General features: G+C 48.2%; 5 protein-coding genes across 8 annotated transcripts; 1 reads left to right on the plus strand and 4 right to left on the minus strand.

Annotated features, from left to right (window-relative positions):
• Nucleotides 1-11,000: 11,000 nt before the first annotated feature.
• On the minus strand, nt 11,001-15,519 carry LOC309883240 (actin-binding protein WASF3-like; the record flags this gene model as incomplete). The annotated part of the gene is made up of 8 exons (XM_082771143.1): nt 11,001-11,158; nt 11,815-12,200; nt 12,283-12,540; nt 12,973-13,148; nt 13,265-13,382; nt 14,274-14,427; nt 14,548-14,682; nt 15,387-15,519. 8 exons carry the CDS (start codon nt 15,517-15,519, stop codon nt 11,001-11,003), a joined length of 1,518 nt encoding a protein of 505 aa, XP_082627269.1.
• A 7,441-nt stretch (nt 15,520-22,960) lies between these two features.
• Nucleotides 22,961-48,262, plus strand: SLC16A2 (solute carrier family 16 member 2). Its single transcript, XM_082770768.1, has 6 exons — nt 22,961-23,349; nt 39,057-39,201; nt 41,630-42,092; nt 42,283-42,426; nt 43,023-43,251; nt 43,738-48,262. The coding sequence occupies exons 1-6, from the start codon at nt 22,995-22,997 to the stop codon at nt 43,956-43,958; spliced, it is 1,557 nt and encodes a 518-aa protein (XP_082626894.1). The 5' UTR covers nt 22,961-22,994; the 3' UTR covers nt 43,959-48,262.
• Nucleotides 48,263-55,810: 7,548 nt separating this feature from the next.
• Nucleotides 55,811-69,014, minus strand: RLIM (ring finger protein, LIM domain interacting). Of its 3 annotated transcripts, XM_082771060.1 has the most exons (4): nt 68,854-69,013; nt 60,071-60,259; nt 59,133-59,216; nt 55,811-58,310 (listed from the first exon to the last, which is right to left on the minus strand). In XM_082771060.1, the coding sequence occupies exons 2-4, from the start codon at nt 60,237-60,239 to the stop codon at nt 56,779-56,781; spliced, it is 1,785 nt and encodes a 594-aa protein (XP_082627186.1). In that variant the 5' UTR covers nt 60,240-60,259; nt 68,854-69,013; the 3' UTR covers nt 55,811-56,778. The 3 variants fall into 3 exon arrangements, with proteins under 3 accessions (XP_082627186.1, XP_082627187.1, XP_082627185.1); XM_082771061.1 differs by lacking the exon at nt 59,133-59,216 and having other exon boundaries at nt 68,854-69,014; XM_082771059.1 differs by lacking the exon at nt 68,854-69,013 and having other exon boundaries at nt 60,071-60,277.
• An 11,666-nt stretch (nt 69,015-80,680) lies between these two features.
• Nucleotides 80,681-213,577, minus strand: NEXMIF (neurite extension and migration factor). The gene is given in 6 exon segments (XM_082770820.1): nt 80,681-85,560; nt 85,562-85,688; nt 86,376-90,660; nt 94,030-94,154; nt 126,220-126,354; nt 213,518-213,577. Coding segments are annotated over 4 exon segments (4,524 nt in total). The 5' UTR covers nt 94,106-94,154; nt 126,220-126,354; nt 213,518-213,577; the 3' UTR covers nt 80,681-85,524.
• An 11,661-nt stretch (nt 213,578-225,238) lies between these two features.
• ABCB7 (ATP binding cassette subfamily B member 7) lies at nt 225,239-270,671 on the minus strand (the record flags this gene model as incomplete). Of its 2 annotated transcripts, XR_014318390.1 has the most annotated exons (17): nt 225,239-226,440; nt 227,211-232,040; nt 234,758-234,865; nt 236,478-236,581; nt 240,298-240,469; nt 240,915-241,044; nt 241,206-241,369; nt 241,905-242,062; nt 243,146-243,320; nt 244,250-244,337; nt 244,420-244,508; nt 245,707-245,975; nt 246,422-246,554; nt 254,084-254,203; nt 260,039-260,125; nt 261,722-261,799; nt 270,504-270,671. XR_014318390.1 is itself a non-coding variant. In XM_082770597.1 (16 exons), 16 exons carry the CDS (start codon nt 270,669-270,671, stop codon nt 231,822-231,824), a joined length of 2,262 nt encoding a protein of 753 aa, XP_082626723.1. In that variant the 3' UTR covers nt 225,239-231,821. The 2 variants fall into 2 exon arrangements, 1 of the variants encoding a protein (XP_082626723.1); XM_082770597.1 differs by having other exon boundaries at nt 225,239-232,040.
• Between the last annotated feature and the right edge of the window lie 10,054 nt (nt 270,672-280,725).

The following is a 280,725-nucleotide window of genomic DNA, read 5'->3' on the forward strand; positions in this document are numbered from 1 at the left end:
CTCTCCTTTTTATTTTTCCTTTTTTTTTTTTTCTTCTTTTTTTTTTTTTCCCCCCCTCATTTCCTTTCTAAACACCTTGGGCAATGGGCAGGAGGTGCAATGTCGAATCAGTATGCATATAAGAGTTAATATATATATATTTATACAGAGTTATATATAAAAGAGTAACCTAGATATATGTACACACCGTTCTCTGCTCGTTTCCTCTCCTCTGGTTTCTGTACCTGCAGCCAGGTCCCTGCAGCTCCTTGGTGTGAGCACCCAACACAGAGTTAATTTTAACCACCTTTGAAGCATTGTGAGCATTTGGGAAGTGTTTTTCTGCACGCTGCTCTGGAAGGCAGCATTCGTTTCCCATTTTGTATTTCTGAGTGAGATGCAGCACGGGCTCATCAGCTCTGGGCACACCTTGGCATGCCCACAGTTGTGTTTTCTTGTATATCCTGCGCTCACTGGTGGAAACAGGGTAAGGTGAGAGGAGGTAAGAATAGGGGAAAAAGAAATAGGGTGAGGTGAGGAGGCAGGTGAAGGGGCCTGAGGTAACGCGGTGTGCACTGGGGTGTGGAAATCTCTGACCATTTCACTGCACCTTCCTTTCGGTGTTGTTATTTTATATTTTTTTTTTTTTCCCAAAGAACATCTTTCACTGGAGAAAGGTTTGAGTGGAGATGTTGGGCATCGGTGAGGGCACCGGGCTGCTTTGCTGGATGTTGGGGCCCCCTTCTGTTGGCCGTCAGCACCAACCCTCCCAAGCCAGCAAAGCTGCATGTGGGGTGGGAAACGAGGCAGGCACCCTTCGGTGCTGGTTTTGGGGCACAGTCAGCACAGAAAAACCACGGAAACGTGGTACCCTAAGGATTTCGGTCCTGATACGACAGCCACAATTTGCTCATATCAAAAAAAAGGCGTTTTAGTTGAACCTGGTGTAACAGCCCCAGAAACCATTACTGTTCTTGGTGGGGGACAAAGTACCTCTTTCTTGTCGAAGCATCACATCTGGAGGGGGGGGGTCTCTAAAAATGATCTTGATAATCATTTGTATTGATGTGTACTGACCAGCATCAAGTGCTTGCTTCCTTGTCAACAACTAATCAGCAGCTACCTTTGATTGTCAGGAGTAATTGTTCGATGCACATGGTGTCCCCTTGCAACTCCTCTCATTCACGCACGACCTTTTCTCGGGGCGAGGTGGCCGTGCTGCTGCTAACAGCTCCGTCTCTGCCATCTGCACCATTTCTGTTAAAAGTCCCATTGCTTTTTGCAAACTTGCTGAGAGCTGCCCTGCCCCTGCCCTGGCCACCCGCAGACCTGAGCCTTCCCACTCCCGCTGGAAAACTTTGCAACACGGAGCATTGCAGAGATAAAGGAGATGTTCAGCAGAGCCGGCCCACGTCACAACGGGTGGCCCACCACTCCTCTGCCCCTGGATTTGGGGGATGTAAATTTTGGAGGCTGTGAATGGGGATTGACCCCAGTGCCAAGCCAGAAATGGTTTAGCAAAGCCAGGTCCCTCCGGCTGCACTTGCCAACCCATCGGCTTGGGCTACAAATGACTGTCATAAGGAAAAGGATCTTAAGGCCAGCCAAAAAACGCTGTAGGATAAAGCACTGGAGAGGCTGAGGACAGAAGTAATCACCTTTGTAAACTCTGCTTGGTGTCAATTGTGTCTAAACCAAGGTTGTTCCTTTGCTGTTCCTTCCCCTCTCATCACATCTGCTTTCCCAGCAACGAGGACGCTTCAGAGCAATCAGGACAGCAAATTATTTTGATGTAACTGTTTTAACTTGACTGGGAGAGTTGATCTCAAAGGAAAATGTGCAGTTACCGTTTGGTCATGGTAAAGTCAAGCCCCTACGACGCACTTTATGAGCGAGTGAAAGCAAATCAATGCTGTTATTGCACTGTATCTCTATTGTGTATAATATTATACATTCATCTGTAAGAGTAATTTATTTTTCTTACTGTAAATAAAACTGTTAAAGTGATTTGTCAAGAGGCTATCCAAAAACGGGGGGAGAGGGTGTTAAAATAAACACATTTGAAGACCTGGGCTCCTGGCCCAGGTATGTGCCAAACCGCGTGTGTCTGTGTCTTCATTTCAGCTGAACCCAGGCTACTACAGGTTTACGCTTTCCCTGACCTGGGCTCAGGCAATCTGGGGCAGATTGGGTGGGTTTTGGGCAAAGGGCACCCCTGGGTCACGCATCCCTTTGGAGCCTTCAGCAAAGCCTCCGGGACAGAGGCTTTTCCAGCAGAAGGCCGTCCTCTGCCATCTAATTACCCAGGCGGTCAGGGATTACATACCCTTGGGAATTAATAGATCTTTGAGAGCTGGTTTCTCTAAAATAAGGGTTACAGAGATATCACAGCTCTGCGCTGCTTCCTCTGCCCCTGGCCTCTAATAAAAATCCGAGCATCACGGGGCTGATGACTCCTCCAGCAGCAAACAGGCTCGGCGAGCTGACAAGAAGCCGAAATGAAATATACTTTAACCTCTTAAAATCTTTATTTTACTTTTTTTTTTTTTTTTTTTTTTTTTTTTAATTAGCACATGCATAAAGTGTCAACAGTTCGGGATTATGTCATATGACGTTTTAACAAATGTAGTTACAAGCGGTGCTTCGGCTCTCCGCAGGCTTCCTCTCTACGCTGTACAGAAGAAAGCTCGTCCCGCGACCAGCGTCGTCCCTACCTTTCCGTCCTAGTGTCACGACAGGCAGGACACCCACAACACCGGGGAGAAATACACTTGTTCACACGTAGCGACTGTGTACGGTAGATAGATACAAGCAGCAACATCTACTCACCTATTGACTAAGTGCACGTGGTTAAAAGACCCCATTAGACAGTGAACGACTCTTTCTTCTTTAATGTCAACTATATAATAATGGAAATCAGGTTATGGCCTGCAATGTGTGACCCTCCCATGGGAGAGATGCCCGTCTCCCGTCAGCTGCTTCTATCAAGTGGTAAATTGAAGGAAAAGCTGGTGGTATGTCTGCCGGTATTAAAAAAAAATGAGCCTTTTGGAGCATCAGGGCATCCCCGCCAACTGATGAGCCCCCCCGATGCCAGGCACGAGGTGCCACCAGGACATTGTCCTTGTCCCTGACATGCCACTGTGCCTTCCCCTTGGAGACACCCTGCCCTGAGCCTCTCCAGCAGGGTTGGGGAGGCAGAAATGCCCTTTGCCAGCCTTTCCCAGAGGTGCTCGTGCTCCTGCTGAAGGTGGTGGAAACCCATGGCTTCAGTCCTGCATCTGGGGGTGGGAGGAGGAGGAGAAAGGCTCCCCAGCATACACCCTGGGACAAACCCACCAGCAGGAGCATGTCTTGCAGCAAAGCAGGGATTCTTTTTTCTGCCCTTCCCGCAGCCCTGCTGTGTGCTTTTGGGGTCTGTCCCCTGCCCAAGGTGCAATGCTTGTTTTTGCCCCCAGAGATGTGTGGTTGCCAGAGCGGGTATCCCTTAGGTTGGCCAAGATTGGAGTAAAAACTGATGCAAGAACTGCCCTGGGATAAAATCTCAGGTGCAGGGAAGGAGAAATCCTGGTGGACAGCTCAGGGTTTTGTCCAGGTTTTCGCCTGGGCGAGGGCAGGCCGAGCATCACAAACACACACCAGTGCCCAGAAATGCTCTGCCCCTTCCCCTTGGCAGGGGACGGGCACACTCACCGCTGGACTTCCACCATCCACTGCTCCAAACCCCCAGGAGCTCCTTGGAAATGCAGTGGGGATCTCCAGAAAAGGCACTTGTGTCAACGATAATCCCACCCCGCTGCCTGCCAGCTTCCCCTCCTGCAAGCCCCATGTTAGACCTGGAGCAGGATCCGCGCTGCGGCACCGACCCAAATTCACACCGGAGGGCTTCTGCTTCAGGATCCACCAGGCAAGCCCCCAAAAGGGAGTCTATTAAAACAAGGAGCCATCAACCCCAAAACAGCCCTAAAAATGCGTTTCAGAGCAAAAGGTTTCTTTTTGGTGGGGATTTTCTTTCTTTGTCCTAAACTGCTCTGATCTGCGAGGAAAGGCACCACAAAGGCCCCATTTGTGGGAAACTGGACAGAGCTGAATGCAGAGCTGGAGCTTCTCAGGGTAAAACCAGCTTTGGTGGTGGTTCTGGGATCCAGGCTCATACCAGGATGGCTTTTGGGAGGCCAGCAGTGGCACCTCTCCTGCTCCTCCAGAGCACCTCTAGAGGAAGCAACAGTCCCTCCACGTGCATCACGGTAACTTCACTGGGCTCAAATCCCACTTTATTCCTAATGCAGGAATTGTATGGTTAGTTTTTCCATGGCAAGTGACTTTCTGCTGGGGAAGTGTTCCCAGCTGAGGCATCAGGCATACACAAACACCCAAAATGGGTGAAAATTCATGGGATTTGAAGCACCTGAGCTGAGGTGGGGCCTTCAGGGATAAAAGACCTTCCTACAAGGGCAGGAGACCCTGCTGAAGTAGGACTTGGTGTGCTTTTTGTTTTGTTCTTGTGAATTGGTTTCTTATAAACCCAATTTTGGAAGTGTTATGGTGACAACTGCTCTGTTTTTTTTTTTTGTGGCTAGCTGGGAAATAACATGGGCTCTGATTTTTCTCTTGCTTCTCTAGCAGAAGAAGGCAGAATGGATTTTTTTTTCTCCTGGCAATTGTGTAAGTTTTTTTTCCCCTTGGTTTTATTTTTTGTGGGGGGTTTGTTTATTTTTAGATCCCACAGCTGAGCTACCCCAAATCCATGGGTAACTTCTAAGGTGCTGGCCTTAAGGTGCCAGTGTTGCATACACACTGCAGTTTGTGGACATCAGTGGTGCCAGCTGTGTGTCCTGATTTTCTGCTGTTAGTTCACATCTTAAAGTTCACATCTTAATCTAGTATGCTTAATCTTTATTATATTTGAGGGTCAAAAAAAAAAAAAAGCAAAGGAGCAACAAAGCTGGGGGGGATGTACCCAGGTTGCTAGGGTGGCTCTGCAGGTTGTGGTGCTACAAGCCTGAAGAAGGGGATGAGGCAGAACTGCAGACCCACCAGGATGGATGAGGTGCTCCACAGGCACCTCCACACCACTCCCTGGCCCCAGACAGGCTCAGGGCTTGTGCCCCTCTCTCTGGTGTCCATCTACCTACTTCTCAAAGACCTCCTGTGGCAGAAACCTGTCTGAGTCCCTCCATCTTCACCTTCCCTGAGATGTGATTTAACTTTGCTGCCACAGCTCAGGCCCAGCCCTTGTTTCAGTCTGACAGTGGCATGGGGACCAGGCTGCTGTCCCTGCTGCCCTTCCTTTTTTTTTAACCTACCTGAGATATTCTTGTACAGAGTGGTGGGAGTATGACCAGCCACCCAAAAATGACAGGCTGATTTCCTTCCCTTTCCTCTACCATTTCAGTGCCTTCAGCTCCGTGGTAATTCTAGCATGGAGCCAGTCCCCCAGGGCCAACATGGTCCCTTGACATTGCCTCCACAGGTGAGGAGTGCAGGGCTCACTTCCCACCACGTGGGCTCACAAGACCCCGGACACAACAGTCAACTGCAGACTTAAGCATGTTCTGCTAAAAGCACAAGGCTATCTAGGGACCTCTGTGAGGAGAGATGTCCCCGGGGGAAGGGGAAGATGGTTGGTCTGCCATTGTGTGGTGTTATGGAGGGCTCAATGGCCTCAGAGCCCTGTCTCAGCATGGGACAGAGATTAAGATTGATAATGTCACATCAACGTGTCCTTCAAGGGACACCATAGCCAAGTGTGTCCCATCTGGGAAGAGCCTAAGGGCATCCTGCAGTGTGAGCCTGTCTCTTGCTGCAGGCCCTGCCTTGGCCTGGTGCTACCACCAGGATGGTCCCCAGCCAAGGGACCTCCTGCTGCCCCTTCTGTAGGCAGGGAACTGAAAGCTTTGGGGAAAATCCTCCCTCTGAAGCATGTCCTTTCCCCATCTTCCCAGTAAAATGCAAGCACAACTCTCACCTGGAGAAAGTGAAGCCTATGTGAGTGAGCCTGGGATCTGTTAAAAGATTGGATTCACTAAAAAAATCCCTTCTGGTTCTCAAAGACTGAAGCATTTCAAAGCCTAGGCTTAGGTATAAACCCTTGAAGGAGGGGCATCACATGGACTGCATGGGCATACCAGAGGAGCACAGCCCCACGTGGCATGGGGGGAGGCTGGAAAAGGCACCCCCAAGGGAACAGCCACCTATATGGGGGCAAAACACGCTGGTTTTGTCACTCCCATGCTTTGCTCAGGCACTTCTGTGGGGGGATGGCGGGGAGATTGGAGAGCCTCCCTGATGGCAGGGGGATGTGGTTGTGGTACTGGTTGTGGGGTCACCAAGGGAAGGGACAACGGTCCTTGAGGTGCTGCTGCCCAGTCGGGAGGGTAAATTCATGGGTATGAGAGCAATTGTACATTTGTGGCTTCTAAAGTGCAGTGCAGGTCATATGGTCTTTGCTGTAAACTGTAAGCTCCTCAGGACAGAGTTCTTGTCCTTTTTTTTTTTTTTTTTTTTTTTTTTTGTTATTCTGTAAAGTGACATGCCAGTCTAGAAAACTTTACCCCTAAGTAACTACTACTAGAGAAAAACAGGAATGATAAAAACCAAAACCTCCAAAACCAGCCTAAGCTCCCCTTGCCAGCATCCTGTGCTGGAGGATGTTCAGCGAGCGGATGGGGAGAGCTGCCCTCTGTGCTCCATCCCCAGGGACATGGTGTGGGGCTCCTGCTGGCCACACACCTCTGGAAAGCACCCTCCAAAACAGCACCTCTGCTGCTGCAAAGCCTGTCTCCCTCTGTGTGAAACCTCCTTTTGTCATTAAAGGAAAGGTGTTGATGCTCTGCTCCCAGAGGAGTCTGCAAGCTTCTGTTTCAGCTGTCAGGGCCTTGAAAAGGACGCACACGTGGAAAAATTAGTGGGAGGAAATCTGAGGGCTCTTATCTGGAGGGAACTCTCTGGAGAAGCTGTGCTCAGTCTTGTTTTGCCCAGGAAGTCTTCGTCCTGGTGGCAAGCATAAGTGCAAAATCAGGAGCCCCCATAGGCAATGATGCTCGCTCCTCCCCAGGTCTCTGCCTAGGGTGGCAAACTAGAAACCACCCAGTGCCTTTTGATTCCTTCAGGACACTTATCTTCTAAGCTGCCAGCACCAACAGCAAGCCCAAAGCTCACCTGAAATCAAGGAGAAGCTGGGATGTGACCACTACCAAACCTCCACTGACCTTCACGAGACTTCAGCTAGACCAGACTTCAGAGCTGACACAGCCCTCACAGACAGCGTACCATGGGCACCACAGTCTCCAAAATGTCCCTCATCAGGTAAACCTGAGGTGCCTGAGAGATTCCTGATGGACCTCGGGGACTAGAGTCTTCTGCTAATATCTCTAAGCAGACTCAAACCAGCTTATTTATTCTTTGGTTGACTCAAGCCTAATTCATTTGTATGCGCACCGAATACACTTCCCCCTGTTGGCAGCCTTTTATTTATTATTTTTAATCTGTGCCCATAAATTGGCAAGGAGGAGAAGGCAGATAAAATGGCAAGGGGAGCTCTCAGGAGATCAGTTGGGCTCATTAAATGTTTGGCACTCTGTGATTATCTGCTGGCAACGAAACGTCACTGCCGTATTTTTGCAGGGAATGCGATCCCTTAATGTACAGGAGGATCTCCTCAGCCCACTTCGGGTACACTTGAGAGAGAGGAGCAATTCAATCATCTGTGACCTGGATTGTATTTTTTTAATGGCTGCCAAGTTAGATAAAAATATTTAAATATTCACTTTTATATCAGCCCACATGGGGATTTGAGCATTTCAGGTTGTATAATGCGGCATGGCCTACTTTTGGAGGAGTATACAGAAATAGGCACATATGTACAAAACACGGAGTGTGCAGCATATGGGTCAGCCAGCCAGAGTTAATTAGCACGGCACAACCACCTCCAGCAGAGCTAGCCTGGCCCACACCACCCAAAGAGCTCGTGTTGGGTTTCAGAGGTGACCTGGTCGAAATTAGGTGAGTATGTCTAAAATGAAGACGGTCATCCTCAAAGGTGCCTGAGCGTGTCGAGGCACCACAGAGGCTGCTCTGCCAGCAGAGCTGGCCTTGTAGGAGTGTGACTGGGGCTCTTAGTGCCACCACGTGCTGCTCATCTGCCCTGCGATGCTGCCAGGAGAGCTGGGGAGAGCACGTGTGCTATGGTTGGGCCAGAAATGGGTGTCCACAGCCTGTACTGGTCAACTCTTCACCAACTACATGAGAAACCAGAGCAACGAGCTGCAATGTGGACGTCTATCTGGGGAGGCCACCCGTGGATCTGCCTGTTTGGGGTATCAAGACAGCTTCAGTGCAGCCAAGGCCTGGGAAGAGCTGGATTAGGGTGACTGCAAGCAGTGGGCAGTGCCAGGAGGGTACAGTCCTGCTGGCTTGCTGTGTGAAAGGGGATGGTCACTAGGGGCTGGGAGCTTCCTTGGGCAGAGTGTGAAGGGTGAGGATGTGCTGGGACACCCAAGAATGGTGTAAGAATGTAAAGCTGTGAGAAATGAGGGTGAGCCCTGCTCTCTGCCACCGTGAGGCTGCTCCACCAACATAACCCATGCAGGGCAAGCAAGGCTTCAGTGTGTGATTGTCGAGTGCTTTGCCATGCGATGGCACTGACCCTAATAACAGCATGGATGATGGCTCCAGCCCCCAGCACTACAGGGTTGCTAGGAGGTGGTGGGTCCGGATTGTCCCTGCAAACTCCTGCTGCTGTTGGGTGCTACCACAGCAAGTCCCTCTGGAGTTATTGCATGGCTGTTGTGCCAGAGCACAGCCAGGGCCTGGGGAAAGACCTGGCCTTGTGGGGGCACTCGGCTCCTCTCCAGCCCCTGCCACAACAGCTCTGCTCCCCAGAATGGGGATGCCCACAGACCTGAGGGATGAGCCAGCCCCACACGTCCCCAAGGCCCTTCCCTGTCCCCGTGTGACAACAAGATGTCCCGGCAGCGTCCCAGCCCTGCATGGGGTCCCCACGAGCACCCCAATGGCTCAGGGCAGCCCCTTGCTGTTCCCTCCAGGGGAATTCATCTCTTGCTGAATTACCCCAATAACCATTCTCTTTGTACATGCAAACAGCACAGTGCTTGCTTCTGTATTAACACTGTTCCACACTAAGTACCAATAGCTGGCTGCTTAAATGTTACTCTGGATTGTTTTTTGTTCTTTTTTTTTTTAAACAAGGCTTCCTTCTGATCTCTCTCCAGGTCACATCCCAGCTGCTCTGCAAAGGGACCCCCGCTGTGACATGGTGGTGGGTCCAGTGGGACGGGCACCGGGACCAGGCCAAAACCCCACGGGCTTTCTGTGTAGCTCCTCCAGCCATGCTGATGCCAAGGGGCATTTCCCTGGAGGAAACAGGGAACCAAATGCAGGTCTGTGGCCCGTGACAGGGCAGAAATGGGTGCAGAACCACTGCCAGCACCAACAGACTTTGCTTCCAACCTTAAATCCTTCCCCAGACACTCTGGCCCTCTCCTGCACCTGGCCCAAGCCCTGCTCAGCACTGCATTGATGCCCATGGGGCCAGACACTGTGGCCGAATTTGTGGTGGTGGGGGGAGAGGAGCCTGCCATGCTGCTGGAGTCCCATCTGGAGGAGTCAGTGGGGTGCAGAGAAATGGGAAGTGTCGCATTAAACAAAACTGATAGGCTATTTTGTGTCGCTCAGCACAGGCAAGGGTTCACGGCGATGTTTCTTAGTAGCTAAGCTGGGGGCTATGCTCATTGTGTCTCACCACAGAGGGTCTCTCTTTTTCTCCTGAGGAGAAACGAGCACATAGTCAGGGTTCAAGACCAGCAGTTCTCAGGGTAGATATAAGGAAGCATCAGCCTCCCTGAGCCTTTTGGGTCCCAGCCAAATCCTCCCATCTGCTTTACAGGTCGATTCACTCCCAGGGACTGGGAACATTATCGATGTGCTCACCTACCCAGCTGCTGGGGAGGTGGGCACAAAGTCCCCAAAAGCAATGCAATGGGTAGGATTCAGGTTTCTCCCCCATTTTGGGGCTCACATATATGGGAATACGAGAGAGGGCCAGGTGGCTGTGTCAGATGGCTCCGCGCCTGTTCCTGGCCCGTTCTCTGCTGGTGGGGAGCCTCTTCCAGCCCTCTGCAGATCCTCACCCCTGGCTGCGATATTTTCAGTATTTCACACCCATTTGTTCTGCACCCCCAGCCCTGCGAATCCTCCCTTAATAGCTGCGTGAAAAGGCAGCTATGAATCATGCTCTATTTTGATGAGCAAACTGGTATTTTTGGCACGGTGGCGGGGCCCCGTTCCTGCACTCCCCACCAGTGCCGTGCTTTGGGGACGAGGAGCAGGCGGCATCAGGCCAGTGCCCCGGGACGGGATTGTCCTTGACTGTACTAGTGGCATTAGTGGGGCTACAAAGTGCAAATCAAGAGAGCGAGACCGAGCATCGCTCTGTTTTAGTGGTTTGGGTTTACCTAAGAGCAGCATTTTTTCTTTTTTTTTTTTTCTTTTTTTTTTTTTTGTCAGATAAAACAGCAGTGTTTTAGCAGTCAGGCCAAGGGTTGCAGGGCTTTTGGGACGTGGCCCCCAGCCCCTTGCCCCCAGGACACACGTGTGCCAGCTGCACGAGCCTTGCCTTTTCTCCCAAAAATCTGGTCCCGAAGATGGGAACGGGCTCAGAGGTTGCGAACACCTCGGTCTCCCCGTTACGCGTTTAACATCTAGCTGCAAAAGCCCTACTGCCTCGTGGTGTCGTTTCCCTAACAAAGCCACCCTGTGGCCGTGCATTACCAGTGCCAGAGCATTTCCAGCATCATTAAACGCGGAGGTGCTGCTAATTCCTGGCCTCACCGCCCCGGAGGCGCGTCCTACCCGTGCACAGCCTCCAGCGCTGCCCGACATGGTTTTCGACATGGTGTAAAAAGCAAAAGCTCCTGAATTAGCGGGGCTGATGGCGGGTGTGGGCACCCAGGTACGCACCTGGAGCGGAGCAGCTCCCCGCCAGCCCGGTCCCGGCCCCCTCAGTCTGACCACTCGTTATCGTCCAGCTCCGAGTCGTCGTCCGACTCGCTGTACTCCACCGCGATCCGGCGGGACAGGATGGTGGCCACGTCATTGCCCACGGGCTCTTTCTTGGCCTCTTGCTCCCACTGCTCCTGGACTTTCCGCAGCTGGATCCCTGCGTTAGGAAAGGAAGGGCTTTAGGGGCAGCATCACCCATAAACGCGTGTGACCACCCCCAGTTACATGCGCTGGCTGGAAGGGGGGCAGTTGTGTGTGATCCCTAAGCTATATCCGTCCTCCTTGGCTTCCACCCAACCTTGAGGGTGTTGGAGCTTCCTGGGGGCCAAATCTTCCGTTCGACCTGAAGATTTGCACTGAGCAGGAAGGAGGAATGGGAACGACCCTGGAGAATTGCATCAGCTGCAGTCTGAAAGGAGGCTGGGGACCCAGGAGTGCTGCCGCGGTGCCCCAGGTCACCTCCAGAGATGGGTCCCACCTCACTGGCAGTGATGATCCAAGTCAAAGAAACATCACAGAAGGGTTTGGGTTGGAAGGGACCTTAAAACCCATCTAATTCCAGCCCCCTGCCATGGGCAAGGACCCCTCCCACCAGCCCAGGCTGCCCCCAGCCCCATCCGGCCTGGCCTTGGGCACTGCCAGGGACGGGGCACCCACAGCTAAAGAATCTCTTCCTTGTACCTCCTCTAACCCTACCCTCTTTTGGTTTTAAGCCATCACCCCTTACCCTATCCCTACACCCTCCAACAAAGAGTCCCTTCCCAGCTGTCCCACAGCCCCCTTTCGGTACCAGAGCCCCCCACCCCGCCTCACCCCTGCGGATGGCTGCCAGCAGGTCGCTCCGGGCGTCGCTCATGGGCATCAGCGGGATGGCCGGCTTCCGCGGCTCGGCGGCAGGGGCCGGCGGCGACACCGAGTGCGCCGGCGAGGCAGCGAGCGCAGGGGGCCCCGGTGGTGGTGGCGGCGGGGCCACGGGGGGGCCCATGGGGCCGGCCTGCAGCGGGGAAGCAGAGTAGGGGCCGGGCGGCGCGGGGGGTGGCGGCGAGGGCGCGTAGGATGGGGGAGCAGCCGCACCGGGGGGCAGCGCTGTGGGGGCCGCCATGGGGCTGTCGAAGGCGGTCTGCGCCGAGGGGATGACGGGCGGTGGGGGCGGCGGGGCGGGCGGCACGAAGTACTCCGCCATCGGCACCGGTTGTGGGCTGTGAGGGAGGAAGAGGCGTCAGCAACATGAGGAACAACGCTGCCGGATGCCCCTCTTTGCCCCAAACCCTAGGGACTTACCCAAAATCCTTGACCAAGTGCGGCCTCGGCCCGTTCAGCACGGCCTCGGGGGGCTGCGGCGCGTGGGGCGGCTGGGCACGGTTGAGGCTGTTCTGGCGGCTGCCCGCCGGCGGGCGGTAGACGTGCTCCTGGGGGGGCACGGCCGCCAGGACCCCCTCCTTGTGCTCGGCCGGCAGGTGGGCGGCGGGGGCCAGCAGCTGCGCCGGGTGGTTGGGGCTCGCCGGGTACGAGTGGTCGGCGGCGTCCGAGGCATAGGACCTACGGCGAGGGGAAAAGCCAAGGGTCGTACGGGCGGGAGGGGTCGAGGTGGGCAAGGAGGGGGTTTTGGGGGGTTGAGGAAAGCAGACAGAAAGCAGAGATGGACAAGGAGGCAGGGAGGGGAGGAGGGGATGCAACGGAGCTGGACCAGTCTCCTCCCTTGGCTCCTAGAGCTCTCTGACTTTATCCCAATGCCAAGGTCCAGGATGCGACCCCGCTGGGCACCGGGATGGTGCTGTGCCTGAAGCTACAAGGGCACGGGCTCATCACCCCCTCCTTGCCCCTAAACCCTTCCTGCTGCGGGCGGTGCCTTCCCCCATGGACAGAGGACAACCAGAAGTGCGTTCCCCCAAGGACGAAGAAGAAGACAACCAGAAATGCCGAAAAGCAAAGGAAACCCAGTGAGCTGAAGGCGTAATAGGTAAAACCTGCCTATTGTCTGGGGACAGTGATCCTTCCGATGACGCCATGTGATATGGGGATGGTGAGAACCTGTTATCGGGCCGAAACTCTTTATCGTATGCCATCATGTTCCACTCCAGGCGCCGGTTGCGGGCTTTCCGCACTTTCTTCACCTCCCGGGTGGAGTCCTCCACCAGCCGCTGCTCCTGGGGGAACACGAGCCACAGATCCACCTCCACCCCACGTCCTGCAGCCCTTGGGTGACGCCTGGGGGGGCATCGCCCCGCTGCACCCACCGCGGTGCCCACTCTGTGCCCGCTACCTTCTGCCTGCGCTTCTCCTTCCTCTTGTCCTCTGTCGCCTGCAGCATCTTCTCCTTCCACAGGTTGAAGAAGTACGAGGGGTCGGTGTAGAACTTGAGGCCGTCCTTCTTGTCATCCCTGGGGGGAAAAGAAGAGGCTATGAGGCACGGGGGAGGGAATCCCAAAAACATTTCAGTGCTAGCAATGGCAGTGCATGGATGGAGATGCCCCCCGCAGCCCTTCCCACCATCACCAGTTCCACCAGCATCCCCTGGTCCCTACCCTGTCCCACCTCATGCCCCTTTTGGGGCTTTCCACACAGGTTTTCCACGCAGCCCAAGGGCTCCACTGCGAGCAGGGACAGTGGGGCAGCTGCCTTGGGCATTTGTTCCCCCAAATGAGACCCCATCATTCTTCTGGAGAAGACCCCTTTCCCCCCATAGGGAAGTTTGGCATGATCACACCTGTAAGCTGGTGGACCTCCATGAGCATGTCCAACACGGAGCTGTGATTACCTGCGCTGTGGTTACCTCACCACATCGGGATCCTGCGGGCATGGCACTAAGGGACATGATTAAGTGGTGGGATTTGGGAGGTCAGGTTCACAGAACCACAGAATGAGTGAGGTTGGACGGGACCGCTGGGCACACCTGGTCCAACCCCTGCTCCAGCAGGGCCATGCAGAGCGGGTTGCCCAGGACCATGTCCAGACGCTTTTGAAGACTTCCGAGGAAGTCCACAACCTCTCTAGGCACCACAACTGAAAACAGGCATCGCAAATTAGCACCAGGGCTATAGCACATGCAAGACTGATGGTTGGACTCGATGATCTCAAAGGTCCTTTCCAACCTAGGTGATTCTGTGGTGCGGGGCCACATGTTCCAGGTGCCCTGTGGTGGCACAGCCACGGGGAAAACAGCATTTCCAGCCCTCACCAAGCAGCAAAGTGGCTGCACACCCTGGCACCTCTCCTGGAAGGGTCCCCACAGGTTCCCCACACTCTGAGGGGCGTCGGAGGGGCTGCCCCACCTGTACGGCGTCAGGATGTTGAGCGGCGGGGGCTTGTCGCAGCGCTGGTACATCTCCATCACCGGGTTGGGGATGGAGTTGCGAGAAACCACCTGCTGGTTCTGCACCGTGGAGCTCTTGAACGCCTTCCGCATGTTGATGTCCTGCAGAGAAACTGGGGGCACGGGGCGGAGAGGGGATGGATGCAGGGGTGGCCTTGCAGCCGGCACCAGGCACATGCCTCCCAGCCCCAAAACCGCCCCGGGCACGGTGCTACCCGCCCCGTGGTCCTCACCTTCCTCCACGGTGGAGTCCAGCTGCGTCACCTTGATGACCAGCAGGTCCACCCGCTCCTGCAGCGAGTTCATCCGCATGTAGAAGCTGTTGGCCTCATTGAACAGCTCCCCAAAAATGTCTTCAGCATGACGGCCTGCCAGGGGGGGACATGAGCTGTGACCTGGCACTGCGTTACCCACGGGGACACCAAATCCTCCCCCCACTTTTTGCATGCCAGCAGCTCCCTAAGTACATCGTTCCTCTTTCTGGGCGTATTTTAGAAAGTTATCTAATTCTGGAGGGGCGAAAAAGGCACTAGAGGGAGAGCCTGTGCCACTCTTTCTATTTTAATTCAATATTCAGGAGCAAAATAGGTTTCCCCTATTACATGTCCCCGCTCGCATCTGCAGTGCTCTCGTCCTTCCCTTTGCTGCAGGAATCAAAGATGGGGTAGGAAGGCAGGTGGAGACTTGGACCTTTTATACAGAGCTATCTTTCACCTGGAGTATTCAAGTGGCTCCAGGAGTGCTCTGCATTAAAAAGAAGAGGGTTTTAAAAACCTGAATAAGTAGCCTGACTGTCCTATTTCCAGACAAGTCAAGAAATGAGGAGTACTCAAAGAGAGCAGCGACGGGAGGGAAGCGGGTCTTAAAACACCCTCACATCCTCCCTTTAGACCTGAGCATCCTCCTTTCTTTATTCTCTGGATAATTCCCACCCAGTCAGGGGCTCTTTGACCAGGATCAAACTGGGATGAGTGACCGCAGCATCCCAGCACCCTGGCCGTCCCCAGCCCCGGTGTGGGGTGGCAGCAGCCCCTAGGGGGATGTCCCCAGGGGACGCTGAGCTGTGACTTACTGAGGCTGCCCAGCTGCTTGATGATGGCAGCCAGCGTGCTGTTGGTGACACACTCCAGCTCACTCGTCACCCCCTCGGGCAGAGCCCCCCGGCACAGGTGCCGGGGCTCGATGTTCCTCTTCACCAGCGGCATGCTGCCGGCGAGCGCTCACACTCTCCTGGGCGAGGAAAAAAAGAGGAAGAAACGACCCCAAAACAGCTTTTTCCATTTGCATTCCCTTCCTTCTCTCCCCTTTCTCCCCAGGGGACTTATCTGGGACACGGCGGTGACGAAGCTGGGCTCAGAGCAGAAGCAAACCCCCACGTGCTGCAGCCCCTGTGACGGCCCCACAACACCCTGACCCAAAGAGGAGCGAGCGAGCGCCTGTAATTCCATCATTTCCAGCTGACTGCAAAGCTCCCCGAGGTTTTCTTTTTATCTGTGCTCACACCACACCGACCAGGCCACCGTGTCCTGCCCTGCTCCCCCCCCCTGCAGCATCCCTGCATGCCCCCACACACTGCCAGCCCCACGTTAGCCATCCCCGTGCATCCTGGGACCCCCCCATCTCCATCAACATCCCGTAAAACGCTTTGGCAGCGGAGGGAGAAGCTTCCCAGCAGCGATGCTAACAGCTGGGAGCGGGGCAGCCAGGCATCAACGCGGTAATGCCGACCACGGCAGGAGCCAGAAATGTGCCGAGCTCGCATTTTTTGGCCCCGGCGGCGCTGCGCAGAACAGTTTCCCATTGATAGTGCCCGGCCGGGCTCCCCAGCTCGGCGGGATTTTTCTAATGCAAATGCAAGCTGCCCCGACCAAACAGCACAAAACTTGTGTCTAAATCATTAATACCGAGCTTCCGAAAGGGCCAATTGTGCTCCTGCAGCACAATGGCAGATGCTATTCTGCCTGCCGAGCTTATTCCCTCCGGCGCTTCCCAAAGCGAGGGAGAAAGCTGTTAATGAGCCGCTTGTGCCCAGCGATGGGAAAGGGGAAAGAGGGAGCCTTGAGCACAGGTGGAATTTGGCCAAGACTAACTCGTTATTTCTTCTACGTGTCCAGTGTGGGCTGAAAAGCAGACCCCACCGCTCCGGGAAGCGCTGCAGGTGGCCAGGGGTGCACCAGCACCACCAGCCAGGCAGAGCCACCCCCCGGTGACACTAAACCTGGGCAGCTGCAGGCCGTGAAGGGCCACATTGCCATCCTCAGGTGGGCTCTGCCAGCCCATAATCGTCCTCAGCAGCCTCACCTGGGGCCCACCGCACCCCTGGGCCAGGTTATTTAAGGTTGGCCAAGGGCTGTGGGTGCTCCCTGAGTGCTGCTGTGGCTGTGCCCTGGTGGATCTCAGTGCTGTAAGTAGCTCCTGCCACGGGGACAGACCTGAAAGGCCACAGGGGGCTGCTCCTGGGCCACTGATCCTTCCCCTTGGGGGTGCTGGAGGCTCACACGTGCGATGAGTGGGGTGGTCTCAGCCCCAATCCTTTGGGGCAGCGAGGACCAGCTGCAGCTGACACAGCAACCATAGGGCTGAGCTGTGCCCACCAGCCCCTGCCGAGCCCATCTCTAACAAGCTCATTTCCCATTTTCACGGCCAGGGGAAGGGTCAGGCCCTCCTGCCAAGCGGAGGAGAAGCCGGCTGCCCGGCCAGATCTGCATGGGCTGCCCTGAATCCCAGCACATCCCACCGGGAGCACTGCCTGCGCCTCTCCCCCAGCCCTCTGCCTCCGCCAGGAGGCTTCACAAGCGAGCGCTTTGCTGCGAAGTGCGACATAACACGGCTAAAAATATTCCTGAAGAGTTTTATTAGTAAATGCCACAGTGGTTTTTTTTTTTTTTTTTTCCTTTTCCTCCCCCTTCTGCTGCAAAGCGCTCCAGCTCGAGGAACGGCGCTTGGCTAAATTGCCTCTAAATCACAAACCCCTCGTGAGGCCGGGCTCTGCAGTGCAAACCTTAGCCAAAAAGCCTCCTTAGGAGGATGCTGTAAATGCGCCTGCCTCCTTACCTTGTGGTTAGAATAAAGAGCTGGTCCTGCTGCTTTGAAACGAGCAGGCTCCATGTTTTTACCTAAACTGTCTCTTTACAGCTATGCCACCAGCGCATGCCAGAAAGTAATTGGCAAGTAGGTTTTCACAGGGATGATTTCCTGGGTTTTTAGCTGATGTGAGTTTTCTGGATCTATGCTAAAATAATGGGTACCCTAACAGCAAATGGGAGAGGAAAAGGAGTGGGTGAAGCTACGTGAGAGCATCCTCTGTCACTCTCCATGGTCTGCAGGAGGGCTGGGGATGGGGCAGGGGAAAGGCAGCACCGACCCCGTGTGCTTTTTGGCTGGAAAAATCCCGGCTGGCCCGGGAATCACGCCTTGTTTTTAATGATTCCCCATCACCAAAGGAAAATCTTTCAATGCCATTTCTCCCTTTCTGTGCCCAGCTCATTAAAGGAAGGCTGGCTCTCTCCCTCTCACGCCGGCAGGCTGTGTGAACGGGACGCTCGCTGCTCAACAAACCGGCCTTTTTCTCCCCGAAATAGAAGGCGCTTTGATAAACGTGGGGCAGCCTCAGCAAGCAGCAGGGGTCTTTCTGGGCACCGGGTGCTTGCTGCTTGGGAACAGCCGTGCTCCAGCCGGCAAAATCACATTGCCATGCAATAGATGGGCAGCTCTGCAAAAAGCATTCTGGCTTTTTTTTTTTCTTATTTTTTTTTTCCTCCTTTTGGCTCGAGGGCTGTTGCTTGTTACTTGTCAAGAGCTTGGCATCCCCGGCTGATTTGTCATCTACCAGAAAATGGAGGATGAGCATCTTTGGTTCAGAACTGGGCCGAGGGAGATGACAGCTCGAAGCAGAATACGCTTCAGCTCTGCTTTTCTCCGTGGGCTCTCCAGCTCCTGGGGAAAGGAGCCGGGCATTTGGGGACTCGGTTGCATCACAGGCGCTATGTGCAAGAGCCCTCGGCGTGCCCTGTGCTTGCAACAGAGGAGCACGGCGTGTGTTAACCTCCTGCCTGCCGTGCTGCCCAGCATGAACCAGGCATGCTCCCGAGGCACAGAAATGCCATCCAAACACCTTTTTTTCCCCCATTTTTTCTCACCCAAAGCAGCAGCCTCTCTAAAATCCAGGCAGCACAGCAATCGAGGGGTGTGCCCTGGCGCACTGAAGTTTTGGGGATGAATTATTAATTCTGCCATCGCTGACCTGCCTGCGCGCCCAGGTCCTGCGCTCCCCGTCTCCAGGCTGGCTGCTGGATGCCCGGCACAACCGAAACAGCCCCAAACTACCCCAAAAAAAAGCATCGTTCCCCATCTGTGGGCATGTCATCGCCGTGACACCACCGCCAGGCAGAGAGAGCTGGAGTTTGGAGCGCCGTTACCAAAGCTCCCTGCAAGAAGCTGAATCACTGAGCGCCGAGGCCTGGGCTCTGCACCCTTGGCGGGGTGTGCACCTGCTGGGGGGGGCTCCAGACCCCCGGGGGGGGCATGCACGGGTCCGGGTTATCCTCTGCAGCAATGCATGGCAGCGGGGCCCCCCCGGTGCACAAATGGGAAGCGAGGGAGGATGCGAAGCGAGGGCCCCTCCCCGGTGTGCAGGGCGTGCAGGTCCCCCCTCCATGCGGCAGTGCACGGTGACAGCCCCCCCCCAGGCCGTGCGTGGGTGCAAAGCCCCCCCCCTCCTCCCCACACAAGGCTACAAAGCGGCCAGGACCCCCCCCCCAAGGATGCAAAGCCATGCCCACCCCCACCTGGCAAGGATGCAAAGAGGCCCTGACCCCCTCCCCACCTCCCCGTTCTCCATGCGAGGATGCAAAGAGGCCCGGACCCCTCCTCAAAAAAAAAAAAAGCTGAAAAACGGCGGAGGATCCCCCCCCCTCCAAAAAAAAGCTGCAAAGTGACAGGGACCCCCCCCCATGCAAGGATGCAGAGCAGTCCAGCCCCCCCATACAAACCTGGGGGGGGGGCACCCCCGCAATACAAGGATGCAAACCGGTGGACCCCCCCCCACCCACCCAAAAACGCAAAGCAGCGCCCCCCCTGCAAGCAGCGCGGGGCACCCCGATAAAAACCTGCAAAGCGATGGGGGGGGGACCCCAAATCTCCCCTCCAAACACCCCCCGCTCCCTTTCCTCCGCGGCCGCCCGCTCACCTCCGCCGGCTCCGGGCTGGGGGGGACCCGGGGGGGGGTCGGGGGGGGGGCTCCGGGGCTGCGGCCGCCGCCGTGCCCGGGCCGCCCCGCTCCGCTCCGCTCCGCGCCGCTCCGCAGTGCGCGCACGGCGCATGTGTCCCCCCCCCGCCGCCTCCGCCCCGCTCCGCCCCGCTCCGCACGGGCGGCCCCGGCCCCCCCCCAGCCCGAGGTGATGCCCCCCCCCTCTCGCCCCCTTCCAGGCAGCGTGAAACCCCCCCTCTTTTTTTTTTTTTTTCTTTTTTTCTTTTTTCCCTAGGATGAAAAATACACCCCTTTTTTTTCCTTTTTTTTTTTTTTTTTTTCCTTTTCCCCTTTTTCCTTTTTTTTTTTTTTAATTTATTTTTCCCTTTCTTTTTTTTTTTTCCTTTCTTTTTTTTCCCTCTTTATTTATTTATTTTTTAAGGGCTCAGAGTGCCCAGGCAGAAATCCTGCAAGAAGGCCAGGCGAAGGATGCTGGAAGGATGCGCCCAGGAGGATGGGCAGCGGCTCGGGCACCATCTTCTCGGCTTCCCTGTGGTCACCTTGTGGCCGCCGCCTCCCTCACGCTTCCCCCTTGCCCTACAACATCCCCGCACCCTGGGCATCCCCGTGGGGCTGCCATCAGCCCAGTGCCCCCAGCAAGAAGCCCCTTGGCACCGGGCGGTGGAGCCTTGGTCCTCTCCATGCCACGTGCTGGAGCCGCCCTTGTCTGATTTTGTGTCACCCATCGGGCTGGAGGCGTGGGTGCAGGAAGCAAGGCTCGCTTCTCCTTTTGGTGTTTTGGAAGCCGTGGGGCTTCCAAATCCTGCTGCACCCCCGGCACTGGGTTGCCACCAGCTGGCGAGGCTGTGCCAGGAGGCTCTGTCCCGTCCCCTGGCATTTGGTGACACGTGGCCAGGCTTGGAGGGTGCGGGCTGCGTGCCCTGAGACCCCACACAGCTCAGCCATCTGCTCCACACCATGGGGACGGGCAGAGGAACGCAGCACAGTGCTCCTGTCCGTGTGTTTTGGCAGAGGGTCCAGCCAAGGGAGGCCTTTGCATACCGCCTATGCCTTTTTCATGCATAGTGTGGGTTGTGCACGGCCCTTCCCAGGCCATTCCTGGGCTGGGGGCGGCTCAGACGGTGCCAGAAGTTGAGCATCCATGGGGCTGGCTGGGTGGGAGGATGCTCCTCTGCTCCCAAATCTGGTGTGTGTGCAGTGGTCCCGCTCTGCTCCACGGGGCAGGGCAGCCCTCCCAGCCCCACAGCCTCCTGCACTGATGCTTTGGCTCCTTTCGGTGGCACAGGAGGTGCTGGGGTGGGCACTCAGCCACAGCACCCGTAACTCCAGCTCTCTGCTGGCCCCAGCTGTGGCAGCCACGCCAAACCAGAGCCAAAAGCCAAGAGTTTTGGGTCCCGGAGGAGATGCCAGGTGCCACGCCACCACCGCACGCGCTCTCCTCCCGCACAGGTTGCTGCAAGGGGTGAGGTAATCCCGGGCAACTCCTGACTTCCACGGAAATGCCCGGAGGCCGCGATGATTATCACCGTAATTAGCCTCTCTGATTTTTTTCTTGGTGTTCTATAAAATATTAATTTCCAGCTGGATCCTCGCCTCCTTTGTGCGCCGGCCCCACACCTCTTGGTCGGCGGAGCACCTCGGGCAGCCCCCGGGGACGTCCTGCGGGGCGGCACGGCACGGCACGGCGCTGCTTTTGGAGAGGCGAGGTGCGAAAGACATGAGGCACGCACAGAAACCACCCTTCACACCTCCTCACCTGCTTGGCGAAGGCGAGCGGGCAGCCGGAGGGAACACAGCGCCGCAGTTGGGAATGCCAAAACGAAGCCCAGCGCGGGGCTCGATGCCTGGAAAGCCCTCGGGGCGCTGGCTTCTCCCCGTGACAAGCCTCAGCCGCCGGCCTCCGTGTTCCAGCCTCCCTGCCAGGGGGTGGCTGCTGCCTTAACGCTGCCCCGAAAATGTTTGCTCCCCCGGGAGGACCTCGTGTCGCCTTTGTCGGGCCAGATGTCACGGCTGTCGCAGCCAGGGCTGAAAGCTAAAAAGCAAAGCCTCGCCAATGCCGGGCGTGTGGGGCCGTGGCTGTGCCAGGCATGACAATGTCCCGGCTGGAGCTGGGCTTTTTGTCCGGGCACCAGAAGCCGCCAGCAATGTTTTGTCTTCGATGCTGGCTCGGGACAGCCCCGCAGCAGGGCTGGAACCCCCCGACACCGTGCAGCGCCCGGGGAGGTCTCAGCCTGCTGCTAACTCCTCTTCTTTTCCGAAGGTGCATCCCTCTGATACGATTCCCGGGGTGTTTTGGTGAGATATTCCCTTCCCTGCTGCTTTTTTTTTTTTTTTTTTTGGAGCCACCGACTGCTTTTTATTGGAGCCACCGACCCCTGTGCCCCCCACCACGGCTCCGTTTGGCCTCCCCCCAGGCTCAGCACGAGGTGGGCAGGACACGGAGACCACGGATGGGGGAGAAATCCCATCGGGATGCCGCGTGCGGTGGGGAAGGGCTCCCCGATTTTCCCTTGGGTTTCAGCCCCACTCTACCGGGGGGGGCGAAGGGGCAAGCCCGGAGCCCCCCTGCGGGGCTGAGACCTGGGAGCTGCGGCTGCGAGCGTCGGCAGGGGGCAGTGGAAGATGCTCCCATCCTGCCGCTGCCGAGCCGGGGATCCGGGGAGGAGACTGCGGCGGAGGAAGGGGAATAAAATCTGCAATTCCTCCGGCGGCGGGGCCGGGTGGCGCTGCTGGGGGCGCAATCCCGCCGCGCTGGAGTAAATCGGGGGCGTAAATGAGAAAGAAAAATCCCCTGCGTAAAAACAGGGCGGCGGGTGGGGACTGAGGGGCGCACAGCCAAAGAGCCGCCGGCTTTTTGGGGACCCCCCCAACCCCTCGAGGCCGCCCCGGATCTCCCAGCCCCCTGAGCCGCCTTCACCTGCCGGGCGAGGGGTTCCCCCCCGGATCCTTTATTCCTCTCCCACCACCCCAAAAAAAAAAAAAAACCACAAAACAAAACCCACAACACAACACCCTCCCGGTGCTGCCCCACTTCAGGGGAGGGCTGGGGGGCGGCGCTGGCGGGGGCCCGCCCCGGGGCTGTGCCCGCCGCAGGATGCGGTGGCGGCGGCGCTGGGCGATGCGGGGCGGCGGCGGGACCCGGGGCCACCCCTGAGCCCCTCGGGGACCCCGGCCGGGGAGGGCTGGGGGGGTTTTGGGGTGGGCCGGGGGGGCAGAAAAGGGCCGGGCGGGGGGGGCGGGGGGCGCGTAGGGGAGAGAGAGAGAGAGGGGCGGGGGGGGGGAGCGCAGGTAGGGGCCGGGGTTGGGGCGATGGAGGAGGAGGAGGAGGATGGAGGCGGCGGAGGAGGGGAGGCGGGGAGGGAGGCTGCGGCAGGAGGGGGCGGGCGGGGGGGCCGGCCGGGGGGGCCGGCGGGCATTTGGGACCGGCTGCGGGGCAGGCGGGCGGCGGGCGGCGGCCGGAGCGCGGCCGCGATGGCGCAGCGAGGGGCGGCGGGCGGAGAGGGGGAACCGGGCACCGGCACCGGGAACGGCACCGGCAGCGGGACCGGGACCGGGGAAGGGAACGGGACCGGGACCGGGACCGGGACCGGGACCGGGAATAGGACCGGGAATGGGAACGGGAACGGGAACGGGGCCGGGGCCGGGAGCGGGGCCGCCGCGCCCTTCCAGCCCCCCGAGGGAGGCTTCGGCTGGGTCGTGGTCTTCGCCGCCGCTTGGTGCAACGGCTCCATCTTCGGCATCCACAACTCCTTCGGGATCATCTACACCATGCTGCAGAGCGACCTGGGCGAGGGCGAGAACGACCCCGCGCTGGAGTTTAAAACAGGTACGGGACCCCCTGCCCGACCCCCTGCCCGACCCCTTTCCCATCCCGGCCCCCCCCGGAGCCTCGGCTGGAGGCATTGAACTGTGCTTGCTCCCTGCCCCCGCCATCCCTGCCCTCCTTGCTATATTTATCTCCGGCACTGTCATGTGTTTCTAAGCTACTACGTACTCAATTAAAAGTAATTCATCCGAAAAGCGTGCCCGCACCCCGTCCCGCCCGCCCGCCCCACGTTTTGGGGTGAGGAGCAGGCGGTGTGTGCCGGCCACCCGCTTGTTGGGTTTGCCTCTTGCTCCTCGGTGTGGGTTTTCTGGGCTGCCTGCCTGCCCTATCTCCGGGATCGGGATCGGGGTGGGAGAGCATCTGCCCGGCAGCCACGCTTCCTCGAAGCCGCGGCCACCCGCTGTGTGCGGGTCCCGAAGCGCTGCCACGGGGCCTCGTCCCCAAACGGTGCCTTTTGGTGGGACCAGAAACCAGCTCGTGTTACCGCTGTGCACGGGGATGTGTCTCATTTTGATGTCTCTGCTGCTCGAGTGGAGTTGGCAGAGAGACCCTGGCTGCAGGGCGGCAGGCCAGGGGTCCCCGAGGGGCGCCTGCCTTGTCCCGGGGCTCGGCATCCTCCAGGAGCAGGTCACCTCCGTCCCCGTGGTGGGCACCGTGGCCCAGCTTGCTGGGTAGGGACAAGTGCCCGTGGTTTTGCCATCGCTCTGGATGAGGCTAGGGCTATCCAGGGGATGTCAAGGGGCTCAAAGTTGAATTTTGGGCACCACCGTTGCCCAAGCCACCCCGCGCACCGGTGACCCCAGCCTTGGGCACACAAGGAGGAAAGCAATGCTGGGCTGCACCCGGGGATGCAGGATTAACCCCAGGGATGCAGAATTAACCCCGTGGTGCTGTTACCAGAGAGACGACGGGCAGCGGCGGTGTGGCAGGGAGCTGGGAACGTGTGGACGATTGTAATTACCGTGATTGATGTCCGTGTGTGTGTGTGTGTGTGTGTGTGTGTGCCTGCGCCTTGTGCGTGCCATCCCCGGGAAGCTCATCGCGCAGCGCGCTGTTTCCTGCTCCCCGTGATCCTATCTGGAGAGCCTGAGGCAGAGAGCTACAGAAGTTGGAACAAAAGAAATGAAATACTGCGAGTTCTGGTGGTTTCACAGCTGCATGCCCAAGACGGGGTTCGGAGGAGACAGCATCTGCCTCCTGCTCCCGAGATCTATTTATTTATGGCTATGACCGCACGGAGGCCTCGAAAAAGAAAGGCGTGTGGGCGTGCGAGGTGAACCCAGGCTCGGTAATTAAATTGCCTGGGTGACGAATATGCATTCAGGTCTGGGCGCCTAACGAAGAGGCCGCTGATAACCTCGGTGCGGCGGGGTCTGCGCAGGGCCGGCGGGTCCCACCTTGTCGTGCCGCGGGTTTTGGGGTAAATCCGCGGGGCTGGGGGGTCCGTGGGGGCTGGGGGGCACGGAGCAGGGCCCCCCGAGCCCTTCCTCCCCCCGCCGCTGTCCCTCCCTGCACAGGGTTGCATAATTTCCCCGCGGCGGTCGTTTGCGTGCAAACATAATCAGGAAAAGTGTTGTAGCTCCTTTCCAAGCTCTGAAGTGATACGGCCTTCCTGAAAAGACCGGTGCTGTCTGTCTGTCTGTCTGTCTGTTCCCCAGCATCCATCTGCTCCCGATGGCTGGAAGCGGTGGCCGAGCTCCAGGGGTCCCCCTTTGTCCCCTGCAGAACTGGGGGACGTGATGGGGACCTGCCGGCCCCATCCCACCCCGACACCCAGCACGGCCCCGAGCGCCTCGCTTTGTCCTTCAGCCCCCGGGGGCTGCGTCCCCAGAGCCCCTCTCTGCTCCCGAGCAGGTGGGTTTGTGCCCAAGAGGGAGCTCAGGGAGAGCCCCGCCGCAGGCCAGCCAGCATCCCTTTAAAAATAGGGTTATGTTTATGCTGAAGCGGGTACTAGTCTGAACCAAACAATAGCCGCCCCAGCGCACGGCTATAATTATCAAGGTTTATTCCTTGTTTGCATTGGTCACGTTTTCTCGCGTTTGATCTTGAGAGACGCAGGATCCACGGAGTTCAGATTTCGGGTCAGGCTGTGAAAACAAACCCTCTCCCAACAATGCATTGAATGCATACGCTGCTTTGTTTGAAGGAGTATAACCGCGAGGTGTCTGTAAACACGCAGCGGCCGCGACCACCGCCGTGCCCCTTCGCAGCGTGAAGCCCCAGCCGGGACTTTTGCAAGGCACACTCTGTGCTTTCGGCTTTGTTTTCCTTTTGGGGGGAGGCAGAGGGCTCGCTGACCCTGGGATTGAAAAACAACACAACAACAACCTTGCACACGAGCCAGGAAAAAGCCCGTTCTCCTCTGCGGAGAGGTGCTGGGTGATGTCTGAGGGCTTTTGCTGGGTGCCCTGTGGTGCTCGCTGGCCCCAGCCCGGGCACTGAAGGCACCAAGGCAGCTTTGGGGTCTGGAGAGGATTACACTGATTTATATATTTTTTTCCCCCCGCTAATTTTGGGGTCAGGCACCTGAGATGGGATCACGCGGGTTTATATTTTTTCCCCGCTAACGTTTTCATTGATCTCCTTCTTCTCCCCTCCTCCGCGTCGTGTCAATACCCGAGCTACAGATTAACTCCCCTTTTTGCTTAATCTTTCGTGCTCCGATTGCTCAAAATGGGAGCTGCGGGCGCTCGGAGGAGCTGCTCGGGCTCGGCCGCAGCCCCTGCGCGTGCGGCTGTGCGTCCTGCAGCCTCCTCCTCCTGCCCGTGCGTGCGTGGGGACGGGGGGAGCAGCTTTCCCCCCCTTTAGCCCGGCCCCAGCCAGGGAGCGGAGGCTGCCGGAGCCCTCGGCTCCTCGGTCTCGCCGATGCCAGCCAGGTTTGGCCGGGTGTCATCTTCGTTACCCGGCTTCCCAACCGGTTTCACGGGGAATTGCTTGGGGGACGCCCCGTTTTGTGTCCCCAGGGGGGGCGAGCCCGGCTGGAAGGGGCTGGTTTGAAGCTGTAGTGGAGCGAGGAGGCTCGGTGAGAAGGCGTGAGCTCGTTTCGTGACAAAATAAAGCTGAAATAAGGAGGGAGCGGGAGGAGGAACCAGCACAGCCTCCTCTGGGGCTCGAGGAGCCCCAGGGCCAGTGAGTGCTGCTGGAGCCGCCTCCACGAGGGAAACCCCGGGGAGAGTAAATCACAGGAGGTAGCTCTTGGAAGCGGTCCTAATTAATTTTAGCAGTGCTCCGCAGCCTGGAGGAGGCTGGATGGGAGCGGCCGCCACCGAAGTGCACTTTATTTAGCCCGCTGCTGCAAAAGGCATCTTCCCCAGGTGTTTGCTCTGGGCTTTGGGGTCGGGGCCGGCAGCCTTACCCGTGCTTACACACTGGGAGATGCGTCTGAGACCCGTGATGGGTGCTGGCTCCTGGGAGGGCTCCTGAAGATGGCATTTGGGCCGTTGCCTCCTTACCCAAATCTGCACAATTTGGCACTTTTATTATTAACTGTTGGCGGCTGTCACTTGCCACACACACACCCAGAACATGCTGGGGGCTTCCTGAGTCTCCAGACCTCACCCGTGGCCTCCAAACCTCACCCAGGTCTCCAAACCTCACCCTCATCCTCCAGCAGCCAGCCGAGGGAGTTCTCCAGTCCCTGTTGTGCTTCTGTAACTCAGGGACAATGATAAGACCCCATCGAGCCCCCTTTTTCCCCAGCCTGAGCACCCCGGTAGGAGAGGTGCTCCTGGCCCCCCCACTTGGTGCGAAGGAGAGCACCAGAGCTGGTGGGGATGAAACGAGGGCTGCCGGACCCCTCCTGGGCACCTCAGGGTGCTTGGGACGAAGGGTGAGCCTGGATTTGCACCCGGCTGTGCCGGGGGAGCGCCTGGAGGCTGGTTTTGTGACCTGCACCAGCCAAGGGGAAATTCCTGCGGGGGCACGGGGGGCAGCAGCTAACGGGGAGCTAATCCCAGAGGGAGCCGCAGCACCCGGGGCTGTTTGTTTCAGGGGATTGGGATCCGTCAGCACCAGGCGCCGGGTAACCTTTTGCTTTTTTTTTTTTTTTTTTTTTTTTTTTCGTCTCCTCCGGGTGACTCCTCGGGAGCTCTGCCAAAGCGGGTGCTCGGCTAATGTCAGCGGCTCGAGTGTCAGACGGCCGGGGAGGAGGCGATGCGCAGGGCCGGGGTGGGTGCTGGGGGGCACAGGGTCTCACCACGACCCCATAGGGGGGGCTCCCAAAGCGGCGTCCCCCAGGAACCAGCGTGCCCAGAGGGGTTTCTCTCAGAGCTGAGTGCTCCGGCAGCCACGTGCTGCTGCAACACCTGCAGCCGAGCTGCCCCCACCGCGGCATTCGCTGCTTGCTGCTCTTTTCTCCTCCTCTTCCTCGAAGGATTGATCGCTCCCCGCTCCCGGGGAAGGCGATGCTGCTCTTGGCACCCGTCCCTGCCCAGCGGGGCATGTGCTGGGCTGGGCATCGCCGGCGGGCAGCGGCACCGCGGCAGCAGCTCGGTTCACGCCGGGCTATTTCCGTGCATCCACCCCAAAGGCAGTCGGGGCGGTTGCAAAACGCCCGTGACGTGCGCCCGGCATTGCTGCAACACGCTTTTTGTGTGCGAGCGCTTCGGGATCGCTTCTTCTTCCCCCGGCGCCTCGCACAACTGGTCCTGCCGGCTGCCGGGCACGGACCGCGGGCAGCAGCTCCCCGCGGAGCAGGCTGGCTCGTCGACAGGCCTCTGGGTTTTTGGGGGTTTAACCCAAAGACCCCCCCACGCGTGATTTAGGGGTGGAGCCTCACCGTGCGCCCTCCCTTTGCAGGACACCATCAGGTCGTGGTTGTGTTTGGGTGAGAGTTTTACCCCGACGGGGCTCGTTTTGGGCAGCAGCCACCCGGGCGGGCATGGGAGCAGCAGAGGATGGTGCCGTGATGCTCTGGTGGCCATCAGAGCAGCTCCTGGCACCGTGTCCCAGCGTGGACACCTCACCTCAAGATGGGGATGGTGCCTGGGGCTTTGGGAAACGCTGCCCTGGGACATTGGGTCTGCAAACCCACAGCGGAGCAGGTCGCAAGGGATGGCAACAGCACGCCTTGGTGTCACGGGACCCCGTTTCTCCCCTCTTTCTGTTTCGTTTTGGCTCTGGGTTTGGATGTAGCAGCTCGGAGGGGTTGTTTCCTCCTTTCCCAGAGACCTGCTGGGGACAGCATCACCCAGGGCCGGCAGCCTTGCATGGGCCGACTTGCTGGGGTTTGCCTGGTGCAGCGCTGCAAGGGGACCCCAGCCAGGGCACCCCCGTGGTCACCTGGGGATGAGGCACATGGCCCCCAGCAAGCAGCGTCCCCAAAATCCCCTCCCTTTTTTTTTTTTTTTTTTTTTGTAATTTTCTGGACGTGTCGTGCTGGGCACCAAAACAAAGCTTTTATTTCAGGCTCTTGGCCTTAATCTCCGTGCCGGCAGCTCCTGCACGTGGAAGGGAGGTGAAATCCTTCCCTCCCGGGGGGATGTTGGTACTTGCCGGGCGTTTGGGCGGGCGGGTTTCCATAAACCCTCGGCGGGGCTGCGGCGAGCGGGCGCTGGGGCTGGCTGAATGATGCTGGAGCAAACCGAACGTATCGGCAGCTCCCGCTGCACCCCCAGCCTCAGGTCCGGCAGAGAAAACCGCCCGTGATTAAAGATTGACGGTAATTACCTAATGGGCTTGCACGCCACGGTGCCCGGACAAGCTCCCTCCTGGGATTTCCCAACTCGGGAACACTTTTGCTTTGCAATCGCCGCTTGCATGAGCCCGGCAGCAACACGTCGCACTTGGGCACCGTCCGCCCTTTATCGTGGCCTGGCACCAGGCAGAGCTCTCCCCATCCCTTCCTAGAACCCCCCCCAAAAAAATCCCAAAGCCAGAAAAGCTGCTTTTTTGGCTACGGCAGAGCCACGAGTGAGGAGGCAGCGGGGCGTCCAGGGCTGCGCGCTTGCTCCACGGGTGGGCCGGTGGCGAAGAGGCCACGTCAAGGCGTCCTTGACCTCGAGCCAGCTATTAATCCGTGTATTTTAGCAAAAACACGTTTATTTCTTGAGGTTTATGTAAACAATGGAAGCAGGGAGCTCTAGGGGGTGGGGGGCTGCCCAGGGATTAAGCTGGTTGTAAAGCCAGGCACGCCAAGCTCGCCAGCCCGGGGAGAGCTTAATTAAAGTCAAAGGAGAAGTGTTTCCAAGAAAATAATACGTGGTATTTAAACGGGATATTTTTGTTCTGGGCCCAGAATGTCTCCTTTCCCTCTCGGTGTCAGCTTTAATAAAACAAAACGAGATCTCCAAGAAAAACAAATTGGAGCTCTTAAAAGGGCGCTGCGGAGATAAAAATCAGCAACACTGTTGCTGGTAACACCTTGGGTTATTAAAACGGAAAGAATGCTAACGATGCGATTTGCATCGGCCTTTCTTGTGGCTGGGCCCCAGCAGCACCCAGCCCCGCGAGGTGGGCACAGGGCCCCCGCTGGCTTTTGGGGCTGCTCATGGGGTCTGGGTGGGCGCCGGGAGCGAGTGGGGAAAGGGGTGAAAAATGGCAAGTCAGGATTCGGGTGACACCAAACCTGGAAACTTAAATAAATGGGGATGACCTTTAGGGAAAGGATGGTGTGGCTCTGCAGGGCTCTTTCAGAGGGGATGAAGGCGGGGATGAAGCACCAAGGTTTGCTTCTGCTGCTTCTCTCTGCGTGCCGTGGTGCTGGCGCTTGGCACCTCTAAACCAAGCGGCACAATTTGGCTGCTGCAGCCAAGTGTGCCAAAATGCACGGTCCCAGCCCCATGTCCAGACGTGCCGTGCCCTGGCTGTTCACAGCCCCTCCTTGCTGTGCCCCCCTGCTCAGAAGAGGCTTTTATCTGGCTTTAAGATGCCCGGTGCGATGCCACCCCCCAGGGATGCCGCCAGCGCTGCGGCTGCGCACACGCGGCACCAGCCAGCACTGCCTCGCCGCCCTCAGATAAGGCAATTAGAGCTTTATCGTTTAATTGCAGCGTGTAATATTAGCGGAGCACTAGCGAGATATGGTGCTGCCGAGGGGTAAATATCAGCTGTGTTGTGTGATTTTTATTTTTTTATTTTTATTTTTTTCAAAATTAACTCGGTGGGGCCCGGCGCTTGGGGATGCCCCTGCACCAGGATGGGCATCGCCTGCTGCGTTGCCCAGCCCACAGATTTTCTGTCTTTGAGGCTTGTGTTGGGTACCAAGAGCAGAAGATCTGCTCCTATATCCTTCCTTCTGCACCAAGAGTGATGTGGTGATATTCAGAAACACATGGGGACAAGGGACAGCGCCGCGGCCCATCCGCTGGGACCTGCCTCTCGCAGCCCAGTTTTCCAGCTCTGCTGCTTGGCTTCGTGCTGTGTTTTGGGAGAGGGCCTTAATTAAGAGAGAATCGCACAAAATTACACGTATTGCCAAAAGCTAAAAAATCACGGTGGATTTTTTTTTTTTTTTTAAGCTATTAAACTCTGCCCTGCTTCAGTTCATCAAGCAAACCGTAAAGCAAACAGCCGCGAGTAGAGGCACTTCGGGTCCTGATCTGAACCCTGCGGTTGGCTATTAACCCTCTCTGCCTGCACCTTGGATAGGATTAGCCCCAGGCTGGATTTTGGGGATCCTTTTCCCTCCTGGTGGCCGTGCCGGGGTGGCGGCTCGCAGGGGTGTGGCAGCCATGCATTGCTCCCTCCCCTGCTTTGTTGGGAGCATTTCAATTCAGGAACTTGATAGAGGGCTTGAAAGGCACCGGTGTGCGAGCTGTGGGCTGCTGGTGGTTTTCCCCATTCGTCAGGGCTGGTGACGAGTCAATCTCCTTGCACATTTTCTTATGAATGAGTAAAGTTTTGGCTCGGCCCCGATGGTCGAACAGGTTAAGCGAGAAGCTGCCGGTATTGGTCTCATCATCAATCCAGGCAGAAGGGGGAGGCTCTCCCCGGCTCTGTAAATGTCTCCTGTAATCTCCCAGCCGCTCCGACCGGTCCCGAGCCCTCGTCCCGGTGGGACCGGCAGCAGCTCGGGGGGCTCCCGAGCACCGGTGCCCCCATCACCCATCCCATTGCACTCTCCTTGGGCTCGCCGTGGCCTGGGTGGATTTGGCAAGGTGAGCAGAGCCTCTCCCCGCTCCCAGCTTTTCATCAGTGGGATGGGAAAGCCCCACGGTGCCCTGCATCGTCCCTCCTTGCCCCCAAATCCTGGAGAGCACCAGCTCTGTGCAGCTGCAGCCACTGGGCTTTGCTCTTCCCTTTGGTTGGGGTTGGGCAGGGGTGATTTATGTGGGAGAAGTGGCAGATAAATGGCTGGAAAAGAAGCTGAGTGGCTGCTTAATGGCTGGCCACCACTGTCAGCCCCACGTCCACCTGCTGGGATAGGAGAATTTCTTCTTTGTTTCTTGCACCAACCCCAAAATGACATTTTCCTGCGCAGAGGTAGGATCTACAGCTTTTGAACCCTAACTGGAGGAGGACCAAAACCTCCCCGGTGCCTGCCGGAACCCTTCATTGACCTGCTCGGTTATTTATTCCCACTGAAAAAAAAAAGCCCTTGATGCAGCAAAACGCCACTCCGGCGCGCTCGCGTTCCGCCCGGCTGGAGGCACTTTGCTGCCGAGGCACTTGGACTTGCCCGGGCTGTCCCCACGTCCCCTCGGCCCCGTTCCTGCTCTGGGCAGGGCCATATCCGTGGGGATGTGTGCCGGGACGCACAGGGGTATGGATCTGCACCTCGATGCAGGCGTCCCCACATCTGGAAAACTTCCAGAGGAGAGCGGGTCAGCCAAAAGTAACACCCCATTGGCAAAGGGGTATAACCTGTTCCTTGCTGAAAATAATAATAATCATAAAATCACTATATATTGCTGCTCTTCGGTTCCCTTCAGCTATCGGATTTGCGTAATTGCAGCCCAGTCGTATTTCTCCGAGATACCCAGGTGTTCTCAAACGCCTGCTTTAATGTCAGGAAACTCCAGGAGATTAAAATCGCGGGGAAGTTTTACCCCTCTTGGCCTCTGGCTGTGTGGTTTAGCAATAACACGCCAGCTTTGCGTCGTTCGGGGGATTTTTTTCCCCAGCAGTGGGCTGTAGGAGCACAAGCCAGAGGCGTCAGCATCGCCTCGCTGGGGACAAAGCAGAAACTGCCCGGCACAGGCAGAGGAAGCCGCGTCCCCAAGGCCACATCTTCCACCCAGCAGTGGTTTTACAGCATGGACATGGTTCCCAAACACCTTCCCTTAACACCTCTCCACCTTTTAACCTATTAACCCCATAGCAGAGACCTGATGGAGGATCCCCAATGTGGCCAGCATCACCATGCGCTGTCCCACATCACCGGGAGCTCTCTGAGCCTCATCTCACCACGAGCCAAGCTCAGGGGCAAAACGAGCTAAAAGCCATGGTGGGGAGGGGGGGGAGAGCCTTTGGAAAGCACCCGCAGCAGCTGCTGCCGCCGCCTAGACTTTCCCTTTCATATTTACAGCCACGTCTATCGTCGTTTATTGGGCGGACAAATCGGGGCCTCGCTGGGTGTAGGCAAACGAGGAACATAGCTGAAATATTTCGGCTGCGCTCTCCTCTGGAGGGCGGCTCCGTGCAGGGAGGAGGCACCCAGCGCGTGGGTGCCCCCGCCGGGGGGGGCCCGGAGCAGTGTTTCTGCACCAGATATTGCTGTGGACCAAGGGCGAGCCGAGGGGCTGCAAGTGTTTTGGGAGGCAGGACGGGAGCTGAAAATCGCCTCGGCAAGTCGAGGGGTGCGGGCGCATCGCCGGCGGGGTGAGGTTTGGCAAGAGCTGCTGGAGGAGGGGGGCAAGGGGCATTTAATTATTCATCAGCCTCCCCCCCCTCCCCGGGGGGACACATGGAGAGGTGTCTCCTTCCATCTGGGAAGATTGGAGGGGTGTTTTGGGAGAAGATTTTTGGAGTCTTCTTCCTTGGAGGGGGGCTGATGCCAAGCTGGGGCTGTTCCTGTCCCATCGCTGCCCTCAGCTCTCCAGGGGGTTGAAGGCTGTCAAGCACTCAACCAGGGGGGAAAAAGATCTTTGTGAGCCTGTGCAAAGCCCAGTGTTTTGCCTCCATTTATTCTCCCCAGCCTCTTTGTTTTCCCTTTGAAAAAAGGGAGGGTGTTTTTCTCTGCCCGGCTGGTTTGAATTCGCCTTTTTTCCTGGGATGTTGACAAGCGCCCCTGGGAGCTGCACTGGGAGGAGCGCGGGGCCGAAGCCGAGGGTTTCTTCTCACCGTTAATGGGAAACAGAAGATGGCTCAGGAGAAATCTGGCAGGGAGGAGAGCTTTTCTGTCTCTTCCAGTCTGGAAAAAAGCATCCTTCCTCCAGCCCATCCTCCCAGCGGGAGGCAGAGGATTCCCGAGCGTGGCACAGGCAGGGCTGGCTGGGGGCACGGGAAGGGCACGGAGATTTCCCAGGCATGGAACAGCTGTGGGCCACCGGCCGTGATCCAGGGGGGTCCCCAGGGCACCAAGGACTGGTTGTGCCCCAGGTGTCCCAGTCTTGTTTTTACCCCTCACAGGGTAAAACCAGGGGCGGGGGCTCGGGGACCTCTGCCCGCCACCCGCTGGGAGCCTGCTGGGTTGTTGCGTGGTTCTCCGGCCTCTCCCAACCCTGTCATTTCTGAGGGAACAAACTGTGCAAAGGAAACATCGCGTGCGTGGGGACGAAGCGCGGCCGCACGGCGTTTCAGAGCCCTGAAGGACTTGGACCGGTGGCCGCCTCTCTCGCTAAACGCCCTCCTGTCACCGTGGTCTGGAGGCGAAGCAGTGGGCACATTCCTGCAGCTCTGCCACCCCTGTCCTCCCAGTTTGTGCCCCAGGAGCCGGGCACCAGCCCCGAGTGGCCACGGGGGGCTCGGAGGCGAGGATGCGTCTGTGGGACGGGGACAGGTGGAGGGGTCCCGCTGGGGATGGTCCCCGTGCACAGCAGCTGCACGGGCTGGGGCTGGCCTTGGGCAGGAAGAGGTTAATCCTAACCACAGCCCGGTGAAGTTTGGTCAGGTCACGGCTTTTCCAAAGGCTTAAAATTTCGGACGTGCAGCAGCTGGTGTCCGGGCCACGGCTGACCCGCGCCGTCCGGCTGGAGTTAATCATTGCCGTTGGCTCTGGGACTTGTCTGAGCTCAGCAACACGGACCTTTTCCCCAAAAACACGTGGTGAGGAGCCGGGGGCCTGGAGGAAACCCCAAGCTGCCAGGGTGCAGGGGGCTGGGGAGAGCTGAGCAGCCTGGCCCTGACTCTAACCCTAACCCTGACCCTAACCTGAACCCTAACCCTAAATCCTGACCCTAACCCTGCCACCGGACCACACTTTCCCCCTGCACGAGCTGCAAAATAAACACAGGGGCTCGCTTCCCTGCACTGCGTTGATTTGGGGGGACATCTAAGGGGCACCGAAGTCAGGAATAAATAATTATATCCATAAATAAAAAGATGGGAAGCAGAGAGGAAGGCGTCCTGGGTCTCGCTGAGGGGTCGCATCAGCAGCGGTGTGTGTGTGTGAGCGTGGCTGCACTCACTGCTGGTGTGCCTGGTGCTGGAGAGGGCTTTTTTCAGAAAAAAATAGGATCTTTCTCCTCTTGGGTGCGCTTTGAAAAGGGGCTTGGGAACAATGAGTATTAACAGGCAGATAGAGAACGAAATGCAGGGTTTGAGTCCTGAAATGTGTGCGCCTTTCAGAGGGAGCGAGCGTGCCAAGACAAACCCCGCTAGGAATAAACATCGTCCTACATGAAAGGCTAATTACAGATTGGCTCCGCGTGCGGGAGGAGGGCATTTTCGGCCCATTAAAATGGAGCCAGTCTGGTTTTCATAAAAGTGCTGGGCAGAAGGGGCCGGAGAGGCCCGGGGGGGGGGAGGTTTTGCTGGCAGTGGGGTCCCGCAGGGTCTCAGGCATCCCTCTCCCCTCGTCGGGACAGGATTGTCACAACTGTAGCTCCTACGGTTTTTGGTGACTTCAGTGTGTGGTAGGTGAATCATCTCGCAAAAATTGTAAGCCAGGAGGAGACGCGGAGCAGAAAATCCTTCCCAGCCTGCCGAGAGGAGCACACGGCGGTTCCCATCTGCGCAGCACATGCTGTTTGTTGGTTTTGGGTGGGTTTCACAAGGATCCGTGTGCCGGGGGGAGCGCGGGGTCCTGCTGCTGCTGCAGCTGGGGAGGAGGCAGCGAGGCTTGCACCAGCCAGGGCTGGCTTTATGGCTCGGGGCCGGCACGAGGCACGGCTCCTAGAAGCGAGGTACACTTTGAGGAGATACCCCCAGCCCAAAACCCTCTGCGCCTGCTTCTTGCCAAGCCAAACCACAGCTCTGCCTCCATCCCCACTTAACACGGCCACAATGCCGGGACTTTTGTTCGCACGGGCTGCTCTCTGTCACTCTGTGGTCGCAGGAGATCGAAGCAGCCACCGGGGCAAGGACAGGGGGGTGGCAGGGACCTCGCTTAAACGTCCCCTGCATGCGGCGCGGCGTGCACAAGGCATTGCTGTGGGGCCGAGCAATTCCCTGCATCCCGAGTTACAGCTTGTTTGCGGGTTGCACATGGAAGGAGGGAGGGGGAGAAGCCAGGGAAAAAAAAAAAAAAAAAAGAAAAAAGAAAAACCACGATAAAGGAGGACTTTGTTCTGGAGCTTTTGGTATGGTACCAAGCGGGGCTTGCTATACCGTTAATGAGTTTATCTGGCTTTATCTGCACGTGGGGCCACCACTGCACTACCGCCTCGTGCCCAGAGGAGCCCAGCAGCTCGTCAGCTTTGCTTTGCTGCCCCTCAGCGCAGCATCCCTCCTTTCCTCCCATGGTGGTGGCCTCCTCAGCCCTCGCTTCATGTCTGCCTTTATCCAAACCCTCCAGGCTGGACGCTGGGAGCGTGTCAGGCTCGTCTTTGAGGATGCGAGGATGACGCAGATTGGGTCTGCGGGATCAAACAGCTGCAGATGCTCAGGGCAGCACTTGTCAGCTGTGCAGCGAGAGCTTGCAGCTCCCAGGCCACCCAAAATGCGAGCCAGGTGGGGCCGTGAAGGCTTTTCAGGACTCGTGGTGAGCTTTGCCGTGCCAGCAGGGCTCCACTTGCCTTGCTGTGCCCAGCAAGCATCTCCGCCCAGCACGACCGGAGAAATTATTGGAGACACGGAGCAGGTGGGGAGAGGTAGCAGAATCACCTTTGGAGCCCCATCTGTCCTGCAAGAAACACCAAGCACCTGGGAAAGGCGACCCTCTGCAGCATGTCCCCATCCCCATGCCCATCCCCATGCCCAACCTCATCCCCAACCTCATCCCCAACCTCATCCCTACCCCATCCCCATCCCATCCCATCCCATCCCATCCCATCGCTACCCCATCCCCATCCCCATCTCCACCCCTTCCCATCTCCATCCCATCCCCATCTCCATCCCATGCCCATCCCCATCCCCATCCTGTGCCCATCCCATCCCATGCCCATACCCACCCCTATTCCCATCCCCGTCCCCATCCCCGGCCGAGCGGGAGAAGCCGCGGGAAGCGAGGGAAGACACTTCCTCCAGCGCCGGATCTGAGGTCACCTCCTGGCCCTTGATCCCCCCAGCCTGCGGTATGTGGGTCAGCGGGGAAGCACGGCCGCCAGCGACGTCCCTTCCTCTCGTCTCCCTGGAGAGGCGTTTTTAAAGGAACAAATAGACTCGACCGAAAGTGCCGCGCGGCACCGTTGTTAATGGTGTTTTTGTGAAGGCTGGAACAATGAGCTCAGCACCGGGGGGGGATTCGGGAGCCACGTCTCGGGTCCTTGCCCTCGTCTTGCTGCCATGACCACCTCTGCTCCAGCAAAGGGAGGTGGCACCGGGCCACCAGCCCCACGGAGGGCTCTTTGTGTGTCCCAACCATCCTCAGAGCCCCTTCAGCTGGTGGCAGGCAGGTCCGTGCCACGGCACCTCCAGCCTCCACCAAGCCTTGATCAGGCTCATGTTGACATCACGGGGATCCCAGCCCCATCCCGAGCTGGACTCGCTCCGTAATTTCTTTCAGGATCTGCTGTAGCCGTAGAGTTCCTCCCGATCAGGGCCAAAAAGGGGTTGGTGCCACCAAGAAGCCCCAGTCTGGTAGCACAGGGGGAGCCCCACCGAGCCCCGCTGCCCCTGCCGGGGTGCCGAGGCCACGGCCTTGCTGCGGGCTGGCTGTGCCGGGGGGGCTGCAGCCTCCTCTGGAAGCCGGGCTATTGTTCTTGCTAATTTTAACTCGCTGTTATTACCAAAACCTATTTTTATTCATTGCTTGTGGTAAGCCCTTTCTCTAAAGGTAGAGCAATTTGCCATGGGGATCTGTTTTGTTTACCGGGTTTAATTGAGTGCTATCTCCTTTCACGAACACAAATCCGTGGAGGCTGTTCCGCGCCCGGTGCTGAGCCTCTCGCCCGGGCTCGCTTTGATCTCCGCAGGTGAGTGCGCGTGTTTTGGGCCAGAGATTGATCCTGCTTATTTGCATGTAAATCTCGGGGGTTATTAAGATCTGAATCTGGCCCCTTTAAATTTTAATACTCGCTTTATGCTTTTATTTCCGTGTTTCTTAAAGCAATTTCCAAAAATAACAAACTTCAAACATGACGGGGCCATCTCGCGTTTTACTGCCTTGGCTGCAGCCGAAGGAACATTTCGGGAAGCGCATTATCCACGTTAACGAGCCCTTCCCATCTTGGCCGCCCTCCCGCCCCTCTCCCCCGCTGCAGCAGGGCTCCTGCCCGGCCTCAGCTTTTCTTTTTTTGTGTGTGTTTTGAGTAAATTGGGTCCTGGAGAGCCCTGCAATTAGTTCGGAAGGGTCGGCTCTTCCCAGGCTGGAGAGGGCTTCTCTGTGTGGTCCCCTTGAAAGGCTGAGCTTGGGGGGCCTCTTGTGCGGGGAGGGGCTCTTTTAATAGGGACCCAGCCATTTTCCAGAGATCTCATGGCTGTTGTTGTGTGCTGAGAGGGTTTGCAGAGCTCTCGGTGGAGGTGCAAGGAAAATAAAAGGCGTAAAGCAGCAGGGAACACGTCGTGGGTGCGGGATGCTCCCTGTGCTCCTCCTCGGCGCAGGCAGGCTGAGATTTTTTCCTCACCACATTGCTTTTCTTGAAAGCCTGCCTTTCCTCCCAAAAACACTCACAGAAACCATTAAAGAGAGAAGGTGGAGGGCAGGGCTGAAATAATCTGTGAATAATAAAATCTTCTTAAAGCAGACAGACGGAGATTTTCCCCGGAGGAGGGTAGGGATCTCCTGGAAGGGATCTCCTGGGTCCGACCAGGGGAGGGAGGGGACGTAACCTGGCACGACCCACACACCTCCAGCAGCTTTTGGAAGACGTGGGCCCCCTGTGCCAGCCTGCTCTGCCCTCCTTCTTCCTCCGCCACGTCTCTGCTTTTCATTTCTTGTTGACACCCGGTTCCCATAACGCCAGCATCACCAGCTGCTCGTTTGCTCTGTATATAAAACCGCCCTTTAATTGACATGCCTTGCCTGCTGTGTTTGGGTACATCTTGTTGCTGGTGGGACAGGGAGGGGTGGGAAAACCCCGCTAAGGAGGTGGGAGGCCTCCCGGCACGCTCGGGGGGAGGTTGGGAAATGCTGAGGAGTGGTGCCGGGTAGCCGCGACGCCTGGCCGTGACCCAGGACCTCAAATCCGAATGGCCCAAAGCTGGACACCGATGGGCTCCGTGCCCTGTTTTTTTTCCTCCTCCTCCTCATTCAATGCATAGCCCTCAGCTTTCTTCTCTCTCCCTAGCATGGGTCGGCTCCTTGGCCATGGGCATGATTTTCTTCTGCTCTCCCATCGTGAGCATCTTCACCGACCGGATCGGCTGCAGGACCACGGCTGCCTTGGGAGCTGCCATCGCCTTCATCGGGCTCCTCTCCAGCTCCTTCACCAAGTAAGGCAGCCCCTTCCCAGCTCCTTTTCCTCACCAGCCCCCCTAGCTGCTGCCATTTGGGGCAGATTTTGTGGTTTCAAGCTCTCCTGGCATGAGATAGAAAGAGCTTTACCCGAACGAGGGGCTCGCCGTGAATGTTCCCAGGCAGGCGCTCGCTGATGTGCATTTTGATGGCAGGTCTACCTGATGCGATGTGATGGTCTTTCCAACCCGACACATTTGCATCTTCAGGAGAGCAAAACGAGGTCACCCCCGGTGTCCTTTACACGTGGCTTTTTACATGGAGCCTCAAAGGCACCGTGAGGCATCCCCCAGAGCATCGTTTGCCCCAGCTTGTCCGAATAAAAATGTTTCCGTGGGTTTGAATTCAGCTCAGATCAATGTTGTTTTAATTAAAATGCTCCAAGAAGTGGTTTTCAAAGCAAAAACAGGCTAGTTTCACAGAGGGCGTGCCGCCTGCTCTCTGCTCCCACCCTGGGACGCCGGCTCCTTTGTGCCCTGCTTGGTGCCCTTGCTCTGGGCATAGGGGACGCCTGGGGTCCCTGCCACCCTGGGAAGGGGCAGGACAGCGGGGACACATCCCTGTAAATCTGGGGACTCTCTGGGGCGTGGGGCTGGGTGTTGTGGGTACATCTGCTGTTGGGCTGAGGATGAAGGGCCAGCTTGAGCCACCCCAGAGCCGCTGCGCCTCGGGAGGGAAGAAATCTTGCTGGGTTCACCTTTCTTGGTGAGTGCCAGTGAGGGGCAGCTGCTGGAGGGAGGTCTCCTCCTCCCAGCAGAGCTCATTACCCATGGGGACCTTGTTATCCATGGGAGACATAGTCCTAGAAGACATCATTACCCATGGGAGACCTCCTCTTCCAAGGCAACCTCATTATCCATGGGAGACCTCATCCCTGGAGACCTGGTTATCCATGGGAGAACTCTTCCAAGGAGACCTCGTTATCCATGGGAGACATCCCAGGAGACCTCGTTACCCACAGGAGACCTCTTTGTCCAAGGGTGATGGTGCTGCCGTTCCCACCGGAGAGCAGCTGGGACATCCAGGGCCATTCCCAGCAAGCAGGGTGGGACATCCAGGATGAGAAGCAAGGCTGGAAGGAGCCTGGCTTTGGCACAGCCATGCAGGGGTGTCTCAGCATCAACAGTGAGCAGATGGGACCGGCGGCATTTGTCTCCACTTATCCAACACATCAGCTTAGCTGCAGCACCAAAGCTGGTGTGACCCAGCTGAGGTGGCCAGGGCTGGTGCGTGGGAGGTCGGAGGCAGCCCAGCTGCCTGCCTGGCTCCGGGGATGGGTTTTCTGATGTGGCTTTGCCCTGGAGTAGCTGGAAATTGCCTTTCATGACAGCCATTTGTCTTTGAGCCGCTGGGTACAGCTTTCATGTTCCCCGTTCTGCTTGGCCAGCTATGGAGACGAGCTTGTCATGGAAGAAATGATGTGCTTGTAAACATTTGCTCAATTTTGAACCGCTCTGTTAGATCCGGGCTGCTGTCTTTTTGCTTGCTCCAGGAGCAGCACGCTGTATTTCTCATGAGCAGCCCTGGGTGTCAGAGTGAAGACCCCCTTCACACAGCATCACTTGCCCAAACCTCTCCCTCACACCCTCCTCCCATGGCAGACTTTTGCAGCCGAATGTATTGCACAGGGATGAGAGCAAATCCTCCATCTGGCCAGAAGCTGATGGGAACTCAGGGGTGCAGCCACTGCCTGACTTTGGGCTCCTTTCTTTGCTGCTTCTCTTGGGAAAACCAGGCTGGCCCCTGGGAGGCGGCTGCTTCCAAAGGCTCTCAGACTTACCACCTGCTCTGCAGAGCAGCTACGTTGCTCCCTGCTCAAGCACAGCCACCTCCGTAAGGTACAAATGAGATCTATTAACTGCCTAATTGAAGCTCCCAGAAGAGCTTAAAGAAGAAGAACATAATTAAGGAGCCTGGAGCCTGGGCAGAAACGTGATGTTCCCTCCCTAAGTGCCTAATAACCAGGGTTGGTGCCTTCTGCTTTGAAACACTGGGTGCAGAATGTTTTCAATTAGTTGTTTCAGTGGAAAAAAAAAAAAAAAAAAAAAAAAAAGGATTTGTAGCTAAAAATAACCCCCTGCCTACCTTAGAAAATCTTGCTCGGAGTACTTTAAAAAAACATTCAAGTCAGGTCAGCTTCCCGAGGCAGGCAGGTTGGCTGCTGCCTTCTCCTCTGTGCAGAAAGCACTCCCCAGCCAGACTTCATTCTCCCGGAGGTTTTAATGTGCCAGCTGTGCAACGAGGATAATCCTCGCTTTGGCTGGGGAATAAGCTCCTCAAGGCCAGCCTGTCCGTGCAGCGCCGGTGGCATGCGAGCCCTCGGTCTTGACTCAAGGGCTTGCAGGGGGTGGCACGGCTTCCTTCCATCCCTGTGCCGTGACCACCTTGATGTCTTCTTCCCACCAGGTCTCTGGAGGTCCGTTACTTCACCTATGGCATCCTCTTCGGCTGCGGCAGCTCCTTCGCCTTCCAGCCCTCGCTGGTCATCCTCGGCCACTACTTCAAGCGCCGCCTTGGCTTGGCCAACGGCATCGTGGCCGGCAGCAGCTGCCTCATCTCCGTGCCGCTGCCCTTCTTCCTGAAGATGGTGGGGAAGGCCATCGGGCTGGCGCACACTTTCCAAGTCCTCAGTGCCTTAATGCTCATCCAGATATTCCTGTCCATGACGTACCGGCCCATCCTGCCGCCTTCTTGTGACTCTCAGCACGATGGGCAGGAGAAGCTGGGCAGCCGGAGCCTGCGGCAGCAGTGCTGGTCCCAGATGCGCAAGTACTTCAACTTGAGGGTTTTCCGGAGAAAGACCTATCGGATTTGGGCCTTTGGGATCGCTACGGCCGTCCTGGGGTATTTTGTGCCCTACATGCACCTGGTAAGAGCCTTTGCTTTTTAGAATGGGTGAGGAGGTGGTGGGAAGGTGGAGATGGGCAGGAGCAGGGAAGCAGCGGGGACAGAGCCACCAAAGGCCTCGCAACCAAGAAATTGGTGCAGGCAAAGTCCTGCCCATTGCTGAGATGAATTAACGGAGGATTCACATCTTTATGTCCTTCTGTCCATCCCAGGTCAAATATGTGGAGAAGGAATTTAAAGAAACCAAAAAGGACTGGATTCTCCCCGTTTGCCTCGGAGCCATGTCCGGGCTGGGGCGCTTGGTTTCAGGCCGCATTGGTGACTGCATTCCGGGGCTGAAGAAGATTTACCTGCAGGTACGTTGTGGCCACTGCAGCTGGGGATAACATCGCCACATCATCATTAACACCACTAGGAACCATCAGCCCCAGATCGCCTATCATTTACAGACCATTAGCTAACACCCTTGCAGCTCATAGCACAAGAAATGCAAAATCTGGGTCTGGCCATCTTGGATGGGAGCCCAGAGGACGGGAGGACTTCTGAAGTAGCCTTCAGAAGCCACCCTGGCATGGGGCAGGGAGATGGGCCCAGTGCTGGCACTGGGCAAAGACACTTGTCTGCCCTTGGGTGGCCTCGTCTTCAATGCCATGGGCTTGTCGCTCCTTCTAGTGAAGCATTTGGTGGATCCTCTCTCCCTGGGTCTTGTAGAGTGATCAGGTGGCTCTGGTTTCACTGCTCCTATTCAAGACTGCAGAGCTGAGGATCTCAGAAACACAAGGGTTAGGACTTGCCCCATCTGAAGTCTTTGTGCTACGTGCCCGGGAGCCTTCCCTCCTCCTGCCCGGAGGAGACAGCCTTAAGTGACCGTCGGGATGGTGCAGAGTGGCTTCCTGCCCCCCTTCCCCACTCATCCTGTCCCCCAACGCCGTGCCCACTTTTGTCTCCCCAGGTGGCATCCTTCATGCTGTTCGGCATCATGTGCATGATGGTCCCGCAGTGCCGAGGGTTCGAGGGCGTCATCGTCATCTGCCTCTTCCTTGGCCTCTGCGACGGCTTCTTCACCACCATCATGGCCCCCATCGCCTTTGAGCTGGTGGGGCCCATGCAGGCGTCCCAGGCCATCGGGTACCTGATGGGGCTGATGGCCGTGCCCATGACCGCGGGCACGCCGATAGCAGGTTGGTATCACCGCCAGGCTGGACCTGGGCCCAGCTGTTGGGAGGGAGCAGATGTTTGTGGCTGTTTTTGCCCGTGGGGATGTTTTGGTGTAAGAGCTTTTGAACTCGCTGGCTACAGCCTGCAGTATCTCAGTGCTTTTCCCCATTCTGATGAAAGCAGGGGTCAGCAAGAGCAGAGCGACCACATTAACTGATTGCTGTCGGAAGCCGAGATAAAAACTGGCCAGAAATGACTCATGGCCAGGAGAGCAGGGAAAAGAATTTAGGGAATTTCTTAAGCAATGGAAAAAGTCTATTGTGGGCTGCGCAGGGCATCCTGCATCCCGCATCCTGCATCGGAAGGATTTTTTCCAGTGCCAATAAATAGCAATGTGTTATTCTCCAAGGGTGCCTGCTCAGCTTGCATCCAGGACTGTTTGCATGCGTCTGACTTTGTCCTGTCCTGCCAAAATAAGACGGATAACGGCTGTTATGCTTCTCCCCCAGGATACTTCAATGATTATTTCGGGAATTACCACGCGGCCTTTTACTTCGCCGGAGTGCCCCCCATCGTCGGCGGCTTGGTGCTCTCCGTCGTCCCGCTGGTCCACCAGAGGATGCTGCAGAAGCAGCGCCTGGATTCCGGCAAGGACAAGATGCTGGCCCCCGAGGCGGTGGTGAACGGCGAGCTGCTGCCGGGCTGCCCTGCCTCCGAAGCACACATCTGACGCGCCGGCACGCGCGATCGCCACCAGCATCCTCCACAAGCCCAAGCACAGGCCCTTTTCTAGCCAGACTGTAATTCTCAGTGATTGCAGATGCACTACGTTTGTAAAGGAAAAAGAAAAAGCTCTTCTAGTTGAAGGCGTTTAACTAGCAGAAACGCTTTTTCTTGGGACAGTTTTGATTTCAAAGTCGCCTTTATTTTTTTTTTTTCCTCTAACCATTTTTTCTAAGGAAAACTCTCACCAGGATTCAAACTTGATCGACCTCCCGCTCCTTTCCCAGTTTTCTATACGTCACAACAGAGGTTTACAGCTAATAAACGTCTTTTTAAAGCAGGCCACAGCCGGAGCTTGTTGCCCCTTCCAGAGACCCATCCCCTCCCCTCCCCCTTTGGTGCGCCAGGTCCAGAGGCTGTGCCAGAGCCAGCAGCTCCAGAGGAGGAACACAAAACCAGACTAATGGCCAGCGAGCCCCGCTTTCAGCTTTTTCTCTCCTCCTTTTCCACCGCCCTCCCCGAGAGCTGTGGCTGTGTGCGCTCACGGGGACAGGAACATCCTGCAAAATCTGCCTTAAAATCACAGGAGGAGACCCGTCGGTGCCTTGGGCACCTCTCGCCTCCACTCCTGTATCTGGTGCCTGAGGTCTGGGCCATCCGGGCAGTCCAAGCAGCAAAACCCTCGGGCTAGATGGAGAGATGGAGGCACGCAGGGCCAGAATTAACTCGGGTGAGAGCAAGGACCGAAGGCTGCTTCCATCCCGGCTGTGTCAGATTTTCCTCCCCATCACCCACTGTTAGAAACGAGAGCCTTGTACATAGCTCCGCACCCCGCATGCCCCTCTGACCCTTCTGTTTTTTTAATCTGTGCTGGCTAATGCATTGTAAGGTCTTGTGGTCTGTGCTTCTGTTACTTCTGTCCCTGTACGAGCTGGAGAATATACTGGTGTGTTGTGAGGTGTCTGTTCAACCTGCCCTTTCTTCAGCACGCATTCCCAGGACGTCTCCTACCTGTTCTTTCCCACAGGGCATCCCTGCCACATCTCTGCTGTCCTGCCCATATTTTAGGAAGCCCACATACGTGTGCCAGCAGGATCCAAGGTGCCCGTGGCACCCAGCAGCCTTGGGTCCCTGGGTCCCCCGATGCTCCTCTGCAGGCGGCTGGAGGAAGGCAGCCACTGCCTTGCGGCTCCTTGTGCAAGCCTGGGGGTCAGCAGTCACAGCTGAAGCCGATGAAGCTCTTCAAATTGTATTTTTGACCTTAGTGCCCTATGAGGACGGCTTATGGGGGGGGTTAAATGAAAGAAATATCTTCTGCAGCCCAGCCATAGGAGAAGCAGCGCTGCCCCAAACCTAGCCCATGCCCATGCTGCTAGGCAGAGCCCCCGGTGACTGCACCCACTGGGTGAATGGTTTCACAGCCAACTCTGTGGCTGTAAAACCTCTCGAGCTCATAAAGCGATTTAACAGCTTAAATCCCCACATTTTGCTGATTTCCACCTGCCCTAAACCCTCAGCCTGCCCACAAAGGTCTCTGCCCTGGGAGGAGCCTGCGCTTGGGGCCATGGGGGCTTGGTGCTGCACCGCTGGATCAGCCAGCAGCCAGGAGGGGCAGAGGTGCCTACAGAGCCCTGCCTCACTTGACACCCCCAAAATTTCCATGTTGTTTGTTTGTTTATTTGTTTGTTTTCCCCCAGAGGAGCCTCTTATCACTGAGGGCACTTAGAGGTGCGTTCATGGGCTGCCCAGGTTTGGTGGAAGGAGCACAGCCCACATCACGGACCAAAGCCCCTTAATAGCCTCCCAAAACTGCTGGCATCGTTGTTGTCTGGCCAAGGTCATGCTCTTGGTCAACACAAGCCCTTGGCCAACAGAACGCCAACCTCTGCCACAGGAAAGGCGATGCAAGGCTCACCCCATGCTCTGCCCGCGTGCATGGCTGGAAGGGCGAAGGTTGGAGCGGTCACTGGGAGGTGGGCACAGGAGGCCAAGCAGGAAGGCAGAGTTGCATAGCAAAAAAAAAAAAAGAAAAAAAGACCTTGTACTCATTTTTTCTAATGAAAAAACCCAAGTTTCTCCTGCCGACAGAGGCGGCGGCACGCTTGGCGCTGCGGGCGACCGCGCACCTTATGTAAGTGCACATCAAGCGCGGGACGTGCCCCGGCAGCACGGCGCAGGGGCTGGCTGGGGCTGCCTTCCTAAATCTTTAGCTTCGGGGTGTTCGAAAGAGTTGTTGTCTTTTAAAGAGTTGTTGTCTTTTTTTTTTTTTTTTTTTTTTTTTTTTTTTTACGGCCGGGTGAGACTCTGGGTTTAACTCCTCTTGCTCCGGCTGGGACGGATGCTCCCATGGCATCTCAGGTGGCTTCCAGCCTGGCTCTGGGCGGTCACACAGAAGCCACAAGTGCAAAGCAGAGCTGGGAGGACAGATCCAGCACCACCATCCCTCCATTTCTCGCTTCTGCTGCCCCAGCTTTCGTGCACATCCATGCCCAGCATCTTTGTCCAGGGGTTACCTCAGTTATTTCGGCTTTGGTAATTCTCACACTGGCACCATTCACTTCTTGTCAGCTGGCTGTTGGAAATGAGGAACATGCCAGAAAGCCCCAGCTCACTTGCCAGCCCCCTGCCCTTTTGGGCAGCTTTCTGGGGCATTTTCTTTTCAATCCCAGCCGCCCTTCGCCCCCCAGGAGCACCATGTGCCCAGTGGGGCCCTCAGCACCCAGCCAGCTCCCTCCCGCAGAGGCACTGCCCGTGGGTTTGCTGGCCGGGAAGCACAGTGGACTTTGCTCCTGGCCACGCCAGGGTTATCACTGTGCTTTCACATTCTCCCCCTGCACAACCACTTTTGTGGTTTATTACTGCCTTTTTTTTTTTTGTTTTCCCTGCAAATGTTGCAATGCCCTTACCACTTCAAGGACTCGCTGTGCTTCAGGTGCCCCCATCCCCATCCTCACCCTCCCCAGGAGAGCAAAACCCATCCCTGCTGCCACAGCCACCTTCACCAGGGGCACATTTTGGCAAAAGCGACCTGTAGGACATGGCCTTGGTGTCTGACCCGACGGTGATGTGGCCCTGTGGCTCCCAGCTTTGCCTGCAGCACCCGAATCAGTGCTTGGAAAACAAGCTCACCTCTGAACCTAGTGTTTGAAGAAGATTTGTGCAGCTGGTTATGTCCTGCCTGCAGCACCCGGGCCTCCTCATGGGAGGCCGTGCCTCTCCTGAGTGCCTCCTCTTTCCCGAACATCCTTCCCAAAATCTCCTCCTCACTGCACCTTCCAGCTCCGGCTGCCAAGAGGAGCGTGGCTCTTAGGCGCATCATTAGCAGCTAGGCTTAGAGTCCATTTTAGTAAGGAACGAAGCTTTTTTTCTTGTTCTTTTTTCTTTTCTTTTTTTTTTTTTTTTTTTTTTTTTTTTTTGTACATTTTTAGTCACGGCGTGTGAGATGATTTGTTTACCAGAGCACGTTTCTGGGTGGCGTCGGTAGGATGACGTTTGGGATTTCCAGCACACCGCGCGGGTGGCACTGGGTTTTTGGCATCCACGTTTCCGAACAGGACACGACACTTCTCCAGACCTGGGCTTTCCCAGCCTTTCACCAATCACAGCAGGAGAGATGACTTTTGGGGGCAAGTAACCCTCCTAATTCCCTGAAATCCAGCGGCACGAAAACCAAATGGAGCCAAATATTTGCTTTTGGATGGGTGGATGTCTGAGCTGACTCCACGTGAGAGCGCTGGGGTGGAGGCTTGAATTTCCATTTAGTTAATGAACCAGAGGGGGCTGCGGCTGAAAGCAGGCACTTAATTCAGTGCAGAAATCAGGCCTGGAGCCGTTGGTGGTTAGGGCCCCATTTTGGGTTTAAATATGGGTATTTAAAGTCGCTGCTGGAAAGGGTGGAGAAGCCGCACCTTGCAGAACTGGCCTCGTAGGAGCTTGTAAGATGTAGGTGAAGAAACTGGTAGAACTGAAATTTTTCTTTTTTTTTCTTCTTCTTCTTTTGACATCTGCTCCTTGTAAGCGATTTATATTCCCCTAAAAATATTGTATCTGGAAGTAAAGTATTTGAATGTGTGTCTTAACAGTATGGCTGTCCTTTTAAAATGTGAATTTCTGATCATTGGTATACAAAAACAACATAAAAATGAACCAAAAAACAAAACAAAACAAAACAAAACAAACAAAACAAAAAAAAAAACACACAAAACAAACCCATATTAGCACATTTTTGTAATGACTGTTTTATGAATGTTGTTCAAAAAAAATTGTGTAGAATAAAACCAGTTTAAAAAGGAAGGGGGTTGTGGTTTCCTAAAGAAATGCTTCTCATGAGTGTCAGTGCACCAGGGTTTTATTACTATTATTATTATTATTATTATTATTATTATTATTATTATTATTATTATTATTATTATTATTATTATTATTATTATTATTTCTTCCTTTGGCAGGGGCTCAGGGCACAGTGAGGCCTCCTGGACATTAGCACTGTGCTGGGAGAGCTAAGCTGTGCTGCCAATAGGAGCATTTTTGGGGAGGGTGTGCAAGAAAGGGAGTGAATGGAACCAAAAACAAGACTTTTAGCAAGGATTCTAAAATAAAATTTAAAAAAAAAAAAAAAAAAAAAAAAAAACTCTAAAGTAACAAATTGTTTACACTAGCTGCCTTAATTGACATCAGATGAAAGCTGACACACACGTTAATTTGATATGGCTCAGGCTTTCATTTTTCTTTCCATATGCATCTCAACCCTTTTTCAAGTCAGGGATATTTACTGCAAATAATACTCAAAAAACCCCCAGTGGGAGCTGATAAGAGGCAGTAAACAGGGATTCAAAGGCGGCAGCAGCAGCCCTCCTCCACGTGCCATGCGTGCAGGGACAGGGCAGGCAGCACGCGCACACGTAGAGCTCTGTCGGTGAGCTTGTGAGCCTGCCCGCTGGGAAATATCACTTCTAAAATTCAAAGCTGGTGTTTTATATATTAAATTTTAAATGAATTATTTTCTATGTTAAATACTAAGCATGTTGATGTCTTATATTTGTTTCCTAGGAGCTGCAAAATATGTACATTTTAGACAAGCATGTGAATGGCATATATACCTGCATACTTTTGGTAGTACACACATGGTCTGTGCTGTGCAGGACCCAAGATCCATCCCCCTCCATCACCCCAGCGCCAAGGGGAGGCACAGGGACCGCAGCGAGTGGCTGGGAGGGTGAGCACAGCGTGCGTTTAGGGCATGCTTGGGTTTGGGGGGTTTCTTTAATGCAGAGTAATGTATTGGAAACCACGTAATATTGGCAGCGGGGAAAAACAAGGGAGGGGAAAAAATATATGTACACACACAGAGATCTAAAGCAAGTACAACGCAGGGGAGGGCACTGCAGGACCAGAATCACGTCGTGTGGAGCAGAAAGGCTGCCTGCTTCGTCGTGGCGAGGCTTCGGGGTGTGCTTTTCTCGTGTTTTTGGCAGATCAGCTGCCATAAGCTCACTGTGGGGTGGGTGCTCGGCGGTGGGCTGGGTGAGCGGGGCTCTGGCTCCTGGCTGCTGCTATTGTTGTGGCTCGCACCTCTTCCTCCGAGGCACTGCGCCACTGGGTTGTAAATCTGTTATCGGCCCATCTGCGGCATTGTTCGGCCCTGGCGTACGTGGCCGGCGCCTCATCGCCCCCCCAGCCTGCCCTCTGTTCCCGCAGCCTTCTCCCACCCGTGTTGATGCTTTCACCAGCCCTGATCCGTGCGGCCCAAACCCTTTTTCCCATCCCGCTGTGAAACCCTCCCTTCAGGTGTCCAGAGACCTGTTCAGGTCCTCCTCGAGCCTCCTCCTCTCCAGGCCGAGCAGTCCCACCTCTCCCGGCCTCTTCTCCCAGCAGAGGAGCTCCAGGCCCTTCAGCATCTTGTGCTGGGCTCTCTCCAGTTCCTCCATGTCTCTTTGTACTGGGGGGCCCAGAACTGGACCCAGCACCCCAGGTGTGGCCACACCAGTGCTGGGTGGAGGGGAAGGGTCACCTCTCTCGGCCTGCTGGCGATACTTTTCCCAATGCAGCACAGGATACCCTTACCCCTTGTGCTTCCAGGTGCCTGGGCCTGTTCCCCTCCATCTGCAGGACCCCGCACTTCTTGTTGGACTCTGTGAGGTTCCTGCAGCTGAGCCCTGCTGCAAAGCACCAACACCCCAACATTACCACAAGGAACATGCTCTAAGCAACCTTTTTTCTCAAAAACCCCAGACCTGACAGCAGCCAAAATGACAGAAACCCTCCCCAGACAGCACCGCCCCGTTCGATGAAGCAGTTGCTGTCGGGGACGCTCGACGCCTGCTTTTTCACATGCTCAGCTCAGCAGGGGATTTATTCAGGGAAACAGTTGGAGCATGCAGCATCAGCTTCTCATTAGTGGCAGAGACAATGCCGTCTCCTTTAAGGCAAAAAAGTGGGTTTAGTTTTCCCCGTACAACTTCATTGTAAGGGCTTAGGGAGCCACGATGCAGCTGAGCTTAGATTCATTATGTTGAAAGCCCCCAAAGAGGTCCCACCAAGGGACAGGCAGGGAAGATGAGCTGGCAGCGAAGCCTCTGCTTCCCTCCCACCACAACCAACAGCTCCCATCGAGATCGAGGAGAGGTCTGTGGAGCCCTTCCCAAGCCTCTCCAGAGAGCACACATGCTCTGAGGTTGGGTTGGACTTCTAAAGCAATTTGGGGGGGCAGTCGGCAGTTTTTAAGGAGCAAACACAGGGATACACAACCCAAAGGACTTCCCACAGGGAGATGCAGGGCTGAAGCCAGGGAGCTGGCGAGGGGTTCCTGGTATGGAAAGAGTGGGAACTACTTCACGGGTGAAGGCACCGAAATGAAAATTCAGGCCTATGGTAAAGACTTGGAGGAGAAGCGGTGTGCTTCCAGAGCAGGACACCTCAGAGCTCGAGATGAAGCCTCCGGCAGCTGGGAAAAAACTCTTCCCAGAGGTCTCCCTAGGGAGGCTGAAGGCGGAGCAGAATCCTTGCTCAACGCGTCCCTGGGGAAGCCCACAAACCTTCCTCCTGGCCACAGCAAGGCGAGCAGCACCGTGCTGCCAAGCAGCTGAGGCAGCTACCCGGCAGGAGGAGCAGTCCATGGCACCCACACGCCGAGTGCTGCGTGTTTCCGAGCCGCCCATTGCTGTCCTGCCCCTTCTCCTCCTTCCATGCCATCAGGCCTCTGCTCTGACTTCCTACCCGAGGAGCGGAGACGAGGTGAGGGAAGCGCTGGTAATAAAGCCAGCTCCCCACACCCTACAAAATTGCCTTCCCACTCGAGCAAGCATTTGCACGTACATCAGCTACTAAATTTAGGGCGAAGCTTTTAGCCATATGTGAGAGCTTCTTACAAAAGCCACGAGCACTGCGAAGCGTTTGGGGCATTTCTGGTGGGGCTCAGTCCTGCCAGCGCCCGGTCACTGATGGGTACCCGTAAAAGTCACAGCTCGCACTCAGGAGGTAACTTACTGCTTTATCCCACATTATCCAAGGACAGATTTACACGTCTGGCTCATCGTAAGATTTATTGCCTCTGGTTTATGTACTAAGGAGCAATAAATGCTTCAGGGAACTAAGCTGCACCATTCCGGGTCTTTTCTTTCTGCCTGGCCTCAAGGCAAAAGGCGCACATAAATTCCTGCCACATCCATCGTTACTCCAGCACGTTCCCACCCTAAGAAGAATAAGCCCAAGGAGTGATGATCAAGCACAAAATGGTCACTTCATGCATTTTATTGAGTCTATTTAAATTTGCATTATGACATCTTACATAGGGAACAAACTCCTCCTAAATATTAGCTATCAAATCTGGTCAAACTGTTGTCCGATGACCTCAGAGTACCATTTTGTACTAAACAAGTCCAGTATAAACAGATGCAAAGCACTGTACAAAAAGAAAAAAAAGAAAAAAAAAAAAAAAAAAGAAAAAGAAAAAAAAAAGGAAACTGTTACATTCTCAGCTGAATTCAGGGCTTCCCAACCATGAGCTGTTGTACTGGCAGAGAGGGAGAGTCAGGAAGGGGTGTTGGGTGTTTTAGCTGAAGGGACCAAAACCACATAAAATAATCAAAACAAACCCAAAAGTATGGTTAAAAGACATCTCAAGAAGAGGTTGGGAAACCCTGGTATAACAGATGCAAATTGATTTTCTTTTTTAACACAACACAGACTTAATGTACTTCGGGGAAGTTACCATCAGTCCTGTCTCTTCACCTTCCTCCTTCCCTCCCCAGTCAAGGACAAAGAAAGAAAGAAACAAAAAAAGCCTAGAGTATGCAAAGATCGGAAATATTTCTGAAATTGTTACAGATTCCCTTAACGTGGCTCTGAGCCAACGCTCACCAACACTTGATCGCAGCAAGCAACGAGTCCCTGCGGCATGATGGGGAGAAACCCAAAATATTGGACACGTACACATGTACACTTTATGGTAGCGAAAAGGAGCTCAAGCCAAAGATAAGGCCACGGCTTACGCCAACCAGGTGAGCCTTGCAGCATGGTGGCCAAGATTGCGTTGGGAGCTTCAGAAAAAGCCACCAAGAGCCACAGCCCCACGGCCAGCCGTGCCACCGCCTCTTCCCTCGCCAAGTCGGCCCTCGTTATCATGACACGGCGTGGAGCCTCCCCATTGTGTAGGCAACCCTCGCAAGATAAACATCCCCTGCAATTAGACAGGGAAACAGCCCTTTGGACGCGACGTATTTGCATAATCCAGCTAACTGAGAGGAAACGGGGATGACAGTCATTACGGCCCATTGTGTCAACATTAGTGGGAAATCCATTAGTTTGCAAGCTGACACAATGGACAATTATGGCTCCTTCAAAACTGGTGCAGTATCGTGTTAGTGCAGCTGCTGTGCATGCACATTAATACTTCCTACCAAAAGTCTTTAAACTTTTAATGAGTAATTTCTATGCATGCGGTAGCTACGCTAATGAAATCGGTTTTTAAAACGAGTCAATTAACTGCCTACAAGTTCTTTGCAAAAAAAAAAAAAAAAACAAAAAAAAAAACTCTTGTAAGTGATAAAAAAAAAAAAAAGTGCATGTAAAAAGGAAAGCTAACAAACCCCAGGAATAAGTCTTCACAGTCTTTTAATGGATAAAGCCCTAATTTAAAGAAAAAGAAAAGAAAAAAAAAAAAAGCAAGCACCCACAACTGTATCAGTTTGAAGTCATTATGGTGTTATTTGAGTTAAAACTATCAAACATGCTCTTAATTAAAAAAATACCATTCGCTCTTCAAGGTTTTGGCCTCGCAACTGCTTTTGCAGCTGTGTATGGGGGTCCTGCTGTCAGAGAGCTGTCCCGTAGGACAGGAATCCAGCTCACCCACCAGATAAGCACTCCCAACAGCAGCTTGGGTGGTTTGCCGTTTGGAAAAAACACCACGCTAACTAGGGAGGCAGGCGGTAAGAGGGAATCCCCTTGAAAAACAAAGCATAATCCTTCTGAGCAAGAAGAAACCAGGCTGCTCCAAGCGACGGGCTGGAGATTTTATGCCGGCTCTGCAAGGGTAAGAGAGGCTCCCACAAGGTGGCACTACGAGCCAGGCAGCTGCCGCAGCAAGGCTGCCTCTGCCTCTGTACTTCTCTTTTCCGTACAAGCAGGCATTTCAAAATGACAAAAATGGCCATTTTAACCTTTCATGTGGCTATAAGCGTGAGTAAAGGTGCTGCATCCCACCTGTAATACCAAGAAAGAGCAACCCAAGGGCAGCGATGTGTACAAAATCTCAACACCATAATGACTTCAAACTGCAAAATTTGCTAACGGTGAGCCTTCAAAATTAGTGCATTTCACGTTCTGTTAGCAACCAATGTGGAAATACTGACTTTTCCTAACTGCAACACAACTTTAAAAGGACAGAAATGGAATTACCCCGAGATATTAGGGTAAAATGCAGCAGCAATTGGGAATTCCTCTTGCCAGACCCCAGCCCTACACCCACCCCGCAGCGGTGCGGGGTTTGTGGATGCGGTGCGATACGAAGGCACCGATGGCCACCACTGAGCTCTTGGCTGCAGCTCCCAGCAGCCAGGACACTGCTCTTCCCCAGCACTACTGCAGGGGCCAACAGATGACTCAGCTACACAAGGAGCTCTTCATCATGTCAGCAATTTAATTCCTGCTAACCCTTCCAGACCTTGGGCACCTAGCCCCCAGCACCATCAGTACACTCAGCGTTGGAAAAGGCGTGTAAAATAATGGAGAACACTCAAGGGCTTCTCAACTGAGCTTAAAGTACTTGTTCTTGGTACCATTTGGGAAACCTCTAACATTTTATTGGTTGCTATCATTACAGAAAGATAAAATGTTAAGGCATGCCACTATTAAGCTATAACAAAACTGTAAAGTTGAGCCTACCGAAGTGTCCAGTTCCTGGAAACTCAGAACATTAAAAAACAAAGCTATGTTGGATGACACGCATCACAGCCGTGCCTGGCGTTAAGTAGCACTAATGGGCCCCTTTCTTGCTTGTCACTGTGCTTAGTCTTCAGAGAAGTATGTCAGGTTTTCAAAATCTAAAATGGCATTCATGTGGAGAAGGTTAGTTGTTTTTTTTTTTTTCCTTCTGATTCTATGCTCCAGTAAGTCAATAGAGCTACTGGAAACTGCAACCGATAGCAGGTATTTGCTATGTGAATGCTGCTGGAAGAAATTCAGAAGTGTTATTTTGTTGAAGAAATTTTGGCATCAAATACGTTACCTACATTCATGAGAGTCCAGCACCTGAAGTTAATAGCTAACCTCCGATTTCAGAGTGATGCGTGTCACAGAGGGAAAAAATTAAGAGCACGAGCTTATTTATTCCTCTGTTAAAAACAAACAAAATCCCCCCAAAACACTTATTCTTTGCGCCATGACAGTGTGTCCCACCAGGAGGAAAGCAAGCTCAATAGCCAGTCAGGGCTTCCCACTAAACCAAACACCACAAAATGCGCATGTATAAAAAAAGTGTGAATTTTGGGACATGGTGGACTACTTAACAGATGAGACATTAAAAATGGCTTAGAGCAGACACTGTATTTTATGCAACCACCACTAGAAAACATCAAAAATGTTTTTTAATTAGGCAAAAAAAAAAAAAAAGGCTAGCTTTGGTTTTATCATCTGAGGAGCACGCAACATTTCCCTTACAGCCAGCAAGAGCAGTTCATATCCCGTTGCAACTACCACTCTGGGCGTGAAAGGCTTTCCCTGCTGCAGACATAAGCTAGGGGAAAAATAAGAACAACACTAGAGAATACAACAAAGGCAGCTCATTGAAGTGCAGGGATGCTTTCCCCTGACACTGCTGAGTTAAGGTACAGGATCAGACTGGCTGCAGACGGCAGGGACCTCTGGGGCCATGTGGTTGCTCAGGACCACATCGAGGCAGCAACACAGCTTCTGGTTCTCTATTTCTGTGTGCCACAAACACACTTCTGAAGGTAATTGTTCAGACCTTCCAATGGGAGCATAAGGAGTCTGTTTTGGAATGCGTAGCCAATCTTAAGAATAACATTACCTACATTCCAGTAATCAATTATAATCTCCAAATTTAACGTAGCATTCTAGTAATTAATCTCTCTTCCATTTAACACTTATTTTTCTGCAGCACTCAAACCGACACTGGATAGATCATGTTCACTGAACAGAACTGATATTGCTGAAGCTGATTTGGGGGGGGGGAGGGGGAGGGGTTACTATTTGTCTGCTGAAGAATCATACAGGGTTACCTTTAAAGTTTAAAGTAAAAAATGCAAGAACTGGGCATAAACCTCACGGAATAACCTGGTGCACACCAGTTTATATTATTACATATTAGGAACCGTATAAAGAAAAAAACCAGCCATTAGAACAGTTTCTAACTTTTATCATCTTTTTGGGTGACATTACTGAGCCAAAACACTGCAATAATAAACATTTAATTTCCATTTCTTAAATGCAATTAAGATGTCTAATTCAACTGTTTTTATATTACAGTAGCTTTTCACATAAATAGTACAGATATGCACTGCTCTTGACAGGCACACAGTTACAAAAGCAGCTCTCTTGTATTTAGTTTGCTCTCTGTGTGGTGGGTTTTGTATGAAAAGCATTCTCAATTTCTAAGCATGGTACAATTTTAATTCTTAATGCGTTAGTACAACAGTGCATTGGAAAAGTACTGAGCTTCTACAAAAAAGCTTTACAATTTTAAAACAGATTTTTTTTTTTTTATTTAAACAAGCATAGGCAATTCTTATATTTCCACAACAAGATAAATATCCCAATTAAGCTAACAGCTCATCCTACAGCGTGCCATAGTGATGGGGAAAGGGCTAACATTAGTGTTATTTACAGACACGTCCAATATTAACCCAGTATGAAAATTTAAAACATGTTCAAGTGTGCAATTAAATTTGTGTTATTTTTTTCAGTCAGTTGGATTTCTTGCAGAAAATCATCTACGACTCATGTACATTAAGCTGGGATGACTTCTCAGACTCCTCGTAAGCACAATCTTTAGGACAAAATGTTTATGGGGCTGGGGGAAGGAAGTGGCTAGAACTTACTCTTCATAAAGAAAAAAGTATTTTTAAATCGGTAGGTGTCTTTGGACAAGTGAAATTTAATCACACAAACTGGCTAGATGTCGAAACCCCTAATTAAAGGAATTTTAGGATTTTACAAGCTGGAATTCAGATAAAATGCTCTCATGAGGGAAGATTCACTCCAAGTCAGTATTATACAATGAGGTACCACTCAAAAAGTGGCCATAAAGGAAGTGACTTCTTTGCCCATCACTATTACACTAGCTGCTCGGCCATGAATTCAGATCTCATTTAGACAACACTCTCTCTGTTACCAGACGCTAAGACTGCTCTGCGACAAATGGGACAAGTGGAATTTTCTGATAACCAGCGATCGATGCAGTGGACATGATACTCGTGAGAACAAGGCAGTTTCCGAAGCTTGTTGCCTTCGGTGTACTCCGTAATACACACGCTACAGGTTTTCAGAGCATCGCTCTCACCAAAATTCCTCATGGCTAGGTTGTCAATTTGTTCTTTGGTGAGTCCTCTTGGTTGGTCGTCATCATCTTCATTTAGTAGGAAAAATTGTGCTAGGCTAAGGAATGGGAGAGAACCACTTTCTTCAAACGTGACCGATCCTCTTGTATTCCGACCTTCCCGCCTGGCACCAGATGTTGAACCACCTTCATTACCACCTTCGTACACCTCCCCTGAGCTAACATCCGTACTTTCATTGCCTGAACTACCACCACCTCCGTTCTGCGGCTCGGAAGCATCCACGTTCTGATTTGGAGCGGGGCCACTAGGATCTGCATCACTATCACTATACATAAAGTAACTCAGCTCTCCGAAGCCTGTCATTATCTGCCTCAGCATAGTCTGAATAGCAACTGATGTAGTCTCGCTCAAGCCTGTGTTTAAGATCCTACGAATAGGAATCCTAATGGTACTGACGTAAGTTCTCACTCCAGCCCGTTCTGAACGTGAAAACGTGCGCCTAAACCCTCCCCGTTCGCTCTCGTAAGTGACTGTGTTGTTAGGGGTCTGGGAGCGGGACCGAGTTCTGTTGGCTATGCTGTCCCTTTGCCGATACTCCCCGGGACGAACTCTTCTCACCTGAAGATCGAGCACTATGGTAGGAGGCCTCTGCCCAGGAGTTGCAGACTCACTGGCACCATTAGTTTCTGAAGAACCTGCCGCCTGAGGAGCAGGTCTTGTTTCAGGGGCTGAAAACAGAACTGCGTTTTCACTCGGCACCTCAGTCCCCACTGCATGCTGCCTTAACGTCACGTGCTGCCTAGTTCTAGAGCTTCCCTCAGCTTCATTCACCGACGAATGGTCAAGCGTTTGAGATGATGTATTGTGATGAGACCTGCGAGGAGCCTCACTCACTGGATTAATAGGTGACCTACTTCTATCAGTCCTAGCCCGTGTTCTCCGCTGTTCTGGGCTCCTACTTCTCGCTCTCCTCTGCCCTCTAGGAGAAGCTTCCTCAGTCGTTAGCTCCTCTGAAGTGCTCCTTTCTGATCCAGGCTGCCTTACAGACGGTGATTCAGACCTTGGAATTTCAGAGTCACTTTGGCTGTTTTCCAAATCCTCCCCACTGGAAGGCTCTACAGATGGCTCATTCTCAGTTTCCGGATTTGTGTTCCCATTATTACGGTTGACATTTATTTCCAAACTGAATCTGAAGTCACCACTATTTGGGTTAGTCCGGCTCACTGCTCTCCAAGATTGGTTTCCTCGTTGCCCACTTCGTGTAGTATTTCCAGTCTGTCGGACTGAATTAAGCCAGTCTATTATAGAATCTCCATTTGAAACATCTTCTGCGGATTCTGCACCTGCGAAAAAGACAGTGAACTACCAAAATTAGAGCACTTAGCTAACATTGGAGTGATCTTTTCCAAAAACATAAGTGCTTAATTTAAAAAAGCGACAGTTTAGAAGCGCTTAATCCCATCAAGAGCAACTGTGGTTTCACATGTAGCATCACAGTTCTTATCTACCAGAGCTCTGTTAAGGGAGCAGGAGTGGACTTCTTTTTCCTAATATGCACAGACCGGCTGCAGCCATCACACAGCAAATAAGTCTAAGTAACACGCATTATTTATTGTAAATGGAAAGTCTTACTTCATGTGTTAAAACACATCAATATTCTGTGTTTTCCTTTCCAAACAATTAGGGGATCTCACTGAATTGAGACCTATGTTTGTCCTGACCCTTCACTTGGAGATCAGCTGTGCAGCAAACCCATCTTACTAAAGAATGAACCCCAGTGGTAAGCTCCAAGAATCCTCCACCAACCTCTTTAGAGGGGTGATAACAAAACCCATAGAGCACCTTTGGAAGGGAAGAACGGTGAATAAAAACAAAAAGAAGAATTGCCAAAAAGCATCCCCAAAGGGAGCAGACAGGAAAACAATCTTCAAAATAAAGAAAAAGAAACCTAAATGGAACTTTATTCTGATGCAAGTAACAGACACGTTATGGGTGAAATCTGTCCCAAACTGATCTCTGCAGCAGATATCAGACATAACGTTCACTTAGTTTTGAAACAAAGCTCACCTTGCACCTGCCTAGGCTTAACTTGTTCCACTCCTGCACTCAAGTTAAGGTCCGTATGGGGTGCTAAAGTTAAGAGTTTTCACAAATACTGTATATACCTCTATTCTCATCACTGTTTTGCTGTGGCGGACCTTCTTTAACTTGGTGTAGCCTTCTCAGCAACTCTTCTTCAGTAATTTCACCTTAGAAAATAAGCAAAATTTTCCAAAAATATTTCCAAATCATATGTATGGCAAGCATTATCAAAAGCTTCTACAGAAGGTACAAGCCACTGTGTTGTCTTTTTTTTTTTCCTCTAATTAAATCCTGCCATAATGAGACTGCCAAGCAGGTTGCTAAGGGGAAGTTCAGACACTTCAGCACCACTCTTCCAAATAAGTTTTGCTGAAGGATCCAACAGTTTCAACCTACTCAAAAAAGACAAGTGTGCTTTCTGGTTCTGCAACCTCTGCAACTCATCAGCAGTTTTCTTCAGCCTATTCCAATTAAATGGCTGTCCAGAGTGGGGAAAAAAAATGATAATGTGTTCACAAGCACGAAGAAAGTCCAAATTAGTTGAAGTCATGTTTTAGATTATAACTAGTTTCAATTAGGCATCATCCTATAAAGAGTCAATTTAAAGTAATAAGTCAATTAAAAATGGACATAAAAACACCCATGCAGAATCTTGCACCAGATTAATTATCCTAGTTACAAACTCTTAATACCAGCATAAAGTTTTCACACATGCTTAAGGGCAATTTCTTTTCTGTCCCAGAAGTCTAAGGGGCCATAACAGGGTCAACTCTGGATGTTCCCATCAAGTGGTGCGAACAGCAGACTTTAGTATCTGATGAATCCACATTGTCCCAACCACCTCTCCACGGTGGAGCCCTCAATTTTCAGTACGTACAAGGTAGCAAGAAGCTACTCCCTACCACGGAACACAACCGCAGCACATGAACTAAATGGGTGAAGGAGATTGAGGAGAACAGAAAACGACACAGATCAACTACAGGCAATTCCAGTAAGATGTATATACACGAGCATAACCTACCTGGTGTTCCTAGCAAATTGTTATCTCTCATCAGCCTGTAGTCCTCTTCGCTCAGGTTGTTTACAAACTGATAGAAAGCTTCTTCTCGATCTAACCGATCTAGCTGACTCTGACGTTGTGCTTCGGATTGATCGATATTTCCTTTATCACTAGAATCTGAGCTCTCCATCTTGACAAATGGAAGAGTATCTAAAAAAGAAAAAAGAAACTCTTCATTCAACTTAGTGAAACACAGCATGATATTTAGATGCTTAACCTGTAGTATATTCTTCATTAAGTTGAGGAGAAAAAGACTTTGCTAATGAATTTTCAGTTAAGATTGGCTGCAAAACGACACGGATCACAACAAAACCATTCTCAAAGCACGAGTGACTTCCAGAACTACAAAGTCTAGAGCCACCACTACTTATATTCAAAGCAGCAAGTACAAACACCATGGAATAGTATCAGTTTACTAAGTGTCCACAACAATCTTTTTGCCATAAAATACTCATAATACTGCAACTGCCTCATGAATCCCAAAGCCATGCCTTACAGTGCCATACAACAGCGTAGCATGAGGCACAAACCATACGTGATTACACTAACTCTAAAAGAGTACTCTAAAAGAGATTAAACATTCATCACTCCTTCTTTCCCTGCACTATGGTAAAGAAAGCAGAAATCAATCTAATTTACTGCCAATTAAGAGAAACACCCTCTTCAACATCCAAGTGAGTTTTAACAGAATGAAGGGATTTAAATAAATGAGTCTGAAGATGCTACAGAACACTATATATGAAAAAAGAAGAGACAGAGCTATTAGTATCCTCCAAAATGAAAAAGCAGTTGTAAAATCAGCTCTGTAGCTGTAAGTCAAGAGAAGAATTTGCTTGCAAGTTTCAGCAATTAGTGAATTGCTGATGTTGATGACTAATACATTTCCAGGACAAAACTCCACCATGTATACCTGCCAGAACTTCTGCTTCGAAGAACTATTTTCTATAATGTGGTTATATTAAAAAAATAAATAAATAAAATAAAGTCTTCTCCTCACATTGTTTTTCATTTGGAAGAGATCCTTCACAGCATCTCAAAAAAAAGAAAATTAATTAATACAGTGTCTATATTTGGTCAAAATTAAAACAAAAGACATGCAAATGCAGGAGACATACTGGCACTAGTTGTGCCATGCAAATATATCAAATGAAGTTAAAATAACTAGTTTCCTTAATCATCATGCCTCGCTACTCACAACATCAAGAATTTTCCTGTATAACTGGTAGAATCTAGTTACTCAGAGAGGTGATTAGCAAGCTAATCCTCTGCATGCTAAAAAGCTCTGCAATAATATTCCCCATCAAAAAAATGTTCCTTTCATTTAAACCATGTTGCATGTGACATGGAAGAATAAAGCTCTTTGCTTCTTGCTGGAAAGTTTCCAACACTCAGACATCTGTCTAGTGCAAAAAGCATCTTTTTTTGGTTTGTCAGCACAGCTGTCAAGTCAGGACTGCCCACAGTTGACACCAGTGCCGCATGATCTCTGACTGGAGTTTATTTCAGCTGCTGTTGTGAAAATTAAAGTGAGCTGACAACCTCTGTGTGGCAGTAGGAAATTCCACAGGATAGGACATCCCACTATTGCAGGCTTGCAGATGATAGAAATAGCCACTCCAGTCCTCATTCTGACACAGTAAAACTTGTTTTAGGTTAGTCACGTTAAAGCACAAATGACCTGTTGGCCCTCCGTGTTACAGGTGTGGAAGGCTACTGGGATTTGTTTCCATGAGAATCAGCAAGCAGCAGCAATCTGCGGGGTTACCACCGCTCCAGACGGAAGGCCAGCAGCTGTCCCTGCATTGCTACATCTCTGGTGCAACCCGAAGACTGCATGGCCAGTCTGAAGACTCGCATGTGACACGCTGTCAAGTAAACCCACTCACAGGGGAAGTTGCACAACGGTTCCAGCAGGTACGTCCCACTCGGACTGGGCTCAGTTATGAAATCAGTGTGCCCTTCAAACCTCAGGCACGTACTTCCAACGAGAACAGAGCTTGCTTGAAACCTGACAGCTTTTTACACGCTTTCTGCAACACAGCTATGACCCCAACTAACTTCAAGACATATCCAATTGAAGGAAAATACCAGAAAGACAAAGCTGCTGCTTTTTACAAGAGACACCTGAATAATATCCCAAGTAGAACAAGACTTGATTCCAAAATAAAGCCCAGGAAGATGCATTAGCTTTGGGAAATGCTCTAACCAGCATTTTCTTTTTTTCCATGAGACTGATGACAGTGAAGCAAAGTTGACAGCACAATTAGGAAAATCAGGGAATGCAGTAACGCTAAAGGACAGGGGCAGCATAAAGCTGTTTGTAAAATATTTTCCTCAGAACGGTTGCTACCTTGATTTTTACTGAGCTTAAAACACGTGTTCTTCACAAACTGCAACATTAGCATATTTGTAGGCACTAGGCTAATTCAACAACAGGTTTTAAAAGAGTGCATTATGTATACAAAGTCTGACATTTGGTTACTGTTTATGCTTTGAAATTTTCCTTTTGACTGCAAACTCCAGTGCTCGTGGGCACCTTGGCTATCTAACACCTACTTGACAGCAAGACTTTTGCCCACGTCATTTCAGAAGATGTAGAGGACACTGCTCTTGGTCAGGAAGAAAGGCAGAGGCAAAACAAGTGAAGTTGAGAAAAATAACCTCTTCTTTACCAACAGACTGATGCACGCTTCAATAGCTGACTCTTTAGGAATGCTGAAACTACAGCGAAGTCAGTCTTACTTATTTCCAGGCTTGCTCCCCTCTCCTCCTCTTTCAGCTTTCAACTGCAAAGTCAGCTGCTGGTCAAGACTGCGAAGACATCATGGCTAAGAAAAAGCCTCAGATCTGGGATCTCAGCACAAATCCCACTTGCAGGGTTCCCGTGGTGGCAGTGCTGCTCCGTTTTTGATGCGGTGGAGGGTCACACAACTTGGGAACCCTTCCCTCATTCGGGGGATTCAGGCTTCTGCTCTCAGCTCACACACTGCAGCAAATTATGACCGGCTTAAGGAAGCTGACTGCAGCAACACAGGGAAACCTGACGAGGGAAAAGCTACAGGTATACTATTAAGTTACAAAAGAATACCCAACATTTGATTATCTAATAAGCAGGTGCGCTTCAACCCTGTTTCTCTTTCTCCTAGTGGTTTCGTTCAACTCAAAGTAAGACTTTGTTCTTACTCATGTGAAAAGATTCAGAATTTCCTTATTTAGTGTTCTTCCCCGTCAGCACTGAGTTGACAAAGGGTGGGGAAGGTCACGTCTGTGAGTAGGAAGTTCAGATCTGTCAATTACTGCCAGCTTCAGCCGGGATATCCAGTAATTAAAATCTTTTTTTTTTTTTCCTACAGGAAACAGGAAAAAAAAAAAAATCACCTGAAGGCTGCCCAAAACAAGGTATTGTACTGAATCACAGCTAGAATAAACTACTTTTTCTTAAAAAAATAAATAAATGAAGGGAAATATTCTTCAGCAGCTGAAGATCCAGATATTTTCCTGTGAATACTACAGTGAATTCTTAATTGGTGTTCCCATCCTTTGACGAGTCAGCAAAGGATCTTCCCGCAGTTATGCTCCAACAATCTCGGGGATCTCAGAGCACAGCTGCCTAGCTGCCTCTCCACCGCTGCTACAGACTGCGGCAGCAAGAACAGCAAGCCCCAAGCAGGTAGCGATACTTAATTTTATTCAAGAGGATGTAATATGCGCTCGTGGATAGGGATGATTTACCAATCCTAGATGTCCCTTACGGTACACAGTACCAGAAGTCTCTTACCTTTTCCCACATGCCAATTCATGAGTGTGTAAACAGAAGCCAGTCAGGAATTTACAGTCATTAAAAGAAAAGGAGTGGGACAGCAGGCAGTAATAAAACACTCGTGTTGTCCCTTTATCTTTGCCAGTAACACTGGGCGTCTCCGGAGCGCTTAGCACTGACAGACTAAAGAATTCTTCCCCCAAAAGTACTGATGGAACAGAAGTCCCAGTGCTAAATTGCTAGCTCTTTCCCCTTCAAAAATGGTTCATATTTCCTGACATCGGTTACCATTTATTAACACCAGAACACTAACTTAGCCGGCATTCTTGAAGACACGAAACCTTAATGTTATAATCTTCATCAGATTTACGAGGCAAGCCTTAAATTTTAAGAAGAGAAAGGCACTTAGCTGATGTGCAGAAACAAATGAGATGCTTACGAGCCGGCTGTGCAGCCAAGGTCTCTCAAACTCCCCCATCGAGGCGCTGCTGGCGGCTCAACGTTACGTGCGAAGGCGGAGCGCCCCGAGTGTTCGAACGTTTCCTGAATTACCTCACGGCCCAGCAACATAATTAATACCTTGGTATACACAGAAAGGATGATGGCAATATGAATAAGTGTCTCATAGATGCGCTCAGCAAAAGGCTAATTTCTCATTTATGATTCATAACCTCAGCTTAATTAGGTACTTCAGCCAGCAGAGCACCTTGCCTACTCCTAGGCTGCAGGAATTGTCAAACCCTTTGAGTAAAAGCAGCGACTCAGTGGTGGAAGCTGCACCACTTGGTATTTCTGGTTTGGGCTCGTTTTGGGTTACCTATTCTCTCCCCTCTTTCACCGAACACACCTCAGAGACGTTTTAGCTGCGTGGCTCTCCTGCAGAGCTGCCTGCTCGGCGCTCTTTCCCCCAGCTCTGACATCCCGCCCCGTTGGGCAGGACGGGCCCCAGGCAGCTCTGTGACTGCGGGCTCTTCAGGCACAAACAGGACCGACCTAACGGGCAGCACCGACTCCCCCGGCCCGCGTTCGATCCGACTACCAGGCTTTCCTAGAAGACTCACGAGTGGAGAAATCGTTTCCATGCTCGTCAGCACACAACTTCTCAATAACCAAAGGCAGAAAGAACAGGAACTACATCTTCATCTTAAATATTTCATCTCTCCAGACTGCGAGCTCAAAAGCAGAAGCACAAAACTGTCAGTGAATCCTATCATTAAGGAAAGGAGATACCATGAAACAGTGAAATCAAACAGCTATTTGCATTGTACATGGAGCTTCGTTGCATCAATGTTTTTTTTGTCTTTCTGGGTAGCTACACAAGTCTTCCTTGGTGATTAGGCTGAAGGCTATGACAGCGTAGGTACAATTACCTAATCTACATCTCAGAAGTGGTAACAAGGAACTTTTCTACCTTTCAAAACTGCAGCATGAATTTTGGACGCACTCCTTTTCCTGCTACTCTTGCTTTCTGATCATCTGATGAACAACAGCTCTCCACAACTTCAAGATTTCTGATTAAACTTACCACAAATCCGAAACACACAAGAACTCTGCGTCCTCCTGGCCTCGAAAAATACCATGGAGCGTGCCCCACTTGTGGAAAGCGGGAAGAAACTTGTCTTCTGAGAAGTATCTCGTGTAAACCGCAATGAAATTCAATGCTGACTTAATACGGAGAGTTGGACACGGATTCAGCCAATTCACTGCCCCAGAAGGCTTCAAAGCAAAGTCCATACAGCAGGACATCACTCTGAACGTACATTTTAAATAACAGAAAGCAAATGAATACTCATTCAGCACAGCTGCAGAAAATTCCACAGAATAAAAAAAAAAAAACAGTGAAAACATTTCAACAGAACACGCTGATAGGAAGAGGCAAACACTTGCCATCCTACTGTATCGATTCCCACCTCAGAGAGATCTAGGCACAGAAACGAAACAATTCATTACAGGCTTCCAGATCACCTTCTGGGTATGAAGGGTGGGACTCAGCAATTCCAGAACACTGAGCATGGGGAATGAAGACGGAAGTGAGAAGATGGAACATGGCAACAATCACCAAAATAAGAGCTTCAGGTTTCATCCTCTGCACTTATCAGCACAGCATTTTTCGCACAGATGTTGAAAACAAAATTCAGACAGCACTTCCTTTTGGGCCCAAATTTGGAGGGTACCCCAGAAGAGAAAGTTCAGCGTCCACAAGGTACCACGACTTTCCAGCTTTGGGAGAAGACAGTCGTGAGGCTCTTCTCCCCCAGCAGCAGGCTTCCTGCTGGCTCAGCACGCAGAAAGCTCGAAGGAAGCAGCGATGCTGCACGCCCGTACCCAGCGCTGCCACAGAAAGCCAGCGGCATGAGCAGGGCTGCCAAGTAAGGAAGTTGTGCCCACAAAACCGAAGGCCATCACGCTTTGATTTCTGCGGAAGGAGAACTTCTGGTCAGGGGAAGCACCAAGGCAGTCGCACTGACTTAGAAGCCCAGCTCTACGTTTTTACTCTCACTTTCTGCACAAAGCTGTTGCCGACGCAGCTTCTACTAAAAGGCCAAGAAAACAGTGCCGATCGCTGCAAATACAACCCCCCCGGCGACTCCGAGGCGAGGACTTTTTGTTGTTATCGCTGCTGCCTGGCACCCAACAAATATCAAAGTGGAAAATTTCAGCAAAATCTAAGCGAATTTCAATACCTATCCTAGGACTGTAGCTCCATTTCTGACGACAAACTAAGGCAGGCAAGCTCAAGCACTCTAACAAGATTACGTGCACATACATCTTGCATGTTGAAATTAAGGCTGCTCTAAGTGAAATGCTTTTAAGTTACTAAATTAGGAGCAAGTGAGCGCGCCCTGACTTCTCCGACATATTCAATTATCCTGAGATGGTTTTATGAGGCTGCACAACTCCGCAGACCTCCTTCAGTAAAAAGCTGGGCTCCAGCACTGCAGAGCAGCAGCAAGACACTAACAAGGCCCTCGTTAATGACAACACGAGGGAGGTGCAGCCTTGTGTGGTTCTTATGACCTGATCTGCAACCAGGAATTTGCAGAAAAGCAGAACTGAGGCTGCGTGACACTTCTGGCTGCCCCTACTCACCACACAACGACCCTGCCTCTAAGTTCTTATGCTACTGCTCTGTTCAGAGGCGTTGGTTTTGAGATGCACAAGACCATCATAAAAATATCCTGAGTTTTGCTTTATCTCTTGAAGACCAAGTTTCTCAGGCTAAAGAGTTGATAAGCTCTCCTCAAGACTAAGATTAGGGCTCAAGAACTCGGATAAATACCCAACAATCTTGCTTGGATTCAGAGATGTTTTAGTACACGGAAACAGAAAGCTCTATAAAAAAAAATAGAAAAGCCTAGTAACCTGTTAAGCTGGACTCAAACGGAACCTTTAGGCTCATGTAAATTAAGTCAAAACATTGAGCTACAGCAGTAAAAAAAAGAAATTACAACACCTCCGCTGCAATTAGAGGCATTCTACCAAGATCAAGGAACTTATTTTGATACATTTCCATAGGGATGAGGAATGAAGGGATGAACTAGCCAGGTACATTAACACGCGGGTGTTTAAGGAAATATTTCCATCGCGGGATCACATTACTCATTCCCCTAAAAATACTGAAACAGAAAAAAAAAAGACACGTAATAGAGACCAGACACTTGTAGCACTGTTTCCAGCACACCTTGGTATGTCCATGTATTCAGGAAGATGGGAAATAAATACGATACAGATGTCAGCCACTACGTGCTCAACAAGCTCCAGTGCGCTTTTTCAGTGACAAACGTTTCTGTAGCACGAACTGTCATGTTTTAGTCGTGCAACATAACAATAACCCCTGAATTTTATAATCTGTGGAATGCTTTCCACTTGTTAGCAGGAGGGGAGACAAAATCCCAAACCGTAATTTGTTTAATACCAAAATGGTCAATCTGTAGAGGAAATCCACTCATTTTGAGTGCCAGTTGACCACCACAACAAAACTAAGCATCAAACTCTTAATTAAGATAATTAACCACCTAAGAAGCAGTCAGCTATTCTTTATAAAAAACATGGTCACGTCACTGCAGTTAGCATTCAGGGACAAGTAGGTATCGGGACTCCTTTAGCATCTTGATGACAACTTCCAGCCTGAAACCAGGCACCACTGCCAGCCTGGGCAGGGAAACACCTCAGCCGTGTGACTGCACTGCTGGGCACGGCGCAGTCTGAGTTCCTGTTTACAAGCCCCTCCTGATTATCGTTGTGACAAATTGAGAAACAAAAAATATTAAAAAAAAAAAAAACACAGTATTTTTGCTGTGAAACCCTTTGTTGAGCTCCTTCTCCCACATGCTAGAATCAAAACAAATAATGAACCTTAAAATCTACACGTTACACCCGCTTGACATTGCTCCTCCATTACGGCAGGCCACCAAGGATGAAGAAACACACAACTGCACTTGCCAATAGTTTTGAGGCATGGTAAACAGAAACCCTGGACGTCAACAAACAGCGTTTTTTAAAAAAAAAAAAAAAAAAAAAAAAAAAAAGGAAAAGGAAGGAAGAATCTGCTCAGAAAACCAAGGTAACAGAGCAAAGGTAAGGCGGCTAACGTGCCAACAGGGCCGGCACCGCCAACACCACAGACCCAGCAGCCCCCAAACCGCTGGAGACCCTCAGGAGGGACACGAGGAGCCCCGTGCCCCGTCCCCCTTCTCCCCCCAGCCCACGCCAGGCACAGCCCCAGCCCCAGCCCCAGCCCCAGCCCCAGGCCCCGCTGCTGCCGGGCTGGGGCTGCCCAGCGAGGCCCCGAGCAGCGCCCGCAGCCGCCCCCCCCCAGCCAGGGGCCGTCCGTCCCCTCCCCCTCCCCCATTTTGGCCGTTAAAGGCCTGAAGGGGGAGGGTTGGGGGGGGGGGGGGGGGGGGCCGCGGGCCCTGCGGGGCTCCTGAGGCGCTCCCCGCCGCGGGCCATTTTGGGCGGCCGCCCGCCGGCCTCCCGCACTCACCGCCCGCCCGAGCTCTCGCTGCGCTGCTCTCCCCGGGCTCTCCCCGGGCTCCCCTCCCCTCCGCCGCCGCCGCCGCCGCGGGCTCGGTCGCGGCTCAGCCCCGTCGCCGAGCTCCGTGTGGCCGCCGCCCGCCGCTCCCCTCAGGCGGCCATTTTGTGCTCCATTGTTACCAAGGAACGGGGGGACCGGAAGCGGCCGCCGAACGGCGGAAGTGAAGGAGCGCCCCCCCCCCACCCCATCCCGCCCCGCGCATGCGCCCACTGCGCCTCCCGGGACGGGGCAAAGGGGGGCGCTCACCAACGAGAGGAGCTCGGAGGACCGCCCGGGAGGGTAGAGCGGCCCCGTGCTGAGGGGGGGGCGCCGCCATTTTGAAGAGGGGCAAAGGCTGAGGGGGGGGGCGGTGAGGCGATGGCCGCCCCCTGCCCGCAGCCCCCTGCCCTCTGCCCGCCGCCCCCCGGCTCGGTGCAGCCCCAGGTGGAGCCGTTCATGCTCGTGGCGGGTATTTTTAGTGTCCCCACAGCAGCCTGGTGGCACGGGGGCCATTTCACGCCCCCTCACAGCGCCAGGGCAGAGGTGCCAGACCTTGAGGCGGGCAGTGCCCGGCGTTCCCAAGCTGCTTCTTATTTTCTGAGAAAAAAAAAAAAAGAGCAGCAGGGCTGATAAAGGCCGTCCTCACGCTGTAGGTGTAGCAGGGTTTCCCCTCACCTCACTCAGGCTACGCTACACGAAGCAAAGGCTGGCCTGGTGTCACGCGTTAAAGTCGCTCCTGATGCCACAGAAAGGCTAAATGTGAACATAATTAATCAAGCGCTGCGTTCCCGTGGTCCGTAAGCCTGCTGTTAGGTTAAATAGCTCCAGAGTTGCACTTGCTGAAGCTGGATTCCTCCAGGATCAGCGCGTCGCCCTCATGAGAGGCTGGCGGAGCAGCAGAATCAGAAATCGATAGGACACAGCAGGAAGAAAACTGTAGCTGAAAAGAAATAGGAGAGAAAAAAACAAACTATGAGCTCATTTTGGAACCCAAGGGGCTGGAGTGTCACTCTGAGTACTAGCACGGGTTTAAGGAAAGGGAGAGGTTAAGGCTTTGCAGAGAGCAGAAGGGATTCCGTCAGAAGTTTGATAAGATCCCGTTTTACTGACTCAAAAGTATCTCCTGAAAAGGCCATGAGGAATAGTAAAACCAACTTCCATGAGCGTGGTCTTTATTTTTGAGCAAGAACCAGAACACAGAGGAAGAAGAGCATCTTTGTGAGGGTTGATGTGGTTTCAGCAGGACCACGGGAGACCTTTGGTTCTTCTCTTGGTACCTCACTGATCACAGTAGTGAGACTGCTGTCAAGTTGAGGGGTGGGCAGCAGACAAAGGCTGTTGAAACTTAAATGTGTAGGAAGAGAGCAGCCCAACTACTGATGTAAATGAAGCGTTCTTAAATAATCACAGTTCGAATTTTCCCCTTCAGATTTGAGAACTCAAAAGGCAACCACAGTGTTTGGGCTAGAGAGAACGGAGCGTTCGGTTACTTTTTCTCATCAGTTTCACTTGCTACAGAATGGGACCAGGAATGGAAATGATACTAAGACCACGATGCCAAAAGCATAATTAAAGGAGAGCAGGATCAATCCCAGTTCCACGTGGATCAGATGTACATTCCCCGCTGTATTTTTGTTGAATTACACGGAGCATAAAGCGTGGAAGTTTATTCCAGCTGCAAGTGGAACAATGATTCCCAATACAGTCGTAATAAAAAGGCGATACCTAACCCAGAATAAAACTTGCTTACAGAAGGTTAAGCTGTTATTTGTTTGTTTATTTTTAAAGCAAATGGGAGCTGGGACAGTGAGTTAAATCACATCAGTGCTTTGCGTCATTGCTCCATTATGGATCCTTCATTACAGTTAGATTTGCTGTACGGTCAAACCGTGACCTAGCAAATCTGTTTTTAGTGGTCAACGTGGGTAAAATTAAATAACAATAATAATAATAAAAAAAGAAAAAAGAAGAAAAAAAAAAAAGTGGGGGAGTGGGGGGTAAATTTAATGTCAAAAAAGCAATCTTGCAGTTTTAATGGGCCAAAATATTTGCCATTGGGAAAAGTCCTCTTGGAGCTGTTCCTGACACATGAGGAACAGATTTTTTTTATGTAGCTAGATTCCACTGCTTGGAGAAACTATCCCCTGCAGAAAGAAAGATCCCGTGGCTGAGCATGTAAGCTTTCTTTTCTGACAGCCATCTTTGAAATAGGTAAAAAAAAAAATAAATTCTGCTGTAAAACATCAGTAATTCAAGGAGCAGATGATCAGCATACAAAAAATCCATTTTATCACGGAAAGCATTGTGCTGACAACTGATAAGACAGCCACTGAGTGTGAGTATTGGCACTCAGCAAATCAGCAGGATGCCCACCAGAGTGCTCCGATGAGAGATCTCAGAGAACTGAAGAACTGGATGGTGGTGCAACTGTGACTTACACGTGCAAGTGACTCCCGTATTTCTCACTGTCTTTTCTGAATGCCAGGCAAGGTCAGAGCAGGATAAAAGTGGCTTTGTTATCCACCAGTAACCTAAGCAGCAAAATGTTAGGATTATTGAGCAAGTGGGAGGCGGAGCATATTCTTTTATTTGAACCAAAGGATGATGGTTTATGCTCCTGGTGCAGCCGCAGAGTATTTTATGACATCTGGCAAGCAATTTTGTTTGTCTGTTTCTTTTTCTCTCAATAGAATATTTTTGAGTGAATAACCTTACTGAAAGTCTAAAGCATCATCAAGTGGAAAGCAGCAGAGGAATGAAGCATGCTATACTTTGCTTCCGTGGGTGAGTTCACATTGTTAGGGTAGATATTTGCCAGTTTGCTTGCAGATGAAAAACCGAGCGATGTACTGCTGAAGTACACTTTACTTCAGCAGTAAAATCTTGTTGCTGAGGTCCAGCAACAATTGGGGACAAGTACCTCCCCACCCACTGCAGTGAGATGATTTGCGAATGCCCTACAGGGTCAATCCGATGCAGAATAAGCTCTGATTTTTCAAAACTGCTTAGTAGATTTTATCGTCCAGTTAGCATTAATAACAATTAATGACCTGTGCACACACATCTCTTTGGTAGCTTTGAAAAAAATTAGGATCAGCATAGCAGTGCATTTCAAAGATAGTGTAGGGGAGAACGTATTTGCATAGAGAACTTTTCAATATGGGGAAAAAATCCCAAATCTACAGCAAAAGCTTGGTGTAATTCAACCTTAACTGCCTGTCTGCAGTTTGGTGATGTATGTACAGCAAAGGAGAATTACAACACTTTTCCGTGGTAAGTTTAATGTCGTTTCCTTCAATGAGGGTAAATAAATTTGCTTTAAATCCCCTTGGGTCTTAAAACTGGTTATTTGGTATGCAGCGATAGATGAGGAAAAATGTTTGCTTTTTTTTTTTTTTCCTCCTAGAAATGTATTAAAATAATTTATTCACAATATAGATAAGTAATAATCCAAATGCAGTGAGGTGAGAAAAATCTGAATCTCTTGGGAGCTTCTAAACTGAAGAAAAAAAATAAAAAAAGGAGAGAAAGACCTGACAAACTGACACACTCAAATCCTTACATACTCGAAGTATTAGCAGAGGCAGGTACTGAGCAGGCAAATGAAGCCACTTCACAGTAACCGAGCAGCCCAGAAGAACCCTGGGAGGAAACCTAAGGTTACAACAATTGCTGATAGTCTAACTTTTCTATTTTCCACTTCAGTGCTGCCTGCTTTACAGTGCTCACAACAGGCCATCTTCTTCGTTGGACAAGTTACCTTCTGGTGGGGGGAGAAGCCTGGGTTTACGTCTCACACAACAAAATATTTTCCGTTCAAACCATATCGCAGAGGATATTCAAGCTGGTCATGTTTAAATAGGCAGATCTGGCATCAAAGAGAATTAAAGTGCTGAAGGAAGAAAACCTTGCACCTTCGGGAGGCGTTTTTAATAGTTTTCAGTAATTTGCTAGACATAAACAAATTCAGATCAGGGACCTCTTTATCAGGCAGTGCTGCGCTCTCAGGAGAGCTTAAATATTAGCTCAGGTACCATCCTGCCACATCCCAGCTCCTTAATTCCCAGCCAGGTAGAACAAGTCTGCAAAAGACAAGGGGGGGAATATTACACTTGCAATGAAGCAGAGGCCCATGGGGGGAAGGATGGCCTTTATTTAAGTACATACGGTGTATCCCTGTCGTACTGATAGCAATTCCAAGCCAAATAACGTAGGGCTGATAAGAGGCCTCGCTAATAAAGCATTTCAAGAAGATACTCCTGTATGGTTATGAAAACCAGGCTTTGTCAGGTTAACCAGATACCTTCCTTAATATCAGGCCTGTCAAGTAGTAGTGCTGATACGACAAACCTGCAGTTGGTAGGACATCCGATCTCGTCTTTCATAATGTTTTGGTTGAGAAAGAGGAACGATCAAAGTCAATATTACAAATATTAATTGGACTGCAAGCCAACCAGTGGGTCTCAGAGTGCAGCTGGAAGCAGACTCGTCGCAGAGCACGGCACGGCTCCCTTCTGTCAGTTCCTGACCCCGCAGCACTTAGCGTGTGATCAGTGACCTCAAAGGAAATACAAAACCATTACTGGTGATCTGCAGATGTACAAAGTTAGGGGCAGGTCGCCACTACAGAACCTAATCTGAATCCCTTAACGAGCTGAGCCTGAGCAAACATCATGTTTTCCAGCACCACCAGATGTAAAGTCATCCGCCTAAGAATAGAGCGGCAGCTGGACTGCAGGGCGGGAGGCAAAGCCGGAGAAAACGGTGATTCAGAAGAGAAATAATCAGCTGAGCACGAGCTCCTAATGAGATGCTGTGACAAGAGGAGCTAACACTTCCCCGGAAGCCAAAAGGAGGGGACACCACGGAAGATGAGGGAGGTTTTATTACCTCTGGTGCCGCATGGCTGCCGAGATCCTGCAACCTCTTCATGGAGAGGGCTGGAGGAAGGCTCCCCCAAGGGCTGGACAGCACATCTTGGTGAGAAACACCCAAGGAGCACGGTTCGTTAAGAAACCAAAGGTTAAATGACATTTTAAATGCAGTCTGGAGGAACGTTGGTGGCAGATGTAACACTAAAGGGTTCTCAGCTGGACATCAGCGCCAGGTTGCTGCACGCTGCAGTATTTTCAGCAGTGGGGCAGGCTGCCCACTGAAACAACCCACCCACCCTCTTCCTGCTACAAGTGTCCACCACTGGAAATATTTAATGATATGTGAGCGCTCCCAGCTACAGGAAAAGGTCATTTCCAGTCCTCTCACCTCCCTTTTTTTTTTTTTTTTGATTTTGGCTGTCTCTGTAACTGGCTACAGCTTTCCAACACTTTTTTCACCGGTGTAACTTTTTTCTCTTGAGCCGTAGCTGCTCTGAGCAGCACGAGCTGTGGGGCAATCAGCATTCACAAATAAATAAATAAAATAAATTAAACACAACAGCTTTATTGCTGGCCTTTGGCTCCAACTCCGTGCTGTAAGAGCAGCATCAGCCACCGAGAACCTTCAGCGTGTTGTGGTGCAGGGGCACCCCCAAACATCAGCTTACTGCTGGCCCTTGGCGTTTGGAAAGCACGGGGTGCCTGCTGGGTTCTGCTGTTGTTCAGGGGAGTGAGGACCGTGGGCAGGTTTTATTTTCTCTTTTCATTTGTGTTGATAAACGAGGGCGGAGGTTTTCTTAAGTGCTCATTGTCAGAGGCCTTAAGGGAAAAATGAGAGAGAGAAAGAAGCGGAAACACGAGGTGGGGTCGAGGGGGGGAGGGAGGGGGGGGAAGAAATCTTTCACAGACATTTTCCTATTCAGTGTTGATGGTCCCCCTTTTATCCACATCAAAACCACGCTTTTGGAGGTTCCTCACTCAATTCAGGTGCAATTTCTGCCGTGTCCTGCGAGTGGGTGACTCGGCTCTGCCATCTGGTTAATCACACGAGTAGCAGGGGGGAAGCACAGAGGGCTCGTGCCTCAGCCTTTCTGCAGCTGTTTCAAAGGCAAATGGTAATTCCTCTCCCAGTGTTTTGCTCTTTCTGGGAATTTAAAAATAACTTGCCTAATGAAGCAGCGCTGAGCAGCTCCTGTGTCAAGGAGAAGCCAGAAGCTACAAGCTCCGACACCCCAGATGCCTACAGGTAGGGAAAACCCACTTCTCACTTTCTTAGCCTCTTGGATTGATTTTCAACATATTGTTTTCTTGTTCTTCAGAATTAAATCATTTATGGTGCAAGTCCTTGAGGTCTCAGGCCTACTTCTGGTTCCATAATGCTTATCAGAGAGTAAATGTTATTCTTCCTGGTATATCAATGATACAATTTTTTTTTTTCCCCAGCTAGTTGAATGATTATTACATTCCTCAAATCAATTCTCATTTTTCTTTAATTGCTTCTGATGCCCTTGGCACTGTGGAGTGACAGGGCCTGCTGCCAGGGTAACTCGGTGATCTCTGCACGAGAGGCGAGCGTTGGTCCTACAGGCTGGTGGCTTTACCAGGGCCAGAGAGGACAGGGAAAGGAGTTGCCAGAGGAATTTGCCAGGCAAAGACTCGTGCTGCCACCTACGTGAGCCTACAAGATGCATACGACAAGCAGCGTGTCCACGTTTTACGGAGTCGTCTTTAGGAAATGCCAGCTCCAGGCTGCAGTTCACTACTCCCTTGAATCTGCAGTGTAAAAGGACAAATTGAAGCCAAAACAGAAGGATTGTGCGTTTCTTCAGCTTTGTGCTCCCGTAAAGAACTGGGAGCACTGGGAGATGAGGGATTTCCATCACTGGGATGCAGCTGCTTGAGGACTGGGTATCTCCCTCCCTCCGCACAGAGCAATGAAGCAGTGAGCATCATCGCCTTGGCCTGGACCTCTGAGGACGTTGTCCACAGCTGTGGCCCCGGCAGTGAGTGTCACAGCGAGTGTCAAGGCAGCTTCACGTGCAAATTCCTCCTGCCCACACACACCCCTGCACAAAGCTGACGCTTCTTTGCGGGCTCACAGCATCGCAGTGGCAGCTTCTCATGATGACCCCGAGGTCCAGCTCTCCGGGAGATTTTCCACCGGCAGCTGCAGCCCTTTGGTCTCCTCGGGAGGCAGAAATCCCAGCGGCTACGTCCCCACCGCGGGGCTTGACCTCCAACAGCTGCCCATCAGCGCTGCTGATCCGTGCCCCTGGCAGCCTCCTCGACGTACCGCTGCTCCTGCAGCTGCCTGCCACAAACACCTACCCTGATCTCAGCCTGCAGCGTGCGCTCAGCCTCTTTATTTCCCTTCCTGCAGCCATCAGACATCTCCGCGCTTCATCGTGATAAATGCCAGACTGTTGAATCTCTAGGGCTGCCAAGAAACACATCTCGGCATAGCACAAATAGAGCTGCTATTTTTTTTTTTTTTTATTCCTTCCTTTAGTTTAACATTTATTCCTGCTATTGTTGTCCCTAGAAGGATAAATAGGGCTGCACGTTGCTAGCAAGTTGCTCCAAATACATTAGGTGAAAGAATAAGGAACATGACATCCCAAAGGCTGTGAAGAATAAATACATAGAGATAGTGGAGCAAAGGGTGTGATAACGGGCTGCTCGTTGTACAGGTGCACCTGTGCAGGATGAAATGAGATCGAGTCATCTCCAGGCTGCAGGTCATGCACCTGACACTGCTCGGATTTTCTTCTCTCTGTGCAGGGGGAGCACTGAGGCAGGAGCACGTCCATCACATTTCACGCCAGACCTGCTCGAGGATAACGAGGTGGAGAGCAGGCAGTCCTCAGCAGGTCCTGCTGGGCTGGAGGTGCTCTCGAGCAGGGCAGGAGAGGAAGAACATCAGCACGTGGCAGAAAAGAGCAGGTTTGGTGAGACACCGAGCCTTGGCTGCTGTCCCAGGGCTTGGGGTGGTGACTGCTGACCTCCTGGAGAAGGTTGGGAAGGGAAGGAGGATGCTTGGGGTGGCACGGGGAGCCCGAAGAGAAGCGTTGGCAGAGGACAGAGCTGTGTGCAGGGAGAGAGGAGTGAAGGGGAGCTGGGGGAGGAGGGAGGCTGCAGGTGTAGCTCCTTTCTCTTGGAAGGAATTGGGATGCTCTGCAGAGACGGCAGCACAGTCAGAAGGAGGGGAGTGTTTGAGAAAGAAGTACTTAGGTGGTAAGAAAGTGGTGAGAGCTGGGGGGAGGAATATAATGGAAAGGGGAAAAATAATGATTTTGCAGCTTGATCATGAAACCAAAAAAGAGGGAGAATCTGACCACCACAATTACATCCTCACGCCCAGGACCCTGGGACCACCAGGACGTAACAACTCGTACTGTCTGGGAGACGTTACAGTGAAGGATACCACCAACACTGGCAAAATGCATTCCTTGCCCTGCGAGGAGTTAGGCCTTTTTCTGCATCTCCTCCAACCATGCTGGGTCTCAGCTCCTCCGCTCCCATTTGTGAGCGCTTCTCTCTCCTCGCAGGCAGCCACCACGTCTTCCCTCATGTTGTAAACTCAGGTAGGGAGAGTAAAATGACAAAAACCTGGAGAAAAACAGGCAAAGAAATGACACACGGACATCTCACTGCATTTTGCAGTAAAGCACAGTGACTCCTGTAGTTCAGACCAGTATCACTACCACACAAGCAGTAAAATAAACATCACAGCAGACAATTCAGGCCCCTGGGACCCAGAGCATCCTAAGCCAGCAGCGATGCAGGAGGCGCAGAAGCCAAATTTCGGCTCCGGGGCAACGTGGCAGCATCGACGCTCAACCTCTGCTGAGGCTCCTGCAGCAGCTCGGGATCATTGGAATCCTTTTTTTCCCTCCCCCAATTAAATGAAATTTATCACAGAAATCAAACACCGTGGAAATGACCCCAAGGCAGGCTGATGATGCAATTGCAGAAGCTCTCTTTCCTTCGGAAATCAGCCTAAAGCACTAATGATTGGAGAAACGGCCTCGCAGCCTATTATTTGGTGGCCATTTACATTTCAAGGTCTCCATCTCCTTTCTCGTGTGAATCCTTCCTTTCGTGTAATTAAAGCTTATGAGCTGGAGACTCGTTTTTAAGGTACCCTGTTCTATTGATCTGTAATGGCACTTTAGAGGTGAAAACTAATTATATTAGATTTTAATCAACTCGGCTTTGGTCATGGAGAATGCTTTCACCTGGAGGAATCAAGCTGACTGTCTCTCGCCTTTTTCCTATTTATATTTTAGCAGCATTGTTCAGGATCAATGTAGCATCTTCATTCTGGAGGAATTAGTCACTTACTGTATGTAGAGATCTTCAGCACGGAGTAATCTCGCCATATTCAGCCAAGCAGGTAAGCACATACTGAAGTCTACAATTAAAATCCTTAATTAAATCCTTAAATTAAGCACACACTTAAACGCTTTGCTAAAGAGGGATATAATCTCTAACATGCTTAAGATAAAGTGTGTGTTTAAGTGCTTTATTGAACTGGTGCAGCACAAGGTATGTTCCTGAGCAAGGCTGCCATAGGTGTAAGCCCACCAAAACCCCATCCACTTGCCTGCATCCCTTTACCGACACCAACCCCATGAGGCCCCTTTCTGGCCGCTCCCACCCGCAATTTATGGTGTGAAAAACACCCCTCAGGCTGGGGCTGGGTCCAAGGAAGCTCGGGGGCTTTGCCTGGTACCCCTGCAGAGCTGGGCTGAGGCTGACATTAGCCAGAAGTTACCTCTTGCAACTGTTTCCCTCTGTGTGGCTGGGTGGCGGTTCATCCAGCAGTTATCGGCACTTCAATTCTAGCTCTGTGCATGTGAAATAAACACAGTAGATGAGCACTTTTAACAGGGCCCTTTCTGTAACAGTACTCAGGCTCCGCTGCGTAATTAAATTTGTTTTATTTGGGTCAAAGATCTAGAGCGTGTACATTTAGTGGGTGCCTTATTTTATAGGGTAACTTTCACCATTTTTTTTTTTAAATATGGGAAGCTCTCCGCTGGAAGGAGCACTGCCACGACAAAACCCTTGCCTTTAAAAGGCTGCAAAGCTGGGGCTGAGCAGTGCAAGTGGCTGCGATTTTAACCCTCATCTGCCCTTCGCAGCTGGGCACTTTGTCTCCTGCTCAGTGCAGTGCTGCTGAGGTTCCCCTGCCCATCCCCATTTGCTCCGTGCCCACCTCTGCCCTCACCCTGCTCTAACTCCAGAGGGATCCGCACAGCAAAAGCGGCTCTCCTGGCAAAAAAAGCAGCTCCCCTGCACATCAGAAGCAAGCCTCCTATCCAGGCTGAGCCCCAGGCTGCCCCACCAGCCCATCTGTCCGGCCGTGCCACCCTCCCATGGCCATGCCACCCTCCCCACGCCAAGCCCTGTGGTCCCCATGGCAGGGACGTGGCAGTGGGCACTGGGTGCTGCTCTGCAGCACTGCTCCTGGCTCCCCAAAGCCCTTACCTGGCAGTCCTGCCTTAAGCAGCACCCCACGCATCAGCCCAGTTAGACGCAGCTTCACAAACGTGATTTGCTCCCGAGACGCTCAGTGGGCTCACTGGGGCATTCGTTCTGCTTACATCGCATCTCCAGCAGGCTAATTAAAAAAAATAAATATAAATAAATAAAAATCAACAAATTAAAGTCTCTACAGAACAGCCTGTGAAGGCAGCAGAGGAACTCCTAAAGCAACACAGTCACTTCATGGAGCAGCCTAAGCGCTGCAGTGAGGTTTCCCGGTGCTGCCCTCCCCACACAGGAGAAACTGCTGCTACGAGAAAACCGGAGAAATTGGGTATTTCCCAAGAAATGTCCATCCCATTGGGACTAAGGGGTTGGAAACTGAAAGAGCAACTCTGCTGCCTTGCGCTGGGGAAGATGGAGAAAACCTTTTCATCTCAGTGAGCGGCTGCATTTGGCTGCCTGGCGCTTTGTGGGTGCTCACTGCTGTGCCCAGCAGCACCCCAGCACATCCCCAGCTGTGTCCCCAACTCCCTGGGTGGTTTCTCCATACTCACAGCAGGAGCTGAAGCCCAGCAGCAGGCTTTGGGGTGCGCTGATCCGACGCTGCCCAGGATTTGGAAAACATTTGTGCTGGCTCTCCAAGATCACCGCTGATCCAGGGTCCCCCTCCCCACGGCACCGTGCCCCAATTTCTGCAGGTGGAGAGCTTGGAGAGCCCTCACCCTGCTGTTCCCATCACTCGGGCAAGGAACAGTGATGTTTTGTCACCTCCAATTCCCACGAGGCCGCAAAAACCAAGCCCGCAGCATCCCCATCCTGCAGGAACGCCTGCCCCAGCAGAGCTGCCCGCAACAAAAACCCAGTGCCCCCAGTGCCCACTTCTCACTGGAAGAAGCCAGAGACGAAGAAGCAAAAGCCCCACGGGCACTTTTCCCACTTCTTCCCATCCACTGTCACACCCCTCATCTCTAACGCAATTAACGTGAGCCCAATTAAGCAGGAGGGCTGCAGTCAGGAGTGCGTGTGTGAGGGGCGGCAGGACTGTCACTTGGTTGTTTCAGGTGGCAGCAATTTGTTTAAAGAAACGATTCCTAATATTCAATAAACGGCAGTTTTAATTTCTTCTTCATACATGATCTTAAAATGAGATTTTAAATTTTTTTATTTATTCCATAAACAATATAACAAAACTCAGCAAGTTAACAATATGACATTTTCACCATACAGAGTCAGTCACAAATATTTAAAACCTTTGCAACAAGAACAACAAAACCAAAAATATTACAAGAATAATTTACAAGAGGATCTATAAAACAGCAAAGCGCTCACAAATTTTCCAGTTTCCTTTACACAATATCACTACACTCTTTCACAACATTTCTTTTTATTACAAAATTCCCAACAAAAGTTTAATTTTTTTCTTTGTATTTTGGTTTTTAAAACCAGAAACTTTTAAGTATACATCCTTTTATTAACACCCGAAGGTGCAAAAAAAGGGAAACCTCACACATACAAACACTTCACAGCACTTTTCTAAGAAAAATATACACTTACAAAATATTTTACAAATTGGCACACTTAAAAATATACAAGATTTTGTAGGCGTCTTAGAGTGATCCTTAAGAATTATACTTCAATTGACTCTACAGAATATTTATAAAGCTTATTCTAAAAGAAAAAGGCAAATAATTTCCAAACATGTTAAAATTGCAGTGTAAAATGTTAAACAGAAATGGATATGTTACATTCATAAAAAGGGCCATTTAATATTCCTTAAATGCTCGAGGGGGGATAAAAGTTTTCTTTAGCACCATAAAACAGTAGCAACTTACTCGCGAGGTGCCTCTAGTTCTATGGAAGTTAACTCAAGGAGCAGTACATTCAAATCTCTGTAGGCAGCAGTTAGAACGGCCACAGCCAGCGCTGCGGGCAGCGAAACAGAGCATCTCCTTCGATTCCTACCCTGCTTCCCACGGGGAGTAAAAGACAAAAGGAGTTTAACTGGAATATTTTTTTTTCTTTATTTTTTTTTTCTTTTTTCATTTATTTTATTTTAAAGTCTTCCCTTTGTGCTTTTGAAACTTTTTTTTTTCTTTTTTTCTTTTTTTTTTTTTTTTTCTCCTATCTATCGAAGGGTAGTGGTGAATACAAATTTTATTTCTTGTTTCCTTTTGCACCAAGTGTTCAAAGGCTCAGTAAACGTGTCTGGCAACCCAAGTATCCTGCGGGATGGAGGGCATCCTCCTTTTCTAGATCCGAATTCCCTTAGATGGCTGTTACTCCACTGTCATTAGTGTCACTTGTTTACCTGAGAAACAGATTTGAAAAGCCTTGCTTCTACCACAGACATTGTACTTTGTTTATTCTATATATTATTATTATTTTTTTTGCATTATTTTACACGCTGAAGAGATAAAGAGGCACATTCTCAAATAGATGTCAGCGCCTTGAACCATGCAACTTCCACCGGACTCCCTGGGAGCTGCATAGGCAAAGTCCAACACACTGAGTTGAGAAAGTAAGACCAAGGGCCTGATCCTGCACCGACTGAAGTCCATGCACCTGATCCTCTTCTCACTTACACTGACTTCAATGGAGTTTTCTCTCGGCTCGTGCCGGGGCCAGGCTGCGCTCCAGGAAAGCACCCGGGCGAGCGGTGGCCCCGGCAGCGGGCGCTCCTGCCCAAGTGCTTTGCTAGATCGAGCCCTCACTAAAAGAATATGGTCCGACAGGTATGGGATTAAAATGCTTAGAACGTCTCTATTTTGGTTCCTGGCTCATTGGAGCTGTAATGCTTTTTTTTTTTTTTTAAATAAAATAAAATAAAATAAAACAACCAGCTTTCCTCTCCGGACAGAGCTGCGCAGCACCGCTCGCCTCCCTCCACCAAATACCTCGCTAAACCTGGTCCGTAATCCGTGATTCTCCAACAAGTCTTATGTTAAAAAAAATAATAAAAAAGCAACATGTAAACCTGATAAAGTTTTTATTTTTATTTTTCAAATGATTACTTGAATCCCCATCAGTGATAGTTTTCTATTTACAAAACCTCTATATGCAAGTACCTCCAGCAAAACTGTGGCCTTCGGGGTCGGGCTGGCTGCTGCCGGCTCGCCGTCAGGTTTCTTTTGGGAGGACGTCGCCCTCGCTACGTATTCCCCGAAGGAGGGTCGTGTTAAACTGCCCTGGCTTGGTCTGATCTCAGCCCGTTTTCACGACCGTCCTTTGCAGGTGGCTGTTTTTTAATTTTGCTGCTGATTGTAACTCGCCCGACTGCAGCGTGCCAGCACGGCGCAGTTCGAGAGGAGAGCGCGACCACATCAGGGTCCTTCCGCACGATGCCTCTACAGCAGGAGTGGGGCGAGATCAAGTAGAAAAGACATCTTAAGGGATGCTGCAGAATAAACATCTTTGTGCGGCTTGAATTAATCACCCTGAACAGCCAGGAGTCTGACAAGAAGATGGCTGACGTGCACCGGGATCAGAGAAGATGACGAATTTGGGGATGGGAAAAAGGCAAAGTCAGCATGGGGTGACACGGGGAGCCCACGGGGTGCTGGATAGTGGGCAGGGCATGCATGAGACATCCCTGTGGCTGGGAGAAACAAAAATTCAACAATCCTGACAAGAAAGGGCAACAGACAAAATGAGTTTATATGGCAAGGAATGAGGCAAAAGTGGAAGTGATTAAAATCTTGAGGTAGTGACAGGCAGGTGGAGATAAGGGCCGAAAGGGGATGACTGATGTTTGGCTCAAGGTAGTCACCCTTTGTTGGTAGTGTGAGAGCAGACAGCAGGGGGATAACTTCTGCAGAGACAGAGAAAGGCCAGAGTTGCTCTGTGCGGGATTGGGGGGTCTCTAAAATTTCCACGGTCAGAAATTTTGGGGAAGGATGCGGGATGACAACTGGAGATGGCAGAGAAATTGGAGCAGCAGGACTGAGAGGAGAAAAACAAGGAAGGCAGCTGGCATTTGTGACCAACAGTGTCCTGAAACCTCCGGCAGTCGGGTTATTCCTGGGTTTTCAACATACAATATGTTTTATGCCTTATATTCACGCCCTATTGCACATTTCTCGAATGCAATAAATATTGCTATCTGTTTCAGTACAAGGTACTTTATCATTTTTTGATTTATGGACCACACAGTTAAAAGGTTCAGCATGAAGAACACAGCATGGGCCAGTGGAAATGTGCTTTCAAAGGATGGTTCTGGGTCAGCAGAAGGGACGTGCCACATCCCAGCTCCAGACCTGACCTGTCTCCATAGGAGCAGCAGCCCGCACATCCCAAACCACGGAGCCAGCAGCCCCTCGCCCTTTGGCACACAGGACGAGCTCCCCAAAAATTGGCTGGACGAACACATTCGGGACTTGTAAACTTGGGTGACACTACAGATGGAAAAGACGGCTCCGGGGGGATGTAAGGGAGAGCAGTGTGGTGGGGGAAAGCCAAACACCCAGGGATGGAGTCCCAGCACAGCGCTCGTCTCCTGGATCCTGAGCATCTCCCAATCCACCCATGCACCAGCCGTCCCCAGAGCGCCTTGCTCCGGGCAGCAGCGGCCGTGCTTACTTCACCTGTTCAATACAGTGCATTACCGTGCCATGCTCTCTCGTTGGGACTGCTGGCCCTCAAGATCTGAGAATCTGCTGGGAACATTTTGATGCCAATTCGACACTTGGCGACTCCGTCTCGATTCCAAGTGGTCAATGAGAATTGCTCTGCTTTTTTGCTAAGTGAACCTACATCGCCTGTTCAGCCACTCCTGGTGCTTTGCCTTTGGCACGGGCTGGAAACGACCTGCTTGGACAGAGAACTGAGTCTAGCCGTGTCCTCTGTGAAACACACCGCCCCTGCGCCCGCGGGCACGGCAGCGATCTGTCCGGCTGTATTAAGGCTCCTCTTCCTCACCCCTTCCTATTGCATAAGCGTGTCCAAGCCTCACACCCCTCCGGTCCCAGCAGCTCCCAGCTAGCAGGTCTCTTGCATATCAAGGTTTCATAAGAAGTCAGCAGCAAAATGCACAGGCTCTCAGTTGCACAAGGAAAAGAGATGATTATTTTTTTTTGTTGTTGTTTTTGCTATTTTCCTGGAGGGCGAGGGTGTGGTGAGTAGGGTTACAAATAAGGCCTTTTGATAATACATTTAGCATTCAATACTTAACGCTGTCTAATAAAGTCCAGTCATGTATGATCCGGCCCTGATCGGTGAGATCACCAATAGTTCTGGTTTCTTCCTTACACTACGAACTGAATCAAAGGAAAGGCTCAGAGCTGTATTTAAAACTAATGATTTTGCTTTCAAAATTTCAAACTATATTGGCATTGCAAGGTTAGACATTTAGGAAACACCAAAGCTATGATATGAGAGCACTTTTGACAGGCTCTGCATCAAAAATATTTAAGAAACTACTCAAAGTAAAAGTAAATAGCAATAAATGTATGAAACATATTAGTTCCATTTTTATAACTATTTTAGAATTTATCCCAGGTTATTATAAAATATATAAAACTGAGATACAAAGAATTAGCAATGTAACTTTGCATTTCAAATGCTCTTCAGCTACAGGTTTTGCTTTAAGAAAACAGACACTTGAAAAGCAGCTGTTTCGTAGTCTCTAGATGCAGACACTCGAGTTCCTGTCAGACTTACCTGGAGTGGTTTTCTGAACTCCTCCACCATTTCAACTCTCTCCTATAATGAAACTCAACATTTCACCATTATGTTTTTCTGCTCATGGTTTTAAAGAGAGGACAATACAATTTCCCAGCATCAGTTTCAAAGTTCCTTTTTTCTTTGTATTTTTTCCTTTTTTTTTTTTTTTTCTTTTTTTTTTTTTTTCTTTTTTCCTTTATGAGCTTTAAACCACAGGGTGAATCCATGAAATGAGGTAAGTAAATTTGGCACACTTTTAGTCATGTCCATAAAACTTTTGGTAAGTTGTATAAGTGAACAATATTGTTTTCATTGTGAGTTACAGGTGCTTTCAAAGGGGGTGGTTAGTACTTAACTGGAATGTTTCTAGTAAAATCAAAAGGCATAGCTGCAGAAAACACTCACAACCCAATGTTGATAGAGAAGTAAAAATATATACAATACAGTCACTTGTTCATAGTTTGGCACAATTTTTTGTTGTTGTGGGTAATAGTGCATAAACTACTGTACAACAGTATGACTTTTAAAACAGTCTTTCACAGAGAATACCAGATTAGGTTCGCTTTCAAATAATAAATTCCCACAATTTCAAACTCTTCATTTCAGCACTTACATTTCAACATACCACAAGGCATATTTTGAAAGAAACAAATGAAAAAAACAAACGGAAAAAAGAAACAAACATCAAACGTCTTTTTTCTAGAAAAGGGAGTCTCTTCTTCAAATACAGGAAAAACCAAAAATGTTGTTTCTGCTTTAAGAAGAATGGAGTCTGATTCCCTGCAGAAAAACCAAACATTTTATGCCATCTTAGTTAGCTCGTGTGGAGTCACCACGACAGGATCAAATGCGCTAAACTCTGACACAGGAGATGAAGCTTTATGATGCAGGTTAGGAGATAAACAGCAGAGGGGGCTAGAAAGCACTCAAAATTGCCACATGAAGCTCAATTATGAATGAGTTTTCATTTTCAAACTAAAGAGCCTTTAGTTTAGAGATCTTGGCTTTTGGATGCATAACCTCTTTTTTGTGTTTTATTTTTTACAAAATGTTCAAAAAAAAGTCTTTCCTTTGCAAAATCATTAAAAAGAGCATGTAATCATTTTGTTTTGTATTTCCCCCAATAAATAAGTAATTAAAAACTGAAGAAGCCAAACAGCAGAAAAGAGTAGCCTTGTTAGTTTTTTTTAACCCCAGCCAAGCCAGAAAATTGGTCATTCTTTTAGGTAGCTTGCAAGTAATAATTATTTTCATGCATTTAAAAAAAAAAAAAAAAAGAATAATAAAAAAAAAAAACGGAAACCCCCAAAAACCAACAACAAAAAAAAATAAACAACCAAAACTGTAAAAGGGGAATGTCTTTTTCATGCAACTTTTGCTTTCAGGAAGGAAAAAATGAGGAACAGCGGGCTTAGCAGGTAGTAGGAAAGTTAAAGGGGCATTCCAGCCAGTTTGGTGCAGCATTACCTCAGTTTCTCAAAAGAAGCTGTCACAGGTGGGTCCTTATGGGTCTGTTCGCGGTCTGTTCGCTTTATTTTACAGTTCTCATCCCTCAGTGATTTAGAACTCGATTTATGACGGTACAGTTTTTTATGGGTAGGTCCGTTATTGCCTAAAGTGCTCAGGTTACTATAGTTTTTATCAAAAAAGGGAGAGTGAATGTCTGTATTGTACCCAGTTGAACAGTTGGGGCGACCAGGGTCGCAGGCGGCAGCTTTGCCGTTTTTGCTTGAGCCCTTGTTGTTCGACTTGTGGTTCTTCGCCGTTCCCGGCGAGCCGCCGTTCGCTTTCTTCTTCGACTCCTGGGGCGTCCCTGCCAGAATTTTAAGGGTTTTCAGTTTCAGGCTGTTCGACTCGGGCGACCGGAATATGTCTGGCACGCTGTTGTGGCTGACGGGCCCCCACAAGGGCTCGATGGAGGCCATCATGAACCTCTGGACGTCCGCCATCCCCGAGGCGATGTTGGACAAGATGTTGGAGGGCTCCTCGAACTCCCTCTGGTCGTCATCCAGCAGGCCGGTGGTGTTCCCCAGGCCCGTTTCCGACCAGCCCGTGCCTCCGTCCTTCCCCAGCGCCCACTCTCCGGCCAGCCCGTTGTGCTTGCCCAGCTTCCCGGCGGCCGGGCCGCAATGCTGGATGCCCTCGGCAAGCCCCTTGGCCACCAAGGCCGGGCCGGCAAGCTGGGTGACGGCTCTGCTGCCACCCGCTTGGGCCTTCTCGCCGTTGAGGCCCGCCGCGTTCTTCCCCTTCCTGGTGGATCTGGGGGCCTGCCTGGAGTTCTTCCCTGGGGGCTTCTCGGCGCCTTTGTTGGTTTTGGGAGATTTTTTCCTGGTGGTTTTCTGGGAAGAACTTTGGTTTGTACCCACATTCTTGCTGGATGAACTTTTCCTCTTAGATTTCGACACTTTGCTATTGGTGCTAATTTGACCAGATGGCTCATTAAATGTTGACAAGCACGGACTTTTTTCAAGAAGGCTGACAGAATCTTCATCGTTGAACATATGGAACTGAAACTGGTGATTATTTAAAGTAAACCCATTATCTGCCTGATCCTCGGTCTGCAGGACCCCGCAGTTCCACTTGACCTTCTCGGAGCTGCTCAGAGCGGCCTGGGCGCTCTCCGGGAAGCCCTTCAGGGTGCCCAGGGGTTTGGTGTCGGAGCCGGCTATCTGTGGGGAAAGGTTGGGAGTGTCTGGAGGGGACATCTCCGAAAGCGACGACTGGCGGAACTTATCGGGTGTGAAGTTGGAAATGTCTAAAAGGTCCGTGGACTCCTTCAAAGGGGTGATTTCATCTATGCTTTGCTGGATCACTAGCTTGGGACTGCAGTGGGCCAAGAAATCGTCATTAATATCATCCTCGCCGTCCTTTTCGCAAGACTTTAAACTTAAAGAACTATAATTGCTAGAACTAACTGACAATGAACCCACTGAATCAAAACTAATGAGTCTGCCATCATCTGTACTTAGTGTACCTCGCTGGAAATGAAAGCGCCCCTCTCCATTATTAAAATGACACGACTGATAAGAATCATCAGACTGCACTTGTTGGCTATCCGGCATGTAATTTTTTTGGTAGAGCAATTTGCTGCTATTCAGATTGACCGGAGGGTAGCCGGAGGCCGGGAGGCCGTCGGTGCCCGCGGCACCGCCAAACTCTCCCGACAGCGCCGTGGCCTCCCGCAGCTCTCTGGCGAATTCCTGCCGGTTGCTGCCGGCAGCTTTGCTCGCCGGCCACACGCTGCCGAAGCTGCTCTGCTCCATCTCCAGGTGGCCGGGGGACTGCTGCAGCTCAGACTCGGACGGCGGGGACAGCACGCAGCTCTGCGACGGCTGCAGGCCAGCGAACGGCTTGTCTGCGGGGACGATGCTGGGGAGCGGGTGCTGCTGCTCGGAGGGGTGCTGGGTGAAGTACGAGATGCCGGTGCTGCTCGACAAATCCGAAGCGTCTAACAGTGTCTGCAGATAGCCTCCGGGGATCAGGGGTACATTGGTGGTGATATTAGCAGATGGCAGAGGCTTGTCTGAAGAGGAGGTGGATGGTAGGAAAGCAGAATTTTTAGCAATCTTATCCTCATGGCACTCCGGGAGACGGGAGCTGTCTGAAGCACACGGAACATTTTCGTCCTTCAGCCGCGCTGCCGAGTCCTGGTTTTCCAGCGCCGGGCAGCCCTCCGTCGTGTTGGTAGCAGCTTTGATTTTCTTGCATTTCAACCTGGCTTCACTTTTGAATTTGATCCTGCGGAGCACTTTCCTCTCCGTCCCCTTGTATTCCCGTTCCTGCGATTTGCATTTCACGGCAGCGATGCCCGTGATGTCATTTACATGTAATCCGTTCGCACAGCTGGGGGTGGCGATGGCTAATGCCTGCAGCCCTTTCAGGCCTGCATCCTCCTTACTGCTGCAAGGCTGCTTGTGATCAGAGGAGCAAGAGCCCAGCTTGTTCACTGACTGCTCAATGGCTTTAATTCTTTGAATCCTGTGCCTGTTTGCTAGCTTGCATTTTCGCTTCCGTGGGTGAGGGAGGAACGAAGCATCTGAGCCGTTAAGATAGAAATTCTGCTTGTGGTAGAGAGACGATCTGAGCAAATCCAGCCGGCTCTGCTGCCTCTCTTGCCAGAAGCCCTTCAATGGGGCCAGCTTTTCGTATTTGCTGAGCAGCTCCTCGTTCAGGGTAACAGTTGTCTCGTTGGCATCCACTTTGCTGAGCTTCACCAGCATATGCTTCTCCCCTTTAAACCTGTTAATGATGATGTACTTGATGATAACGGGGGGCTCCTTGCGAGAGACTTTTCGCCGCTTCTTGGGGCACCACTCGTCGTCATCCTCTTCCTTGGGCCCATCTGGGAGCCACTCCTTCTTATCCAGGATCTTCTCGTTCTCGATGGAGTCCACATCATACAGGTAGTCATCGCTGTATCGCACTTTCCTCTTCGCCCGCAGCCCGTAGTTCTGCTGGATGAAGGAGCTGGAGTGGTCCCGGGACAGGTACCGGCTGCAGTCCTTTATATCCCGCAGCACATCGAAGGAGGACTCCGTGCACGTGCTGTCATCGCTGAACTCCCCAGAGTCCTCTGTGGAATTCACAGAGTCCAAGAAATGGCTCCTTTTGGAGCCCACGTACTGCACCACCTCCGTGCTGTTGCAAGATTTATTTAAGGCAGCTTTCTCCTCCTCCTCGCCATCCTCTTCCTCACCATCCTCCTCCTCCTCCCCCCAGATGATGCCTTCCTCAGACTTGAATTGAGAAGGGTCGGCGGCACCACCGGGCCCCCTTTTCAGGGTGCTCCTGCTGTCCCTTTTGGTGCAGTTGCCAAAGACGCTGGGGAAGAAGTTGAACTGGGCGTCCTCCTGTAGGGCGGTGGTCTTCTCCCGCACGTTGTCCTGGAAAGACTCGTATCTGATCTTTAAGGAGCAGACGTCGCTTCCCAAGGTCGAATCATCATCATCAAACATGTAATTATCCACATCTTCCTCAGAAAACAGATTTACAGAAAGCTCATTTTTGGAGCAGAGGTCAAGCAGCTCAATTTTACTTTCGCTAATGAAAGATTCAAAATAGCCCCATTCCTGGTTGGGATTTGTTAGTAAGGGTTCCTCACCATTGCATTTGTCTAATAGTAATCCCTCGTAATAATTTTTCTGAGTGGGGTCCTCTGAATCACTGTCAGATTTTTCTGCATCTCTTTTGTCCGCTGCCCTCGATTTATGCATAGGGAAGCTTAAAAGCTGGTCTGAAAGCAGTTGATCCCCATATCTCATGGTTTCTCCTGTGCTCATGCAGTGAATCCCTATATCAGAGACCGAACAGGTGTCATAATCCCTATTTATATCCCCCACTTTCAAGCTTATTCCCGGCTCTGCATCAATGCCGTCCTTTGATTCAATGAAGCAGCCCAGGCAGGTCCGGCTCGGCTGCATCAGGCAGTCCCCGGTCAGGGCGGACATGCCTCCGGGCTCCATCATGCTGAAGGGAGCCTTCTCGCAGTCGCCCGGCAGCGACCAGGAGCTCATGCCCTTCGTCACGCAGGACGTGAGGGAGATGGCGTGGGCCGAGGAGTCGTCCGACGCGTGCTCGGGGACATCGGTGAGGCGCAGCGGGGACGGCGGGCTCAGCGAGCAGGGCTTCTTCGAAGGCAGGGGCGGCAGCGCGCGGTGGCACGCCTGGGCTTCCTTCGGAGCGGCCGTCAGGGCCGGGAAGGCGACGGCGGCGTCGCCGCACGGCCTCTCCTCGCCATCCGGGGCGCGTGGCTCTGGAGGGACAGGAGGAGAGAGGGAGGGAAGGGAGAGAGAGAAAAAAAAAAGGAGAGTTTACAAACCTCGCAGCTCCCGTCACCCCGCTCCCATTCTCCCTGCTTTTGGGGGCGTCTCTTCCCCACCGCCTGCCTGGAAGGCGGCAGGCTCCTCCCCGCAAGATCGCAATCTTCCACTCGTGCAGCTAATTAATTTTGTGATGTACGAAAACCAGCGAGGTAAACACTCTGCCCCCCGCAGCCAGTTGGAAGAGGTACAAGATTATGTTTAAAAAACCAAAACCATCCGTTCTCTCCTCCTAATATACATACCGTTACCTGGATACTGCCTTTCAAATCTGACAAGGTTATTAAAAAAACAAAACAAGCCTAATAAAAATGTTCCCATTAACATTGGCAAAATTAATAGAAAAATAAGATTCTTAAAGAAGCAAAACATCCTTCCTGCAGCACCTGCAGCTGACACGCACCTGAGCTGCGCTGCTGCTGCAGGGTCGCAAAGTTACAGCTGATTAAAAAACCGGCAGCCTTCTCGTCCTTGCGGATGGAAAGCAGGAGGAAACACAGAGTTTAAGGCAATTATTATTAAAATTATTGTTGATTTTGCAATTCTTCCCATTGTTCCCCATCTTTCAAATGCCTTTTGCATAACGTAAGGATTTTTTTTAATTTAAGGGTTTTTAATTTTCTTTGCCTCATGGCACTCTTTTGTGGCAAAGTAAAATTATGAATGCTCTTTTATCCGACTCCTGGCTCAGCGGACGGTATGACCCTTGACATGGAAATGCAATGTCTTTTCATCCATGAACACGCTCGGCTATCTCTGCATTATAAAAACACACAAATGTGTGCATTCAGAACAGGCGGAGACCTCTGCCAGCCTCGAGCTTTTGTTGCTTTTGTCCCAGCACACAGCTTACCTGGCCGACCATTTCGCTGAAACCCCAGGTTGGTGGGGTGAGACCCCGCTCAGTGCCAGCAGAGGGGCAGCCCCACCTGACGTGGCACTGGGAAGCGTGGAGAAGCACATCCTGGCCCCACGACAAGGATTTTGGGAATCCCACATGGGTATTCGGGGGGGACAAGCACTGAAGCACCAGCCTGCTGCAAGAGCAGGGCACGCGGAGAGATGTGGCACCTAGGTAGCTCCTGCAATCCTCTGTGACAAGGACATTTGCTCCAAAAGCCACCCTACCCAAGGGTGAGCCTGTTCCCTGCGAGGACGGCCACCACAGCACCGTCCCACTAGGAGGACAGCGTGCCAAGCCACCCGAGCGCATCCATCTGGGGCAGACGGAAAGGAGCACCCAGCCACGCGGTATGGGGCCGCTCCGCTGTGACATGGCTTGCCCTAAACCCCCAGAGCTGATCCCAAAAACCGCCCCAAGTTATATTCTACCGGAGACCTCAGGGACGGAGCTGTTGTTTAAGACTTAAGCCAGCATGCGCAAGCGACAGTCAGAGCCATCCAGCTTCTCAAACCTTCCGAGCGGTACACACACCAGATCAGAAATGCAATTCAATGCCTGTATGCAGCTCGAACAGACTGCCTTGCTGGAAATCGGTGCTGTTTCCCTCCCCGAGAAGGGTTAAAAAGCAAAATACAGCTCGTTTTGGGTCCCTCCCACCATTTTTAGATCAGAAATGCAGAGGTGGTATCTTTTCCCTTAAGCAGCAAAACAAATTAACCAGTGCACGTCCACTTTAGAAGTAGAAGAAAATAAAAATCAGCTTGGAGCTGACAGGAAGCATGGAAAATTTGAGGATAAAAGAATATCTGTGAATGCTGCAAGACTCGAAGAAAGAGGGAGGTGGAGAGCTCAAAATCAATCTCAAATACTGCATTCAGTACACAGAGATGTTATAATATAAAATAAGCTGTCTGCAGGTGGTTTTTTTTTAGTTACAGAAGTAAACTTCACTCTTGTGAAATAGAAATGCCCAAGCTCGATTTTACAGGGGCTGCATTGTCCTAAAATCAGGCGCAAAATCAATTGAAGCTCCAAAGCAAGTAATACTCTAAAAAGACCACAGTTTAAAAAAAAAAAAAAAAGAAAAATACTGGAGCACCAAAAAAGCCTTTTTCAGGTTTAACTCAATAACCATCCAAAAGCATATGGGCAGTTTTAGCAGAAGAACACTGCACCATCCTGTTGTGAATCAGCTCCAGAAGGAGCCCAGTCCCTGAGGGTGCATTTCAGCAGCCTGCAGGCTGCTCTGGATTAACCGCGGCCGCTGCAGCGAGCACCAATTTGTAGTGAGGGTGAGAGGCTGCAAGAAGCCCCAGCCCTAATGTCACCAACAGGGAGATGGTGGCACCAGAGCTACCTGCTGAGAGCTCCCCGCTTTGGATTCGGCAGCAACTCCTACACAACGATGTTTAATTAAAGCTTTTCTTAAGTCCTGTTTAATTTAACCTCGTGGATGTGGTACCGGGTTCTAGAAATCACCCCAGTCTTTACTGATTTCACTGCCTACTCGATCAGACGGCTGGAAAACCTCCTTGTAGCTCCAGCAGCTGCCATCAGCTGTGTGCAGTCATGAGCAAGATGGGCTGGCAAAGACGGAGACCTTCAAAATTACACCGTACGGGAGAGCGCCAGCGTACGCTTCACCTGCCACCAGCACATGTTGCGGGGTCCTCATGGGCTCCCGTGTGCCTGGAGTCGCTCCAGGTTTTGGGTAATGAATGAGAACAACATGTGGTTCTACACGCTCCCGCTAGGGCAAACCTCACGGTGGTAAGACAGCAGGATCTGAACACGCACGGCATGAGAGAACCGAGTCCTAGATATCTAGCAGGGTCCAGCTTATATGCACACATTGCAGGATTTGTAGGCCAACAAAAGTTCTAAAAATCCATAAAATTAGCCATAAAAACGCCTAGAATGAAAACATCAAGCTCTGCCCCAGCACTGGGTGCTAATTCAGGTCTGTAACCCAAGCTCTAATTTCCCCTAAATTTGTAGGGACTGAAAACCCTCAGTTAAACTGGGCTGAGACTGGTTTATGTAATTGCAGAGAGGGGGAAGATTCCCAGCAGAGGGGCTGCATAATCTCCTATGACTTTTTTCCCTAAGAAACCGAGCTGAAATCCATAATTCAAACTGAACTAAAATCCATAATTCAAACTCCATGTGCACATAAACATTTCCAACCATGCATATGCATGGGCCAAAGCAGTACTTGTTAAGACCTCAAAAGCTGTAGAACCATAGCTGGAGTGCAGAAAATACCCACTTGCCCTACTGCTCCGTATCATGGAGATACCTGCAAACCACTAAAATTAAATACACGAAAGGAATTAGGAAAATAAGTTGCCTTGCAAGTTGTCACTGCTCCCTCATGTACTGTAATTAAGTTCCTTACCATTTTCTTTCACCCCATTAATCAGGATAGTTTCTTGGTCTTCTGAGGCACAATCCTGCTCTTGTTGGTCATCCATCAATTTAACCTCTTTCTGTTCATTCCATGCCCCACTGCATCTGGCCAACCTGCACATTTCCAGAAACATAACCACAGTCAGTACAATTCCCAAAATCAGCTCAAGGAACCATGAATAAAAAATAACAACAATAAAAAAAGCCCCACAACATTACATGCTGCCCTCACCCTGCTTAAGAGGACAAATGCTATTTATTTAGGCTATCATATTTTCACTTTTCCACTCCAAAAGCCAAGTCCAATGTATTTCAGCAGGGTTAAAATGATATATATCCCCATTTCCTTCCCTGAAGTCCTCCTTTAGGAGGTGGAGCAGCGCTCCGCACTTCTGCAGTGCCTTTCCCATCACCTGAAATTGCTTTCCGAAAGCAGGTAGGCATTATTCTCTCCATTTGGCAGATGGGTTAGCAGGCACACAGAGAAGAGGGAGCTTGCCCCAGGTTAGAAGACAGCAGCTCAGTGGCAGGGTTGGAAGAAAAACCCAGATATCCCACGCGACAACTGCTTGCCCTGGCTCTCCTCCTCCAAGCGCTGCCAGGCACGAAAAATCTCGTCTAAGGAGATTTTGGGGAAGAAGTATCTAGCCTCATTTTTCATTGGAAACCCTTCTTACTCCTTCCTCGGGGAGCTGCCCTCATTCCCATGCCACCTGCCGCCGTGCATCGGCATGGACATGGTGCAGTGGGCAGCAGAGAACAACCCGAGGGGATGCTCCCGATGAGCAGAACCGTGCCTCTTTGACCAGAAATTAAAGACTGAGTCTAACGTCTGGCAACTCGAGCTCAACTTTTTTTTCTCTCTCAGAACAGGTACGAGACCAAAGCATCGTTTTTTGTTTTTAAACCAACATTCGTCGATGCCTGATTATCCTGCAGTGCTCCCTGCCCCGGGTTCAGCAGCCGAACGTCACTCATATTCAGATTTGCAGTGGAGTCCTCTTAATTAATGTGAAATCTTTACAACCGCCTCAGTAAGTGAAACCTTCACCAAACTTAAAGATGTTGTGACACCAAGAGAAAGAGAAGAATAACAAGCATCAGTAACCCAACTCCTCTGCATATTTAGAGGAATATTTAACTAACCCGGAGAGTTTGACTTTGATGCAAATCCGTATTTCAAAGCTCAGGACAAGTCGGTCTGCTCCTCTAAGCCCCCTCTCCCTGCTGCCCCGGGCTCCCTCCGTGGTCAACAGAAGCTCGCTGGAGCCAGCACCGAGCACATTTGGCTCTGTGCGTTCACAGATCTGAACCTGCTGCTCACGGGCTCACTTCAGAGCACTCCAAGAGCATTCGTGGCTGATCAGACCGGCATCTCCACAACACAGACGTTTATAACCAGCACTCCCGCACGCTGGTCCCCACCATCCTTCTGCAGTGTGAAGGTGATGCTCCAGGAGAGGCTTATCAAGCAGGGGCACCTCCTCCTTTCCATGATGAGCAGGACATCAAGGCCAGCAGGCATCGTCTTGGTGCTGCAAACCTCCACGGGACCCCCTGGCACGGGGACAGCCACACCAGGGCACGCCGACACCTTGAGGTGCAGGCTCCAGCCCTCTGATGGCCACCAGCCGATGCAAAGTCAACAGGGAGCCACCGTGCTGGACACCTTGCTTGTGAAGCTCTGCAGCTGAGGGACTTGTGGGTTCAGAGGCTGTACCCATGCTTTATTCTGCTGATTTCTCTAATGATGTCCTCCTACCTTGCTGACACCGCTGGCCTCCAGGGAATCTTGTGGTAATGCAGGTGGCAGCTTCGTGCTGCGTCCAGTGGACCTGGTTTCAATCTGCTGTCCTTCAAAGGATAGGCAGTGGTTTCTCATTTTACAGCACCAGCAAAAACACGGCCTCAGTCCTAGACAGGACTTGGAGTATGGCCATCACAGGAACGTTTAATAGTAATTGTTATATTCATAAGGAGAATCATGGTAATATTTCAAATTATCCAAGTGCAGAAACCAAATCAGGATACTACAGAACGTTTTTCACTTTAACCTATAGGACCCAGGTTGAAGGACAAGAGGTGACCTAGTGCTGCCGTACAAGGCTCAGTGCTGCAAGTCGAGTCTTTGGCCTACCAGCAGAACAAGCCCAAACCTGTGGTCATGTCCTCCACCTCCCCACATGGCTCAAAAGCGCCAGCACCACCTCTGCGCTGGTTTGCTGGTCTGACTTCTGCTGGGATGTACCTGATCCGAGCAGTTTGGTGCAAAATGACACAGCCGGCCTGTTTTCAACGGGTAACATCGTCATAGCCGTATTAAAATAATGGCTTGCACTGAATAAAACATAACACAGAGGCAGGAACAGTAATTCTCCAGTAGTGTGGATGTGTCACTTGCAAAACACAAAGCATCTCTAGAGAGAAGATCAGAATGGGGACATAAAACACGAGAGCTTACAAAGAGATCCCGAGCACTGTCAGGAAGGCACCAACCATCCTATTGCCCCTGGGACTGTCTGCCCCTCGTTCCTGCTCCCGGGGACGTAATGGGCAGACCCCAAGGAGGCAGCAGGGCTCAGCTGGGCAGACGCCAAGCGAGCGGCAAGCAGGCGGTCAGGCAGTCAGAGGCAGAAAAAGGGAGTCTATGGGGCTGGAAACCTGGGCGATTTTTAATCTCTTATTATTATTTGGGGGGATGTGTGTGCATAAAGGGGAGGGAGGCACGGGAGGGAAGTGCCTGGTGGCTGTGATCCAAAGACGGGAGAAGACAAAGAGGAGGCCGAAATGCAAGAACTGAGGGGCTGTGTCTGTAGCCTTGGCTGCGGTACCTCAGAGTGAGGAGCCGAGCTCTAGAAACGAGCTGGAAAGAACTGAAAAGAGTTCAGATGGGGGATCTTCAGACATGGCTGAAGAGAGATGAAGTGCAAATGAACCAGACAATTTTGAAGTTTGCAGAGACCTGTTGAACAAGAGGACCTTTCCAGAGCGCCGTGACCATGAAAGGTCAGCTCCCAAGGCGGACAGGGAGAAACACCAGCTACCGTGAAAGAAAAGCTGACAAAGGGGCTTGACGCAATGCAGAACAAGAGGAAACCGAAGACTGGGAATAACAAAGAGGAGAAGAACAGCTGGGTCCCTGGGAAGAAAAACTAAACCGAAGGAGACCTGGGGTATAAAGGCAATAGGCAGAGAATACGCCGGGTAGCAGGAGAGCACAGAACAGAGCCATGTGCAGACAGCAGAACAAAGGGGAGAGGATTCGGGCTGCAGACAACGTCCAGCCATTGAAGATACACATGGCTGAGGTCACGCTATTGTGAAGAACCAGCAGGAGGAAATTCAGTCACCAGCTTGAAGTCTATGAACTTTACTAGAGCCGGAGTGCATGGAGGAAGAGGATGGTCAAAGCCACGGAGTCAGATGGGCTCCAGGTGTCCGGAGGAGGAGGAGGGCAGGAGCACAGCTTGGCAGGCTGGGCTACAAGGACAGCCACAGGTGGTTCAGCCGCTGGGATGAATTTGGCAGGACAGGCTTGTCTTGACTGTGCCGCGTATTTTAGGGCCTTGGTCTGCTAAGATCACGGCTGGCATGACTGAAAAAGACACTGGCTATGAAGGGAGATGGAAGGGATGAAGTTGCAGAAAGCAAACAGTGGAGACGGAAAATAATGCAACTGGTTTAAAGCAAGAGATGGACAAATTAATGGGCAGAAGGACAAGAAAAAATTGCCTGTGAGAGCAGCACACAGGACTGGGTGACCTGGAGAACTCCCCTTCAGCCCTCCAGCTCACGGCAGGTGAAGGACTGCAAGCACCTCGGAAAAACCCTCAGCATCACAGCTGAGAGCATTCTCCACTCCTCGTGTCTGCCCTACATCTTCCCACTACTCACACTAACGGGGTTGTGCAAAAACTGATAGCAACTCCATGGAGTGCACGTGTCCAGCAGAACACAAACACAGCACCCAAACAGATCCCTGGATTTACACCTCCCATCGCCTTCAGAACAGGTCCATCGCCTTGGGAGCAGGTGTTCTTCAGCCCGGGTGGCCAAGTAACCCAAAGCACTACTTTGTTCTGTTCTAAAAAGCCACCTGAGAAGGTTTATGGGCACTGCAGGTGTGGAGCACTGTCTCCAAAGACAGATGTGGCCGGAGAACGAAAGCTGATGGATGCCCAGGCTAAGGCCCCACAAGCTCTCTCTACTCCCAGTGAGCAAGAGCCTGTGCACACTTGGTGGGACACCTTTTTGTCAGTTCTTTGGAGTAAAAACCCAATATTCCTTGTCCTTATTTCTCTTCCTATAAATTCAACACATACACAAAGCAAGAGCTATGTAATCAATGCTCCCAGCTGGAAATGAAGTGGGGGGGTGCCGGTTATTTGCCTACAGCAAAGGAAGAAATGCCCGAATTACACAACTAAAACATCTGGACATGCTTCTACGCTTGAGTCAAGGAAATGATGGGCTTTATGTTCAGTCAGAACTGACACTTCTTTGTACATCTTGGATTTTAGCACTTTCCTCAAGGTGAAAGGGGAAGCACTGCTGGTTTACACAACTGTGAGGGAAACATGCCTCTGCTCGAAGGGTGCACTCTACAAAGACAGCGACAAGCTGCTTTGCTTCTTTCTCAACCCGACAATGGCCTTCTCCCCCAGCAGGGCAAGGTCCCAAGTGGACATCTTATAGGTAAGGGTCCATCCCTCGTTGCTATCAGCAGTGCTGCGGGGAGAGGATGTGCTCTGGTCTCAGCTGCCAGCCCAGGGCACAAATCCTCCAAGGCTGGCCTCTGCCAGCTCTCCCTGGGAGGCAGATGTGGTTCAGCTCCTGGCATCTTGCAGAGAAAGTGGCCACGGTCTCAGCAGCATCCTGGAAGCACTCAGAGGGGACCATGGGCACCAGCATGCCACACCTGCTGCATAATCCAGGGCTTGGCCACGTGTCCTCGGCACCAGCACTATCCTGCTGAAGCTTAATACACTCCCAAGCAGAGGAAAAAAAAAATAATAAATCCACCAGGTAAAAATAAACAGCCTGCCAGACTGACTGCAAGCCCACCTACACATATGGGAATTGTATTAGATGGACTAGATTAGGGGTTAGTGATAGCTGTTCCATAATTAAAGTTGCAAGAGTGTTTCAGCTTGGAGCTGAATAAACAAAAGGTCGCAAGCACCCAGACAAAACCCAACGTGGCAATTCCTATTTACACACACCTTCTACATACCAAGCGCTTTTATTTGTTGTAGATCACGGGGGTAGATGGAGAGGGAGTATCCACAGCGAAGGAAAATCTTTTTCTGGAGAAGAGGGGGAAGAAGCAAAGCAGAAGATGTGGCTTTTTTCTGCAGAGTTGTGAATAAGCGCAGGTGTTGGAAGGAGCTCTATATATGTGGTTACATCTTTCAACAAAAAAAAAAAAGAGCTTTAGAGAAATTAATTACATGTCAGAGCCTCTGACAGGTCTTTTAAGAATTATGATACTTTTGAATGAAAACATTATATGCTTAAAAAGAAATACCATGTAAATGTCTCTGAGATATTTACATTCAGCGGAGTAATAGTAGAAAAGAATTCAGCTCTCTCCCCGGTACGAATGGATGCGGAACATGCTGTGCTCTTCCTAACAACATCTTCTGCCCTTGCTGGACTTCATTAACTCTCAGGCAGAATTAAAAGATAGAGTTCAGGGCCATCTGCCACGAATCAGACGTAAACAGAAATAAAGCTCTCCCAAAGAGGCCAAAGCGCGGCTCTCGCTTCGCCGGGCTGCAGCCCTGACCGCACGGCTCCTCTCCAAAGCAAGGCCACCACACTGCACACCTCCTTCTGTGCTGACAAAACGGGCAGCAAGGCCTCTGCAGGGAAAAATATCCTTTTTTCCCCCGCTTTGAGCCCCACTGAAACCTGTGCAGGACATAGGATAGAGAGCTTCCCTTGGAGAAAGCGTCGCGGGGCAGGACTGACCCCAACGATGCTGTTTTCCTGCTGGATTCTGACATTCCCAAATCCCTTTTATCCCAAGGATTCTACCTCACCCTTGCTTTTTCACAGCAATTTGACAATGGGTGGGTGAACTGATAAAAATTTTCACTTGCCAGCAGATGGGGATAGATTTTACTACTAAGCCTCTAAATAGAGGTTCTCTAGAAGTGCCTCTCCTGCTGAACCCATTTTTCCAAGAACTCACATATTTATATTTTTATTTAGGCCAAGGGTCTGAATTTTGCCCAACAACACGAAAAGAAAAAATATAAAAAGTACATGAGGTTTCCAGAACCGGAATGGTTCAAAAGGAGAAATTAATGAGGAAAGGTATTCTCTGCCCATCACAGAGAGCTTCCCCTGTCCATGAAATGGACGCCAGACTTACGGGTTCCAGTTTTTCAGAGCTGTTTTCCCATAAAAACCTGAAGAGGAAATAATCAATCCCCTAGCTGTTCCCTGGACTTTCATCTTATCAAGGATGAAAATGGACAAAAGGCCAAAGTGAAAGAGATGATGAAGAAGGCCTTAGTGGGTTAAATCTAGCTGTGAGACAGCCAAAACCCTTCGAGGAGGTGAGGTTTGACAGAACAAACATTAACTGAGAATAGGTTTGGCAACCTAGATATAAATACGGATAAAAGCCTCCAATTAGGAATAAATCCGGGGTAAAAAAAAAATGAAGTTGATAAAAAAAGAGCTTGCAGAGAAAATGGAGAACACAAAAATCATGAGAAGAAGAAACAATTTAAGAACTCGTGTGTTCCCAGAAGGTGTAAAGGATGGATGGCTTGTTAATATTCATAGCAAGCCTCCACTTTCTTCTCAGCTGAAAGCAGAAGCAACAATTATCACAGAGCCCGAGCCCCAACTCCAGCAGACCCCGAGATAAGATATTAAGAGCTGACTATTTTAGAGCAGATTCTGAAATAAACGACAGTTTCTGACCTTACTCCGAGAGGACATAAGGTGCCAGTGTTTCAAGACCTGTCACAAACAACTTTAAGGAAAAAGGAAGGAAGTGAACAAAATTATAGCCTTCCTGACAAAGCACATGTAAAATACAGAAGGAGCTTTCTCTGTAAATGTATTCTCACACATCAAGAACAGCAGTATATCATAAAGGGAAAAAGGCGGCAATTAAAAGCCTTGAGAAGCTGAAACGCGTGAAGGAATGGCTGGAGCACGGTGTATTTCAGCAAAAAGCTGTGCCGTGCTAGGGGAAGGACAGCTGCTAAACCCAAAAGACAAAGCCAGCAGAAGGCAAAGAAAAATAGCTGCAGCCCGCGTGTGCAAGGGGCAGGGTGAGGCCGAGCAGTAACAGGGGAAAATGGGAACCTCGTGGGCCAAAAAAAGGTCCAAGTAGGACTGAGGAAACCAGAAGGACTGAAAACATGGGAGCAGCAAGGAGAATGTGAACCCAAAAGCAAACAGGGAGGAGCAAGGGCAATGGAAAGCCAAGAGAGCCTGGGTTCATTGTTTGGGTGAGGAGGAAGGTGTTAGACCTGAATGGATCTGAAGGAGAAGAAGCCAGACGTCCTGTGCCATGGCACGGGCACGTGTTTTAGGACTGATTTGCTCTGTAGGTCCATGAAGGTCACAAATCAGCTGGGCTTCTTATTTCCTAGCCGACCTGCTTCCAGTAAACAGGAAATCAAAACACGACCGATGCTCAGGAAAAGCACAGCTCTACCCTGTGCTGCCCCATGCTGCTCTACAACATCTACACAAAGGTTTTTTCGGAAGGATCTGAGAGCAAACTGGTAAGAAATTGTTACGGCAGGCTGGCAAGAACAGGATGAGAGGGAGCAGCGCATTAACGAGGCTTACCAAACAAATCTTAAAACCACAAACCACCACCAGCAATAAACCACAAAGCAAAACAAGAGCCAAAACAGAGGAACTGAGACCCTTTAAAAAGCATCCCCTACCTCGGCTGCCTGCATTTTTCAGCCTGCGTGAGAGGTAAAACCCTGGCTCAGACAGAACCAGGACACAAAGTCCGAGCTAGGTGTGTGCATCCGCAGCATGCAGGATTTATCGTAGGCAGTAAAATCAGGAGGGCACTTAACAAACTCTGTGCTATTTATAAAAACAAAGCTTGAGATACCGTACTCTGTCCCGACGTGCTGGAAAGTCTCAAACTGAACGGGAAAATGCAGATGCTGCAATAGAAAGTTTTCTTTGTGGAGCTGAAGAAATCTTTGCCCGCGGGACCATGGGCAGCAGGACGGCAGGCAGAATGTACTGTACCACTGCGTTTTGCCTTTCCTCCTTAAAAGCAACGGTATTCCCAACGTGTAGCTTTCGCTCAGTTGCTGGCTATAAAGTTAAGATAAATCAGAAATGTTAAGGGCTTGCATTTCTGAGAAAATTAGGCTGGAAATGATTAAAAACTCCAATCTGCAAAGGTTGAAAATTCAGGGAGATACGTGGGTGTTAACCTTACAAAAACACAAGGACCTCTCCAAAGCTAATTATGTATCAGGCTAGTCTAAAATAACAAAAGCCATTAAAGAATAGTTCAGGATGGAGATTTCTTGATGGGCAGAATTGCTTCATTTAAATAAACTTATTACCAAAATTCTCTTTCTACTGCAGTATTTACGTATAGGTCTACAAGACAGTATCTTAAAAGCTTCACAATCCCTTCCTGTGAACCTAATCAGGAAATATGAGAGACCAAGGTCAAGTACATTAATATTACAGAAGCTTTCTAAGAATGGGGATGCTTCACAGTTCCTTGCACACTGGATATTATTGAATAACTCAGCTGAAGAATGGTGTGTAAAATTTTGTTTAAAGATATGGATTAATGCAGAGCCAGAATAGCGTGAGGAAATGGATTTCACAGAGGTACGCCGAAGGAAAGGCTCAGTCCTAAACTTTACAATTCCCTCTTAAGATCCCCTATTAGAAATAGTTTCTTCTCATCACTGTTAACCACCAGGTTTAAGAAAAAGAAGAGAGAAAAAATGATTTTTTTTTTTTCCTGCATGAATTTGTAATGCATTGAAGTTTGGACTAAAGAGGGCAATTAAGCCTGCTGGTGTTGGAGGAGGATATGAAAGCTCATCAGGATATTTGCAGTAACCCTAGTGGGGTAAACATTTCTCTTTTCTAATATCTCCAAATTAGAAATTTTATAGTGAAAAAGAAATCTTGGAAAGGCTCGTTTGTCTCTTATTAGCAATTAACATATATGGACTCAGGATAAAAAGTGCTAATTTCTAAAATACACAGAATTTTCATAAAAGCACGGGTAGAAAGAGCGAACATCGGAGCGCCTGGATTAGACACGGGAATCTGGGGTGTCGGGAGGAAGGGCTCCTCCATCCCACCTCTCATACATACTGCCTTAATGCTTTCCTTACCACGGACACGCGATGGGCAGCATCAAATACAAACACATCTGCTACAGACCTGGAGAATCCAGGTAAGCCGGGCTGCTAGGAAAGAGGCAGGGGTGAGAGCAGCCCCCAAAGGGCGCTCTGTTCCTCATTTACCTGCAGCCCCTCGCCCATTAAAGCTCCCAGCCAGAGCTCTTGGATATTCAGCAACGACTTGAAGTTTTATAAGGCTTTTTCCTTTTTATATACATATAAATGACCGCGTTGACAGCAGATGGCCTCTTCTATATGATTTCCTTTCTAAACTTTCAGCTCTGTGCCATTCCTGCATGCTCCCTGTGCTGGGAAAGGGAAGCCTGTGCTTTCAGCTCTGGAGCACGAAGCTGGGGTTACTCCTGCTGGTTTGCTCTTGCTTTCAAATCACACACGTGCACACAAAAATGGGGAAGACGGGCACCAGGAAAACCACAAGCCTGAGCAGACAGCTTAGCTGCTCTGCCCTGCTCCTGCCTCCTCGGAGCCTTGGGTCCCCCAGACAAGGCAAATCCTGACACGACTTACAGCAGCCACACCACGACCACTGACTGGAGCGTGTTGTCGCAACGGAGTGAGAGGTTTCACCCAGCTGGCATGGCTGGACCGCCACGTTTTGCAGGTGAAATAGCTTCAAAGTCTCATCCTGTGATGTGCCTCTGAAGGAGCTGATGCTTCTGACTAAAAAGGGAATGGGGGTAGGTAGGAAAAGCAAATGATCAAAACACTTATCACACAGTGAAAAGAATTTATCAGGCCTGATAAGGTGTCTGAATTGATGATGATTATAAGATACCATCCATTTTTAGCTAATAATTCAGAAAAAGGATGAATTATTTGAGGAATAATATGTGATCATTTATTTAAAGACTTATTATAATGTATATGTTCTAGGAAGCAGAGTTAAGGTTGTACGAAGACGTTAACACTTGCGTTTCCAGAGTGCTGTACGTTTAACCAAATGCAGAGATTTAACAGCCCTGTATTTGTCTCTAAAACCAAGTGGCTGGGTTAGTTTATAGGGCCCCTGCATTTATAAAACAGCAAGTAATTTTACAAGGCTGTTTTATACACATTCTACTTTTCCTCCACTTCTCTGCTCATGTTTAATAAATCTCCCAACATCTGCCTTTGAGAACTGGCTCATTTATTTAAAATTCCCAAACAATCCCATCCACGACTCCGCAGGCCTTAGCGGCTCACCCAATTAGCCCAAAGTGTCAATTAAATATAAAGATACGTCTCTTCATTTTCACTCGGAAAGGTTTTGGGTTCAGCCAAACGCTAAGGGCAACTTCTGAAGGCGAAATCCTGCCTTCGGAGAGGCTGCAGCTCCTAAGATATCTGTCCAAACCTCCATCTGTATCCAGGTAACAATCTGGAATGCTGATATTTAAGAGGAGAACTATCTGGACAGCTGCCCCAACTCCCTGGGAAGCAATGTTTAGTTAAAGTCTTGGATATCACTGAAAGAAGATGTGGAGATGTCACACTGTGGCTGAGGCATTTTTTCAAGTGTTGAATTATTCACCCGTGAATCTCAGATGTGAAATCCAAATGCTCCAGTACTGCCCTGGCTTTAGACAATGTCTAATTCCTTTCTGTGTCACGGCAGGGTCCCTTCATCAGCCTTCTTTCATCTCTAATCACAGTGAGGTCATGGATTATTACTCATATTCACTGCTCAGCTCAGAATCACCGAGCCCGGGACTCCGCCGTGCTCGTGTCCCCGGCCCTCTGCCCGTCAGCTCCCCTTCCATCCGGCTTTTTGGAACTGGGAAGTCACCAACTTTCCCTGCTCTTCATCCGCAGAAGCATAGCAGGAAGAAAAATCATAAACAAACGCATTTATCAGCTTTTGCTGGAGGTGTTGCTCTGCATATCGAGCTGCAATTGTTTCATTAGGAGGACCTCGGTTATGTCTGCAACGTTAACGAGTCTCGGAGAACAGAGGAAAAAAATCCTACAGGCAACGCCACAGAGAAGATAAATAGGTAAACATCCCGTGCCTGACATTAGTTAATACATCACAGCTTTATTCACTTAAGGCAGCCATGAAATCAATTCTTCAGTAAAAATAAAAAATTTGTACCCAAATCTGTGCTCGCAGTATTGGCGAGGCAAGACGCGATGCAACGGGAGGAAACGCGTGTCTGTGCGCTCAGCTTGAGCTCTGCCCATTTGTCTTTGCCTCATGCAAAGCCCAGCTAAGGACTTTGTTTTCCACAAATCAGGACTTTTTTCATTTTTCCTCAAAAGCAAATACTTCGTCTTTGTTCAACTTTCTCGTGAGTCACCACAGATCTAATCCCAGCCTCTTGAGGACACGGCCGCAATTTTCAAAGTATCCTGGGCAAATCAGTAGCGGTGATAGGAAACCTCAGGAACTACTAAAAATAAAACACCCTTCTCTTTGAAAATGCTAAAAAACCCCGCCCACGTTTGAAACTGGTCAAAATCCCACCTTCTTTCTGGATAAACTTCCGAGCCTCCCATCACGCAGAAGGAGACAAAGTCAAAACCAAGCAGCAAGCAGCCTGTTGAAGCGTAACCCCAAAGTTTCACCGATTCCGCCAGAAAAAACAAGCCCAGACCCTGGTCAGCGCATCACCAGCGACAGGAGTGGGTCTGTGGGGCCTTCCTGCAGATTCTGGCCCAGCAAACGCTTGCTGGGATGGGGACTCTCTGCAGTGCTGAGCCTCCAGGCTGTGCAGCCCGGTATTTGGCTGAGAAGTGGGTGGTTTTTGCACAAGCACCACACGCTGCACCTTGAGGTGCTCCCCTGGGGCGCACCTTGCTCGTGGCCCTGTGGTTATCACCCCTCCGTCACTTGTTGGTGCTGTCCCAGACCTCAACCATGTACAAAGATGAAAGGAGAGCCACACCAACAGGAGTGCCTGGTGAAACTCAGGCCAAGGAGCAGCACACCTCAATTTCCAAGAGAAGGACGCAAGCACTGGACAGCTGGACGTACCCGTGGGTACCCAGTGCTACCTGGACCAAGTTCTCCATTCACCCAGTAACAAAACAACCTCTGACAGTCATCACAAAGCCCTACAAAGAGCAACAAGAGGGAAACACAAAGGAAAACAGAGCTTGCAGGCTCTGCCTTGGCAGCAGAAGCATCATCGGGGAGGTGCAGTGTTGTCGTGGTGCTGCACGGTGCCACCAGTGCCCCATGGAGCTGGTGGCCACAGCCAGCAGTGCCAACGCTTCTGGGTGCATCCGTCCCTCGTGGGGCTGCCAGAGGATGGCCAGGAACACAGTGGGTTTTCCCACCACGCAAGCTATAGCAGGCTCTTTTGCCTGAAATTCACCCAGATTCGAGGTTCTCCAAGGGATCTACCAAATCCAGACAATTCCCTGTTTTTTTTTCTTTGTTCCCTTGTAGGCTTACGTTCTTACTCCCCAGTCTGCAGCTAAAGGATGCACAAGGGGATCTTGGGGATCCTGCGCTTGGTACAACCAACTTGAATCCCATTTCAGATTTTCCAAACTGCTTAGTGCCTTCTGGACAGCAGCCATCATTTACGTGGGGGCTTTCATCTATTTCAAGCTGAAATTGATTGGCAATTTTGAAGAACGCACAGCAAATTGCTGCTCTAATCACAGCAACTTGAGCCACGCAACTATGTTAAAATAGCATTAGTGCTGAGCCAGAAGCCGAGGAAGGCAAGGAAGTGCTGAGTTAAGGTTTCCTGCACGGGGTCCTTCATCTTGTCCACCTGTATCTGGATGCTGCAGCCCTCCGTGGTTTTTTCCTGGTGGCGTTTTGAGACTCCAGATGGCTGCTCACCAACCCAGCAGTAACACCGCTTGGTATTTCAGTGGCAGTTTGTGGCTCCTAAGCACTGGGATAGGCTTTCAGAGGGCTGGCTTGCTCGGGGAGCTGGGTGCTGATTTCCCCAGGCTGCAGGCACCTGCGGGTGCTACCTGCTGCCGACACGCGGCGCTTACCGGGACGGATCTGCAACCCCGTGGCTTGTAAATGCCAGCGTCAACTGCACCTGGAAAAGACTACTCAGACAGCTGAAAAATAACACATCCCTCCAAGGAAACACTGACAGATGCAGAATAAGAAGATTTCTGAATTCCTCTTACGCCAAATCCTTTTAGCAGAGACAGGGAGAGACAGGGAAACAGCAGGGAAGCCAGTGATCTGCTCCCAGCACGCGGGTGCCGGTGCCTGCTCTGCCTCCCTCCAGGCACCGCTGCTCCCACGTCCAGGAGCCCTGGGGAGCGCCACCTTTGGCCCTGTCACCTACCAGGTGGCAAGGACAGGGCGTGCTTCCAGCCCCTGATCTCCTCGGGGGTGCAACCGCAGCATCTGTTCCGTGGTGGAGACACACAGCTGAAGCACACAGCCTACAGCACGCTCGGCAAAGCGCCTTCTTCTCCGTGCGTTGCTTTCCAGCTCAACAGTTAGGATTAAAAAAAATAATAATAATAAAACAAAGGACAAAAAAGAAGCAGAGTCGCATCCGGATAAAGCAAACCAGGCCCCAAGCAGGGGCAGTGAACTCCCCGCTTTGGTGTAGGGGTAGAGGGGCACAATGGGGGGAAGGGGCTGGGCAGGATCAGGCCGGCACGTGGAACAGACACAGGGAAATGCAGCAAGGGCTCTGCAGCACGAGGTGTGGATCCCAGACCTCCAGGTGGGAAAGCGTGGCTCCGTGCCCCGGTGAGCGTCCCCATTACTGACCGTCCTCGCCAGCAGATGGGGAGGGAACAATTCCCTCGCCACCAGCTGACAAACACAAAGGTGGTGGGGAAGGGAAAATCGCCCAGCCCTCCCCTTCCGTGCATTTCGCTTACACCGGTGAGATATCCTCTACAATGGATTAAATCAAAGTCCATCGCCAAGTTCAAGAACACGTTTAATGCAGATCTATTCATTTCAAGGAGGGTCTGCACAATAGATAGCTTTCCCCTTCAAAAATTATTCAAACCTGCACGCTTCCTTTTCATTCTTCTGTATCTTAACATTTAAAAGAGAAATACAGCATATTTGTAACTGGAGAAACGTTGTACAAATCATAGCCTGCTGTAAAAAGTGTATTTCACAAAGACTTTACATGGTACAGGGACAAGGACCACTTGTTGATAAATTACTTTCACTCAGAGAGTGGAAAGACATATTTGTGTGCACTATAAGTGGTGCTATTGTGGAGCAATTTGATGGAAGTCCAGTAAAACAAGGTGTGCAGGTTTCATTTAACCTCATCTAAATCAAATTAATGGCCAGGGACGGCGTCTGTGGACAAAGCAGAGCGCTGTGCGTGCATGTGACAAAGCGTGCCTGCTGAGCTGAGAAACATCTCTGCCAAATCGTCCCCTTCCTGCTGCCCTCGCCCCTTTGGGACCCACCTGTAATAAGAAGGAAACGGGCAGCTTCACGGTGCAGCTTCAACGCCCCGTGAGTTTTGGATGAGGGATGCAGCACAAAGCCCATGGCTCCCCGTCCCTGCAGGGTGTCAGAGTGACCTGCACGAAGCCAGCTCTGGGAAGACAGGAGGGTGTGCTACCAGAAAGCTTTGCTCCTCGCTGCCTCTGCTAGTGGGACTAGGAAAAGAGGAATAACCGTGCCTGGAAATGCTGCCTCCTCCCCTGAACGAGACTGTTAATTCTGGAGGTTCAGACTGCTGGAAATTAGTGGCAAATGGGTCGGCTAAAAATGACCTGGGATTTCATTATGGCTAATAAAAGCTGGGGAAAAAAAAAAAAACACAAACTCCCAAATGTGCATTACGAATTCAGTCTGTAGCAACTCCTTCAAAGGTATCTGGGTGAAAGCAAATGATGCGCAGGCACTCTGACGTGCAGCAAATAAATCGAGCCTGCCTCTGGGAGCAGGCACCCAGGGGCTGCAGCCCTCTGTGCACCAACGCTGGGACCCACCAGATCTGCTCCTGGCCGCAGCTGCGACGTGTGAGCTGAGCAGGCTGCTGCACCGAGGAAAACCACAGCGGGGACAAAGCTGGCACAGCGACGGCCTGTGGAAGAAACTTAACAGCACTGCAGAAATTAAGTGGTCCTCGGGCTGTGCCCACAGCTCTCGTTTAAGGAAAAGATGTTAGCACAACATCCTGAAGTCACTTAGAGGATTCCTGTCCATTACCATGGAGAGATGATGCTGTGAATGATGCAGCAGGCAGAGCCTGATTTTTCACTCTGGATCTTAAAAATGGGGATTGGCATGTCGAAGTATATCCAAAGAGCGGGGGAAAGGCTGCTTTCACAGCAGGACGAGGCCTGCAGCAATTTAAAGTGATGGCTTTTGGCATGCCACGTTTGAGAGGTTAATGGAGAAGGTATTGGATGGCTTGTCTCTCAGCCTGTTTGTTAAACCTACATGATGTCCTGGTGCACGCTAAAAATCTCTGAGCAGGAACTGATAAATGGGCCGCAGCGAGCTTAGGGCTGCGGAGCTGAACGCAGCCCCAAAGAGATGTGAGTTGCTTCAGAAAGAGCCAATTTACCCCGGCGAGGTGGGAGCTGGCAGCGGCTGGATGAGAGCAGGGCTGCGGGGACCGGGCAGCCCCACGCACGGGGACACACAGAGCAGTAAAGGGCTTGGGTTGTGGTGTCTGGGTTTGTCTGCCAGTCCAACAGCATTTCCAAATGCTGCAGCCTGAGAAAACAGAGCTGTTCTGTCAGCAGGCAGAAGTGACAGCCAGGTTTGCAGCCAGATGCTTTCATAGGATTTAATAGGATGGCAGGCTTAGGGTTTAGGGTTCAGGATCAGCCCTACCTGAAACGCACACCATTCTTCAGACAGGAGTGGCTTCCTGCAGCAACAACTAACAGCTATGGAAAAGATGCAAGTAAACCGCTTGGTGATTAACCTATCGAACATTTTCACTGCTGTTTGGGAACAACTTCCTGGAAACGACAGAGCACCCTGATGTGCAGTGGGTTCAGGAAGCTGGAGAGGCTTCAGAAAGCCCTCTACAGAGCCCACGAGGCTGCAAACCCTGCCCCATGGGAAGGTCCTTGTGGACCTCGGGGTGGGCTCAGAAGGATGTTTGAGCGACAGAGCCCCGCGTGTAGTTACAGGGCTTCGGCTGAGCAGTGCTTTTTGCAGAGGGCCACACACACACCAAAAACACCCAACCCAAGCAAGCACAGAAACACAGCTCGGGGCGGAAGAGACCTCTGAGGTACACACTGACTAAAGGCATCTCCAAGACATGAGAATATAAAACACTCCCTCGTTTTTTCTTTGGTTTGGGTCAAGGAAATACCCGGCCATGCCAAACTTGCCCTCCCACCCTTTCCATGCGTAAAGCTGAACCCTGGTGAGGTTTATTCCTGAAGGGGCGAGCAGCCTGGTGCCGTGTCTGCATGCCAGGTGAGCCAAGAGCTGTCCAGAAATGAAACCACCTTATCCCAAAACAAACGATGCACGTTTTGCTGTACAGTCACCTTGCCTATTACACACCGTGCCCATTTCCAAACGCGGGTGTCACCACTGTGCCTCCACCCTGCTGAAGGGTGTTCGTCCTCCTTTCTTGCAGCAAGTTGTATTTTCTCTCAATAGCAACCAGATCTCTGGGTTGAATTGGCCCCACTGGGTCAGGTCATTGCTGTAACTCCCCCGCTGACCAGCACACGCTTCTTTTCCAGCTTGCTGTTAGGTTTTCCTAGCATTGATTTGCTAATATTTCATTAATACATCCCTGATATGTGTTCTTTGTGTAGCTTGGGAAAAAATGACATCGTTACTCTCACTCTTTAGATCCGATTGTGTGCGGGAGGTGAAGTGCCACTGAATTTATGCTAAGATTTTAAAGGATGCTATCAATTTGAAACTCACAAAGTACTTCAATTTTTTTCACCTCAGTTAACAATCTAGCAGCACTGCAGAAGTGAAGGATTTCAAATGATCTAAATTTAGTGCTTCCAGCTCCCCCAGTACCATCATCTCTGACTGTCTGGTGTTTTTCCCAGTGCTTGAGCTCCTAGAGTCAGCGATGACATGACAGCATCACCTACAACACAGCTATGTGCCCAGCCTGCCAGACTGCAGAGAAGCACTTGAAAATCTGACCCAGGTATGAGCTAGAGGCTCAAAGAACAAAATCACGTAACAGGAATACAGTTTCTTTTTTTCCTTTTTTTAAAAAATGGCATGATTCAAGCCAGTCTTGCAACTTCTGAACACATGGGGATTAGCCATACTACTTCTTTTTTACCTCTTACCCAGCCTGGCCATATTTTACACTGAGCTCATCCTACTGATGTTGGCTGCTCCAGCTCCTGTTCTGCTTTGCCTATGTGAAGCCACCATTGCGTCAAATGATGCTGACTGCTCAGGACACAAAGCTACAGGGCACTGTATTATTCTCCCTTTTTCCAAAGATCCAAAAAAAAAAAAAATTTAGATGGCCTATGAGATTAGACAGAATAGTATGCAAATAAGAGTTGTACGTGGTATCAACTCCCTATACAAAGGTCCCTGTTACGTGCACATGCTTTTTCCTCATGCTACAAGCTGAAGAAAAACTGAAGGAGTGCAACATTTTTTGGGGAAGTCATAGATTCTTGAAAACCCTATAACGTGTAGACACGTATCACCCATAAAAATATTCCAGTGCAAGTTAAAATCTATCTTTTAAGAACACAGCTCTAAAACGCTTCAATGGATGGAAACCATTTTCGGTTTTCAATTTTTTTCTTAAATTGCATCTGGGCTGACAGCTTGAACACTGAGCTGCAGCCTGTGAGACAGAAATACCAACTCAATCCCAACAGTAGTGCTGCTACCAGTTGCTATAATGATCTTAATCAAAGCGTATTGTGATAAAAAAGGACTCTGGTTTGACTGCCTCTGGCATATCCTAGCTATCCTAGTGTCCAGATTTCACGTTATTGCAGGGAACCTGCCTAAAAGGTATTCCAGGAACGGAAGCGACAGCTTTTCCAAGGTGCTAATGGTATTTCACATGGTGTTAGAGAACAGCCCCCAGCCGGATCCTTGCCAGCGCCCTCCCTGCTGCCGTGCATGGGACCCACGGACCCCCAGCGGGCCCTAGCCCCGTGATGCTCAGAGCTGCATGGGGACAGGCACAAATTATCCCTGCTGCGAAAAAGTTACGCTCTAGTTCATGGTAAAACGCGACAGGTGCTGCAACACAAGCGGGGGAATGTGAGGAGGAGGAGAGTAACGCGAATGGGAACAAGAGCCTGGATAGACGAGCCGCGCACAGGGAGATGCTCTATTTAAGCACTACACCAGCTCCAAGTTAAGCAAACAAGTCGATGAAACAAATAATGCATTCCTGCCTCCCACCTGCTGATGGATACCACGGCAGAAATGGGTCGCGTAAGTTCAGGTACCGACAGCACGTCAGGAAATAAATACTCCTTGTGCCACACACGGCCCTGCGCAGCTGCCTGTCGGCGAGATGTGTGCTGCTGCAGCAGGCGGGCTGCATCCCTGGGTATGTTTTAACCACACTGAAAGGCAGCCCCTCCGTCAGACCACAGAGGAAGGGGGTGGTTTACAGCCAGAAAACCGCATCCTGTGGGCTACAACACAGAATTGGTGCATCGGGGAGGCATCGGCCATGTGGGACACACATAGTGCACCTAGTGCAGGCGGCACCTCGTCCTGACAAGACTCAAAGGATGATGCTAGGAATACCTTTAAACGCCTGGATTTATGTATACATATACATAAAGTATGTAAAGGGGAAAAGAGAAAACCAAAAGCGGCGGGATCAATCCAGCAGTGACAGTGGGTGAGGCCTCGGGGCCTGCAGGCCTCACAGCTGAGGCGAGGGCCAGGCGGACACGCGCCACATCCCAGGTCCAGGGGCACCGAATTGGTTCTCCTCACAAGGAGCCAACTCTTTGTCAAAGCGTTTTGGCTCCATGATGGCATTTCTAGTGTCCTGCTGTACAGTCGGCTACAGAAAACAGGAGAAATGACAGAAATGCAGCTCCCTTCATGCTATCTCTAAGCACTGATTAATTACAGTGGTTTAGATGATAACAACATCCCTGCAGCTCCCGTGCGGGGCCGGGCAGAAAGGTGTTTTGTGGGCAGCTGTCAGAGATGGCTGGGGGATTACAGAACAGCTGCAGCCCTCCAAGAGCTCTCCTCCCTGCTCAGGCCACAAACTCGCTGTCCTTTCCTAATTTCCAAGGCAGGCTACCACCGCGTTTGAAGCTGACGTCTACTTCAGTGTATTTGCCAAGGAATCTAACATACAACGTACCACTCCTTGAGCGTGCTTTGACTAAGACAACCCTAAAGATCACTGGTTGCAGTACCACTTGGAACAAAGCAATAACACTTTAATCTCTAATTGTAGTCCAAGGAAAACACCTTTCCTGGACAAATGTCCCTACTTGTGGCATTCAGCACCTGGAGGGGTTCAGCAAACCTGCAGCCGCCACCCGAACCATCGCGCATCTGCCCTGATGTGAGCCCAGAGAAACTCTGCTGACTGCAGAATAACTCAGCCCTCTCTGGTGAAAAGGCCTTTATCATCGTGTTTGAGTGTCTTATATAAGATTGCTATAAATTGGCACCAAAAAAAAAAAAAAGGCAAGTAATTATGCTACTGCCTTGTAAGCTTTGATTCTGTGCTGTTTGGGCACAATCTCAGGATTTATTGTTAGACTTAGGAGGCTAATGCAGAGAACAGCAAAGGCTTGGAGGAGGGGTGGTCTACCTTTCAAGCCCCCATGTAAAAAGGAGATTTCCTTAGAATTTCACAGCCTCACAGACACGACTAGAGAGAGGCAGGAGACATTTCTGCCCTTTCCTGACAGCTTATGTATTATTCCTTAAAAAAAAAAAAAAAATTAAAAAAGGAGAAGAAAAGAAAAACTTTCAGAGAAATACTGAGCCTTTATTCCCTTGTGTTGTTTAAACCTTTTTTCATGGCACCACACAATGAGCTTTCTTCAGGAAGTAGAACAGTAGCTTTTCCTAAGACCACAGCGAAGCAGTTACAGCTTCAGTGCTTTGAGAAGGTGCTGGGTAAAAAAGAAAAAAAGGAGAAGAAGAAGAAACCAAAAGAGAGAGAGAGAATGAATGAGGGTACAATAGGGAACATGAATTGCTGAAGGAAAGGGAAAAAAAAAAAAAAAAAAGAAATCAAGTGTAGGTATAATTGCAAAGCACCAGCACACTTCTGGCACTAGGGAAAAAGGGATTGTAGATGATTCAGGAGTATGACAAAGAATCCCTTCAACAAGTTGTCTTTTATCACAACTTTGCTGCTATACAGCTACACTGCAACAGGGAGAAATTGCATCATGTCAACAGCAAGTTTATAGAGATAAACTGACTCTGAAGACAGTGGAAATATGCTGGCAGTTACTTTGTGTTTTGCTTATCGCGCTGCAATAAATTTACCGAGAGCAGCATAAACAGGATATTTGAAACAAAAATACGCTGCGCTCCGAGAAGCCAGCACCTTCACAGCCTCTGCTGCTGCCCGGCCACATCGCAGCCCCACGGGCACCAGAGAAGCCTTCACACAGCACCTGCCCCAGCAAAACAGAAGCTCTGCCCTACCAAAGGCTAAAAACCAAAAGAATGGGGAGCTCAGGAGCTCCTCGACGCCGTGGCGGTGCTATGTTCTTGACGGGCTTTTCCTGCATCCCTCTGTAGGATCCTGCACCCTCCCCGCTCCTCGCCCCTCTGCTCCATCCTGGGGAATGGCTTCTGGTTTAAATGCAAATAGTGAGCACGCAGTCATCGGATCTTTTTTTAAATTCTGAAAGCTGAGACTTCTAAGTTTATCTCAGAAGGACACTGGAAAGATGAATAGAGAGAAATTATGCAGAGAAAGAGAAAATATTCAAAGAGTAGAATTATGTATGCATAATTGCCTGGCTCCCTGGGGTGCATGGGCGAGTACACCAAGTCACTTTGTGAAATCATTCCCCACAACTCCTGTATCCTAATTATAGTGCTGTAAGTGGGGAGAAGCTAATTTTTCAACAGTCCTGATGGGGTAACTGGAAGAACCAAGAGGATGCTGTTAACCCCTTGTCTACTGCAGGTCTGCAAGCAGACGAGCAAACACAGAGGAAAGAAATGAGGTGCCAGTGAGCCACAGTGTCTTCTCCTGGCTGGTTTGAAAGCGTCCTGTGTTGGGGACAGAGACAGGAACCAAGCAGAGGCTTCCAGCAGCCAGCCTGGGGAGATGAAGGGCAGAAGAGAAGAAACAGGTCTGAATGGAAACACACCACCAGACAGCACCTCTACCCGGACATCAAAGAAGTCTGGAGGCAGTGTCACAGTGCCTTCCCCCAGTACAGCATGCACAGAAGCAAAAGCTTCACAAGCCCTAAATATGTCTGTAAAGGAACCACTTTATCCAGCCAGAAAGCGCAGTCACATACCTGTGTGGCACAGTGCCACGTAGCTTGGTGCCATATGATCATTTAGGGAAGCGAGCGCTCCATCCAGTGCTCCCCGAGGCCAGCCTAGGGATGTGTTTCCAGCACTGACCTGCTAACCCAAAGCCCTGGCAGGTTGAATGTGCATCAGACAGCTCAACACCCTGCCACACGTGGCAGGGGGACGAGCCTTACCCCAACACGCTGTGAGCTGAGTGCCATGGGATGGGTGCCAATCACCATGCTCAAGGCTCACTTGGCTAGAAAGCTCTCAAAACTACAGATTTTGGACAAACTCTTCAGCCCTACCTCTTCCCCAGGAAGAGTCAGGAGTCCCGGCAGGACAGCCCTGCCCCAGCCTGTGCCTTGGGCTTTGGTGAGGGCAGAAATCAGCCACGAGCCATCATCTATGCTTACCAAGCTCAACAGATTTAAGCTGACTAAAAAAACACTTCCAGAATTCCTTGAATTCTCCAATTTTGACTAAAATCGTTGCTACTATTTTGACCAAATTCCCTTTAAATTTCTTATGTTTGTTCTCATTTACTTAAGATCCTTTAAAAGGTTCCAGTACGTATTGGTTTTCCTTATCAAAATAGATGCAGGTGAGCAATAGCAAAAAGGAAAAAAAAAAAAAAAGCAAGCCTACCCATTTACCCATGTTGAGTAGGTCAATACTGTTTTTCCTCAGCCAGCCCCGACACAACACCACTAAAAAACAGCATTTTATAGACGTTCATGGGATTTAAGACCAGAAGGGACCACCAGCTTGCTTAAGAGGACCTCCTACAATAATAGGCAATTAAATTTTGCCCAGTCACCTCCTCATTGAGGCCAATTATTTGTTCAGAGGATAATTTCCAGAAAGACATCCTTGACTTCAAGCATTGATCTCAGCACGTGAAGAACTCTTAGCGCAGTCTTACAAGTGATGAACTCTCTGCCAAGCCCATATTAATATCTAACCCTTAAGTTCCAAAAATTAAATATTCGAGTCAAATTGAACATACGTTTTTGGCCAAAGTAATAGACACAATTTTATTACTTAATCCTCTCACACTGTCTCAAGCTTCCTCAAATAACAGCCATCTGAACTGTGATCTCAGCTCTCCTGTGCTTAACAAACTAATTAGGCCAAGGGTGGCCAAACTTCCCAACTTCCTAAAACCTCTGTCTGGCCAGGAGCCACGGGAGGATGCCAGCTGGGGTGCAAGGGGATGGAGAGGAATGAGGAGCAGAAGCGGGTCCCACCTGAGTGACTTGGCCCCAGAGGCCTGTATGGTAAGGCAGGGGGATGAATAACGATGTTGGACTGAAGAAAACACAAAATCTGTACAGACTGAAAGAGATTTTTATTCCCTTGTCTATTTTCTGGTTTGGAAGTAGAGAATTCTGTTCAGTCTGAGGAAGTCACGTCACTCGCAGGCCCTCATTAGACACGTGGAGGACCAGGCCCGCAGTGGCACCTCTGGGGGACAAAGAGGTGACGGTCACGGACTCCTTTACATGAACCAAGGGGCTCGGACCCTCCTTGCCCTCTTTCTGAATAAGTCCCTAAGCACCAAAAGACCAGGGGATCCTGGAGCTGTTGCACTTAGCAGAAGGAAATGTGCTCTGAAACAAACACAAGTGCTCTTCCTTCCAGGCCAGCATCCTCCAGTCATGTGGAAAGTCCTCACGGGACCAAAGACCATTTAAGCACTCGGTGCAAAGCGAACAGGTTTTAAAAAAACCTGAGGAAGAGCCTCAAAACCCTGCTCTTCAGGGCACTGCCCCCAGCTGAGGTGACTGTAGTTTGTAACCTTCCTTTGGGTGACGGTGGGAGTCCTGCTGTCTGCACAAAAGCACTTCTCTTGTCCTTGGGAAAAGAAAGGAAAGAGAAATCCTAGGCTAATAGCACTAAAAAATCAGAGGCAAAGAAAAAATCAAGGATGAGAAGTAGGTCTGGGACCACAACACGCTAACAGGAGCGCCTCACCTCTAGCTCTGATCTGGACCCAGAGCAGAAGCGAACCAAGAATTTCCTGACAGATGGTTTATTGCTGAGTGTTTCCAAGCCTGCCATAAACATCAGCAGCACGATAGCCTCCTGCTCGATGGTACAACAGAAATGACAGCACCTGAGCAGAGACAAACGTCTGTCTGCACTTAAAGGTGGTCCTGTCTGAACAAAGATTTGCAAATAAATCTGTACCAATTGAGTTAACCTCTCTGGATGAGCTTGAGGGTTGTCAGTGTAAGAGCCATCAACCATGCTAACTTTGTATTTCTGGTATTTGTCAAGTGCCCCAGAGTGTTCCCAAACTAAGAACACGTACAGACGTCATGATGATGTCATCTAAAGTCAGTTTGATGCAGCATCGCTGCGGGTCGGTACAAGGGTGAGGTCACAGCCTTACGCTGTAATGCTGAATGTGTCTGCCTCTTGTAGGCAAAACTGGGGAAGAGCTTAAGGAGGATCTGTAGGTTTGGGAGACATTCCTGCAGGAATCTGCTTAAACCACTTTCAGTATAAGATAAGAATAGGTGTGCAAATGTCAGAAAGACACAGCCAGGGTGTTCACCAGGACACGCATCACTGGGCGATGGAAAATGAAGGGGTGCGGAGGCTGGGACTGCGGGAACATCGGGCAGCCAGGAGGGATCTGGGCCCTGCAGTGAGGACCTCAGTAACAGCACTGCAGTGCACTGCAAAGAGAGGCACATTAAAAAAATACAAGCCCTAAAAGAAGATCAAATTCCCTTCGCCAGCTGGGGGTGTCAGGGAACAGAGGACAAACCCTCTCTGTTTGCTTAGCTGGGTCCTGGCACCTCCAGGGGACAGAGCTGGGGCCACAGGACAGAGGGGAGGCTCCGAGATGGGACAACCTGTGAAGCACGATCCCAGCAAGCCTCACCCAGAGTCAGCCCCTCAGCAATAAGCAGAGACCAGGCGCAGAGGAGGAGAGCACGTGTGTCACTCTTCAACCCTTGGAGCTTCAATTAGGCGCGGATGATATTCTGACAAGATCGATGAATCCTGATATAGCAGCACTCAAGATAAATGTCGCTTCAGAAGGGCTCTTGTGTTGGTATTTGGAGTGAAGAGGAGTTTGGGGAGGGGTGGGGGGAAGGATGGGAAACAAAGGAACATCAACAACCGTTGGAAGCGCTGTGCCACCTTTTGTACAATCAGATGTTTCTCAGGGTGATACTTAGAACTACCTGCAAAATTATTCGCTTTTTCCGTATCTTCTTTCCAGAGCACTTGTAAAGGCGTTTTTCACATCCACGCAGAGGATGCATACGAAGAAAGTCCCTGTGTAACTTGCTCCAGCGTGCTCCTGAGCCTGGGCAGCCCTGGGGTGAGAGGTATCCATATATAACAGCATCCATCAGACGCCTGCTTCCCATAACCACATTGTTTTTAATTTCTGTATTGAATTTAGTTAAAAAAAAGGAAGAAATTGAGAATCTTCCCCATCCTGCCTGGTAAAAATCAGCACAAGCTCCCAGCTCTGGCTGGCACTACGGACGTTACCACGAAGGGGAGGGAATGTTTATAAAACGTTTTTAAACAATTCAATTTTGAAGCAATTTATGTGCAGTGGCACCAGGCATTCTTGACTGTAGAAAACAGACAGCAGGCTGGATCAATTGCAGGGTGGAGGTGGGTGCAGGAAAGCAGGAGCAGCAGACTGTGGCATTGAGGCTAATAGCTTTGTAGCAATTTATTCAGTGAGAAATGCTGCATGGAGCGACGCGGGGGTCTGCGCAGAAAGTAGGCAGAGAGGATGGCAGTGCCTGGGAGGGAGACGGTCCCCAGCTCCCGAGTGGCAGAGAGCAGGGAGGATCAATACCAAGCACTCCAGGAAAAGCAGGAAATTCTTCCTCCCTTACAAAACTAACCAAATGACAATTAATGGATCCAAACAAGCCGACTGCAAAAAAAAAAAAAAAAAGTGACTGAAGAAACAGCACATGAAAAAATCCCAGTGAGATAAAGGCTTCAGTGCTGTCACAGCATCACTCCTGCTGCAGGACTTCCTACAGCCTGGACCCTTCACGTTCACGGCCCTGCCACCCCTAACCAAAATCCTGTTGCCAGCAGGGCTCTTCATTTTCCCTACAAATGGCAAGGGAAACCCCACGCCATAATGTCCAGCCCCTGCCACAGCTCGGCCCATATCACCTCTTCGGCAGCAAAGCTTGCCCTGGGGATGTGCCATGATGCCTCCTCTCCCTGGTGGGGATCCACACTTTGCTGTAGTGCTTAAGAAACAGATGAGGAGGGCTAATTTTGTGATACCTGGGAGCCTGGATTCTGGTTTTAACAACTGAGCTAAAAAATCGCCTTTGACCGCCACGAATGCCCTGCGATGCGATGCAAGCTCAAGAGCTCGACATCTTTCTTGCAGATAAAATTTGCTCTGAATTGCTCCCGCTGGTGTTTGCAGCCCAAGGATAATGTGATGCTCTTTCCACATCACACCAGCTCCATGCCCAAGCACATATGGTCTGGCTAAATAAGAAGCCTTGGAAAGGCTGTCAACAAGACTAGAGGAAGGTGTGCATCTGTGCAGAAACATATGCATGCCCCAGCACTGCACACTGAGCCACGAAAAGGATGCTCGTGCCCAGAATCCCACCGAAACCTGCCCAGGTACAGCAGAGGCCCAGCACAGGAGCAGGGATGCAGCTGACTGCCACTTCCACGCTCCCTTCCCCTCACTCCTGTCGTGCTGCAGAGCTGAAAACCCATCGGCCTGCTTCCAAGGTCCCTCTTGACACGGTACCCAAGGACGATGCTCCCCCTAGCTCGGCCGACACAGGTTATCACAGCGTTGCTGCTGTCACCCTGATTTGGGTACCTGCTTGTTTGTTTGCTTGAAAGTAAGTGCTTTATGCTCGCCTGCGAAAATCTTCCCCCTGGTACTAAAAGCAATGGAATAATCTACTATTTCAACTCGCGCCCCTTAGAGAATTCTGCAGTTAAAAAAAAAAATAAAAAAAAAAATGGTTGAATTTGATTAAACCTTTGGAACCTCTCCAATATTTCCAGTTATTCCATCTGTAGAAACACTCTACTGGCACTTGGCACATTTATAGCATTAACTGCCTTCTAAATCAGCAGCAGTTCTGCCTAACAATTTGGCATTTGCACATTGCCTTGTAAATTACCCACCTTACATCTCTGGGTATGAGGACTGTCCCCTCCAAAAAGCCTATTACTGCCTGGTAGAAATTCTTGAGGAAGAAAATATCTTCTTATGGGCTGGTCTTCTGACAAAAAGAGGGGGGGAAATGGCATTCAGTGGGCACGGTATTAACACTGTGGCTCATAGTGTTACTATGGCAGTAAAATGAAACCCAGTGCAACCAGCTGGTTGCTACACTGCTATTAGATCCTCTTTGCTGTTTTTGACCTTTCTAGAACACTCCGAAAGGCATTAATCTATTCAAAACCCATTTAGGATCTAAAGCACGATGCGAGGTGAAGGTGTTTGCGAAGCAGTCTTCCTATCGGGCCACGCTTAGGAAACAATCACAGTTCCACGGGCGAGGATTTGCTTGCTTTTGTGAGCGACTGCAACGTGGAGTCAGGAACCGGGCTAGGAACGGCTGCAGATCCAAATCAAGCCACAAAGCAGCAGGAAACCACTCAGCAATACCATCAGTGATTTGTGCATTTCTTGGTTGAAAACAAAGAGCAGAGAAGGTCGGTGTTACCACCTCCCCATGCAGCCTCCCCTCTTTTGTCCACCCCAAACGGCAAAAAAAAATCCCCTTCCAACAGCTCTCAGCCCCGAGCTCTTTCCAAAACCCTTTCTCCTTATCTTTAGGCACAGCTGACCCATTCTTCTCATGCCTCCCTGTCGACAAAGAGTAGGAAAGTCACCAAAGGAAGCACCCAGCTCGTGCCCTGCTGCAGAACAGCCTTTCCCCAGCTCTGCACCCCAGGGTCGCTGTGCTCGGTCGGCCGCTCAACCTCGCGCCTCTTCGGCCTCCAGATTTCCTATCTTTGGTGGGGGAAGCACAAAAGGACAAAGCAAAAAAAAAAAAACAAAACACAAAGGGACATATTGCAGGGGCTCTCCTCCTGTCTTCTGCTTTTGAACCAGACCTTCTTGATTTTTATACATCCCCTGACCCTGGAAGCATTAAGAATCCAGGGTCACCCGAGGACTTTGAGGCGGTCACCGTGCTGTGCATCGGCACCGCGGGGAATTCGACAGCAGCGCCGAGACACGGTTCAGATCCCGCGCTTAGAAAGAGCTGGCCACCATTGCTGGGGCCAAAAAGGGATTTCTCACTTCTTATTCTGCAGGCTGAGCTGAAGCACATGGAGCTGAACCGCTCCGATCCCGTCCGTAACAAGCAGCAGTGACTCAAAGCGCCTTACTCATTATCACTCTTTTGGAATTAGTGCCTTAGTTAATGCTCCCTGCGCTAACATTTAAAAAAAAATTTTTTTTCTGTTCTTCTGGCTTCTGCCCTCTTCCCTCACTTGGCATGGTTCTTGTTGTAGCTCCAGGAAGGAACGATGTCCCTGAGCTGTGTCTAACCTCACACCTAACGCGAACCGTGACAGCAGCAGCAGCAACCCACGACCTCCTCCACCCATTTTCAGGGTATCAGAAAAAGTGCCCTTTTTTTTTCTGGTGCCCTGCCCATGGCTGGTGGCATCCTGGGGACACAGAGGGCTTGGCCGCGTGCCCCAGCAGGTCCGTGCGCCATCACCCAAGGGTGCTGCCCGGGTGCTCTCGTAGCCCTCCTGCATCGATTTTGGCCTTGAGGCTTGGAGACGGGGAAGTGGCTGAGCTCAACACTTCCCCAAACAGGGCTGCTCGCCAAAAGGGACAAGGCACAACTCCGTGGCTGAGCTGCACTTGATGAAAATGTCTGCTCTTTCACAAAAAAAAAAAAAAAAAGTAAAAAAAATAAATAAATTTAAAAAACCCTCTCCCTGCAGCCAGCAGCCAGCGATGCATACTAGATGACTGCCTTCTCAACATGAGAGCAAAAGGGCAAATGAATCACATTACACTCCATGAATAAAAGCAGAGTCTTAATGCAACAGCTACTTAACGATTTCGTTTTCCATGCACTAGGCAGCGTGGCCTCATTTGCAAAGGTGCTGAGCACCCCGAGCTCCACTCCCGGTCACGGGAACTGCGGGCGCCCCGCACCTCAGGACTCTCCCCCGAGCTCCTTATTTGCTCAAGGCAGTGCTGAATGTACCACCCACCCTTTCTTGGTTTTTCGGGCACCCCGTGGTGTTTAGAACAACTCTTCTTACTGCCCTACCTGCTAACAAGGACCAGACGGAGGCACCTGAAGCGGGGACGCGGTCCCACAGGGCTGGGGCTGTCCTCCCCCGGAGGAGAAAAGGACCTGCAGAAAATTCCGGTGTCTGCTGGGGGAATACAACGTGGGATAACCTCTCCAAAACAATGCCAGTCCTTCAGCAAACAAGAAGTCAAACGCAAACTATTTATTGCCTATTTATTTCTGTTTAGACCGCTTCTCTTTTTCCTTTTCTGGAACAATTTGTTTTACTGTTTGCTGCTGTTTTTTAAAACCAGTGGAGCTTTTGTGTTTTTGTTTTTTTTCTTCTGCCTTTTTTTTTTTTTTTCCCCTCAGAATGCTGATGCTAGCAGTGCAAGTAAGCACAGGACCTCCTCAAGGGAAAAAATCTGTAACCTCGTTTCATGAAGAACCCTGCGGCGTGATGCCAGTGAGACGAGCACCCTGTGCCCCAAGCTGCAGGTACACCCCGAGCAACCTGCACTTCCCAAACTTCAGCACATTTAATGGCATATAAACTTAGAAACTCAGGTCAAAAATGATTGAAACAGTTCCAGAATATGCTTGAGGACAGCTGCAATATACTGCAGAGGCATAAAATAAGCTAGCCAGAGCTCCTAGTGAAAGCGAAGACACGTGTGTGCGTGCGGGCTTGAGACACAGCAAGCTGGGTGCTGATTCAGGTCTGCGTTCCTGCAGGAATTTTCCATTCAGGAGTAATTCAGACTCTAATTCCAGCTTGGGTTAAACATTTCCCTAACCACTGCTGACACAGTTTTCCCTTCACACACCACTATTCACAGCGGCCTCGCAGTGCTCGCGGCGCTCGCTCAGCTTTTCCCACCAGCAAAGCACCCGCACGGCCAGCGGGAGGATTTGGGACTAAGCAAGAGGCTGAAATGAGCTGGCACCCGGTTATGAGGATGACCTTCTCCCATCAGGAACCCTATGACAGTGGCTACCATCAGAGCTGGGAGATTTCTGCCCACAGAGCCCCTGGTTGGACACCAGGACTTTTCTGCAGCATCCCGAGCCTGGCACCACGCGCCCTGCCTTCCTCTGAGCACTTTATTCACGCTTCCTACCACGGCAAAAGGCATCGCTAATGTTTTCCTCTCTGTCACCATCCTGGCTTTAGATGCTCAATTAAAAAAGCAGCTCAAAAAGCAGCTGCAAGCACCGGTGCCTCCTGCCTTGTCCAGGGGGTGTTACCGCAGCAGACAGAGATTGCAAGCAGAGGCCGCGTGGCAATGAGTCAGGGAGGCAGAAAGGCGTGAAAACAAAATGAATGGAAAGGCAGTAAACCCGAAATATTTCACCATCGGCACTGAGCTCCTGGATAGGCTCCATCTATCAGCGTTACCAGTGTCCAGGAGCTCCCCAGAGCTGTAGTTACCGTGTGGTTGGTACGGCCACGTGCACGGCACCCCACGGCACGGGCTGGGGCCACCACGGCAAGGGCGAGGGCGAGGGACATCCACCTTGCTCGAGACCTCCCCAGCATCTCGGCTTTTGCTGCAGTTGCTCAAGCTGTTTCAGGCTTTCCCCGCGAAGAAGAGGAACAAATTGGTGGGGCAGCAAGATGCCCTTGTCCAGGGATGTGTGTGGATCTGGGAAGGGATGGCTGCCCGTGCTGAGATGCTGCCCTGACCCAGGACCCTGCTGGTGAAGGATGTGGCTGGGGGAGAAGAGGCACACAGATGTCCCAGGTCTAACTCCAGAAGGAAATGGGGCGTGCTACAAAAGCTCAAGGAACAGAAACCTGAAAGAATTTGTTTAAAAAGGAAAAATGGTCCCCTGTGAAAAGCTAGAGAACAATTCAAAGAACTGAACTAGAACGGGGAGGCCCTCACCCTGTCGGCAAGCACAAAACCCCCCTTGATCCGCTTTCCAGAACCCCTTACTGCATGGAGCAGGATCCCGCCCCCATCGGCACCAGCCCGGGAGGCTGCCAAACCCCTGCCCTGCCTCTGAAAGCATCCAACTCCCCCCAGCACCGCAGAACGCCGCGTGGCCAGCGAGGAGGAGGTTTTTTAAAGAGATACAAAACCAGGATTTTTGTATTGAAACACACGCCACAGATGGTGTAGCAGACGAGGATTAATTCATGAATCATATTTCTTAAATGATACAATCTCTCTTTTCACTTCCATACTTTCCCTTTTTGACTCAGAAGCAGGGATTTGAGATGCCCTTCCCAGATATGAATTTTGCATGAACAAACAGTGCAGAAAAAAAAAAAAAAAAAAGAAGCAGCAATAAAACAGAAAGCCCAGATGTTTAAAGCTCAGTTTTCTGATGTAAGCAAATGCATATCCTGTCCATCTCTGAAAGAACATGTGTGGAAACGCAATATATGCAGGCACAGATCTGGGACTAGGGTGGGAAAACACGTTCCTTAACATTTGGAGCTTACTAATGCTTCAGCCAGGGTTCTGAATTGCACAGAAACTCATTTTGTATCTCGTATTCATCGCCCCAGAAGCGAAGGAAAAGCCTGAAGTCACTTCAGACCCCGGTTTCCGCCACGAGCCCAACCTCATTCAGCCACACGGGCTGGTCCTGCTCCAGCCCTGTGGAGCCCTGGCACGAGACCTTTGGGTTGCTCCAGGAAAAATTATCGGAGCCCTGGCACCCACGAGGACTCCGGGAAGCCACAGCAAACCCAGATGTCCTGTGCCATGCACCCGGAGCATCCGCAGCGCTCCCACAGCCTCCTATTGCCGGCAGTGGCAACAAGACAAGGAACAACCGAACCGTGTTGCAGCAAAGGGGAGACCCCAAGACCCCAACCTCCCGGCTCGTCCTTATCCCAGGAGCAGCCAGACCGGCTGGGGACATGCAAAGCCCACGACCCCACGCCGTGCTTCCACCTGGCACCAGCACAAACTGAAACAGGACGGGGAGAAACGCCCCAAATGCCCAAAACTCCCAGCTCGCCGCTGTGCTGGCCACCTTCTCACCTGCAAAAGGTGCTGCTATACCTCGCTTTCATCACCAGTTCAGTTTTTCAGTCTTTTTTTTTTTTTCCCTTTGCACACAGAGCAGCTCTGTACATGCTTAACAGCTTTTTTTTATGCAGCCTCGCGCTTACTGTTACAGCTTTACCCTGAACACAAAGCTTCAAGTTAGAATAAGGGTGAAAAATTACTTACCCTTAAATTACTTCAATCTTTCTCTGCTTTGTGTATGATCTGGGCTTCTCTTTTGGTTACTATTTCCAGATTTGGTCTTTGGGTAGGTGAATGGAAGAGGAGAATGAAAGGAGTTGTATTTGATGACGATGGAGACTGTAAAATAAAGAGAAGCACTTTAGTGCAGAACAGGCCTCTCTATACATACGTATCAGGTTAAATTAAATTAAATTAGTGACACCTACATAAACGCTTCCTACTGTTTTTATGCACACATACAAACATCACAACTGTCAAGGAGAAGGCAGCAGTCAGGGAAATGATAGGGGGGTTAAAAAGAGAGCAATTTCTAAAACAGAAGAAAAACAACCCGGCGAGAGCACCAGCACTCGCGGCGCAGCAAAGGGGCTGCCCGTGAGCCCAAGCCCTACAAACCAGGTTCGTCCACCACCTGCTTTGACAGTGACTTGCTGCTGTGCCCCCACCACGTGCAGCCCTAAAAACACCGCGTGGAGCCGCTGGGGAAGGGGCTGCCACCCGTGCCAGTGTGGGATTTTTGTCCCACTCCTGCTTTCACCTTGTCCCCACCGTGACTGCGCTCCCGGAGGCTGCCCGCTCATCGGCTGCCCCCAGCCTCACTGCCCGTTTAACACCAGCCTCTGAGGTCTGCAAAATACCATTTTGTTTTTAAGGAACCGAGAAAGGAACACAGAGAACAGGAACCAGCTTCTGCGTTGTTATTTTTCTCCCAACAGGTCTCCAACCTGCTGGGCACAGCCAGCACCGCCGGCATGGGGAGCCCCAGCCTCAACGCTGCAAGCACCCAAGGAGGAGCATTTCCCAAATGATTTAGAAGATGCTACACATGCTAAGGGGTACAACAATGACTCAAGGGCTACCCTGATTTGGTTTGAAAAGCACAAAGGTCACGGCAAGTAGCAGGCAGCAACACACGCTGCCACTGCAGAAGTACCAACACCGCAGCACCGATGCCTTGCGCACGCAGCACGGTGTTTAACACTTGCCCAGCAGCCTCTGAGAAATCCTACGTGTTTTAACAAAGCCTGGAAGCTTTTCCTTCCTGCTCAGCAGAACGGGGAAGGTAATGCACAAGTGAATAAAACTGCTCGAGACACCAAGCAGCAGGGCAGAAACAAAAGCCAGGTTCTTCTGAGCCAGTGCCTCCGCCGCCAAACCCTGTGCCACGCCGCTGCCATTAACATTCATTTTAGCCCTCCAAAACCTGTCTTTTAAATACTTTAAAAAATCCACCGGGAGGGAGGATGCTCCAAGTCCCGGCAAACATTTGTTCTAGGGCAAAACACGCTGCAAATGATCCTTAACAAATTTTAACCGTTGGTGCAGTCAGATAAGAGCACGGTGCCGTAGATCACAGCCGGCTGTTATTGCAGGCTCCGTGCTGCTGAGCATGTAGCTGAGTGGCAATGCAGAGAGATCTGTATTTTGTGTTTTGGTATAAATTATAGGGCAGCCTAACAGAACTAAGAGGCAGCTCTGCTCCTTCCTGCATCGCTTCTTTCACATTTTTATGCCCATTAAGTTTCTTCCCGTTTAGGCGCTTTGTTTTGGTTCCTCGCTGCATAAAATTGTGCCGCACTCACAACGCAACCAAGCCGAATAAATAATCACAAACTTCCATGCAAGAACTCCGAGAGCTGCTATGTAAAGAAGAGAGGGTATCAGCAGATAGAGACAACTCGGAGGCAACCTGAGGTTTGGTATTCTGTGTCAGCCTGACACACAGGGGAAATAACCCTTTAATCCAGTGCAGTGTATTTCATTTACTGTAGTGTTATCCAGTTCGAAGATGTTATGAAAGGAATCCCCAGAGAGACTTAAGACTTCAAAACCAGCCCGAGTTTGAACTTAATTCCACCATTGCAAAAGGCTGCAGCCGTGGAAGATGACCTTTTCTGTACCTTGCATGCCAGGAGCCATTCTGCCTCATAATGTCACGCCAAATTAGAATATTCTCTTTCTGTTTTATTCGGGATTTTGTTTTGCCTTTTCTTTTTAATTAAAAGCATCTGTCACTATTAATGAAACAGCTAAAAAAAAAAAAAAAGAAAAAAGAGTCAATAGCACAAACAGATTAAAGACCAGGAGAGATGGGGGAGCCCGAAAGCCCCGGGTGCTGGGGCTGCGATAATGACCCCGGCACAGAGCGGTGGTACCTGGGTGCTCGGTGTCCCTCCTGGCAAGAAGAGAAAAAGACATTTAAATGCAGATCTCAACACTGCTCGGGTCCTACCTGGAGTGGAAGTGGAGATGTATTTACAGAAAGGCCACAAACCCACGGGAGAGGGAAGGAAAGCGGGACGGAAAGCCCACGGGCTGCGGGGCGCTCGCCAAAAAGCACTGGGAACCCCAAACCAGGCCTTTCTCTAGCAGTAGCCTCGTCCGTACACCCAGACGTCCTGATGTGAATGGTGAGAGCCTGGGTTTCGCTCCCTGCAGCTCCAAATTCAGATTTTGGGTGTAGCTCAATAAAAACGCGCGTTTTTCAAAAAATGCCGCTCTGGTACAAAACACGGCATTTATTACGAGAAGTCTTCCTAATATGAAATTATTTCGCCTGCTAGACGCAGTACAAATAGCTTTATTGTATCATTAATAATTAGGAGCGTTCAGTCAGCACAGCTGAAAAAAAAAAAGTAAACTAGATATGTCAAGGATGCACTGCTTTCTCTGCTCACCATTTTTTTAATGCCTTATTTCATGGTAGATAAGTGAAAAATCTTTTTACCTGACTTAGCGAGAGGCTCATTTACTCATGCAAATTTAAACCCGGGTGTCATAATACAAGGAAACTATAAAAACATATCAGAAAGAAGTTAGCGAGCCGCCAAATTTAGCTGCTAACGGAGTTCAAGCTGTCTTGTACAGCTGGATGCTAACGGGAAGAGCATCCCTGCCCCACTGCGTGTGGGGAGGACGCCGGGGAGGTTCGCAGCACCCCACAGCTTCAGCAAGGTCCCGTCCTGAGCCCAGCCAACGTTACGAAGGCTCCGACCAAGAAGGAATCGCCGGGGAAGCAGCGATTCCCCCCGTGTGCTGACCCGGTGGAGGAAGGTGAAAATAAGGCACTGTAACGAGGAGAGGCACGGCAACTAATGGAAAAACATCAAATTCCATTAAGGGCCGCGTTAAAGGTTTGCAGCAGTCTCCAGACAAGCCCGCTGATATTCCCGAACCTTTATCGATCCACAGGTCGAGCCAGGAACAACAATAACTATTTTAGAAAATATCGCTTGCGATTTTTTGTGCTTCTACAAAAAAAAAAAAGGCATCCCTACGCGCAGGTGAGCACGAGACCATTCCCCACGCCGCGCCACAGCTCCGCATCGCTGCCCTGTCCTCGTCCTGCAAAGCACACAGACCCGTACCAGGGGGCAGGGAGGCATCCTGGATAAACGCTGCAAGAAATTTGGGGTATTTTGCACCTGGCTTGGGGGCACGTGACCCGGCACTCGCTGCATTTTGCTCCCTTCGATTGCCACAGCTCTCGATTTTATTTTTATCCTGAGTTAGCTCTGAATCAGGGATTGCAAAAGACAAAACAACACACCGCAATCATCCAGCGTGCCAATTAAGCTAAAAGATACCCTGGAAATCAAAATTAAATGCCATATCTATGAAAAGAAGCAGACAGCTTCCTCGGAAACAAAAAAAAAACACGTATTATAGGAAGGGATTTGTGGCAGCCCAAAAACATATCTGAAGCAGTCCTATAACTTCCTATCACCCCTCCCATCTGCATACTGTAGATCTTCATCAAATTGTGTATGTTTTTGCACATTTATCATCAAGATTTATTGAAGTTGATTCCATAAATTTCATTTAGTTGTTCACTGCTGCTATTTGTTTCCAAGGCAACAAATGCACTTTGCCCAAGCCGCGCAGTAAATCACGGCTGGTCGGGATTTGGGGGTCCCTGCCCCTCGTGCCGAGCGGCCGCGCGTCCCAGCGCACGCACCGGCACCCCCGGTCATTAGAGGCAGATTTGGTGAGCGTTTAAGGGAAATAATCCGAATCTGTGCGGCGGGGGAAGAACGCAAAGCTCGGCCCCGAGGCAGCGGCCGTCCCCAGGAGGAGGGCTGCCGGGGCTGCCAGGGAAAGGATTGGAGCCCAGCCCCGCTCCCGTCTCATTTACACCTCGGGTGGCGGGAGGCTGAGAAACCCATTTGCGGGTTCACGAGGAGTCGGAGGCTATTTCTGCGAAGAAGAAGAAGAAAAAAACCACCCTCATATTCTCACTGCAGACGTTGCCAAAGGGACAGACTAACGAGGAGAAGGGAAGAGCTGGGAATCTACGAGCGTTGCCCACCGCGCACGGCAGCGCGGGCTCAGCATGGAGCAGGCACCCGGGACGCCGCAATCCTTTCCCTTATCCTTTCAAAAATCACTAAGGAACTTGGCTGGACAGCCCATTCCCAGGGGTCTGTACGTTATTCCCAAACAAAGACAACCCCGAGGAGAGGAGCTGCTGGTTTGGGCAGCGAGAGGATGGTCTGCTCTGCGGCACAGCCCCTGCTGAAGATGTTTGCTGGAGCATCAGGGCTGCAGCAGGCCCAGCACGCTGCCTCCAGCAGGGTGCTGGAAACACAAAAATAACCTCGTGGTGCTCCCCGTCAGCTGAACAACATGGGACGAGGATCAGACTCAACGAGCGACCTCAATCAACTCTATGAGCATGGTTATATTGGGCAGCTGGATCCCCACGCATGGAATCGCCATCACGGGCAGGGATGCAACCCGGGTTTAAAACAGATGCTGAGCACAATCCAATTTCTGCAATAAATGAATACTGTGATTTCTGTAATAAGCAAAACCCAGCCTGCAAATTGAATCACCCCACAAGAGGCAGAGGTAGCACGGCGCTGCTCGTCGGACACACAAGTGACCGCGTGTTAACCACTGCAGAGGGGCGCCCCGGTGTCTCAGGCTGGAAATCTCACCCCTTCACGCACAGCTGTGGCTTCTGCTGCTTATAGATGAGCAGAAAAAATTGCACGTTAGGTTTCTTGTTTTATACGACCACCAGTGAAAGGCAACGCAGAGACCACAGTCCAGGCATCAGACGCACACGGCCCTGCACTGCTGGGGAATATCCCACCAAAAACACCAAATCCAAGAATATTCCCCACCCGGCAGTGGGGAGAGGGCATAAATAGCCACGGAGGAGGGTATAAATAGCCACAGGTAATGCTTGCATGCTAGAAAAAAGCCTCTGGTTTTGGTTGTTGTTTTTTTTTTTTTTACCCAGCTTTGCGAGCGCTGCTTTTCCTTTTCGCAGAGCTCCTGCTGAGAGCGAGGCACACGTGGCTGGAAGGGGGCTGGGACCGAACATGTCTTCCTCGGCATGAAAAACAGGCAGCAGCGTGCACGCACACACATCACACATCGGCTCCCTCTCCAAAATAAATACTATCTGCCCTCCGAAGCCACGAGAACGAGCCACCAGCCGGGTGAAAACACACCCGGGGAGGCACATCGTGCCACCCCTCGCCCCCGCCCGCTCACGGGGTCCGTTCTTGCAAAGCTGCAGAGGATAAAAATGCTGGGGAAAAGACCTGATTTTCCTCCGGGGCAGGCTGCGAGGGAGAGCTCCCTGCCAGCAGGGTGCGATGAGCCCATCCCCTAAATATTGGCATCCCCAAAGCTGCCTCCAGCCCAGCTCCGTCATCACACCCAGTGCTCAGTAGGAAGAAGAGGGGAAAAAAAAAAAAGGTTTTCTCCTGGGTAAAGAGGTGCCCTCGCCATCCATCCGGGTCTTGTTCATGGCTGGATGGATGGCGAGGACACCTCTTAACGGGATTTTGGGGAGCAGCCCTGCTCCCCCCTCCGGGGGCTGCGGAAGGAGGCTCGGCAGCGAGTGCTGGCAAAGGCTGCAGCCTCCCGGGGAGCGGCTCCCCGTGGCGTGCAGGTGGCTCCTTTGATTCCTGATTGTTCGCCGGCCTCGCTTCTCCTTGGCTCCGTGCCGGGGCCGAGGCTTGCAGGGAACGGGGTCGCCTCGCCGAGCACACCCACGCTCGGGGAGGCAGCGGGGCAGCATCGCCGCAGCTGCCTCTGCCCCACAAAATCCACCAAAAAACGGAGCTGGGGAGCACAAGGTGCTGCTGGGGAAACCTCAGCGTGCTGCAGCTCACCGTGCGGGCAGGGCTGGCTTCGGGCTCCTTCCTTTCCACCTCTCATCCCCACGGTGTCTCAAGGAGCTGCGCTCCTGCACCGGGGTTTGGCCCTTCCTGTGCACAACGGCAGCCGATCCGTACCTGGGGGAGCACGAAGGGGCTAAGTCCAGGCTTTGGCGAGATGAAAGGGAAAACCTTAATTAAAATAAGTTTTAAAACCCGTCAAAACTTTTTTTTTTTTAAATCTTATTCAGATTAGCAGCCACCCTGAGATTACGCTCTGAGTCTAAACACAGCGCTTCCCTTCAGACATCATGGGCTTTGCATTCAAAGCCCCTAAGACATCCAAACTCCACACCAACCCAATAAAATAAAAATGGGGGAAAGCACGCCTAACTACAATAACTTGACCTCCTCCAAAAACAGCACTAGTGCCCTTATTCTGTATAATCTTCCTCTGTCTGACCCAGCTCTGATGAACGAGCGCTCCTGGCTCTGGGCAGGAGTCCTCACCCTTGTCCCAGAGCAGAAGGAGGGCAGGGAAAGGGCACATTTGCACAAACACCTGATTTTTAAAGAAAAAAAAATCCCCAATGAGAGCCATGGAGGCACTCTGCATGTTTGTAACACTCCCGTTCATCCCAGCAGAGATGGAACAAGGCGTGACCAGCAGTGCACAATAAATGCCATTTATCACCGCGGCTCCACAACCCACTGCTCAGCCCTCACCACCACGGCCCACGAAGCCACCACCCAGCACCGCCTTCTGCAGAGGTTTTTGAACAACATCTGAGGAGCTGGGGCACCAACACGCCACACAATGAACAGCGAGCACGGAGAGGCAGAGCCTCCCTACCATAAATCCAACCAAAAAAAAAAAAAAATCCCAATACACATGGGGAAAACCCTTCCTGCTCTGCGTTTTTTTTCCAGTAACCCCCCGTCCTCGCCCTTTGTTCAACAAATCCGAGCACAGGCTGGGATTTGGGCCGGGTGCTCCTCTCCTCCACCCGGAGGCAGGAGCAGAGCCCTCCCGAGCCCTGCCCGGCTCTCCACCACCCCCCGGAGCGAGCGCATCACCTGCACGGCGTGCCAGGCACCATCAGCCTGATATTGAGTTTTCTTTAAGAAAAAGAAGAACCGAATCAATTTCTTGGGAGGATACACCCGCAGCTAAAGGGAAAAACTACAATTACACTTTTCAGCCATGAAAAGTAAATCAGATGGTGCTGAAATCCCAGCAGAAAACACAGATTAATTAAAGTCTGCACTTTCTAAATCTGTTATTCAACTAAACACAGCTGTTAAAAAAATGATGCCTTTGCTGTAATTTTCACGTACATTCATACCACTGAAATACAGCGAAAAACATTATTAAGTGCATTGGGCTAGCTGATGAAGTTGCACGGGCAAAGAAAGCAGACGTGCACATGGCTTTGTGACCAGGACTGGCTTATTCACCCCAGCACAAAAGGCTTCCCGTGCACGTGCCCCGTGCAGGGACTCGGGAATGGGGCACGGCGACGACGACCAGCTAACAGGGTCCCCATTCCCCATTCGGGACTACGGCAGGGAGGCAGCTCCCAGGGGCAGTGACTGCATGAAATGCTGCAGCAAAACCACGCCAGCAGCCAGCAAGGCAAAGAAGAAATTATCCTGGGGGGCTCCCGCGCTGCCCAGGAGGAACAGAACAAGGTGCTGCAGAGGGTGGGGAGCAGGAGGGGCACCCCATGGAGCAGGACCTGTAGGGCAGGAGCTCGTCTGTCCATGAACGACAGCATTTCCCCCGTTTCACCGTGGGAACAGGAGGCAGGAAAACCACGACACGCCTGAAACAAAAGCTTGCTTTCTCTTCCCCCCCCCCCCCCCTCTCCAAGTCTACATCAGCGATCAAAGTGGAGAGCTCCTTGCTCTGTCACAGAGGGAAGGGAAATTGCCCTGATTTGAATGCAACCTAAAATGCACTCTGCAATTCAACTCAATCATTATAAACTTACTTCAGAGCCCCGGCACAGCTGTTCCTCCCCTCTGGAAGAGAAAATAATACTTGAACCTTGCTTCCTTCTAAAGAGGGAGAAGGCATGGGAGAGCCCTCATTTCCTCTCCATCCTTCTGAAATCATTGTAGCTTAAAATATAATTAGCATGATCTAATACAGTAATATATTAATATTGGCAATAACTCCTCGCCTTAATATCAGCCCGTGAAGCCTCTCCTCAGCTAGGCTGGGGGCGAGCGCCGGGTAGGGCTGAAGGCAGGCAACGCCAGCGGTGCCAGCACGTCGTGTTGGACATGGGGCTCAGATCTGTGACCTTGGCACAGGGAGGAGCTGCCAGGGCTGTGACTGCTGAATTGGGGCTTTTCTACAGAAGAGAAACAACCAAAGGCACGTGGTGGTCATCTGTAGTGGTCATCACCACGCCTGGCACCAGGTGATGGCATCTCCGACCGGTGCTACTCGACGGGTCGTGAGCGCTCATGGGCGTTTAGCCATTTCATTTCATCCATCTAAGAAAAAAAAAATTGCTGTATTTTCACCCCCAAAATTCAAATAATAATGCTGAAGACAGAATTTAATGGGGGAAAAAACACTGAAAATTTGAGGAGGTTGTAAAAAACATTCCCAGATCCAAGGAATGGGGGCACACCTCGAGCTGCACTTGGCGCTGGGCAGTCAGCTATGACTAAGGAGGAGCATGCCAGGTAAAACAGCCCAGGAAGCAGCTCCAAACCTTGATGGGAGCAGACACAGAGCACGTCCCTGTGGGCTTCACTGAAGAACTGGCTTTTGGCTACAACACCTTGCTGCATCTGCTTGTTCTTACTCCTCCACCTCATCTACCGAACCACATCAGGAACTCCTGCAAGCTCCTGAAACGTGAAAAACTAGAAGAAAAAACAATTAAAACCAAGCATGTACCAGTAAAAAAGAAATATATTTTTTTGCCAGGGAAGAGCAAGAGGTACTGGTAGCAAAGTACTTCCTATAATCTTCTATTACAGGGCGAAGGTTTTAATAAAAAGAAATAAAAAGAGCTCACATTTTGATCTTTTCCCAGAGCTAGACATGGTTTAATTAGCTTGATCTCATTATGTAAACTGGAGAGGAAAAAAAGAACACCATTAAAGCAATATCCCACTGGCAAATGAGACAACCTTGACACCAACTAAGATATTTCCTTGGAAAAGTCCCCCCCTGCCTGTGATGCCGGCCCCGTACCCCACTGGACGTGCTCCATCCAGCGGCATCCCCGGCTCCCCGCTCGCCTCCGAGCAGCTGGAATAAAGCTGGTAGGAACAAATGGAGCTGGATGGTGCCTGGGTTGTATTTAGCCTGAGATCGTTCGGCGCATTCTTTGGAAAAGATCAACTGGAACTAAACACTGCCATCATATATACTCCATCTGTTAAAGTACATACTTTTGTAATAACACACTTAGAATTCAATAAGAAAAGCAGGCATTACAAACAAGGTGTCCATAATGAGCCTCAATATAATTATTAAACCAGATAAAGTAGGCCTGGTTTTCAATACAAGAAAGTTATTTGTACCTTAATGATAATGAAATGTAAAAAGCATCTGTAATTTCCGCTGAAATGTATTGCAGAAAGTCAACTTAGTGCACGTCACTTTGTTAAGACTATTCTTATTATTGTGTTTGCAATGACAGCAAAATGCTTCTTAGTTCCAGCTCCTGGGATATATAAAAATATGATTAGAGCACTATAACAATACAACAATGGATTAATTTGCCCAACCATTACATTTTGGATCTGACAGACTTTTATGATTTATTTTACCAACTGAGAGGTGGTTATTTTGGGATCCTGGCTGGCAACGCCGCCGTTCAGTGCAGCATTTTGAAAGAGTTCTCCTATTCCAGCACCAGCACCGCGGCGAGGTTACAGCGATGCTCGCCTGTCTGCCTGCCGCCGGGAGCTTCTTACAGCCTCGAGCCTGCTCACGGGGCATTGCACAGCCCTGAGCCCCCCAAAAAACAATGCCGAGGCGGTGGCAGAGGCTCCTTACCTGGTGGAGCTGCTACCTGAGTGAACGGGGCTGGTGCTGGGGGGATGCTCAGCAACGTGACCTACTCGAGGAAAGGAGAGCATAAAGAACTAATCAGTGTCAAACAGCACAGCTAACAATGCAGACCGAAAGGTGTTGAGAAATCTGGCATGAAGGGCAGGCGATAGAAAGGAAAATAATTAATAACTCATCTGCTGAATGTCAGTGGGATCCAGGCTCTACAACTGCAAGATTAGCGTGGAATAATCAGAGATTATTAGCAAATTCATGTGCTCGCTCTCAAGTTAAATTGATGCTGTTTAAAAGCGGATGGAAGTTGCCATTTTGGCCCAAAACAGGGACCAGAACTGAGTTTTCTAACAAAGAAGAAGCCCCTGGGACCTCAATCACAGTGCTATTGAAAAGGCAGCAAGCGTGTGATGCAGGGAGCGGGGAGGAACCAGCCCACAAGCAGAAATACGGATGAAACCACCAGCTACAACCACTGTGACACAGGACTGCAGCGCTACCCTCGTCCATCGGCATCGGGCCACGAAACCGCTGCGATGAGCAGCTGGACCCAAACTTTGCCCCTAAGGCAACCCCTTCTCCGCTAGTTCCCGAATGGAAGAGCTCCTTTCCAAGGAGGCTCAGGGGGGAAGGAGCAGAGGGTTGGATCCTCCCGTGCCTTAACTCCGTGGCACGCTGCACCGACAACACACGAGCTGAAAGCCAACGCACGCCTTCCACAGACTTATCCCGTCCCACACAGATAAAACAACAACTTTCTACATCACTGTTTTGCTAATATCCTCAGCTTTTGGGCAACGAGACTTATTGTGTAGCAAATTGCCCAAATCTCGCAACATTTTTTTTTTTTCCTAAAGGAGACTTTAGGGGGTAAGGAATTTATCCTCTCTTCATATTCATATGTAATTCTGTTTATTTTGCAGCTATTTTTTATGCTTATTATTGGGTTTTACCAAAGTGAATGTGGCCAAGTACAATATGCCATACGCCCTTTTCACTTGAACAGTCCAGAATATTCCAGGTAAGACCCATAAGAGAGGACAAGTAAGGATGGGGGCAGGCTCAGCAGTCAAGACACGGTTGTTGCCAAGTATCGGTGAAGTTCTCTGAAAGATCTCATGCTCTAAGTTTTTAATTAAAAGTCATACCAAAAAAAAAAAAAAAAAACGATAGAAGGATCTTTTTTCCAGATTTTCTTCCCTAGAGAGCTTGGGGCAGGGAAAGTGGGGGAACCATCGCTATATCCCTCCAGGATACAAACAGGACACACAAGTTGCATCTCAAACTTACAATCTACAAGGGCAGTAGGCAAGAAGGATGGCTCTACAACCACTCAAAGTCCACAGATTTTCAGTCCAGTCCGAAGCACTGCAGCTTGGACCTGCTGCCAGCATTTCGGAAGGGCTTCATCCCCTCCCCACCCCACAGTAAACCTGATTTCTCAGCCAGACAGGGGGCTGCCATGAAGTTCAGAAAGGAAGAGCAGAATAAAGGGGAAGTGCACGCCTGCGTATGCATAGAGCATCTTCTCCAAACTCTTCCTCCTGCTTTCCATATGAAATCATCTGAGCTTCCCATTCATTACTATCAGTGCTCTTGCTGGATTTGGATGATTGCCCAATCGCTACCGTTGCCAGAAAGCCAAAACATCAGAGGGGTGATTCATCTCATGCCTTGACAGCTCCAGAGCCGGGCTAAGGGGAAGGCAAAAAAAACCTCACACACACACACACACACACACACAAAAAACCCACACCCAAATCCTGCGAGCCCTCCCACGTCCTTCCTGACCGCCGCACCGGAGGGAGGATTTCGTAGCGGCGGCAGCCCCCGCAGCCACACCTGTATTTCCTTTGTCCGTGCCACAGTCGCTCATCATCATCCTAACAGAGCAAAACTCTATCTCCACGCCGGCACGAGCTCTTCCACAGAGATGTCGTTTAAGTCGTGTTTATACGGTGCTCGCTCATCCAAAGAGTCAGCAACATGAGAACAAGAGGGGCTTTGTACCTCCATGCTCTGCTATGTTAAAAATTGATTTAGCATAATGGTTTCAAAGAGATTAAAATCCAATTTTGTAAATCAAAGCAGGAACTGTACTGACTCACTTCTACAGAGGCAGAAAAGAACCTGCTGAATTCTAAAAACGACAGTCGCAGCCCTGATCCTCTATTAATGCGGAGAAAGTAATTAACCAATCTAAGCCGTAGTTTAATAAGCTGTATTTTACTGTATGCATCTGCTCTCTATCCTCACACCAATAACAAGATGTGATTTTTATCTGAGGTGTAGAAGACCGTCTAGAGGAAGAGAAAAGGCAGCGTCTAGGTTAGCCAGGGCTCCTCTGGGAGGATCTTTCAGGTGGCTTGCTCGGCGTGCAAGGGCTCTTTATGGCCAACCAACGCGAGATCCTTCCTCCTCAAAACATTTCTTACCATTCAGGATTAAGCCTGGTATTATTCTAGCCCTATAAATAGTATTTTTTTTTTTCCTTAGTGAAGCTTAATTCTACAACAACAACAAGCAAATGGGTAAAACGGGACAAAATGAGATGAAATACATGGGCTGTGCAGATGTCCCAAGAAGAACTCCAACGTACAAACTACCTCCCTCCTTCAAGGAAAACACATTTCCTTTAATATACTGGATATGCAGATCTCACTGTAGAGAAAAAATCCACACATTCAGGATCATTTATAGCAAGTATCTTTGATGGTTATGGCATCTTTTGAAGTAAGATGTAGAAATACTTAGCGGTGCCTGATGTGTGCCACGCAGCACGGAGATGCTATGTGATGCAGACAGCCCAGAGCTCATTAAATCCTTTAAACAAATTTTGCATCATTTCTTACAAGCAGTACAGAAATCAGACCAGTAATTCGCATATGAAAAAGCAATCTGAACTTTAAAGAGCACCTAAAGCTTTCCAGAGAAATGTAAGAAATCGTGGATATTCGAGCTCGTGTATTTACATCAGTCAAGGTGGAGTTTGTGGTTTTTCATTTTGCTCTCTTTCAGAGGGAGGATACTAGCATTTTCCCTGGATTTCTTTCTAATGCACAAGTTAGCCTTATTTACGATGTTTCTTACCTAAACCAAGATCCCCGTGATACTGCGTGGACACACTTCACATCTATCAGTATTCTCCAGCTCCACCAAATCCCTCTGGGAAGATGAGAACTTGTCCCAGGGATGCTTGGGAGGCTTGGAGATGGGCAGGAAGGAGAAAGCCATCACGTCCCAGGCATTATCCAAATGGATTTTTAAGAGTGGGGAGCTCTGGAGGGCAAGTCGTCAGGAATCTCCCAGGGAAAACAGCGAGATTAAAGAGATTCCTGCAGGGAACGAGGCGCCTGGGCCTTGTGGGGAGCCCCCAAGACTGAGGCCAATGCACAACGCCAAGGCCAAGGCCAGATCGGAGCCACCTCCTCCAGGCTGAAACAACACGGGTGAGCTTCATCACCCACTGAAACCCGGGCCTATTTTGGTGTGAAGCCCATTTTTGATGGTCCCTTCATTTAGTCCAGCGATTTTTGGAGAAGCTGCTGCCCCAGGCACGCCTGGACACTGATTTTGGTGGATTTCTGTTAACATGGAGTTAACCTGAGATGTTGTAGGTTGCCAGTCCAACTCCAGCATTTAACACCTGGAAGGGAACATGCACAATTGGTCTTGTAGAGCAAAAGAAGCCTCTCCTCTTCTTTCTCCCATGGGGCTGTGAGAAATGCCTTGGAAATGCTGCCTCAGCATGCATCAGTCTCACCCACTCTTTTTTATCTCCCTCCTCAAGAACCTTTAGCACGCAGAAGCAGCTCAGCACCTCGTGGGTTTTCATCTGAGACACAAGAAACAGGACTGAGGTTGTTAAGAAAAATCCTGTACTGTTATTTTGAGGAGAAAACGATCTTGCACCAAGACCTGAACGGCTTTCCGAGCTCAGTCCGTTTGGGCAGCCACGGGTTGTCACACACCAGGGACGTCCCCAGGCCCTGACCCACCTCCGCCAATGCAGGAGGGGCCAGGAGAAAGGCACGGTGTTGAGAGGGAGTCTGAAGGAAAGCAGTTATGCAAATGAGAGAAATGAATATTGAAATAAAACACCTATTAAGAACAGATTAACTCTGTCAATCACTGTTCACTTTTGTTTTCCTGTGTGCACGTTTGAAGGGTAGCACAATAACCAGTTTCGGTTCTCCCGGGGTATATTTAGTTCTGCATTTAGGAGTACAGCTTCCTGAAGGACAGTCTTTCAAAAATGAAGTGCGTTTCCTCGTGCAGAGGAGAACAAATTGCTACTTAAACTTTCCTCCATTGTCTATTTGCCTGCAATTTCCACCTCACTCCCAGCCTTTTCGTGTCTGCCCTGTTGTTTAGCTTCACGTTTGGCGTTCTCTCCATTTCTCCGCACCTTTCCTCCAGTGAAGCTCTCCTCGGGGCCGGAGAGCACGGCAGACCAGGAGCCAGCAGGGCAAGGAATCGAGCTCTGGAAGTGACCGGTGACACGATGTTCCCTGCTGCAGGCCTCACTGACGACCCAGGCACAGATGTATAGAGAAACGCAGGGACTTGTGAGAATTTGGAGCAGGAACGTGGATGTAACACTTGTCCTTACGTTCATTTACGGACTCCTGTTGCAGCAGTGCAGGGGGCACATTTGGGGCAGCGATGCCCAAAATCTACCCTGACCAGCCCCTTGTGCTGTCAGGGTGAATAAGGATGACCACAAGCCTTGGCTGCTCCAGCCCCACAGGGCAAGGCCGTCCATCCCCTGGCCTCCTCCAGGACGTTACCCCAGCTCCTGGGCTTTCACAGCAGACGTGGTCCTCGCGGAGACCCCGCTCAGCTCTCCCAGCTGCCCAAATCCCCCTGTGCCCCTTGTGCCCCCCCTGCAGCCCGGGGACACGGCACTTGCCCAGCTGGTGAGGCTCCAGCACGCACCACCGGTGCTGTATCACATCTCACCCTTTTCATCCTCGGTCTCCTTTCCAAGGGCACTCCGGTTTGGTTTCTGCTGGTGCCAACACTTGGGTTATATCCCTCGGCTGTTACAGAAATATCGAGAGCCTCCTTCCTCCGCCTCGCCACCTCTCCCAGCCCGCTGGTGCCAGAGCTGCCCTCGGCTCGCACACCAGGCAGAGGGCAGGGCTGCAGATTGTGGTTTTGGGAAGCACACAGCCCAGCACCCCATCCCCGGCAGCCCAGCTTTTCGCTATCGCTTCCATTTTGTTTGCAGAGCGAAGCGAGCCCGGTTCTCCCCGCGATGTTTGCTCTCCAAGCGCTCGTTTTACTCCTGCTTTCTCCCCTCCTGATCTGAAGCCGCAGCAGCTGTTCGGCTGTGCTCCCCAGGCAGGACAATCTGCCCGTTTGCCTTTGCTTTTAATAAGAAAAAAAGGAGAGGGGGGAGGGAAATAGGGAAGAAAAAAAAAAAAAAATCACCACCACAAAGGCAGGCAGGAATTGGCATCTCCATCAAACACGCTGTCATGTGTAACATAAAACCCAAAAACAACAAAAACGAAAAAAGAAAAGGCTCTTGGCTGGGAAAATGTGCATCCTGGAATTTCTGAGGGCTTCTCGCCCGAGCCAGGAGCAGACTCCCCAGCCCCAGCACGGGTTTCCTCCTGCAAACCCAACCCTGGGGACTACCCAGCACCGCGTCGGAAATTCTGGGAGAGCCCCGATTTGATTTCCATCTACTTTGTTAAATTTCTGCTAATTGCTTTTAACATACTTCCTCCACCAGAGTCTTTACGGCTGAATTCCTCTTGGGCATTCTTTCTGGGGTTTTACCGAGTGCAGAAGGAAAATGAAATCTAACTGCACGCCCGTGATGTAATTGCTAATGGCCTTTGTAGCAAACGCACCCGGGGTTGGGGGCTTTTTGTTTGTTTGTTGCTTTGCCACCGACTGCCTTCATCTCCTCTAAGTTCCCGAAAACCGAGCCAAGGAAGCTGCAGTCCTATAAATACTGCGAAGCGGCGAGGCTGAACATGATGTAATGCAGTCCAGCGTCTTATAATTAGCACGTTAGGAAGTACAGTGAAAAGACACCGAACTGAAAGAGTGGAGCTCAAGTTTTAATAAAACGCACGGCTAACTTCGTGTCTGAGATAAGTTGTCACCACAAACTAAGAAACTTCAGAGCCTTTCCAGCCTCCAGCAAGCTGCAGCTACGAGGATTTAATGCATTTATACTCCGCTCATCTCAGACAACGAGGACTTCAGATCTGTAACTCTAAAACAATCTTATGCACAGAACACACTTTTCATCGTTATGCATTAATAGATTTGGGAGTGGAAGTTGGAGGGGTGGTGTTACGTGTCAAAATTAATTATAACGCCAATAAGCTGAAATTCAACAGGGAAGCTCAGGTTGACTAAATTACTGCGTTATCAGCACTGAAAAAATCAACCTGAAGAGGCTGCAGCCTTCTGCTGCAAATCCAGAGTCCAAAAAAAATCCTGGACCAACCCATTGCAGAGGATTTTAAGCAAGGATGGGGACGCTTCCACCACCACAGTCTGCATTTGCCTAGGATGCAATTTGGCACTCCAGCTGCTAGAGACTTCCTTTGGACCTTACCTTCCTGAAATTTGGGAGCAGTGGCCACACACCACACCAGTTCAGGCATATCAAGTTATTGGCTTCCTTTGCAAAGGAAGAGCCATAAAAGAAAGCTAAGCCCTGTAGGGCTTCCTCACCATCCTTCCAGATCTCGCACCTCCAGACCCGTCAGCAGAGCTGGCAAAATGAATTCCACAAACCCCACCTGCGCTGACAACGTGCCAGGTGGCAAATTCGGAAGAATACCACAATTAACACAACACCGCTCAAACAAAACAGAGGAAAACAACCCCCCCCACGCACGCGGCGAACCCCCCCAAACCCCAAGCATCCGATCTGTCCTCGTAGGAGCGGGAGTGCTGCGGAAAGCAAGGAGGAGAACAAACAGCAAGTGCCACATGGACATTTAATTCTCACAGAGTCAATTAAATGCTAACAATAAAATACAGTACGAGTTAATGCTAGACAAAAGGATTAAGGAATGAAGGAAGACTTATTTATAAACATCCAGGCGAAAACCTGGTTAAGAAGAAGTAGGGGAATTAATAAGAGAAAAGATGAAAAGAATGATTCAAATATGGCTAAGAAAGGGAATTCCTTTATTAAATTTGTCTTCAAAAGTAAATTAAGAAAAGATGCCTGCGCTATCGGAGAGCGATGGCGAGTTTATAAAAATAGCCACCACTGAAGGAGAGAAAAAGGGAGTATCTGGAAAATGCAGACATGTGCCAAATCACTCAATCTGTGCAATTAACCGCAGAAATCAAGTGTTGTTATTTGTGAGGAATTGTTTTTTAAAGGGAAATTTAGCGAATTCCTTCAAAACATAAGTCTAATACCTAATTCTGGAAATTGCTTAAATGGGTGGATGCAATTAACTTCTATTCCTAGCAAAAGAAGAGAAAAAAATATTAAGGAAAAACTCTCTGTCGCGGGTGGCAGCTCAGCAAGCTCCAAGAAGTGCAGATTTGCCGAGAACACCTCGTTATGCACATTTGGTTTGTTAGAGCAAATAATTTATTTAATGAAAAGAAGAAAGGAAATGCCACATGGATTACGGTAGCGTTTTTGAGACTCGGGTCTGAAATTAAAAGGACGGATCGTGCAGAAATCCGAGCAGCCTCGATTCTCCCTGTTTTGGGAGGAATTGAGCCTCAGCACCTGTAAGGATCGAAGCCAGCCGATATTATTTTTTGCCCCAAAGGCCAGAACCAGAGCTTGCTGAGAGCCACGAGTCATGGATGTTGGTCCCCTGGACACAAATTACCCGAAGCTCAGTGTGTTTATACACCTAAAAGCTGGTTGAAGCCTTTTTCTGTTTGGAAAAGGAAATGTAATATCGAAGAGGCTATCGCCCAAAGTCCAGCCATGCTGAGGAGGAGATGTTGGGAACGCAGCCAGCCAGGCAGGGACGTGCAGAGGCAGAGGGCAGGAAGCTCGAGATGCAGTCGCAGGAAGACGTGGCAGCTAAAAGACAGGTTTCAGAGACAGGGAACACAGAAAAATGTATCACATAGCAGGATGGTGCAGTCTCCCCTCTCTACAGATGTAATTAATCCATAAATGGAATAATGTATTCACTTCTGGACACCTCATTACCAGAAAGACATTGACAAATTGAACGGAGTACAAAGAAAACAACAAAAATGTTTAAGGGTTTGAAAGGAAAAATTGCTAAGGGAAGATCAAAAGATTTGAACACGTCCAGCCCTGAGCAAGAGCCTAGCAGAGTGGGACAAGATCTCTATCTGTGTGCGGCTGAGAGGTGTAAACATCAAGCAGGAAAAAAAAATCAGCATGGGGGAGCTATTAGGAGGAGAAACAGGATGAAATTACTAAAAAAAGAAAACTTGAGATGGAAATCTGCTTGTCCTATTAGGATGCACAGCTCGTGCCGAAGGGATGCAGTGAGCATGGCACTGCAAGAGCCCCGGGCTGGGAACTGCTCCTCCTGGCTTCTGACAGCAGCTCCTCTTGTTTTCAATACTGATTAAAAAAAATCCATTTGTGGACTTTCACGTAAGCACCCTACCGTGAAGGACCAGGACCGCTGGCTGAAAAAGAAAGGGAAAAAGTTCCCCGAAAGGATGGAAGCGAAAGGACCCAGCCCTGCCCTGGCTGAGCTCCTGGCTCGTCCCTGCCCACAGAGCACATCGCAGAGGCAGCCAGGAGGGAAAAAGCCCCCCTGGCCACATCCTGGAGACACAATGAGGGCTCCCCGTGCCGCAGACCCTATCGAGGGGAAAGTCTTCGAGTCGGTCTGGCTCGAGATCCCGCCGGGTCAGGTGAAGCCTTCCCGTCTGGAGACGTTCAATATCAGCGCGCTGCTGCTCCTACCCAGTAGGCCAACTGACTTAAGACAGCATTATATCGAAAGAAGCTAATTTAAAAATTAGATTGAGCCAGACACAAGCCTACAGCATCCCTTAATGACTGCTGTCAATGAAGTCAGAGCCGCTCGGTAGCCGCGGAACAACTCGCAGGCTGCTGTCTGAAGGGCTGAACCGGGGGATTTTCTGAAGAGTCCTTCAGAGTGGCAAGAGGGGGGAAGAAGAACAAAAAATGAATAAATAAATGACCTCAATAGGAAGACGACCACCAAGGAAGCCCCCTGCAGGCCTCCCCTTTGCTCCAGCAGCAGCTCTCCTGAGGGCAATCCCTGCTGCCAGGCTGCCCTGGGCACGTGCTCCTGCCACCGAGGGTGGTGACAAGGCGAGACACATCCCCACATACCCAAGGGTGGCAGGCACAGCCACCCCGTCCCACACAGCCCCTCGTCTCCCTCCAAGTCATTTCCCTTTCCCATATTCCCAAAACTTCAGTAAGAGATTTCACTGGAACAGGAGAAAAACCCTCCCAGACGGGTCAGCTAACACAAAAGCGGCTCTCTCCCGGCTCCCCGCACAAAGCGGTGTTTATAGCTTATTGATGTGCTTCAGATTGGGTCAACTGTACATTCAGCGGCCCTTTCTCTCTCTCTTTCTCCGAACAGGCTGAATCAGGAGGAGAGAAAAACACTGCAGTAGCTGGCAGTGTGTGCTGCCCAGGCACTGCCTCATTATCATGACAAAGGGAGGTTTGAACATCCTTCAGCAAACATGATGGCTCCCTTCTAGCACCCGACTGAAAACCTGGCAATATCTGTCTCGAGCTCCTGATATCCTATTTGCTCAGTCAGAGGAATACGATCAAACAGATTTTAGGGCCTTTTGCAGGTTTTGCCACGGAATTACCTTTCATCTCGGCGCTCCCTCCCAGCCTCGCACCGCTGCAGCAGTCCCGTGCCCACCACCAGCAGCAGCTCGGACGCAGCAGCCCCTCTGCAGCTTGAAATTAAGGACAGCGACTTCTTCAGCAATTCCTCCCCCCCCCAAAAAAAAAAAAAAAAGCTACAGAGAGGGATGGTAAACTTTTACTACGTGAAAATATCAATGTTTGTTGCTTGCAAAGCCCAGATTTGCAGCGAGCCTCAGCCAGGCAGTTTGTTTCACACCTTCACATTTAAGGGGAACAGTGTTTTCCTCTGGAAAAGGCAGCCCAGAAGTTGCAATGAAGCAGGCACAGATATGTCAATCAGCGCGGCGAGGAGCTGTGAAAGCTTCCCGGAGGAAAGCACGATGCACAACGGGGAAGTGAAAACCCTGCCTCGCTCCCCTGCAGCACGCCGGGCTGGAGCGCTGCCCTGGAAAGCGGCGCTGGGGAGCCAGGGCTCACCCGAGGGGGAACGACTCGAGCCGGTCCTTGGGGAAAAGGACTGGGATTTAGCCCCAGTTCCCTCGCAGGCGGCACCAGGAATGAGTTGAGGGGTGATGAAGCGTTATTCCTGCTTGCCCATGTGGACACAAGGTGCAGCTCTTCGCCCTGCGCCACCCAGGGCCCTGAGCATCGCGACGCTCGGGGAGCACCTCTCCGGCGAGGGCCAGCTGTGCTTCAAGAGGCCCCACGGCTTTCCTGGTGCCTCCCTTCCCTTGCCTACTCCTCCGCCTCCACAAAACGATTTCCAATGACAAATGTTTCACCCGAGCCAAAAACTGAGCCTCGCCGCCACACCAGGGGCGACCCCGAGCGCACCGCCTGCAGCCCCCCGCCCCTGGGGGCTGCCTCTTCAGCTCCCCGTGCCTCCAAACAAGATGCCTGACGGCAAGCACGAGCCTCTCCCAGCTGCTAACAAGCCTCCTCCTGCTTTTGTTTTATTTTTTAAACGCCCTGTGCAGCACAACCAACTTTCTCGGTACAAATCACAGGTTCTGGAAAACAAGATGTTGAGACGACTCGGCTGACACCAGACGAATGCCTTACCGTGTCCTTAGGGAAAGGAAAGAGGAGAGAAAACACGGCGAGAAAATGTACCAGCTCCTGTATAAACCTGCTCGGCACTGCGGGCACATCATTTTTTCCTTCTAAAAACTTAGTGCAAGTTGAAGCAGGAGGAGAATGGCTCTGGATAAGGTCCCAGTCCTGCACGGCAGAGGATGGGAAGCAGCGTGAGGATGCTCTCCGGCCGACACCAGCACAATAACCCAACGCTAGCACCAGCTGCCAGGGGAAGCTTTCCTTCCCTGTGCCCTGCTCCCAGCTGTGCTTCACCCCAAAAGGCAGCCAGAAGTAAAATTGGTTCATTTTTCATTATTTCATCCAAACAGGAAAAGAAAACATAAAATGGCGTGGTAGCAAGGAGGGAGAAACGGCCTAAGAAAACAAAGAATGAATCAAAAATTAAAAAATGAAAGGAGGAGCAGGAGTTTTTGTCTGATCAAAAAAAAAAATATTTCAAAATATCTGAACGTTTTTCCTTTTGAGCTCTTAATTTTTTGTCTACATTTCCCATGGAGCTTCACCAGCTCCACTTACAGCAGCTCTCGTCACCCCATCGGGAAAAGACAGCAGGCACGGATTAATTTTTGAGGAAAGCTGCTTTCATGCCAATGCACTTGGCAATAGAGAACGCAAGAAGAGATATCCCAAAAATGCAGTATTTATGAGAGGAGTGGTTTCTAAAATTGTTTTCACTATGGATACCAAGAGGCACCACCTGATTCCCGACTACTCTCTCGTGCACGTGTTTCCACATGATTATTTTTAAAGGTGACTCGAGCACGGAGCTCAGAGCCCTTATCTCAAGGCAGCGCGGCTCCAGCTGGACACTCGGCGTAACCGCCTTCCCAAAGTCACCGCAGACAGTTTGCAAATGGAAAAAGCACTTTTCTACCTACGGAAAAAAAATAAAAAAAATAAAACGTTGCCTACAGAAACGGAGAGATTCTCTCGGTGCGATTGTGATTCTGAGATTTAATTATCTCAGCACAGAACTGCAGGTATCAATGCTTCGGAGATAAAGAACAAACAAGGCAATTATTCCCAGAAGTCTTCCTTTTTTCCCTCTAATAATCACAAGGGTTACAAACATGCCAAGGTCAAAGAATGCGCAATAAGTACATTTATTTCCAATTGCAATGCACAGAAACCTGGCACCGTAATGGTGGCCGAGCAGCGGCGTGAAGCTCAGCAGAGCCGAGATCAACGCACGGCGAAAGATCCTAATGACCATCACGGATCCGTGTCTGAAACAACGAGGCACAAAATTAGCAGGAGTCTTTCCAGCCAGCTCAAACTCCTTGCCCTCACGGTTTCTTGCTGAGCGGCACCGCACGCACCCAGCCTGGAGGTTTTTCACCCCATCGATGCATCCAGCACGTATCAGACACGGCCCCGAGCTGGAAAGCCTGGCCCTGAATTTGAACTTCTCTGGGATTTGCCCTCCGCTGCAGCAAGTCGCCAATGTTTGATTTTTCTGCAATACCAAATCGTGATATTTTAAGGCAGGAAAAGCATAATTCTGTCCAAAAAAAAAATGGGGAATCAGCCCGTTTACTCCAGTGGGCTGAATCCTGGTATCACGGCCCTGCTAACTGTGCCCAGCTCAGGCTTCTCCGAGATCTCACCCCGGCATCAAAGCACAAAGTAAACCCGAAGACACACAGCGAAGATAACAACGGCAATGGCTTCAAATTTTATACTTCAGCCTCTCTGAAAGCCTCAGAAAAACGTAATTTTCCTCATAAACAGATACGTGTTTCCCTGCTGCTCCACTTACAAGGGCAGCGTTTTACTCCAGCTCTCTAGACAGCCTACGTCTTGGAGGAGCCAACCAAGAACGCCTGCGGCATCGCAGTGACTTCCCTGGGAAGCTGACGAGAAAAGCAACAGAAGCAGCAAAACGCTAACACTTCATTCCTTACGTGCAGCGTTACGCCAAGCACACACATTCCCAAGGATGGACACGCACCTGGCACCTGCTTACAGGATCTGCTCATCACGAGGATGTCAAAATACACAATGCATGGCCTCAAACACCCAAATTGGACAAGCACGACTCGCTTCGTGTCCCAGATGGAAATCAGGAGATGGACCAAGCAGTGCAGATAAGGGGTTGGAGACACAAGTTCGAGCTTCTTACCCTTCCAGCCTGCAGATGTGCCCTGCCATGACCGTGCTGGGCACCATCCTGCACGCACGGCCCCAGCTCTCACCATGGCCAGAGACAGACACGAAAGCGAAAGGAAGAAGCGAGGGTGGGAGCATTTTGGTTTGGCTGCGTGCACTACAACTTGCTCAGACACATGCATATTCGCTATGCTGCGTTCTCGAGTTTTTTTTCCAAAGTGAAAAGTCTGAGTTTCTTGAAAAAAAAAAAATCCACCCATTGACTACGCCGTGCTTGGCAGCGAAGGCAAAAGGAATAAATAGAGGATGCAGCACTTAAGTGGAGCGAAAAGAAAAAAATAATGCTGTGTTTGATCCAAGCCATCCAAGCCATGATTTTCCTAAAAAATAATAGCAGATAAAACCAGCAGGAGGCATGAAGCAGGGAGGACCGACCTCAGCTCCCAGCTGCTGCTCCCGCACCTCGCCAGGCACCACTGACCTTAGCCTGAGCCGTGCTCTGCTGCCCAACTTCTCAGCACACAACGAGGGAATTTGAGCAAAGAAACGTGTCTTCTGAGCAACAAGGGAAGGAGGAAATACCGTGATATCCCCCAGAGCACGGGGGAGACGTGAAGAGCTCGTTCCCCCAGTCTGTTTGTGCACACCCTACAACGCACAAACAAGCTGGCGGCGGACAGCAAACCTCAGCCAGGAGGCAAGGCGCTCTTTTGGGAGTTTGTGGCATTTTCCAGGATCAGGCCCTTCAGCCACGTGCTTCCAAAATGCTCAGTTGTGATGCTCCACCTCCAGAGGTAACCGTGGGGGTTTCTGGTGTCTTCTGAAGAAGCCAGAACAGGGTCCCACAGCGTTCAGGATGCAGCAGGAGGTGCTGGCAGCAGGCTCGCGGTGCCGCCCAAGCGCAGATCTCCCCAGGTCCCATCGCACGGAGGCGAGGAGGATGAGGAGAGGGGCTGGAAAGGACGAGGGATGGTGAGGACAGGACACGCTGTGCTGAGCTGCGGCCACGGGTCGGCGAGGTGTCGGTGTGCGCGGCCGCGGCTCGCTGTCGGCTCAGCACCGTGCCCCTGCAGGAGGCTCTGGCTCCGCGTCCCCTTCGTAGTGGGCACTCGCCCCGCGAGCACAAAGCTGCCACCATCATCAGCAACAAAGCGAGCAGGGAGCGATGCGGGCTGCAGCAAAGCTTGGCCGGAGAGCCAGGAGAGACGAACAGCACTTCTTTCTCCTGCTGCCTTCCCAGGCAGCCCCTGCTCCCGAGTTTCCCAGGGAGAGCTACTTACTCCTAACTGAGTCTCTCTTATTACGAGGACAATTCTCCACTTCTCCCCGGGGATCAGCCGCACAGAGCGAGCTTTCTCTGTTGTTGTTGTTGCAGCTGCTGTTAAACTGTGCTTGCCTATCGATCCGTGCCTGAAAAAACTTCAGAGAGCGTGCGCTGCTGGCCAGGCCCCTCCAGAAGGGAGAATCCACCGCGGTCTGCCAAGGAGAGCTCCTTCGACACCCTGCCTGGATGTCGTGGGACCAGCCTGGGGCTGGACCGAAAAAATGGGGAAAGACTAAAAAAAAACAAAAACAAACAGCTTCTCCAAGTCCTCCACGTGCATTGCTCCCCAGGCAGAGGAGATTTGGGGTGAGATGCCCAGGCCACGCACGATGACACTTCCTAATGAAGCAAGAAAGAAATTTTCCGCTTCTTATTTTTGTCCTTACGATCAGAAGAATAGAGGAGATCAACGCTGAGGACGCCGATTTTCAGCCATCAGCTGGCTGAGCTTCTCAGCAGGGCAGGCACCAAGGCGAATCAGCCGGCGTGCATCATCATTCCCATCCTCCCCAAATCCGCAGCAGGAGAGGCAGGATGAGCACAGCTCGTCCTCCCGAGCAGGGACCAGCACAGCTCTTCTCAAACCTCGGTGCTGCCCGGGCAGAGGGGCTTGTGGCCAGAGGGAGAAATGGGCGAGCACTCGGACAGCAAGAGGAGGGGGAAAAATAAGAAGGCGATGTTGATCTCTCCGCCAAGAGGGACGTGAATGTGATGGGATGTGTGGAACAGCAGGAAGCACGGCAGGCTTGAAGAACTGGGCTCAACTCCGTCGAGAGGGCGCACACCTGATCCGATGCAGAAAACCAGCTGTATGCAGATGAGAAGGACGAGCCAGGTCTCCACGTGGCCACCCACGATTCCCGTATTTGCAGCGTGGCCGTGACAGCCGAGGCGGGTGCTCACACCCCTGCAGGCTCCAGACGTGCATCCTGCAACCCTCTGCAGCAGCCACATCTCGTACCGACGCGGGGCTGCCCCACCTTTAGCACCGACAGGCAAATTGCCCTGCGTTAACGAGGAAAGGCAGGCCCTGATGTAACAACTAATGCAGTCCCTGGTGTCTCCAAAATCCATCCTGCGCCCCAAATGCCGAGGAGGAGCACGGCTTCCCCGAGGAGCAGAGCTGCTGGGCTCGGGGATTGCACAGCTCGAGGCTCACCTCGTTACTGCCGCGGTGGCCGGCCGGGGGAGAAGCACCACGGGTTAAAAAATTTGGGAAAATAACTGCATTTGCTAATTCGTTTTCGTTCTGGCTGAAAATGTAAATTGGGTGCAAAAATAAAACAAACAGAAGAGGCCTAATTATTTATACAGGCATTTTAATCAAACAATGAATAGCACACAGCAACCTTCTACATCAATTAATAAAGCTGGCTTCTGCAAAACAAAAGAGTTACACCATGTGCCCTAATTATAAAATCCAGCCTGGAGAAGCTATTCCTCCCCCCGCCCCACACACCTGGCTTAATACATACCCGCCGCATTCCTGCGCCGAGGCCACTCGTTAGCCCCGCTTTCTATTTACAAATTCATTACCGTGCTGCATATTTGCTAATGTCTCTGACGGGAGGAGTGGTCATAATGCAGCCCTCGGAGGCAAAACAGCAGCTAATTGAGCGCAGGGGCTGGGGGCCAGGGGGGCCGGCTCGCCCGCTCTCCGCGCAGGAGGCAGCTGCTTCCACTTAAGCTCAGCACATTTCAGGAGAGGAGGATAAAATCGGAGCTATTAGATGTTTGTGCTAGATTCCGGGGAGCCACCTCTGTGTTTTGTATGAACAAAGCATGCTCCGCAACCTGTTTCTTCGTGTCTTACCTTGGGCTTCACTTGATCAAACATCGCTCACCGCCGCCACACGTGTGACCGAACTGGCTAATGATGAGCTGTCACCTTCCTGACGAGGCGGTGCATGTGCCTGCTGGAAGCAGAGAGAGCCAAAAGAAGCCCCAGCGCCGCCTTTCCACCCGCCTCGCCAGGGCTGCTGCAGAACGGGGCACTCGGGAGCATCTCCACGTGCCGAGGAGCCTCAGCGCTACGCCTATTTTTCCCCCCCGATGTGGGAGTTTTGGGGGCGTGGGGAAACTGCTCGTCTATTTTTAAAAGAGCAACAACAAAAGGCAACGCATCCACCGTCCAAACCCCTCCGAGGTATTAACTGCAGGGGAAAAGGATGTTCCGTGAATCCATCGACCCCAAAAACTACCTGCGGGCCTCCTAGGGGCTCAGCCACAAGCGGGGATGTCCCGAGGGGTGAGGTACTGCCAGGATCCCGGCCCGAGCACAGGACAAGGGTGCACAGGTTAAAGGTGCTGGATGCACCTTTTACATGCACAGACTGCCCTCAGGACTACGTCTAAAAAGGATCACACAAAATGCTCCATGTGCTATAGGATGGCTGGAAAGGATGATGATGTAAGATGGGCGCTTCCTTGGAAAATAGAAAAAAAAATCTGCAATAACATTAAACGCTGGAGAGATGCTCTTTTGTCTCCTCTAGCACCACCAGGCAAGAGATTGATAAATTAAAACTCCCATGCTAGGAAAAAAATAAATAAATCGCACTCATTTAATAAATTTGGTCTAAATATTAACCTAGAGAAAGCTTTCTGGGCTTTAGGAGGTTGGGGAAGATTCCTTCAAAGCCTGCGGCTTACATTTGCAGACAATGTTCCCCTTCTCAGCAGGTAGGGCAGGCTGGTGAACAACAGCCATGGCACCTGGCTGGTGACCTAGCGAAACCACCCGCATTTATTTTGTGCATTGGGAACTCTTTCACCCCCAAGTCGGGCACTGAAGCGCCAACAGCGCGAGTGGCACAGAAACGCACACGTGGAAACGCAACTGCGGTTTCCATCTGTAAGGAACATTGATTTTTGCGAGGCTCACACCAAAAGTAATCAGATACTATTGAGGCTCAATTATTCTTTGTTATGTTTAAAAAATTTTGTTAATATGTATTTGATTCTCCCAGAGAATATCACTCAATTAAAAAGCTCTCCACATTTCAGCACTGAGATGCTTATGTGCAGTCAGAGAAAAATGTTCCAAAATGCTCGTCAACTCCTGTTGCATAATAGCCCACGTTTCAATGGGAAGCATGCTGCACACCCGCTGCCTGCGACTAATTACCACCGTGAGTCATGTTTGGGGTCTGACTGCTCGTCGGTGCTTTCTGCCCTAAATCCGAGTCGTCCAAGTTGCAGTGAGTGTTCGACAGCACCCCCAGCACCGCCACCGACAGGATATGGGATAAAGGCTATGAAATGGAAAAACATCCGCCGCTCCCTATTACCTGGACGCTGCAACACCAAGAAATCATGGAAAACCAGCAAAAGCCCAGGGGTTGCTTCCTCTGAACACCAAGGCTGGTGTATGGCACATCCGAGCACCCAGCCCCAGCTGAGCCCCCCCGGGAGCACCCCAGATGGGCACCACGTGAAAAAGGACCTGCTGAAAACGAGGACAAGGACGCTGAGCATCATCGGGTCCGTCCTGACTCTACCAGAGCTCACTCCTTACAGCTGTGAGTGTCTGGATGTTCAACAGCAAGAGCAACCCTTTCTTCCTCCTGCCATCCTCTCCTCGTCTTCCCGAAGAGGACGCGGCCACTGAACGACGTCGTCGCTCGCCAGAGAAATATTAACATGCGGCTGCTGTCACATCTGCAGTCGAACCAACCTGAAGCTCACTTCAGGCCCTTCCTATAGATCTTGTAAAGATTTTTCTGTTAGCAACGTTTATTAGTGTCCTTTAACAACTCCAGTAATGATTCTCTAAAAATAAAAAAATAATAATAATAAAAAAAAAAGTAGTAAATCATTTTTATTACAAGTCCCTGCCTCTTTGGAAAGACAGAGCATATTGACAAATAAAATCTACCTAGCGAACAACAAGACCTTAGATGAGACCCGGTGAGCAGTGAAATCACAGTTAAAGAATAGATGTCTTCCAGAACTAAATATCCCCAGGGATCTTACATGTTAAAAGCAACAGCACTTGCAATTTTGGATACACACGTTTGAAATGCCCTTCTAGGCTACACCGCGGATTTCACAGGTAAGGAGATGTACAAGCCAAGTGCTAACCAGAAATGTGACTCAGAGAGGGGAGATGCCGCAAACAGGGCTGCTGCTTTCTCAGCTGCCAGCAGGACTTCTCCTCTCTGTGATTTACAGGTACTTAAAAACAAGTAGGTTAATGAAGCAACAATACACTGACTGCAGAGCGCTGATTAATACAAACCTCACAGCATAGCGATCCACCAGCCAGTTCGGGGCTAAGGTGGTGTCCAAGCAGTTTGGCCAGGTTTATTAAAAAAAAAAAAAAAAAAAAAAAGGAAAAAGGAAAAAAAAAGGCCTTGAAAACGTAACAAAAGCATTTATTTAGTAGTGTTAACCAAATAAAATAATTCCTGACAGTAACTGCAAGCTTCGCCACTGCAGACCGCAAAGCAGGAGGACGGTATTTGCAGCTTTCTACTTTTCACTCTGTTTTGATCTTGGCTTGTTTTGCTATTTTTCCCCTGCTAACTCCAAAGAGCTTTTTAAGTTTGTTTGGAAGGAGCCTGGTCTGCTGGCTTGATCCCACAACTAACCCTCAGGACTGCAAACGAGCCTGGGGCTCGTCTCTGCCGCACCACGCTCGCCCACGCCACCCGCCAGCATCCCAAGCCCAGCCTGGCCCAGAAGCACCCAGGGATTAAAAGCAGGTCAGACAGAGAAGCACACCGGGAAGGAAAAAAGACAAAATTCTTCCAGGGTGGTTTTCGTGGCCGCTGGCAGCTTAGACCCAGCTGACAAGGTAGGAGAAGAGCACCTTGCCCTGTTTAATTGCACCAGCGGCTGAGCTGCACCCTGCCCCGCCACCCAGAGCACACTGCAGAAGGACGAGGCCATCCAGCCTGTCCTCCAAAAATATTGAGGTCTGCACGTGCTCAAGCATTCAGGTCTTTCCACCTACCCACACGACATCGCAGCGTTATTCCACGGTTTTCTTTTTCCACCAACACCGACCTTTGTGCAATTTCTTACCCAGATGCCAACATTTCCAGCTGCCCCCTAAAATGTGGTTTTCCTGAGTCTCACCAAAAAAATACAGGGTTGCAACGGCATCGAGCAGGGTCTGCAGGAACACGCGAGGTTCTCAGCCAGCATCTCTCCCCCACCACAGCAGCAGAGCCAAGCCGAGAGGCGATGCGAGTAGCAGGACGGCTGTTTAGCAGTCAGCGACGCACCATCCGAGGTCTCAGCCCAGTTCTCGGTGAACAAACGATTGCATAAAAATAGCCATTACCTAAGACGACCATTTCCATGCCAGGATAAAAGAACATCGGGCTGCAAATTGCAGAATTAATCCCTTGAGACTGCAACCCACCGCAGTGTCTTAATGTTTAATTTGCAGTGGAAAAAAAAAAATATATATATATATATTGCATGGGGATGACCAGAAGGAAAGGACCCGTGGTAAGAATTAGCTCTGATTTAACTACCACCGAGCCACGGGGCAAACAGCACCCCTAGTAAAAGCCAGACCAGCAGCTATCGGGTGTCAGCTGGCTTCTTTTAGCCAGTTTAGGGGGAGCAGGGACCAAACGTGGAGATGTATGGGTGTGCCAGGGAAACCTCGTCCTGCCCTGGCCCCGTTTTGTCTTCCTTACAGGTAAGCGCCGCGACCTGCAGGGCTGCGAGCTCCAGCACTGAAGCCATCTGCTCTGGCAACCCACGGGCCCTGTTTGGCACCACAGAACCCAGCTAGTAGGGAAGAAAAAAAAAATCACCACCACCACCATATTGAGAGATGAGGCAAAATGAAGTTGGGTTTGATTCGACCCCAAACATCCTCAGAATTTGGGGATGTTTTCCCCTCTTAAAAACGTATGCTCAGCATCAAAGAAATGGCACAGACTAGCTGGAAACAATGGGCAGCCTTAGCAAAGAGACCACGTGCTCCCTTCCACCTACAAACTGCTGCATCTCCTGGTTCGTCACCCTAAAACTCACCACATTTATGGCCACAAAACCCCATCCGTTCAAAGCCCGTGGTGGGCTGGGGTGCTCTGCGGCGAAGGAAAGGCTACAAATCCATCTTAAAGGCAGCACAGCGGGATGGAAGGGCCGTTTAGACAAGTGAGCATTTATTTGTTGTGCCTCTGATATTATTAAAAGCAGTAGTAGATTAGCACTAGGTTAGCATCAAATGCAGCAGCTCATTTGTAGTGACTAACCAGGGCAAACAGGGACAGGAGCTGTAATGATGCAAGGAAGCCTGCAGCTCGGGCTCGATTCTCAAAAAAAGGATCCCAGAAGGACTGAAGCTGTGGAAGAAAGCCTGAGCTATGATCGTAATGACAGGGCGAGCTGCTTCCTCATGCCTGCTGCACTGAAGCTAATGAAAGCTGCTCCCGAGCGAAGCTGGCATCGAGTCCTCTGCCCCCCACCCCCCCATCCTCTGCCGCGTCGCCCGGCTCGCAGGCGGCTTCATTCCCCAGCCCCTCCAGATCGAGCTACTGCAGATGATGGATGAAGGGAGGGGGAACTATAGCCACAAATAAATAAATAAAAAAAGATCAGCGAACCAATTTCTTCAGGTTCACAGAGAACCTTTTAGGCGCAGCCCATCGGACAGGGTCCCCCCGCAGATGTCAATCTGCAGGTGGCAGCTGCATCCTGCTCGCGCTGGAGCAGATTAAAATTTCTCAGAGAGGCAGAAAGGCTCAGTGCACTCTCCTCTGCTCCCTGCATATTGCTGAGTATCTAGGGAAGAGCTGGCAAAGGTTACCCCTGGAAGTTTACCTCTCAATGAGGATGGGTAGGAGCGAAAAGCAAGCAGATGTCGGATGACTAACTCAAACGCGCTTGAAGGGGATTTTGGAACAGTCAAAAAAGAAAATGTCCCCAGGGGATTTATCTGGATTTCATGTTCAGCACAGTGCATATTCATTAAAAGCACAGCAACCGGTGTAGGTATGTGCTGGCACAACATTGTTTCACCGTGCGCTGGGAGCAGGCCTGGTGCATCTCTCCGTGCCTCTGCCCCCCCGTGCCCCGCTGCCACCCGGTGACACCACAGCCTCGGGAGAGCTTTCAGAAAGTCTTCAAGACAAGATGTTACTGCACGTGTTTTTCGGCGTAGTTAGCTGCTCTGTTGTCATAAACAGATCCCTGATGTTTCTCTTCGGCAGGTCTCGTAGCCGCGGGAGGAGGAGGGAAATGATTTGATTCTCATTGTCCAACTGGAAGAGCGGTTTGGAACGGGGAACGCTTGCGATTTTCAACGCCTAGAAGGGCGATTACTGACAGAAACGGGGAAACGGAGACGGACAGAGCGACCGAGATGCGTTCTGCCTCGGAAGTGCCAGCAAATCCTTTGTTTATGCAAGTCGCAGTTGAAGTGTCTGCTGCAGAGAAGACGGCGGAGGGAAGCTCTGCAGCCAGCACTGCCACCACCGAGCCTCGGCGAGGCAGGGAGCTGGGGGAGAGCGGGCGCCATCCCCAGCCCCACAGCTCTGCACCAGGCCCTGCCAGGGGGCTGCAGCTCCCTGTTTTACCTATCAGCCTCAGCACAAATACCTGGAGGAGCCCGGGGGGCTCGGCTGTCGCTGCTGCTGGGAGCACGCCTTCCCCCTGCACATCCACGCTTCCCGACCCCTCGGGAGCTTCGGGGGAGAAGCGGCCGCACTGAGCCCCCACGACAACGCTTCGCCAAAGAGCACACTGAATCAGCTCAGCCTTGATTTATACGTCTGCTCCTTACGAGGCCCAATTTCCGACTCTGAAATTCTGATTTGCTATCGCAACCTTTAGACCTACAGCCAAAGAATGTCATTTTTAATGCTGGTCATTTGGCAAACCACAAAGAGAGCTCACAAATCCAATAAAAGAGGTTTAAAAAAAATCCACACAACAGTTCTGGCCTGCTGCATAGCAATGGGGAAAAGCACATAGTAAATCACCCATTTGACCATTGGGCAAGGGCCAGCATTCACTGAGAACCTGGCTGGCGACAGCACTTTCTCAGATTCCTCACAATGGGCTGCTTGAATTTGGTTTTTAACTACCCAGAGGCCTGACATCAGCCTTTGCTGGCAAAATAGTCTCAGAAAAAAAAATGTCTGAGTACCTGGTGTGCTGCAGCTGCACAAGGACGCAGAAAGGCTCAAACTCAGCGGAGCCTCCAGGAGCCAGGTTCCCGATTAGGGACCCCGCTAGAAATTAGCTGCAAACCTCGAAGACCTAGAGCTATTTTGAAAGAGGAGAGTAAAGATAAAGCAGAAAAGCCTTTAATAAGACTTGCAACATCCCACTCTGCTCTCTGTCCTCCTGCCCTGGTTGTGTTCACCCCTTTCACTCACCAGGGAGCATCGTGCAGTGCATGTGCACCAGCCAGCAGCATCCCGTGCTCTGAGGGCAGCTCCACCACCACATCTGCCACACTTCCAGCCACCTCTGGATGGGAGCACTCGTCTGTGTGACCTCAGACACCAGCCTGGTACACCAAAACCAGAGCCTGGTACAAGATTTGCTCATGACTAGGTACATGGAGCAGGCAGGAGATGGAGAGTAGCTAGAAAAGGGACGGCCACGCCGTTCATGCACACAGCCAAAACCTGATCTGTTCATTTGTCTGCAAAACAAACCCAACAGCAAAGGGACAAGCGAGCCCCATCTTCACCTGACTCTGTGTGCAGCACCTGCGTGTGACTTGCCAAAAGCTGTCTGCACAGATCTCATGGCTCTGGAGAGAAGCAGCAGCCCTGGGCTCCGCGATGCTGCTCCTTCCCAAGGCACCGGGGCACCGCAGCCATCCAGCCCCTGCCCTCCTCCTGCCTTCAGCTCCTGCTCTGCCCTTCTCCGACTCACCGGGAGGCAGAAGAGGAGGAAACCGCTCACAGATGAGCTGCAAAGCAAATGCTGAGAAGCAAGAGTAGACTTCATGCTACGGAGCTCGGGCAGTTGAGCATGGGTTGCTCCCAAAATCGACCCTGGCAACATTTCTTGTCCATCCTCCGTGCAAGAGGGTGCAGGGGTGGGCTGCACCTAACAGTCCTGCCCAACACAGCCTCCGTATTTCCACACGGAGCCTGCAGACAAAACGTCTTCAGGGCACGTAAGTGGTTAAAAAAGGCAGCGAGGGTCAATCTCTGAGACGTCAGGCCTGCAGCCACCTATGCAGTGTTTATTTCAGCACTAATTCTCTTCCCTCCGTGGCCAAATCCTGCTGTTTGCTCCCACCTACGTAACATCAGGCGGATGGGAAGCACTCGGCATAATTCCTCGCTCTTATCCTCCCCGTGTCGCTCCAAAACCTGCTTTGGTTTCCTATGCATCAAGACAGAAATCATATTAAACTGCAGGGGAAAAAAAAAAAAAAAAAAAAAAAAAAAAAACAACAAACACAACCCAAGCAGCCATGCTACACGCAGGATTTGCATCTCATCCCGAATTTCCTTTACACCCAGCGCGTACGTTTTACAGATTTCTACCGTGGCAAGACTTTCATCCCTCCCTCCGCACAGCACCTACTTGTCTCGTGGTGCGAGATTGAAGTAGACAAGTGTGAAAGAATCATATAGGGCTCAGCATCATTAGGCTCATCCTGAAAGCACGAGAGTTGACAGGTCTGAGGAAGCAACTTCCTACTTTTCCCTGGGGCTCAGATTTGGGGGCTTGGAGATCGGGGAGAGAAGGAAAAGATCTTTACAAAACCCAGGCAGCGAGGCTGGGGGTTTGTCTTTCTCTTCGCAATGGCGGGGCGGTCGTGAGGCTACCAGGCAGCAGAAATTGTAAAGAATTAAATAACTATGAAAGCCTCGAGTTAAACATAAACCCAAACTGCGAAAACACAATGAAAGTTCAGCCTGTTAGAAATAATGTGCCGGGCAAAACATTAACACATTTACACTTGGAAGTTGTGAAAGAGTCAGAATCATCCTGTTTAAAATGTATCAGCTAGACGAGATCTGATTTCAGGGCAGAGCATCCTGCAGATACATAAAAGAAAGTACTTGAATAGGCGTCATAACACAAACATCCATTTATTTTCTGCCAAATAAGATCAATGTCCTCTCTCCACGAAATAATGCTCCCTGCAAAGCGCTCAGGTTCAGCTTGCTCACAGAAACGAGGTCAAAACTCAAATGCCCCAAAACGTCTCGCTTATTAAACAGGCTCCGTTGCGCACTTCGGGGCGTTTGCCCTTAATTCCGGCTGCTGCCTTCGTACAAAATGCAAACAATCAATGAAATACCCTCAGTCTTGGAGCCTAGCAGAGCAGCTTTGCCTGAAAGGCCGACAGGACTTCTCCTGAGGGAATCCATTACCAGGCTGAGACTTCACCCACCGAAAAAGCGCGGCGGTTTCCAGCTCTTACCTACGTGCCCGTTACCTTGCAGTCGCCACAGCTCAGCCCCAGCTTCCTTAGCGAAGATCTGGCATCTCTGAAATGGGAGCAGCAGCTCAGAGCGTGGAGCTGCTTTTTTTTTTTTTTTTTTCTTAATTTGTATGTGGAAATAAGTGTGAACCGCTGAAGATCAAGTCAAATACGTTCCCTGCAGCTACTGCCATCCAGCAGCTCTGTTTTGCAGCAGCCGTAGCTTCTCCCTGGCCTTTCAGCTTAGCCTCGTTGAGAAACTTTGCAGGAACCCGATCGAGACAACCTGAGGCTGGGATCGGAGAGGAAAGGTCACCGACACACAACCAAATTCAAGCCAGCCTTGGACATACCAACACGAACCCATCAGCCCGGGAACCCCAAAGCACCAACCCCTCCAAAAACTCATTTTTTTTTTACAATTCCACAGCCTGTTGGGTTGCTAGCTAGGAAGGGCTGCTGCGTTCCTGCATGTGCTCCTCTTTTTGAAACCACCAGGCTAAAAAAAACCCTGAAATTCATCACCGTTCTGCTCCCCAGGTCCCCTGGTCCCGGCACAGCGGCCGACCCAGCAGCTCTCAGGCTCTGGGCTTCGAGGGCTGCCCTGGGAGGCCCTGGAGTCAGCTCAGCCCCCGTTTCCGATCCTGCAGGACAGAGAGAGCCGCGTTAGCTCAGCCCATCGTTAGCTCAGCCCTCGTTAGCTCAGCCCATCATTAGATCCTAACAGATCGCTGCGCCACGAGAGGCAGCGGCTCGGCTCCGCTCAGCAGCCACGGCAGCTCCCGTGATTTCACAGCGAGTCCTGTAGTATTTGTCTTAACACTTCTGTTCGCAAATTCCTTAGGATGTATTAAAAAATAGATTTTTTTTTCTCCTAAGCTACATTTCTGACTCTCGTAGCTGCAAATAAGACTGGAAACACGACCGACGTGCACCCCAACGGCTCAGAAACCAGGTGAGAAATAAGAAGTGAGCGCAATTTGTTGTGTTTAAAAAAAAAATAAAAGCAAACACCTGATTTTGGGGAGGCTACTTCATGATTTTTTAAACACATCCACCTGGCAGACTGGTTACAGCAGGAGCACGTACCCACTCCTTTCCAGCCCAGTGTCAGCTTTCCAGATAATCCCAAAACAAAGAGTGTAACCCAATACAACTGTCCCAGATCATCATTATGCCTCAGGTATTAAACGGCACCGATGCACAAAAGGCAGGATGAATATTTTAAGGGCTTGTAGGCAGCAAGAGTAATAGGTGGGGATTAAAATTCAGTGGTTCCTGACCTGAGCCATCGAGGCACAAAGCGCGCCGACTTGCAGAAGCCACGAGCAGCCCAAATTCCCGCGGGCTCCCCACGGGAGAGGTTTCAGCTGAGTGGATCCCAAGGCACGAGCACTTAGGACGTCTCAGATCTTCCTTTCCCATCACACTTGGGTGCCCAAACTGCGATGATGCTCCTCAAAATCCGGTTCGGTCCTTCCTGTGCTCACCTACAACCTGGGGGCACTTTTCCAGCTATGATTTTGTCGTTCCCAAGGCTGCAGGGAGGGCTCCATTAGTCACCACTCAGCACGTCCCCTGGAGAGAAAGCAAGCGAGGCACACAAAGCCTGTTCCTGGTTTCACGAAGCCCTGGATTTTCAGAAGTCCTGCTCATTAAAGCCAGGCAGGAGGAACCTCTCCTTGCTATCAAGGTGCTTGCCAGACAACCCCTCTGCTCAAATATCTGCGCAGCGTGGAAAGCCTCTCCTGAAACCTTTCATGTGCCTCTCTCCGTGTCAAGCTCCCTTTCTTCTTTCCTTTTATCTTCCTATTTAGATCATTCCCACTAAAAGCAAGGTGGTCGTTCCTGCAGGCTTACCGCAGCGTCTCTCCATGGACTTTTTCAGACACCTCCTGGTTGTGGCGCAGCGCCGGGGCCGCGTTTTGCCGGGACGCGAGCCGCTCTCCATTCGTTCCCGTGCTGGGAAGACAAAGTGCTGCCCACTTCAGGGCTGCGTCTCTCTTAAAAAGCGAGCGGCATCATTGGGGGGAAGAGGCTCCTCATGGCAACTGAATTTCAATTTCATTGATTAGCAGTATTGCCGGCGTAAGGAGATTTAATGCCTCGCCCGGTGTAAATTGGATTCCAATTGCTATCTCTGCGTAAAAGGGGGTCTCACATAAGGGATTAAATGCAGGCCAAGGTTTCACAATGAACCCACTGGCTCATTCACAATCAGCTTTGTGTACTCATTAGAAAAGGGAGCTAATCACCCCAGTTTGTGCTGGTTTCAGAGCTGTGAGCACAAAAGGCTGTGACCTCCCACTGAGAGTCAAAGACAAAATATCCCGGCTCTCCCCCAGCTATGGAAAACTCCCATTTCGGGCCTCCAAAATTCCCTCTTGTGATGGACCCACAATGCCAATTAGCCACGGCCAGGAGGCTCGGCTACCTCGAACACCACAGTTACCCTGCCGAGCACGGGGGGCGAACGAGAACTCAACATCTGCCCGAGCACAGAGCCCACCGCTGACCCAGTTTTGTCCCAGCGTGTGGCCGGCTTGTAAGCACACCACCGAGTCCCGGGCAGCCCCCCAGGTATTTGCAGAGGAGAGGGCAGGAGTTGGGCAGCAGCGGGGAGCAGGGCTTGCCACCAAGCTCATGAAATGCCCCGGCTGGGGACAAACCCATCCACCCCGTGGAGGTTCCAGGGGAGAGCAAAACGCAGGAGCCTGTGAAGGGTCAGCCCTTGCAGGAGGTTACGCTGTCCTTGGGCTGGAGCACAGCCTTGCTTTCCAAGCTCTCTTTTATTCCAGAAAACTGCAGGATGAAGGAAAACATCCAGGCTGTGCCATCTACCTGCTTCCAGAGGAGGGAGAAAAAAAGCCTGCAAGTCGCAGAAGGGGGGACTGATGAACACAACAGGGCTGTGGAGCCTGCGGGAAGGATGCCCAAGGTGGAGACCCAAAAACCTCCTGCAGGCTGGATCCCCGCAGGCTGTCAGAGAAACGAGGACACGAGGGGACCTCCATGAAGGAGCCAAGGCAAGGTTTGCAGCCGAAAAAAGTGCCGAAGGATCCACACCGGTCGGTGAGGCAAATCATCTGCAGAGAGCCCTTCCTCTGCCAGGGCAACCAAACCTTCAGCAGCTGTGTGTGGACCCGATGCTGCTGGGGGAGAAAATGGGACTGGGTGTGCTGCTGGGCTGGCTCTGTCTGCTCCATGCCTGCTGGTGCTCAATGCAGGTGGTACAGTTTAACCCAAAACCTCATTTTCCTCTGAAAAAAAACGAGGGTTGCAGGCCGACAGCACCGACTGTAGCCCGGATCTCTCTGCCAATTTTTATATAAATAGAAGGCGGTTTATGAAACGATAACTTGTTGACAATAAGAAGGCTCAGCACCCGAGATGCGGTTCAGCCAGACCAAGTTTAATTATTTTTTATATCTGAGAAAAAGCCAACCCCCAATGACACAGAGATCGCAGAGCTTTAAGGCTACCCTGTGGGATTTGGGGCTGAAAGATCCCCAACGCTGAGTGCAATAACAGACGTGAATCCTTCAGAAGTTTGGGGCTGCAGCACACGGACCAGTTTCGGGTTCCTGAGCCATGTAACAACACCGCTGCCACTGCTCTGTGGTCCTGGGGAGTCACTGCCTAGGCTGACATTTCACGGAGGCGATGCCCTCACGCCATCCTGAAGCTCTTGGGAAAAAAAAAAAAAAAAATTGCCCAGCGTTTAATGCAGCTCGACCTGTGCTCTGCAACAAGCAAATGAATCTCTCTCCTGCTCCATCAATATATCCACGAGATTCTCCCACCGAGATGATAATTCCCAATCTGCACTTATTTTCCAGATCATCAACTGGACTTCTGCACGGCTTACAACCTGGTCTTTGGCATTCTCAGCAAGAACAGCATTAGGTCCAATGATCGTTATCTCCACGACTTCAATTTTCCTCTCAGCCTCTTGCAATCTTAAACCAATGCTTTCCAACTTCTTATCCACTGCAGCATGAATAGCATCTCGCTTTTCTATAATGTCTGCCAACCACTTAGCAAGTCCAGCGCTGCTTGATAAGCCAAATCCATGCCTCCTGACGGTACGGAGCTGCAAGCAGTCAAGCCTGACCCTCCCAAAGCTAGAAGGAAGTTTGAAAGCGAAATACCAGGTCTCCAACGTGCCCAGTCTGAGGCATTTTATCACTATGAAAAGCAACAAGCAACCAGCAGCACCCCCAGGGCAGCAGACACCAGCCACAAGTGCCTGCTCCCACAAGTTCCCCACCTCTGGGGGACCCTTCAGATACACGTAGGTTAAGATGCATAGAGGTTAAGACACATATAGGTTAAGCATAACCAAGCCAGATTGGTAAACTTGCCACTTCTAAATATCGGGCTGCAGATACTGATACAAAACTCAAAATAAAATTGGGCTAAAATCTCCTTCTTCCACCATCTACCAGCAGCAGAGAACGGTGCACACGTCAGAAAACGAATCCCTAAGGGATTCAAACAGAGTATTTGATGCATCACCCTCCAGTCAGCTTCTGAATTACAGCCTCCTGCACCAGGAGACAGACCAGGGTAGGGTGGGAAATGAACGGGTGATGGAGAACCAGGCAAGGTCAGCAGCAAAACCACCTGCACTCTTCCCTCCTCGCTTCCCCACGCAGCCACCGGCACCTCCTAACGCGCTCTTTTCCTCCGCGTGCCTTGTGTGCTCGATTTACAGGTAACAACTCCGAGAGCTGGGGCGAAAGGCACGGGGGAGGCTGGTGGTGCTCCTCCAGATGGAGCAATGAATCCAGAATGAGTGGAGGGCATTCGGATGAACTCACTCCAGGTGAGGACGAAACGCTCCTTTGCGCAGCACGCACCCCGAGTGTGCACGACGCTGTCGCAGGAAGGCACAAATTTATTCATTTTTTCCCTCCTTTAAGAGCCACATAATTGTTCTGCCTCATAATCATGGACCCGTTACCTCTCCCACTGTCCTCAGAGGGAGCAAAATCAGGTTTGGCATTTGTAATTCTGTATGCTAAAACAGAAGTTATCAAATGTCACGGGAAGAGAATAGAGGGCACGATCCCGGGCAGCGCTGAGTGCTCCGAGCCTCGCTCAGCCTAACAGCTGCACATCCCATTTTTATTTTATTTTTTTTTATCCACCTAAATGCTTTCAGCTCCTGTCTGAAGGGTGCAGGCACGGCGTGTGGCTGGCCCACAGCAAGGAGGATTTGCTGGCCACAGCCAGGGGCCAACGAGTCACCTCCACAGGGTGCCACCAGCCCCGTCGCTGGTACTCCCTTTGCTTTCAGGTGGGCACACAAGGGAGAAGGGAATCGGGGTCAGACAGAACCAATTAGGCTCCGAGAGTCCAATCCCAAATTATACCCTTAAGGACTCCAAAGCATTTGTTGCCAGAGCTAGTGGATGTCTCATCCTATTTACATAATATATGACCTAATTTTGTGTTCACTGAGTATTTAATTACAGCCGATTGAATACAAAAATGACTCAAAACACTCTCAGCACTAATAATTAATATTTTAATTGTGATTTTTTTTTTCCTTACACGCAACATTGGCTTTAAGTATTTTGAAGAAGCAGCAAAAAAGAAAAGGGATAGCTTTTCCTGGAGCCAGCTCTGAGCAGACACGTGCCTGCTCAACATGGTGGCCTCCTCTTTTCCGCGGAAAAGCAGCCGGTTCTGTATCTCGGGCTGCCACAGAATTAACAATTCCAGCCCATTTTGTGAACTAGGACCCCTGTCAGTTCACTTACCCAGCTGCGTCCCTCCGGGACGGGGCCTTGTCAAGCCGGGGAGCATCATCCACTTGCCTCAGGCAGAAGCAAGCAACAACTGTGTTGAAAGGGCTTCAAGCACAGCTGCTCAACGATTACTCACAAAGTGTCGGTGTGAGTGGTGTGAGCAGCATCTAACTATTCATCGGGATCTGTAAGAGACTTCAGGGAACCTCGTTAGTGGGTGTGCATCTCCCACCGAACCGAGCACGGGCAACCCAATCATAAACCCTGACCTCTGCTTATGGACGAGCGGGGATAACTTGATAACATCATATATCAGCTAATCAACAGGCTTGGTAAGGGAAATTGTTTAATCAAGCCAGTTACAAATGTTTCCAACGCTGGTTCACACTTCAGAGATAGTGACAGGTTAAAAAAAATAATAAAAATAATAATTTAAAAAAAAAATAATAATAAAAAAATAAAAATAATAAAAATAATAAAAAAAATAGCAAAGGGACTAATAACTGCAGGGTTGCTCATACACCTTAAACTGAAAGGCTTTGGGTGTTCCTAATGCATCAGGAACAAGCCCTACGTGGTGTCGCTACCAGAACACAACAGAGAAGCACCAGCCCTCCTGCAGCACGCCTAAGAGAAATGCTCCCTGGATTTTCTTTCCTAGCTGTGACTCAGAAAATGATAGCGAGTTGCAAATGAAATCATACCGGCGCTATCTGAAAGCCGCAATCCTTTGTAATTAGGGGGTTTTGTTTGCTTAGGGAAAAAACAAAAACAACACAAAAAACATATTCATAGAAAGCTTATCTAAAGGATAAGGGTCCATTGTTTTTAGACTTCCTTTTTCTTTAATAATGTCAGCTTTAAAAAACCAACAACCCTCTAAAAGGTCTTCTAAGCAGCGGTTTATTGTAAATAAAACAAGGCATTAGCCCAGAAACCACTGTTCTGCACAGCCAACAAGTGCTCAAAACATACGCAGTGTGTTAATCCCACCCAGAGCTATCTCCACCATTTGTTTTCACCTTAAACCAAGCAACTGGAAGAAATTCACTATTATTTCAGGAATTACACTGTTTTACTAAAATGATAATCTCCTCCTTCCGATTCTTCTGCTGAAAACATAATTGCACCATTATTTGGACATAAATGACTAATCAGACACCAAAAAAAGCAGAAAGTTGCAGAAAGGTCTTCTAGCTTTTGAGATCAATAAAATTATTATGCTCAGCATTTCTCTCTCAAGATATTTATACCATGCTCATCACCTTGGTATCCAAATTCAATACAAGAAATGCAAAAATTTGTTCACACGCAGCATATTTAATCTTCAAATGCTTGACAAGCATCAGCCAATATTCAAGAACTCCCTCGTGACATCTCTGAAGGAACAACCTAAGTGCTCAGGTTAAAATGCCAGCCACAGAACAGGACTTCTGTGCCTCAAACGGGCTTTGGCAGACGTCAGGCACACGAGCCAAAACCCAAAAAGCCCACACGTCTGGTAGCCCCCTAAATCTGCTGGTACCTCTGCTGACAGCCACCTTCCCTACCCCGTCCAGTCCAAAGCTTCCCTCTGCATCCCCCTAGCTCTGTGCCACTCCCCACACTGCGAAAAAAAGAGAATTGTCCCCATCATCCCCTCCCCTCTTTTTTTTTTTTTTTTTTTTTAATAATCACTTCATTCAGTTAAACTCCTCTGCGTGCTCTTCATGGCTGCCACTTAACTCAGATTTTGGGGCTCCACTCAGGAACACGGGCACTTAAAAATAGGATGTTGCAGCAGCCAAGTCTTTTATTAAATTTCATCCCAAGCGACCTCTGACACCAGAGGCACAACGGCTAATCAAGCAATTACCAGCCAACATCTTCGGGCACCACTCAGTGCAGTCCTGGGAAAATAGGTCGGGAGCAGTCTGAGGATCTTCATCTGGTGCAAGCTACCCACTGTGATCCTTGGGACGGATGCCATAAGGATAACTACCTCTCCTTTGACTACGAGGAAATCAGTGCTTAGAGAGAACATCTTCAAGGTAAGGTAGTTGCAGGCAAGGAGGCAGAATCGGAGCAGTGAAATACAGATCTGCTTCTGCCATCATTTGACAAGAATGAGACAGGCCCCCCTGACCCGGAGGCCTGGGAGACTTCGGAGCGGAAGACAGACCAAGACTGCCTACAAACACCCTTTAACACGCTGCACTTATTGCTTCTAATTCCTCAGATTAGATTTGGTTTCATTTTTCAATGGAAATTAGATCTTCATCAGCCCTTAATGCTCGTTCTCTGTCTGCCAGTTAGAGGCAGTTATCTATTCGCTCTCACTGGGCTGTAGCGAGGATTGCTTGAATACCTCTTGGAAATGAACAGCATTTTTGTAATTGCTAGTCTTGATTAATAAACACAGCTTCAACTAACATCTAATTTGACTTCTAACTGTGGAGCCCCTAAATAATCTTGCATTTTGCTAAAGTCCAGAACATGGAGGGGGTGGGGGGAAATCAGGGAAGATTGCTCTCAGGACCTGCTTTATTTATTTATTTTATTTACTACCCGGTATTATTCAAATCCTTAATCAGACATTTCCTGCGAACGCTGTGTTCGTTTTAATAGCAAATACACAACGTGACTCCATATATCAATGTTAGCCACTAATTAACTTCTATTGAACTCATAACTTCTCGCTCGAGCTCTGACACGTTTTTCCTCAGCAGACCAGCTATGAAACTTCCCTGCCCCTGGAGTTTACAAGGTCTACAAATGTTTCCGGGGAAGGAATACACGGGATATTATCCGAATCATTATACTCACAAGGTAATCTGTGAAGGAAGACTCAGAAGCCAGCAGTTAATAAGCAAGGAGGAATTTCTAATCCCTGACAGCGCTGTGACGGCCGCGCATCCCCTGCTCCCTTCTGCCCAGACCTGGGCTCTCCAGCTTCGGAGGATAAAGAGAAGGGGAGGAGGAAGAAAAAAAAAGGTGGGGAAGGATAAAAAAAGAAAGCTTCCTTTGTCTTCAACAGCTTTTCTGGTTTCTGTTTAGTATTTTAATGAAATATTTACTGTTCTCGTATTTTAGACTTGAATTATTCATTACTGAAATCACTTTAAAGAGCTGTGGTACTCTGCAAGGCGCTGCTGAGACGACACCTCGGAGCTCCACGCCGGCTGCATTTCGGTGACTTTCACCTCAAGCCTGCTCTGTGCACAAGCCACGCAGCTCCCTTCTTCCTAAGCACAGGGCACGCTTAGGTAGCACAGAAAGGCTTCGGATGCAGAACGTGAGAAAGGCTCAGAGCCAAGTCCACAACAAAGTCCTTGCCTAAAATGCCTGAGCTTTTACGCACAGGGGAAACCAGGGCTCTCACCATCTCACCTCCGCTCACACGGGGCAGCCTGCTACAGAAAGTCCCTCTGAAGGTGGCAGTTTCTGAGAAATTACAACAGTCAGACAAGCCTGACAGCCCCTGGCATCTGCCAACAGGTCTGAAAACACGTTCCTTGGTCCTACCTCGAAACACAGCTCGCGGCAGCGACGATGAGAGTGCCACAGACCGCGGAGACGGTTCCAAGCAGCGCGCAGGCCAGCTTGGTATCACTTCTGAAAAGAGAGGAGAATAGAAACAAGCAGGCTACAGCGGTCAATATGACAGTCATTTGTCACCAGCTTAACTGTTGTCAGGTTTGGGGCACTTCATTGTCTTCCGCCTCGGCATCGCGGCGAGGAGATGATTGAGAAAGATACCGCAGCGTCGCGCCGCTCCTGCGAGAGGGCTGTCCCCGGAGAGACAGCCAGAGGTTTATTCGAGTGGTTAGCGAAGGAGCGATGGAAGCTGACAGCAACAGCCCGAAAAACTCATCAGGAAGACGGCAGGCGAGATGAGAAGTGGCCACGAAAGCCCAGGCACGCGGGTTGTGCCTGATGGAAGGGCACCGAGGGGCCGAGGCGAGCCGTGCCGCACCGCAGCTGGGCCAGGGGAAGAGTTTCTGCTCCCCTGGAGCAAGCATCAAGACGTCAGGAGGCTGAGGCACCTCTCCGGCTGTCCCCAGGCTCCTTTCTGCCCTGCTTTGTTAAGTAAACTAGGATTTATTAGCAGTTGGAAAGAGGGGAAGTGGCGAGGATGGAGGCCAAAGCAGGCATAGGGAGGGGAGGACAATGGCAGGCTCGGAAAGGTTTCTTATGCAGAGCATCGAGGGGGGCTCCACATGCAAAACCCAGGTATTTGCTTTTTGTCAACTCCCCCAGGACAGTGCTGTTACAAAAGAAAAAGCACACTGGGAAACCAAAAAAAAACCAACCCAGCCATAAAACAAACAAAACCCGATTTCTTGTCCTCTCAGAAGGCATTGTTTGGTTTAACCAATATCCCTGCTGTACATGTATCTATCTAAATACCTAAATAATCATTTGTTGAAAAATACGCTGCTATTATTTCTCGAACATTAGATACAATGTAAAATTGGACCCTGAGAGTAATTACGAGGTTCAGGATAATGCTACTATTATTTCTGGTGCTCAGTTTCTGTAAATAGTGTCTAATGCATCTCAGAAGCTCACTATTAATCACAAAAAATAATGCGTCTCTCTAATTCATAAACCGTGATTACTAAATACTTTCAGACTGGTTTTTTGTTTGTTTTAAGAACGCAAATTTTCCAAAACGTCTAGAGGGCTCCTCGGGAACAGCACAAAACAAATACTTTGCATTTTCAAAATTAAAATTCTGGGAGAGGCTCTAAACCTCACACCAAACTCTTACGCAACTTGAATTTTAACCATGCTAACATCCTTAATCTCCATCAAGTTGAGTACATTACATTTCTTTGACAACTAATCAATCAAAGGCATCATCTCTCCCGTGCAGCTGCCAATACGGTGTCATTTTGCCCCCTCTCAACAGCGATTTGTTTTCTACAGCAACTTCCCTGTTTGTGTATGTATATTTGTGTGTGCGTGTATATAAATATATAGAGAGAAAAAGATAGAGCAGAACGGATAGGGAAATCAACAAAAAGCAGCCAATCTAATAGTGCATTGCTCAGGAATATCACCAAGAAAGCCACGGCTTCCACGGATCCACAGCCTCCAGTCAGCAAATCACATGGACAGATAAACCCCAGTGACTCAGCATCCAGCAAGGGGAAGCAAAGAATTGGCTCTAAAAGGGCTAAGAGGCTCTGGAAAGAGGCCACCGAAGGCCCGGCAGCAGTAATAAGCTGTCCTGGATGAACAGAGAGGAGCAGTTTGCCTTCCTGGCCAAGGAAAAGCAGGAGGCAGTTCTGAAATGCAGCCTGCTGGTTACGCTCCGCCAGGACAGCGCTGCCCGAAATAAAACCACGGAGCACACAACTGTTTGGCCGTGACCTGCCATAAACGGCTGAAAAGAGGATAAATCAACATTAGGAACTAACAAAAAGCAACAGCACAAAAACTACGCCGGGAAATGCCAGGTCCCAAATCACAGTGAATCCCCCCCGAAGGGGAGCGCACACCCAGGGATGCCCACCCAGAGCAGGTGGCTCCAGGGGGACTCCACCTGGCAGAGGTAGATCCTTCCTACCAAGTTCTGCTCTTCCAAAAGCACAAGGGTTTTCAAAACAAGATTGATTTCCTTAATGGGAACAACAGCACAGCCTAATTCCATTATTTTCAACGGGGCTGAATCTGAAAGGTCTATTCACGTGTAATGGTACCTTCTGGGGAAAAGGCAGCGAGGAATCAATTTTACAAACCACGGCGATTGAGTCCATTTAAAAAACAACAAAAAACAATCAAACCTTTCAGGACAACTCAAAGAAGAGGGTGAAGAGGGTCTAAAGCACCTGAGAGCCACAAGAGCCGAGCATCCTTGCGCAGCGGTGCCGCAGCCTCCAAGCCTGTGCGTGCCCCCAGGAACCAGCAGCTGCTGCCGACGAGGTTTCTCCGCACTCCTGGCAGCACTTTTCTCCTGGCTCCACTGCAAGGAATGCTGTCCCAGGACGTGCCCCGGCCAAGTGACCTGAACTAATGGTGCGGGGCCATCCCTGCAGGGCTCCGGATGCTGCTGGGAGAGGGAGGGAGGGAAGGAAGAAAGGGCTGAAGGCGCCCGGAGCCGACACCGACTGGGAGCCGCTGCCAAGAAGCAGAGGGGTCCTGCCCACAAGCCTCCCCCTCGGCAGGAAAGCAAAAGCAGCCCGTGCCATCCCAGTGTTTGCTCTCAGCCATCTCCAAGAGAGGAATCCAAGTACTTGAAACATGAGACGTGGAAATGGTGATTGGAGACAGGAGGGGAGGAAATGGGGAAGGAAAACTTCCACCTGTGGCTAACGCTTACAGCTTGCTGGCTGAAATCTGCAGGGAAAGCCAACAAAATCCCAAATTCGAGTGCCTGGCGAGCACAGGCATCTAAGCACACACCAATCTCTGAAGATTTTTTCAGAGGCTGTTTGTTAATTTGGCCCAAACTTGCGGGTTACCTCTGCAGTGTCCCTGGCACGCTGCTGAGCGCCGCCGGCAGGTTTGGGTGGGTTGCGGTGACCTTTTCATACCGCATCAGTGGTCCTGGTTTGCTGAGCTAGCAGTTCCTGCTGCTGCTGGTGGATCTATCACATCACTTCTGAGCTGCCGTGCAATCCCACAAGCTCGTTACAGCCCGCCACAGACCAGGCTTCAACGCAGCATGGTGGGCACGGACATCACGCGACACCCCGTGAGCCTTCCGGACAAGGAGCCCTGCCCAAGTTTTATGCCTCGCTGCGCCAACACCAAGGAAAAATTCAGTGGTCCTGGCCCGTACGAGGAGCCCAGGGACCTCCCATTTTGTTTCTAGAACTCATACCCAAATACCTCTTCTTCAGAGATCCCTGTAGCTCGATCTCACCTCTGCTAGCCACTTCAATAAAAGAATTACATCCTTGCGCTCCTCGACATGAGAAACCAAACTGCAAAAACACTGTAAAATATTTCCTCTCCAATAAATGTAGCAGAGCCCAGATTGATGCCTGTTCCTCGGTAACGATTACATTTCAGGGATTCTTGCAAACACCACAAAGAAGCAGCAGCTCCCCAGCACAAAGCCGAGAACTCCCCCACCCCAATGGCAAGGCAGCTGGGAAGCCTCGCCGTGCCCTGCCTGCCCAAGGGGAGCACGGCCTGGCAGGGTTTGCTATCCATGCAGCATCAGCACGGACACCCTGGAGCTGCACCCCAGCAAGGGGAGGAAGGAAAAAGAGGATATTCAGGAAGGACAAAGGCTATTCACCCTCCAGAAGCCAAATGCACAGGTATTCACCATCTCATACTCACCCCCCACGTAAAAGCTGTGTTCTGCGGAGCTCGGCTCACAGAAGCAGGACTTGTCTGCCATGGGAAGGGGCAAAACAACTCCGTTCCTGCAGGCCCAGACCATGGCACGGGCAGGCACCGTGTCTTCGCAGCTACTCCCCCTTCCTCTTGTTCTAACCAGCCTTGTTTACTCCACGTGCGCGCGCCTCCAGACAAAAACGGCCCTTCAGCTGCCGAACATCTCACTTGTCCTTGCTTCTGCAACCGGCGCTCACATCAAGGAGTGTTTAAAACAGTGCAGCATTCAAAAGAAACTCCCCTAGGTGGTCTATGCATACAAATAAGTATACATTTTGCTTTTTTCATAAAAAGACACCCTGCAGGTCTCAAGCTTCTCTCACTGCAAGCCGTATTCTCGGGCAACAATGCCGGTTTGGTGTAAGCTGATCCGGAGCACCGAGTCCCGCCTTTGTTTTTGGCAGTCCCCTTTCAAGGTGACTAAATTAAAGTGAAAGTCTAATTCCTAGCAGCCCGACAAGGGGGCAAGGCTCTTTTGCAAAATCTAAAAGGCCAAGTAAGATGAAGCAGACCTTCGAGCTACAGAATTAGCTTAAAGAAAAGAAAAAAAACGGGGAAAAAAGCAACCCATGCTTGAGCACCAGTGATCCCAGGGCTGGGAGGACTGCGACACCGAACCTCCTGAACCAGACTCCTTCAAAACAAACGTGTTTCGTGGACAAGGTTATGGTAGAGCTTCAGAAGCTGCTTCCAAGCCAGTGCCTGCGAGGAAAGCACTTGGTGAGCCTGGGAACATCAGCGCAACCAGTTCAGATCACGTCAAGCTATACAGCGGGGCAGCCGAAAACATCTGGCTTGCCAGACCCCAGGACTGGAAAACCAGCATGCACGGCACGTAAACAGGCAAATGGAAAATGTACCTACGCTCATTTTAAGGCTATAAGCCTGAAATTGTTAAGAAAAAATATTTGCTGTCTGCACCTGGGCGAAATTGAGATGGCGGATGGAAGTGCTCTCAACACGGCGCGAGCTAATGCGCTGATCACTGAAGGATGTGCGACAGTCCTGTTAAAACGCAGCGGTGAATAGCACGTTTCCTAACCCAACACGACTCCAAAGCTTACTTGACACACCCCTCCCTCTTGCCAAAACACGGCCTTACCAGCACGGGTGCCCGGAGGAGGTTTCAGCACGTCAGCCCCAGCCCAACGCGCGCGCTGGCCGCACACACGTGGCTGCTCTGCATAAAGCACGCCCGCAGTTTTTCCATACAGCAGATCGCCTCGAGCAGAAGAGCTCTTCACGCGCATCGAGACCGTCCTCGACACCGCCCATGGCTCCATCCTCCTGCAGCCCTTACCTGCCTCGAGGAAGCCGGCGAGCGAAGCCACGTGCGCTGCACGGCCGCAGCCCAGCAGCAGGCAGCCGAGGTGATGCAGCCCGGGCATCTGCTGGGGAGCCGAGCTCGCAGCAAGGCGCAGGAGGAGAGCTGGATTTGGGGCAGAGCCCGGATCCAGCGCCCGGCAGAGCCCGGCAAAGCTGGCGAGGCAGCGGCAGGGCCACGGGGAGAGGCGCGCGGAGGTGCGCTGCCTGCTCTGCAGCGAGCTCGCGTTGCAGACTCAAGGCCAGACTGCTGCAAACTAAAATAGCTGCTGCATAAAAGGCACAGCCAGCTCTGCATATTCAAGATCAGAACAGAGATAAATGATGAGATGCTCTGTGCTACGCACAAAAGCCAAAAATCACCAGTGCATTTACAGTTCAATATTCTCCTAATCTCATCTTTATTTCTAGTGCATAAATAAAGCTCATTACAAATGATTTTCTTCAGAAACCTACTAGCAACCCAAAATAATTCATGAATGTGCTGTTTGCATTTATACATCCTTGACACTCACAGCAAACATCAAAACAAGGAATTCAGTCAGTCACATTGGTTGTAATACATAATTTCTCTTTTTCTCCATGGATCCTGTGGCAGCTACACCCCGCGCACTCCTCCAGCAGCACCTCTCACGCTGCAGGTACACACACACACACACATCAAGGGGACTCCCCTCAGCCCGCCTCCTGCACGAGCACAGGTACTGAACGACGTATTTGTGTTAAAATAAATAAATAAAACTAAGGCTGCCTTCCTCGTCCTTGGCCAGAGGCAGAGCTCCCTGCCTGCTTGGCTGCAGAGAGGCGTAGCAGGCAGTCCTCCTCCTCGCCCTGCCCCGTGGGCATCTGTGGGACCTGATCCGGCCACCACCTCCCCGGTGGAAAGGGAAGCAGCAGAGCCCACAACTCCCTTCCCACAGGCTCCACGTGCCGCAGGGATCAGACACAAAGAGGAACTCTTTATTACCTGCTCTGCGCTGAATTACACAGACACAGTCCTCCTGATTGCACACACAAGGTAAAATTAAGCATCATCAATTTCCTTCAAAAGAAAACGTGCGTGTCAGCCCTACGCCACCAGCCAGGAGGACTTTCCTGTTTAGTTCTTGAATGCCAGTTATTTTATGCAAAATTCAGTGTTTGGACTAAGTAGCACGGCAATTTATGATGGGGGGGGGGGGGGGGAAGAGAGAATGCTGCATTTAACACATTTGGAAGTACAGCTACTCAAACACAGCTTCAGCAATAAGCAGTCCCCCTGCCCCCAAATTTAAAAAAAAAAAAAAAAGCAACAACATTAAAAAAAAATAAAATAAAATAAAAACAAGCCACACAACACAGCAAAAAACAGCTATAGTGCAAATTTAGGAAACCAAGAATGAAGCTTGGAAATCTGCCACTAATGGAAAAGAACGGATATGGCTTATGAAATAACCCCACCGTTTCTGTGTATGTTCATTATTTCCAGTTTGGCCTCCCTAAATTAATCAGTTTTAATCTTCCCTGCTAAACTGGCACAACGTTGACTTCAGCTTTTTGGTGTCCATTTGTTCTACCACATGACATCACGAGATGCCTGCCAATAACACAGAGATGCCTAAAAGCCTTGAAATTCTTGGCGTGGGGACTCCAGGTTTTCTGAGAACTGTTAATTTACTTTGGCTTAAATCCTAGATTTTGGCTCCGCTTGAAAAAAGTATTTCTCACGCAGTAATTAAACTTGTAGTGGACAACACCAAAGCAATGGGAGACGAGCTCCAAAAAGCGCGGACTGTCTGCTCACGTCTCGCTGAGGTTTCTCTTCGTGCAGCCATGACAAGGAGGCAGCGAAGGAGTTGTGCACCGGGAGTGCAGTTTAAGTTCTAATTAGACAATTAAGGAAGACACGGTGTTTGTTAGGCAAAGCTTTATATATTATTATAAAATTAGAGAGAGCTTAGCTGTCAATTAGAAAAACTGTCTAAACTCAGTCCATATAAAATTGCAGACAAGTCGTTAGGCTTCAGAGCAGCAGGGAAATCACCTTTTTCCCTAAGCAGCAAATCACCTCGTCCTTCTGGTGGTGGAAAACAGGAGCAGCCCCACCTCTGCCCCCGTGCAAGGATGCTGAGGCTGGGGACAGCACGAAGACGGTTCCTCGACTCTCACAAACGTTGGGGATGCAGCCCAGGCCCTCGGCCTGCTCTTTTGCCGGTGCTTAATGGGAATTTGGCAGGATTTCACTGCGCTGCTTGGGGAGAACAGAAATGGCACAAGACTGCAAGTTCAAATACATTGCAAAATAGTCTGCAAAAATAGCTGGGCCTTGTAAGAAATATACTTCTCCATGGAAACCACCAGACGCTCTGAATTCTGGCAGACTAGAGAAAACGGGTCTGTATTATTAAAGGAAATGTCTGTGTATTGGGGCTTTTATAATTCTAACCTTCAGGAAGAGAGTAGCAATTGTTGGTCTCGGGAACAGGTCACCTGAATTCCTCAAACCCTTCCCTCCCTGCCTCATCCAGCGGCGCCGCAGCTCCCAGGGGACAGGACAGGCGGGGGGGTGCACCGTGCAGTTCTCTGCAGTGCTTTTAATTACAGATACAGAATGGAACGAGGAAAAAGAAAAAATATGCCCTGGGGTTTTAGAACACCTGTCCGTACAAATAAGAGCCACCTCCACGCATTTAGGTGTGGAACGAGGGATAGCAACACTCCCGTAATACGTTAAAGAAGATGATGTATATATTCCAACATCTGTGTATGCCAAACCTCTAACAGCCTAACAAATACAAGATAAGCCATTACAATTCTCTCCCTCACCCAAAACAGTTTCCACTTTGGATGCCAGGTGGGGAACTATAGATTAATTAACTCCCAACTGGCATTGATGGGATAATTACACTCGCCTGTCTGTGGCTCTCGCTATTTCCAGCTGAACTGCCACGCCAGAAAGCAAACCCGAACACAGAAGCTCCACTTCTCTGCCATATCCCAACAACGTGCTGACCTGTTACCTATGGAGGCTGGGATACACAATTCAGAAGAAGTTAATAGAATATTTTTAAAGAAATAAAAGTGCTGCAGCCTCAAAACATGAAAGGGATGGGCTACAAAGGAGCACTCATATAGAGAGCAATTATATTTTTGATATCTAATGGTTCTGCCTCAGGAAGCAAGAGCCGGCTAGCATCAAACTATATAAAAGAAAGGATTATGGGCTCACGAAAGAAGAATGCCATTTTGATTTAAAACCCAGCAAAGCATAGTGCAGATTTGTTATTTTAACTCACAGTGCTTAATTCCTGTAACAAGCCAGAATGCCATTAAGGATGAAAAATACATGAAATACTTATGGTACAAGAAATTAAAAGTAACCTCACTTTTCATCAATGACTGTTCACTGAATAGGCCGTTCTTTGCTTCTTGAAACCATCTTGTGCTTTCACAATAAATCTCTGCCACACAATATTTAAAGAGGGAAAAAAAAAGCATGAATTCATTTCCGAGTACCTGCTACTCCGCAGCATTTCCCATGACCAGTCTGGGATAACTCCCAGTCAAAGGAGTTCAAGCCCTCCTCATGACTTCCCCACCAGCATCAAAAGCAACTCTTGCATGTGTTCGTGTGATTTCTTCCCCATAATGTAAAAGCCTGCTCCTTCCCTCACCTAGGCTCAGCAGAACATCTCCAGCTTCATCCCTCCTGACTCCACCACGAGCAGATCCCTGTAACAAAGCGCCATCTCCTCTCCAGACATTTCAGTCGGCCTCACAGCAGCAGAAGAGGACGTTTGCTCCTGCAGAAGCCACGCCAGCCCACTCACAGCACTGCTCTGTGACCAGGATGAAGACCCTGGATCCCACCTGAGCTCCCAGCTCTGCAGGAGCCACAATCCCTCACCTCTCTGGGGCCACAACAAGCAAGCAGCTAAGGGTGGTGGAGCCAGCTGTGCCCACCTAGCTCACCACACAAAACCCAAAAGGTCTGCAGAAAGACCCCCAAGACAACACAGGAGAAGACACCAAGCGGCTGTAGACTGTTACAATGCCCCCCGGGTTACTGAGCTTCAAGTCACGCTGCAGAATTTCTGCTGCTTGCTGTGTTGTCAGTGCCTGCAAGGACATCAAAGCATTACCAGTGCTGAAGTCTCCTAAATGCTCCCATCCACATATCCTACCCCATCTAGGAGCGATCCAAGGACTCTGCATTACCCGAGATGACCGCTGTGACACTCCAGCCACCACCTGATTACCTCGTGTACCTTCCTGCTGGACACAGGTGGAGGAACCATGCTCAATCCCTGCAGGAAAACAGCCTCCAACATAGCAACAGTTTCACCTTGAAATTCTAAAATAATTTTATTATTTAAAACAAACACAACAAACTTAGGTCTGAAGGGAACTTGTAAACTAACTTCCAGTCTCTCCCTTTAGGGCAGTGCCATGTATTCTGATGCTATATGTACTATAATCAAGTTTTTAAAATAAATCCGCAGCATTAATCCCCGGTCCTAGCAATCAACAACATGGGCGTGATACTGAGTTTGCACAAAAAGATTTAGTTCTTCCTCAATTCAAGAAATTAAAGGATAATCCCCCATCATTCAGAATACTTTTGTAATCTAATATCTCAATTTGCCATTTTACTTTTATAGTAGGTGTTTTAGTATTTTTTAAATGCCTTGTGTCCAAGAGGATTTAGACATTATGCAAAACTGACTGCTGCTCCCTGTTTTAAAGGGGTATCTCCAGTGCGCTTAGTTTAGAAGAAGCAATATGTGATATGATAAGGTAAAATTACAAAAATCCATTCTTTCTGCACTTCTCCATCACTAAGACAAAAACCCACCTCAGTTCAAACAAGCAAACATGCAACTGGGCTACACCTTGCCTGCACCCCGATCGGAGCACCACGCACACGGCATCTACAGCAAAGGTCAAACAAGAAACGTGGAAACAGGCCAATGCTCAGCACCGGGCTGGGGAACTAAATCTGTACTAAAATCATAAAAACATTTGCTGACTTTTCTTCTGGGCTAAGATAAGGGGACACCAGCAACTGGAAAGCGCATCAAAAAGTTTTAGAAGACTCAACAGCGGTTTCAGATCCTACATCTCTGCCCCAAATCTCCCTGCCAATTTTCTGTGCTTTCACAACCACTTTTCCTTCCCCTCCTTCCTCATAGCTGCATGTGAATGGCCTCCAGGAACAAAAGGAAAAACTGACTTTCCCCTGACAGGGGGGCTGGAACAGCAGAAACACTCACAGTGAAGTAAAGAGGACGCAGCTCCCACCTCCTTAAGAGGCTGTAGACAGCAGTGCTTACAAATAAATATAGAAATCAGGGAAAGTGGGATTTAAAAGGAAAAAGTCTTTTCTTTCTTTTTCAAATCTAAACTAGTCACTCCCTAGATGATTTCCCTCTACCCTTGATCATGCTCCTGAGAGGTGAAAGGGGTTTTAATGTCCAAGCAGGTTTGTGCTTGTTCAGATAAGCTATATCTAAAGTACAGCACTGTGTTTTTCCTCTGTCCTTTCCTCCCATTTCTATATGGTTTTTAATTGTGTTTTAGCTGTGGTTCCTGAGCCACAAGACACAGATTGAAACGTGTGCCCTCCCACTCAGAGGCAGCCCAAAGCCTGGCCTCCCCAAGGTTTTTCAAGCTTTTTAACACAAACAACGCCAATATCAAACCACCAGACTTGAGGCACTCTGCCAAAGTTATCAAAACAAGGTCTTCCTTCAAGTTCTCTCTAAAACCAGTGGCTTTGCTCAACCCCTTACAAAACTGCTTATGAAGGGGTCCTGGAGTGCCACCACCACGAGAAGGAGCAAACAGGAGGCAGCCAGCGGGCACACTCTCCCTGTCCCACAAGCATGGATATCATGCCACTGCACCCCATCAGGGCGCATGGCATGACCGTGCTTTGACCACTTCTTTGCCAAGAGAAGACACCAGAAGGAGACGGATTCACCGCAGGACTCGGTGGAAATTCCCCTTGGCTTTATTCACCACGAGAAGCGCGTGCTTCTCTCCACCTCGGCCACCAGCAAAGCTGGGCCAGGTCCAACAACAAGGCCAGGCATTTTGAACACAACATCCTTGGAGCTGCAGCCCCGGCACCGGGGAAGGGGCCAGGGCTGACGGTGCCCACCACAGCCTCAGCAGGGCCTGCTGGTGCCCCCAGGCCCCCGACATGTGCTGGAGAGTAACGCAGCCTCCAGGCGGCACAAAATGGCGCCTGCCCTGACGAGAGGGGCCCCACACACATGGCTCCAGCCGGCCTTCGTGCACGCTTCCAGGCTGTCGGGTCAAGTCCATGCTTTTATCAGGACTTGCCTAGGTGAAACTCACAGCCTCAGGGCTAGGACACTAACTTCTGCTGGTTTATTTTAATCATGTATCCGATAAACAGTTTACTGGACTCCACAAATGAAAGAGCGTTGCACTAGAGCTGACCTGTAAACAGGGCCAAGATGAAGCACTTTTTTTTTTTTCTTGATTAGTGTCATTTCTTCACTAACAATCACTCCCAATTGCATCCAAAACCTCACATTTTTGTTACGTAAACTCTAGATAAATAAATACACTGGTAGTGGCTAACACTTGACAAGATTGATAATGCATTTATACGAGACCCTGCGTGTGTCAAAAAACCCAATCACATAATGTGCACGCGTTGTTCTTCAGGAAGGATAGCCGACTGTCACACTTCATCTATCCCAACCCACTCCATTCCCCCCAAAATGCCATCTTCATCTGTCCACTCACTCACTCCCCACTAAAATCCCATCTCCTCCGAGCTTAATAAAGAGCAGCACAGAAAAACCCATGAAAAAAAGATTTCACTGAAAAACTCTGAAGTGGAGTCAATGACAGAACAGAAAATGTGCTGGTGAGAGATGCAATACAAAATGCCACCGACTCTCTGTTACGAAATAATAGCTGTATTTCCTTAAGTGACAGCTCTTGCCAGGGGTCTGTGTGGACATCACTTTCTTTTTTACAGATGGGTTTTTCAGTAGGGTTTGTAAGAAACTTTAAATTAAATTAGTCAAAGGAATGAAACAGGAGAACACCAAATCATTATCAAAATAAATAAATAATCTATCATAGAATGGTTTGGGTTGGAAGGGACCTTAAAGATGTAATTTTAAGCCCCCTGCCATGGGCAGGGACACCTCCAACCAGCCCAGGTTGCTCAAAGCCCCATCCAGCCTGGCCCTGAACACCTCCAGGGAGAGGGAATCCACAGCTTCTCCGGGAAAACAAAAAAATCTAACTGAAAATAAAGTCATCCAAGAGCCATTTAAGTAATTCCACTCCCTTTTGCCTTCTTTAGGTTTGTGTATTCCATGTCCTAGATGCAGAGACCAGAGCTTGCTGGAGGAGCCTGCCTATGGCACAAAGATGCTGCCAGTCCTGAAAGGCTCCTGGACACACAGCTCAAGCCACGTGCCACCACAGCATGATAGATTTTGATGTGTTTGTATGTTGTGAGGATGCAGGCCACCCTGCTTCAGCTAATTCAGGCTGGCAGCTGCAGAACAGAGCGTGAACTGCTTTATCTGGCTCCTTTAAGCATGCTCGCATAAAACAGGAAAAACACTACTCAAGACTACCTTTTGAGAATAAAAAGCCTGATTTTGTTTTTCCTGAAAATATAAAAAGCATATAAGGGATTTTTACCCTCTTTTGGTGTTTACGAAGGCCTTTCAAAAGGAAGAAAACAACTGGCTGTCCAGGAAAGCAGAAATTTTATACAAAAAGGATGTCAAAACCCCTGACTAGTTAAAAACCTTGCTAATTCTCTAAATCACAGTAACCTGAGATGTTGGGTGAAACCACAGCAGGTACATCACTTTCAGGCAGAAACACAGATCTCATCTTGATGTCTCTTGAACAATCAGATAAAGGAGATGGCAGAAGAGGGAAGAAAATTAAATGGTTTAAACTGATGGAGTATGTTTCTGAACAGCTATAAATTAATATAAAGAAAATCCTTAAAGATAGAATTTGAAGAGGAAAAGAAGCGTTTTGACCTTCACTATTTATTTATTTGGTACCACGTACCTTTATACTGTTGTGCAAAGCAAACCCTCTCCCCTCTGGGGTAATCAGGGTTTTTCTCTGCCCCTGAGTCCTGACAAGTCAGCAGGAGTCGGAAACCTGACCTTCAGCAAACCCTTCCCATACACTGGTCCTCTGCCATTCGGGAGCTTCATGAGGGAAAGCCCCGACAGCTTGCACAGGCAGAATTTGCTCACGTACAAAGTGGGAGGTGGAACAGCTGTGGAAGATGGGTTTGTGGCTACCTGAGCGGCACAAGTCAAAAGCAGAGTAAAATGTTTGCTTTCCCAAACTCACCAGTAATGAGACCTTCATAGTACTGAAGCAGAAAAAGCGAAGCAGACCTATAGGGAGGGAGGAGTCCATGGGAAGGGCGCCCTTCAGCCAGCCTAACAGCAAGCCCAGGAGCCCCAGGAACAACTCTCAGAAGGCTGGGAGGGGTGTGGGGAGATCACTTTGCACCATTTTGTGTTTAAAGACACCTCCAAATGCCTGATTATCCCACGGCCATTTCCCTGAACTCTTCACCTTTGCTATAAAGCATAATCCTGAGCAAACAAACAAACAAAAAAAAACAACACAGAAGCAGCAATTAAACTTCCCTATGGTTCCAGCTCCAATTCATAAATCAGAACTCATCTAGGCCAGGGGAACGAAACTCTACCGCAGCTAACAAGGTGCAAAACAAGCAGCTTCTCCGTTTATTGTGTTCTACCAACACAGAGTTCAGGTTTTAGCTGTTTTTATTCCTAGGAGTTCCCAAGAGGGCAGGAGATAATTGAAACACAGCCTACTTATCCACACAGTTCTCGCACAACCTTAAGTTTTAGCATTTAAGCATTTCACACAAACTTACTCCCCCCTTTCAAGCACCTCTGTAGTCTCAAATAGTGGAAAAAATACCAGGTAAGAAATACAAATATCTACAAAAACATGAGTGCCAGGGCACTGCAGGTACCTCTACCAGCTAGGGCCAGGCTGTCCATGCCTATACTCACCCTGACCTGCTGGCTTGACGTGGGATGAGCCTCACTGCTAAGCACGTGCCTGGGGATGGGGATCCTGGGCTGAACGGTGTCACTGTCACCTTGCTGGGAGCACGGGACAGGGCCCTCACCAGGGGGGACACTGCCTGGCCGTGGTGCCCAGCTCACCCTGCTGCTGCTCCCCAACACACAGCCACAGACAAACCACCTTTTTGGCTTTTACACTGCAGAAAGCCTGAAAACTCATTTAAAGGCGATATCCCAGGGTTGCATTTTTATGCTGTTTAAAGGTCTGTTTCTACAGGCCCATCGCGTATGACCGTATCACAGCTCCAAGCCTGGCGTGCCACGCATTTGAAAGGCGTACCGGAATAGGCACGCGGCTTCGTAATCTCCTGATGCAAACAAAACAAACACCACTCACTGCTTCGTGCTCAGGGGAAGCTCGCCAGACCAATTTTGCTCCAGTCAGCGATGCCCGGCTGCCTCTCTCCGCGACGCGCTGCTCTCTGACCCTAATACCACGCCGAGCCCCAACGCCGTGCGCAGGTTGCTCCATTGCAGGGTCTGCTTCGGCATCCTGAGCTCCATTTTACAATCTGCAAAGCTAAGACAAAGCTAACCTGACCAAAATTCATCCGCATGGAGTCAAGGAGAGGAAGCACAGCAGGCCAGAGCTTCGCCTCATCGTTTCATGCCTTGAACTAGGCCCTTCGATGCCCAAAACAAGGCACAGTTCGTTAAAACGGGCAAAATGACAGTAGCTCAGACCATTTTGTAGCCAATTTCTAATGGGTTTTAAAACCCTTGATGTCAAAGCAAGTATTTACCTAAAACTACATGCTTTTTTCACTCCCCCAACTTTTTTTTTTTTTTAATGTATTTAAGTCAGGAATATTAATCAGCATTCTGTCCACTGCACGGGAGGGTGGGGAGGTGTTCAGCTCCGAAGGTATAATCAAGCGCTCAGATAGGCTTAGCAGTTTTAAAGCGAGACATCTGTAATAAAAGCAATCACAGTCAACAAACTGCTAAGAAGAGCAGTAATGGGATTATCTGTCAACACAAACAAAAGGATAAATACAAGCAAAACCATCAGCCCCTGGAACCTAATTCTTGGGTGCTTAATCTGAGACTACGGCAGGGAGAACCTGCGGATGCAGGGAAAAGTTATTGATTGTCAAATTCCTGCTTTAAACAAAGTATTTGTTTATGGTCTAGTCTGACTGCCGGGTGACGTATGTGGCAGCAGGTGACTTCACGACAGATGCCAAAGGGAGGGTGCCGTCCCCACGCAGTGCCAGCAGCACCCTGCCCGCGCCCGCAGAGACACCTCTCTGCCTCCGCGCTGCAGCGGCAGCAGGAAAAGCCCCCAGCTCCCAATGCAGTCCCCAGCTCCCAGTGCAGCTGGAGCCAAACACGCAGTTGCATTCAAATCCCCCTTTAATTCTGCCAGCTTTCCTTGCGCGAGCAAGGCCAAAGCCAAAACCCGCTCCTAAGGGGCTCTGATGCGGGTGCCTGGCCGTGCCTCGTGTAATGGAAGAACTGGATGTCCCTACCCCAGTTCTGTCACAGCATACCAGAAACCCCAGGGTAGGGTCTGGAGGATCCCCCAGCTCCTACCTAAGGACCTGGGCCCCCGTTCTCCCCTTCGCCTGCAGCCCACCACAGTCCCTCCCCGCAGGATGCCAGCAGCCGTGGGATCCCCAAGCGGCACAGGCGGCTCCGCGCCCGTTTCCCCACGCAAAGGAGCCTCGGCACATGCCCGAGGTTTTCTGCAAACGGCACAGCTATCCACCTAATGCTTACTTAATGGAAGTGTTTTCAGAAAAACACTACAAGAATTTTCAAATAGAAACAATTAGCATTCACGGTAATTTGCATCTACTTTTCCCCATTTCTAAAGCAGCGCGCTCTGCTTTAATATTAACCCCTGCTTGTTCATCAAAGCCCAGTGCAGGGGAGTTAGCCACACAACTCCCATTAGAGACCACAGGAGCAATTAAATTCAATGGTGAAAAGATTACACTGTGAGGCAGGGAACTTGGGGGTAGTATCCTTTGTTTTTACGTGTCCCGCGTACCCGCAAAATGAGCGCCTTTCATCACGCCGCAGCTATTTTCGCCAGCGCTCTTTATTTTCTAATCCATTCTCCTATGCATCCACAAATCTCAGCAAGGGACCATTACTCGGGGTTGTAAGTAAAGCACTCACCGCATCACTCCCCCTCACCTGAGGTGCTCTGAACGCCGTGCTACAGGCTGGGAGCAGAGGAGCTGAGCTGCTCCGGAGGCTGAAAGCAGCCCGGTGCCCCTGGGCTGGGGAGGGAAAGGTTTTGCTAAGCCTGAAACATCAAGGCACACGTGTTCCCAAGGCCAGCTCTCTTCCAAATGCTTACAGCTGAGAAACCACGCTGAATACCTTTAGCTGTCTCCAAAACTGTGAGACTGCCTTGGGGATGCTGTGGGACAGAGGACCGTGAGCACCTCGCTGTGCGCAGGGTCCCTCCGGAGAAACACCAGGCCACGTAGTTGCGAGGTGGCTGGTGGTCCAAGCCCGTCGGCCCCCGGGTAGGCAGCGTTTGTTGTGCCTACAGCCTGGAGAAAAAGGTGAGTGGATGAGGAGAGGAAGCAGAGCGCAATTCCCACGGAACACGGCTGTGTTTGCAGAGGTGCCCAGGAGAGTTACAGCTCAATCAACACGAGATGAGCATACTCTATGAGGCAGAGAAGAAAGGGAACGGCTTCTTATTAAAATGCAGCATCTTTTTGCTGTCTAGCACCGAGCTCCACAAGATAGGGCTTTTTTTTTTTTCCTCGCTTTTCCAAAACCCTAAAGAATTCCGTGGAAAAAAAAAAAGTCCAAGTTTAAAGGCTCCACATCTGACGGCAGTGAGGCAGAGACCAGTGGCGTAACGCAGTGCCGTCCCCTGTGTACGCGCACCGCTGCTCAGTCTTTAAGAGATCACACACTGCTTTTCCTGCAGGACCCCTGCCTCCTTCAGCTGCCTGGTTTGATGGCAAGCAGCAAGGGACGCAAAACAAACGGGAAAAGCCTTGTCAGGCTCTGTCTGATCTGGCACCAAGTTCCAGCGGCAGCGCCGGCAGGGCAGATCGCAACCGGCGCTCGTGCGACTGAACCGCCTGAGTTTTGTCAACAAGATGGCTGGTGTGCAGCGAGAGGCAGGAAGACGAGGAGGACCTGGATCCTTCCCACCATCTTCTGGATTCCTCCCGAGGAGCTCAGCGCCCGGGTGGGACCGCCGAGCCATTTCCTCAACGCTATCCAAGCGGACCCGAACAAAAGCACGCCAAGGCACACTAAGGATTTCTGAGAGATTCTCCTGGCAATGCATGTTGCGTTGATGTGGGTGTTGAAGGGCTTTTTGGGAAGGAAGGCTTTTGGTTTTTAAGGCTGGAGGAGCCCAGATAGCACGACACGGCTGTGTCAGCACCCGCTGAACAGGGCAAACGCAACAGGTCCGAGCGGGCGATGAACGCCTTGCAGGGCTGTGGCCGACAGGCTGAATGCCCCCCTGTGCTTTCTGCTCCCTGAGATGGTTTCAGAGGCTGCAGGCACGCAGCAGCTCCAGCGAGCTCAAACGAAGCAAGTGTGTGGAAGGGAAAGGCTGCGTGTGTGTGTGTGTGTGTGTGTGTGTGTGTGTGTGTGTGTGTGATCGCCCCCCGAGCAGCTCGCCACGGGAACTGGACGCACAGCCACGCGTGCGCTCCTGCTGCGGAGGAGCCTGCCGAGCACGAGCACGCCCGGCGTATTTTGACTCCTTCTTCCACGTAGGACTAAGCACATCTACAGAGAAACCTCAGAAAGAGGTGAAAATAAATATCACACTTGGCTCTGCTTGGTGTAAGTCGCATCCTGTACAGCTACTACAGCACCGGAGTGATGAGGATGCTCACTGCGTCTCTGCTTTCCACAGACACAAAGCTCAGAATAAAGTTACCCTCTGAAAGCCGCACCGCTCGCTCCTTTTTTTTTTCCTGTGAGCTCAATTAAAGATCTTCTCAACCTGCCTCCATACAAAATTCAGTAGCCTGTAGGACTTTGAAATGCATTATAACCTGGCGTGGAACAGCCACTGGATCATTAATACTCGACTTCAATCTAAATGTTTAAAAGCTATGCAAGCATTTAAAATGCAGTCTGCCTCTGCCCCTTTGGATCACGCACTGCACAGCGCCGTGTCCCCGAGGCGTGGAGCTGCCCCCAGCACACATGGCACCAGCTGGGACAGGGCAAAGGGACACTGCTGAACCCACCCAGAGGACTGCCAGGGCCAGGGCGGGCTCCAGCAGGACGTTCAGAAGGGCAGGGGATTTTTAAGAAGAGAAAACCATTGCTGCCCACATTGGAAATTAGCTTCCACCCTTACAAGTGCCCTTCTCTGCCGGGCGCAATGCTGGTGGCACTCCTCACACGAGGAGCTAGCGTGGCCCCAGAGGACATAAAGGCAGCAGAGAGCCTGCTCTCACCTGCAGATACAACACGGGTCATCCCCAGCTTGCCTCTCGTCCCCCAATCTCCCTACACACGCACGCTGAAAGCTGTTGCCAACCTCATCGCAGACCGCACGCACCCAGAGCCATTTTCCCAACTCCAAAGTTTTCCGGACAGGAGGATCCCACGCAGCTGGAGCACTTTGAAAGGCGTTTTTCAAGCAACAGCTTATCCTCGGGACATTCCTTTAATTAATGCACAAATCGTTGTCCCTGGCTGGGGAACCCAACCCAGGCGGCGGGACTGGTCCAGCACCACGAAAACCGAGCAGAACAGAGGAAAGAATCCCAGCTGGGTGTCTTACACAGGTGGGAGCACCTGAAGACCAGGAACCCCCAGAGCAGCCTTGCATGCAAAAAGCAGTTTAGAGTCCTCGTCAAAATAGCTTGGAGTCTGGGCAGGGAGAAGAGGCAGTGAGCTAACCCTGAGAGCCCCTCCAGCAAGCTGGCCACAAGTTGGCAGGACACGTTTTATTGAGGGGCGCAAGCTGCTCGATCAGAAAAGATCGTATTGGAGAAGTGCACCCCGCTGAATGCAACCCAGGCCTTCTGAGAAAATCTCCAGCCCCACCAGAAATCAAGCCCTGATCTCCAAGGTCATGTATTTTCTGCCCCGAGCCGATGCCCAACACGGGGACATCTCCTGGAGGTCGTTTCTCCGAGCTCACAAGCACGCTTCGCCCTCCCTGCGAGGGGAAGGAAGCCAACCCCACGTTCAGCCTGCATCCCAAAACACCGCCTTCCTCCTACAAACCCGTGGGGATGGTGAATTCCCAGGGCCAGGTCTGTCCCAGCTGCACCGGCGCCGCGCTGACGGTTGAGACGAGGACACTGCCAGAGCCCGCACGGCTGCGGCGTGCAGCCTGCTATTTGGAAAGCTGTCCGCCCCCTGAGGAACAGGCTGTGGGCTGGATTAACTGTGCAAACGACGAATTCGGGACTCGGCTCTGCCTTCACAAAGGTCTCGGCAAGGTAAGCGGAGGCCCCGAAGCGTTTGGGGTTTACCTGTCTGGGGGCGGGAGGTGGGACGGTGCTGGCTGCTGAGGCGGGAGGGCAGCGGTCTCGTTTCCAGGATCCCGACCAGAAGCGCCACAGCAGCCAAGATCTGTGCTAATTTCGTAAGTACCGACTGGAAGAAAACAACAGGGCGGTTTGTAAAGGTCAAAGCCTGCTCGATCGGACATTTTGCATGGGTGGAAGCGAGCTCTGCGACACCGCCACCAACAGAAGAGTGCCAGCGATGTGCACCAGCAGGAGCAGGATTTCAGCACCCCAGGCGAAAAGGAAAAATGTGACTCTGCGACCTGCATGGTTTAGGGAATGTGTTCTCTAAAGCAACGTCTATATTTGCACAAGTCACTTCTTTTTAAATACCCATTGTTTCGAGAAATCACCTGAAAACATATTCTAGATTTCCAATATTGTACCTGCAACAATGGCAAATAAAGGCTTTGGCAAGAATATGCGCCCCAAACATCGCCTCTGAGATTGGTTGAAGTCCTTTACTCCAGTAACGCTGTCATGCTGAGAAAATGATCTTTTGTCTATTACCGGTACGTAGCTATTAAGCATTTTAGCGTGGAACTACAACATTTTTCTTTAGTCTGCAGCTCAGCTTAGGCAGAAATACAGTGTGAGGAGGGAAAAAATAAAATAAAATAAAAAAATCAGCGTTTAAGCTTGGATAGGAAGTTCAGAAAAAAAAATAATACAATCAGCAATGAAACAGTGTTTGCACCGCTGAAAGAGAGGGAATTAAAAAGGGTTTAAGCAGGAGCACAAACGGCCACCCCACTCCAAAACCGACGAGGATGCCGCCTCTACAGCACGTACCTCGGGTCGCTCGCTGAGTCCAAGTGCATGTGGCACACAAGAAACAAGAACTTGCCCCAGCAATCCCCACCCCTGGGGATGCTGCTGAAGTCGTAAGGACCAAAGCATGGATTTCTTGATTCGCAAATTGTCCTCGTCAAGCAGAACTCTGGGCTTGTTTTTCTTTAAAAAAAATAATTAAAGACCAAAACTTGAAGAATCTGAACGAAGACAGTTCAAGTGGACACCCAGCCACAGCAATGCTCAGCAGGCAGAACAGGGGAGGGAAAAAGGAAAGAAGGAGGAGCCAGAGACGTCCTTCCCTTTACTATTCTGAGGTGTAAAGACTTCTCCATCACGACAGATTTTTTTAAGAAGCTATCACACATTCATAACACTAATTGATTTTCATAGAGAAGAGAGCAGATGAGGTCTCTTTGGGAACTGCCTGCTACGTTTCTGCTTGAAAGGAGATCACTGCTGGTGTGCCTCGGCTCCTTCATAAAAAATTTAATTAACAATATCTCCAAGAAGGAAACCACAGTTAGGTCTCCAGCTATCGTGTGACGACCAGCGCTCCGGCGCACCGTGGCAAATTAAGCCTGAGCAAACGATACCTGTCGCACGTCAAGCAGGCGGCACGGTCTCGTCTGGGCTGATTCTTGGAGAGGAGCAGGGCTGCGATGGGACGCAGGGATGTGAGGGGATGCAGGGACGGGCACGAAGGGACCGTGGGACGCCTGCATGCAGGCTGTGCTCCTAGCTGCCCCTTGCCACAGCTGCACATTTATCTGGTGGCGATGTCAGAAGGCAAGGGCCTAGCAAGCCGTGATTCCAGTCGATGATCTTCACGGGATTTGCACTTTGGGAGGAGCAGAAGCTGTGTGCATGAGCTCTGTGCTCGGGGATGCAGGGCATGGCTCCAGGCATCCGCGGGAGCAGCAAGGCGCCGCGTGCTGGTCCAGGAGCCCAGCGAGGAGAGGAGAGAGGCAACTGCTCTTCCCCGCATCCCAACGTCCGCCCTTACGGCCTTCCCCTCGAGGAGTGCTCGTCCCTCGGGCAAGCTGGAAGCAGCTGGGGAGAGCTGAAAGCAGAAGAGGTCCAAGGCCCCGAACAGATCTCCAAAGGCACCCGGGTACCATCCATGCTCCGTTCACAGCGCCTGTTCTGGTACCCTTTAAAGCCCTTTACCATTGCAGACACGATACCAATATGCTTGATTTACTGCCTGTAACGTCAAAATCGAGGCTGTTCATCACCACCATTACCCAGTGGAAATGAGGCGAGTGCCGGGGATCATCGGCAGACCCCGGCGAGCAGCAGGAGCCCCTGCAACGTGGAGGTGGCACCACAAGTGCAGAACAAGCTTCCAAAAAGCCCGGTGTCCTGCAGCCTCAGAGGCACGAGCAAGGCGCTCAGGAACGTTTTGTTACTTCACGCAGCAATGTCAATGTATTTTATTTTATTTTTTTTTTTTTTTTTGTTTAGCAGTGTTGAGGCTGGAGCCCGAGATGACGCTCTCCAGCCTCGGTGCTGAATCGAGCTGTAACAACTGCTTTGATTCACCTCGGAGGAAGCTGCATTTCACTCCTGGGTAAATTTATCCTTAAGAATGAGCTGCAGACTCCAGCTATGTTCAAGCTCTTCTGAAAGGAAGGCCGGGGGAGGGAAAGAACATTACAAATCTACTAACCATCTACCTATCTCATCTCCGAGACAGCTGGCAGCATTAGCTTTTTCTTCAGTAGTTGAAAAAAAAAAAAAAAAAAAAAGGGAAAAAAGAAAAAAGCTCTAATGGGATGCAAGCAGAACTATCATTTTATGTTAACATAAACACCACGGCTCTATGCGAAAAGCCCTGTCAAACCAGCAGCCTGGATGAGCCGAGCTACTGAGGCTCTGCCATCACCAGCAAAGGGACAATGCCACCACCAGCGAGTGCCACCACTGTCCCACTGCTGGCAGGAGACCGGACCGATGTGCACCAGAGCTGTGTTTTTGGATCGAGGAACCTGTCACAGGCTCGGATGTGAAAAAATCCCCCAGGTCCCCACGTTTCGGGAATAGGAACGTGCCGTCTGGGAATAGCAAGCGCTTACCCACCTTTGCAGAAATGAACAGAATGAAGAAAAGATGACAAAAAGTCATTCCGGATTTGAAAGTTAGATCAAGGTGGTTTGGGCAGGAAGGTCAGGAACAAAACAAAACTGGTCTGTAAGTCCTGTGACAGACACCCCGTCAGTGCCATACCCAGCCACGTTCGTTGCTGTTTCCGCAGGAACCCGAACTCGCTGTCCTGGTGCTGCAGGTCTGTACAGCCTGCGTACAGCACTGACAAACCAACCCCCTGCACCTATTTTGGCATCTATGTATGCTGCTTTCCAAAGCAAACAATTGTTAATAATACACGGGTTTATGGCTTGTACAAAAACTGAACGAGATTTTGCCTTGCGGATGCTGACCACTGATCCCTTGTGTGTCTGCAGGTTGGGGGGCACCAAGAAGCGACTTCATCCAAATAAACCAAAACACCACAAACCAGAACATGTCTACTGACTATTTTCAAGGTACAGGAACATTTTTAAAAATATATATCGTGCAGATTGCATGCCAGCTTATGTGCAACAGGCTTTAATTTCACTATTTTCATGTAATCGACAGTGTCTTGGTGATTATTTATTTTTTTTAAACAAACGCAAACTTGAAAATTCCTGTATTTTAGTCCTTAAAAAATTGAGTTCTGCCTAACAAGCAGCTGTAGCAACTATTTCTCTGCCTTTATTTATTAAGCAGAGCTGTCCACTGGTAAGTAAGATATGCAGATCCAACGTAAAATATTTATGCTTGGTGCAATACATCCAAGAATAAAAATCAGCAACGGGCTGGGAAACCTTACTTTGGGAGGTACAGCAATGGCAGAGGTTAGCAAGGAAAATACTGCTCCGACAGGTAGCACTAACGAGGAAGGGCTAAAAAAATCCCCCACTGCATGCAGAAAGGTCAGAGTCTGGCCTGCAAATAATCCAGAGTTTGAGGGGTTTGTCATTTAAACCGCATGCAAAAGCTTAGCGAAGATAAAATCATGTCATCCCCAAAAGGCCACCTGGCCAATATTTAGAGGTGGTAGGAAGTATTTTCCCTCTGTCTCGCTCCGAGAAAAGGAAGGAAATAGATAATACAAACCAATGAAACAAACAACTAACAAAAACCCCACAACCACACACGCAAAACAAACCAGGAAAAAAAAAATAATCAAAAAACCAACCACAACACTGCTGGGGGGAAGAACCATATGTTTTCCTGCAATGCTAAGGGATGGAAATCCGTCGATTAAAGAGTTAAGAGACGCTCTAAAAGTAACTCACCCTGATATGCTGAGAATTTGCCGGGATCTCACCGAGAAAGGGTGCTTCTTGCACACCATATGTTCTGCAAACGCTTGTAACAACACAGAGGGGAGCCGGGGATGGAAATCCACCTTGGCTGCTGAGCTTCCCTGCTTCCTCCAAAACAAGAGCGGCCAGCGGACAAAAACGGTGCCGGGAGGCTTCAAGACCCCGCAAAGCCCCCCGAGGAGGGCAGCATGGGCTGAGGTGGAAGCAGCAGGAGGGAGAGGACCTCAGCAGGAAGGGCTGGGGTGCTCCCACCCAACCCACCTGCCCCAGCTCCTGGGGCCTCCCAAAGGTCCTTGGTCATCTAAGAGCTGACCTGAAGATACTGCCGGGCCCTCTTCGTTGGGTTGGGTTGGGTTGAGTTGGGTTGGGTTGAGTTGGGTTGGGCTGAGTTGTCTTCTCTCCCCCTTGCAACCAATCTCAGATGAAATGCTGATGAAGACACGGCGGACGGACTTCTACTACACCAAAAAGTCAAGGCAAATCTAGAAATGCCTGCGGGTGCTGGCCTCCACACGCTACGCATAAAATGCCCAACCACCCAGGCATCTCCCCCCACTAATACCAGCAAACACCTAACTCCACCCAGGTGTCAGCACAGCACAGAGACATCTCCAACACCACTAAGCTCCACAAAACGGCCTGTTCCAGACCAGCCAAGTGGATTTTGGGGTATGCAACATTCATAACACTACTTCTTGTCCCCCATGCTTTTCTGCAAGAGAGACCTCCCTCGCCACTGAGCTCATAAATGCACTGACCAAGACAGCTGGAGCACCAGAAGAGAAGGAAAGCACTGACCAGGATCAGCACGTACCGCATCACGCGGCCAAGCCCTCCTGAACCTCTCCTCAAGTCACTGCATCAGGAGTTCATTATCGATGAAAACCACACAGTGAACGCAATCATTTAATTTTATTGTTTATGCTGCATGACAGTATCTGGATGAGACTGTAAACCTAAAAGGCAAATTGCCTTCTTAAAATCTGTTAGAATTTAAGGGACTTAGAAGTTCATTTACATACCTTGTCTGTCCCAGTTTCCCCGTAAGAATTTAGAAATAATACTTCTAAATAATACTTTTTCCAATATAAAACCTTTGTTCTCTGCTGTGGCTATGTGGAAAAAAAATCCATACAAAATAGGAAAAACTCTCTGAATGTATAAATACAGATATCTTCGCAAAAATAGCCTGGAAAAATACAGGAACTCTGATGATCTTTTCTCAGTATTGCTTATTTTAAATGCTACTCGCAACACCGGGAGGTAAAAAAGCGTTCTTACAAACAACAAATTTTGAAGGTGATGACATTCCTTTGCAAACACGAGCTGCTGCCAACAACTAGCCACATATTTTTTTCTTCCTCTTCACCATACCTACATTTTTAAGGAACACTCCTTTTAATTAGAGCCAGAACTCATGAAATGGGAGGCCACAGGACCGCATCCTAAAAACCACATGCGCAGTAGATAAATGCTGCCTTTCTTGCTGACCAGAGAGCCGATCCTTTCACTGTCTAAAAACCAAACAAAACACCTGACCCCACAAAGCCCAAACCAAATCCTTCTGCCTGTTCTCCCTCAGCATCCAGAAAGCAAGGTGGGCAGGAGGGGAGCACGATGAACTCTGGTCTCCTGCAGTACGGCTCAGCCAGAGCAACTGGATGCCCACGCTGAAATCATTAGCTGCAATTAGTTACCACTGGCATTTAAAACATTTTTAGATAACTTGAGATGCAAAGACTCTGCAATGCATTTCTCACGGAGGTATACAAAAATACGGAAAACGTGAAAGCAAACATCCACTTGAATGTCAAAACGTTCGTTCCAGGATGCTCAAAGTGCTTTTCATGCTAAGTTATCACCTACAAACATAGGCAATATGACATTGGAGAGGTGAAACAGCTTGGGGGTAGGAAGAGGCTGGTTACTTAAAACTGGGCTCGTCTTTCCTTCCCAAATTTGATACTTTACATTTTTCGAGCTAACGTATCCTTTGAGATGAGCCTCTGAAGCTAACGTCTCACTCTGCCATACATTCAGTACAAAATGAATTAAGAGATTAGTGCATGTGCTGAAGGTCACATAAATATCTAAAAGACTGGAAACAATTTTATGCTGGAAAAAAAAAAAAAAGATTAAACCTAAAAGAACATGAGCATGCCACTGGAATGTTGCTGCCAAAGAGTGACCCAGCCCCACCACCCAAGAGCTACGTTAGTTTAGGATTGAATTTAGGATCCTGTGCCCTGCCAAATACCCATCACAACCTCAACATCATCATCAAGCGCCGCAGAGCAGCACGACAAGAGGGTTCCTTTGAACTCTCAGCCTCAAACCGCCCGTGTGTGCCCAAGCACAGAGCGCCAGGGATGGGAAGTTTGGAAGCCGGAGCGCTGCAGAGCGAGCCCAGCCGGTCCCAGGCGGCGTGCGAAGCAATCCCCTTGGAGGCGAGGGAGGGCAGCCTAAAAACGTCCCCCCCAGCGCCGCCCCGTGCGTGGTGGAGACAAAGCTGGTGGCCACTGAATGCCAGCACGCAGACCGTTACGGCGAGATAATGCATGCACACAGCATGCACTCCGCACTCGAACTGTTTATCAGATTGTAACAGCACTGCGGCATCCAGGAGCGTGGATGTGCTGTTTTGTTCACATTTTAATGTGCCATCTTGCAGTAGATGCTTGCACAGCAGAGTAAATACAGTCTCTATATATACCCTGTGTGGGCGTCAGGGGTTATTTCTGACTGTCTTCATTACACTTCATTGCCAATTTAAATGCAAAAAAAAATAAAAACCTCAACAATTCTCGGAGTGATTTCAGGCCGTTTTTTTTAATCATTTCCAGGACCTTTTCATTATGCAATTTCAAATTCTTATCGAAAGCTCTTCCTCTTACAAAGTTATCCTTGATGCAAGTCAAGCAAACCAGACGCGCTAAACCTTCTCCCCCTTCCTCCTTTGTTAATAAACACACATGAATAACATTCGCGATGTTTAGCCTCAAGAACAGTTTAATAATAATGCCGCATCTTGCTTTATATGGAGGGAGCTACAAAAGGAAACTCAGAGGCTTAATAGGTACAAATACTGCGCTTCAGTTGCAATAAATAAATAGTGCTGAACTGTAGAAACGTACCGACAGCAGCGATCTGAAAGATGTGGGTTCTGGTAACCCTCAAGCTAAAGCCGATTAGGTTTTGTTACATAGGTCCTTTGTGTATTTTTGTGCTGCTATACCAGTTAAATTGACCTCTACAGGAGCAGGCGCTGCTTTCATTGTTTAATGGCTTCACGTTTTAAACCTAACTACGGATACTCAGACGTAAAAAAATAAGACCAGTCCCCCTCCAGCCCTGCACACGCGCCGTGCCTACCTGTGCACCGAGAGCAGCTCCTCTACAGCAGCACCAGGAGGAGGATGAGCCCAGCAAACAGGCCCCTGGCCTGCCACCAAAGACAGCCTCAAAGGCGGAGAGATGGATGGATGGATGGATGGATGGATGGATGGATGGATGGATGGATGGATGGATGGAAGGAAACACTGGGTGTGAGATCTGCTTGTGTGAAGACGCCCGTATTTGCAGAGCGCTGCCTGACCGTAGGGAAACGCCGTGAAGGAGCCGAAGGGAAGTTTTAGCCAAGTTCCAGGCATGTATGTTTTTTCCCGGAGCTCCTAGGAAGCAGGATTAGTCAGTTTGGCTACAGGCCATAAAGCATAATTACTTCTGTGAAATATGTTTAAATATGTAAGTGCAGTTGCTAATAGGGGAGCCCAGCACCACCGCTACGACGGGATTTCACGGAGCAGCAGCTCAGGCACGGCCACAAAGCTGAAGATCGCTCCCAAAGGAATCACCTTCTCTTCACAAAGGGACTTCAAGAAATGAAACGCAGGCAGGCACCGACAAGGAAGGAGGGCAAAACGGTGTGGTTTTGGAACACGTGGTGTATCAGAAGAGATAGTTTGGGTGCTGCAATGAGAAATGTGGCAGGGATCTGTTCATGCAACAGCCCGAGCCCTCCCTCCAGGAGAGCCGGCAGCCAGCGGAAGGCAAACTTCCACTGGAGACACGAGAAAGCCAGAGCTGCAACCCCTGGAAAACTTGGGAGACACTGCTGAGCAGTAACAAGCCTTCAAGATATTAAAATAAAAGAATGGTGCATTAAGCGATGTGGTAAATGCGATTTGTCATTTAGCACTGTGAATCTATGGATTTTAATGACAGGGTCTCATTTACATTTAACAATCAGTGTACTAGAACATTTCTTGGGAACTGGGGATATTTTCTTGTCTCAGTAGGAATATATAGAAATTTCTTCTTGATTAACAATGGAGTAGAGGAGTTCTGCCCTGAAACCTTAGGCCCTTGGTTTCTCTCAAGCTGGATGAATATCAACATACCAAAGCGCAATCCTGAATAGGAAAGCTCTCAAAAATTCAGTTGTTTGTAATAATTACGTATTTAACAATTCTTCTGCAAGAATACTATTATAAGCCACCTTACATTTCATTGTTCATTTCTACTACACATCTGCTTTAAAAAAAAAACAACACAGAGCATTAACAACATATCTTGTTCTAAATGGTACGTTTTGGATGTGACTTTGAAATGCACTTACAGCAACTTAGGAGCATAAATCCCACTGATACTCAATGGTATTTGTGCCCTTAATGCCTGTAGCCATTACTGAAAATCTCATTCTTTCCCAGAGCTTTGGAATTATTCCAGAGGTCATGCTCATAGAAAGAAATGGCAAGTGTCAGAAGGTATTTGATATTTTCCAGCAGTGCTACGCAGCTTTAGGACCACAATCAGGAATACTAAAGTCGTGTATTTAAAACCATAATGGGGAGTTTGGGAAGAAGGGAAAGACTCGAGTCAAATTGAGCCAGTAAATTTGGGGATACGGTTAAATCTTTGTTGCATACAAGCTGGCAAAAATGGGATTCCTTTAATTCTCCTGGCTCCTGGGGCTAGCTGCATTTCCCAGGGACACCACCACCAGCTCTGGCACCTACGCACCCAAAACATCTCCCACTCGGATGAGAACAACCAGCACTTCAGGCTTTAGTTAAGGCTGAACTAAAGAGTTTAACTAGACCAAAGGAAACGTCTGCTTTTTGGCACATCCTAGCCAGCTTTCCTCAGGCGGAGGAAACCCCAGCACTGCCAACCACCGCCTCCTGCACAGACACTGCTGCCCTCATCCCCTGGGTGGACGCGCTGGCGTGGATGTGGTTGGCTTCCTCATCTGCCATCTCAGGTGGGAGAGGAACAGGTTAACCTCTGAGCAGCCGCGGGGAAGCTGGATGAACTGTGTGAGTCTATGCCAGCAGGTGAGCCTTTCTGCTACATTCACTGACCTCCGTGATGCTCACTGCCCTCGCCCCGACATCCCTGGGAGCTGAGCTCCTGCAGCACCTCTGCAAAAGCGGGCCCCCAGCCTCCTGCTCTCACTCCTACCATCTGTGAAAAGGGGATTCAGAGATTTGTTAAAGAACCTTGCTAGCACCTAACAGGGCCACAGCCCTGGCTTTTACAGACAACAGGCTGAAAGCTGATGAATAGCAAGAGCGTTTGGCACTGGAGCGGGGTTACGCAGACATTTCAGGTTTCTGTGTTAAATTTCTGCAGGTCACAAAAAGAATTTTTATGCAGCGAAGCACACAGGAGATTGTTCACGGCAGACTTGGAAGTGGTGCTGTTATTTTGTCATTAACAAGAAAAGAGAAGACTAGAAAGTTTCCAGAACACAAAGTAAAACTCACGCTCCCAACATCTGCTTATAAATTGCTTACCATCAAGCTTTGTAGAAAAGCCTTATCGTTTTTATTCCCTCCTCCCCCCTTTCATACCATCACTCTCGGCTTGCCAATTTCATTTCGGGAACATTTGTGCACACTTTCTGGCTTGACTGCCTATTTGCTTGAACAAACGACAAACTCCGGGTGATGTTCAGAGAGCAGGGCCACAAGGCAGGTTATGGCGACGCTGTCCCAAGGCTGTGCCCTGCAGTCCTGCCGGAGCTCTGTGACCTCCCCTGCTCCCCAGCCTGCACGCAGCCACGGCCGGCACCGCGCCAGCTCCCGCGTCCCCGCTCCCCATCACCATCTGCGTGTGGGAGACGGCCACGGTGCCAGAACGCGGGGGCTACGAGGCAGGGGAAGGCAGAGAGACAGGCAAAATGTGCCCGGGCTTCCCTGCCAGGACGGACCCCGAGCAGACTCCCGGGCTGTCCTGGTGATGGAAGAGGTGACCGGGCTGGGCTCACGGGGAGGAAACCGCGACGAGCCTTGGATGATTGCTGCTAGCATCGCTCTGCCCTAAAAGCACCTCAAAAGCCCTAAAGGCCTGTGCAGCACTTGGCTTGCCGGATGCCTGGACCCATACCACAACCCTCGAGACATCATCACCACCGAGTGCCCCAGTCTCCAGCCCAGTTTCCTCTTCCAGTCAGCTGCAAACAGCGACGGGCACGTTCCCCCCGTACCGGCCTCCTGCCGGGAGGGATGGCAAGCAGAAAGGGAGTGCTCCAGCCCTGACGGGGTCCCTTAACCAGGAACCAGGAACCCAGCACGTGCCCTGAAGCCCCACAAACTTGTACATCTCTTAGGACTCAGTTTGCTGCACAGCATTTCCATACGGCCTGGAATCCTCCTCTTACAGCATGTGCCTGGATGTGCCTGAGGTGCAGGCTGAGACTCCCCGGAGACGGCATCCAAGTGGCCGAATCAGGGCCTTGAACAGACTCACAGCAAATCCCCTCGCTTAATCCTTAATTAGGTTCTGTCTTTCTAACGTCAGGCTTCAACAACCAGCGCAGGAGAAGCTGCAGAAGCAGATGCCAGGCCGCCAAGGACCCCTCCACGCACCCTCACGCCACAAGGCTGCTTTGGCAGCCACATCGCAGTGCCCCGGGGGGACGCAGCCACCCCGGCCTTATGGCAATTACATGAGCAGAGCCCATAGCACACCCCATAACTACACCAAGCTGCTCACAGTGCCCTTTGCCTCTTGGCTTTCGGTGCTTGCTCCCTGTAGTTGCCTGCAGATGGACGAAACAACCACCTGGGATGGACGGGAACCGGCAAAGGCTGAAATTTTAACTCAAATCTCAGCTTTACATAGCAATTTTAAGAGCTCTCCCGTCATATTTTGCCTTAGTAAAAGCCAAACAAAATGTCTTAGATGTGAAGAATTTACAACCGCCAAGAACAAAAGCTTTTAGAAAAAAAATGAAAGAAAGCATTCATCATGTTTTAGGACTAAATCTTCTAGATCATTTAATTACACTACTAAGTACCCTGCAAGTGGCATTTGCTGCTCTGACGGAGCCTGCCAGCAACCCAAGAGGATCTTCAACCCAAGGTGGCCACTCAGTTTGTGACCTGGTCCTGCTCAAGACCGCTTCCAAGCCCTCTGTCCTGGTGTCACCGTCCCCACGCCTCCCCCACAGCCACCTGTGGGAGGATGCAGAGCCATGAGACTGCCCGGTGGGTTCTGCAGCACCGGTTAGCGGGCAGTAATTTTGAGCATCCGTGAAGCTGTCTCTATATCCCCACTCTCACCGTAATTAAGACTTGTTGCTGACACCAGTTACTCTCAGCCTGTGAAGGCAAAGGGGAAGATGTAAACGAAACAACCTAATTTTTTGATGTATTCCAGTAAGAAGCTTGTTTTCTGTTCCTGCAAAATACAAACAAACACTGGATAGCCCTGGATAGCTAAGGCCATCATGTTCTCAAGGTAAACGTGGAAAAAAAGCCCAAAGAAGTAACTCCGGGGTTTTGAAAAGATGTCAAGAATTCGGCAGGAGATTCTGCCAGCCTCGAATGAAAATCCTGAAGATGGTTATTGGAAACACACAGAAAAAGCCAACGACAAGAACCAGTGGCTCCTTTTATCCTACTGTCTGTGCCTACACATGAGAAATCATCCACCTAACCCACTTCAAATAGTTCCTCTTTCCAGCACGCGCTGCAGGAAAAACAAAGCTGCCTTTGTAGAGCCGAAGCCCCGCACCCCGAGGCCGCAGACCTCGCAAACCCCGTGATACCCGGAGCCTCCTCCTTAACCCAAGTCCCGTCTAAACCAACCAAGGAACCTGCACAAACTAACACGTCCAAAACAACTTTGTTCTATACAAAGTCCAGCAAATACAAATTTAAACCCAAAAAATTACTGATATATAAGACGTTGTGTTTTGTTTTTTCCCCGAAGCACTGTAAAACCCCAGGCCGCCTGTCAACCAGCATTACCCAACCCAGTCAAAGGCTTTCTCTGGTCTGTGCCCCAAAGCCTGGTTCCCATCTCCTCACCCCAAATGCACCGGGGGCAGCGGTGCAGCGTATCCCGAGGTGACACAAAGGCCACCTCCATTCAGGGAGGAACGCCATGTAACCCCACGGGCAGCACGCAGAGGACCAGGGACAGAGGTGTGAGAGCCGACAGCCACAGCCCTCGCATCTCCAAGTGGAAATGTGGCGAATAAAACGCTGAGACTCCGAGCTGAATTAATATTCTACCTCAGGTGACTGCAGAGGAGGTTGTGATGGTGGACCCCGAACACTCAATAATTAGATTTTTTTTTAAAAAAAAAGCACAACCTAACATTTACTAAAGAATACATCACCGTCGTTGTTAATGCTTGTACTTCCACGTGCTTCGTTTTTTTGAACTCTCCCCCGACAGGAAGCTGCCTCTCTTTGGTTTTGAGCTGGCGGCATTTGCCAAGCTGCCCTTCCATCCTTCGGCACCGCAGCTCCCCTTCCCCGCAGCCGCTGCTGGAAGAGCTCTGGTTCTCCTTCCCTTCTCACCCTCCCTGACAGACACCCCCTGTCCGCAGCCGGACACACGAACCAGCCCAACCCCTCGCCCCCTTCCCAGCAGGGGATGCCCCCAGCCCCTGTGTCCGGGTGTTTTTACGCCTCCCAGCACTGACAGCGCTCTCCTGGCCCGGTCCCCTCGGCAGATGGAGAGGTGCCCACACCCAGGAGCTTGGCCTGGCAACCCTGAAGCTGCCAACACCGATTCCCCAAGCTGTCCACGGATGCTCACAGCCTTCTCGGGAAGGAAAACCAACATTTCCAACAAAGCACGGCCTCTCCTCGGCAGGACGCGGCTCTTTGCATATATCTGCTAACGACATCGCTGCGTTTCTCCACCCCCTCCCCGGGTTTCTCCTTTTTGTCAAACTCTCCAGCATTTGTTCTGGAGCTAATTAAGGCCCCTTATCACCATGGCGAGAGGGGGGCAAGGTCTAACAAAACAGCATTAATGAACTGATTGTTTTCACCGGGCACATACGGCACGATAATCCCTAGGACTGGAACATATCTACACTTGGAAAAATAAAAATCAAGTGGAGCAAGTGTTGTTTACATTTTCACAAGAGTTTAACTAGAAGCCCACGTAAAACTGGGTTAATCCACCAGCACCTGAGAACTTATTTTAACGGGAGATTTATGCTGGGTGGGACAGCCGGCTCCATCCTTTTTCCTCCCCTGAGCATATGCGCGAGCCTTGTGTCTGCCACCCGACTCTTCTTCAAAGAGATGAGTTTCCCATAAACTTCATTAGTTAGATGCAGTTTTTATAGGTAATTCAGAACCTCTTCCCACCTTTCTGGGTTATTAAATCTATTAACATCGCAGGATATCGTTATGTAAGTACTGCTCACCTCCATTATGCAGCAGAATTAGAAGAGAGCTATCAGAACCCAGTTTGCCGGGTTTCATCTCAGCCTCTGCGTGAACTCAGGCACTAGAAGCAAACTAACCCGCACAGGATGGGGCTTCGATACCGAAGAGAGCGACAAGAAGGCAAGGAGAAGAGGAGGAGACCAAGCCCACGAGGAAAGTAAGGCTCACACGTGTCTCAGGCGAGTGCTGTGAGGAAGGCAGGGGGTTTTCTTGCCCCACACTCCGCCCTCCGCTTGTCTCCTCCAGCTCTCCTTTCATTTTCAATCCACCTTCCAGTCGCATCTGAGATTTTTAATACCACCTACAGTCAACCTAGACCAACCCTTGGAAGGATCCCCTCCAAGAAATGTCTAGTTTAAACACTTGCAGAAACTGTACTTCATATTTCTACTCCCTCTTAGTTTAGGTTCAACTGGCTCCCCAGATGCTTTTTGAAGAAACTGCTAAAACGGGTCGTTTTTTTGACAGGAAACCAGTCCCGGCCAACAGTAATCTTCAGAAAGCTCTCTCCACCTTTTACTGGAATAGAAAGCCTCAGAAGAATAGTGTGAGTCTTTTAATTAAGTATGATAGCTTCTCCATGGCATATAAAAAGGAGGAAAGTTCTGCGTGCAAAACTTTGAAAAATTGCCTCGTTTTTTCAGCACTTCAGGAGTATGCAAACTGAAACGTGCGGGGTATGCTCACCTCGGTGGCTGCCCCAAAAGGCTTCGGCTGATGCTGCATTGGAGCCGTGTGTCCCTAAGGGGATGCCAGTGGCCACCGCCCCGTCTCAGTAACAGAGGGAGGGAAGGGCAGCATCTCCTTTCCCTAAATTTGCTCTCACCGCCCCAGGCCCACCCTTCCTGCCAGCCCGTTTGCTTCTCAGCTTTCTCTAGAGACACAGCCAACGTTGGACGAGCTGAAGGATCCTCCCCAGCCAGAGCAGCCCCGTTAGCTAGGTGCTAGGAGCATCCTCACGGGTCCGTCCCAAGGCACGAGGGACCGCAAGCACTGCTCAGCAAGGACGGCAGCAACCGTGGCACTGCCACAGGGCCTTCTGCCTCCTGCTCTTATTTTGTGTAGTAATCAAAATTTGAGGCTCAGATCTGGAACAAAATAGAAGGTTTTATAAAAAAAACATCTGTATATGAGAAGAGCCAAGGGACACCACACACAAAGAACACTAAAAATATGAGGAGCCAACCTAGCAAGAGAGGAAATGTTTTTTCTAGAACGAGAGGCGTGTTTTTAAAGCAGTGGTTGTTACGATCAGCACCAAGAGACTCGGACTCCTTCAACACACGCCACATACTTCAACTAATTTTCACAACACCTGGGCTCGGGCTTGCTTGGCTCAGACCACTACACGCCACCTGCCTTGCGTTTTCAGTGCACGCCTACCTGCGTTGGCTGCTTCAGAGCGTGGCTTCGGATCCATCCTCTGTCCCTCCTGTTAGCTAAACGCTCAGCCTGCGTGGTCATCCTGCCCTCGGAAGGATCACACATTTCCCAGTGTAAATGGGCTCCTCTGCTGCACACCCGGCTGAGCAGTAAGCGCTGCTAATGACGCTCGTCATGGGCTGTTTGCTCCCTGTCCTCGCTGCAGGAGAGGAGCACGTGTGCTGGTCAGGATGGTTTTTAATAAATGCGTGTTTGCTCTCGGGGTGGCACAACAAGACCACAACCAACGCGTGACCGATCCAAATGCAAACAGTGCACGCTGCTACGTGCTCACGCCGGGTGCCCGGGGTAAAGAAATGGTCCTGGCACCCAAACCACAGCCAGTTTGGGACCCGTTCACATGGCCTGGGGCACCGCACCGCTGTCACACACACACTGCCCTCCATGAGATGGGGCACAGCACCGCCCAAGGACTGCTACAGCGGGGCTCAGCACCAGCACGAGGCTGGCCACGAAACTCAGGCCATTCATCTACCACGCAGTGAGTTTTTTTGGATTGAGTTCTCCCCGAATGCAAGCCTCCTTAAGTCGCCAAACGCCACGCAATTACAACTCAAGGCCTCTTGGCTTTGTTTAGCCAATGTAATTTGAATTCCAGGAATCCTTTGCTTGCAGGGACGCCGCATATACGTCCGGAAAACAAACCCAATATAACATGAATGTAGGACACGGGTTTGTGATGAGCGTTGCTTGTCCCTGTCAACCGGCTGCGCTGATGAATAACACTTACGATGGATCAGATCGCCCACCTACTATGACCGCAACCTTCCTGTCTCCAACAGCCACGTGCTCCTCCAATTAATTGCTCAGAACTAATTGTCAGATGTAATTTTCAGCCAGCAATTTTTTCTTGCCTTCCTCCTCCTTAATACATTCCTTTCACACGCGTTCCCTGCAGCACCTGACTCGCTCAGCAATCTTCCTCCTTCCTCACGCTCATGCATTATGTCCTAGACCTAATCTCTCCTTGCAGCTTCTGAGCAGAGCTCTTCCAGGCAGCTGACATTTAAATAACTTCTGTATTGACTTTCCTCTGCTGTACCTCGAGCCCTCCTTGTTTTCCTTGTGTTCATATTCCAATTCAGCTCCGCACAGCTATTGCGGAGGATATTGGAACGCAGCTTGACTGATAATCAATAAATACCTTTACCCTGCAGTTCCTCGGATGCAAGGCACAGGAGGAGATTCCCCTCTCCTCGCATGCACACTGGCTATTTTGGATGAACAAGGGCGGAAGAAGGTTCTTCCCAAACCTGGTTGCAGACACCGCTAAGCCCGGGAAGTTTCCTTTAACTCGCATTAAACTGATACAACTTTTAATTAAAAAAGTAATTTTGAAAAATTGCTTGTGCGGTGCATAAGGTGATGTTCAGACAGCATCACTGATCCCCAGAGTTCTGCAGCCTTGAGTTTAATAAACTGAATTTTCAAAAGTAAACACAGCTTGCATCAAGCACAAGCCCTCCTATTCCAGGCCAGCCTTCCCCGTGCACCCCTTCGCAGCGGGCAGGGGCGGCTTGCACCACGGGGCTTCAACCCCAGGGGTGCTGCCAGGGTGCTCAGCCCTCACCCCTGCCCACTGCCTCCATCCCACGGGGATGGCAAGAAGCAGGAATTCACACCCGAGAGCACGTAACCCTACCACCCCGCTGGGTTAGCACGCTCCAGCCTTCGATGGCTGTTGCTTGGCATTTATTTTGCCTCGTGCTTTATTTCCCACAGCAGGTGATCTCGCAGAGACTCATCTCTGACACATCAGGAGCTGGGACGTCGATGCTGACATCCCATCGTCCTGTACACGAGGCTCTGCGACCCCTCAGCCACCGGTAAGCGCCTCCACGCAACCAGGACAGGCGAGGCTCAGAAAGCAAACGCGTCGAGAAAGCAGGCACGCGCTGCGCTGCTCCGAAACAGCAGGCATTTGGTTGTTAAGTCAATGTTATTAAATATAAATACAGCGTTTACCACTTTCATCTTCGCTTCCTTGCGTTGCTGCTACTGCAAAGCTTCCAAGGTCATCAGAAATGCCAAAGGGACGGTGGCGTTACCTCCTCTTGCCTGTTCCACCAGGACGTTGTAGGGCCGCACGTGACTTCTTCCTGCCGGCAAAATCCCGCATAGCTCCTCACGAATTTCTTCAGCCAAAGAAAGCAGCTTCAAAGGTTTTGTTGTCCAGCGCAGTAAGACAAATGCTTTAACGCTCAGCAACGCCCAGTGACGCATTTCATTCCCGTGTCCATCAGCTCTAAGCACAACTTGTGCTTACCCGGTGAGACCGAGCTTCGCCAACGCCTTGTTTCATGAAGCGGACATTCAGATTTGGCCTCGGCTCCACAAGGCACTTAAGCATCTGCCCAAACACGATGTGTGCAAATACTTCAGTGAGGTCTGATTTTAGGCTATCTGGCAGCACACACAACAAACTCCAGAAGATACAACGCTCCTTCTTTATCTGAAGAGCTCTACTCCGCAGATCAGCCTTTCAGAGCTGTGCTAGTTTCAGCTGTAACAAGCTCTTCACACTTTTTGTAACTAATGGGCTCCACATATTCATCTCCAAAGAGATAAATTCCCTTCCTCCCTTTCCCTTTTAAATAAGCCAGGCAACATTACAAAAAATAACATCTGTGCCACAGTTATGCAAGAAGCAGCATGATCACCATTAAGCTGCGCACTACAAAAATAGCTGATTTTTTATTTTTTATTTTTAATGAACAAAGGTTCACCTTTAAGCCTTGGGATCGGGGAGGCTTTCAGTGCCACCTCTGCTCCTTGCTTACGCTAAACTACCTGCTCTGCTGCCCCTCCTTGCTGATGGGGAGCTCGAACGGACCGATTCTGGCTGGAAAGGGCTGAAACACGCAGTAAGAAGAGGAAGAATCCCCAAAGTGTTGTTAGCACGTGTATACGTTTTATTGCAGTATGCAAACAGCATTATACATTTCCTTGCAACGCTTAGCAAGCCTTCTCTTTTCATAAATATAGGTCAGCAGAGCTAAACTCTGTTTTTGCCTCAACTCCCACTTCAAATGCATAAAGAATTGGATTTTTAGGGAGCCGAATGAAAGAAATGGTCTATTTCATGCTATTATGTACCCAGCCAAGGATCCCAAAGGGTTTGTTTGGGCTTTAAAAACAAAACAAAAAACCCTTGGCATTTGTCAGACTAAAACCATTTTTCTTTGGTCTTTGCACAACCGTCCTTCCCAGATCTGAATAAATAACAGCAAACAAATTCCCCCGCATTGATCACGCTCTGCAGCCAAACCACCGCAGGGCGTTGCTCTGCCCACAAACACCTTGGGGCACCCCGAAAGGCACCGACTGGAGCATGTCCAGTGGCCACCTCGCCTCCCGAGGGGCAAACCCAGCCCCAGACCTGATGGCCACCAAGCACCGGGTCCTGGACCCACACGGCTGGTGCTCTACACGTGCACAAACCCCAAACCAAAGGTAAAGCCAAGCCGCCAGCTCGCGCTGCCTGACGGAGCGATGAATTTTGAGCCAACCAGCTCAAGGCCAGCAGGAAATTCACCCTTTCAAACCGGGGACCTCTCGTGCAGAAAGGCTGGCGTTGCAGCAGCTAGGACGAGGAAAGGCTCAGAGAGAAAGCAGGGAAGGAATTAGTTCAAATTAAAGAAAGGAGCAGGCACAGTAAACAAAACCGCTTGTGCTGCAGTACCGAGTCCCCATCAGCCGACGAGCTGCCCAGACAAATACGACAATTAAGGCAGCGAAGGTTACTGGGTTAGGACAAATTGTGCTTTCCGCAGGAGGTTTCAGCTGATGGCTTCTCTGCATTTGCTGTGCCCAACTGGGTTACCCACAGGTTACCCACGGAGCTGCCCTGCTCCAGCCGAACTCGCAGCCCCCAAGCCCAGCCATGGTCCTAAACGTTCCCCGATCCCCACACAAGCCGCTGGATCTCCAAGCCATCACACCCACCCACGAGGGGCCCGGGACGAGCCGCCGCACGGACAGGTGATGTTGATGCCGTGGATATCCTCGGACAGACACAAACAAACCACAGGAAATTACCGCGAGTCGCTCCCTACAGAGGCAGCGGGGTCACAAAGATCGGGGTTTGCTTGTTTGCTTTAATATGAACTGAGAAATTGTGGTCAGCAGCAGGCCTTTCCCCTTCCCATCTTCCCGAAAATTCCACCCACCCTTTTACGTTAAAGCCACCTCCCGAGCCAACCTGCTCACCCAATGTCTGAAAATTGTGTTTGTTCTTCAGAAAAGCATTCATAGCTAGAACAGCCCCTCTCCACACCGGCCTCATTCCCAGAACCGAGAAGACCCCAAATTATTCCTCACCCTCCGGGGGAACACGGGGAACGCCCGGTCCGCAGGGCACAGTCAGAGCCTGGGGCTGCAGCCAAGGAGTGGGAAATTGGGGCCGGCGCAATGGATGAGAGAGAACCTTTTTTTTATATATATATAAAACTTATAGTTTCAGCTAAAATACTAAAAATTAAAGAAGAGCTTCAGTGGCACTTCTGAAGAATTAAAAAAAAAAAAAAGAAAAGGCTTTGGAAGCTTTAGATTTGAAGCTTCACAAGCTTCTTATGAAAAATGCAAGCTTTGAAAAACTTCTGAAGATTTAATGTTCTTACTTTGGGCTCTCCTACTGCCAACGAACTATGGATGCTGTAACTAATAAAAAATAATTAATGTCAATAAACAGGCTTTTCAGAAGGCCTCAGCTTCTCTTCCCCATCAAAGACTCGAGCCATTCATCGGGACGTTATGCTGGAGACAAAATCCACGGGGCCCCCCTCTTCTCTGTGCCCGGTTCTTCTGCCCTAACACTCGCCATCAAAACCTCTCCTGGATACTTTTAAGCGCAAGGAAATGAATCAAGACTTGTTTTTCTCAGCACCCAGCTCCAGAGGCAGCCCCCACACCCCTAGAAAGGGTAAGGGTGTTTTGGAGAGGCGTTAGAAATGGCTCAGTGCACGAAGCGAGCAGGAGCAGTGCCGGGCCTCGTGGTCGGGCGCACCACGGTCACACCAAAGGGCAAGAGCAGGAAAGCTGGGAAAGAAGATCAACCCGAAACCTCTAGTGACACATCCACCCATGCTCTGCAGGCACTGCACAAACAAAATTTATTAAAAAGAGAGAGAGAGAGAAATACAGGATCGGTGAAAGGAAGCAATTAGGCAGCAGTATTTTCTATCACGGGAGGCTACCGAGACGAGAGCTTGGATAAATTAGGCATTTTGTAATAAAAAAGAGTTCCCAGAGCTTTGTTAAAACCACACAGGGCTGCGGGGCAGCAAGCACCTCCCGCACCCAGCAGGGTGGGAAGGAAACCGAGCCCCAGCCCCGCGCTCACCCTGCCTGAGAGGGACGCCAGAACGCCTCCTGTACACAAGAAATTCTCCAGATTTAAAGTTTGAACACGAGCTAACAAACGTCAGGGATGAAAGAAATCCCGGGATGAAAGATCTCCATGACACCTGCTTTGAATAAAAAGGCACCGCTGCAAAAAAAATATCAGAGACCTGCTGGTCTGGAGCCTTTGCTCCGTGCCGCTCCCCAGACGTCGATTTGGGAGCGATGCGCACAAAAGCGGCGTTACGCAGCTGCCACGCCATTCCCTGCACACAAAACCCACCCGGCGCCGCTGCCCGAAGCACTGCTGAACCAAAGCCACCTCCTCCGTGAGGGGACGTGGTCAGGGATTCAGGGATAAGGCACGCGGCCGTGGCCATCGCCGCCTTGCGTGGCTCCTTCCAGCGCCTTCGCTGCAGCTCGGCTTTACCGGGCGCCCCAAAAACCCAGAGCTGTGAAACCAACAATGCCAACACTCGGGCACAACAGCGGGGTGGTTTATCCCAAATTTGTGCATCCTTCAGACTAAATCCATGCTCAACACGTGGATGCTTAAACCAAGCAACTGCCTCTGCTGCTCCCAACCTCGCCGCTCAGCTCCCAGCACCGGGACGCAACCCCTACGGGATGTCCACGCCATGAGGACACGCAGGAGCCTTCACCAAACGCACTTGGTTTTACATCACACATCCTGTCAGCTCGCTGACCGCCTGCCCCGATAGCGATGATGAAGCCAACACAAACCGCGCTAGCAGGACACAAAGACTCAGCACCCAAAAAAAGGCACAGCCCTCGCCCAGGTGAGGAGGCAGGGCCTGGCACGTTGCAGGTGGATCGCACTGAAGTTATTTCGCTCCCAACTCCCCAAATACCTTTCTGCGAACGCCCTCACAGAGCAAAAAGTGCTGTTTTTGAGAGGCAACAGCAATTCTGCTGCATTTGATGCTCGCTCCACCTGCCTCGCCAGGCCAAGCACAAAGCCGGCGACCACGGTGTCCACGCAGGACTCAAGCGAAGCCGGGAACTCTCCTCCCCAAGGAAAGGAGTATTTCCCAGCGATGCCTGTGACAGGGCATAAACTTTAAGGGGCCCATCCGCTGGGGAAATCAGCAGGGCAGGAATGGAGCTGCTATTGCTCTGGCCACGACGGGCAAGGTGGGTTATCTGCTGCCCTGCCCGCCGGTGCTCGCGTCCTACACCTGGGCTGCCGGCCCGAGCCGTGCTCCTTTGTCTGGCCATACTTCCTCCCCAGGCCTCCCCCCGGCTTTGCAAACTCGTCCAAGTCTTCCCAACACAGAAAGGGAGAAGCTAACGCCAAAAACACCCACCAGGCATCGACCCCACCGAAACACCGCCCTACGCAGCCGCGCTCGCCGACAGCCACCCGGCCACGATTCTCTCCCCCTTTTTTTTTTTTTTTTATCCCCTGCCCCGATCCAAAGGACTTCTCACTGACCATCCGCGAGGGGAGACGGGGCTCTGCTCCACGAGACAGCAAGCAAAAAAAAAGAAGAAAAAAAAAAAAAAAAGACGAAAACGCCCCAAGGCCCCCCCGCGCCCCCTGAAGCAGAACGAGGGGCAGGGGAGGGCCGGCAGCTCCCCTTCGCTGCCGCCTTTCATTGCTGCTGAGCCCTCGGACTGGCTCCCTTTATTCGCAGCCGGATACGCGCTTTCAAAGATACTGTACTACTGTGTAGGCCGACCGGGGGACTCTCTTTTCTTCCCTTAGTTAGAGCTTTGGGGAAAATCATTATCCGCGAAGGCAGAGAGCCGAATCAATGCAGCTTTGTACGGGCCGGGGACCCGCAGGCGCTGCCCAAGGCCCCGCTCCGCCCTGCGCCCACCCTCCCCACGGGCTTCACGCGCTCCGACAGCGACAGCCGAGACCCCACGGCCAGGCTTCAGCCCCTTGGAAGGAAAAAAAACGCATATACATAGACGCAAAATAATAACAATGAGAGTAAAACGATAATAGCGGGAGTAATAAGCAGCGTGGCGTGGAGCGCTGGTGCAGAGCGAGGTTTATTCGCCCGGCAGGTTGATTTATGGAGCGGACTCGAGGCGCATCCAGCCCTGCTCCTTACATAATTGCCGCCGCTTCCACAGCTCCGCTCCTTTTGTCAAACATTAAATTTGCCACAAGTGCTTCGCCCGCAATCGCCGCCGCCGCAGCCCCGTACCTGGCCGGCACCCGGCGCGGGGTGCCAGGAGCCAGCCGGGGGCCGCCTTTGTGTTTTTTTTTTGGGGGGGAGGACGAGGGAGGTGGTGATGGGTTTGGGGTTTATTTATTTTTATTATTTTTTTTAATTTTTTTTTTTTTTGGCTGTGTAATTTCTGTGGCGCTCCGCGAGCTGGCGGCCTGCGGGGCTGGGGATGGGAAGGGAAGGGATGGGGAATGGGAAGGAGGGAAGGGAAGGGATGGGGAGGGAAAAGGAAGGGATGGGGAAGGAAGGGAAGGGAAAAGGAAGGGATGGGGAGGGAAAAGAGGGGATAGGGAAGGGAAGGGAAGGGAAGGGAAGGGAAGGGAAGGGAAGGGAAGGGAAGGGGCCGGCCGGGCAGATGGCTCGCTCTGCAGACAATGAGGCGGGCTCCATCCTGCCCCCCGCTGCCCCCTTCCCCTTCCCCCCGGCGCCGGGGGCCGCTCCCCGGCCCTCCCCATCCCCGCAGGCCCCGCGCAGTGCGGGCAGGCCGCGGCCCCCTCCTTCCTCCCCCCCTCCTCCTCCTCCTCCCCGGGGGTCTCTCCCCCCCCCACCCCACCCCACTCACCTCAGCGCCGGGCCCGCGAGGGAGGAGGAGGCGGCGGCGGCTCCTCAGGGCCCGGCGGCGGCCGCGTCCCCCCCCGCCGCCCCTCTCAGCGCCGCTCCATGCGCGCAGGTGGAGGCGCCCGCCCCTTCCCTCCCCCTCCCTCCCCACCCTTCCCCTCCCCGCTCGGCCGCCGCCATTGTTCCCCCGGCCGCGGGGCCGCGCCTGGCGGAGGGCTCGGGAGCGCGCGTGGGGAAGGGAAGGGACGGGAAGGGAAGGGAAGGGCAAGGAGGGGCCGGGCCGGGCCGGGGCGGCCTCACCTGGTGCTGCCCGTGCCGCCTCCTCCTCCTCTTCCTCCTCCTCCTCCTCCTCCCGGCCCCGCTGCAGCCGCCGGGGCCCCGCCGGGGAGGGGCAGCATCGCCGCCCGCCGCCGCTCCGCACCGCGGCGGGGCCGCTGTGGAGAGGGAGAGGAGGGAGGAGAGGGAGGGAGAGGGAGAGGGAGGAGAGGGAGAGGGAGGGACCGGCGGAGAGGGGAAGGCGGCGGCGCCCCCTCAGTGAGGGGGGAGAAAGTTTGGGGGTGGTGGTGAAGCCCCGGCCCCCCCCGGCTCTGTCAGGGGAAGGTGGAGGTGGGGGAGCCCTAAGGGGAGAAATAGGGGAGGGGAGAGGGGTGCGAGGCCGCCGGGTGGGCTGGGGGTGGAAGGGGGGAGCTGTGGGGTACACAAAATGCCGCTTTTATTCACCTGGGAACCAGGCCAGAAAGTTGCTTTAGGGTTCGGTCACGGCATCACCTGGACGTGATCCTGTGGGACGTGCTCCAGCTGCTCCTGCTGTGGTCCCCTCCAACCTCGGCCGCTCTGCGAGTCCCCAGGTTAAAGCACCCAGTGCTGGAGTCCTCACCCCCAGGAGATGGGGCACACACGAGCAATGAACCCCTCTTGTCCCTCGCTAGCAGCAGTGCCCGGCTGTGCCACGCTCTGTGTACAAACACGGCTCATTCCTGCTGCCCCTACTCAAAGCACCGTGCCCTGCTGTAGCTGTAGAGGAGGTGAGCGATGGGGCTGGGGCCAGGGAGAGAGCCCTAAGCCCAGCAGCAGCACCCCGTCCTGCTCACAGCCACGGCTCTTCCCTCCCAGCAGCAGCCCGGGGCTGTGGAAGGTGCAGAGGTCGGCCCCTGCAGCTCTGCGCATCTCTGCTCTCTCCTGTAATACCATACTTAATTTCACCCCGTGTTATTTTCTTGACAGAAAGATTGAAGTGATGTAAGTGAGTAATTAGGGTCAGGTGAGACAGTGACGGTGCATCTGGCAGCACTCAGTAAAATAAACACGCTTCGGACGGTGTTCATTACCTGCTGGGCACATTTCAAAATACCCCGAGCTTGGGGCAGGCTTTGCCCTCAGCCACCCCTGGAGCCCTTACCTCCAGAAATGCCCCCAAAGGCACCCTGCAGTGCCAGGGTGAGGGTGGCTGGAAGCACTGGGGCACTGCCATGCACCCGCCAGACCTCCCCAGCTCCTCCTGAGGGCTTTGGGAAGGAGAGCTCAGTGGTGCTGTGCGTGGGGACCGGCCACTACAGCCCTTGGCAGTACCTAACCACCTGCATAGGGTTAGAGGCAAGGGTGGGGAGAGCCTTTGTGGAGATGGAAGGATGTTCAATTAAACAAGCATTGCACCTGGATCCAGTTTAGAAGACAACAACAACAACAGGTAGTTAAGTGCCTTCCTTCCTCGAGAACACAAACGTAAGGCTTGCTTAAAGGTTATCCTTGTAGCCGTGGCACAGCATAATGTCTTTAGTTTGCTGCACGCTACTCATTTAGGGTGCTTCGTTTACAGAACTACCACAACATCCGTCCATCAGCAGCACAGAATTCTGCACAGCATCTTGGGCAATCCTAAAAATTAACAGTCTGTGCACTGTGATCGTTTTATGTACTGCCACAAACACCTGCAAAGTGCGCTGGCTTGACGGAAGCACAGCTACCCACCTCGGCCGGTGGATATTAAATTTCCAGGCTGTCAAATAAGAGACTTGCGGGTCTAAGAACAAGGTGCCAAGAAAACTCCTCTTGGCAGGAAGAGATCAACACAACCCTGAGCGAGGAGAGATTGCAATGCCATCCGCCGCCTCGCTCTGCCCTGCCGCACACCCTCATTGCTCTCCTGACCTCCCCAATACAGTGCAGCTGCAACGTGCATCGCAATCATTCACTACAACCTGTACGACGGAGCAGATCAGACATTTACACCTGTCCCATCCTCCCAGCTGTCTTCAGACAAAATCCTTGTGCCCAGGCACGTCTGTATGCCTTCAGCCAACGCTTGCTTGTCTGCCTCCTAGGAAGCAGGAGTTAGAGTCCACGATAGCAGAACCCCGATTGTGGTAACAGGCCGGATTCACACAAGAGAGCCACAGCTTCTCCCCCGTGCGTGACCCACACGCCTGGTGGGGATCTGGAAGGAAGGAGAGAATGTGGGAGGGTGCGAACAGAGCGGAGAAGACGTGCTGCACCAGACCTACTCGTGCTGGGCGAGACAGCCCTAACACCGCAGCGCTTCCCAAACCACGTGGAGGCCCCCTGCGCTGCACGGTGCCCACCACAGCTGACAGACCCTAATGCTGCCAGCACCACAAAGCAAGGTGTCTGAGAGGTCTGTTATCCTGAGAAAATTATCTGAAAAAGTTCTGTTTTGGGGATGGAGCCAGGGAACTGCCTGATGAGGAGACAACATCAGACCTCCATCTACAAACTGCTGCACGAAGGAATGATTTTTATGCCATTACGAGCAGAAAAGCGATTGGAACTGGAGGCTCTCCATGCAGTGGGGGGCTTCGATTCAAGCAGGCGAGGGAGTCACCTTGTCTCCTCCTTTCCCTGGTCCTGATGTGTGATTCAAACCTGACTGTGCTGTGGGAAACAACTCTGAGCCTGCAAACAGTGATTCACTCTTACTGAGGCTGAAGCAACTCCTGAGGAACAAAGCTGGGATTATGAACCGCCAGATACCAAATTTCTCCTTGACTGTCACACCTGGCAAGCCTTAGAGCTCTACCAAAAACCTCTGAAATGCCACCCTAAGCAGTCTCTCTCATTATGAACTCCACCAGTTGCAGAAAGACTCCCCCAACACTCCCCAGTCTTTTTGCACACCCCTTCCAGTGCACTGTCTAAGAGGAGCTGGAGAAATGTGTTGCTATTTAGTCCATACCTTCTCTTCGTCCTGACTGGCAACGTTTCAGAAACACCAAGAGAAAAAAGAAACTCAAGGCTGTTGTTGACCTCTCTGGGCAAGGCAAATTTCTGCTGTGCTTGGCAGAACCGTGGAAAGAAAGTGAGGAGGGTCCCAAATCAGTTGTCCAGTCTTCTCCATTCCTTGCTGTGTTCCTTGTTCCATGAGTTAAACCTCTCCACCCCTAGAAAGCAACCCTTCATTGCAACTCCCATCACAAGGCTAAAAAACACATCCATATTCAAGTCAGAAAATTCCAGCAGATAAATATCCCATGGTGGAAAACATTAAAACTGCTTCTAATAGGCCCAAATTAGTCCACACCCATTTCTCCCCATCCCCCTACCCCTCCCCAACATCCCTCCTGACACTTCAACTTTAAATTTGAAATCTTTGTTCAAATTGTACATTTATCTTACCAGGCTTCCGTGGCCAAACACCTGATTATTGGTGGCTTCTGAACAGGAGGAAATAAAAGCATACATTTGTGCCTTGGCCAAGATGAATACTCTGCAGACAGAAGGCTCTGTGTTCTTCCATTTCCTTGGCAGGACTAACAACCTTGGCCATTTTAGGGGAGGCTACTGTATTAGCAGGAAAAAAAAAAAAAAAAATCACACAAAAAAACAACCCAGCAACAACAAAAAAGGTTTAAGAATGGTCTGTTGTATTTGCAGTAAGCCAGAACACACTGGCTAGACCAAAAAAAAAAAAAAAAAAAAAAAAGCTAGAAAAAAAGCACACTGGTTACAAAAAATCTGGAGAAGGCAAAAGGATCAGGACACATACAAGGGGAAAAAAAAAAAAAAAAAAAACAAAAAAAAAAAAAACCACAAGATGAAGGAAAGAGCGAATAACTCTCAATGCTCAATAACACTGAACAACAGTTTGAGACCACACAACCAACTGCAGCAGCAGAGCTGTTGATCAATTTGCCTCTTGGATAGCCCCCAAGCTGAAAGCCCCAATTCCACATCACCACCAGGAGCCAGTCTCTTCTGCACTCCTACATCCTTCAGCCACTGATGAACGAATGGACGAACACGAGAGATAGTGGATTGAAGTTGGCTCCTCTGGCTTAAAGCTCCTGGATTTCTGCACAGAATTTCTGCTTGTGCACCAAGCCCTGTGCTCACTGAACTTACTGCTCAGGCATCGATCCTTGTGCCAGCACGTCTGGAAAGAAGCAGACTTGCTGGGGATTCACAATGGATTTGATCCACTCAGAGGCAGTAAATCTAGTGAACCAGATGATGCGGGTCGCCTCTGCTACGCGTGCTAGACCAATGAACTGCAGATAGGCAGTAGATGCTCCTGGATATTCCACAGGCCAAACCTAGCCACTGCTTTGGCCAAGCTACCACGCATCTAAAAATCCTGGATGAGCACAGCGGAGTTGAAAGAGCTGGCGAGAATTCTTTGCCAACAGATGGAAACTCAAATTTTATTTAGCCTTGTCATCTTTCATGTTATGCTGTCGTCTCTGTTTGGGGTGGGCTGCATGGAAACAGAAGTTAAGTCCTGTTCATTTCTGTTGGAGTTGTCACTTGTAGTATTCTAATAAATAATTTGATTTCTTTAGGAAACATTAAGCTCCCTGTGCCTGGAGGCACCTTATACTTCACGCTCTTGCTTCAAGTATAGAGGATGTTCCAGTAGTGAATGGATTCCTAACAGCAGAGCTCATGAAAGCGGTTGCTCTTCTTGCAGACAGAGCAGCAGTGCAACATGGCCACATAGGTCTTGCCATCCCAGTTGCTGCTTGGCCCATCTACAACAGCAAATCCAACCCAAGAGAAACTTGTAAAAGTGAATTCATCTTTCCAGCAAGTGTTCTCTAAAATGAATATTCATGAAAATGTTCCCTTCCTCTGGGCCTAAACATCCTTCAAGTGTTTTCCTGAAACACTGAAGGCTTAAGTTCCACGAGTCACCTTGCACCTCATCTTTGCATCAGCCTAGAGAATCACTGAACTTAGCTCTCACCTCATTTAAGCGCCATCTAATTATGAAATTTAACTACAGTCAAACAGCAGTTTTGCTGCATATGCAACTCCCGTTATATTTTGATGTGGGGAGACGGGAAGAAAAACTTTTTTTTTTTTAAACATTCAAGCATTTATACAGGACTTGAGTGATGTGTAAAAGATCGAGTCCTCTCCAATATATTTAAATTGGAAAAGCTTTTTCTTGCGTGTCTTGGATGCATCTACATCTACCTGAACTGAGAGGTATAAATCCTGGTGGGTTTTGTGCTTATTTTTCTTCAGGACTGTAGTGTGCGAACTACAAGAACAGCAGTTTCATTAGCATGCATTAACCAGTGACTTGCGTATTACCGCTGCTGTCTCCAATCAAGGAATCATTTATGGAAAACAAGGGCAGAGGGAACAAGATGCTTTGGCAGCTTTAAGATTATACGCCCAAAGCTTTATACCCCTCTGTCTTATATTTTTACGTTAAAGTATCATGAGATATTACCATATTTTTCATTATTATTTGTGGCACTAAATACTGCAGCACACAGTGCCAGATGGCTAATATTCAGAATAAAAATAATGCAAGGCCAATCTTAGAAAGACTCAATGAGAATGCGACAGCATGTATTCATCCTACTTTCCTAATGCGCACAGCTAAAATATTAACAGACTTAAAATCTGTTTTTTCCAATTTGGAAGAACAGCACATTATAGAACTACATGGATGCATATATACAACTCAGTAAGCATGTATAAAATTTACACGTCTTTTAATTTTATTATTTTATTTGTGTGTTTCAAGCATCTTAACACAATACGTAAGCACATCTTCTTTCACTGTTTGTAAGGTTATTTTGCCCAGTAAGGAAAACCAAATAGTTTTGAAATACATTAGTAATATAAGCAAAAACCTTTTTCCAGAGACTGTTATTGGTACTTTTTTTTTTTTTTTTTTTTTTTAATATATAAACAGCTTGAGTCCTAAACTTAACCAGATGGAAACGTGCCTACAAAGAGTTGGCTCCAATTCAGGAGCGACTGACAGCCAATAGATGAGCCAATTTAGACCATCGTATGCCAAAAATGGTCAATCATGTTATCTTATGTGTGACTCTACCCTGGCAGATGCCAACTCTATCCAAATGACTTTAAGCATCTTTTTGGAAGACAGGATTATTTTACACACACTTAAAAACATCATAATAATGCTTGATTTTTCTGGAAATATTCCACTTAGTTTCAGCATTTTCACAAGAGATTTTTATTAATTTATTTTAAAGATTTTTTTTTTTTAATACAGCCTCCTAACAGAAAAAAATGCTTTCCAATCCAACAAAGACTGATTAAAAAACTAAACTGCAGTTCAGTAAGAATCCCCCATTTATTTTAGTATTAATAAAAGGAAAGGCTTACACCTGTACAAACCAATTTAGCTTCTTTCTCCAGGTAAAACATTTACTTTTGAAAACAAAAAAAAAAACAACAGTAAGTATAGATTAAGTGTGCTTTATGTTACTCTCATCATCTCCCCCCAAAATAAAGACTAAAGTTAAAATTAATGGATGTTTTTATAGTGAAAGTTGTTTGCTTTATTTATTTATTTTGTAACTCAAGTTCTTAGGGAATTATTATTTTTACCTTCTAAGAAGGAATATTGAAGGTATGCTGCTAATCTGCCCCAGACTGCAATAGGAAATGATCTCTTCCTCTGTCTCCACTGTAACATTTACATTCCCCCTCTAAGGAATGTAGTGCTTGTATGCTGACTTTTTTCCTCTCCTTCTTGTACCTAATTTAAATAAAAATAGTAAAAGGGGGAAAAAGACTTTTTCAGTCATTAGTCCGTCCTAACGGCATAGGACAGTTCTGTTAATTCTCCAACGCATCACATAACCTGTATTTAAGCCCTGTATCTGCTTTCAGCTTGGTCTCAGTTTCAATTTGGTCTGATTTTTTGCTTCACACTAAAGCCCTAGGAGGTCTCGGCTGATGAGATTTCTATCCATTAGATTGAAAGCTACAGAAACCAGTGTAAACACTTAGTAGATCATCTTCTTTCACAGGACACTTTGCAAGGCCACATTTAAAGAGATGGATGTCCTCAAATCTATTGTTTCCCCAGAGAACAATGCAAGCTTTTCTTCCAAGGAGGAGGGCAGCTGCTCTGCTAGACAGCTTGTAGTTTGGGTGTCTTCCTGAAAATCACGTGCAAAGTTGCAATTTCATTCCCCATTTGTACAGCAGGTAATTGCACTGCCTGTGCAAAGTAACCTTACCTCATCTGGCAAAAGGGAGTCAAGGCAATTAATCTATAGGATTTTATACCAAGGTCTCAATTTCCAACCTTTATTCGCAGAACCTTTTGTGATAACAGTGATAACCCAGACTTTGAGGTCCACAGACACTAAACGTTTAGAAAGGTTTGGACATCTGCCGTATAGGGCAAACACACATTCAGTTGTTCCTGCTCCTCTTCAAAAACACGGCAACACACAGAGCTCAGCTGCAGATGTTGGCCTTGCACTTGAGGCTACTCCAATAGAAGTGCTTGGTCACCTTGGAAAGGTTCACGTACACACTCCCTGGGCATGCAACCTGCAGTCTGTGGCTGATGAAAAGTCCAGGGTGTAGGTAACAGCACCCTGCTCACATCACCTTTTCCTTAACTAGTCCTAGTAGCTGGTTTGTGGATTATAAACCTTCTCATACCTTGGCAGCACTCTGGAATCATTTTAAGATGTTCCACCTAATCCTTATGGAGCTATAGAACTGGCACTTTTAGGAACAGGCCACGACATCAGAGTGCCATCTGCATGCTGATCCACAAAGATCACTTGCCAATCTGCCCCAGAGAGCAGCTTCAAGGTGACTCATTCCACAGGATCAATGATGCTCTGTCCCAGTCTGACCCAAACCTGCCGAGAGGGTGTGGAGCCCTTGGAAAGAACCACAAACTGCTGGAGAAACTCTTGGGGAAAAAACAGAAAGCTCAATGATTTTTTTTTTTTTTTGAGTCACTTGGGCTGATTTTGTTTTAAAATAATTAGTTCATTTCCTATGTTTATGGACAGCTAGTCAATGGGTAAAGAGGTATTAGTCAGCCACAACATGGCTGATCACAGTTTTTTTTCCTGTTGTGGATTCTGAACATCTGGTCAAACAACATCAAGAGGCTTAGAGAGCGCCAAGGGCTTCCTTCACATATTCACTATCTTTATCAATAGCTGTTGCCCACCTCTGTTGTATGATCTCTGACTCACAAGCTTTGGCGGTAACAGTTGGATGATTCAGCGAGTACACATTTTTTCCGAGGCCATGTTCTTTTTTTGCACCTATTTTAGAGAAGAGCACCATCTGAATTTAGTTGGCTACATTGCCACTACCTGGTAAATCAGTGTTTGCTGCAGCTTCTGTGCAGCTACTCCAACAGCTCTTCAAACAGGTTCAGTAATGACAACTTTAGAACAAGTGTGCATTAAAACAAGTTGATGTTGCCTTCAAAATAAATCATAGAGGAAGCCTTGTTCCGCTGCCAGGAAGCATACACTTCAGTCACAGGGCATAACAAACTCATCTAGCAGGGAATCTTTCCTGGTAGAAAGTCACAGCTCTTCTCCTTAATTGGCCACTGTTACGCATCTTGCAAGTTCAGGACCTTCTACATGGAGATGGCATACATGCACCTGTGAGCTTACATCTCTAACACCACCCATTTCATTTTAAATCATCACCAAGTTGCTTTGAACCATAAAGCCATTAAGCCTGCCTTCACTCCCCATGTAGATAGCACTGGTCGTGTCAAGGCACTCAACTGCAAGGACTCCGCAAAGTTCCTCTCCTCATGTGTTCTCCGCGAAGTTCACAGGCTAACTATTTTCATATCATTATCTCCTGCAGTCAGAGAGAAATAATCTGTTGAGTAACTACTTTTTAATCTGTCTCAAGCATTAAGAATGGGCTGTGGTCGTTTACATAGAAATTCGCCCAAATGACAACATTGGTCCAAGAAGACCACTTTCTGCTCCCACTCTGGGACACAGCCACCCCACTTCCACAGCCACTTGCATCTCACTACAGCCAACAGGGACAAAACACAAGCATTCACCAGATGCTGCGCACAGTTTACAGATTGTCACAGCTTTCCAACTTTCTCTAGCTGATTGTTATTACAAGATTCCCCGTAAGCCACGATCGAGCACTGCAGCCCCTTATTCTGCTCATCATGTTCTGACTGATGATGTGAGCTGTCAGACCAAACTCAAAGTTGTCAAACAGCTAAAATTGACAGATTTAGTAAAATACTCAACATTTCTTTGAGCAAAGTACTTAAGAGATGCATCCAGTGGAATTTAAGGACTAAGCAAGTCTGTACGGTTTGCTAGTTAGACCAGCATCTGCGCAGGACAGCTCAAAGGCCAATAAAGCAGCTGTGGTCTAAATCAGAGATGGCTATTAGAGGTGAGCTTGCATTTCCACCAAGACTTGGATATCTGAGACTGAAAACAGCCACTTGTAGGATTTGCTTTTCTAGACACTTACTAGAATCACATGGACACTTATTTGCAAGAACTGGACTGCTTTCCAGTAGACTAAACAGTGAGAAAGCTTGGTACCTTAAATTAAAAGGACACAAAATCCACAAAATAATCAATGTAAAAGACTTTTTGTCAGCTTCCAGAGCTGATCATCCATTGAGAAGTAGTGAGAACAAAAGGGAAATACAGCAAACAAGCCTTATTTGCCTTTGACTTGCTGTAAATTACTTTTATGCTATTTATACTAGGTAATCTTCTTAATTTTGCAGTCTGCCTTCAGTCGTTTCTTGTTCCTCCTTTCATTAACTGTGGTCTCTGGGTTTGTATTTAGTACACAGGGCTTTATGGTGAGGCATGATGGCCTTTTCTGTATGAATTCGGAGTCGAGTGTTACATGTGATCTGCATACACATCTGCAAAAGGATATAAAATATTTTAAACATATCACTCCAGTGCGTACTGTGCTCAAGGCAAGCATTACGGGCTGCAGTGCAGAGAAACTTTCCAGATTGTGGCTGAGAGCTGTTGCATCACAGAAGCATCCAGCCAAGTCTGACCGAGTTATGGTAACTCACGTGCCAACCTACGACATGAGATGCACAAGGGGAGCTTTAGAAGTCTTACCTACAGCCACGTTTTGCTACAAAATATTTAGTGATTTGAGAACCTAACACCCATTGGAAATTCCAGCTGCTGATTCTGCTGGTAGCACAGCTCAGGCAAAATCAGGTGCTTTTAAAAACATCCTAATGCGCAGCTTTGCATGCTGCTGGCACATACAGGAATCCTCCTCTTTAGCGACAGGTAACTCTTGCCCACGCTGTGATTCAGCAGGTGAAGTTTCAGAATTGTACATTTGGTGCAGGAAGGCTTCGACGGGCTGGAGATTTCCAGGGGACTGACACGAAAACACAAGGCTGAGGGGAAATGAACTCAGACACAAAGGCACAGCACCCAAACGTGCAGTTCAACAGCCAGGCGTGCTCTTTGCAGCAGCACAGGGTCCTATCAAGCACTGATTTGGGTGCTTGAAGAGGCTACAAGAAAAACTCCTGCAAGCAGCCACTGTTTGGTGAGGCCAAGACCAGCATTAGAAGCTTGCAGTTAAGGGATTGATTTTAGAGGTCGTTCTCCCCACCACTCCCCAATACCACCTGAATTTTTCTTTCTGTGCCATTTATATTCAAATACTGTGATGCATAAAAAAAAAAAAAAAGTCATCACACTGTACAACTTCGGGTCATCATTTATTTTTGCCCTAGAAACTTAGGGGACACTGCTATGGCCAGTGCCACTTTCAGTAACTTCCATGATGGTCGCCTACGGTGCGCACACAGCACAACACTGACCGTGAACCAATGCTCTCCACACCTCCAAAAGTAAATGTCAGGAACCTGAAAAATTATATTGTGGAACACCTGATCTTTTAAAATTCTTCCCAGCCTCCACCTTAAACAAGTCTCAGATATATACACACACTTTCTACTTCACAGATGCACAGAAGCCCAAATTCAACCATTTAAAAGTCTAAACTCTGCCATGGTATTTCTCTTGTTAATGCTACAGATGTTTGTGACATCCACCATGCAACCTCTGGGACAGCTGGACAAATTCACCTGACATTCACCTACTTTATACAGCAGCTTCCTGACTTCGTAGTAATACATTACTTCTTGGGTTTTAGTTGTTTTGCTTAACTTGCTACTATTTATTAAGCTGTTCCTTGAAACTTCTTTCCAGCTGAGACTGCAGGATTGTCGTAAGACTTGACCCGGTGTGTGTTTTTCTGGTCCAAACACCCAAAACCCATTACCCACCCAATCCCCATACAAGCTTTGAAATAAACCCATGTGAACTTTGCACAGGGTAGAAGTAACAACTCCAGCCTAAAACACTTTTGTTTTGTGCCCCTTCCCCTCCCTTGTATCCTGCCAAATATCCTACATTACTTGAACCACATAACAGTTAAACAGCATCAACACCCCCTTGCCCCTCATCACCTTTTACAAATTCTGCAAACGCTTTTTTTTTTTTTTTTTTTTTAAACCAGAAAGCATTCCCTGTTTTTCATGGCGAATAGGCTCAACCTTCTTCAAAAGCCAGGACCTTTTTCAAATCACTGAAGAAATACAGGTATTTTACATCCCTGTGTAAAAACACGAGCATACATTAATAAAAATAATGAAAAGAGTTTTTTTTTTTAATGAAATATTTTCTTTTCAACCTCAACGTTTCAAAACATTTATTGGGGCTTGCACAAGGCCAGTAAAATCCTCAGATGACACTTGTAGAGCACTTTACAACGCATTCAAAGGATGTAACACAAGTTGATATATGGTGTTCCAGCCTGTTTCTTCCTCTCCATAATGAAAGGGAAAAAATTCTCTTCTTCCCCCCCTACTCTCCAGGATAAGTCTGATAGCTTTACAAGACACATTTTAAGTTGGTGTGATATAAACGCTTGACAATTTTATGAAGGGCTACAAAGCACTGAAAACTGGAAATGAAATGTGGGGGAGCTGAGAAGTCACATTAGTCTTTTAACATCAGGGATGCTATTTTAAATTCTGCCCTGAGACACAAGTAAAAATGATTTTTAAATTATTTTTTTTCCCCACTACCGTGCAGCTCAGTACAACCAGCACTTCTCATCTGAGAAAGAGACCCTGTGCTGAAACACCAAGCGCCTGTGGTCATGACTCCGGCGCAGCTGTAGGTTGTAGGGAACTTACACAGCAGCTCAGAGAAGTCCTAGGTTGAATTAAGCACACAAACCACGTTGCACCAGTGGCTTGCCAGTGTGAGCAGCAATACTGCACGTACAGAGGGTTGTGGTGGGGCTGAGCAGATGGCCCTGCAGACAGGCACTCTGTGACTGCACACAGAAGTGTTTTGGGCTCCCTCCTGATGCATCCCCCGGAGGATAGGCAGCAATACGTCCCCTCAGGTACTCAGCAACATACAGCAACGCTTCCAGGCATTTGGCCAGCACTTTCCAGGGCCAACCAGGCCCGGCTAGAGAAAACTTTCTTACTTAAAGCGCCACTGATGGGCTCTGGCAGTGTCCTGGTGGGAGACGAGAGGGATGTGGGGACTGGAACAACCTTAGCCTGCAGACCTCTCCCTGGGGGATCTCTCAGTTTCTGCTGGGCTTCCAGGCTGCATAAAGCTCCAGTCTTTTCCCTGAGTTTAGTCTCAGCATCTGTGGAAATTGATCAAAAGTCATATAACAGGGATTTAATATATATTTTTCAGGCACTAACCATCTGAGGATTTTCTTAAGAAGAAATCTGGTTTATGCACTAATGTAGCATCCAAATTCTAAAACCTCAGGTCTACAGGACACTCAGATAACCAGAATTTCACCACTGACAATTTCATTAACAAGACAACCATAAGTCAGAGTACTGCCAAATCACTTCACACAGCTTTTAATCACTATTTCAGAAAGATGCTCTGGCTTCTTCTAAGAAATATGACAAGCACATCAGCATGCAGTTACAAAAGCATCCGGCTGCCATCAGATCTCCTGTCCTGCGTGCTGGCCGAAACTGTAATTTCCAGTAGAAGTCAGGACGGAAGGTAGGGAAAAGTGTTTAGATGCTTGACAAACCAAAACACACATCACAGGAAATGTTTTACTGGGAAACAGTGGATAATCGATAGAATATTAAATTGTCACTTCTGCAACCATTGTGGGAACACAGATGGGATGTTAAATGAGCATGGTAACCTCAAAATGATTCCTAATTTATGTGAAGATTGGAAAATGCTAGATTTGTAATTACTGTTTTCCTTGATGCACACATGCAACTCAAATTAGCACGAATAGAAGTTATATGTATACATGAATTAAAAACACACTCCCATTATAGCTCTTCCTCCTCAAAAATTAATGACTTTTTTGTCAGTAAGCATTTATAGAATATTCCTGCACAGTACCACTAAAGATTTAAAGAAAAGCAAATGAACCTTTAGAAACAACAGCTGGAAGTTCATCCAGTCATCCTTGAAAACAGCAGCTTGCTCCTGGATCTCACGTCCTTCATTCCAGACACGCAGCGCACTTTGTGAGACCATGCAGTGCTCGGTGACCGGAGCTTTGAAACAGAACGACAGCAGGACCAGCAGCTATTGCAGCTCAGATCAACATGGTGCACAGTACATAAGAACCATCAAAACCACATGTAAATAAAAACCATATCTTGCCTTCTCATTTGATAAGGAGAAACTCGTGTTACAGCTGCACAAAATGATCTTCAGTCATTAACTAGACCCAATGTCACATCAAGAGAAGGTTCAAGCAAATTCTTCAAACAGATCTACTTCTATTGTTCTCAGGTTCGGTGCTAAAGAGGTAAACCAGTTCACATTTATAAAAATACAGCATTTTCAAGTAAGAAACAGTCAAGCTTTTTAACAACAGATTTTCGTTCTCATCAGCAGGATGCGTCTAACGTGAGTGCTCTTCATATGGCTTTGCAGCTCAGTACACTGAAATTTAAAGAGACAGAATTTGATGGGAAGAGAATCTGTGTGCACTACACAAGCTTACCTTTCTAATTGATCATCTGGAATTTGGTTGCCTTATGCTAACCCACAGCCTTGTAATTTGTTAGGGATTTCAGTGTCATTCCCAAACATTGCAAACAATTGCTTTTGCTAGAAAAGTCAATTCAGAGCTCCCCATGCTAGGTGGAGAAGCCATACTCCCTTAGCTGTTATTAAAATCATTTTAACAGGACACCCGTATCTATTCACAAAGATAAATCCTTTATTTAGTAATAATTATCTGTACACAGATGAACAAGAGGAGTCAGGGTAAGAAGTCTTCCATCAAGCTGTTTACACAATATGATCTTAAGCTATCTCTTGTTGTTCTTGAACATTATCAGCTTACTGTACAATGTATATTTTACATTTCCATTCTGAAAAGAAGTTTGCACATAATTTAAAACCTTAATTTTAAGAGATTTAGGTAACTACTAATCTATATAACAGCACTGCTGAGAATAAACTGAGGGGTCATCTGCAAGTAACAAGTTATAAACTTCCGTTTGTAACAACCAAAACACCATCAACCTCTCCACCAACTAAGCAGTTTGCTAACCTAGAGGTTACGATAGGCAAAACGTGTTGTTTCCTATGCTTAAAAGATCTTGCATAGGAATTAAAACTAAATTCTCTAAGGTTACAGTTGACTATATACTGCAAGAAGCGGCCACGTTTTTATGTCTATTTTTCACAAATACATCTCCTTTATAAATAAAACAGAAAAAAAAAGTGAATGGCTTTTTCCACTCTAAAAACGCGAACAGGTTTTATAATGGTACTAGATGATTTGACTTTTGAAAATTGACCAGCTAAAAGTCCAGGGAAATTTCCAGAATATGAAAAGCTGTTGTTTAGAATAAGTGGTGTTCCAGACTACAGAGAAGCAGAATTACTAAAATTCACTGATGTTATTAGAATGAGTTCAAAATATAGCATTTTCCTCTAAAATTGTAAGGCTTTATAAAGAGATGCCATACATACCATCTTAAGACTTGATGTACTACAGTGACCAAGCCCTCGAAGACATGACTCTCCCATCATTGTGTTTTAAATGTCTGCTGAAAATGGTGACCTTTTGGAGTCACAGTACATAAAAACCCCAAAACAAACAAAAAAAGTCTGAGACAAAAAAAGTTTTACCTTCTAGCAGACACAAGAATCACCAAGCATTGCTACTACTTCTCCAAGATGCCTGCTCACAAGCTAAACACATCGCTCAGTATTTTATCACTGCAGCCATTCAACAGAATTGTGTGAGGCTGCTGACAGCAGAGGAGCCTCATTTGCTTATTTACAACTCTTCAGCTACGCATTGCCTTGTTCTGCTTTTACAGGAAGCGTTTCACCATTTAAATCACACAGGTAACTGGGGGAACTTTTGCTATCATTAACCTTTTTGGTTTTCCATTTCTTGTGTGCTGCTGCTAAATTTTTAATGGGAAAATGTATTTTTGTAACCTGTGCCTAAGAAGCAGATGGACAAGCACAAAAACCATTCACTCAGATAAAGCAACAAAGCAGCCAGTGTTTATCTAGAAGCTCCACAACACAGCAAGTTATTAGACATCTCCAAAACCTCACCTTAACTCTTTAAAACAAATACTCTGTGTGACTACCCTCCTTTTTTTTTTTTTTTTTAGGAAATGTCTTTGTGAAAGATTAATAGCAGTCATCCAGTTTGCTCACAGCTTCAGCATGTGGGTTGGCACCAAAAATGATGGCAGAGACAGGTAATGGCCTTACAGCTACACCAAACCTTCTACGGGTTTAAACTTTGACCACTTCTCGTATTTACCATCTGAAAACAGTCTTTGACCCAAACCTGTAATACTCAAGACTCTTGGGGCATTTGCAGAATCCATCCGCAGTGAATAAAGACATCAGCTTTGTATAATCATTTGTTAACCTGAAAACTTACCTTCACAATCAAGCGTGGCATTAAAATGACTTTTGGGTTCAGACTGTTTAGAAGATATTGTCTGAAGTCGATGCAGAAGCTAGCATTTAGTAGGATGTCTAAGCCCTGCAATATGGGAAATTGTTCATCAAGAAAAAAAAAAACAAAACTTTTCCTCTATTTTTCAGACTTGTGACATTTCTAAAGCTTGTGCCAAAGGGGAAAAATAATGTTCTTAATTGAAATACTACTTACAGCCTTTCTACATTATCCACTGTATGAAGCAGCAGTAAAAATATTTAATTCCAAAGACTAGCTCTTGAGGTGTGGAGGGAGATCAGAGAGAGACGACATGTCTTCTTTGTGCGTGTGTTTTTTTTATTCTATTTTTATTTTTTATTAACTGCAATATAGGAAAGGGAGACATCTCAACACTTGCATCAACCTTTTGCTAACTGTTTCTGGCAGTTCAGAGATAACTGCACCTTTATAATCAACAATACTGCTGTTAGAAACTAAAAAAGAATTAATTAGTAAAAAGAAAAGGAAGATTGTAAGCTAAAGGAATTCTGAACTGTCACTACATTAGCAAGGCTTGCGGACTCAGAGGATGAAAATAGAAGTCCTTGCATTTGATACAATTTTCAAGTAATTTTTAACTGGGGATTAATTACAATGGTGGGGGGAAAAACCTGTCATAGAGAGAAAATGAGTGACTAGCAAAAAATATAAAGGTTTTAGTTCCTTTACTTTACTGTTCCTATATTTTATTGCAGAGAAGAGTATAACAGAAGAACAAATGCTATTTAGAAATAAGTTTCCAGAAGCACCAAATTCAGTGCTTTGCTAGTGCCCAATCTAAGAAATTTTGCACCTGATTTACTAGTGTAATTATAGGGGTGTAATTATACTGGTATAATTTCCCAGAAAAAAAAAAACAAAAAACAAAAAACAAAAAAAAAAAACAGTTGCTTGTCAACATCCAAGATTTTTTATTTTTATTTTTTAATTCCAAAATGGGGAATTATACCAGAGTAACTAGTGATAAATAGATATGGTAAATCTCCTTGAAGAGATAAGGCCTAAAAAAATACAATCCCATTGTGTCTTGCAAATCACAAAGACTGAGGTTTCTGGGCACTGAAGACATTTTGACTATTGAAATCCGGAGATTCTTGCAGCTGCACTTTCAATATTATCCAGGTCATTTTCTCACACATTAATGACATAATAGAAATTCATGGAAGTTTTTATTGAATCTTAATTGCTCCCTAAGACCATCACTGAAACAGAAAGAAGTGACTGCATTCTGCTTTGACTACTATAACAGATGTTGAAGATAAGGAATCCTGAACTTGGACTTTTTTAAATTAAGGAAAAGCTTCAGATTCTTAGTATATGCATGCAATGTTTCGTATGTTTTCTGTAAATTTTCTGTAAAGTTGTACCAAATTTTTTCAATTCCAGGTTTTTGCCAGCTCTTAAAAATATCGTATGTTCTTTTTAAAAGAATACCAATACATTTCCAGATAGTCTGTTATGAGAGGTGTTTTGTAAGAGCGAGGTGGATTATTCCAATACTTAGCTTACTACTAGAAACCTGCAATATTTTGTTGAAGCTTTTCTTCTTCTTCACATAGAAGAAAATTTTAAACCAGAACATCACTCCAGAATTTAAATTGCATCTTCCTCACTAGCAACTGAGCTCAAATTATCCTAATTACAATTAAAACATGACATTTATCAATCAATAATGATGAGAAAATCTAAATCAAGGACAAGACTGTTTACAATTTAATAATCCATCTCAAAGCAACTACCAAGAGAATTTACCAATGCCTAAAAATTGCCATAAAGTACACTCTTACTTGAGAAGTAAGTTTAAAGTTTTTGAAAAAAAACTCAGCTCCTGTAGATTGCCACTGAATATCGGAGATTTGCAAAGATGTAGAATTAAAACCCCTTTGGTTGAAATTATGTCCCTCTGAGAGACTGTAGAACTGCAAAACTGCAAGACCCAGGAAGTTTCTGAATGTTGACTTAAAAAAATAACAAAACAAAACAAGAGCTGTGCTTCACTGTAACCTTGTGTGTATTGGAACCTGCTATAAGAGATTAATCCAGGATCATACTTAGCACGAACAGTTTCCACAGCCTTTCACACTATTGATAATTTCTTCTTGTAGCTTCTTCCTTTCCTCCTCTTTGGACAGCTGATTACTTTTCTCTCCCCAGTTTGGATCATTATGACTATTCAGTACTTTGCTGCTCTGCGTGTGCCACATTTCATAATAGAGATTGCTAGGACTTGCAAGAAGTTCTGCATGTCTACCACGTTCCACAACTTTACCCTGTAAAAGAAGGGAAGTTTAGTCAGGAAGCAGTATCACCAGAGCTTTAGGAATATAAATGCTGCCAACACATGGGGCAAAATTTCACAGTATGGATTACAACAATTCTTAGTTAGGAGAAGCTTGGGACAGCAATGGAAAGCTGAGTATGTTGTGCACTGAATTGCATGTTATGTTGCAAAACAAGGAGCTGTATTCTTCTAAAACATAAGTAAACAAGAGCATAGATGCCTTGTGTCCACCTGGATAAAATTTAAAGCCCATCAACATGGAAAAGTTTACTACCTAAACTGGAAGTGCTATTTAAAATAAACACAGAACCCTAAGAGGAGCAACGTGCTAAATTGCTACCCCAAAAGTCAAATGAATGTACCAAACCAGACACATATTTGCCTCTGCTTGGTAAGAAATATACTTAAGCTACATTGAGAAGCTAAAAGAGCACGCAAAGAGGGATTTGTACTAGATAAAGAAAATGCATTTAAAATAAAATCCTAAAAACAGCTAATGTAAATTGTGCTTCTAGATGGGTGCTCGGTGACTTCTATCATTGTTCATCATGAAAACTGAGCCAGCAGTTAGTTCACCTGTGCTCTTTGTTTTGAAGGGCAAAGCTGCTTTATTGACTATCATGGTGGAAATGGGAAGGAAGAGTTGGGGAGGAGAACTCAAATCCTACAGACAGTGAAACAGCACTACTGTTCAAAAAACCTGACTCACTCATCTTTTTAATTTGAGAGATACATTTGCATTTGCTGACTTCAAATTAAAATAATGTATTCGTTCTCCAGCTATTCTTTCTTTTGGGAAAAGACAGCTACATGGATTTTGTATTAGTTCCAAATTCTGATTTACAATTAAATCTACCTCCTTGTGACAGCTGCTGATGAACATGCTGGGAAACAAAATTGGGTCTTGTCACTTTTATTACTAGTCGTGCTGGTGGAATATGAACAAATATACACTTGACCAACATTAACTGCAGAATTTATTTAAAAACTAAGTGGTTAATTTGGAGAGTTCACTGTAGTGGAGACTAAGCTTTTGACTGATGACTTTTTTTTTTTTAATAGCTCTTGAACAATCACCAGAAATTTAACTTCTCTGTTCAGCTTTATTAATGATATTGATCTTAATGCTGCAGTGTTTGTTTACATAAGAATTATTCAGATTTTATCTAGGCTGAAAAGATGCTGAAATTGTGCCATATTTCCACTGCTAAGCAAAAAGAGCCACAATCATCTGGTCACCTCATTTAGCTGGTTGCTAACACAGCACTCATCAGTCAAGCTGGGACAAGAGGCAACTTTCTGCTAAGCAAACGTCAAGGATACCTCGCAAAACAGTCATCTGCTAGGAAGTGCTGCACCGTGCTGCCTTACTGATCCACTTTCTCTCTTATACTAAAATCATTCATGAAAGTGAGCACCCTAGCTGTTTTACAGTTTTGGGTTGTGCTTTTATTTTCAATTCAAGTTACACTATAACACAAAACACACTTTTCGTAAGCTGTGAAAAACTTGCATCGAAACAAAAAAAAGTCACAGATTGCTTTATAACACGGTAAAAAACACTTGCAAGATGCTGTAACATGCAGTGACATAAAGGATACACCTTAGAAAATGATTTTTCAGCGATAGCAAAAAAAAACAAGCAGAACAAAAGCAAATGAAAAAGAGCTGCAAAGTGAGTGTTCTCCAGCACTTCAATTTGAGATTGATATGAAGCTGAAATTTGTACAGCGAAGGCAATCAGGAATGTCATTGTTTCATAAGATATTGTTATAATTTTCTGTGAAATCATTTTCCATACTGCAAGAATAATTTCTTTCAGATATGCACATTTTTGGTCACTAGATACACCTAAGGTCACAAGTATACACAGAGTACCTGAAATAAATGAACGCAGAGTTAAATTTAACATCTCTTATCAGTAGAGTAGAACACTTCATTTTCAGCATAAGCAAACAGGAAGAGTAACTATGAAGTTACAATAAGGATACTTGTTTAAAATCTACACCCAGTTATGGGTAACAGAAGAAAATAGACTTCGGACAGACTGAATATGAGGGCAGAATTGTGATATTAGTAAATCATACATTATAAACTTTTCTCTTTTCTTAGAAGGGAAGTATACAGGAAGGGAGTAATTGCAAATTTTCTACAGGTACAAAGAAAACGGTGTTGAGACTTATAACAATGAGATTGAACAGTCCTACAACAGTTTTATCTGTATGGAAACAGAATATGCTGGACTCTCTTGTCATTGAGAGAAAAAAACTATGGATGTTTTTGAAAAACAGACACTCAATGAGTAATGAGAATGAAGCATAAACTGGAGGAACACATTACAAAGCCAAGCTGACAGGAACATGTAGTAAATCAGATTAGAAACATGCAATGTTCTGCCAGTCCCAGAGCAACAAGCAAAATTTGTCATAATCCTTATAAACACCTGTAATTAGATGTACTATTCAAATGAAGCAAAAATACACACAACATACAAGAGTTGGACATGCAAGTTTCTACAACTGATAAACAGTTAGTTGCAAAGACCTACAGAAAGCAAAGCTTGGGCTGGGTTTTTCTAACATAGTTCATCTCTACAGGAAGAGCTTTTAGTAGCTTGGCAGGGGTGTTAATATTTCAGAATGGGCACAGACTCTAAAATGAACACAGATAATGTAGAAGCTACGCTTCACAGGGCGATCGCCTCACCTGATCCAGCACAATGATTTCATCTGCATCAACTACTGTCGACAACCTGTGGGCAATGAAAACTGATGTTCGGTGTTTCACCATGTCCCTCATAGCACTGAGAATATTCTGTAAGATTAAAACACAGACATGCTCTTAAACACTTCTAGGTCGTATGGAAGAAATAAAAGGCTGTCTGGAGATATGCAAATTATTGGAAATGAGTGTTGAGAAATCTCTCTCATACTGCTATACTTTCACAATAAGAAACAGATACGTCTACAAGAAACAGAAGCAGCCCAAGCATGAAATACGAGGGCTTTGAAAGTCCTCAAACAGGGGAGCAGGATGGAAAAGAAAGCTTTCATTCATAGAAAAATGCAGATATCCCAAGGGATGAAGTGTTACTTGATTTCAGGAAAAACCTCCACCTGTGTAGCCACGTTACAAAAGCAAGATAAACAACAGTAAAGACAGAAGATAAAATGATTTTCCAATCAATGAAAGCTAAAGAAAAAAAAAAAAACTCTCAATACCATGCCAACATGGAACACAAAGTTAAGCAATCCTGGGATTGATCCATCTGCTGCTTCCTTTGTGAGCACTTTGCCACTTTCCCAAACTGTACTCAGTTGCAAGCAGCAAAAATTGGGAGTTGGTGCCCTTACTACAGTAACTGAAGTGCCCACTTCATTTTCCTGCAAAATGCTTGTCTTTGTCAGAAAACATTCCAATTACCTGACAGACTTTTGTGGAAATGTTTCATTTTCATTTGCTGTCTTTAAAGTGCAAAAAAGTGTGAAGCTTTCTGCTTTGTTTATGATTCTTGCCATAAACACAGCAAAATGAAAGAGAGAAAGAATCAAGAAGCATTCTGCAGAATAGTGCGTGTGTTATGAACGTTTCTGGTCCAATGAGGAAGCTGTACTATATTTGAATGAGGTACTATATAGGTGTACTGTTTGTACTCTGATTTCTTTATACCTGGAAAATGAAAGCAATTTAGTGATTACAGGTCAATAAATTCACTCAATAATCTGCATAAGTGAACATAAACACAGCCCCAGCTCTCGTTTTTGATGACATTAGTTTGTGAAATTACTGCTGGTGCTGAGAGTTTTGTGTTTAAGCAAAGACGTAGTTATGAAGCCTGATGCAGTTACTGTGGTAGTGTCATGACATCTATGTCACAACACTCTGATGTTTCGGAGCCCTTCCTGTGAAATGAATACAAATTAATACCAGCACTGCAGGTTACGCCCACCTGATTTGCATCTCAGAAAGATGCTGCACGATGAACGGGAGTTTTTCTGCTCTGCGTTATCTCACAGTTATTTAATACATTTTAAATGAATGCTAGATGTTATCTAAACATATTTTAAAGTGGACTGGAAAGCTTCATCTCCCCTGGCCACATCCGGAATTTACAATGGTATCAGAGAAGAACATTGTATGGCAAACAGAACATCCAGAGCATAAAACAGAAGATACACCCAGAGACAGAGCTGCTGTTCTTCACCGTGTCTCAAGGTGGACAGAGACACATCTCTGGTCTGGCCTTTAGAAAAAGAAATTAACCATAGGATCTCTTAACAATCCCAGCAAAACATACAATAGCCATCTGGCGAAAATAACAGAATTGTTTCCAGGAGGAAAAAAAAAAAAAAAACAACAAGGAAAAAGCATCATAACCAGACATCATTACACCACTTAAGTTTTATATTTCTTTATCTCAATTTACCTCTTCCGTAATCGAATCTAAAGAAGATGTGGCTTCATCATAGAGAAAAATAAGCGGCTCCTTTAACATTGCTCTAGCAATTGCAACTCTTTGCTTTTCTCCTCCTAAATAGAGAGGGGTGAAGGAAGGAAGAGGAAAAAAAACGAAGTTACAATCATGACCTCCAGAATATTCTAAATTTAGCAGCGGACAAGACTTTTGTTTTGTTTATAATTTTTTCTTAATAAAGATCAAGTTCCTGCTCCTTGGTAAATCCAAACTGATTCAAGATTGATTAGTTTTTTAGAAAGGGACGGAAAACTGTTTCATACCCGCTACAAGGCAAGAGCCTCATTCACATAGCCGAGGATGACAATATACAGTAACTTACCCCACATGACTCCAACTATGAACTCATTTGCCTGCTCTAAGCTATGCCCTGTGCAGTAACTGAACACACGTAAGTCCTCTGTCCCTGCCTGCTGTATTCTACGTCATGCACCTTGCATGTGTTTTTTCTTTCACATCTCTCCTTGAAGTTCATTTTACTTTTCATTCCTCTCTGGCCCAGATTAAAAGTGTCCATACCTAACAGCTTTAACAAACAGATTTCATTTATGAATACAATGAATACAGCACTGAAAACCACCTTCCTTATGCAATGTACTGCCTGTTGGTTTTCGAGGTAAGCAAGTTTCAGACTAGTTTCCTTCCTTCACAATTCTTACAGACACTTACCCAAGAATAACTCAGGACAACTTTAACAGACAGGAAAACAGGTGCATTTCAGAAGTTAAAATCTGATAAACATTTGGTATGCAATACAAACATTTCACATTCATGCACTTGTCCCCTCTTGTTTCATTCAAGACTGTGAAACATTCCATTTAACATCATTACATTCCTGTTAATGTTCCACACCTATCAGGAGAGAACATGCTTTAATAAACCATTTAAAAGGCTGATAATAATCATGCAGCTCAAGTTTTAAACTGTCTTTGGCAGAACTCAGCAGCAATTAGAATTGCACAATTTACTCAGTCGATTTTAATATGCTCTCTCCTTCAAAGCATGTTCAAAACTCACAGCTTGTCAATATCCATGTTTGAAAGACATACAATGATAAAATCCAAGGTCTTTCCTTACATCTGTAGCATACGGACTTGTTCCGTGTTCTTCCCCATTCACACTCAGGACTGCAGCATTTTAATTGTTTTGTTCACAAAGTCAGGGCTCGAGGTTGTTGTGGCTCTGTCTATTACACATCTATTATAAAAAAAACCACTGCAACACATTCTACTTGAAAAAGCCCAAACTACTACTTCAAGGTAAACCACAAGACGTTCCAAACCTATTGCTGGCCAAATTCTCTTTCTAGAAATCACTACTTTTGGGAGACAGGCACCACAAGAGAAACCTTTCATCATTATCATTGCCCTCTGCAGTGCAGTCTGTCCCTATTTTATCTTCCACTCACTCACCCAGGTTTGTGCTTCACATTTTATTCTCCTTCTAACATTCCTCTCTGCATTTCCCTTTCACAAATGCCCGTGCTTCCTCCTGCACGTACATTCTGGGTACAGAACATAACCTCTGATCCTGTTTGAAAGAGTCCAGGATTTCAGCAGCTGCATAGTAAGAAAAACCACACAGCTTGCTGTCTTGCCACAGGCAGCGTCTGCCTGAATGTGCTGCATTCCTGGACTCCCAACAGTCCAACACTCCCCAAAGGTCCAGTGTTGTCTCCAAACAACCTCAGTACTTTCACAGAATCATCTAGGTTGGAAGAGACCTCCAAGATCACCAAGTCCAACCTCTGACCTAACACTAACCAGTCCTCCACTAAACCACATCACTAAGCTCTAGTGATCTAGTCATCTAAACGTCTTTTGAAGACCTCCAGGGATGGTGACTCCACCACTTCCCTGGGCAGCCCATCCCAACGCCTCACAACCCTTTCGGTAAAGAAGTTTCTCCTAACATCCAACCTAAAACCTTGACATTTCCCAACTCATTGGGACAGACCTGTCTCCCCTGTAGGCCCATTCCTCATTCCCAACAGAACAGACTCTGCCCTCCACTGCTCCATCCTACATGGAGATAAAAACAGTTGACCCATTCTTCAGCCTACTGACCAGCAGTGTCTTGTACATGGAGACAGGGTGGAAGAAAACAAACCAGCTCTGCCACGCAGGCTTACAAGCTCGCTATAAACAAGGCCTTGTATTGAGGAGGAGTTATTTAGAAAGCCATGTCCTACATGCCACCACAGTGATAGGGGGTCTCCCCAGGCAGTACATGCTGAAGTCTCTTCATTGCTACTCTCTGCACACAGTTCAGCACTTATCAAAATCCTTCCAAACATTCTAATTGAGCTCCCATTTATCTTAACAACTTTAAGTTTGTTGTATTAAAAAAATAAACAAGTGAAAAATTGCCCCAGCACTACTCACATTGGCCAGCAATTATAAGCAAAAACATACAGTGCTTTGCTTTCTCAAAACGAGGCAACAGGAGGTGGCTTTAATGAAGTTTGCAACTGCATCTTATACTTCTCATAATACCCACCAAGGAGGGGAAACAAAACCCATCAGTGAATTCAATGGGGAAGCCTCACAAAAATGATTATCCCATTTTATCTTGCATCATTTATCTATTAAAAACTTTAAGAGCCATACGAGGATAAAGACTTACTGATGATGATAATAAATAACAACAATGTCAGGTAATAATGGCTTAATAATAATCACATACCCTTCAACGTAAACAATTTTGATTTTGTTTTATTCTATGTGCATTTCCTGTTACATTTGTGTGATGGACATTGTTACTGGCTTTCTCTCAAAGCAGCTACAACTTAAGAAATTTGAACTGAAAGCATTTTATTGGAATCTTGCTGCTACCTAGAAGAGTTATACTTCAACTCCATACATTTATAATCCTATGTCCTACAATAAAAAACAGAAGAACAGGGGACGTGATTTAGACATTCCCCAGCTTCCATGTGATCCCTCATCTTAGATTATCATTCCCTTAACTCTGCCACAGGAAGAACGTTTGCTTTCCTGCATCATCTTCCCTAAAAAAAAAAAACAACGGGTATGTAATTGTAATATTACAGATGCCTGGAGAGAAGAAGTAAACTGAAATTGTGTAAGAGCAGCCAAAGCACAGCTAGCATGCCTAGCAAAACCTGCCTAATGCTGTGATGCTGCTTTCTTGGGTAGGCCAGTTACACCACTTTACACGGTACATACCCAACTATGGAGGAACGCTGACAGCCTACACTTCAGCACCAAGGCGGTGTTACATAAATCCATGGCTTACAAATACATAGACACCATTTTTGCATTGTTTCTTAAAAATAGTAAGATATAATTGCCCTTTTGTTATGAATAAGCTCTAAAACAACTATGCTGCAACAGCAATATATCCCACAGCATTACTTACTATCAACTGCAAAGATAAGTATCTCGCTGTCAGCTGCTATGAGTTTAGATTTAAAAACTCAAATTTGGAAGGTCTCCTACATGCCAAGCACACAAAGCTCCCAATTCTATTCACACACATTCCACTACCCAAACACATTACAGGAAAGATCATTTTTATTTAGACACATCTACATGCTTAGATGTTAATTTAAAACTACTTCCTGAAAACGCATTCCCTCAAGTATCTTTAAGACTACAGTTGTCCAAACTTTGGACTTTTGTATCAATATTTAGCCCTGCATTTATATTATAATGTAAATGAGCTAAAAGCAAGCCTGAGGAATAAATTATGCATTGAACTTGGAGGTAGCAGAAGGGGTACAAATGAGCACGTGTACTTAAGGACCTACCTGAGAGCTTGAGGCCTCGTTCACCAACTTGGGTGTTGTAACCATTAGGCATTCGAAGAATAGCATCATGGATTCCTGCCAACTTTGCCACAGCGTACACCTCTTCTGGTGTTGCGCTAATATTACCATACAGCAGGTTGTAATAGATGGTGTTATGGAACAGAACAGCATCCTGCATTCATGGAAAGAGCATTTGAAACAAGAAACTGAACAAAAAACCTGTCCCTAGTCCACAAAAGAAATAAATACAGAGTAGTTTGCATTCTTCCACAAAGCCCAAAGGTAAAAGCATTAGAGGAAATTTCATTTCCCCAAAATGGGCACATTTCATTGTGTCTTAAGTATATCATGCATACTTTCACCACTCTGCTAACTCATCATAGGTGGTAATCCAGTATAGAAGCACATCAGTTCATGACAATCTGTGCCCAGCTTTAAGAGGCTTAAACACGTTTGAGAAATTGGGTCCATGTAACGACACACACAAAAACTTCGTAATATTTCCAGAAAAAAAAAAAGGAGTGACTTTCAAAGGAAATAGGCACCACCACTGAATTCAGACATTCTGAGAGTTACCATTATTGCAGATTATGTGGGGAGAATGAAACATGTTATACCTGAGGTACAACTCCTATTGCCTTTCTCAGACTTTCCAAACTGACATCCTGTATGTTCTGGCCAGCAACATAAATGTTTCCTTTCTGAGGTTCATAGAAACGAAACAATAATCTCACAATTGTGCTTTTCCTGAAATTGAAAAGGATTGAAGCTAGTGTTACATTCCTGGTTCATCTTTTACTATCTCCAAACAGTGATGTCACAAACAAGAATAATAATCAAAACAAGAACAAACATCTAAAAAACGCCAATCAATGATGCAGAATTTTGGATTTAGTCCATTTACCCACCCTGACCCACTACCTCCTACAATGGCCACTTTCTTTCCTGCAGGGACTTCAAAAGACACGCCAGCAAGGACTTTCTGCCCCTCAAGGTATTCAAAATGCACATTATCAAAGGCGATGGCAGCAGTCTGTGGTGTGATCTGCAGGGGTGGAGCCAGTTCTTTGTCCTATTAAAAGAAGAGTGCCACTTTACATGCTGCCCAGAAAGTAACTCAAGCAGTTCAACAAGCTAAACAGTCCATTTCCTAGCTCAGAAAACGGCAAATAGACACTCTAGCTTGGATATGTTGAAAATAATTATGATCAGCCACACAAGTAATATTGGGTTGTTCCTCCTTCTCCTCAAAGAAGGTAAAAATTTCTGTTGTAAAAACTCCGCTTCACAACTTCTTCTGCAGTAATAAATTCTGCATCATTAATTACAAATAAAAGCACAATGCATTGATACTTAAAAAAAATCTCCATACAAACACAGCTTCCATGAAGCAACTTTTGCCGTCACTAAAAGGTTCTTCAAGAAAAAAAAAGCAGCTGCTATTGCACTAATTGCACCTAAAGAAGATGCAGCACAACATCCTTCTACAACATCTTTCTTGAACAGAAACTACACCTGGAAGGTAAACATGGTGAAGTAATAGCACTGCTAGGGAACACCTCTATTAAGTAACACCATGCTTTGAAGGAAAATAAGCTACTACTTACTTTGATTTTGGTATCTACACTGAGAAGCGTGAACAGTGTATTCATATCTATAAGTGCTTGTCTTGTCTCTCTGTATACTGTTCCCAGGAAGTTCAGGGGAAGAGACAGTTGGAACAGCAATCCATTCACCATTACGAGATCTCCAACAGACAGGCTGCCTTAAGACAGGAGAGATGAGAGAGAATAAAGAGGCTTGAAGGCTGTCTTGTTAGGAAGCAACAAAATAGCTTTTAAAAATAACCTAGTTTCTCATATCACATTCCTAAAACCAGATGTCTAAATAGTCAACATATACATTCCTACTGGATCAGATTTTATACAGGCAAGCATCTGAAAAAAGTGTCAATGTTGGTGTGAATTTCACCAGAAAAGCTAAAATAGCACCTGGAAAGTAAGACCAGCAGCATTTCAGGAAATTCACAAAAAAAAAATCAGATTATGAAGTTGTAAATTCAATAGCGGGAAGCAGTCTTAAGTTAAAAGCACAAGGAGAGGAACTAATACGTGAAAGCAAGCAATCAGGAAACATGGTCATTTTGAAACTGAAGTAAAACTGCAGACAAAGCCAAACTATGGAATTTGATTGAGAAATCAAATGATCAAGAAATGATCAAGATCATTGTTTTTACTCTAAAATCACATGGTCCTGTAGCAGAGCCTCATTCTGATAATGCAGTCATCTACGATATTTGAAGCTTGTACTGCATCCTCCTAAACAAGCAAGTTTTCCTCTATGCAGTGAGTTACGCCAATATAGGTAGAAAAACTCTAGCACATAGAAACAAAGTCTTTTAATAAAGCACCTTCATTAATCTAACAATGTGAAGGTCACTGCTAACAAAATTACATTTCTGTATACACTGGGGAAAAAGTTCTGGTTCTTGCCAACATGGGAAGGAAGAAGGGTAAAATGAAAGGGCCCTCGTAGAAATTAAAAACTTTCCCCAAAGAAGTATTCTTACTCATAGAAGTTTCTTCCAAAATCTATCAACAGAAACTTGCCTAAGATGCATTTTCTTAGGAACTTTCTCTAACTGCTAAACTTTTAAAACGTCTTTAGCAAAATCGCACTAGTTATTGCAATATTTATCATGGAACTAATAATGCTCCAGGAAACTCCAATACTCTCAAGAAAACACAATTTTAAAATGAACTATCACATCAACCACAAGTTAATTAACACCTCTAGTATGGATTAAGGTAAAGGAGAATCAATTTTAGCTTATAGATAGATCAGTTACCTGCAACAATGCCCTGGCTAGCAAGCACCATGATGGCTGTTAAGCCAACGCTAAATATAGCGCTTTGTCCAAAGTTGAGGAGAGCTAATGTCGAGGTAGTCTTCAGAGAAGCGTTTTCATATGTCTTCAAGAATCCATCATACCGTTGGGCCTCATATTTTTCATTATTGAAATACTACAATAGGCGCAAAAATAATAAATGAGACATTCTCAATCATACCAGACCACGTATCTCACTAATTACAAAATTCAGCATAAGCATACCACATGCACAGACACCCCCTGCCCCCCTGCCACAATTCTGACAATACAATGAAGATAAAAGATTTGTGTATGAAACCTTTATGAACTAAGGTCACTCTACAAATAAGAAAATCCAGCACACCCCACACTGGGAAAGGAGACAATACAGAGATCCCTGCCATCCTCATATTTTACTAACACTGTCTCTCAGAGAGCTTCTACACAATTAATATCCAAGCCAAATACCAGCTGCTACTAAAAAGAAAAGTTTCTGTTCTCCAGGTAGTATCATCATTGCTACTGCAATGATGGCAAAGTCTCAAGAACAGTAGTTCTCATACTAACACTTCTTTCCAGTTCTACTCTCCAATTAATAGAAGCATAATATCAACATGAGCATTCTCAGTTTCAAAACTGCACAGGAACCGTTTCAAGCAGCAGCAGAAAACTCAAAAGAGACCCGATCTTTCATGCAATAGAGTGCTACAAGAAGTAACAGGTGAAGCAAACAGTACGCACGGTCATTTGAGAAGACTGTATGCTGCAGGCTGACATTCAGAAGAAAATTTTTGGAAACACGTACACAAGACCAAGTTTAACAAAACTAAGTTTATGCTTTGCAGAAACTGATGGTCAAGAAAATTCAGTCATGAAAATCTTACCCTTCAGCAGCACATAGTGTTTTTTTTTTTAAGCCCTGCTAACAACTTCTATGCTACTCTACCAGTATCACATAGCACTCTTCAAATGAATAATGATTTTTAAAAAATGTGCTAATGCTCCAAATATGTAGCCCTATAAAAATAATCTTATGACTCATTTTACTTAGGCTGACAGAAATAAAACAAAGATCTCTCTTACCTTCACAGTCTCATAATTTAGTAGCGAATCAATTGCAGCATTACCTGCATCATTATCTGCTTTGTTCATTTCTATTCGAAACTTAGTCCTGTAAAAGGAAGGCTTAATACAGTCAAAAGTTCAGGCTGAGCAGTACTAAGCACTCTGACGAATCTGAGGGGATGGCTTACCTCCACTGTGTAATTCCTATTGTGAATGCTGCATATGCTCCCAGCGTCCCTAGGGTTACTAATGCAAACTCCGCACCACATTTGTAGTACTAGAAGATAAAAATTACGATGACTCATTTTTTAAAGTTAAATGCTTGTAATTAATTTTGATTAATTTAGAATTTTTTTTTCCACTGTCTCTCAAATTTTAATATCTCAGTCCCAGACACAAGAACTCTGAAGATCCCTCCCACAGTCCCTGCTCTGAACCACAGGTATAAACTCACAAGTAGCAAGGATAAGAGTATAGGTTAAAAAAAAAGAGATAAGCAAGAGCTAATGTATAACATGATACTAGAAAGTTATTTTTGCCATTATAAAACATGAATGTTGTCAGTGTTTGCGCATGCAAGTATCTGTTTACAAGCTCTTTCGGTAGACTGATAGAAAGCTGAAGACAGCAGAAGAAATAAGTGGCCTTGAAAACAATTTATGAAGTGTTTTCTCTGTTTTGGAGTATAACAGGAGAGAAAAGCCACAGGAAAAAAAAAAAAATCAGGCAGGTTGGCTGTTAGCCAGCTTAATTTGCAACTTCTAAAGGTTATATAAATTTAACCAAATATCATCAGTGTTTTTAACTTATTGTCACATTGAAGTGCTTCAAAAAGAAGAGAATAAACAAATCAAGATTCTTACTTCTAATTTAGTTTAAACTGTATAACCAACACCTAGATTTTAGCATACAAATATCCAAACACCCTGATTTAAAAGACAGTAGGTGTGATTTATAAGATGAGTTTAAAATTCACCTCATCAAGCTTGAAACCTGCAAAGAGAAGTCTGTTTTCCAGAAGATAGCTTTCAATTTTAAATTAGAGAAGAAAAGATCAGTATTCAGAAGGGAGCCAATAATCACTCCCCTCCCCTGCTCTCGACACACCAGTATGTAACATTTCTGGACATTGACATCCTGCCTTCTCACTATGTGCCCAGATAGATTAGACACTTTTGTGCTCAGTTTATTTTCCTGATTTCATTTTTTCAACAATTCTTTAGAAGAACATTAAAAATTCTCCACATAAACATCATTGGCTAGAGGCAGGCATTGAGCACGCAAATAATTTCAGGTAAGGAGATTTAAACAACTAATATTTGAAAAGTATAAATTATTCTCCTTTACAGTCACTTTTTACAACGTATGTAAATTCAATTCATTTTTCTTAACACTTTGCAGATTTTGGAAAAAGTAAATCAGTCTTTTAATACTAAAGATGACAATTCCAAGCCACAAACAGAGTGAACACTTACCAGAATTCCACTGACTAGTGCCACTTCAAACATGGTAGGTCCCAGATTAAATACTAGTGCACTAAGAACAAAGCTGATACCTCTTGTTCCTCTGTCAATGGTTTTTGACAGAGCTCCGGTTTGCCTACTTAGATGGAATGCTAAATCCAGGTTATGAAGATGTAGAAACACATTCTTTGCTATCCTTCTGATTGAATTTTGCGCTACTTTCCCAAATACTGCATTTCTAGCTTCATTAAACAATGCCGCCCCAGCTCTTGAGATGCCATCTAAAAAAGATGAAAAATTTACAAAGTGAAAATAATTATTTTTTTTACAAATTCCCTTCATGCCTGAAAAGATAATGTTAGACTCATTCTTTACATATTTTCAACATTCTTACTTCAAAGCTAATTTATATTTAATTGGTTAAAAATTTTATGCTACTTTTCATTTATAAAGCACTGCATGTGTATTTTTAATCAGTTTTATTTTCAGATGGATATAGCAAAGGGTAGGATTTATAATCAACGATTGTTTCTGGAACCTTTTTTTTTTTCTTAAACCTGGAACAGCAAAAGCGAGGTCACAGAACATTGGAAATAAGAGGTCAACACAGAAGCCACTCCAGAATAACTGTTCCAGATGCTTGGTGGTGCAAAGGTGGGAAGCTGTGCTATCCCACTGCCTTGCTGAAGGAAGTTAACACATCAACAGATTTGGGAATCCCACTTACAGCCAATGAGAACAGCAGTTGCCACGGTTGCAACAGTATTTGGTGCATCACTCAGGTTCAGCACGTTTCCCGATATCTGGTTGAGGTTGTCTACTGCGTATTTGAACATGAAGGGAACCAGTATGTTCATGGCCTAAAAGGCAAAACAACACCAATTATGCACTGAAACAGGTGTATGGCATGTGAGCATTTTTTCTGAAATAGCTGCACCGTTACACTTGGCTCTTAACCACTTCGTGCTGGTGGGCTGGCTCTCGATTGCAAGTAGAATATTCTGCCTACTATTAAGTCTTTAATCCTGGGACTGCAGGGTTGTTTGTGTGTCCCACACACAAAAGAACAACTTCTACCCTAAACAAACTGCACCAGCACTGTTTACCAAGGCAGAGCGCTCATTACAGCGGTGGCAAGATTGGGAAATGAATCAAGGAGCTGCATGAGGCATCCTCAGTGCCATTAAATGATGCTGTCATTACAGGGTGCTTGCTCTGTGCAGCAACACTTGGTCAGAACAACTACCAGTACCCAAAAACCAAGCCACCCACACACTGCTAACTCCGGGCCAACCAAGATACAGTAGACCAAAGCTCCAGTGAAATCCAAGTAAATAAATTAATCTCCCCTTTGTCTCTTCTGACAGTGAATATTGCCTCAATATTTAAACACTTTCCATTTGCAACATCACTATAAACATTCACTTGGTATCTACATTCATCCTAACATCTCCACTAACCCCAACAGGGACACAAAAGACTCCATAGTCTACAAGCTGCTATGAATTGCTTTAACATGAGCTTTCAAGCAATTATATCCACCCCAACACGTGCTATGTCACTACGAATTTTTGTAAGAGCACCACAACCCAATTGCATCTCCTCCAGTAGTGGTGTCTGCCCTACATGTGAGAAACAAGACAGCTAAATACATAAACAGATCAACTTTAGGACTGCTTTTAGTTGCCCTCGTACAATTGTAGCATAAGAAAATACTGGAAGTCATAAAGAAAGTATACAATCTTAAGTCTTGTTAATATTTCATTATTGCACCGTTCATTTATACCAACAATAAAAAAATGCTGTTACACTTAATTAACTGAACTCATTCATTCAAACTGCTTCTTGGATTTCAGAAATACAATATACAAGTTTCTTAGCAGTTGAACAAGCATCTTAAGACTTCAAATCTGACAATCATGGCAGATGTTAAAATACTTTACAATCAATTGACCTCGCGTAAGGTTGTGTTTAAGTGCTTTTTTTTTTTTTTTTGGTAATTATTTAGAAGAAACACAGGCAGATGACAAATTATTTCACATGATAAGAAAACAAAACCCAAAGCAGATTGACAAAGATATTTCAGTTCTTTCCACCAAATGTTTTGCATACCCACTTAGATCTCAACTGTTTTTAGGGACATCAGTCAGAGCTGGAAGTCCAGTCAAAATCTGTGTAAATTAACTAGAGAAAACTAAGCTTCAAGTGAAAAGAGTGGTAAAGTCTTTTATAAATTCAGTCCGAAATCAAGCTGGAAGATAAAATTTCTAGTAATTATAAGAACTATCTCAGAACCAAATATTCTCAGTGTTAAGAACCACTGTGAATAGTGGAATGTAAGTACTTAACTAAAAGAGTTTTTGGAAATACTGCTTCATGCTAAAGGATTAAAGAAAAAAATAGCTAATTTCTTGTATCTGTTGTTTATTTTTTAAACTCTGTTTTAGGCAAGAGTTTCAAATGCAAATGAGGAGGGAATCCTTTCTCCCCTTCTCTCTCCTCTCTGAAATACACTAAGCAGAAGAAAGTACAGACAGTTAAAAAAAGACCAGCTGAAGTACAGCTCCTGAGAGGAGACAACTGAGACATAATAGCATCTAGGTGAGATTATTACTGGTTGGTTTGTGGTTGCAAAAAGAAATCAGCTGAAAGATCAGGTCCTATTTCAAATACACCACGCTGAAATTTATCTAGTGCAAGCCTGAGTGTCACTCACCAACGGCTCCCTAAGAGACTAGAGTATTGAAAATCTCCATTAAAAAAGTCAGATTTAACAAATACCCTCAAAGCAACAGTATACAATGATGACTGATAACTTCAATTATACAACAGAATAACAGGTTACTGTTGTGATGTGCTTAAATGTTAAGCATGAAGCCCTACAAAGAACTGCGGATGCTATTAACAGAGATTTTCCATCTTTACAACACCAGAATCCAAATACATCCCCCCTAGTCCACAGTAAAATAAAATAAAAAAAGCCTATTATTCCTTTTAGAGTTACTAAAACTCAATTTTTGGTAGCATTTTGCTCTTAATGAAGAAGAATATACAGTGTGATACTGATGACCAACGTGACAGTGCAGGATTTCCTGGGAGAGACTGCTCAGTGGAAAATAAGAGTATTGTAATGCAGATTGTCTTGATTTGCTGCAGATTCTTACAAATCCCTCTGCGGGAATTTTACTCTTCAGTAAACTGTGCTACACTACAGGTAGTTTAGAAATAGAACTACAGATGTATCTTAAAGTCCATTAAAAAAAAAAAAAAAAAGACATTCTTTAAACTGCGGTTTTCCACTCCCAATTAATTTAACTGGTAACAGCCTACAACTTTGCAGAAATGTCTTCTTTCACATCAATATAATTCCACCCAGCAGAGTATTAAATGAAATTTAAAGCCTGGTCTCAGGTTATAGTTGTTCTGACTCTTGGAGGGTAAAGTCTGAATAACAGGCAGCCCAGTATTGCATTTCATTAGCAATCAAGGCAGCCTGCTGCTTTCTAGTCATAGGAAGAAAAAGTTAATCTTACGAAGTTTATAGCAAGAGAGATGAGAGACCATTATTAGAAACAGGCCTTTCCTACTCAATTTGTAACATCCATGAGATCATGTTCACATTAATAGAAACAAAATTTTAGCCTTCTGCACAAATTCCAGCTACTTCTTTTGTAGCTAGCTGACACAGAGCACAAAGCTTTAAGCACACATAGGTACTGTGCAAAGCTACCGTGCAAAACAATCATCTCAGGCAGTGTATCTATTTGGGTTTCCCTCCTCTTCCTAATGCCTGAAAGGCTGATAATTCCCATTAAAAAGACCATTTAAAAATAAGTTTGTATATTTTCTATTTATAATTTTGAATTAATAGCTAATCCCTGCCTGAATTTACAGGGTATCAAATACAGCAGCCATGAAGTCATCCCAATTCAACAGTCCCCAATTAACAGCATGGTACAGTGCAATACATCATGCTTAAATGAGTTTAAACATCTTTATTTTTTAAACGATTGCACTGTTTTAAGCTGATAAAGCATCAGCATCTCTATTCACTTATGGGACTGCACTATTTTTAGGGCAAACAGCCTTATCTCTCCTTTTGTTTTTCCCAGTATTTCTTGTTTAATAAAGATGATGAATGAGTGACACGCTGAGCCCCAACATGATAAAACTGGTCTACAGCGAACTTATCTTTGGACAATAATTCAATGAAAACCAATGACCATTATCTCTGGGCCAATATAAAAGCATAAATCCAACAACTCTGTTTGTGGAATTATGAAGAGAGAACTCCATCCCATACAGAGGTAAGATTGCTAAGAAAAGCTAGAAAATGTGGTCCAAAAGAGAGGCAGGGAACCCCCATCTAGTTTTGTGCCTTCTTTGAATTCACTGACGATCTGAAACAAGTTCTACAGTAGAAGAAAAACCAGTTAAAATCTAGAAACACTTTTCACCTGAAACTTGTTAAAAAAACCTAACAGTCTCTGACATTTACTGTGATTATCTAATTCCATGCAATCACTGAAAGGGCTCAAACAAAGACTGAATGTACTTGCTGTAAGTGATCGGATAGGTATCATTAAATTTTGTCTGTGTGCAAAGATACAGCACAATACTTGTCTATTTAGCCAAACAACTTCCTCTCCTGAAACTTACAGAACTAGCAGTCACTAGAAATGCATATTTACTGAAAGATTTCTCTGGCTTATGAATAACACATACTTGTTCTGTGACCAAAAGAGACCAAAAAACATTGCAGTCTCACAGAAGCGACGAGATTTTGTCATATTCACATTTAATCCAGCTCCTCAGGAGCCAGAGCACTTTTTCTTCTTGTGCCACAAAAGAAAAAGGGAAGAAGGAAAGGGTTTATTACACATATCCTAGGAGAGAAGACAAAAAAAAAAAAAGCAAAAAAAGAGAGGAAAAATTAAAAATACACAAAACCTGTGCAGGCTAATCTACGCATCTGAAAACAGATAATGCCTCGTGTGCGCCTCTCACCTGTCTTCCTATTGCAACTTTCAGATCACACAAGTCTAGATAGGCAATAAATATTTAAGATAAAAATTTAAAGCATGTCATAATATAACAAGTCTTCCAAAGGAAAAAAAAAGACCTTACTAGCCCTTGAGCAGACTTCATTCTGTCAGCTCCCAGTCATAAAAAGCTATACAAACAGCTTACTTTGAAGGCTAACAATACTACTAGCAGTTATGTGTAGACAAAAAGGAACCAAAAATCACAATAACTTGAGTAATGACAGGCAACTGGGCCCCACTAAAGGAGTCAAGACGGATTATAACTGCAGGCTCTTCAGTAACTGCACGCACACTCAGCTTTTGTTTTGAAATTGAGTTTTACTGAACTGGAAGACTGAAAGAGATAAGAAATAAGACAAATTATTTCACAAGCAGCAGGAAAAGGAGGTATGTTCTCCAGCTTCTTTGTGTTTTGTGGTTAAGCAAGACCAAATCAAACGCGGTATGAACTCCCAGAATTTTTCCTGTGGCTGAGGATTTCATAAGCCACCTCCCCTCTGTGGTTTCTCTGGCATTTTCTTACAAGAAAATTGAAGCCTTGCTACAGCCTCTGTCTCAGAGAGCTGCTGTTTGGATCTTTTAACAGGAAACTTAACTTCATATATAGGTATAGAACCCCCAACTCCTTTGAGTAACTCAAAAGTAGTTGACCAAAAGGCTTACAAAAGCATTTCTTACGGTGAAAGGTGACCAGTAGCAGGCATCATGACCACACAGTTCTCTGTGCAAAAGCCCTAAGAACAAGCAGCCTTTATACCAACTGCATTCTAAGGACGGAAACCCTTCAGATGCAGACAAGTTCATAGCGAACAAAGAAAGCAGGCCAGGACTGCAGCGAGGGGAAAGATACGCTGGCATTCTTGTGTTGACAACTGAATAGCTGCAAACCTCTAACTAACTGCTTGTGTGGTCTATCAAGTACATCGTAATTAACCTCACAAGCAGCCAGAACAAAGGCTCCCCAAATCGGACAATGAGGAATCCGTACAGGTTTATTCATGGTCCAGGCAAGTTACAGGTAAACTGATTTCTATTTCATTCCCTATAGGACAAAGTGACCTCTAGCTCACTCTGGATAAAGAGCACATTCAGGGCTCCAAGACAGGACAGACTTCCCAGCTCTGTACCAATCCACTGCATGCCACAATAACCATGTGCGTACTTAGCGTGTGTAAAATATGAAGCAGTTTAAGAAAATTTACTCCAAAAGGAAGAGTGGATATAGCTCGGGTGATGAGGGATAACGTGGTAGATTGCAGTTATTTTATCTTTGAGATCTAATAAAGCTTTGTTATGATAGAAAAGCACAAAACCAAGAACGTGAGTAAAGGATTGCTAGAAGACATCCATGAAAGTTTTCACGCCAGCCTGTTACAATACACATCTGTAGAGAGCACATTGTATGTTTTCCCAATTAAATTCTTGTTTGCCCTCAGAAAAACTTTCTCACAAAACATTTGTTTTAACTGGCATCTCCTTAAACCCGAACAAAGCTCAACAGGTTTTCTGCTGCCTCCTTCTGGGAAGCTGCTTTGGACACCAGGGCTTCCAGGCTATATCTGAAGTAGGACACTGAACACTTAAGAGAGGTCCAAACATCCAGTTTCTTCCCCAAAGAGCAATTAGATGCCTGATTTTCTGACTTGGGACTGGGGAAAACACGCGGCTCTCCCAGCAGAGAATTCAGCTGTATACCAAATGCCCTAGCTGGTGTTCCGACCACCTGTAGTTCAAATCCGACATGGCATACCGAGTTAGGAGACAAAAGCTAAAATTCCATAACTAACCTCTCCAGTGAGGAAGCATTACTACAAGAAACTCCACAGAACAATTATTTCCAAATCTGAAGAAACAGAAAACCTTAACTGGCTGCCTACCAGGTGCTACGTACTTACAAAGAGACTTCTGTGACTGAGAACAAGAAGTGCCACCGCTGCCACAAAGGACGTTATTTACTGCAGTGAAATAAGCTTTAGCAACATTATTAATGTCTCAGACTATGTGAGAAAGCAGGATTCATTAAAACAATCAAGAGGGGGAATCCCATGCCACCCCTCATGCAAACCAGGTTTCTCTAGATGTCTGAGGTGACACTGTGTATTAGCACACCCTGGTACAGACAGATGCTTAACAGGAGTCCCTAATAGAAAGCTATTTGCAAGAGTCATGCATCCTGGACATCGATTTCCATTAGCACCCAAAACGCTGCCTGGAACATTATTAGATTTCCTAAAAGCAAGGTACAGTGATGCCACATGCAGGATCAGATTCTGGATTCACATCCGCTGTCGCATTCAAATAACCCTACTAATTAGGAGAGCGGGGCTACGAGGAGAGAAAAAGAATACTTCAAACTTCTTTCAAAGTTGCCTTCGGATTACTGTCTGTAATTCTAGTAAGAAGCTTTAACGAGAAACTCAGTTAAGAGAATTTTCATATACATCTGGTAAGCGGGGCGTACCTAAAAGCAGACCACAAAACACCAACGAACCAACCATATAATCAAGTTAAATAGTACCGTGAGGGTAACCACATGGCACGAAAAGCAAAACACTCCGAGCATCTGCATTTTGAGCAGATAGATTCCCAGATAGGTTTCAATTGCAATCAAAGGCATCACCGTAATATTTTGTACAGGCATACAAAAAAAAAAAGGTGGAATTTTACTTGCAGAATATTGCATGTTTGTACATGTTGTCAACTGCATTATCAGCAACTTCCTGAACAGCAGCAGCAGCACAAACACAAATATCTACTGGAGACAGTACCAGCTCCCACCTGATAGATTGCCTCTGCGAGAAAGAGCTGTACACCAAAAGATTGGGTCTTCCTCGTCAGCTCGAATAAATGAGCACATTTCTCTTCCAAGTAAACTCCAGCCACGTAGGTGATAACAGAGCGTTTCTTCGCTTTCTTTTCATAACACGGCAATATTGCTGAAAGTTGATAAGCTAGTTTCGTTGTACTTCCTTAAGTGCTAAAACTCACTGCTAAGTAGCACCTACTTTAGCTTATCCCAGCAAGATACTAATATTAGCTGTGGTAAAAATTGCCATTCAAAGGAAAGACAGTTGAGCCATATGTTTCACTGACACTTACAAAATTTACTCCCAATATTTTTTAATCAAATATTTCTTTTTTCCAAAAGCAAAACATTATTTGCACAAAGTTAACAATTGCTCTTCTACATTATTTCTACAAGGATTGCACAAAATTTGAATTATATCCTCCACTGATCTGCAGAAAGCTCTCAGAAGGACATAGGCATACAAAAGCTAACAAACACTAGTTTTGTTGCAAGCAAGAGCATGAGTATTATAATGCAAGGAAGTATCTGTTCTTACCTTTGCACTTGCCAAGAACCCCAGAGATATGGCTACTCTGGCTCGCAGGTCTGGTCTGTCTTTGGGCCACACGTAAGACAACATTGCTCTGACAATCTTTTTGGCATCGATCTCCTTCAGCTATTGAAAAAGAACAAAGGCATCGTGTTATGAGGACAATTAAGGATGAATTTTATATATTTGTGTAACTTTTGCATTTTGATAGGCAGACAGTTCTCAGTGTTTGAGCCTAGGACAACATATTAATATTTTGAACTGGATTTTTTTTAAGGCTTATAACCAGGATACTGTAAAAATAGATGAATTGTTCTTAACTCACGTCTCCTCAAGAGTGCAAGAATAACATAAATGGAAAACAGAAAATAAACCAGTTGAAATTGTTCACAAAACAAATAAACTGCTCCTTGTTTTTATCTTCCCAAGATTCCTATACAGGATGCAAGGGCTTGGTATTCCTTCTTCAGAAGCTGATTTAACACAGCACAAAAACAACCAGAGGGAAAACAACCAAAAAAATTAACAAAAAGCATAAAGCAAGAAAGAAGTCTGAAAGGTTGACAAAGTAGTCTGGAGAACATTCAGTGAGTCACAGTAAAATGCAGTACTTAGAAAAATCACTAGCACTGCAGGAACTTGTATGAATCCCAAACTAAACACTTCTGCTGATACGCAAATTGAACTGTATGCAAATTTGAGATCGGATTAATTGCTTGCATTACTATACATTTAAGCATCTCCAACAACCATTTGTACAGGTTTTGGTCACCCTTTCACCTCGGCAGTGAAATGAGAAACATCCTCTAGTTTTTTGCACATCTTCTAGAGCTCATTTTCAGGAGCACAAAGGTTGGCCTTCAATGGGTACCCAACGAAGGCAGGACTACCAGCAGGAGATCTACTCCAGTTGCTTTCACTCAGCTTCAACCATCACCACTTTGTTTACCAGAATGGCCCTTGAATTTGGGTAATCAGCCTTTACCAGGTTTTTAAGATGTACACAGCCACATATTAATGTAACTGGATATGTCTTTTTTTTTTTTTTTTAATATAAAATCTTCATGATTTCTATTCTCAAAACCTCAAATATTCTTCTAACGACCACCACGATTCAGACAAAAAAAGTCTTCCGAAATGCCTTTTTTTCTCCACAGAGAGGTTATTTTATAGACAGTCTGATGTATCTCTTACACTTTATATATATTCCACTAAACTCCAAAGCTGATTATAGCAGCTGAAGCCTAAACAAAGCTAGCCAATCAAGAATAAAAGCACATTGAGTACCAAAAACTTTGTTGTTGTTGTTGGATAACCTGGGGTTAACTTCAAAGACGAGAAGGTTATCTAAAGCTGGAGGGAGGGCAGCAAGTAGCAGCTAATCTCTCTATTTCAGGCATTATTTTGTAACTGGGGAGGAAGGGGAAAGAAAATTCAGTCCACACTTTAAGATGACTTTTCATTACAGAAGCAGGTGGAAAGGGAGCATTTTACAATGTATTTTAATGCTTCCCTTACTAGTTTGTATATTTTACATTCTCATGCCTCAGTCTGGAAAATAAAACCAATTAGAATAAAAATTCTCTCTTAAGGTCCAGTGTGAATGAGAAAGGAGAGCTCTGTGAAGAGGTATGATTGCTAAGGCAACCTGTGAAGCCAATCCTACAAATGTAAGCATTTAAAAGCACTGGAAAATTCATCACATAGTTTCTAGTCATCGCTTCAAAGAAAACCAACAGAAGACATTGAGTATTGTAAACAACTGAAAACATATTTGAGTATTGCAAAGTATAAGCACTTCTCAAGTGACTTAAAAAACGGATATATTGAAGATTTGTAAGTGAACAGAGACTGCAAAATTATTTCTGTTGTCTTCTCTGTCTGAGGAGATGGAGCTATTTGCTGCAGCACACACACATTGCTTTCCACTTGAGCTAAGGATATGCATGAATAGCATTTCAAACATTTGGGCAATATCTTTGATCACCTCTCACAGACTAAAAAGGAAGGTAAAAGAAATGGTATCCCATGAACACAAAAGATACTCGCACAACCAGAGTAGTTCTAATTATATGTTGCTACTGGATAGCTGGGCTTTGTATAGAGAAGCTATTAAAAATAAAGAAGTACATTGATGGCAAACAAGGAATCCATTTCAGTTTCTGCATGGCTCTGAACAGCGACAGAAGAAAATCCATTCAGAAAAAGTCCAAAGGCAGCCAGTCATTTGCCAAAGGCCTTGCAAAGGGACAAGAAGAAATATCAAAGGAGATGCAAAATGCACGCACGTTACATCAAAGTTTACCATGAAATAAATGTTCCTGTTGTACAGAAACACAAGCTGAAAAATGAAAATTGTTAAACTATGCAAGTAATAAGATTCAGAATTAAAATAAGCAATTTAATAGACTGAGGTCATTTTTTGATTTCTGTGGTATATAAAAAGGTCGAGAGTAAGGTGCTTATTTTAACCTTTTAAGTAACAGTGATATGTTTTGTTTTCTTCCAATGCTTATTTCCAAAGAAATGGAAGAAAAAGTATTAGATTTATACTATAGCAGGTAGCAAAGAAAAGCCTTTTTCCTCCCTCCTTTTTAGCACAGCATGTTTTTATAACACTATGGAATACTGAAGACCAATTGGCAAAAGAACAAGCACAGACTCTCTTCCTGTCCCTACCCATTCCAGATTCCGAACCTTCTAAAATACTTTTAGAAAGGAAAAAAAAAAGAAAAAAGAAAAGTAATCATTCCTGTCCACAATCTCCAAGATTACTGAGTATTGCAAAGCATTTACTGGGCTGGCCCCGTGACTTTATGGATAAAGTTTGCGCTAGGAGGATGATCTACCAGCAGCATGATGGACAAAAAGTGGTAGTTTGACTTGCATTTAAGCTGTCATTGCTGATGAAGAAAAAAGGCCCTGTCGTGGCTCCCTGTGTACTCACTCACGAAGCTGTATCACCCTCTGTATTGCAGCAGCACAAGCTGTCTCACACCTGCACGAGGTAATTCTGCGAGCCACTAACAGCTTGCTTCCTCCGCTGCTTCCCCACCTCTCTGCAGCACTGACCTGCACAGCCCCAGCCCATTTCTCACACCACTTCTGGAGCTCACAGAACACCTCGATGAGCTGATTCAGTTTATGAAACTGGCAGGAAACTCTTCAGTGTTTGCTGCAGGGTTTCTGCTCATGGAAAAGTCAGAAAATTCTGCAAATTCAGTAGCACGAAACAAAGTATGGCTGAGAATGTAGAACAACATTTATTTCTTTTAAAGACTGTTTCAGTCCAGGGTATGCAACATGCTTTGAGTGAAGCAGTAGAAGTTGCTGCTATTACTGGGGGGGCATGCACACATTACACATTGTTCTCTCCCCTTTGAACAAGTTATTTTTCAGCTGAATCAGTTCTCACTAGCTCACTACCAGACCATACAGTCACAGCAAAACTCCAGGGTGAAGTACAATTCTTTCTGGGGCTGCCAGATCAGCTGAAGTATGTGTCAGACTAGGGCCTGCATTTTTCTTCCAAACTTTGAGAAAAAAAAAAAAAAACAGACTACTTAGCACTAGCCATCCCTCCAAGGAGGAGGGATGACTAGCAGGCAGTGACTAGCAAACCAAATAGCAACCAGGTGAAATGGTGGCAGGGGCAGGCTAATTAGCAGCGCTCCATCATGACTCTCAGCGTTTCCATAAGAAAGTAATATACGACTGCTTAGCAACCAGACAGACACCACAGCTTCTATTCCTGTCTCTTCTGTTTACAGAAGTCTAACACACAAAAAAGAAATTGAAGATGCTAAAAGAACATTACTGTTTTCAGTTTCAGTCTCCAGCACATAGGCCACTGTTGCACGTAAAAATTATTCTGTAACAAAACAGATGTGTAATCTTCTCTTCTAGCTCCTTGCGAGATGGAGGTAACACCTACTGCCCTTCACACTCTTTGTTCATCCTTCACATTCAGTTCTGTCTCCCCTGGAGCTGCTACAGGAGGAGGAATTGAAAACATCAGGCCAAAATCACTTTCCAAAACAAACAGAATGGTTTGTCAAAAAAAAAAAAATAAAAAATGGAAGAGATACAGGTGTAACATTGCTGACGTGTATCACCTACAGCTTTCCTAAAAGCGTAATTGAGGGGAAAAAGTTCTTGTGGTAATGTGAGTGCCAGTACTCCTGAGCACTGAGTACCAGTGCATACATGGAAGAACTGCACTTGTACCATCAGATTTCCTTCACTTTTGCCAAGAACCTCAGCTTCTGCATCCACTGTCACTCTGTTTTCCTCTCCTCACGCAAGTGGCTCAGTCAAAAAAGGCCTGCATTTCAGTGAGCAGGGTTTAAAGGAAGAGTAAAGATCCTCTAGCATTTTTTTTTTTTTTTTGAAGACAGGTCAGTCTGTGATTTGCAGCTGCAGCATATGAGGGCAAGTTCATTCTTTGTATATAAAAAGGGCCTTCTCCACAGACAGGTGAAAAGATGAGGTTTTGACAGCAAACAGACAACATGCAGCTGACCAACGTACCCAGGGGAACAGAAATTGTAACAGGAAAAAACACAACAATAATTAAGCCCAACAGACGAGTGGTAACACAGGATAATGCCCCCCTCCCATTTAGAGGAAAAATAATCCATAGAAATTGTATTTGATAACATACACAATACAATTAGGGTAAGTAGGGAGATGAATAGCTTGTTACTCCGTTTTGCCTAGGAAGTATTTGACAGAGCCTATACGTGTTGCAGTGAGGGTCCTAAAATCACCGTGAAGTTACTGCTACATGCAGGACCAGTAATAGCACCAGCTGAAGACGTCTGACTCTCCTGCTTCCCTTTGCCTTACGCAGGAAAGATCACAGATGCCTGCTAAAACAATCTGGCTGCATTTTATGTTACGTATTCTCCCCTTCCTACAAAAGCATTACCTGTGAGTAATGTCTCCCGACTTCTGCCTGTAGCATAAACGGGTTTGGGCTAAATGAAGGGATAACTCTCAGACCAAGGTTTACGAGGAAAACCTAGGTGCAGTGCTCCTCTCCTTTACAGCTACAGGAAAATGTATGGTCAGCTCTGTCAGGCTGTGGGGAGCGGTGTGTCAGAGCAGGAACGAACCAGCCCTGAAACACCTGGGATTTGCACTGAGCCCCATTTGTCATCAGCGCAGTCTGTGCTAGTCCAAGGAAGATCCCACTGAAGCTTGACCAAGTTTCTAGTCCCCACGTGGCACCGTTCCTCAAATACACAGAGCACCTGAAGGAGGTGCAAGTGAGAAAAGCACAGCAAGAGAAAAAATGGGAAGTTACATAACCCTAGCTCTTTGATTTTGTAATTTTAATAGTGCAAAGTTTACACCGCGTTGTTTTCACCAAAAGCCTGCTTCTTTTCTACCTTTAATAGTTTGGTTTAATAAAAGATTGGCTTCTCTCCTTACATACCTATCATCACTATTTTAGCACATGTGCTTCCTGAATGTAAATTCAGTCGAGTGTATCGGCTGCAGTGTTAAATCAAAGTAAAAATATAAGCACACTTGAATTAGTTTTTTCTCCCTCTTCAAGTGCAATTTCACCAACTAACGCACCAACTTGTACCCACAAGCCAATTTTTGCTATTCTGAATGCCAAGTCGCAGGCAAATATCAGAGCACATTAAGTGGCAATGGAACATACTTTCCATGAAAAAAACATTAACGTAATGGAGGCAAGTTACAAAGCAGTGTGCAACACTAGCATTGCATTTTAATAAAACTGAGGAACTTGAACAGTTACGATAAATGTTTGGTAATCTAAGAGCTAGTAAGCTTACATTAACAAGTAAAAAGAATCTGCTATGCTACAGCGTTCACTTATCCACCAATAGGTATTCAAAAATTGCTATGTGGGGTCTTCGGCTTGTTTTTTTTTTTTTTTTTTTTTTTTTTAAAGATAAAAGCAATACTAATTAAGAGATTTCTTACCCCTTCCTTTGGATCTGTGTGAAGCCCTCCACCTGCATGACCATGCCAACACATTCTCTTCTCTATCAGTTGCAACCTTGGGAAGATCTGCGTGAAAAAGAAAAGTTAATTTGCAAGAACCTCAGGAAACCTGCATTTAAAAGCCAACAGAATGAAGAACTACTGGTTCTTCTTACCCTCCAACTGTATCAGTGTACGTTAATAAAAGATAGTATCTCAAAAACCTTGCCTTGCTTACGGAAACAATAATAAGAGAAGGACTGTAAATCTAGCATTATAGCAAAGAGAATCTTCCAAACAGCCAGGAGGTAAAGACAACAGAGTTTTAAATATTTAAGTTAAAAGGACACCTACAACTGAAAAGCAGAATAAGGAAACAATAAAAAGAAAGTTTTGGAAGATAACCGTACTCGGATGTGTTAATGAATAAAATGGGACACACTTAAGCAATAATCTTCTTTCCACATAGAAAATATAACTTCGCTGCTGGAGGTCAAAACAAACAAACCTGCTTCATACTTCCCATTCCCGTTGGGATGCGAGTGGCTTACTGGCACCGTGTGGCAGACACGTTTACCCACCCCAGAGCCCCCGCTGCAATCCAGAACAGCATGTACTGGAGCAGTCAGGAGAAGAACCTAATTTTTAAAAGCCTGATTCACTCTCCTTACCATGTGAGCAAGATCTTCTGCTAAATAAATATGGACAAAAATTTGGAATTTATTGATTCAGGTAGATGGACCAAAAATAACAATTCACTATTACTCATTCAAGTGCAATTTCAATTCACCTGCCACAAACAACAGGTGCGTCAAAGCTCTTCAAAAGTGCCTGCATTTTGTTTAAAGGTTTTGCTACATTTTCCACTTCCATTTCAGTAAAAGTTATGTAAAAGCTCTTTATCAAACCATCAGATATAAAACCTAAAGAGCTCAGAGTTTCCCAAAGCAAAATTTCACTTTCCATATATTAAAGAATATTATCAGTGTTAATTTCACACAGACTCAATGACTCTCAAAAGATTTTAGCTTAAGGTCATTCATAAGTGGTTAGCATAAGTCCACTCATAAATGTTTTTCTTTTTTTTAATAATAGGAATAAAAAAGACAAATACATTGTAGTTTCATTCAAGCCGAGGGTACTACTTAGAAATAAGTCATGATGATTCCATGAACAGTAAAAAATAAATTCTCCCTATGTTTACATTAGTATTAAGGCAAGCAGACTTCAGAGGAATAAGAGCCTGACAACCTGTCACTCAGAATGATGAGAATAAATTTGTTAAGTTTCTTGGTATTTCCCAACCTAAACAGCATTTTGAAGCAATAAAACCCTATGTACTCAAGGAAAACTCACAGCTTTCTACAAATTGGTACTTTCTATGTCTGGCACCATGAACCTCCATAAAAATGTAAATTTTCTGCATTGATAAGGACTCTGCTTTATCACTGACTGTATTATCACTAGTTTTTAGAGATTTAAAAAGACTTCTTGAGGGGTATATAAAAGTCTGAGTCTTCTAAGCAAAGTTCACTCCAGAGCCAGAAACATAACTTGTCATTTAACTTGCTGTACTTCGGTGTTGTAAATAGTGAAATAAAAAGGGGAAAAAAAAGAATGAAAGATGCTCTAAGAGCTTGATTTTCCTTCCCCCCACAAAAACCAGGAAGAATTTCTACATACCTCTGATGCCTCCAATAACGGTCTTGAATAACCTCCCACCAGACTCTGCCATGATTTTTGCTTGCAGATTGGTAAAATCTACAGAATAGAAAGGAAAAAAAAAGGTGGAAAATGGAGCAATGCAGAACATGTGCTTCACATGCAGAGAACATTCATCCAATTTACATGAACAAGCATAACATGGGAACAAGGCAGACGGCTTTGTTCTCTGACAACTGACCACCAAAAAGGAAAACTGGTGGGGAGCAGGTGTAAACTGTATCACATTCACCCGTTAAAAATGCTAAATGACAATGAATCTTTCCCTTCCCTAAAGCCCCCAGACTTTATTTCTTTTGTATCACGCACGCTCCAAAGTTTTCCTTCTCATCTTTATCTTCTCCCAGGCTGTCTTCTGATTTCTTTCAAATATTCTTTTGTTCTATTTTTCATAACGACTTGTTATTCTGACACTCACAGGTTCTGCCACCTTCAATCCCTCCCAGCTCAGCCACTACCACACCTGCCCAGCAGACCACGAGGCTAATCAAAGCTGCAGCTCCTCGCCAGCAGGCATCAGGACCACCAGAGACAGCACCACGGCTGTCTGCGAGCGTCAGGCAGGCAGGGTACAAGACACCAACATCCACACAGCCGTCGATGCATCCTTACTGGGCGTGCTGCGAGGCACCAACTATCGCATGCTTTACATGGCACATCAAAAGCAATTTGTTTTCTCTAAGTGTCTAAGGAGCATTTATCTTCCCTAGGTGGACTAGCTGCAGTGCTTCCCCAGTGGCGAACCAGTTACCAGTTACCTCTTTCAGTTACAGTGCTGGCTCCACATCCTTGACACATTCAACATTTAATCTTTTACTGCTCCGTTCCAATATTGTGTAGCATGAGCACGAACACTGAGCAAAATAGCAAAGAACTGCTCATCACCCTAAGGCACGGGACAAATGTCCAAAAGGTGTTAAAAGTAACAAAAGCACCTTGCTCACAAAGGCTATTTTTAACCTTGGCAAGTAGCAGCACCGCCATGTGTTTTATACCTTGCCTTAAGACATTCCTTTGCTCTTGTCCTAAGCCGCACACCAGAATTCATTTTTCAGGAAATGAAGACAGTTCCCCCAGAAGTCACCACCTAGGACATGCTCATTTCAAACGCTCCAGTTCTGTGACAGCGCAGGCAGAGGAAGAGTAAACGTTAGCACTACACGCTGCACGCTTAATAGAGTGCACTGGCCTGGGTCAGCCGTCCTGATGCTGCCAAGACCTGAGCTGAATTAAGGAGGTGCAGCTCCTCGGAGATAATCTTCGGTTAGATAAGCTCCAGTGTCGTGTCAACAGGGGGGATTCCATCTAAACGAATGCACTCTGGATGAATGGTGACAGCTTCATAAACAGAAAATATAATGGAAAGGGACAAGGACTTCCGAGAGGCCTCATTACGTCCCAAGTTACTGCAAATTAATCTGTTGTGAAGGCACAGTTACTTTGGATAAAAGCTCCCACCAACACGCAAGAAGAGGATTAAGCACTCCTTGCAGCAAGCACTACAGTGGCACCTGGGAACAACCCAGAGTCTAACACCAAATTAAGCTGTAGGACCAGCACAAAAGCAGCGGCACTCCCTAATTCAGGGGGGGCAATTATGTCACTACAGCTCCTCCTGCCTCCCCAGCCACAGGCAGACACTGAACTACAACAGCCTACAATTCATCACGGGGCTGTGGTCGGGGCTGAGAGGCTCACTACAGTTATCCAGCTCCTGCCTCCTACGGAGGAGCGTGCAGCACGCTGAAAGCCTCGGTGCCTTTACGCCAACGTTTACACTTCAAGCACGTGATGCTGATAACGGGCTGCTGAGACACCATGCCAAAGAGGTTTCGGGTCTGGTGATCCATCGCTCAGTGCTTTGGCTTCTCCCAAGACAACACAGCTGGAACCTCTCATCATCCCATCCCGCTCAGCTTTGCGAGAACAAGAATATATTGATCTCAAGTATTATAAAGGTTGAAGCACAGGTAGCTACCTCGGACTGTATTTGTTTTTGTAGGATATTCCCAGTACGTGACAGTAGACAACCAATGCTCCAACAGCTAGCGGAAAGGAACTATGCACTGTTCTTCAAGAACATACTCATAGGTCACACCAAAAATGTTTTACTAATAACTTACATCCTCTGGCAAAGCCCACACATCTCCTCCTGACTAAAGTACAAAAGAAACATCCCAGAAACAAGATCCGTTGACACACCCACAGACCCAGGCTCACTTACTGCATTAGACAGCCTATGTCATTGACTGAACCAACAAACCCTCACAGGGGTAAGAGACGGATATAGCGAAAAGGACACATCCCACAAGCAGATCTGGGGCTCCACCGTCCCTCACTGCAACTCTTCCCAACAGAGCTGGGCTCTAGGAGAGCCCCACTTGGACCTTACTGCAGCAGAGCTGCACTAGTAGGCTCCTCTTCTGCAGCCTGAGTGCTGTTTTTGCAGAATTGAAGGAATTCTTCAGGGAACATTCATTCTGGCCTTTCCCACCTTCTGAAGGGCTCACTCTGCACTGTTATGTTCTTCTAATGTATTTTTGGATGAACCTACGTACTCCCAAGGATGAAGCAGATGTCTAGTGCTGACTGCACGTGGAAGTCACATTGCTGAAGTGCCATGACTGCTGGTGGTAGTTGAAACGCTACCAACACAAAAAAACAACAGGGATTAAACACATTTGCACAAGGTCAAGTCCACACTCTGAAGCTTCTCTGTGCAGCACACAACGTACCTCTGGTGAAAGGTGAAAACAGGTGAAAATACCCTAGTAGGCAGAATACACTGCCCTGACAAACATAAACCAGCCGTACCAACCCAAGCAATACAAGCTTCACTGCAGTTATGTTTAACCATGTGCAGGTGCTCTGTAGGCAAATCCAGAACAAAAGAAACCAAGAGTATCACAAAAAATATCTAAAGTTTCCCTGTAACATCATCTTGCTAATACACACTCGCATTCAGGTTCTTCTGGTGAAGCCGACCCCAGTGGCAGGAAGAAAACCCACCCAGCACCACCCCGTGCAGCCCAACAAACACCACAGCAACTTCCACTGCAGCGAGTGCTGCTCGCCCCGTGCCCCCCAGCACTCCCCAGACGAGTTTCGGATCCCGTTCCCATATTTCCATCTGCTCTGCTCCATTATACAGCCTTCCTCGCAACAATTCTCAGTATAATTAGATGTCTGATGCTTTTATGGGTAGAAATATGGGATTGTTGATCTGCTCAGCAGCAATATTTCCCCTATAAAGGGAATTTGAAAATACAATGAATTTCAACCACTCAGTGTTCTAGGCATATATCTGTGAGTATAGAGACTACTAAAAAGGTCTTACAACGAAGCCGAGGCTACTGGAAATTAATTTCTGGTCTTGCCATATGTATATTTTAACTATGATATGCACCCTGCTCAACAGAAGACGGAGACAGTTGAGTAATCAAACATCAAACTGCTCAGCTACACCAGCAGAATATCTAGAGAAGTGAATTTAGCAATGCACACAGACACGTGAAACGACGCCCAGGCAACGAGCAGCAGTATAATTTTCCAAGAGAGAGCAGGCTGCACATAAATTAGTAAATTTATCCAAAGTACCTGAAGCTTCTCTTACAACTACTTCCAGAGCAAGGGATATTATTAACTTATGCACAAGAACGTGCTTTATCACACCCCATGTGGCAGCTGGAAGGCCAAGATAATGCAAGGAGAAAAAAAAAAAAAAAAAAGAGGTCTGTTCTACCTTTTGCCATTACACTTCACAATAACTTACAAAGTCCTGCTTTTTGTAACTGCTGAAGTCATGGCTGAAAGCAAGCTCTCGGTGTAGTTCTTGGTTTATGCAGATTCATAGTAAAATAATTATCCTGATTTGAATACCGTTGGGCCTTTCCAGTCAAATGCTCCTTTCCCCCATTTAAGCTTTATTTAAATATGATTTCCCATTGCTTTTATTTTGGATGCAGGCAAACCAACCTATAAAAAACACCCCCCCCCCACAAAACAAAAACAACACAAACAAAGAGACCATAAAGCTTCCTAGAAGGCACGAGAGTCACGCCTGGTTACTTCCCAAAGCTCACCAGGCAGACTGCACCCGATACAGCCACCTTCACCATCACTACCCAGCAGAGATCCTAAATTCACAGTGAGCTCTGACGCAATGAACCCCTGCCCGCTGGGGCAGGGTGAGGTGAAGGAGCTACGTTCATGGAAATACAAACTGATCTCAACATCAGGAAATGGCGTCTGATCACAGCTCCACAGCTTTTACAATACCTGTTGTGCCCTTCCATAAATGCAGCTAGTTTCCTCTCCAGGATACAAGTGTTACATGTCCTATTGCTCAGAAAAATAAAGCTGATCAAACCACTGAAAACCGCGCGTGTGAGGGAAGAAAGACACAGATTATCATCTGTAACACAACAGCATCCAAACAGCTCCACTCCGCTTGAATCTCATTGCAGTAAGCGCCACAGAGAATACTTAATGCTGTCTGGCTCTTAAAAGGAAAACAAAAAACACTCATCAGATGGATGCAAAGTAGAGTGGAAACATGATCAGATGACGCTGAAGTGTTTTAATTCCACCATTCTTAAAAAGCACAGTTAACTTTTCTTTATGATCCTATTTCTCCAGAACTTTTTCCTGCCTTTAACCATTTTTTTCACGACTTAATGCCATGTCTACAGTGTTTACCAGCCTGAGCTGCAAAAGGCACAAACACGGCTGTGCTTCCACGGCCCTCTACTATTTGTGTAGTTACACCACTGAAGGCAGAAGCGCGGCCGTGAGGTTTGTTGTACTCACAAGGAGTGGTTTCACTGAGGCGCTGAAAAGCACCGCGCTACTGGTGGAACTGCCCTGCACCAGGTGCTCCCTCCTAGTAAAACACAGATTTGGGAACATCTGGGGGACAATGTGCCATTAAAGCCAGACATCAGGACCTCACAGGTGGCTGGGTCCTGCCAGTCTTCCCTCTCATGGGATATTAAGAGGCTGGATCGTCAGCATTTTTTCCCCACACTTGGTGCCCTCTGATCTATTCAACCAGCTAGTGCAAGGTCTACTCCACACCTGATCCCTGGAACAGAGCAGTAAATGTCACACAAGAGCTCTTGCACACACTAAAGAACATATAGCAAGGCGTGTAATGGAAACAACTGCACAAAAACCAGAGAAATGCGTTAAGCACCTCCTGCTTTCTTTGCTGTTACTCCAGTATGCGTGATTATAATTACAAAAGCCCAAACCTACAGTAAAATCGTTAAGTAACGCCGCAGTAACTAAAGAGAGTAAACTCTAAGTGGCCATAAAAACATCCCTACGCTAACAGAGGCTGTCGTCACCCAGCAGCCTGAAGATTTTCACAAAAACACACGCTGTATCCACTGCTTTCATTAAGCCTTAAACCCAAGTGACTGCGAAACGTGCAGCTTAAGATCACAGCAAACAAACTTAAGTTGTTTCAAATGCAAAAAATTAAAGTTCTGGCTCTTTCTGTTTTTAATAACAGGAAAGCTTTCAGAACAAGCCCATTAAAAAGACTTACAGTTATCATTAGGGTGTAAACACAGCAAAACAATTAAATAGCTGGAACTCTCATAGGATGCATTGACTTGCTTCCAGAAGTTTTTTTTTACATGCTGAATTCCCTAATTGATAAAAGCCAGTGGCTTTCAGCTCTGACCTACAACCTGTTCAAGCTGACAGCCAACTTTTGGCAGTCACCTCAAGAAATTCCATGCCTGCACCAACAGAACTTGCTGAAAAAAAATAAAAAACAAAACTGGAATGACAGGACAGTGCATCTTCCTTGGTCAGCAGATTAAGAAAAGGTTAAACAGTGTTGTCAGCTTGTCACCACGTGTTGAAGGGCATCATAACCTAGAACTCCAGAGCACGCAGCTTGAGCCTCCTGCTAGACAATAATCAAATAACTTGATCTGGATTGCACACCACACAAAATGTGCGGCTTTTTTGTCGTAACGGGGCACAAAGAGCACCCCAATAGAGCTTGACGCATAAGCAAAGTAAAAAAAATAATCACCAGATTGTGTATTAAAAAGAAAAAAAAAAGCCTAGTTTACCACTTTCTAACACAGAAACCCACAGAAACCAAAAGGTCAAATAGCTGAATGCATCAATACACCGCAGGTACAGCCTGAGCTCCCTCGTTCAGAAAGTCCAGTGCAAATCAAGAAACATCAGGAGGAATTGACATTTTCACATGAAAATCTTCAAAAGGAAAATAGGATTCAAATAAATACACACATCACCGTGCTTACATTGTTGGTTACTCACTAGACATTTGAAGTAAAACACTTGGTCTACATCACCTTCAACTCCCAGCTTCTTGTCTTCCACGGGTTTCAATACTAAAAGCCCTACCAATTTACTACTTCAGTCCTGCTCGTCTCTTCTTCCAAGTAACAGGAACTTGATTGTGACAGAATTCTGCCTGTCAGGGGCAATTAATAGTGAGAAAAATCTCAAATCATTTTCTTCAGACAGGATCTTCTGTGAAGCTCTTTTATTCACGATTGCAATGGCGGGCGGCCTGTCAATCAGGAGCACACCCCAGCAAACAAATCCTAACCTTTTATTCCCTATTACCCCACACCTGATCACCTCCCCTGTTTCCTCACTGGCTGAGTACTGCAGGTTCACAAGCTACTCGATGCTCCTCTCTACCATGTATGTACAATTTTTATTTTTATTTTTTCAACCCTTTAATTTCTCCTTTCTTATGTTTTGAGAACTCATGATCTTTCTTTGACTGTTCTCACACTGCTCAGCCTGTTTTTCTCAAGCTTCTATCTTATTTTGGAAGAGCGAGGCCTTCCACTGTCCATTTATCTACTTAGCATTTCTCCTTATTGTGACTACACAACTACCTTGGAATACAGAAAAGTAACTCTCTACTGCAGAAACACAGCTTTGTCTCTCACATTATGACAGGTGACGACAAAAAGCCAGTCATAAAGAGCAGCATGCTTGGAAGAAGAAAAAAAGGCTTGATGTTATTATCAAATGAAAACAATAGCTGAGAGTTTATGGAAAGTTCGCTCATACAAGCTTTGAGATGCACTTCCTTCTCTCCTTTTGAGAGATGCAAATAAATTAGTGAAAGCTGGACCCATTCTGTTTGAGACATGCACTCCGTTCTCTACTTGTAACGCAAAAAAATCATTCACTGGAACACATTACAGCCTTCTGCTGCTGACAGCAGGAATCCTGGTTTGTACAGCAGTTACAAGTGGCTGTCTAGAGCATGAATTTATAACGTCCAAAGACGACTGGGGCAATTTTTAATGCAACAATACAGTCAAATGCGAGTAGTCAAACACTCTGGCACCGCAGCACAAAAGACAGTGTGTATTTACTGGTACTAGCACAACAGAGCCACGCTTTCACTCAGGAAGTTACTATTAAGGTCCAAACAAAGAGGATGGAAATTGTTTAGGTTCAGAGGATGATCTGATGCTCAGATTTAACCTATTTCCTGTGCTGGCAGCAAGCTACAGACTGCTTTATGTTTTTAAATTTATACTATTAGAAGCGTGGGAACAACATTGCTGCCCACACGTTGACAAACAGATGGAGATAAGAAAGGAAAAAGGGCGGTAACACAGAGTCGGCTGCTCAAAAACATAGAAAAGGGGAAAAAAAGCACATGAACTCAAACTGTATGCACTCCATCATCTGCAAATGAGCAGTTCATTAAGAAACAACTTCCTCAGCGTGGATCTTGTAGTCCCAGGATTAAATGCTGAAGCTACTTTAAAAGGTAGCCGACCACAATGCCGACGTGAAAGTCAAAAGCAACACTTCACGTTTCCAATTCAACACCACCAGCAACTTCCCTACGCAGAGAGGCTGAGCACGGGAACAGCTGATCCCCACCAAGCAAGTTGCACAACATCTGGCAAGGAGAGGCCATAAAACACGCGGCTTTAGGAAGTCAGCTGGAGGAAGGAAGCCCTTCCAGCTGCAGGCTCTCAGGATCTAACAGCAAGGAGGAGCACGGGCAGGGGACCAGCCATGTCCCCGTGTGATGAGCTGCTGCCAGTCCCAAAAAACCTGCTGCCTAGTAGAAGTGGCTAACACATCCCTTCTTTTAGGGCCCAACCGCACGCTGTGTGGCTAAGCCACACGCCAAGCAGGGGAACCTACAGCTGCTCAAAGCCGGGGCAATTCCAAGCAGTTCGGGGCAGTTCAGGAGCCGAAGCACAGCGCTGGGACGCGTTATGCAAATGCATCCCAAAGGGACGGAATAAGTTTATTTAACAGCACTCTCAGGGTCCTTCCTTCCTCCACATAACGGCAAAATCGTCTGTCAGCACAGCCCTGGCCACCACAGCCCACCCACACAGGTACTTTCGGAGTGTCTGTCCACAAAAAACGAACCCAAGCTCCCAGGGACACAGAACCCCCGGCCGGACAGGAGCACAGCAGCTGACTCCCAGCTTGAAGCCCAAACCCACCCAAAACCACCCCGCCACCTCCCTCAGAGCCCCCCACATCTCTCAGAGCCCCCCTCAGCCCCACACCAGCCCTCCCAGCACCCCCCACAGCCCCTCACCGCCCCCCTCAGCCCCTCACCGTCCCCTATAGCCCCTCAGCTCCCCCCTCAGCCCCTCACCGTCCCCTATAGCCCCTCAGCTCCCCCCTCAGCCCCTCACCGTCCCCCTCAGCCCCTCAGCGCGCCCCCGGCCCCCCACCGCCCGCCTTCCCTACGCACCTCGCCTCCCCCCGGGGCTCCCCGGGCCCGCTGCCTCCCCCTCCCCACCGCCCAGCCGTGCGAGCAGGCGGCAGCGGCCGGGGGCCGCAGCAGGGCGAGGGCGAGGAGCAGGCGCCGCCGTCGTGAGGCGGCCGCCGCCAGGCTCGGCGCGGCGCCCAGCAGCGCCATCTTGGGCGGGAGGCAGCGCAAGGCCTTGTGGGGCGGCGGCGGACCGAGGGGAGGGGGGGGAGGGAGGGGCGGGTCGCCATGGCAACGCGCGGCCTGGTCAGGGGAGGGCCTCACCAGGAGATAACTTGTTAATTGTGATTAGTTAAATGACTCCACATCTGCCCCTATGCAGAGTCATTTATAAAACGTGTCCCATCCGTTCCGCGAGACGCTGAAATAGACGGCCAAGCGGCATTTGGACACTCAATTCGTGCTGCCTTCAGCACAGCCCCGCACTAGGTGTTGTCTAATGGAGCTTTAAAGCTCTCAAGCAGGCGCTAATTACACGAGAAACATGCACGCGAATGGGAAAGTTCAGTCTTGTGGCTGGATGCTGAAAATAAAGTTCTGTCATTCACTTAATGCTAAAAAATTAAAAAAAAAAAAAAAAAAAAAAAACACAAAAACAAACACCAGAAGACTGGTGAAGAGGGGGAGATTTATTTTCAAAAGGAGATTAAAAGTGCTAAATGCTTTCAGGTTGGCTTACAGATAACTGCGGGTTTAATATGTCCCATGCCATAAACATTTAAGAGGATGAGAAATTATTGATGATACAAGGAAGGAGTGCTGGAAGTAAAAGGATATAATTAAATATAGGAAAGTTAAATATAGCTATCTGTCAAATTTGTCATAATGGAAATGTGACAGGCAAAAAACAGACAAACAAAAAACCCCACACATAATATGGTAGTCAACAGCCCCTCATTTATGATATTTAGAATTAAAATGGCTAAGAAGTGAGAAAGCAATCAGAACTGAAAAGTCTGGCATATACATAAATGTATGTACCCAACTATACATATAAAATGGCTTCTTGATAGAAAATTGTGTAGTTAATATTTTTAATATTCTATCTTTATGAACTAAGCATGCAGATTTAGAAATTCCATTTTATGTGGTAATGCATATATTTTTCTCTACTTTTAAGGCTGGTAAGGTACTTAATATATTTGAAAGTATTTTCCCTGCATGTTTTTTTTGCCTTTACCTGCTCTTCCTGCCTTTACAACTCTCCAAGGCTGTTGGTTTTGAATTCCTCCCCCTACTGTTTTAGTCTTTTTAGCAGTTCTGCTCTTCCAACTCTGTGTCTCTGAACCCAGTAATGATTACTGCTATCTGCACAAGGCACTCACTGCACAAACCCCGAGAGAGACAGAAAGAGGAGGCCATATACTTTAGTGATGAGAAACATCTCAAAGTAATCCAACCAGGATAACAAAGCTCCTGATGTAGACACAGAAAACTAACTGAAGAGTTTTTATAAACTTAAACTGTTCAAAGGAGCAAAGGAGCTTGCTACAAAAAAAGTAAGCTTTTTTTTTTTTTTTTTTTTTTTTTTTTTTTTTTAGGTTTAGTTATAGAAGCAGAAGATTTCCTTGTATATCTCAGACAAAAAATCGATGCCTGGTCCAGAGTTTGCAGTCAGAATAAATGACAGAAAAAGCTCAGTAGAAGAAATGGAAGCTACGAGAATGGCAATAACTCACCACAGAGATTTGTGAATAGAATCCTAAAAGATAGCTGAAGTTTTTCTACGCTACTTCCCAAAGCACCATAAAATATTATGTTGCTAATATTAAAATTCTAAAATAATAAATGCTAAAATACTGCAGCAAACTAATACCACGCTAATCTGAGAGGTGTACTTGTGTATACTCTGTAGCATGGCCACCAGTCTTTCCATGAATGGTGTAGACAGCAAACCAGGTCTTGAGAACACTTTCACTCTACCCTAACACGCTGTACAGCTGTATCAGGGATGTCACAGTATCCCTAACAGCAAACTGAAGATAAAACAAATGAAGACACCGCTGACATACCGGGTGTTGGCATGAAGACTAATTTGTTAATGTTTTCTCAACACTTTGAAAGCATCATCTGGCTAATAAATAAGTACTCACATAAGCGAGTACTTAGGTTTTTCCTGCAAGAATCATACATCAGGGTATAGTGCAGAACCGCAAAAACTCTGCTGTGGAAGTATTACATACCTCATAAAAATCTAGGCATTTCAGAAGCAATAAACCAGAGTTAATTTATTTATTTCAAAATAGATGAACAGGAGGGGAAATATAGTCAGAATGGACGAAAAATGACATTTGCAGATGGATGCGAACTGTGAAATACAGTGAGGGAATGAACTGCAATAAAACAAGGTTTTATAAGAAGCTATAAAATTGGTTCAGATGATTCCCACAGGTATATTGATTCAGACCTTTTGAAGCACCTGTTGTTATCCCAGAATCCTCAAAGCCAAAGTTGATATCATTCCTTATAAGCTCATTCTCATCCTGGACGTGTTTGATTATGACTGTGTTTAATCCTGATCAAGAAATAGTAACAAGCTGCATGCTTATTTATAGTCTCGGAAAAAGCAGAGTTGGCAATATGCATGCTTACATGAAAAGAGTTTCACTGTGTGAGGAATGAAGCCAAATGGAGGGAATATTGCTAATAGGTAGACTATAGGGTTGCGACTTCTTTCTGCTGACATACGAGAACAATTGAGAAATCCCATTTATTGTACAGGCAGAAGATAGCTCCAGCTTACTGCATCCAAGGAGAAAAGCATTTCTAAAGATAGATTAAGGTGCACTAAACCCTAAGGAGAGTGTTAAAATGAGTTAAGAATCCAAAGTTACGAATTACGGGAAATTCTTGGAAAGGTCTGAATGAAAAGCTGGGGACAGCTTGGATAAGTATGCCCCAACTGAAGCTCCCCTTTGGTGAAAGCTAAACCCAGGACAAGCATTTCACTTATGGATCTCAGCCACAAAGCTATGACACCATCTGTCAGCTGGATAGCTGGAGGAAGCAGAGAAAAGCTCAGAGCTGATCTGAAGCACAGCTAGATAAAAGCATGTTCTTAATATATTGCTTCCTGCCTGCCTCTAAATATAGGAGCTGTGTTGTTAATATATGGACTTCCATATGCAGTTTCTTCCTTCATTTTTACCTTCTCTTCATATTGCCTTAGGGATGGTTTCAATGTATTTGGTAAACAGTAAGGTGGTTCCCAGGTAAGGGCACGATATGGTGGTCCTCGAGTCCGCCTGAGTGCTCTATTGCACAGTGCCTGGTGTGACTTCCAGCTCTTACAGGCAGCTCCAACACTATGGGCACATCGCTATGAAGCTTCACAAAGCAGTTTGGGAGCTGGTAATAGGTGTCGATGTGGAAGAGACGTCTTTCTGTGATTAAATTCAGTGGAAGCTCATTAGCATTCAGCAAGGCAACTGAGATGGTGCCTGCACGCTGAGGGATCACAGCAAATCTGAACCAATTGAGAATTAGTGAAACTGCAGAGGGTAAAACTCATTATTTACAACTGGACTTCTAGCACTTTTGTATAATGAACTATTGCACTAATAATGAGTGGACTTATTCTTTCAGACAAGAGATGCATCTTTTGTCATATGCCTGACCATCTTTCAGTTTTGCAGTCTTAAACTGACACACTTTTGCTCTTTGTTCAGGTTCACCCTGAAGAACCCTCAAAACTTCCAGTTACTTCTGATGTGCGGCCGTTCTTCAAGCATTCCAGTCCCTCAATAAAAAGAAACCTAAACTACACTGCAGCAGGATATTAAAGCTCTCTAGCATTATGCCCTCAAATGTCTGAGTTCTCTGTTTCCTAAGGGTGGCAGCTCTGGCCTCATTTAGATCCTTGCAGCTTTGACAGCTTGGCACACGTACATGAAATGTCTTAGCCATGTAAGTGGAATAAAACTATCTATAAAAATCCGTCAAGGCTACGCTCGCAGGAGATTTGCACTACGGCAGAGAAGTACTTGAAGTGGAATATGCATGGTGGTGAAATCCTGAGATTTACATATAAAATATCAGAATCGTGAATATGCACAAGTGCAGTGGTTAAGCTTATGGCTTACGATCAAAACACTGGAGTCAGCTACGCTCTGTCAGTTATGTACATGGAACTGTTAACAAATGGTAGTTAGAATTTAAAACCTCTAATAAAGTCTAAATAATAAAACAGGTTTCAGATACTTTTTCCTCTTTAAAGGAGTTTAATACGATTACAACATTGGAATAAACTTCACTTATATTGACAAGTACTTATTTCTTCCACCTGTAATAAAGCGGGGCGCAATTTCATAAAGACTATTTCTTGAGCTAAGATGTGTAATTATTAAATGGTCCTATAAAATGTGTGGAATCAACACTGAATCCTAAATAATCCACATGCCACGGGGAGACTGACACCTGTATTTCAAATGGGAACATTGATGATTCCACTTACAGCATGCATCAGACTAAATGAAAGTGTCCCCAGAGTCATGGAAATCAAACTGAAACCAGAAGTCAGGCTAGAGGTTATAGAAAAGTGACAATACCCTACTCAGTCATAATTTGTAATCAACAATATGAGAAGGTAAAGAACACAAGGAGGGGAGTGCTTCACAGAAGTATATTAAGAGAAAATTAATGGGAAGAAATATGAGAAAAAAATGGGAAAATAGGAGAAGTTTGTGAGGGGAAGAAAAGAGAAACCTTCCCTCAGACTGATATAAAATTAGTTTTGACAAATATGTGCTGAAAGGTGCAGTCCTCATTTGGAGATACTGTTACACTTATTTCTTGAAAAATGTTAACTCCTATTATTCCTAAGACCTTACCTTTAAGCAGCTACACACACATTTGAGGTGCAGTGTGAATTACATTTTGCAGACAAAAAATGAGTGTAAATGAACTATATACTGAAAGGTATGATTGCATTACAAAATTGTCTTTTAGGCTTTCTTCTTAAAAATATGATTTTGTTAACATCACTACACAGACTCAAGCACAAAAACAGATTTTCCACGATGACTTCTCCTGTGTTTTGTAATGGCAAACAGCTCACATGTTATATTAGTATATTGTTGGCTGTTTTACAAGTTATTTAAAACGTATCATATTATTTGTGTTACAAATATCACAGGGCTACAGAACTATCCAACATCCTAACTAGAATGCCAACCACTGAAAAAGATTGTTTAACTTCCCACTTAATATCCACAAACACCCTAATTACCAGTGACTAATGATTTGAAGTATTTCCATTTTTGTTGATTCAAACACTTGAACAGAGCTGGGTAGCATTAACGCTATGCTAAGCATAAATCTCTTGAAAAATTGCACCCCATTACAATGTCTCGAAGACCAGAGAGAAAAAAATAACCCAACCAAAATTAGTAATTAAAAAAAATCCACATCTCAATGAAATATTATGAAGTCACACCGACAGCATATACAACATCATACATAATCAGCAGCATGGTATTTCTTTAATATTATGTGGCTGATGATGGTTTCAGCTTGCTAAGAGGCAATGAAGAATAATTTGATGACTCACTCATGTTTCTGAGGATTCCTTGAGCTTTAAATGCCTCAAGCATTAACAGCTTCATGATGTTGTTAGTAAAGAGGCTTACAAAGTAATACCATGAATTTTCCTCAAATAAGGATAGTTTGTTTATGCTTTCCTTCTGTTGTTCTTCAATAGTTTTTTTTTAAATAAGTAATATAGAACAGCTAATTATTTAAACATACACTGAGGATCAGCATCAATATATGAACATTATATACTGTATGAACCTAAAAATAAATTCTCCTGTTTGTTAGTACTGAAAGCAGTGACTAGAGCAGATGGCTAGTCTACAGTGTTAAATGAAAAAATGGAAGATAACACTCCATTTACTCTTAAATGATAGAACATGAAAATAATTTTTTTCATATCAGCACATTTTCCAATAGAGCCTCACTGAGAAAGGAATTGCAAATGTATGTAATGCAATGCATTGAAAAGTAATCAGAGCATTCATTTAACAGCAAACACTGAATTCATTACCAGCTTGATAAGAGACTCAGTCCTGCAACACATGCTAACATAACTGTATCTTTAAAGATATAATCTGCAACTGTGTTTTTGTATCAGCATGAGAGAGGATTTTTAAGCACAGATCTACAGGGAGGGGAAAAACACTCATTAAAGCTCTTGCATGAATTAGTCTCACCAGAAGGCAAATTCTTGTAATTGTCGCAGGGAATTTAATAGGGCTGTGGTGTCTATGGAATGCTGTATGAAAGCTGCTAATAAAGATCGAGGAGCGAATTAATTCATGCATTTAGCCAACAGCCAGCAGTGCTGGTTTGATGAGTACTAAGATGCTCTAATCCTTGCAGCTTCTGGGAAATAGCAGGGGCACCATCACACCCCTCAGCACATCCCATGTTAGGGGATTTCCAGGTGCTAAAGGTATGTCTGGCAAAGGCTGTGGGGAATTCCAGCATTTCAGAGAGAGAAGGCAGCCAACTGATGCAAGCAAAAGCTGCCTATCAGCAAGGTCCACTGGGACCTACTGACGCCTGAGGTAACAAACGCTGATGGTTTATTTCCTCTTGAACATACCTAATGGCTTAAAAAAGAAAGGTGTTATCTTTGCTGTTTGTGCAGTCAGGATAAAATTGGACCTAAACTCATCAGGATGAATCCCATCACCCATCACAGAACTATCCAGCAGATGGCAGTTAACATAACAAGTTCTGTGGAGCCACAAACCTATCTGGGTACAACAGCACACTTTCTTATAGCTCAAGGAAAGAGCACCTGAACAGCTTAGGGCAGAAGCAAGATCCTGTATTGACACGAAGTCATAGTGGGAATGCCTGCAGGTTTTACAGGCACCAGGTATGCTTGTGTTCAGCACGATCAGCGGCCCTGTTTGTGCGGAGGGCTGCAGAGGGCAGGATCACCAGAAGGATCACCAGCTGTATCACCAGCATGACCTGGGAGGTGAGGACGGGGCTTGTTCAAGCCATAGGGAGCAAAGGCTGAGGGATGACGCAATTGCTGTCTTCAGGTGGATAGTTTCCTATTTCTCAAGAAAGTGCTAGTTCCCTTCCAATTTTTTATCTTTACCAGGGAACATAGAAATACAAAATACTTTTATATTTCATGCCCCGTCAAATCCTTTCCTATCACTTTGATACCAAGTCCAACATCAGCACATGCAGAGTTGCGCACAAACCAGGTGACATTAAACTGGCCACATAAATTTAAAATAGGAACAACAGAAGTACACTTCCTACACAAGTATGATAATCACTGACAAGAAAACATATACTTTCAGTCTACACTACACACTTTGTCCTTCTGTACTAAGAAATGACTTTCAGAGACTAAGGGCAGTATTGGAGAAAACACTTAGAAGTATTGTTGCTGGTTTTGCCTATACCATAAATGAATTTGTCTTCTCAGCTCTCCCCATCTCTGTGTTATCTTTCTTCCCCTGCATTTAATATATTTTCTTGTCCCCAGGGGACTGGAAGTATTAACTTTAAATACGAAGCAGATAGTTAAAAAGTCTGATATATTGACATTAATTACTGGCCATGCAGTGTCACCTAATTAACAGTTTGAATTTTAGAAGTTTCAGTGCTTGGTTAAAAATAAGCATTCAGAGAACTGTAACTAGGATACAGTACAATTTACATGTGTTTGAAATTTAAGTCTTGACAGTTAACAAACCTAAAGTCAAAGAAAAAAAACACAGCAAACTTGACCTGAGTGTATGAATGTCAAGAAGATGGAATGTAATACGTCAGCTTATTAATCCCATAAAACAGTCCTTTTATAAATAATACTGTGCCTGGTATACAACTCCTGATTTTCCTGGAAAATGGATAGAGCTTGTTTCTGCTTCAATGTCTAGACACATGCTGATTAAGTCAGGCTTCCGATTAAATAATCTCCGACTTCTACTAACATATGGCCTGGATAGCACCATACTATAACATGTCCCTCTCCACCTAAGAGAATTCAACTATTTTTCCTCTGAACTTCATTAGGCAGGGCAGGCACAGCACCGGGATCTTAGAAAATGCTTCCTCAGACAGCAGTGGTACAGGCACGTGAGGTTCTGGCCTAGAGGAGGCAGCAATGGGATTAGCATCAAAAATTCAGCCAAGCTTCGACATGAACCCAATTGTGCATTTTCTCCCTAACGTGACACACATAAAGTTGGTAACGAACTTCTCACTGAATTCAGCGTAAGTGTGATTGCCCTTTAATTGTTGCAGGTATCGTAGTTCACTTGCATTCTGGTACCAACTCAAGATCCTTCCTAGGAAGGAGGGAATGCCAAGTGGGTCAGGTGTTTTAATAAACTATCATTAATCCTTGTTTTAACAAGTTTATGCATTTCAATTTAGAGATAAAACACGCATAGTGAAAAGGACAAATGTTTAAGGTGTTAGAAATGTAGTTAGCATATATCTGCTGGAAAGCTGCCATGATGTTCTGATAGGACACCGGCACAGAACCTGCCATCCTCTGAGCTTTACGGCACTAAAACGGGTTCTAGCACTCTGTGTCAGACACCTGTGCTGGTATTGGAGTCTCTGCAGTTATGATGCCCATGCTTTCGGACTAGTGGCCTGTCCTCCCAACTAGCTCTTGCCCATATCCTCATTCCACAAGTCATCATCTTGATAGTCTGTAGTTTCCCAACAGATATGCTCTTTAGTTAAGTAATAAAGCACAAAAAGTGTTAAAATTTGCCCCCAAGCATGTTGCAAAATGATTCTTACTCTGGCTCACCTTTTGTTTAGTGTCTCTGTGTTTTGCTAGCCTAGATGGTCTGCTACTAGACACTTCAGCAGCAATTCCTCTCAGTTTGATGGCAAATAGTCAAACCAGAGCACAGGAAATATTGCCATTTTTTTTCGGTTTTGTCTCTAGAACAGCTGCTACAGATAAATTCTTCCCTCCTCTTCCCCTGTCAAACAGAATAAAAAAATTACATAAATTTCCCACATATATATATATATCAAATGACAAAAGAGGATGAATTGTTTCTGAAGCCTCACTTCTGGGGGAAAAAAAAAAAAAAAAAAGAAGAAAAAAAAAAGGAAGAAAGATTCACATAAATCTAACAATTGGGCCTTTGTATTCAGGAGAAATTCACAGCTACAGATTCAGACTTGGCTAAATCATACCTCTTCTCTGAACCTGCAACTATCCATTTCTACAATAGCTTCCAGTTTCCCATCCCTCAGTTTGTCTTTCAGCTTGTTATCTCTCTGGGGTGTTGCTCATCTTTAATAAAGTCAAAAGACTTACAGTCACCTCCTAGTGAACTGAACAGAGACTAATACTCCGATTTCCACAATTGAAAGTTTTGTCTGTAATTCAAGATCAGGTTCTGTTTTCGTACTGAATTTTGCTGATATACAGAGAAACGCATTTGTAGGTACATTAGGCAAAAGTGAATATACATAAATGTTTATTGCAGCAGATGGCTACACAGACTGCTGCAGTCATTCCACCTTCTCATCAGTTTTGTCTTCTGTTCTCTCTGTGCTACATTTTTAAGTAAGCCACAATCCCACAGTAAGTTCTTGTTAAGTGTTGTTTTAACTCTGCAGAGTTCCTGCAGGTTTGGTTCTCAGTTAAATAGATTGACAAGTTAATTAAGATGTGCCAAGGCTTTGATTTTTTTTTAAATCCTCTTCTCCTAACAGACATCTGCCTACAAAATTACTGATATACATCCCTTAATTATTGCAGAATCAAAATGTGCAAGTCAAATGAAGGATGTGTGTTTGTGCCTCTTTGTTTAAGGCTCTGCCAGCACTTCCATTACCAGCCCCACTGTCAGGAGTTCACAAATTCATTGTTTAGAAAATATCCTGCCTGAAACTTTGCACGTGAAACATGAGCACAGCTGGTTTTTGCCCTATTGGAAAGTAGCTTACTAAGCCTAGGCTGAGTGTTTATAGACGAAATGATGCAAACCGTCATTTCTGTGTCAGCTTAGTTCAGAATTCCTCATAATTTTCCTCACTTATAAGAGGTCATAGGCAGCGTATAGGGCAGGTGCGGAAACTGTTTGCTTATATCAGGAATAGTGCAGCCAGCAGGACCAGGGAGGTGATCGTCCCCCTGTACTCTGCTCTAGTGAGGCCACAACTTGAGTGCTGTGTTTGGCTTTGGGCCCCTCACTACAAG

Source organism: Aythya marila (genome assembly GCF_965140915.1).
Source record: "Aythya marila genome assembly, chromosome: 13".
NCBI classification, from domain to species: Eukaryota; Metazoa; Chordata; class Aves; order Anseriformes; family Anatidae; genus Aythya; species Aythya marila.

What these genes read in the sequence shown, in the direction of transcription:
- SLC16A2 (XM_082770768.1), top strand. Translation starts at nt 22,995, where the DNA reads ATGGCGCAGCGAGGGGCGGCGGGCGGAGAGGGGGAACCGGGCACCGGC. An exon ending in CTCTCCAGCTCCTTCACCAA is followed by an intron (nt 39,202 to 41,629) that starts GTAAGGCAGCCC and finishes TCTTCCCACCAG; the next exon opens with GTCTCTGGAGGTCCGTTACT. An exon ending in TGAAGAAGATTTACCTGCAG is followed by an intron (nt 42,427 to 43,022) that starts GTACGTTGTGGC and finishes TTGTCTCCCCAG; the next exon opens with GTGGCATCCTTCATGCTGTT.
- RLIM (XM_082771060.1), bottom strand. Translation starts at nt 60,239, where the DNA reads ATGGAGAGCTCAGATTCTAGTGATAAAGGAAATATCGATCAATCCGAA. An exon ending in CAATTTGCTAGGAACACCAG is followed by an intron (nt 59,217 to 60,070) that starts GTAGGTTATGCT and finishes TTATTTTCTAAG; the next exon opens with GTGAAATTACTGAAGAAGAG. An exon ending in AAACAGTGATGAGAATAGAG is followed by an intron (nt 58,311 to 59,132) that starts GTATATACAGTA and finishes TCTTTTTCGCAG; the next exon opens with GTGCAGAATCCGCAGAAGAT.